This window comes from Trichosurus vulpecula, chromosome 1, assembly GCF_011100635.1.
Source record: "Trichosurus vulpecula isolate mTriVul1 chromosome 1, mTriVul1.pri, whole genome shotgun sequence".
Taxonomy (NCBI): Eukaryota; Metazoa; Chordata; class Mammalia; order Diprotodontia; family Phalangeridae; genus Trichosurus; species Trichosurus vulpecula.
In genome coordinates, this window is record NC_050573.1 from 543,190,363 (window position 1) to 543,478,720 (window position 288,358).

At 39.1% G+C, this 288,358-nt stretch overlaps 6 protein-coding genes and 2 pseudogenes across 10 annotated transcripts in view; 3 read left to right on the forward strand and 5 right to left on the reverse strand.

Moving 5' to 3' along the window:
- The window catches only part of LOC118841543 (perilipin-3-like), a 12,759-nt gene extending 9,015 nt beyond the window's left edge, over positions 1-3,744 (reverse strand). Inside the window, exon 1 of the mRNA XM_036749068.1 lies at positions 3,651-3,744. Within this exon, the coding sequence (XP_036604963.1) occupies positions 3,651-3,744 (94 nt within the window). The remainder of the gene's footprint in view (positions 1-3,650) is intronic.
- LOC118833901 (biogenesis of lysosome-related organelles complex 1 subunit 2) lies at positions 3,639-4,042 on the forward strand. The gene has a single exon (XM_036741321.1). The coding sequence runs from the start codon at positions 3,743-3,745 to the stop codon at positions 4,040-4,042; it is 300 nt and encodes a 99-aa protein (XP_036597216.1). The 5' UTR covers positions 3,639-3,742.
- A 16,096-nt stretch (positions 4,043-20,138) lies between these two features.
- LOC118834068 (perilipin-3-like) lies at positions 20,139-29,183 on the reverse strand. The gene is made up of 7 exons (XM_036741516.1): positions 29,117-29,183; positions 27,916-27,971; positions 25,740-25,977; positions 24,899-25,098; positions 23,876-23,971; positions 21,167-21,181; positions 20,139-20,432 (listed from the first exon to the last, which is right to left on the reverse strand). Exons 1-7 carry the CDS (start codon positions 29,181-29,183, stop codon positions 20,139-20,141), a joined length of 966 nt encoding a protein of 321 aa, XP_036597411.1.
- Positions 29,184-53,417: 24,234 nt separating this feature from the next.
- On the reverse strand, positions 53,418-68,287 carry LOC118841550 (annotated as a pseudogene).
- Positions 68,288-85,323: 17,036 nt separating this feature from the next.
- Positions 85,324-173,502, reverse strand: LOC118834067 (stimulated by retinoic acid gene 6 protein-like). Of its 5 annotated transcripts, XM_036741512.1 has the most exons (19): positions 173,290-173,483; positions 164,247-164,307; positions 140,600-140,675; positions 135,866-135,966; positions 134,234-134,364; positions 132,541-132,661; positions 130,953-130,998; positions 127,113-127,241; positions 122,567-122,637; positions 120,356-120,467; positions 113,974-114,127; positions 107,268-107,343; positions 99,197-99,278; positions 96,737-96,785; positions 94,934-95,051; positions 94,005-94,124; positions 90,595-90,758; positions 89,195-89,341; positions 87,446-89,038 (listed from the first exon to the last, which is right to left on the reverse strand). In XM_036741512.1, the coding sequence occupies exons 3-19, from the start codon at positions 140,633-140,635 to the stop codon at positions 88,893-88,895; spliced, it is 1,803 nt and encodes a 600-aa protein (XP_036597407.1). In that variant the 5' UTR covers positions 140,636-140,675; positions 164,247-164,307; positions 173,290-173,483; the 3' UTR covers positions 87,446-88,892. The 5 variants fall into 5 exon arrangements, with proteins under 5 accessions (XP_036597409.1, XP_036597407.1, XP_036597406.1 ...); XM_036741511.1 differs by lacking the exon at positions 164,247-164,307 and having other exon boundaries at positions 173,290-173,502; XM_036741514.1 differs by lacking the exons at positions 87,446-89,038; positions 89,195-89,341; positions 164,247-164,307 and adding an exon at positions 85,324-85,964 and having other exon boundaries at positions 173,290-173,502.
- Positions 173,503-195,957: 22,455 nt separating this feature from the next.
- LOC118841555 lies at positions 195,958-197,184 on the forward strand (annotated as a pseudogene).
- Positions 197,185-204,048: 6,864 nt separating this feature from the next.
- Positions 204,049-262,083, forward strand: IGFBPL1 (insulin like growth factor binding protein like 1). The gene is made up of 4 exons (XM_036742138.1): positions 204,049-204,550; positions 257,408-257,517; positions 260,918-261,034; positions 261,934-262,083. Exons 1-4 carry the CDS (start codon positions 204,049-204,051, stop codon positions 262,081-262,083), a joined length of 879 nt encoding a protein of 292 aa, XP_036598033.1.
- Positions 262,084-277,781: 15,698 nt separating this feature from the next.
- On the reverse strand, positions 277,782-279,635 carry ALDH1B1 (aldehyde dehydrogenase 1 family member B1). Its single transcript, XM_036735032.1, has one exon. It carries the CDS (start codon positions 279,633-279,635, stop codon positions 278,082-278,084), a length of 1,554 nt encoding a protein of 517 aa, XP_036590927.1. The 3' UTR covers positions 277,782-278,081.
- Between the last annotated feature and the right edge of the window lie 8,723 nt (positions 279,636-288,358).

Consider the following 288,358-nt stretch of genomic DNA (forward strand, 5'->3'; position numbering starts at 1 on the left):
CCATGCAAGACTCCTTTATGCCAGTAGCAGTGATATGGCTAAAGCTATACCCAGCCCTTTTTTCTTCCCAGTACAGTCTGAAGGGAAAATCAGAGTAATTAAATGAATGTCAAAGAGACATTACATTATATTGGATAGGAATACTCTGGGGAATTTCACCTTAGCAGAAGAACACACGTGGCCATGCAGTATAATGGCAAAAGCACTTGATTAGGAGTTAGAACACCTGGGTTTCAGTTTGTGTTCTGGCACAGCTGTAATGTTGGGCAGGTATTTTAACAATGTAGTTTGTTCCTAAGTGGCACCGTGCATAGAACACCAGGCCTGGATTCAAGAAGACCCAAGTACAATTCCATCATCAGTTACTTACTAGCTGTGTGACCCTGGACAAGTCACCTAACCCTGTTGCCCTCAGCCCCTTTATCTGTAAAATTGGCTGGAGAAAGAAATAGCAAACTGCATTAACAACCCAGCTAGCATATTGTTGGGGCGTAAGATACACAGGCTGCTGGGCCCCAGGAGGCTGCCAGGAAAGCACAGGTTTTTTTTTATCTGCTTAAACAAGGAAAGCATGAAGGGATTGAGCAGCTTACTGTGTTAGCATACAGACAACATTCATTTAGTTTGGGGGAAAAAGCCAGCATTCAGTTACTTCAAGGGAGCAAAGAGACAAGCATCAAGATATACACCAAATACAGATTCATTCTCGTACTTCAGGGGAAAAAGCCAGCACCCTGAGCTTCAAAACATTCATTTAGTTCAGGGGAAAACAAACCAGCACCCCAAACCTCAAAACCACAATACAAACAAATTACAAATATCAATAGACAGACCCAATACAATTCATAGTTACCAACACTTGGGCTCGGCCTGAGAGCAAGGGCTGGCCCAGAGTCACACTCCCGGTTGCTCCCACACCAACTGCAAAAGGAAAGAGAAATCTTCAAGCTGTCCTCTCCCCTCTTATAGAGTTTTTGACATCATCAAGTGCCGCCTGAATGACCAGAGCCGATTGGTTCTTGAGCTGGCCCCTCCCCCTAGCGTAGACCAGGTTAACACCCAATAGGGCGTGGCTCTGGTGCTAACACCTCCCCTCAGCCAGCCCCATGACTCATCACACAGGAAGTTCACTGCTCCCAGGCAAAATGAGGTAAGCTGAGTCACTCTAAAACAAAGGACACTCTGGCTACACAAACCCCTCCAGTATCTTTACCCTGAAAACCCCAAACGGGGTCACATCTTACTTGACTGAAAAAATGACTGAACAACTATCCCTAAGATGGGGAATAAATACTTTTACTGTCTGGCACACAGGATCATTGAGGACCAAGTGAAATTAACATATGTGAAGAGCAAGAAAATCATCCACGTTATCCAAAAGCGTGAAGAAATGGTCCAAACTTTTGGGTGCTGGACAAAATGAGGGAGGTGGAGAAGAAACCTGCCAAAATCTAAGGATACAACACCAGTTGCTGTCCCCATATCCTTTGGGTCTTGTTTCAAGGAGAACTTTTACCCCCTCTCCCTGCTTCCTCCCCAATATTTCCCTAGCCCTTTTAGCCTGCATTTATACATGTGCACATCAGCATTAGGTGCCACCATATTGCAACTTGGGCTCTGAGGGTGTTTTTTTGGAGGCCAGAGGAAGAAAACAGGGAAAGTTCATATGGATCTAGAAGGGTACAAGGAAACCTTTTCCCATGCCAAGTCCAAGAATTCTTCCACCTTGCTTGAAATAGCAGTGCAAAATAATTATTTAATGCAAATTTATATGTTAGTGTAACTCCTTGTCATCTGAAGATGCAAGTGATCCTGAGAAAAAGCATCTTACTTTCTAGAGGCCTGTATGGAAGGAGGACCGCAGTTTTGAGCTTGTGTATGGATGGTGTAGACCAATGAAGGGTCAGGAGAACAATTATAGTGACTGTAAGGAGGTTAGTGCTAGTCAAGTCATTAGTGAGATGGCAAGCGGGAAGGGGAAAAGGCCTGCATCTACTAGAGTCTGTGTAGCCCCATGTTTTCTCTTCACTTAGAGTATAGCTGGCATTTTAGAAGTTTATTTCCTTTCCAGAGGGATTCGTATTAGCACAGACCATTTACAAATCAGGTTTTACTTTCTTTCTGTGAAGCACATGAGGAGAGCTGAATGGCCAACTTAGAACTGCCTATTTTCACTCAACTCCCCAGTCTTGTAAGCAGTCAGTTCAGTTCCAAGGCATACCCTCTGGAAGTCAGATCAGAATTTTGTTGGCAGAGATGATTTCTTGTAGAGTCTAAGATGCTTGAATTTTATATGTTAAAAAAATAAAAAGCTGAGTTAAGGAATTGAATTTCTCCTAGGAAAGAAGGTAAGAAGTTGGTACCTCTCAGCCTTTATTTCCCAATCTATAAAACAAGAATAGTGCTAGGCTCATGAGATTGTTGTAAGAATCAAACATCATGACATATGTAAGCAATTTGCAAACCCTTAAGACCTATCTATGTGTCGTTATCAACATCATCACCCCTTCTTCCACATCTAAGTGGAGGAGGGAAGAGATGGAATCCAAGTACATGGGTTAGTAGCATAGTCTCTAGGCCTTCAGTAGTATGTAAGTTCTGATTATACATTGACAGAACTAGCCGTTCTCTGTCACTCTCTGCAGCAAGACATGCAACGTTGAATCCCCAATTTAGCCCCAATTAACCCATGCTATTGGTTATCTGTTTTGTGTTGGGGTATGGGAAGATTGGGGTGTTTTCCTTGAAGAGGGAACCTGGTTTATTTCCTTTCTTCTGAGCGGACCTGCTTAGCCTTCAATTCGATCCACACTGTGTTTTTTGTTACACTTTGAGTTTGTCTCTTTTCGTGTGTCTATGTCAAAATTATGAAATGTCTATGTTTTTTTTAAAAAAAATCTGAAATGCAGGCAGCCAGAGATTTCAGGCTGCAACTAGGGAAACAAAGACTCTTTTGCCTTCTGGTTCTATGTGTGGGCAACCTGGAATCAGAACAGAAAAAGGGTTAAAATTTTGGCAAATTCTGGGTTTTAAATTGTTAAAAAATTTAAAAATTGGTTAGTTGAATTTGGGAAGAAAGAACTCCTGAAACTGTAAATCCATTCCAGGAGCTCACTCTTGCTAAAAACACCTCCTCTCAATGAATGCCTTCTGGTTAAACCTCCCGTGAAGGCTTCAGTGGGACTCTGGCATTTGTCTTAGTCCCTGATTCCCTTAGATTCAAGTACAAAAGAGGTTTTTGGGAGTGAGCAAGGGGGTGAAGTTTACTTGAATTACAATCATTGAGATCTTTTCAGTAGGGCTGCAGTAAAGGTTAGAGCAGTCAAATCAAACTCCTCTCCTCCCAGATCGGATTAGAGGAGAATGCAGGAGAACCATAGGGAAAAACTTAAAATCTCCCTCCCCAACAGGCAAAAGGAGGAGAGGGACAGAAATTCACAGACTGACAGTCAGTCCTGTGCCCCTGAGTACCTTTGTAGCCCGTCTTTGTGGTAAAGTTTAAAGGTAAAATTTGTGAAAGAGAGAGATAGACCCCTTTTCTCCCTTTCCTTCCACTCTTGCCCCTTTCCCTTCCCCTCCCTCCCCCTCCCTTCCCCCCTTCCTTTCCCCTTTCTTCGCCATCCCATCCTTCTCTCCATCCTTTCTCCTACCTCCCTTCCCCGGCCTAGACGATGCCGTGGTGGAGACAGCGGAGGAGGCCACGGAGCCCGCCGAGGCGGACATCACGGGGCTGTGCCAGGACATGTTCTCCAAAATGGCCACGTACCTGACGGGCGAGCTCACAGCTACCAGTGAAGACTATAAACTTCTGGAAAATATGAACAAACTGACTAGCTTGAAGTATCTAGAAATGAAAGATATTGCAGTAAACATAAGTAGAAACCTAAAGGACTTAAACCAGAAATATGCAGCACTTCAGCCTTATCTGGATCAGATCACTCTAATTGAGGAGCAAGTAGCAGCTCTTGAGCAGGCAGCTTACAAATTGGATGCATATTCAAAGAAACTAGAAGCAAAGTACAAGAAGTTAGAGAGGCGATGAAAGAATTCTTTAGCTCAGACTTTTAACTACAAGAATATTTTATAAGAGCTGAAATAAGTGGGATGGAACTTATCACTATGCTTCAATTCCTAAAAAGCCGTGCTGCTGATCCAAGGAGAATCCCAGCCCCCACCTCTGGTTGGATGTGTAATTCTGGCCACCCCCACCCCCGCCGTGTTTTCCTAAACCTGTACCAACCCAACCTCATCTTAATCGCGTGCTTCGTTGTGTGCCCTGGACCAAGGCTCAAAAATCAGGATCAACACCGTCTAGAGCAGACACAGAGGAGAGACTCTGGTCTCCCTGTCTCTTCCCTCCCTCTCCTCTAGGCCCTCCCACACCCACCCCTTTCACAACCTGTTTTTGAACTTAAATAATAAATGCCAACATATGACCCTGAAAAAAAAAAAAAAAAAAAGAAAGAGAGAGATAGAAAACCTGTATAAGGAATTTAGGGGGTTGTAGAATAGCAGCTTGAGACTACCTGTCTAGTCAGGAGGCCATGTGCTCCTCTTGGCTGCCATGTGCTCCTGGCCACACCCTTCCCCCACCCTCCACATTGAAAGATTATCAGAGCTGAAGCTAAAAGGAAACTTGTAAAGAAATTGGGCTGGTTAGTTACTGCTTGGAAGGGTAGGCCCCAGAGCCCACATAGGGAGGAGCCCTTAGAAAACTAAAAGGGATTTTTTCCTGCTCTTAAGGACCTTATCTTCCTTGGGAGTCTGAAAAAATCCTTTTAGGCATTTTTGTATAAGATGATTTTGTATAAGATGATATTTAAGATGTTAATGTATTAATATATGTGATACACGTATTTATATATTAATGTATTAATATATAATATCAGAAGTAATAAGACCAACAATTCCTGTATTGTATCTGGAAATGCAATTGATGCCATCTGAAATGTATTGTTTCTGTATTTCTAAAATTATACTGTATTTTAATTTGAGTTTGATTATGTGAATTGGATGCTTTAAAGGATGGGATGAAAAGTTGGTAATTTTAAACTGTCCTATTTGGTTTAGAAATGTATCTACCTAGCCTGAAATGAGTGGTTCAAATTTTACATACATAATAATGTTTAGGGCATCGTTACATTTCTATAATATGAAAATATTTTGTTAGAGTTGCATTAGTTTAAGAAGTTGGCCAATTGCTGTAACCTAAGAATTTATTACCTCCAAGTTTTGTCTGGAAGTTCAGTTGAAATTGTTCTTGTTACAAATCAACTATCTTGTTAAAATGTGGTTTTATAACAGTAACCTTTTCTTTTTCAATGCAGAGTATTGGGCCTTAGAAATTAAAATGTTACCACTAGTGGTTATGAATCAGATTTGATTTGCTTATCCAACTCAGTTATGATCACTAGATTGGTAATTAATTGGAATCTGTTTCAAGCTTAAATACATAATAATTGCTTGTGGTGGACTTATTTCTAAATTTGTTATTATATACAAATTGGTTAACATCGCATTACCTTTGCTGTTAGAGAATAATTTCTCTTATAATTTGGATGTTGTTAGATTAACAATTGTACTTAATTAAGAAATTGAGCTTGTTAACTGAACCAAGGACGTTTACATATTCAATCTTGTGAAAGTTTTCAGGGTATAAAGCTTTAAATAGTCCTGGTAAACTTTTTTATTGTAATAAAAGCTAATTTAATTGGGTCCATTACAACATCTTTTTGACTAAAGGATTTTGTGATATCTAGAAAGTCTGTAATAACAAAGAATTGAGTTGTTATAATACCTTGAAAAATATAGGGGTATGATTTTCAAGCCTGTATCATCTAAAGATGTATTTATGTGTGTTAATCTGGAGGTTTATGGACTAATTTGTGAATGAATCCAAATGTTTAAAGGTTATTTTGCTTTAAGAAGGGAAAATACTTTTGAAAAATGTTCTGTAAAATCTTTTTGTATAATTTTAGAAGGCCTGCTGAATTTCCACCTGTAAGCCATTTGGTTGCAGTTCAAACAAACAGAATCATGAGTTCTCAGAGTTTCTGGGTGAGAACCTTATTAGAATTATTAGAATTAATGCTTATGTATAGAAGCCTTGAGAGAGAGGTTGAAGGCCCATTCAATGTCTTATTCCAGTATCTTTTTTGAGTAAGGAGGTTCAAAAGGACAGTCTGAATTCCTTACTCCTCCCTGCTCTTAGTTTAGATAAGAAGAAAAGAATTTCACCTTAGCCCACCTGTCAGAAGGGAAGGAAAGGGGAGGGGCAGCAATAAGAGGACAGTAGGGATCAAGAAGCCTCCAACCTGGCTTTTTTAAAAAAACACATAAGATTAGACTAAGATGGGTTTGGCCTGGTAGTTTAATTAGTGAAGTCTGCCATCTGATGGAGAAGAACCCACCCTCAGGGGGAGATGAGATGGCAGATCTTTTTAATAAGTGTTCCCTTGATTTTTGGAATGAGTTATCACGAAAAACAAATCCCCTTTTTTGTGTCTTTGTGTGTTTAAGAAGCTGGAATGGGATTCCAGTATACACAGTTACGACAATGAAAGTACTAACTTTTGAATTGTTTTGTCTTATGGTTGAAATGTAAAGGAAGACTGAGTATTGGGTTTGAACGATTTGGAAAGGTAAATTAAGGTTGAGGGAAAATAGGAAAGGCAGATAAGAAAGTCTGGGGACAAATGGGAGTTAGCTAAGCCTCTCTTGTCCCAAGAATGATAGTTTCAGATGGTCAAAATAAGTTGGAGATGAGTATGAGGAAATATTTAGAAGATGGAAAAGTTATGTAGCTTGATTTGTTAATTATTAGCTCAATGAAATTTGGGCAGTCTTATCTGAAGGATATTTATTTTGCTATTTAAGATTTTATGGGACTACAATTTAATATTGTCTTAAGCTCTGATTACAGGACTAGGTCACATGAAGCCAGTAATGGCATGGCAGGGATTGCAAGCTGAGAACTTGAAAGGCCTGTGCCTGGGAAAAGTCTTGAAAACGACCTTGGATACAGCCTAGGTAGGATCTTCCTGACTTTATTTCCCAACTCTGCTATTTTCTTTCTGAAAAGGAAAGTCCACACCTGGTTACTCCTAAGGCCTGCTTTTAGCACCTGGTGACTATAAGAATGGACTCAGATATCTTTGGCATTTCTCAAACCCCCTGGGACTCCATGACTCCACCAAGGAATGTCAATAGATAGGACTATCCCACTGAAGGATAACCTTTCTAGCAGATATCCCTGGGGTTCCATGACTCCACCAGGGAATGTAAATGAGATTATCCCACTAGTACCATAACCTGACTGAATCTTTTGATCAGCCAGGACCTTTGTTCCTGTTTCCCTGCCCTGTACCCCCACATATCCTATATAAGCCAAGCCATCACCCCAACACATGGTCTTTTATTTGTGGTGCAGTACCCCAATGGCCGCCGACTAATAAATTCTCCACTTAAAACTTATACTCTGTGGTGTGTCTTGCTCACTTCTGGTACAACAATATAATCATTTACTACAGTGTCTTGTGTACCTAATCTGTTCCACTGATCCACCAGTTTTTTAGCCAGTACCAAGTAGATTTGATGTTTGCTGCTTTATAATACAGTTTTAGATCTGGTACAGCTAGGCCACCTTCCCTTGCATTTATTTTCATTAATTGCCCTGATTGAATCCAACACTTTTTCATAGCCAACAAATAATAAACACACTGTAATGTTAATATCACCAACTTTGCAAAGATGTGGTCTATTGCTGAATGTCATTTGTGAAAGCCTCCTTGTTTCCTATCATTACTCTCATTGAGAATGACCTTGATTTGCGTATAAATGCCTTATAAAGATTTTACATAGATGAGAGAGTAGACACACAGGTCTATTGTTATTGATGGGTTGGCTTTTTCCATATTAATAATAAGGTCCAATATGTTTTATGCAACTTTAGTATGTTCTCCTTCAGATCCCTTGTATATCATTCCCTCAATGCTTTCATAACTGTGTCACATCCAGCACAGATCACTTTTAAGTAATTTTGTACAATTCAATCGTTTTTTCAATTTTTGTCCCCTTTAGTATCAATCCATCTCTTCCAAAAGGACATCTGGGATTGTAGTGGTATGATTCAAATGGAGTGATTACATTTATCCTTGTTGGAGAAAACAGTTTCTCATAATGATTTTTGCAAATATTTTCCATTTTTACTCTATAGAATTCCTTCACTTTTCATCCTTAACTAAATACCCTTGTGAGGATGTTGCTTGGTTGGATGTTTTAATAAGTTTTATTTAAACTGATTTTCCCCTCAACTATTTCTCTATGCTTTAAATGATGCTATCTGTAACCATTCCTTATCCTCCTAGTAAGATTTTACAGGTGAGTTTATATTATAATCTGGTGTTGCCTTTCACAACATCTTTCTCCCCGTGACAAACAAATCAGGTGGCTGATTAAGGCAATTTCTAGGCTCTTTTGGTCTCTTCTTTGTGGTCTTCATTCTGCAGACTTTAAACTTATGTATAAAATTACTAGAGTTAGTGTCAATGACATTTCTGTTGTCAATTTCCCATATTTTAAGGTCAATTGGTTGTTTAAATAGCTCAGTGCGGTTTCAATTGTTTTCATATTTTTTTTTTCACTATTACTCCTCCTTCCTTTTTTTTTAAGGTCACATTCTGATCTTAGCTCCAATAAATTGATGGTCTAACTGTACACAGACAACTAACTCGGACAATTCCTACATCAAACAGAAGTCTTTTCTTATCTGTTGAAATCTATTTCATTTGTTGTTGTATTAGCTGGTGCTCGCCATATCTGGCATCTTTGAATTCTTTTATCAAAACTAGTGTTTGTGATATAGAATCCTGGGACTCCTTTATAATGTCTTTGGGTTTTCTCACTCTTCCTCCTGTACCATGCTTTCATATCTATATCTCTTTTCTTTCATATATATATATATGTATATATATATATTATATATATCTTTCTATCTCATATTACCTCCACCTTCAATGAAATCACAAAATACCAGTGTGTATGATAATTTAATTTAGAAGGTCTCATAAAGTTCTTCATTGAACTTTTTACCTCTTTGTCCTCAGTGACTAATGCTGTGTAAGTCATCACTATTGTCATGGTGTTCTTTCTGCAAATTCTTACTGTTACAGTACGTTATTTATCAATATATGATATTGATTAATTGCTCAAATATCCCATGAAATAATGTTTCTAGTTGCCTTTGGGTGTACAATAAAATCCACTTTCATGCTCCAAGGCAAAATATGGATTTTCAATAAAATAGAGGACTTTCAACTTTCTCTGTGAAAAGACCAGAGCTGAATAGCAAATTTGACTTTCAAATACAAGAATGAAGAGAAGCATGAAAAGGTAATCAAGAAAAAGAACAAGAAAAAGAAACTGCAACGGACTTACTAAAGTTGAACTGTTTTGTTTACATTCCTACATGGAAAGATGATGTGTATGATTCATGAGACCTCAGTATTAGAGTAGCTGAAGGGAATATGCATATATATGTATATGTATGTATATGTATATATATATATACATATATATATATATATATATAAAGTGAGTGTGAATGTATGGGTATATGTATGTGTGTATATATATATATATATATATATATGTAGAGAGAGAGAGTGAGCACAGGGTGAGTAGAAGATGAAGGGAACATATCTAAAAGAAATAAAATCAAATTAAGGGACGAGAGAGGAATATATTGAGAGAGGGAGATAGGGACAGATAGAATAGGATGGATTATCTCGCATAAAGGTGGCAAGAGGAAGCAGTTCTGTGGGAGGAGGGGAGAGGGCAGGTGAGGGGGGAATGAGTGAATCTTGCTCTCATCAGATTTGGCCTGAGTAGGGAATATCATACATACTCAATTGGGTATCTTACCCCACAGGAAAGAAGAGGGAAGAAGATAAAAAAACGGTGGATGATTGGGGAGGGCAGATGGGGGTGGAGGTAGTCAGAAACAAACACTTTTGAAAGAGGACAGGGTCAAGGGAGAAAATTCAATAAAGGGGGATAGGTTGGGAAGGAGTAAAATATAGTTAGTCTTTCACAACTTGAGTATTGTGGAGGGGTTATACATAACGATACACGTGTGGCCTATGTTGAATTGCTTGACTTCTTAGGGAGGGTGGGTGCGAAGGGAAGAGGGGAGAGAATTTGGAACTCAACGTTTTAAAAACAGATGTTCAGAAACAAAAAAAAAGTTTTTGCATGCAATTAGAAAATAAGATACACAGGCAATGGGGCATAGAAATTTATCTTGCCCTACAAGAAAGCAAGGGAAAAGGGGATGGGAGTGGAGTGGGTGACAGAAGAGAGGGATGACTGGGGAACAGGGCAACCAGAATATATGCCATCTTGGAGTGGGGGGGAGGGTAGAAATGGGGAGAAAATTTATAATTCAAACTCTTGTGAAAATCAATGCTGAAAACTACATATATTAAAATAAATAAACAAACAAACAAATAAATAAACAATAAAATGCACTTAGCCAATTTGTTTCTTTGCCTCCCCAAAGAGTACCTGTGACCCATCCTTAAAATTTTACAGCTTTCTTTCTTCTGGTTTTAATTTATAGGAAGAATAACAAGTCAGATATAATTTAGCTCCTCTAGCCATATGCCTCCTTTTTGATCATTGTATAAAGGTCTTACTTTTAGAGTTAGACTGGTCAAAGTTACATAAAAATACTGAGCTTTACTTATTGATAGTCTGAAATTCTGATAGCTTCCTCTACCTCTTTTCTCGCCCGTTGTCACCACCATGTAGTAGCAGGAGGGGTCATCAGGTCTAATGGCCATATGTAAAAGAACTTCATCACAAGGTGGTCAGGCTATTGAGTGGGGATGTGTCTCTCTATAGTTAGATGATCCTTAGAAAACTGTCTTAGCTGGTCCCTGGGACCATCCTCATCCTTTCCAGTACATAGATCCTGACAGAGCTTGTACTCTGCTGACACAGTGTCCAAGCCATCAGAGCACAGATCAAGCGCTGCTCCAGGTGCTGGTGATATAAGACAATAATGAAATAGTCACTGCTCTCAGGGGGTCGATTGTAATGCAGCTGAAAACACATACACAAGTGAGTGTCTCAGGACAGGATAGTTTTGGGATGGGGGTGCCTTAGTGTCTGGGGGAACTGGAAAGATTTCATGAAATGGCACTGTTTGAGCTGAGAATGAAATGAAACCAGGGATTTGAAGAGGTAGAGGTGTGGAAGGAGTGCATTCTAGGTATGGGGAACAGAAAGTAGAAAAGTGTAGAGTTGGAGGATGGATTAATAGTACTGTGCAGAGGGATTCTTTGTTATTGCTGTTGGGTTGTTTATCGTTTGTTTGTAGTCATGTCCAACAGTTGCTAAAATGGTTTGCCATTTCCTTGTTCAGCTCTATTTACAGATGAGGAAACTGAGGCACAGAGGGTTAAGTGATTTGCCTGGGGCACCCAGCTAGTAAGTGTCTGAGGCTGGATTTGAACTCAATAAGATGTGTCTTCCTAACTCCAGGCCCATCACTCTATTCACTGTGTCACCTAGCTACCCTAGAAGGATTCTAGCTAACTGTCCAGGTGAGGATGACGAACTGTAATCATAGACTTGCGAAATTAGAGGGGTCCTTTAAGATTAACTATTCCAGAATTCTCCCAGTTAATTTAGCCAGAGAACACTATTTGGCTAGAATCCATTGATGGAACCCAGAAATGTTAGTCTAAGATATAGCATTTTTTTTCAAATAAAAGGGTACCAAGGAAATTTTAGAGCAAAATAGAATTAGGTCTATTTTCATGCCTTCTCCCCCACAACTCCATTTCCCAAGTAACACTGCCAACATTGAAGTGTTCTCATAGAACCATAAGGGCAGCAACTGCTTATTTTTCTATTTCCATTTCTAGGATAGCACCTGACACTTATTAAATCTTTATTACTGATTTGAAGTAAATCATATAGAAGTTCAGCACATTTCAGGATCCTGGAAAACTACATTGTGAAAAATATTGATCTCTACTCCTCTGGGACTAAAGACCTGAGTCAGTTTTGTAAAAATATATATTTTTTAGTTTTAAAGAATTAAAATATATCCTTGCCCGGATGTGTCAGGATGGTACTATGATGCTATATTCCTCATACCTAACAGGTTAACTAAACTTTCCTTACTACTTTCAGGTGTACCTACTATGTCTCTGTAGAAGTGTACAGTTGGAGAACCAAAAGGTAACATGCTTTAGGTCTCCTTATGGACTAAACTCTACCAGTAATCCTTGGACATAAGTTTGAATGAAAAGGCATTTATTACGTGATTGCTATGTGCCAAAAAATCTGCCAAGTTCTGGGGATACAAATACAAAAGTAAGATAGCTCCTGACCTTAGTGAGCTTCCATCCTTTTTTTAAGGTGTCCTTTTCAAATAGGTTTTACTCTCCAGAACAAGAATTGCATCTCTACCTGTATACAATACCGAAAAAGTGCAACGTTGTTCGCTTCTCTTCCTCTGCTCAGTTTCAAGTGTTCAGAATTCCGAGTTATACTCAGTAGCTCCAATGCTATTTTTAACCTGCCACTTGCCTTGGCTACAAATTTGAGTTGTTCGACTTTTGAAGACTTGTGTGGAATCTCTGTCTTCTGGTGTATTTAGTCTATTTCTTGTATGGTAGGTCTAGAAGAAGCACCTCTAGATAGGGCTGTTCTACCACCTGGGAATCCACGAGGTGTGCTGTAATAATGACCCCTGAAATCTAGTACAGATTAGTAACGTTGGGGTTGCACATTGTCTCCATTTCGTTCTGCCAATGTTCAAATTCTTCCTTCTTGGTCTTGTTCTAATCCAGCCAGCTTATTATTTTATTACATTAGTCGCTGTCAAAAGGCAAATAGAATTGGGGCCCCCAAAACCAACCATAAGGATCCCTTCATGTCATATTAACTTAGAAATACACATATTAACTTGATCTATGTTCCATTACATTTGCCTTTATCTTGCTAAATGTTTCCCAATTATATTTTAAGCTGGCTTTGTAGTGTGTTTAACTTCTCTGGTCTTTATCACTAATTTTTCCTTGGAGCGCCAGTGGAGGGAGATTCCTGCTCTGGAAGTCCTCCTCTCTTCATTCTCCAAGAGGAACAATGACATCATGAGGGTGATGTCATGACTTGCATGTGCATTGGATATAAGTGAGGCAGGGCTGTGCAGAGTCATCATCGTCATCTCTCCCAAATGATCTTTGTAGAATGTTGACTTCATGAGAGCTGATATGGGTGGGGAGAGCCAGAGACAGAGAGAGGGTCCAGGACAACACCTTGGTTATGACCCATAGTTAGGGAGACAGGATCTGGATGATGATCCATCAAAAGAGGCTGAGAATGATTGTAGGCCCAAGTCTGGGCTCCTCTCAGAGATGTTCCCTGGGTGTACCCCTTTACATAAAGTCCTCCTCTTGGTATTTCATTTGCTTTTATAATCCTTCCAGGATGCAGACTATAATGTCCCAAAACTATGCAGCCAGTCTCAAAAGCAACTATAACTGGTCAGGCATAGCTCAAGGACAAGTAACATAAACCAATAAAAGCGGCCTGTGGAAAGACCCTGGAAAGGCTTTCCAGGCCTGATCAGACCTTAGCATGGCTGCATGTGCTCCATGGGACCGAAGACCCATGACTTGGGAAATTGCACATCAAGCACCTTCTGGGATGCTACCATGGGCATCCCTGTGTGAGTATTCTTGGTCTAATTATTTATCTTTGTTTAAATAAAACTCAGCACCAGGAAGCCAAAGGCCTGTATCTTCTTCAGTATTTCAATATCCCCAAAGGAACTTGCTATAGATAAACAAGAAGAGCGCCAAGAGGGAGCAGTGTTTCTGTCTCTCTGTCTGTATCTCTCTCACACACTCACACTCACACACACACATACTTCCAGGGAAGAGAGAATATCCAGAAGTAGAGGGTGGTCCAAAAGGATAAGGCGTAAAAAAAGGACGTGGAATGGAGTCTCAGTGGAAAGTGTTGTATTTGGAATCAGGAATTAATTTTGAATCCCAGCTCTACCAACAACTGGCTATGTGACCTTGGACAAATCTCTTCACATTTCTGTGCTTCCTTATCTGTTAGGTTAGCCGGCTTCTAAGGCACCTTCCTCTCTAAGGCTATTACCTTACATTCTTGTGAAATTGGTAATCTGCGTTGGGGGATCAATTTCAGTTGAGAGTAGTAGTGTGGTTACAATTCAGTGGCAGAAATGAATAGGAGTAAAAGAAGTGGATAAAAAATGAATAGAAGGTTTTTTCTTCCCTAGGAGTTTGCTGGAATAAGACATAGAATGATACTTTAAAAGATAACTAAAAGACTAGTTTGAATATGATGAATTGCACTGAAGAGGTCAGTTAGAATGGCATGGGATATTATAGGAGGAAGAGATTGCTCTTAAGTCAGTATGGTAGAAGTAACATCTACTAAGGATTTGACACAATCTAGGCTAGATTTTCCCTGAGAAGCAATGAAATCATCCTTTAGATTTAAGTGGTCAAAGGAACTAAGTCTCTTGTCGATATTGCTTCATGGTGGCCTAAGTATGAAAGTTCAGCCTACAAAGAATCAGGAGAAAGCAGCATTACAGAGGCTTCACTGGTACATTTTCATAACAAGGGGCTTAGAAACACTGAGCCAAAAGCTTTTAAGGCTAAAAAAAAAAACGTTTCATTGTCAGTCGAAGGTCATTTTCTATGTAGCTTAGGTAGTGAAAAAATTAAGATTAGGTAGTATTTACAACAGCCAATTAATAATAATTTTTCAATATGCTTTTACATGTCCCTACGATTACTTGACCTTGGCCCTGCCCTGTTGAAGAAAAAAGCAAATAAATGAAATCCTCATCATAAACATGCATTGTCCAGCAAAACAAATTTTGACATTGACCATGCCTAAAAACAGATGTCTTTATGCATTTTCAGTTATCACCTCAGGCGGAAGGTGAGAGGCATATTTCATCTTCGGTATTTTGGACTTTGTGTTTGTCATTATTATGATCAGAGTTCAGAAGTCTTTCATAATAATAGGTAAAGTTTAGTTAAAATATGGTGTGAGGCTAGGGGTTTGAACTTTTCTTCCTTTTGAAAACAAAGGTTTAATGGTGGCTTTAGTTTTTATATTACAGCAATTTCTGGATTTCTTCCCTTGGTATTTCCCTTGTAACAGAGAAAGATAATTAAGAAAATACAACAGCCTACCAAGTATGGCAGAATATGGAACATTTTGCATCCACCTTCCCCTCCCTTTCTAAGGAAATATTTTTCTCATTTCTTCTCTGAGGACAAGATTGACCGATAGAATTACATAGTGTTTGGCTTCATTTTGGTGGGTTTTTTGCTATTTATGCATTGTCATTATTCTTCTTATATTGGTGCAATATCATCCTTCCTGTGGCTAGTTTCATAAATTTGGTTCAACGAAGTTTGTAGATGTTACAACCAGGTAGGAGAATCTCTTAAATACTCATCATGTATCTGTGATCTCATGGATTTGCAAGTTCTCTCCCATGATCAATCAACAAGCATGGTATTAAGTGCCAGCGATGTACTAAGTGCTGGGAATAGAAAAACAGAAATGAAACCATACCTTCACAGAAAAGGTATATATAATATATATACATACATGTACACACACATATAGATAGATTGTCCTTATAAAAAAATTAAAGGTAATTTTGGGAGGGAGCAGGGAGACCAAAAATGGCTTCCTGTAGACTGTGGTGCTTGAGTAAAGAATCCTAAGAAAAAATGAAGACATACATTCCAGTATAAAGGCATAGAGATGAGAGATGGATTATCATATGTGAGGAATAGGAAGACCAGTTTGATTGGATCATAGAGTACAAAGGGGAGATTAATGTATATAAAGGAAGGGGATGCCTTCCCTCCAGTTGGTGTAATGATAAACAATAAAGACCACATAAGAGGAATAAGGAGGTATATTCACTCACTAATCTAGTTATGATGGTGTTCCCTGATAAGAAACATGGTTAGCACAGCAAACAAATTAATTATATACCCATGGAAGCTTTAAATGGCTAAGCTCTAGGGATTAGCAGGCAAGTCTCAGAGCACATGTGGAATGAGACATAGGGGACCCATTTCTACCCCACGCCCAATGTAACTTTGAAGGGGAACTTCTCCACTAGTAGGAGACATTACATCCAGGTGGAAACAGAGATATCCTCAAGACAAACATGACACAGAGTCACCCAAGAGAGGAAGCTGCTTTGAGAAAGGGGACTCCTGGCAGCCAAGTCTGAACCCAAGGGAGCCATGTGAGGTTTTAGGTCTTGCAGTTGCAAGAGTTAGGAGTTGCCTTTGCTATACTTTCCGTTCACATGTGCCTCCCTATTACTGCCCACTCTTCCCATGGACACTGTATTTATGTATGGGGAAAGTGCACCCTAGGTTTATGGAGAGGAATATTTATAACCCCTGGTTTTGCTATGCTTTCTTAGTAAATGCCCTTGCCAATGGCTAATTGTATCTGCAGGCTAATTGTTATTGGGAAGCACACTTGGTGGAAGCTTGTGAATGGTAGGAATATAGACCCACAGGATTACCCTCACCCCCTGATGTAGCATTTATCCTTTTGGGGATCCAATCTATTAGGGTGAGTTAGGAGGGGAGCCCAGAGGCAGTGTTAAATGTAAACTTGTAAAAGGCTTTCAAATTATAATACAAAATTATCTAGGGAGAAGCAGGCAAGTCTCAGAGCAGATGTGGAATAAGACTTAGGGGACACACCTTCCACCCCCAACCCCCACCATGTAACTTTGAAGGGGAACTTTTCCACCAGTAGGAGATATTACATCCAGGTGGAAACAGAAAATAATACACTATTTTATCCTACAGGTAATAAGGAGACACTGGAGTTTATTCAGCAGGGAAGTGCCATAGACCTAGGCTTTGGAAATATCACTTTGGCAGCTTGGGTGCAAGTAACTAAGATTGAAGGGGGACAGACTTGAGGCAGGAAGACCAAATAGGCTGCTATTGCAGAGGTCCAGGTGAGAGGTGATAAGGGCTTACCCTGGAGTACTGGTTATGTGAGTGGAGAGAAGAGCACAGCTTTGAGAGCTATTGTAGAATTAGAAACCAAATTTGGTGATTCCTTTAATATGTACTTTGAGAATGAGGAATCAAAGATGACACCAAGGGTGCAAAGCTGTGTGCCTGGATGGATAGTGGTGCCCTTTACAGAAATAAGTGGGAAAGAGCGTTGGTTTTGGAGTGAAAGACTGAGATCTGTGATGCTGATTGAAACTCATCCATGCCTATTCAATCCTATGTGAGTGGATGTAGAATGAAAGGACAGCTGAGTTCTTGTTGGCCATTGCTTCAGAGTCTGGAGCCTTCTAAGGGATATTTGCCAATAGGTGATCTGGGGAGGTCAGGGTATTCTGGGGGAGAGAAGAGTATCCCAAATATCTGTGCATACATTATGGGTGCCTGGGTCATGTTTGGGTCAAAACTGTCTTGAGTAGTGATAAAAACTACTTACAAACAACTTGATTTACCTTAAAGCTCTGCCAATTGAGGAAACTAGAAATTCTCCTCTTCAAGAACTTTTCTGAACTGACATCTCTTCTGGTTATGAAACCAATTAAAGGAGGGATCTCCCTTCTTTGTGCCAGGAGAATTCTGGGAATCATGGTACTTCCATGTTAGGTGATCTGGTCAAGCCCCATTTTCCCGTTTGTAATTTGCTGTCCCTGGCAAGTTGGCAAGGAAGTATTTTTAACACAGTCCCTGTCCTAAATTGAGAGCAGTTCTCTCTGCTCAGTGTCCTTTTGCTTGCTTCCCCAGTGATACAGTAAATTCCCAAAGAGCTGGTGATACAGTATTGTATGCAATCCCCCATGTACAGATGAAGATTAGTTATTCCTCTAATGAGACTGGAGCATGCCCAGATCACCCAACAGAAGCACCCTGCTTCTCCTACCACATGGATAGGAGTGGGGGGGGTCTCCTTTGGTTGACACAAGCAGACCAGGTTATGTCTGACCAGACATGGGTAGTCTTGAGAGCTTTCTTGCCTGGTCTTTCCTGTTGCATCTAAATGATGAGGGTTTGAGTTGAAAGGTCCTCGACACCCCAAAGTACCAACACACGGGGTCCTGCCGAAAGAATTCGACTCAAGCTTTCTCAGCCAAGGGAAAAGATAAAGTTTATTAAGAGTTAGCCACATAGGCCTGCCCCCAAGACATCCCACCCCTTGAGAGGCCTGTAAGGAAAGCGAGCCAGACCAATGTGAGCTAGATTGGATCTGACCACCTTCATGGAGGCAAGATGGAGATTATATACACAAAGGTTTCGGGAGGGATTGAGGGATGGTCTGGGGTGACCAGAGGAGGGGTCTAGGGAGGGACTTAAGGAGGAGTCTAAGGAAGAGTTTGAAAGGACTTTGATGAAGTCAGACTCCCGGGTGGGGGAAATAGCTGAAGGCTATATGGAAATGAAAAACCCGTAAAGGGCTTGGAGCTAGGGTATAGATATTTTGATCAGGTTTAAGGATGGGAAACAGGATTAAGGGCGGGAGGTGATTGGGAAGACAAGATTAAGGGTGGGAAACAGCTGGACAATAGAGGACTGGGCAAGGTAGGCATTTGGGCTTAATGGTTATAGCCTCAGGCCAAGGCCAGGTAGAGTGGGAAGATTCAAGGAGAGTTCAAGGGTTCAAGGGGTTCCCAGAGACTGTGCCCTCATCACAGAGATTGAAGACCATAGTTCACCCACAACTCAGGAGCCATCAAATGAACCAGGAAGTGGAAAACCTTCTCCCCGTGCTCTTTTACCCTGCCTCCAAGAAATAGGTTTGGTTTTTTGTTTGTTATTATTTTGTCTTGTTTGTCCTCTATTTTGGGTTCCAGTGGTGATAACAACTAGACTAGGAGTTCAAACCATGGACATCTTGGAGCCAGGCTTCCAGGTGGGATGCTGCATCTAGCCAGCCTGGTAGGGAAACCTGGAGAAGCCAGGGTGCCTGGGACTCAAGCCCAAAACAGATTTTGAACTTGGGACCAGTATTGTGCTCAAAGAATTGAGTAGTGAAGTTAATTCCCTTCTCCTCCCCAAAGACTGTCATTTTGTGGGTTCTGTAGCTCTAGAATTTGTCATTTCTTCAGGTGTTTGGAGGGATTTAGGGGAGCACTCAAGCATGTCCCTGTTTTCATGTTGCCATCTTGGTTCCACGCCTCCCTCCCCCCCCCCCCCGCTCTGAATTACTGTTTTTTTCTACAGTTATGAAGTAGGGGGAAACTTTTGGATAGTTGATTATATCTGTCTGGAGATCATCCCCTTTTTGGCAATCAATCTGTCACCTAGGGGCTGAGAGCATTTTATGAGTTATTCAGAATCCATAGTTTAACTTTTCTAGCTCTGCTGAGAAAGGAAGCTACAGAGGACTAATACCTTTGGCCTAAACTAAAACCCTCTAGAACTAATCTCATTATCTCCAAAACAGATGGGTCACTTTGCAGCAAGGGCCTTTGGATTTTCTCCATCCTGCTGCTCCTCCCCCTTCGAGGGAGGTGTAGTGGTAGCAGAGAAATCAAAGAAAGTTCGATGGCCTTGAATAAGCCTCCCCATGGGGGGGGAAAGGGAAATCACACTATGTTCCAAGCACCGGGCTTAGCATTGCACAATTATTCAACCATTTGATCCTCTCTCCAACCCTGGGAGGTAGGTACTGTTATCCTTATAGATGAGGAAACTGAGGCAAATAGGGGTTAAGTTACCTGCCCAGGATCACACGGCTATTGAGGGTCTGAGTTCATATTTGAATGTGTCTGACTCCAGGCCCTGCACTCTATCCCTAGCTGCCCCAATCTAGGATCACCTATTTTGCATTTAAATAACCCACAAATGCTAAATCAAATAGTTTTCAATGTGACTTTATTTGCATAATGTGAAAAATATACAGAGTGAAGTTATTAAGTATGAACTGGCATAAGACCGTTCGCCATGAATCTGAAAGTATCAACCTGATTCCATATCTTATTTCAAGATTTTTTTTCTTTAAGGAATGCCATTGCCTGTGATGGGATATTGAGAGGGGGAAAGTGGTCCTACACTTCAACCAGAAGGAATACTACCTTCTAAGAAACAAAACAATTCTTCTATAATTCCCTGGGCTTGAGTGAGCTTGAATTGGCTCTGGGACAGAAGATACTTGTCTAGATCTTCAAACCTATTATTTAGTGAAAGGGTGGTGTAAAGCTCCTGCACGGTATGAAAAGCCCGTTGGAGCTTGTCTTGTATTTGTACACTGCTTGAGAGACCCTGGACTTGAGGCATGAGGTCTGTGAAGGCCAACTGTAATTTCAGAGCAATGATACGGGACATGGCCAGAGCCTGGATTTCCAAGAGCTGCAAGAAAAAGGGAGGACAGACAGACTTTAGTAAGTATGCAGCTGTTGCCCATTTTAGCACTAATTCTAGATTTCTGAAAAAAGACCTAATTAATAATGCCCTCTGCCTTCCATCACCTCCTCTTTAATTGCTTTGGCATAGATTTAGAAGACATACACACACACACAGATATCCAGTAGGCAATTGGAAATAGTTGGAACTTTTTTTACACAAATCCTGGATTAGGCATTCTAAGACTCCATTTAAATGCTTACTCTTTTACTCATTCCCTGTGGGATTGTGGGGAAGATATTTTATACCTCAATCTCATCTGCAAAACAAATTAGTTGAATTCCAAAGTTGTTGCCAACTACAAAAACTTCTTTAGGCTACCTTTCCTGTTAATAGTACCACCATTCTTCTAGTCACTCAGGTTCAAAAGTCATCTTTGGATTAGGGGGAAAAATTATAGTAAAAGGAAAAATCAGTTGCCACAATCAGCTGACTTAAAGGATTTCTAGTCTCTCTTCTGTTATCCTGCTTCAATTCCTTGTTAGCCCCTAAGTATCTGAGGGCCACTTTGAACTCAGGTCTTCCTGCCTCCAGGGCCAGTGCTCTATGCACCATGCCACCCAGCTGCCCGATGCATCTTACTGTACTGTTCTGGTCCACAGCTAGAACTAGCATGATGTGCTCAGTGCTGGGCCCCAGGTACTGACATGCTACTTCTCCCCCCTCCTAGCCCCAGCTACCTGTTTGCTGTCTTCCTCATCTGCTTTGGGCTGTGTCTGAGGGTCCTGTGGAGGTCAGGTCCTTCTCTTGAGGCTTTTTCTTCCTCTCTCATAAGATCCACCTGGCCTGGGAAACTTGTGCTTGTGCAGAAGCAGCCAAGATGACTTAGATCTGGAATACTTCTTCATAATCCCTAATAAACTCAATCCTAAACCTTATCTGTCCCTGTCTTCCTCTGTTCCTCCTGAGGGGCTTTTTTTGTAGTTTTGGAGCAAGATCATAACTGGGAGTCACAAAATCCAAGTTTGAATCCTGCCTCCACTTTGAGCTTTGAAAGTTAAACCTTCCTGAGGCCCTTGTCTCTTCCTTTCCTAAGTGAAAGGGATACCTCCAAGACTCCTTTCAGCTCTATATCTGCAACCTTTTGATTCTAGGTCTTTTCCTTCTCTTCCTTCAGCATGTTCTGGTTTTTATGGAATCTAGCTTTCTCTTGAAAAAGGTACCTTGGTACCTTCTCCAAGGCTGACTGTTGCTCCTCTCAAACATCAGGGTTCAGGGACAACTGGGATACCACTCCTTTGCTCTCTTTCTGCCACAACCACTGCAACTCTGCAAGCAAGTTGTCTTTTGAAGTCCACTGCTTCCTGTCTAGTTACTTGTTGCTTGTCATCTCTGGACCTCCAGCTGACCTTCCCCCTCTCCAAGTAGGACTACTTGTTTCAGCCTTACCCTAATATTTGCTTCCTTCAAATACCCTGGCCTTCTAGAGTCCACATTCAGAAGACCTTGTCACTAAGCTACACCAGACTCAGGTTGATTTCATAGCTATTTCTCCTGCATATTAAGGAGTGGTCACCTAGCTACAGCTTCTGTATACAACAGGATACAAAAAAATAAACCAAACAACTGACAAGTTTTCCAAGAGCCTTGATAATCTTATCCCTAGAATACTTTCCTTTATTCCCAACCTGACATTCTCTCTAGTTTTTCTGTCTCATGCCCAAACAAGCAAGAGGGCAAGAGAATCTTCCTCTAGAGGCACATTTTAAAAGGCAGCTCCCTGAGAACCCCTCCCCTCAAGTTCCACAATAGCTCCCACCATATTGGAAAAGTCATTATCTGGCTGCCTGGATGATACTGAAAGATCTCAGTGCCTTTCAAATCACTATGCTGAGGATTATCTTTTCTTTCCCCCTTCCTAAATTTACCTTTTTTTTTTTTTTTTTTTTTAGGTCTAGCAGAAGTCCCTATTCTCCATGAAATCTTCCTCAAATAATCTTAAAACTTACTTTATTTTTTGCCATTTTATTTTCACATACTATATTTAGTACTTATGAAGGCTACACAAGCCATGAGTAGCTACCCTCAAGGAAGTCATAGGTATGCCTTCAAAGATATACTATTGTCTATTGATACTTCAGATAGAAGGTTCGCTAGAGCCTCTGAGGGATCCGGAAAGTTTCAAAGTCAGCTAGGGTAGTTAATGCATAAGTAATTGGTAACTAAAGTGCCATTAGCAGTGTTGAGGTCTCAGTATTATGAGTTTACCTTGAAGCCTAAAGCATGGTGCCATTTTCTTTTCAATCTCCTGTGATTTGTTGGACACAATTACCCTATGGTAAGTCAGACCTATGGTCTATATAGCTGCCTTAAGGTCTTGAGTTTCATAGAGTGTCATTTCCAAAGGTTCTGTAATCCAAGACTTCCTGAAGATTCCAGCTTTTGACATGTTTAATATTATGTTAGGAACATGCCATGTTGTCTACCAATTCATCTTAATCTATTCTTGTGATCTGTTAAAATATACATTGACTTCAGGTCTTACATATTGGCCAACACCATTCTTCTAGTTACCCTCAATTTTCAGCCTGGTCGTTGTTCCAACTTCCTCATTCTCACCCCCCCCCCCCCAGTCCTATATCCAGTTGTAGAGTCTTATTGATTCCATATCTTCCATCTGTTCCCTTCTTTCTACTTATATGGCCCCCACCCTGCTTCAGACCCTTGTTGCCTTACCCAGACTATCATGCTAGCCTCTCATCTAGATTCCTGGCCCCTCATTTATTTCTGATTAGTTGCCACAAGGCACCAAAGCAATCTTTCTAAAGCAGTAGCCTGTCATATCCTTACCTGAGAACTTTCCACAGTTTCCTGTTGCCTCTGTCATTTTTTACACTCCATTTTCTATTTACTTTTCTAGGTTTATTTTCACTTTCCCTCTCTCCTTTTATAGATTCAGTTCCAGCCATGCTACCTACTTGCTGTTCCCCCAAACTTGAGAGATTCCTACCTTCAAATAAGATTGACCACTTACATGTCTAGAACATACTTTCATCTCTATGTCATGAGAGTCCCTGCTTGACTTCAAGGTTTAGTTCTTGTATTATTCTCCTATGGTTGACCTTTCTGGATCCCCCAATTGGATTGAGTTTATTATGGATTAATAAGAAGTATTCCAGATCTAAGTCATCTTGGCTGCTTCTGCATAAGCACAAGTTCCCCAGGCCAGGCACATCTTATGAGAGTTCTCACTAGCCTCCAATATTTACATGGTAAAGTTTTCCTAGTTGAATGCTCCTTGAAGCTTGAGGCAATTGGGCATTTGCAATACATAGGAGCAACACTAAACAAATGTTCTTGAGGTCACCCATCTGATCTACAAAGAGATATCAATTTGACATTAATTTTCCATGTGCCTGTAAGTCTGATACCTTTGTATCGCTGTCGACATTTTCGAACAGGCTCCTACTCCACTTGATCCACAGCTCAAATAGGGCCTTATGGCAATTCTGCCCATCCACAGAACCTTGCTTTCTTTGATAAGCCTGATGGAACAAAGCATTTGGAAAGCTTGAAGATATAGGTCTGCCTTGTAACAGTGTTCTTCAGAACTGAGGCATGCTGCATTTATTAAGGAGTCAGCAATTTATAATTCCTTCCCTATAGTTGGAGACCATCCTCTTATACATGCCATAAAAAGATAATTGCCATAATGGAAAGGCTAGCATGGCTAAGTAGAATCTAGAAGCTTGCTTCTATCACTTTACCATCCCCCCCAATTACCCACACATACCACCACCCCTGCACCTCCTGGTGTACCTTGCTAGGTTGGTAAAGACCTGGCAGTGTGGCATAACAAATAAAGTCAGTATCCATCAAAGCTTGTACCCCCTTGTACAGTCTTGGGCATATTGAGAGGCAATGTCCCCAACATAGGGTTTAAGCCTTGGCCAGAATCAAATGATTCTAATATGATCATTCTGGGCATTATACTTTAGGAACATTGATGGAATAGAGATCAAAAGAACATTTAGAATGCTGACAGGCCTTTAGAGCATGTCAGATGAATAGACAATGACTAGTCAAGAGAAGGGAAGACTTTAAAGTCCTTGAATGAGCTAGCCTGTACTGGAGGTTAGGGGTTTTTTTGGTTAACTACTGCTCCTAGTAGGAAGAATGGGGGGTGGGGGAGGTAGACTTAGATTATACATAAAGGAATTGTGTAGGGAGTGAGTGGGGGCAACTTACCAAATTATAATGGGCTGCCTTAAGAAATAATGACTGGGTTCTTCTTTACTAGGTCATTAAACACAAGTTGGGTGACTGCTTGTTAAATGACAAGGGACCAAATGGCTCTATATGATTTTTTATGCTAAATGGCCTGAGGTTCCTTCCAACTTAGATTCTTTAAAAATGGTCTTAGAAAGGAACTGGTTGGTGTTAGAAGTAGCTTAGAGCATAGAAAACCTTACCCATTCAATTGCATCATAGAGATGGTACAAGAGTTTTCTGATGTTGTTCTTGGCACCTCTGATATTTTCCAATGCATGCTTATATGCCTGGGGCTGGAGGTGGCTTGGCAGAGAACCTAGTGATATGAAGTAGGCTGTGCCTTTTGAAGACACGTCTCCAAAATAACCTCCATCTTCCTCTGAAGCTTCTTGGATAGTAGCTATTTTGAATGTTTAAAAAAACATTAATAATTCTACTTGAACATACTAAGTTAACATTTACTAAGCACCTATTATATGCCAGGCAACGTGCCAAAGGCTGGGAGTACAAGAGGCAGCAAGACTGTCCCTGCCCTCAGTCTAATGGGGGAGGCAACATGCAAACAAATATATGCAAAGCAAGCTATATGCAGGGTAAATAGGGCATAATTAACAGAGGGAGGCATTCGAATTAAGAGGGGCTAAAGACCAATAGTGAGCCAATCTTAGAGACCTTGACAATCCATAGGATATTCCCTTTGCTTCTGTTGTGAGGAAAGCTAAACTATGCCATGTGACCAAATCCATCAGGACATCCCGTTTTCCTTAAACCAAGGCATCAGGCGCTAGAATCATAAAGCAGCATCAGATTCTTATTCAGAGCTGAATATGTAACAGTCATAAGACTGCTGTACTCTTAAAAATAAACTTACATGCAAGTGATTAGTAGCAACTTTACATATAAAGGAAGCTAGATGACTAAGTCATAGGGTACATCATGAAACAGTCTAATCAGAAATTAGCCAGACTGTTTTACACTCCAATGCAGAACTGAATAAGGGAGAAGGCCAGAGGAATTGTGTGTAGCTGGATAGTCACTGACCCTCATTTGGTGAGAGTGGGAAGTATTTGTCCATAGTTGTTTTGAATTCTTCTAGTGTTTCTTTCTCCTCTTGGATTTCAGACCAGATTTTCTCTTCAGACACAGACCTTGTGCTCACATTACTGATGCTTATGGCATCGTCCTTGCTCGAGTAACCACTACTGGCATTCATCAATGAATCACTTTCTTTTGATGGTTGAGCTTTGTCAGGTATGATCTCTTTAGATGAAGGTGGTATCTAGAAAGAGAAACAAATTTATAATGCCTTAGGCTCATGTTATGGTACCAGTATTTTCAGCTTCTTAATATCCCCAAACATGTACTAGTAAATACTAGGTTTCAACCAAACCAGATTTTTGGGTCTTACTAGGTTACATGTTTTTGTCAACTTTCTTGATGTATGTGACCATTGCTATTTGGGGACATCTAACCTATTTTAAAGGTTAGGAAGGCCTTCCAGTAATAATCTATAGGAATTGAAAAGTGCTGACAAGATCTACCCGAATAGAGATCAGCAAATGTTCCCATCTTTGTATCTGTAGCAGTGGGCTTTCCATATCGTAGGCATTTGTGTCAACTATTTTTTTTGGGCTTCAATTAGTCAAGGTAGACAAGAATCTATTTTACCATTATAAATATTTAACAGTTTTAAGTTTCTTCCAATAATTTTAGTGCTCCCTCTTATCTAACACCACGTAGAATTTGTGTTCAAATGTGCATTTTGTTTGTATTTTGAAGTCTGTTACCATGAAGAGGCAAGGTTCAGTGGGGAAAAAAATGTTGGAAGGGGAAGTGCTTTGTAACTCCCCATTTAGAGAATGAAGGAATAGAGGCATATATAGTTCTGAGAGACAGGGACACTAGATAAGAGACTAATTTTAGGCACAGAAACAAAAGTGCAGGTTAGACAACTGAGTATGGAAGTAGATATCAGGTGTTAGTCAAAAAGGACAGAAAGCAAGGGAAACATAATTACAAAAACATGGTTTTGGAGAAACATGGTAATGGGCGGGGGTGGGGGGGAAGAGGAATAGGTTTGAGTGGGACGTGTAGAGCTGGCTCCACATAAAGGTATGAGTCTGAAATTTAAGGCTTACAAAATTTGCTGGGACAACTCCATGTGGAAAAGAGGTTTGGGCATGTCCTGCTGTATGAAGGAAACAGCTGAGGAAGGGGCAGGTACAAGGCACCACAGTCCCTTTCAAGAAACCCTGCCATACTTAATGGGAAGAAACTAGCTGATGCTTCACCTGATCTCCATGCTGCCTTTGCTCATGGCTCTACTACCTTCCTTATAGATACGGGGGCGCGGTCTGGGCCTGGAGTCAGAAGACTGGGGTTCAAATGTGCCCTGAGATATTTACTAGCTGTGCGATTCTGGGCAAGTCACAATGTGTCTGCTCAGTTTCCTCAACTGCAAAATGAGAATGAAAAATAGCACCCGCCTCAAAGGTTATTTTTGCGGATCAAATGAGTTATTTTTCAAAGTACCTGGTACATGGTAGGTACTTACTAAATGCTAACTCCTTCTCTCTGCAGCCCTTCCCAAAACTTTTTTTAATGTTGTCATCAGTTAGTACTGAGGACAAAGGTATAGATTTCCCTCTGTATTTAGAGGAAAAAACTTGATGTTTTACTTATATCACCCAGGTTTACCTTGCTGTTAAGATTTCCTTTTAATTAGTCAAATGTTTCACTTGTTGATAGTGGTTCCCTCCCTAGATTTTATACCAGGTTAAAGTTTATTCATTTTATCAGTTAGCTTTGGCATCTATCCATTCATTTTTTGTATAATCTTTTCCCAGGCCCTTTATTCTGCCTTCTTCAGTTTTCCACCTATCAATATATTCAATTTAGTTCCTTTTCAAAAGAACACACTTTAAAGAAAGAGGAATTTATATAGAACCCTTCTTCAGTGTACCAGAGTTAGCTCTTTAATTCAGTCTTGAATTTAAAAGGAAATATTTTAAAAAGTTTAGAAGAGCAATATGTAGTAGAAAGCCTCCAAAAGGCCCATGTTCAACACACCTAGGTTATTTACTTCTTTCTTATAATGAACTCAGTGCCAAGCTCTGATAGGATGCTATACACTAAGACAATTTTGAGCTGTTAGACCCAGGACTGGATTATTTTCACAGTGGAATCAGAATTAGCTCAGACTGTTAGTCAAAATTACCTCCTGTGGTGCTTGTGGTATGCTCATTCTCTCTTGGGTGATAGGCTCACTTGAAGCTGAAAATGAAAGCATTATTAGTTAAAAGCTAGAAGGTGTTGATTGGCATACCCTCCAGTAAGATAAACTCGTACCAGTGGTGACAAGTCTTTGGGCCAGGAGAAATTAAACCACCACTTGTACTTTTTCCTTCTGCCTTAAAAAGAAATGGCCAGTGCAAGGGAAGTTTCTATTTCACAGAAAATGACTACATTGAATTCAGAGGCTGATTACTCTAAAATCTTTACCATTAAGATGTTTAACAATTCTAATGCGGTTAGGTGATTTACAGCAATAATCCCATATTCAGGATCTCATCTCAATGCTTTTCTTTAAGGCATCTGTTGCCTACTTTCTACTGATTGGTACAAATACAAATAGGTATTCTGAGGTAGCATGCCATAACAGAAAGGGCATTGAATTTGGAGGTAGAGGGATTGGGTTCAAATCCTGCTCTACTTACTGCCTGTGTGACCTTGGACAAGTACCTTCCCTTTCTCTGGACTGGGGTAATTCATTTGCAAAAGGGAGGGGCTAGATGAGATGATCTCTACAGCCCCTTCCACATCCAAATACTATGATTTATTCTCCATCTAGCCTTAGGCTGACTCCAAACATAATTAAAGGTCATAAAGCCCCAGGTGATATGCTCATGGTAAGACTAGAACTTTGTCTGTAGAGCATAGTCATCTTGCTGGGAAGAACATTCCATTCATTTTGCCAGCATATTGCTATTTTATTTTATTATAACCTTTATATCACCTAGGTCTAGTACTTAGAGATTGTTTCTCCTATATTCCCAGACAATAGGGCTCCTAGGCTGCATCACCTTGGGGTTGGGCAAAAAGACTTTGGTTTCCAAAAACCAAAGCAGATGTTTTGGCCCAACTATGGAAGTAATCAGAGCTCTCAAGTAATTCCAGGTCAAAGCTCTGAGATTTGACAGTTTTTGAGTGTGATATTTTAGCGTCACTTCATTCCTGGCCAACAAGAGGGAGTTTTGCTTGAATTAGTAGGCAAACTTTCTCCAATCCAAATTCCAGTTTTAACCAACTAAAGAGAGGGTACTATCTTACTTGTCAATTTAAAACAGGACTATCTCCTCTTTCAAGAGGTTCTGCTAAGTACATCAGGGTCACTTCCAGTTAAACCAATGTTCACTTACCTTTGGTAGCGAGCCTAGCCACAATCTCTTTTGCATCAATAAGTATCTCGGAGACAGTCTTCTCCATCTGTGATGGGCTTGTTCTGGTTTCTGCAAGATGGAGAGTCTCTTTGCCAATAGTGGATATATAGTCTATGCAAGACTCCTTTATGCCAGTAGCAGTGATATGGCTAAAGCTATACCCGGCCATTTTTTCTTCTCAGTCCAATCTAAAGGGAACGTTGGACTGATTACATGAATCTCAAAGAGACATTACATTATATTGGATAGAAGTACTCTGGGGAATTTCACCTTAGCAGAAGAACACATGTGGCCATGCAGTATAATGGCAAAAGCACCTGATTAGGAATTAGAACACCTGGGTTTCAGTTTGTGTTCTGGCACAGCTGTAATGTTGGGCAGGTATTTTAACAATGTAGTTTGTTCCTAAGTGGTACAGTGCATAGAGCACCAGGCCTGAATTCAAGAAGACCAAAGTTCAAATCCATCATCAGATACTTACTAGCTGTGTGACCCTGGACAAGTCACCTAACCCTGTTGCCCTCAGCCCCCTTATCTGTAAAATGGGCTGGAGAAAGAAATGGCAAACCACTCTAGAATCTTTACCCAGAAAACCCCAAATGGGGTCACATATCTCACATGACTGAAAAAATGACTGAACAACCATCTGTAAGATGGGGGATACATACTTTTACTGTCTGGCACACAGGATCATTGAGGACCAAGTGAAATTAACATATGTGAAGAGCAAGAAAATTATCCATAAGTGCGAAAAACACGGTCCAAACTTTTGGGTGCTGGACAAAAAGAGGGAGGTGGAGAAGAAACCTGCCAAAATCTAAGGATACAACACCAGTTGCTGTTGCCATATCCTTTGGGTCTTGTTTCAAGGAGAACTTTTACCCCCTCTCCCTGCTTCCTCACCTATATTTCCCTAGCCCTTTTAGCCTGCATTTATACATGTGCACATCAGTATTAGGTGCCACCATATTGCAACTTGGGCTCTGAGGGTGTTTCTTTGGAGGCCAGAGGAAGAAAACAGGGAAAGTTCATATGGATCTAGAAGGGTACAAGGAAACCTTTTCCCATGTCAAGTCCAAGAATTCTTCCACCTTGCTTGAAATAGCAGTGCAAAATAATTATTTAATACGAATTTATATGTTAGTGTAACTCCTTGTCATCTGAAGATGCAAGTGATCCTGAGAAAAAGCATCTTACTTTCTAGAGGCCTGTATGGAAGGAGGACCACAGTTTTGAGCTTGTGTCTGGATGGTGTAGACCAATGAAGGGTTAGGAGAACAATTATAGTGATTCTAAGGAGGTTAGTGCTAGTCAAGTCATTAGTGAGATGGCAAGCTGGAAGGGGAAAAGGCCTGCATCTACTAGAGTCTGTGTAGCCTCATGTTTTCTCTTCACTTAGAGTATAGCTGGCATTTTAGAAGTTTATTTCCTTTCCAGAGGGATTCGTATTAGCACAGACCATATACAAATCAGGTTTTACTTTCCTTCTGTGAAGCACATGAGGAGAGCTGAATGGCCAACTTAGAACTGCCTATTTTCACTCAACTCCCCAGTCTTGTAAGCAGTCAGTTCAGTTCCAAGGCATACCCTCTGGAAGTCAGATCAGAATTTTGTTGGCAGAGATGATTTCTTGTAGAGTCTAAGATGCTTGAATTTTATATGTTAAAAAAATAAAAAGCTGAGTTAAGGAATTGAATTTCTCCTAGGAAAGAAGTTAAGAAGTTGGTCCCTCTCAGCCTCTATTTCCCCATCTGTAAAACAAGAATAGTGCTAGGCTCATGAGATTGTTGTAAGAATCAAACATCATGACATATGTAAGCAATTTGCAAACCCTTAAGACCTATGTATGTGTCATTATCAACATCATCACCCCTTCCTCCACATCTAAGTGGGGGAGGGAAGAGATGGAATCCAAGTACATGGGTTAGTAGCATAGTCTCTAGGCCTTCAGTAGTATGTAAGTTCTGATTATATATTGACAGAACTAGCTGTTCTCTGTCACTCTCTGCACCAAGACATGCAACATTGAATCCCAAGCACTCCCTTGGCCTGGGGCTCTGCTCCTTTTCCAGTGACTTGGGATTATGAAAGGTGCTTGGGATTTTCCCCTTCAAGTTTTAGGTCTTTGGGGCTTCTCAGTTTTGGAGGCCTTGTCAGTCATCTTCTATAAGGCATGTTCCCACAAAAAACCAACCCCAAAATTAAACATCACAGAAAATTAGCTGATTGAAAATGATAATGGGTACGGAGAAATATCTAGGTGGAAACCAGTGCGATAACAAAAGTGTATTGTTTTCTGTGTAAGCTATTCATTCGGTTTGAAACCAAGTTGCAAGACCTTTTCCTTCAAGGAAAGAAGGCTCATTTATCAGAAGCATTCTATTATCACTTATACTCAGGTGACCTGTCACAACCAGTTAACCTATTAGAATCACTTCAACAAGCATTTGTTAAGTGTCTACTGTGTACACAGCACTTTAAGGGGCTGTGGAAATATTTAAAAAACACTGTTACATATTTAAAAGTAGCAGTGAACTTCCAGGTCATTTAATCTAACCCCTTCATTTTGCAGATAAGGAGAATGAGGCTCTGAGAGGTTAAGTCATTTGCACACAGTCAGAATTAAGAAATAAAGCCAGGTGCTCCTGACTCCAAATCCAACACTTTCCCCCCTATTCTGTGCTACTTGCCTACCTATTGTTAAGCTTGCTGTTCAGTAGGGTAATATAACAGGTACAGCACCTAAGACCATTAGTTAGGTACAGAGTACTTTGTGCTGTGCGCAGTTTTGGAGGGAGATGGTGAAATAGATCATGCTTTGTGGCAGTGGCCTTTCAGTCCAGTTTAAGGGCTGGGGATTAAATGGTGGCACTGTAAAGAATACATCTCAACATAATCTAGGCATAGCCCTGCTTGCCCCCATCTTACCCATGGGCTTCTTCTGCCACCAGAGGCCTTAGAGAGGATAATGTAGAAATTTTAGGACATTCCATATAAAAGTGATTTAGCGTGATTATTAGAGGCCTGGGAGGGAATGTTAGAGTGCCAGAGTTGGTATTTGTATATACTGTTGTAAGGGCTGCTTGCTAGTCATGACTCTCTCACAGGGGACTAAGGAGTGGGAATACTTGGGAAGTCTGGACTCCAGACACATTTTGAAGGTTCCATAGAAATAGACACAGATTTTGATGGTCACATGGAGTAAGGAATTTACAACTAAAGTTTTAGTGAAGACTCACTTCTGTGCCATTCTACCATGCATCTAATCTTTTTTTTAAAAAATGAGACTGCAAAAATAAAAAACCATATTACAAAAACAAGTCACCTACCTGTTCCAAGGTATCATAGTGTAGTGAGGGGGGAACAGCTCTAAATTTAGAAATCAGAAGACTTCAGTTCACATCCTGGCTTAATTTTTTAAAAGACCTTTTAATAAGTAACAGCTCTTTGGGCCTTAATTTTTCTCATCTATAGAATAAGGGAATTGGATGCAATGAGCTCTGAAGTGCCATCAACCCCCAAGCCCTAAAATGCAATCACTTACCACCCCTAATTAGTTCTTCACCCATTTCTTATATTCTGAACTGCAACTTCACTCTTCTAATCTTTGCTTGGACACACAATAAAAACCCTTCACTGAACAATACATATGCTATTTCAAATAATGTTAAAGGTTCTCTACCCAGCTATATTATGAGAGCCAAATACTCTTATAGTCAAGGGTATTTTTCTTTTATATATTTTCTTGAAAGGAAAGTAGTATTCCTGTATAGGGGAGAATACCCCCACTGAATTAAAACGCACATTCAGCACAACACATTTCATTTTCCCCACTTACCCAGTGACGATCTCTGAGAATAGACCCACAAAAACTACTTTGGCTTTCTCATCATAGATACACACATATATATATATATATATATATACTTGTGTATATCATATACACTTGGGTGGTGAGTGTGGGAGTTGAAGCTTTATCATTGGCAGATGAAGTAAATAAAGAATCACTAAATGAATTTCAAGTCCTGTGGCCAATGAAGGCCATAATGAAGGTGGGTGGCAGAACTAGGAAAGAGTCAGTGACTTGAAAGGTTCTGCATTAGTTCTCACTTTGCACTCCCTCACTTAAATCCAATTCACCTGCATGTTATGGCATCACCTCTCTGATGTCAGGGTCTTCTTCGAGAAGGAAGGACAAACCACAACACACCTGTAATTCTTGCTAACTGAATTTTCAGTACATGCTTTTTTTTAACCATTAATTTATCTTTCATAGTTTACTTAAGTTTAGCTGAATTATTTTATTACTATATAAATAAATTGGAAATTTAAAAATTTTCAAAGGATTCTTTCTTTAAAACAGTCCTCCTGAAGATAGGACTATTTCAATTTAGTGTAGGTCAGCAGATTATAAGCTACAAGTTCATCCACTTGCTAATCATTTGTTAGGCTCAACGCTTGTGGGGGCAGGGAGGAGAACAAATAAGGAAGGATAATAAGGTCAAGAGGGATTTCATTAGGATTAATGACACTTTCCTACTCCTTTGCTTTCCTGTACGGATCTGGTCAGTCAGGTGGTCCATCTGCTCTTAGTAAATTCTTCCTGGTTGATGGTCTCCTGTATCTACATTGCTCACTAAAGTGATTTATCCTTTCGTTCATGTGGTAGGACAAAAGTTGGTCCTGTAATAGCATCTCTGAGTAAAGAATGGTAGAAAAGTAGTTGAAATGAGAAAGTTTAAGGGAAACTAGGGCAGTGTGTGTGTGTGTATGTGTATGTGTGTGCGTGTGTGTGTGTTCAATTGTAGGAGACAGCATACTGTATATATTTATATAAATGTCTATGTAGAATAAATATAAGGGAATATTGGGAGGGGGATTACTTGCAGCTGGGAGGGAAATTAAGTAAGGCCTAATGTTCAAGGAGGTGGTGGAACTGAGTGGGACTAGGGATTTTAGTAAGAGCATGCCAGGCTAGAGGGACAGCCAGTGAAAAGGCAGACAGGCATGCTATGGTATAGGTGAGAAACCATAAGGAGGACAGCCTATCTGAAATGTTGAGTGTGTGAAGGGAGTAATGTATAGTAAGTCTTGAAAGGTAGCTTGGAGCCAAGGAGTGGAAGGATTTAATTGCCAGACAGAGGAGTTTCTATTTGATCCTGTGGGTCATAGGAAGAAGCCACTAGAATTTATTGAGTTGGGAAGTGGCGTGATTAGACCTTGGCTTCAGGAAAATCATTTTGGGAATGATGTGGTTACTGGAGAGACTGGAAGCTACTAGTATAATTAGGATGCTACTGCAACAGTACAGGTAAGAAGTGTTGAAGACCTGAACTAGGGTTGTGGCAGTGTGACTGGAGAGGAGGGGAGAAATGCAACTTGTACAAAGATGGTGGTGCCTCAGTGGAAATAAGAAAGTTCAGGAGTGTTGGGCTCTTGGGAAAAGATAACAAGTTCTGTTTTAGGGAATATTGAGGTGCCTGTAGAATAATCAGTTTGAAATGTCAATTAGGCAGTTGGTGATAACAGAACTGGAGCTCAGAAGATAGATAAGCAATAAATAATTTATAGATCTGGGAGTCACCAGGAGAGAGATAATCATTATTAAACCTTTGGGAGCTGGTGAGGTACATTGGTCTCTAGTTATACAATCCCTATCAATGGATAGGAGGTGAAGCTTGGAATTTTGTTAAGATCAAAATTTTTATTAAATCTGGCATATATTTATATATTATGTTTTATTAAACTTTGGCTAAGTGAGATTGGAATAATAAAATTTGACATTTATGTATCACATTGTGACTTACAAATTGCTTTATGTGAATTATCTCATGTGATTATCATAATAATTATGAAGTAGGGCAATCCTTCTTATTACTTCATCTGTCTATCATAATGATTCAACTCCCACTCATGTGTGTGTTTAAATATATATATATATCTCCATATATGTCTATGTCTGTCTCTCTCCCTCTCTCCCTCCCTCTCCCTCCCTCACCCTCCCTCACCCTGTCTCCCTCTTTCCCTCTCCATATGAGAAAGCCAAAGTAGTTTTTGTGGGTATATTCTCAGAGATCATCACTAGGTAACTGGGGAAAATGAGACATTGTGCTGAATGTGCCTTTTAGTTCAGTGGGGGTATTCTCCCCTCTACAGGAATACTACTATCCTTTTAAGAAAATATATAAAAGAAAAAGAGCCCTGGCTGTAAAGAGTTGTATGTGGCTATCATAATATAGCTGGGTAGAGAACCTTTAATGGCATAATGACTTCAAAGTGACTTGCCCAGAGTAGTTGGTTTATGACATATGAAATAAAGCTTGTTTCTCAGTGAGGCCTTTGGAGCAGTATCACAAGAGTTGATCAGGTATCTTGATTGTACTGGAATCTAAAATTGAGAGTTATCACTTTACTTTCATGGAGCTGGGCATAGTGGAGGGGAAAATGCTTTCTCTCCCCAAGCCATCTGGCAAGGTAAAAAAAATTATATATACATAGATACATATACACATATATATATCTTTAATATATACACATATATGTTTATAAATATACAGATACATATATACATATATATGTATATATATATATATATATATATATATATGTATATATGTATACACACACACACACACATAAAATATAACATTTACTTTGGAACATAAGGCTTTCCCTGATTGTTTCACATCAGAAGGCACTTATGTGATGGTACCAAAAAGTCTAGTTGGGCATTCAGCTAAAATCCATGTTCCTTTGTGGCCTTAGGGAAGCTATCTGAGAAAATAATCCTTCTGAGAATGTCATATGGACAGTTGATTTCAACTACTTAGATACTGAAATGAATATCTATTCCAAAGTCCCCTTATACAGTTTTGATTACAACTTATCCAGGCCTTGTATTATTGTATAGTTTTTGTCCAGCTTGTATTATTTTTGTCAATCTCCTCCCATAAGTTTGTCACAGCTGTTCTACCCACCATCCCAGAGATTTTTTTCATTTTCTCCTGACATTTCAAGGTCATGTCACCAGTAGGTTTCTCCGGCTATCCACCTGTGTATCTCCTTTTCTCTTGCCCTGTAACAAGCCTATATTCTTTTTGTATCCCCATATAATTCCTTTCATTCCTATTCTTTTTTGGAGTTCCTCATTGGTTATGTGTGATAGTCCGCACACATCCACTATGAACCTCTTTGTTGTCATATGTGTGATATTCATTTTGAATTACTCAGAGACAGCCATAGTCCACGTCTTAGCATCATGTAGCAAAGGCAGTTGGTATTAAAAAAGATGGGCCTTTGCTTTCATGGGAAGCTTTAGGTCAGTAAAAAAGCATTGCAAGTTCCCAAAGGCCCTTCTTTTCCTGAGGTACAACTCTGGACTCAACTCATTGTCCATCTGTACTGTCTTAGATATACATACTGATGGACAAGCTCCATAAGGTCTTCATAAAAATTCATCTTGTGATCAGGAGAATCAACATTGAGACATCAAGATTTGGTCTGCCCGTACTCTCCAGAATGGTTGGATCAGTTCACAGCTCCACCAACACCACCAACAATGCATTAGTGTCCCAATTTCCTCACATGTTCTCCAACATTTATCATTTTTTTTGTCATGTTAGCCAATCTCATAGGTGTGAGGTGGTAGCTCAAGAGTTGTTTTGTGTAGAGGGCCAGCTCTGAGAAAGTCCATCCTGGGATAAGATACAGGCCAGAGGACTGCCCTTGGGCTGATACCTCGGCAGGTGGGCTCTCCAGCCCTCCCTTGGCACCACCTGTGGGCTATTAACACAATGTTGTTTACAGCAAAAGTGGAACAAAAGCAAGAGGAAGTCATGCATTATGCAAATGCCTCACTCATGGATTTGTTGATTCTGCTTGCCTAAAAGGTATATAAGCCCTGTCCCTCAGTTAAATAAACAGAGTTGTTCTTTACTCTTCAGCCTGATCTGTGTTTTTCTTTTCACTCTCCGTGGCATTTGGCCATCTCTAGCCATTTCGATACCACAGCTGCTGGCTGGCGGGAGTTTTGATTTGCATTTCTCTAATCAGTGGTGATTCAGAGTATTTTTTCATATGACTGTAGACAGCTTTAATTTCTTCTGAAAACTCCCTGTTCATGTCCTTTGACCACTTATCAATTGGGGAGTGACTTGTATTCTTATAAATTTGACTCAGTTCTCTATGTATTTTAGAAATGAGGCTTTTATATTTTTTATCATTTTATCTTTTATACTGGCTATAAAAATTGTTTCCCAGCTTTCTGCTTCCCTTCTAATCTTGGTTGCATTGGCTTTGCGCAAAAACTTTTCAATTTAATGTAATCAAAATCATCCATTTTGCATTTCATAGTGTTCTCTATCTCTTGTTGATCACAAATTCTTCCCTTTTCCATAAATCTGACAGGTAAACTATCCCTTATATTCCCAGTTTGTTTATAGTATCAGCCTCTATATCTTAATCATGTACCAATTTTGACTTTATTTTGGAATATGGTGTCAGATGTTGGTGTATTCTTAGTTTCTGCCGTACTGTTTTCCAGTTTTCCCAGCAGTTTTTGTCAAATAGCGAGTTCTTTTCCCAGAAGCTGGGGTCTTTGGGTTTATCAAACAGTAGATTGCTATTGTAATACAAGGAAAACTAGGAACTGCTGAGTAACCCCTAGCTACTGACAAGCACCCCCAGAAAGAATGGACTCAGATGTCTTTGGCATTTAGCAAACCCCCTGGGACTCCATGACTCCACCAAGGAATGTCAATAGATAGGACCATCCCACTGAAGGATAACCTGGCAGACCCTTTCTAGCAGATATCCAGTGACTCCACCAGGGAATGTAAATGAGATTATCCCACTAGTACCATAACCTGACTGAATCTTTTGATCAGCCAGGACCTTTGTTCCTGTTTCCCTGCCCTGTACCCCCACATATCCTACATAAGCCAAGCCATCACCCCAACACATGGCCATTGATTTGTGGTGCAGTACCACAATGGCCGCCGGCTAATAAATTCTCCACTTAAAACTTATACTCTGTGGTGTGTCTTGCTCGCTTCTGGTACAACAATATAATCATTGACTACAGTGTCTTGTGTACCTACATTTTGGAGGCCCCAGCGAGATGAGGCGGTATTATGTGTTACCGCCCTGGAGACACACACAGAATTCTGGACCTCAACAGGGAGTCTCTGCCCCCAATCCACCTTCTCTCACTTCACAGGGCTGGCTCCTGGGGATTTCTTTCCCTAGGACTCTGATGTGGAGTGATGGTCTCAGAGAATGGGCTTTTTGCTGACCTATCCCTTTTCGGCCTATGGAGAATTCTGGTTTTCAGACCCCTAGAGGTAAGGTGTTTCTGGTTTGGGGCTAGCCATTTCGGTCTCTGTTATCATGATAAACCTTGACGAGGCTGTGGTACAGAGCTAGGGGGCTGGGACGCCACACTCCCTATTGGGGTGTGGGAAGATTGGCATGTTTTCCTTGAAGAGGAAACCTGGTTTATTTTTTTTTCCTCTGAGGGGACCTGCTTAGCCCCAATTAACTCATGCCACTGGTTATTTGTTTTGTGTTGGGGTGTGGGAAGATTGGGGTGTTTTCCTTGAAGAGGGAACCTGGTTTATTTTCTGTCCTCTGAGGGGACCTGCTTAGCCTCAGTTATTCCATGCTACCAGTCTATTTGGGGTGTGGGAAGATTGGGGGTGTTTTCCTTGAAGAGGAAACCTGGTTTATTTTCTTTCCTCTGAGGGGACCTGTTTAGCCTCCAATTAACCCAAACTAATGGTTTTCTGTTTTCTGTTGGGGTGTGGGAAGATTGGGGTGTTTTCCTTGAAGATGAAACCTGGTTTACTTTCTTTCCTCTGAGGGGACCTTTCTTAGCCTTCAATTCGATCCACACTGTGTTTTTGTTACATTTTGAGTTTGTCTCTATTCGTGTGTCTATGTCAAAATTGTTAAATGTCTATGTTTTGTTAAAAAAAAATCTGAAATACAGGCAGCCAGAGATTTCAGGCTGCAACTAGGGAAACAAAGACTCTTTTATCTTGTGGTTCTATGTGTGGACGACCTGGAATCACAACGGAATAAGGGTTAATATTTTGGCAAATTCTGGGTTTTAAATTGTTAAAAAAAAGTTTGGAAATTGGTTAGTTGAATTTGGGAAAAAAGAACTCCTGAAATTGTAAATCCATTCCAGGAGCTCACTCTTGCTGAAATGCCTCCCCAGTGAATGCCTTCTGGCTAAAACCTCTGTTAAAGTCTTCAGTGGCACTCTCACATTTGTCTTAGTCCCTGATTCTCTTAGATTCAAGTACAAAAGAGGTTTTTGGGAGTGAGCAAAGGGGTGACGTTTACTTGAATTACAATCATTGAGATCTTTTCAGTAAGGCTGCAGTAAAGGTTAGAGCAGTTAAATCAAACTCCTCTCCTCCCTGATCAGATTAGGAGAGAATGCAGGAGTACTGTAGGGAAAAACTTAAATCTCCCTTCCCACCGGGAAAAAAGGAGGAGAGGGACAGAAATTCACAGACATTCAGTCCTGTGCCCCTAAATACTTTTGTAGCCCGTCCTTGTGGTAAAGTTTAAAGGTAAAATTTGTGAAAGACATAGAAAACCTGTATAAGGAATTTGGGGGGATTGTAGAATAGCAGCTTGAGACTACCTGTCTAGTCAGGAGGCCATGTGCTCCTCTTGGCTGCCATGTGCTCCTGGCCACACCCTTCCCCCACCCTCCACATTGAAAGATTATCAGAGCTGAAGCTAAAGGAAACTTGTAAAGAAATAGGGCTGGTTAGTTAGTTCTTGGAAGGGTAGGCTCCTTGCCCCCAAGGGGCTGTCAGGCCCCACCTAGGGAGGAGCCCTTAGAAAACTAAAAGGGATTTTTTTCCTGCTCTTAAGGACCTTGTCTTTCTTGGGAGTCCCAAAAAAAATCCTTTTAGGCATTTTTGTATAAGATGAAGCTTGGAAAATTGGGTGCAAAAATTAAGTTTCTCTTTCATAAGTTCATTCATGGCCAGGCAAAAGTCCCTAATTCCTGGGCCAGAGGTAGTGGTGCTGAATAATATACAGTTAAATAAAGTGTATTTAAGATGTTAATGTATTAATATATGTGGTACACGTATTTATATATTAATGTGTTAATACATAATATCAAAAGTAATAAGACCAACAATTCCTATATTGTATCTGCAAATGCAATTGATGTCATTGAAATTTATTGTTTCTGTATTTCTCAAATTATACTGTATTTTAATTTGAGTTTGATATACGTGAATTGGATGCTTTTAAAGGATGTGATGAAAAGTTAGTAATTTTAAACTGTCCTTTTTGGTTTAGAAATGTATCTACCTATCCTGAAATGAGTGGTTCAAATTTTACATACATAATAATGTTTAGGGCATCGTTACATTTCTATAATATAAAATATTTGTTAGAGTTGCATTAGGTTAAGAAGTTGGCCAATTGCTGTAACCTAAGAAATTATCACCTCCAAGTTTTGTCTGGAAGTTCAGTTGAAATTGTTCTTGTTATAAATCAACTATTTTGTTAAAATGTGGTTTTATAAACAGTAACCTTTTCTTTTTCAATGCAGAGAGTATTGGGCCTTAGAAATTAAAATGTTACCACTAGTGGTTATGAATCAGATTTGATTTGCTTACCAAACTCAGTTATGATCACTAGATCGGCAATTAATTGGAATCTGTTTCAAGTTTTAAATGCATGATAATTGCTTGTGGTGTACTTATTTCTAAGTTTGTTATTATATACAAATTGGTTAACATCGCATTACCTGTGCTGTTAGAGAATAATTTCTCTTATAATCTCGATGTTGTTAGATTAAGAATTGTACTTAATTAAGAAATTGAGGTTGTTAACTGAACCAAGGACATTTAGATATTCAATCTTGTGAAAGTTTTCAGGGTAAAGGGATTCCTATAGACAAAGGTGGTAAACTTTGTCATTGTAATGAAAGCTAATTTAATTCGATATAGAAACTAAGTGTTATCCCGATTACAACATCTTTTGACTAAAGAATTTTGTGATACCTAGAAATTCTGTAATAACAAAGAATTCAGTGTGATTTTCAAGCCTGTATCATCTAAAGATGTATTTATGTGTGTTAATCTGGAGGTTTATGGACTAATTTGTGAATGAATCCAAATGTTTAAAGGCTATTTTGCTTTAAGAAGGGAAAATACTTTTGAAAAATGTTCTGTAAAATCTTTTTGTATAATTTTAGAAGGCCTGCTGAATTTCCACCTGTAAGCTAATTGTTTGCAGTTCAAACCTACTGTGAGTTTTCAGAGTTTCTGGGTGAGAACCTTATTAGAATTAATGCTTATCTATAGAAGCCTTGAGAGGGAGGTTGAAGGCCCATTCACTTTCCTATTCAAAGTTTTTTTTGAGTAAGGAAGTTCGAAAGACAGTCTGAATTCCTTACTCCTCCCTGCCCTTAGTTTAGATAAGTAGAAAAGAATCTCACCTTAGCCCACCTGTCAGAAGGGAAGGAAAGGGGAGGGGCAGCAATAAGAGGATGGTAGGGGTCAAGAAGCCTCCAACCTGGCTTCTTAAAAAAAACTGATAAAATTAGACTAAGACTTCAGATGGGTTTGGCCTGGTAGTTTAATTAGTGAAGTCTGCCATCTGATGGAGAAGAACCCACCCTCAAGGGGAGATGGGATGGCAGATCTTTTTAATAAGTGTTCCCTTTTTTTAGAATGAGTTATCACGAAAAACAAATCCCCTTTTTTGTGTCTTTGTGTGTTTAAGAAGCTGGAATGGGATTCCAGTATACACAGTTATGACAATGAAAGTACTAACTTATGAGTTGTTTTGTCTTATGGTTGAAATGTAAAGAAGACTGAGTACTGGGTTTGAAAGATTTGGAAAGGTAAATTAAGGTTGAGGGAAAACCTCGTTTCTTTCATAGCAAATTTAAATTATCAAGAAGTTTTTGTAAGCACTATGCTAAATCTGTTAGGTAATAGATAGATGAATATTGAAATATCTCTGAGTCATTATAATAGGATACAGGTGTGAATAGCCAGCTAATAAATTCTCCACTTAAAACTTATACTCTGTGGTGTGTCTCGCTCGCTTCTGGTACAACAATATAATCATTGACTACAGTGTCTTGTGTACCTAATTTGCTCCACTGATCCACCAATTTTTTAGCCAATATCAAGTAGATTTGATGATTGCTGCTTTATAATACAGTTTTAGATTTGGTACAGCTAGGCCACCTTCCCTTGCATTTATTTTCATTAATTGCCCTGATTGAATCAAATACTTTTTCATAGCCAACAAATAATAAACACAGTGTAATGTTAATATCACCAACTTTGGCAAAGATGTGGTCTATTGCTGAATGTCATTTGTGAAAGCCTCCTTGTTTCCTATCATTACTCTCATTGAGAATGACCTTGATTTGTGTATAAATGCCTCATAAAGATTTTACATAGATGAGAGAGTAGACACATAGGTCTATTGTTATTGATGGGTTGGCTTTTTCCATATTAATAATAAGGTCCAATATGTTTTATGCAACTTTAGTATGTTCTCCTTCAGATCCCTTGTATATCATTCCCTCAATGCTTTCATAACTGTGTCACATCCAGCACAGATCACCTTTAAGTAATTTTGTACAATTCAATCGTTTTTTCAATTTTTGTCCCCTTTAGTATCAATCCATCTCTTCCAAAAGGACATCTAGGATTGTAGTGGTATGATTCAAATGGAGTGATTACATTTATCCTTGTTGGAGAAAACAGTTTCTCATAATGATTTTTGCAAATATTTTCCATTTTTACTCTATAGAATTCCTTCACTTTTCATCCTTAACTAAATACCCTTGTGAGGATGTTGCTTGGTTGGATGTTTTAGTAAGTTTTATTTAAACTGATTTTCCCCTCAACTATTTCTCTATGCTTTAAATGATGCTATCTGTAACCATTCCTTATCCTCCTAGTAAGATTTTACAGGTGAGTTTATATTATAATCTGGTGTTGCCTTTCACAACATCTTTCTCCCCGTGACAAACAAATCAGGTGGCTGTTTAAGGCAATTTCTAGGCTCTTTTGGTCTCTTCTTTGTGGTCTTCATTCTGCAGACTTTAAACTTCTGTATAAAATTACTAGAGTTAGTGTCAATGACATTTCTGTTGTCAATTTCCCATATTTTAAGGTCAATTGGTTGTTTAAATAGCTCAGGGTGGATTCAATTGTGTTCATATTTTGTTTTCACTATTACTCTTCCTTCCTTTTTTTTTAAGGTCACATTCTGATCTTAGCTCCAATAAATTGATGGTCTAACTGTACACAGACAACTAACTCGGACAATTCCTACATCAAACAGAAGTCTTTTCTTATCTGTTGAAATCTATTTCATTTGTTGTTGTATTAGCTGGTGCTCGCCATAGCTGGCATCTATGAATTCTTTTATCAAAACTAGTGTTTGTGATATAGAAGCCTGGGACTCCTTTATAATGTCTTTGGGTTTTCTCACTCTTCCTCCCGTACCATGCTTTCATATCTATATCTGTTATCTTTCACATATATATATATCTATCTTTCTATCTCATATTATCTCCACCTTCAATGAAATCACAAAATACCAGTGTGTATGATAATTTAATTTAGAAGGTCTCATAAAGTTCTTCATAGAACTTTTTACCTCTTTGTCCTCAGTGACTAATGCTGTATAAGTCATCACTACTGTCATGGTGTTCTTTCTGCAAATTCTTAGTGTTACAATATATTATTTATCAATATATGATATTGATTAATTGATCAAATGTCCCATAAAATAATGTTTCTAGTTGCCTTTGGGTGTACAATAAAATCCACTTTCATGCTCCAAGGCAAAATACGGATTTTCAATAAAATAGTGGACTTTCAACTTTCTCAGTGAAAAGACCAGAGCTGAATAGAAAATTTGACTTTCAAACACAAGAATCAAGAGAAGCATGAAAAGGTAATCAAGAAAAAGAACAAGAAAAAGAAATTGCAAGGGACTTAAGAAAGTTGAACTGCTTTGTTTACATTCCTACATGGAAAGATGATGTGTATGATTCATGAGACCTCAGTAGTAGGGTAGCTGAAGGAATATGCATATATATATATATATATATATATATATATACCTATATATATATACATATATATATGTTCATGTATGTATTTATATATATATATATGAGTGTGAACGTATGGGTATATGTATGTGTGTGTGTGTGTGTATATATATATATATGTATATGTAGAGGGAGAGTGCGAGAGTGGGCACAGGGTGAGTTGAAGATGAAGGGAAGATATCTAAAAGAAATAAAATCAACTAAAGGGATGAGAGAGGAATATATTGAGAGAGGGAGATAGGGAGAGATAGAATGGGGTGGATTATCTGGCATAAAGGTGGCAAGAGGAAGCAGTTCTGTGGGAGGAGGGGAGAGGGCAGGTGAGGGGGGATTGAGTGAATCTTGCTCTCATCAGATTGGGCCTGAGGAGGGAATACCATATATACTCAATTGGGTATCTTACCCCACAGGAAAGAAGAGGGAAGAAGATAAAAAAAGGGGAGTATGGTTGGGGAGGGCAGATGGGGGTGGAGGTAGTCAGAAATAAATACTTTTGAAAGGGGACAGGGTCAAGGGAGAAAATTCAATAAAGGGGGATGAGTTGGGAAGGAGTAAAATATATTTAGTCTTTCACAACTTGAGTATTGTGGAAGGGTTATACATAATGATACACATGTGGCCTATGTTGAATTGCTTGACTTCTTAGGGAGGGTGGGTGGGAAGGGAAGAGGGGAGAGAATTTGGAACTCAAAGTTTTAAAAACAGATGTTCAGAAACAAAAAAAAGTTTTTGCATGCAACTAGAAAATAAGATACATAGGCAATGGGGCGTAGAAATTTATCTTGCCCTACAAGAAAGTAAGGGAAAAGGGGATGCTGACAGAGCTTGTACTCTGCTGACACAGTGTCCAAGCCATCAGAGCACAGATCAAGGGCTGCTCCAGGTGCTGGTGATATAAGACAATAGTGAAATAGTCACTGCCCTCAGGGAGTCGATTTTAATGCAGCTGAAAACACATACACAAGTGAGTGTCTGAGAACAGGATAGTTTTGGGATGGGGGTGCCTTAGTGTCTGGGGGGAACTGGAAAGATTTCATGAAATGGCAGTGTTTGAGCCGAGTCTGAAATGAAATCAAGGATTTGAAGAGGTAGAGGTGTGGAAGGAGTGCATTCTAGGTATGGGGAACAGAAAGTAGAAAAGTGTAGAGTTGGAGGATGGATTAATAGTACTGTGCAGAGGGATTCTTTGTTATTGCTGTTGGGTTGTTTATAGTTTGTTTTGCAGTCGTGTCCAACAGTTGCTAGAGTGGTTTGCCATTTCCTTGTTCAGCTCATTTTACAGATTGAGAAGCTGAGGCACAGAGGGTTAAGTGATTTGCCTGGGGCACCCAGCTAGTAAGTGTCTGAGGCTGGATTTGAACTCAAGAAGATGTGTCTTCCTAACTCCAGGCCCATCACTCTATTCACTGTGCCACCTAGCTGCCCTAGAAGGATTCTAGCTAACTGTCCAGGTGAGGATGATGAACTTTAATCATAGACTTGCAAAATTGGAGGGGTCCTTTAAGATTAACTATTCCAGAATTCTCCCAGTTAATTTAGCTAGAGAACACTATTTGGCTAGAATGCATTGATGGAACCCAGAAATGTTAGTCTAAGATATAGCATTTTTTTTTTTCAAATAAAAGGGTACCAAGGAAATTTTTGAGCAAAATAGAATTAGGTCTATTTTCATACCTTCCCCCCCCCTCAACTCCATTTCCCAAGTAACACTGCCAGCATTGAAGTGTTCTCATAGAACCATAAGGGCAGCAACTGCTTATTTTTCTATTTCCATTTCTAGGATAGCACCTGACACTTATTAAATCTTTATTACTGATTTGAAGTAAATCATATAGAAGTTCAGCACATTTCAGGATCCTGGAAAACTACATTGTGAAAAATATTGATCTCTACTCCTCTGGGACTAAAGACCTGAGTCAGTTTTGTAAAAATATATATTTTTTATTTTTAAAGAATTAAAATATATCCTTGTCTGGATGTGTCAGGATGGTACTATGATGCTATATTCATCATACCTAACAGGTTAACTAAACTTTCCTTACTACTTTCAGGTGTACCTGCTATGTCTCTGTAGGAGTGTACAGTTGGAGAACCAAAAGGTAACATGCTTTAGGTCTCCTTACAGACTAAACTCTACCAGTAATCCTTGGACATAAGTTTGAATGAAAAGGCATTTATTACGTGATTGCTATGTGCCAAAAAATCTGCCAAGTTCTGGGGATACAAATACAAAAGTAAGATAGCTCCTGACCTTCGTGAGCTTCCATCCTTTTTTTAAGGTGTCTTTTCCAAGTAGGTTTTACTCTCCAGAACAAGAATTGCATCTCTACCTGTACACAATACCGAAAAAGTGCAACGTTGTTTGCTTCTCTTCCTCTGCTCAGTTTCAAGTGTTCAGAATGCCTAGTTATACTCAGTAGCTCCAATGCTATTTTTAACCTGCCACTTGCCTTGGCTACAAATTTGAGTTGTTCGACTTTTGAAGACTTGTGTGGAATCTCTGTCTTCTGGTGTATTTAGTCTATTTCTTGTATGGTAGGTCTAGAAGAAGCACCTTCAGATAGGGCTGTTCTACCACCTGGGAATCCATGAGGTGTGCTGTAGTCATGACCCCTGAAATCTAGTACAGCTTAGTAACGTTGGGGTTGCACATTGTCTCCATTTCGTTCTGCTGATGTTCAAATTCTTCCTTCTTGGTCTTGTTCTAATCCAGCCAGCTTCTTATTTTATTACGTTAGTCACTGTCAAAAGGCAAATAGAATTGGGGCCCCCAAAACCAACCATAAGCATCCCTTCATGTCATATTAACTTAGAAATACACATATTAACTTGATCTATGTTCCATTACATTTTTCTTTATCTTGCTATATATTTCCCAATTATATTTTAAGCTGGTTTGTTACTGTGTTTAACTTCTCTGATCTTTATCACTAATTTTTTCCTTAGAGCGCCAGTGGAGGGAGATTCCTGCTCTGGAAGTCCTCCTCTCTTCATTCTCCAAGAGGACCAATGACATCATGAGGGTGATGTCATGATTTGCATGTGCATTGGATATAAGTGAGGCAGGGCTGTGCAGAGTCATCATTGTCATCTCTCCCAAATGATCTTTGTAGAATGTTGACTTCATGAGAGCTGATATGGGTGGGGAGAGCCAGAGACAGAGAGAGGGTCCAGGACAGCACCTTGGTTATGACCCATAGTTAGGGAGACAGGATCTGGATGATGATCCATCAAAAGAGGCTGAGAATGATTGTAGGCCCAAGTCTGGGCTCCTCTCAGAGATGTTCCCTGGGTGTACCCCTTTACATAAACTCCTCCTCTTGGTATTTCATTTGCTTATATAATCCTTCCATGATGCAGACTATAATGTCCCAAAACTATGCAGCCAGTCTCAAAAGCAACTATAACTGGTCAGGCATAGCTCAAGGACAAGTAACATAAACCAATAAAAGAGGCCTGTGTAAAGACCCTGGAAAGGCTTTCCAGGCCTGATCAGACCTTAGCATGGCTGTGTGTGCTCCATGGGACAGAAGACCCATGACTTGGGATACTGCACATCAAGCACCTGCTGGGATGCTAACATAGGCATCCCTGTGTGAGTATTCTTGGTCTAATTATATATCTTTGTTTAAATAAAACTCGAAGCCAAAGGCCTGTTTCTTCTTCAGTATTTCAATATCCCCAAAGGAACTCGCTATAGATGAACAAGAAGAGCGCCAAGAGGGAGCAGTGTTTCTGTCTCTCTGTCTGTGTCTCTCTCACACACTCACACTCACACACACATATACTTCCAGGGAAGAGAGAATATCCAGAAGTAGAGGGTGGTCCAAAAGGATAGGGTGTAAAAAAAGGACGTGGAATGGAGTCTCAGTGGAAAGTGTTGTATTTGGAATCAGGAATTAATTTTGAATCCCAGCTCTACCAACAACTGGCTATGTTTCCTTGGACAAATCTCTTCACATTTCTGTGCTTCCTTATCTGTTAGGTTAGCGGGCTTCTAAGGCACCTTCCTCTCTAAGGCTATTACCTTACATTCTTGTGAAATTGGTAATCTGCGTTGGGGGATCAATTTCAGTTGAGAGTAGTAGTGTGGTTACAAGTCAGTGGCAGAAATGAATAGGAGTAAAAGAAGTGGATAAAAAATGAATAGAAAGTTTTTTCTTCCCTAGGAGTTTGCTGGAATAAGACATAGAATGATACTTTAAAAGCCTGGTAGGGGCAAATGTAAGTAAAGTAGGGTCTGAAATCAGCCACCAATAGGAAATAGGCCTCTAGTTGGAAGCTTGAGAAGAAAGGAGGTTTAAGGTTTTTATTGTGGGGGAATTCATATATTAATAAAGGGGCTACAGTGAGGGCCCTACCGAGGTGAAGTAGCATGAATATGTAATTTTTGAAATTTATATTTCTCTAGCTTTGCTGGTCAGATCAACAAATATTTATTAAACCATTGTTTGTTGTGTTGAAGTTACTGTAGTAAAACACTGAAGGCTATTTGTTTAATGAAATAATGCCTGCCTTCAGGACTAGTTGGGAGATGAGGAAAAGTGCACCTAAAAATAAAGACAAGTTTGAATACGATGAATTGCACTGAAGAGGTCAGTTAGAATGGCATGGGATATTATAGGAGGAAGGGATTTCTCTTAAGTCAGTATGGTGGAAGTAACATCTACTAAGGACTTGACACAATCTAAGCTAGATTTTCCCTAAGAAGCAATGAAATCATCCTTTAGATTTAAGTGGTCAAAGGAACAAAGTCTCTTGTCGACATTGCTTCATGGTGGCCTAAGTACGAAAGTCCAGCCTACAAAGAATCAGGGGAAAGCAGCATTACAGAGGCTTCACTGGTACATTTTCATAACAAGGGGCTTAGAAACACTGAGCCAAAAGCTTTTAAGGCTAAAAAAAAACTCGTTTCATTGTCAGTTGAAGGTCATTTTCTATGTAGCTTAGGTAGTGAAAAAATTAAGATTAGGTAGTATTTACAACAGCCAATTAATAATAATTTTTCAATATGCTTTTACATGTCCCTATGATTACTTGACCTTGGCCCCGCCCTGTTGAAGAAAAAAGCGAATAAATGAAATCCTCATCATAAACATGCATTGTCCAGCAAAACAAATTTCCACATTGACCAAGCCTGAAAATAGATGTCTTTATGCATTTTAAGTTATCACCTCAGGCAGAAGGTGAGGGGCATATTTCATCTTCGGTATTTTGGACTTTGTGTTTGTCATTATTATGATCAAAGTTCTGAAGTCTTTCAAAACAATAGGTAAAGTTTAGTTAAAATATGGTGTGAGGCTAGGGGTTTGAACTTTTCTTCCTTTTGAAAAAAAAGGTTCAATGGTGGCCTTAGTTTTTATATTACAGCAATTTCTGGATTTCTTCCCTTGGTATTTCCCTTGTAACAGAGAAAGATAATTAAGAAAATACAACAACCTACCACGTATGGCAGAATATGGAACATTCTGCATCACCTTCCCCTCCCTTTCTAAGGAAATATTTTTCTCATTTCTTCTCTGAGGACAGGATTGACCGATAGAATTACATAGTGTTTGGCTTCATTTTGGTGGGGTTTTTGCTATTTATGCATTGTCATTATTCTTCTTATATTGGTGCAATATCATCCTTCCTGTGGCTGGTTTCATAAATTTGGTTCAACGAAGTTTGTAGATGTTAGAACCAGGGAGGAGAATCTCTTAAATACTCAGCATGTATCTGTGATCTCATTGATTTGCAGGTTCTCTCCCATGATCAATCAACAAGCATGGTATTAAGTGCCAGCAATGTACTAAGTGCTGGGAATACAAAAACAGAAATGAAACCGGACCTTCACAGAAAAGGAACTTCTATTCTGCAAACAAAAATAACATAGAATAATTATATATATATATATATATATGTATATATATATATATATACACATATATATGTATATATATGTATATAGTATATATACCTACATGTACACACACATATAGATAGATAGATCATCCTTATAAAAAATTAAAGGTAATTTTGGGAGGGAGCAGGGAGACCAAAAATGGTTTCTTGTAGACTGTGGTGCTTGAGTAAAGAATCCTAAGAAAAATGAAGACATACATTCCAGTATAAAGGCATAGAGATGAGAGATGGATTATCATGTGTGAGGAATAGGAAGATCAGTTTGATTGGATGATATACTACAAAATGGGGATTAATGTATGTAAAGGGAGGAGATGCCCTCTCTCCCCTTGGTGTAATGATAAACAATAAAGACCATATAAGAAGAATAAGGAGGTATATTCACCCACTGATCCCTTTATGATGGTGTTCTCTGATAAGAAACATGGTTAGCAAAACAAGCAAATTAATTATATACCCATGGAAGCTTTAAATAGCTAAGCTCTAGGGAGAAGCAGTCAAGTCTCAGAGCACATGTGGAATGAGACATAGGGGACCCATCTTCTGCCCCCTGCCCAATGTAACTTTGAAGGGGAACTTCTCCACCAGTAGGAGACATTACATCCAGGTGGAAACAGAGATGTCCTTAAGACAAACATGACACAGAGTCACCCAAGAGAGGAAGCTGCTCTGAGAAAGGGGACTCCTGGCAGCCAAGTCTGCACCCAAGGGAGCCATGTGAGGTTTTAGGTCTTGCAGTTGCAAGAGTTAGGATTTGCCTTTGCTACACTTTCGCTTCACATGTGCCTCCCTATTACTGCCCACTCTTCCCATGGACACTGTATTTATGTATGGGGAAAGTGCACCCTAGGTTTATGGAGAGGAATATGTATAACCCCTGGTTTTGCTATGCTTTCTTAGCAAATTCCTTTACCAACAGCTAATTGTATCTGCAGGCTAATTGTTAATGGGAAGCATACTTGGTGGAAGCTTGTGAATTGTAGGAATACACACCCACAGAATTACCCTCACACCCTGATGTAGCATTTATCCTTTTGGGGACCCAATCTATTAGGGTGAGTTAGGAGGGGAGCCCAGCGGCAGTGTTAAATGTAAACTTGTAAAACGCTTTCAAATGATACTGCAGAAGACCACTATTTTATCCTACAGGTAATAAGGAGCCACTGGAGTTTATTCAGCAGGGAAGTGCCATAGACCTAGGCTTTGGAAATATCACTTTGGCAGCTTGGGTGAAGGAAATTAGATTGAAGCGGGACAGACTTGAGGCAGGAAGACCAAATAGGCTAGTATTGCAGGGGTCCAGGTGAGAGGTGATAAGGGCTTTCCCTGGAGTATTGGTTATGTGAGTGGAGAGAAGAGCACAGCTTTGAGAGCCATTGTAGAATTAGAAACCAAATTTGGTGATTGCTTTAATATGTACTTTGAGAATGAAGAATCAAAGGTGACACCAAGGGTGTAAAGCTGTGTGCCTGGAAGGATAGTGGTGCCCTTTACAGAAATAAGTGGGAAAGTGCGTTGGGTTTGGAGTGAAAGACTGAGATCTGTGATGCTGATTGAAACTCATCCATGCCTATTCAATCCTATGTGAGTGGATGTAGAATGAAAGGACAGCTGAGTTCTTGTTGGCCATTGCTTCAGAGCCTGGAGCCTTCTAAGGGGTATTTGCCAAAAGATGATCTGGGGTGGTCAGGGTATGCTGGGGGAGGGAAGAGTATCCCAAGTATCTGTGCGTACATAATGGGTGCCTGGGTCATGTTTGGGTCAAAACTGTCTCGAGTAGTGATAAAAACTACTTAGAAACAACCTGATTTACCTTAAAGCTCTGCCAATTGAGGAAACTAGAAATTCTTCCCTTCTCAGGAACTTTCCTGAACTGACATTGATACTTGCCTGACAAAGATTTCCTAGGACAAAATTGCATAGATCACTATGTTTAGATTTGTCTTTTCTTTCCTTATAGGACCAAGAAGAGCAACTTTATGATGCCACAGGCCCACTGAACTCCATTATTCCTGCTTTCCTAGATTTTAATTATAATTGCCATTACCGTTTAGTTATGATTACCAAACCAAACCAAATAGAGCACCTTAATTCTCCCTGCTAGTTTCTCACTCCTATTACCACTCCAGCCTGAGTTCCCATCACCCAGCTTATTCTGTGGGACAGCCCCAGCATTATTTTCCCTCCTGCCTTTCCTTGTCCCCTGATAGCAGCACAGAAAAATTTTAAGCATCCGAGAGGTAACCACTACAGGATAATCTATATGTGTATTAAAATAAAGAAGAAAGGAAATATAACAAATGGTGCTATGAATAAAAAACATGGGTAATTATGCCTCACTTTTAATTTCCCTTATTTGTTCCAGTTCTAGTTCTGAACTTCCAAAGGAGAATCCTGTCTGGACTGGATTCTTGGCCTGCTCCTACAGTGCCTAGCACAGAGGATGTGTTATATAAATGCTCATTCCCTTCCTCTTCTAGCTGGCAGGTTCACTTTGGTAAGACCATTAAGCCTTTTTCCTTCTAGAACCTGTTTTCCCAGTGGGGAAGGAAGAGCACCCCTCTCACCCTACAAATAAGCATTGCTGGCTTTTAGCTTATAAGAAGTTCAGATGTCTCTATTTTAGAATCCCCAATTTAGATCCTGAAGAAATGCAATCCTTGCCCCACAACTGAGAAAAACTATAGGCTTCCAAATCATGCTGCCTGGTCTTCCACTATAGAGCATCTGGTCCTTAGAAGCTTGCTTCCTTTGGGGTCTTAGACTGTCATGGAGACTGAGTTTCTGGTCCTTAGTAGCTTACTTCCTTTGGGGTCTTAAACTGTCATGGAAACTGAATGTCCGTCTGGTCATTAGAAGCTTGCTTCCCTTGGCTGTATCCAACTAATCCTATCTATCCCCTTTTACCAGAGCATGGAAATACTGCAACATTACTGTGTTAGAGCTGGAAGATTCATTATAGATCATCTAGTCCACTCTCCTTGCCTTTTATGGATTGAGAGATTAAGTAAATGACTTGCCAGTCACACAAACTAATAAGTGACAGACCTAGAACTAGACCCAAAGTCTTGATTTCAAGTCTTCTAATTAAAATAAACGTTTTCAAAGTTATGTGCTTCAAAGGTTTAATATCAAGTAGAGAGCCACTACTCCCCCTCAAAAGCTTGTAAGGTGTAGACTCCTCATACCTTTTACCACTTCAATTAACGGGAGTGGGGTATAAAGGGGCAGGGAGGTGGTTAGGTTCACAGTTTAGCTCAGTTCCTGTATAGCATAGTCCAAAATTCTAGTTCTAAACCTCCCAGGGACCAAGTCCTGGCGCCCTGGCTTTTCAGAGTTTTCCTGCTGAGCTAGCTGGTTGCACCATCCCACCTGCAGTCTTGGCTTCAGGGTTGCCATGACTTGAACACCCAGGTTCAGAGGGAGATCACCCCTGACCCCTGAAACTAAGAAGGACAACACAGAACAGAAATCCTAGACCCATTTCTTGGAGCTAGGATAATAGAGAGGGCTCAGGATGGTATGGGGCTCATGCTATAAGTGAACTGTGATCTTTACCCTTTGGAAGCACAGGAGATAGTGGTCAGGAAAGAAATTATCCCAACCTGGTTATATGTAAAGGTACAACCACTTTTGGTTATGAAACCAAAGGAGGGATCTCCCATCCTTGTTCTAGGGTAATATTTTATAGAATTTACCAAATATCTCGCCCTGCTTAGCCTTAAAGGACCTTTTTCAAAACAACAAGCAAGATAGAGCAAAGGCAGGCAAAGAAAGTTTGCTTCTCATTTCGGGCCTCACTCCGTGGAGTTCTCACAACAATTTAGAACATACTCCATCCCACCTGCAATCCTGGCTCCAAGGTTGCCATCATGGATCATGTTTAGTGTGGGTTTACCACCAGCCCCTGAAACAGAGATGGAGAAACCCAGAAGAAACTCCAAGCTCATTTGTTGGAGCTGGGACAAAAGAGGGGAGAGGGAAGGTATCCCACCTTCGTAGAGCCCATGCGGTGGGGGAACTGGGACCTTTATCACCTGGAAGCAGCAGGAAGCAATGTGGGGGAGTGGGGAGGAACCAAGTCAATAATTCTTTACACCGTACCACATGTGCAGGCCAGCTTGCCCAGAACAGATTCAAAAAACACATAATTGCTGACTCTGCCCTTCATAGTAATATTGCCTTTGCTGCTGGGTGCCTTGTGAGGTGGCCTAAGTTACTAAAGATCCTGGGAGTTTTATTTGTTTTCTTGCCTGAGAAGAGGTTAAAAGATTCTGGAATATGGACTTAGTTTTCTACTTTAGTGACAGTTTTTAAATCTCTTAGGAATGGGAAAAGGGATGAATGAGAGAGGAAAGGGACCAGCTCAAGAGGCAGGTTTAAGCCCTAGAGCATGTGATGCTGCTCAGTTTTGGATAGTGAGAGAAACTTCTGGAACAATGAGGAATTATGTTCATTCTCTCTTCTGTTTTGTTGCTTCCTGATGAGTAGCACAGTTAAGTGTCTGCCATTTTACATTTTTGCTTTTTAAAAAATGTTACTAGACAGGAATAATTTTAATTGGGTCCCGAGTTGGTGTGTTATTCTGTTATGGAGTAGGGGGAGCTTTTTGATAGTTGATTATATGAAGTTCACTGGCTGGAGATCATCCCCTTAATTTGGCAATCAATCTGTCACCTAGGGGCTGAGAGCATTTTATGAGTCATTCAGAATCTGTAGTTTAAGCTTTCTAGCTCTGCTGAGAAAGGAAGGCACATAGGACTAATCCCTTCTAAAACCCTCCAGAACGAATCTCATTATCTCCAAAGAAACAGGTCACTTTGCACCAACGGATTTGGATTTTCTCCATCCTGCTGCTCCTCCCCCTTTAAGGAAGGGGGAATAGTAGCAGAGAAATCAAAGAAACTTCGTGGCCTTGACTAAGCCCTCAATGGATTGGTGGGGGGGGGGGGTGGTGAAAATCACACTATGTTCTAGGCACTTTGCTTAATATTTCACAATTATTCGATCTTTTGATCCTCTCTCCAACCCTGGGAGGTAGGCTCTATTATCCTTATTTTATAGATGAGGAAACTTGTTAGGGGCCGAGTTAGAGCTGAGCCCTGTCCTCCTCGGACCTCCAGGCCGAGGGGCCTGCTGAGATAGACTGGGGCTTTGGGATGTGGGTGGAGCCAGGAGGAGGGGTCTCACCTTTGTTGCCTCCCTGGCAATTCCAGGTCTTTGCCCGGACCTGCTTGACCACATGGAACTTCCGGCCCTCTGTCTGGGCTTGCCAGAGCACATGGAACTTCCTGTTCTTTGCCTGGACTGCCTGACCGAAGGGAGCTTCGGGTTATCTCGGGAAGAGAAGGGGAGGGGAGTAGGCGGAGTCAGGGCAGTCCTAGTTTCCAGGTGTATTGATTTTTACCTGTCCTTCACCCATGTAACCAAAGAATGTACCTGCATCACTAAAGATATAAAGGTGCTGCTTGCTGAAATAAAATTCGAAGTCATTCACCATCTTTTGGCTCTCGCCCCATACATTGTCCGCGAGATCAGGTCCTTTGCCAAGGCAAAGGCCTGGGGCTTGGGGGGAACCCCAAGTATAGTTGCAACGCTTCAGGAGCCCATAACAGAAACTGAGGCAAATAGGGGTTAAATGACCTACCCAGGGTCACACAGCTATTGACTAAGGTCATATTTGAAAGTGAGTCTTTCTACCTCCAGGCCTTGCACTCTATCCCCTAGGTGCATATTTTGCTTTCTCTTATTTCTCATTTAAATAACTCACAAATGCTAAATAAATTAATTTTAAATGCAAATTTATTTAATCTGAAATGTGTGCAGAGTACAGTTATTAACTCTAAATTAGCAGAAGACTATTTGCCAGGAATCTGAAAAATGTCAGCCTGATTCTGTATCACAATTCAAGTTGTTTTTTCTTTAGGGAGTGCTATTACCTTTGGGAAGGGCTTTTCAATGGGCCAAAGTGGTCCTGCCATCTAATCAGAAGGAGAACTACCTTCTAAGAAACAAAACAATTGTTCTATACTTTCCTGGGCTTGGGTCAGCTTAAACTGGCTCTGGTTCAGATGATGCTTGTCTAGATCTTCAAACCCATTATTTAGGAAAAAGGTGGTATGAAGCTCCTTCATGTCATAACAAGCCTATTGGAGTTTGTCTTTCAGGCTGCTGGGGAGACCTTGGACTTTAGGCCTGAGGTCCATGAAGGCTGACTGTAATTTCAGGGCAATGCTGTGGGACATGCCCAGAGTTCAGATTTCCAGAAGCTACAAGAAAAAGGGAGGAATAAAAGAGCTTAGTGAGTATGCAGCTCCTGCCCATTCTAGCACAAATTCTAGATTTCTGAAAAAAGGCTTAACAATGTCTTTAGCTGTCTGTCACCTCTTTAATTGCTTTTGTGTAGATTTGAAGTTATAAATCTATATACACAGATACACATACGTACACATATACATACATACGTACTTAGATATCCAGTAGGCAATGGGAAATAGTTAACACATTTTTTAAAAAAAATCCCTGGACTGGGCATTGGTAGATTCCATTTAAATCCCTGTTCTATTTACTCCCTATGGGATTATGGGGAAGATGCTTTGTACCTCAGGATGAATTCTAAAGTTTTTGCCAATTACAAAAACTTCTTTAGGCTACCTTTCCTGCTAGTCACTCAAGTTCAAAAGTCATCTGTGGATTATGGGGAAAAACTACAGGAAAAGGAAAAATCAGTTGCCACAATCAATTGACAGAATCTCTCTATTGTCTACACTATCTTGTTTCAGTTCTTTGTCAGCTAGACTATTTCAACATCCTGTACCCCCAGATGATTTTCCTATTATATTCTTCCCTTTACAGCAAGGTCAGGTCATTTTTTGGGGGTGGAAACAATTGATCTTGACTGGGGTCACAGCTAGCGTCTGAGAATCAATTTGAGCTCAGGTCTTCCTGACTTCAGGGCCAGTGCTCTATGCACCATGCCACCTAGCTGCCCAAGGAATCTTACTGTACTGTTCTGGTCCACAGCTAGAACTAGCATGATGTGCTGAGTGCTGGGCCCCAGGTGTTGACATCCTACTTCGCCCCCCTCCTAGCCCCAGCTACTTGTTTGCTGTCTTGCCCATCTGCTTTGGGCTGTGTCTGAGGGTCCTGTGGAGGTCAGGTCCTTCTCTTGAGGCTTTTTCTTCCTGCCTCTCTCATAAGATCCACCTGGCCTGGGGAACTTGTGCTTGTGCAGCAGCAGCCAAGATGATTTAGATCTGGAATACTTCATAATCCCTAATAAACTCAATCCTAAGCCTTCTCTGTCCCTGTCTTCCTCTGTTCCTCCTGAGGGGCTTTTTTTTTGTAGTTTTGGAGCAAGATCACAACTGGGAGTCACAAAATCCAAGTTTGAATCCTGCCTCCACTTGGAGCTTGGAAAGTTAAACCTTCCTGAGGCCCTTGTCTCTTCCTTTCCTAAGTGAAAGGGATACCTCCAAGATTCCTTTCAGCTCTATATCTACAACCTTTTGATTCTAGGTCTTTTCCTTCTATTCCTTCAACATGTTTTGGTTTTTATGAAATCTAGCTTTTTCCTGAAACTACATACCTTGGTACCTTCTCCAAGGCTGACTGTTCCTCCTCTCAAACATCAGGGTTCAGGGACAACTGGGATACCACTCCTTTGCTCTTTTTCTGCTACAGCCACTGCAACTCAGCAAGCAATTTGTCTTTTGAAGTCCACTGCTTCCTGTCTAGTTACTTGTTGCTTGTCATCTCTGGACCTCCAGCTGACCTTCCCCCTCTCCAAGTAGGATTACTTGTCTCAGTCTTACTCTAATCTCTGCTTCATTCAGATACCCTGGCCTTCTAGAGTCCCCATTTGCATGGCCTTGTCACCAAGCTACACCAGACTAAGGTTAATTTCATAGCTATTTATCCTGCATATTAAGGAGTGGTCACCTAGATACAGCTTCTGTATAGATGTATTAGGAGGGCAGAGTTTATAATCTCAAAGAGGATCATATATATGTCTGAAAGGTTCGGAACTGCCGGATATAAGAAACTCTCAAAGTAGGAGGCAGAAGAATCAAAGCATATATTTAGGCTCCACAGTAACCAACCCATGAACCAGCATCCCCATTTTGACGTATTGACCAAAAGCTTCCAGGCCCAATAAGTACTCCTTACAAGAGTAACCAGGAGGCTACAGAGAAGCATGATGGTGTAAAACAAAATCATGCTTCCCCCTCTATGGTAAAAAGATTACCCACTGGCTTCAAGTCCTTGTTCAGCTTCCTCCCATAGGTCAGCTCTGCTACTGGCAGCTCCTGCTTCAGCTTCGGCTGTGGCTGTAGCTATAGCAGCCTCTGGCTCCAACGGAAGCTGTTTTTAACCATCCAGCTTCTGCGGGGGTGTAAGGTACGCCGAGGAAAGCACAGGTTCTTTCAATCTGCTTAAGCAAGGTGAAGGGGTTGACCAGGAAAGCACAGGTTCTTTCGATCAGCTTAAGCAAGGTGAAGGGGTTGACCGGGAAAGCACAGGTTCTTTCCATCAGCTTAAGCAAGGGAAGCAAGGTGAAGGGGCCAACAAGCTTACTCCAGTCCAACATACAAACAGCATTCAGTTCAGGTGAAAAAGCCAAACTAGTCAAGGGCAATTGTTGACTAAGTGCTAAGGAGCCCATTTTTGGTTGCCAACACAATAGAACAGTATACAAAAAAAAAACCAAACAGCTGACAAGTTTTCTAAGAGTCTTGAAAATCTTATCCCTAGAATACTTTCCTTTATTCCCAACCTGACATTCTCTCTAGTTTTTCCGTCCCATCCCCAAAAAAGCAAGAAGGCAAGAGAATCTTCTTCTAGACGCACATTGTAAAAGGCAGCTCCCTGACAACCCCTCCCCCCAAGTTCCACAATAGCTCCCATCATATTGATAAAGTCATCATCTGGCTGCCTGGATGATACCGAAAGATCTCAGTGCCTTTCAAATCACTATGCCAAGGATTATCTTTTCTTTCCCCCTTCCTAAATTTACCTTTTTTTTTTTTTTTAGGTCTAGCAGAAGTCCCTATTCTCCATGAAATCTTCCTCAAATAATCTTAAAACTTACTTTATTTTTTGCCATTTTATTTTCACATACTACATTTAGTACTTATGAAGGCTACACAAGCCATGAGTAGCTACCCTCAAGGAAGTCATAGGTATGCCTACAAAGATATACTATTGTCTATTGATACTTCAGATAGAAGATTCACTAGAGCCTCTGAGGGATCCAGAAAGTTTCAAAGTCAGCTAGGGTAGTTAATGCATAAGTAATTGGTAACTAAAGTGCCATTAGCAGTGTTGAGGTATCAGAATCATGAGTTTACCTTGAACCCTAAAGCATGGTGCCATTTTCTTTTCAATCTCCTGTGATTTGTTGGACATAGTTACCCCTATAGTAAGTCAGACCTATGGTCTATATAGCTGCCTTAAGGGTCTTGAGTTTCATAGAGTATCATTTCCAAAGGTTCTGTAATCCAAGACTTCCTGAAGATTCCAGCTTTTGACATGTTTAATATTATGTTAGGAACATGCCATATTGTCTACCAATCCATCTTAATCTATTCTTGTGATCTCTGTTAAAATATACATTGGCTTCAGGTCTTACATATTGGCCAACACCATTCTTCTAGTTACCCTCAATTTTCAGCCTTGTCATTGTTCCAACTTCCTCATTCTCCCCACCCCCCCAGTCCTATATCCAGTTGTAGAGTCTTATTGATTCCATATCTTCCATCTGTTCCCTTCTTTCTACTTATATGGCCCCCACCCTGGTTCAGACCCTTGTTGCCTTACCCAGACTATCATGCTAGCCTCTCATCTAGATTCCTGGCCCCTCGTCTATTTCTCTGATTAGTTGCTACAAGGCACCAAAGCAATCTTTCTAAAGCAGAAGCCTGTCATATCCTTACCTGAGAACTTTCCACGGTTTCCTGTTGCCTCTGTGATTTTTTACAATCCATTTTCTATTTACCTTTCTAGGTTTATTTTCACTTTCCCTCTCTCCTGTTATAGGTTCAGTTTCAGCCAAGCTACCTACTTGCTGTTCCCCCAAACGTGAGGTTCCTACCTTCAAATAAGATAGACCACCTACATGTCTAGAACATATTTTCATCTCTATCTCATGAGAGTCCCTGCTTGACTTTAAGGTTTTGTTCTTGTATTATTCTCCTATGGTAGACCTTTCTGGATCCCCCAATTGTAAGTTCTCACCATCTTCCAATATTTACATAGTAAAGTCTTCCTAGTTGAATGCTCCTTCAAGCTTGAGGCAATTGGGCACTTGCAATACATAGGAGCAACACTAAACAAATGTTCTTGAGGTTACCCATCTGATCTACAAAGAGATATCAATTTGACATTAGTTTTCCATGTGCCTGTAAGTCTGATACCTTTGTATTGCCATCGACATTTTTGAACTGGCTCCTACTCCACTTGATCCACAGCTCAAATAGGGCCTTATGGCAATTCTGCCCATCCTCAGAATCTTGCTTTCTTTGATAAGTCTGGTGGAACAAAGCATTTGGAAAGCTTGAAAATGTAGGTCTGCCTTGTAACAGTGTTCTTCAGAACTGAGGCATGCTGCATTTACTGCGGAGTCAGCAATTTATAATTCCTTCCCTATAGTTGGAGACCATCCTCTTATACATGCCATAAAAAGATAATTGCCGCAATGGAAAGGCTAGCATGGCTTAAGTGGAATCTAGAAGATTGCTTCTACCACTTTACCATCGCCCCCAATCACCCACACATACCACCACCCCAGCACCTCCTGGTCTATCTTGCTAGGTGGGTAAAGACCTGGCAGTGCAGCATAACAAATAAGGTCAGTATCCATCAAAGTTTGTACCCCCTTGTACAATCTTGGGCAGTATTGAGAGGCAATGTCCCCAACATAGGGTTTAAGCCCTGGCCAGAATCAAATCATTCTAATATGATCATTCTGGGCATTATACTTTAAGAACAACATTGTAGGAATAGAGATCAAAAGAACATTAGGAATGCTGACAGGCCTTAAGACCATGTCAGATGAATAGACAATGATTAGTCAAGAGAAGGGAAGACCTTAAAGTCCTTGAATGAGCTAACATGGACTGGAGGTTAGGGGGTTTTTTGGTTTGTTTGTTTATCTACTGCTCCTAGTAGGAAGAATGGGGGTGGGGGAGGTAGACTTAGATTATACATAAAGAAATTGTGCAGGGAGTGAGTGGGGGCAACTTACCAAATTATAATGGGCTGCCTTAAGAAATAATGACGGGGGGGGCGGAGCCAAGATGGCAGCTGGAAAGCAGGGACTAGCGTGACCTCCCTGCCGAGTCCCTCCATAAACCTATAAAAAATGGCTCTGAACCAATTCTAGAACTGCAGAACCCACAAAACAGCAGAGGGAAGCAGGGTTCCAGCCCAGGACAGCCTGGATGGTCTCTGGGTGAGGTCTATCCCACACGGAGCTGGGAGCAGAGGGGAGCTGTGGGGAGCCGAGCCCACCCGAGCCCAGGGGGATCTTCATGGACCAACCAGACCAGAAGCTGGGGAGAAAGTGCCCTAGCCCATGAATCAGTGAGCTGCAGCAGTTACCAGACTTCTCAACCCACAAACACCAAAGACAGCAGAGATGGTTAGTGGGAAAAGCTGCGGGAGTGGAAGGAGTTTACAGTTCGGCTTCCAGCCCCGGGGGGCAGCGGAGGTGGGACAGCTACAGCTGTTGTTGCTTCCGGCCCCAGGCCCACCTGGTGGGAGGAATTAAGTGGCGGATCAGAGCAGGAGTGCACAGCCTGCTGAAGATCTAAGCCCAGTCCGGGTTGGGGGTTCTTGGGGAAGGAGCAGTGCTGGTGTGGCAGAGCTGGCACATCCCCCCCAAACGTGGAACATAGAACTCTTTAGTCTACAAGCAGTCATACCCCACTGAAAAACTCAAGGGTCAAGTTAGTTGGTTGGGAATATGGCCAGGCAGTGAAAACACACCCAGATTCAGTCTCAGACTTTGGATTCTTTCTTTGGTGACAAAGAAGACCAAAACATACAGCCTAAAGAAGTCAACAAAGTCATAGAGCCTACACCAAAAGCCTCCAAGAAAAACATGAACTGGTCCCAGCCCATGGAAGAGCTCAAAAAGCATTTGGAAAAGCAAGTTAGAGAAGTAGAGGAAAAATTGGGAAGAGAAATGAGAAGGATGCGAGAAAACCATGAAAAACAAGTCAATGACTTGCTAAAGGAGACCCAAAAAAATACTGAAAAATACACTGAAGAAAACAACACCTTACAAAATAGACTAACTCAAATGGCAAAAGAGCTCCAAAAAGCCAATGAGGAGAAGAATGCCTTGAAAGGCAGAATTAGCCCAATGGAAAAGGAGGTCCAAAAGACCACTGAAGAAAATAGTACTTTCAAAATGAGATTGGAGCAAGTGGAAGCTAGTGACTTTATAAGAAATCAAGATATTATAAAATGGAACCAAAGGAATGAAAAAATGGAAGACTATGTGAAATATCTCCTTGGAAAAACCACTGACCTGGAAAATAGATCCAGGAGAGATCATTTAAAAATTATTGGTCTACCTGAAAGCCATGATCAAAAAAAGAGCCTAGATATCATCTTTCAAGAAATTATCAAGGAGAACTGCCCTGATATTCTAGAGCCACAGGGCAAAATAGAAATTGAAAGAATCCATCGATCGCCTCCTCAAATAGATCCCAAAAAGAAATCTCCTAGGAATATTGTCACCAAATTCCAGAGCTCCCAGATCAAGGAGAAAATACTGAAAGCCCCCAGAAAGAAACAATTTGAGTATTGTGGAAACCCAATCAGAATAACCTAAGATCTGGCAGCTTCTACATTAAGAGATCGAAGGGCTTGGAATGCGATATTCCGGAGGTCAATGGAGCTAGGATTAAAACCTAGAATCACCTACCCAGCAAAACTGAGTATCATGTTCCAAGGCAAAATATGGATTTTCAATAAAAGAGAGGACTTTCAAGCTTTCTCAGTGAAAAGACCAGAACTGAATAGAAAATTTGACTTTCAAACACAAGAGTCAAGAGAAGCATGAACAGGTAATCAAGAAACGGAAATTGAAAGGGACTTACTAAAGTTGAACTGTTTTGTTTACATTCCTACATGGAAAGATGATGTGTATGATTCATGAGACCTCAGTATTAGGTTAGCTGAAGGGAATATGCATATATGTATATATGTTTATCTATATATATAAGTGAATGTGTATGTATGTATGTATATATCTATGTGTGTGTGTATATATATATATATATACAGAGAGAGAGAGAGAGCAGACACAGGGTGAGTTGAAGATGAAGGGAAGATATCTAAAAGAAATAAAATCAAATTAAGGGATGAGAGAGGAACATATTGAGGGAGGGAGACAGGGAGAGACAGAATGGGGTGGATTATCTTGCATAAAGGTGGCAAGAGGAAGCAGTTCTGTGGGAGGAGGGGAGAGGACACGTGAGGGGGGAATGAGTGAATCTTGCTCTCATCAGATTGGGCCTGAGGAGAGAATACCATACATACCCTATTGGGTATCTTACTCCACAGGAAAGAAGAGGGAAGAAGATTAAAAAAAGGGGGGAGATGATGGAGGGGAGGGCAGATGGGGGTGGAGGTAATCAAAAACAAACACTTTCAAAAGGGGACAGGGTCATGGGAGAAAATTCAATAAAGGGGGATGGGTTGGGAAGGAGCAAAATATAGTTAGTCTTTCACAACCTGAGTATTGTGGAAGGGTTATACATAATGATACACATGTGGCCTATGTTGAATTGCTTGACTTCTTGGGGAGGGTGGGTGGGAAGGGAGGAGGGGGGAGAATTTGGAACTCAAAGTTTTTAAAAACAGACTTTCAAAAACAAAAAAAAAATAAGTTTTTTGCATGCAACTGGAAGATAAGATACACAGGCAATCGGAGTAGAAATTTAGCTTGCCCTACAAGAGGGGAAGGGAAAAGGGGATGAGAGGGGAGTGGGGTGACAGAAGGGAATGCTGACTGGGGAACAGGGCAACCAGAATATACACCATCTTGGAGTGGGGGGGGGAGGGTAGAAAAGGGGAGAAAATTTGTAATTCAAACTCTTGTGAAAACCAATGCTGAAAACTAAATATGTTAAATAAATAAATTAAATTAAATTAAAAAAAAGAAATAATGACTGGGTTCTTCTTTACTAGGTCATTAAACACAAGTTGGGTGAGTGCTTGTCAAATAACAAGGGACTAGATGGCTCTATATGACTTTTTATGCTAAGTGGCCTGAGGTTCCTTCCAACTTAGATTCTTTAAAAATGGTCTTAGAAAGGAACTGGTTGGTGTTAGAAGTAGCTTAGAGCATAGAAAACCTTACCCATTCAATTGCTTCATAGAGATGGTACATGAGTTTTCTGATGTTGTTCCTGGCACCTCTGATATTTTCCAATGCCTGCTTATATGCCTGGGGCTGGAGGTGGCTTGGCAGAGAACCTAGTGATGTGAAGTAGGCTGTGCCTTTTGAAGACACGTCTCCAAAATAACCTCCATCTTCCTCTGAAGCTTCTTGGATAGTAGCGATTTTGAATGTTTAAAAAAGCATTAATAATTCTACTTGAACATACTAAGTTAACATTTACTAAGCACCTATTATATGCCAGGCAACGTGCCAAAGGCTGGGAGTACAAGAGGCAGCAAGACTGTCCCAGCCCTCAGTCTAATGGGGGAGGCAACATGCAAACAAATATATGCAAAGCAAGCTATATGCAGGGTAAATAGGGTATAATTAACAGAGGGAGGCATTTCAATTAAGAGGGGCTAAAGACCAATAGTGAGCCAATCTTAGAGACCTTGACAATCCATAGGATATTCCCTTTGCTTCTGTTGTGAGGAAAGCTAAACTATGCCATGTGACCAAATCCATCAGGACATCCCGTTTTCCTTAAACCAAGGCATCAGGCACGAGAATCATAAAACAGCATCAGATTCTTATTCAGAGCTGAATATGTAACAGCCATAAGACTGCTGTACTCTTAAAAATAAACTTACATGCAAGTGATTCGTAGCAACTTTACATATAAATGAAGCTAGATGACTAAGTCATAGGGCACATCATGAAACAGTCTAATCAGAAATTAGCCAGACTGTTTTACATTCCAATGAAGAATTGAATAAGGGAGAAGACCAGAGGAATTGTGTGTAGCTCGATAGTCACTGAAACCTCATTTGGTGAGAGTGGGAAGTATTTGTCCATAGTCGTTTTGAATTCTTCTAGTGTTTGTTTCTCCTCTTGTATAGGGAGTTGGTTCCAACCCCGAGGCTGCTCGGACCCTAGCGCTTGGCCTGTTTCCTGTGATAACCAGACAGGCTTAGTAGGAGTTGAAACGGTAGGCGCCCGGAGGAAGGACTTCCGTCCCTAACAGCCCCCCTAACAGCCCCCCTCCTGCTCTCATAGCCATCCTTTCTCATGCAGGCAGAGTCCATCTGCAAGGGACTCACAAGCCCAGAAAGAGGAACCCAGTTGACCACTACCTAATGCTCTTGAACCAGTGCCTAACACAACACTGCTTTGATACTTTACTTACTGGGACATCTTTGATACTTTACAAGGGCATCCATCCCCGTGCCTCACATAGCTCATACAGCTCTGATATCAGCTGGCTACATGCTTGAGCCTTCCCATGCCTCCGTAGATACAGCACCCCCCTTTGTTCCATACTCCCATGGAAACTACCTTACTACAGCCCTAGTTTTTCCCATACGCTTGTAGGAATCATAGTTTACAACAATCCATATTCTTCCCACCTGATATCGGTCTTCCCATGCTGTCATCCCCTTACCCCTTGAACTCCTGCTTCTGCTTTTGTAGTGAAAAACCCTATAAAAATGGATAATGTCTACCAATAAATTGGAGTTGCATCTTCCCTGACCCCCACCTCATCATTGCGTACTGAAATTGGGGTCCTTGTTGGTCAGGGACCCCTAACATTCTTGGATTTCAGACAAGATTTTCTCTTCATCAGACACAGACCTTGTGCTCACACTACTGATGATCATGGCATTGTCCTTGCTCGAGTAACCACTACTGGCATTCATTAATGAATCAATTTCTTTTGATGGTTGAGCTTCGTCAGGTATGATCTCTTTAGATGAAGGTGGTATCTAGAAAGAAAAACAAATTTATAATGCCTTAGGCTCATGTTATGGTACTAGCCTTTTCAGCTTTTTAATATCCCCAAACATGTACTAGTAAATATTAGGTTTCAACCAAACTAGATTTTTGGGTTCTACTAGGTTATCTCTATTTTTTTGATGATTGTAACCATTGCTTCTGTTATCTGTTCTCTTTGGTTTTCTGCCCTTGATTAGTGTAGATACCACTAATATATTCAAGTCAATTCCCCTTCAAATATTCACTAAAAAAAGGAATTTGTATAGAGCCCTTCTTCAGTCTGCCACGGTTATCTATGATTACAAGGTCTTGAATTCAGCCTCGAATTTAAAGGAAATGGTTTCAAATTTGAGAAGGGCTATGTGCTCTGCAAAGGCTGTAAAAGGTCACCGTGGAATTTGTTCAACACACGTAGGCTATTTACTTCTTTCTTATAATGAACTAAATTCAATATAAGTTCTAATACGATGCTCTAAACTAAGATATATTTGAGATATTGAACCCAGGACTGGATTATTTTCACAGTGGAATCAGAATTAGCTCAGACTGTTAGTCAAAATTACCTCCTGTGGTGCTTGTGGTATGCTCATTCTCTCTTGGGTGATAGGCTCACTTGAAGCTGAAAATGAAAGCATTATTAGTTAAAAGCTAGAAGGTGTTGATTGGCATACCCTCCAGTAAGATAAACTCGTACCAGTGGTGACAAGTCTTTGGGCCAGGAGAAATTAAACCACCACTTGTACTTTTTCCTTCTGCCTTAAAAAGAAATGGCCAGTGCAAGGGAAGTTTCTATTTCACAGAAAATGACTACATTGAATTCAGAGGCTGATTACTCTAAAATCTTTACCATTAAGATGTTTAACAATTCTAATGCGGTTAGGTGATTTACAGCAGTAATTCCATATTCAGGATCTCAACTCAATGCTTTTCTTTAAGGTATCTGTTCCCTGCTTTCTACTGATTGGTACAAATACAAATAGGTATTCTGAAGTAGCATGCCATAACAGAAAGGGCATTGAATTTGGAGTAAGAGGGATTGGGTTCAAATCCTGCTCTACTTACTGCCTGTGTGACCCTGGACGAGTACCTTCCCTTTCTCTGGACTGGGGTAATTTATTTGCAAAAGGGAGGGGCTAGATGAGATGATCTCTACAGCCCCTTCCACATCCAAATACTATGATTTATTCTACAACTAGCCTTAGGCTGACTCCAAACATAATTAAAGGTCATAAAGCCCCAGGTGATATGCTCATGGTAAGACTAGAACTTTGTCTGTAGAGCATAGTCATCTTGCTGGGAAGAACATTCCATTCATTTTGCCAGCATATTGCTATTTTATTTTATTATAACCTTTATATCACCTAGGTCTAGTACTTAGAGATTGTTTCTCCTATATTCCCAGACAATAGGGCTCCTAGGCTGCATCACCTTGGGGTTGGGCAAAAAGACTTTGGTTTCCAAAAACCAAAGCAGATGTTTTGGCCCAACTATGGAAGTAATCAGAGCTCTCAAGTAATTCCAGGTCAAAGCTCTGAGATTTGACAGTTTTTGAGTGTGATATTTTAGCGTCACTTCATTCCTGGCCAACAAGAGGGAGTTTTGCTTGAATTAGTAGGCAAACTTTCTCCAATCCAAATTCCAGTTTTAACCAACTAAAGAGAGGGTACTATCTTACTTGTCAATTTAAAACAGGACTATCTCCTCTTTCAAGAGGTTCTGCTAAGTACATCAGGGTCACTTCCAGTTAAACCAATGTTCACTTACCTTTGGTAGCGAGCCTAGCCACAATCTCTTTTGCATCAATAAGTATCTCGGAGACAGTCTTCTCCATCTGTGATGGGCTTGTTCTGGTTTCTGCAAGATGGAGAGTCTCTTTGCCAATAGTGGATATATAGTCTATGCAAGACTCCTTTATGCCAGTAGCAGTGATATGGCTAAAGCTATACCCGGCCATTTTTTCTTCTCAGTCCAATCTAAAGGGAACGTTGGACTGATTACATGAATCTCAAAGAGACATTACATTATATTGGATAGAAGTACTCTGGGGAATTTCACCTTAGCAGAAGAACACACGTGGCCATGCAGTATAATGGCAAAAGCACCTGATTAGGAGTTAGAACACCTGGGTTTCAGTTTGTGTTCTGGCACAGCTGTAATGTTGGGCAGGTATTTTAACAATGTGGTTTGTTCCTAAGTGGTACAGTGCATAGAGCACCAGGCCTGGATTCAAGAAGACCAAAGTTCAAATCCATCATCAGATACTTACTAGCTGTGTGACCCTGGACAAGTCACCTAACCCAGTTGCCCTCAGCCCCCTTATCTGTAAAATGGGCTGGAGAAAGAAATTGCAAACCACTCTAGAATCTTTACCCAGAAAACCCCAAATGGGGTCACATAACTCACATGACTGAAAAAATGACTGAACAACCATCTGTAAGATGGGGGATACATACTTTTACTGTCTGGCACATAGGATCATTGAGGACTAAGTGAAATTAACATATGTGAAGAGCAAGAAAATTATCCATGTTATCCAAAAGTGCGAAAAACACGGTCCAAACTTTTGGGTGCTGGACAAAAAGAGGGAGGTGGAGAAGAAACCTGCCAAAATCTAAGGATACAACACCAGTTGCTGTCGCCATATCCTTTGGGTCTTGTTTCAAGGAGAACTTTTACCCCCTCTCCCTGCTTCCTCCCCAATATTTCCCTAGCCCTTTTAGCCTGCATTTATACATGTGCACATCAGTATTAGGTGCCACCATATTGCAACTTGGGCTCTGAGGGTGTTTCTTTGGAGGCCAGAGGAAGAAAACAGGGAAAGTTCATATGGATCTAGAAGGGTACAAGGAAACCTTTTCCCATGCCAAGTCCAAGAATTCTTCCACCTTGCTTGAAATAGCAGTGCAAAATAATTATTTAATATGAATTTATATGTTAGTGTAACTCCTTGTCATCTGAAGATGCAAGTGATCCTGAGAAAAAGCATCTTACTTTCTAGAGGCCTGTATGGAAGGAGGACCACAGTTTTGAGCTTGTGTCTGGATGGTGTAGACCAATGAAGGCTTAGGAGAACAATTATAGTGATTGTAAGGAGGTTAGTGCTAGTCAAGTCATTAGTGAGATGGCAAGCTGGAAGGGGAAAAGGCCTGCATCTACTAGAGTCTGTGTAGCCCCATGTTTTCTCTTCACTTAGAGTATAGCTGGCATTTTAGAAGTTTATTTCCTTTCCAGAGGGATTCGTATTAACATAGACCATATACAAATCAGATTTTACTTTCCTTCTGTGAAGCACATGAGGAGAGCTGAATGGCCAACTTAGAACTGCCTATTTTCACTCAACTCCCCAGTCTTGTAAGCAGTCAGTTCTTTTCCAAGGCATACCCTCTGGAAATCAGATCAGAATTTTGTTGGCAGAGATGATTTCTTGTAGAGTCTAAGATGCTTGAATTTTATATGTTAAAAAAATAAAAAGCTGAGTTAAGGAATTGAATTTCTCCTAGGAAAGAAGTTAAGAAGTCGGTCCCTCTCAGCCTCTATTTCCCCATCTGTAAAACAAGAATAGTGCTAGGCTCATGAGATTGTTGTAAGAATCAAACATCATGACATATGTAAGCAATTTGCAAACCCTTAAGACCTATCTACGTGTCATTATCAACATCATTATCCCTTCCTCCACATCTAAGTCGGGGAGGGAAGAGATAGAATCCAAGTACATGGGTTAGTAGCATAGTCTCTAGGCCTTCAGTAGTATGTAAGTTCTGATTATATATTGACAGAACTAGCTGTTCTCTGTCACTCTCTGCACCAAGATATGCAACATTTAATCCCAAGCACTCCCTTAGCCTGGGGCTCTGCTCCTTTTCCAGTGATTTGGGATTATGAAAGGTGCTTGGGATTTTCCCCTTCAAGTTTAAGGTCTTTGGGGCTTCTCAGTTTTGAGGGCCTTGTCAGTCATCTTCTATAAAGCATGTTCCCACAAAAAACCAACCCCTAAGTTAAACATCACAGAAAACTAACTGATTCAAAATGATAATGGGTACGGAGAAATATCTAGGTAGAAACCAGTGCGATAACAAAAGTGTATTGTTTTCTGTGTAAGGTATTCATACAATTTGAAATCAAGTTACAATACCTTTACCTTCAAGGAAAGAAGGCTCATTTATCAGAAGCTTTCCATTTTTATTATTATAGATTAGTTCTTCACTCATTTCTTATATTTTGAACTGCAGTTCCACTCTTCCAATCTTTGCTTGAACACACAATAAAAACAACGATAAATATGCCATTTCAAATAAAGGTTCTCTACCCTGCTATATTATGAAAGCCACATAGAACTCTTAAAACCAAGGCTCTTTTTCCTTCATATAATTCCTTAAAGGGGGTGTGGTATTCCTGTATATGGAAGAACAGCCTCACTGAACTAAAAGGCTAAACCATTCAGCACAGCACCCGTCATCCTTCCTACTTACCTAGTGAGAATACAGCTGTTGAATCTCCTTTAGCTTTCTCATCACATACATATATATGTATATATGTATATATATATATATATATATGTATATATATATATATATATATATATATATATATATACACATACATACACACACACACACACACACTTTGGGGGTGAGTGGGAGTTGAACCTTTATCATTGGCAGATGAAGCAAATAATCACCAAATGAATTTCAAGTCCTGCTGCCAATGAAGGCCACAATGAAGGTGGGTGGCAGAATTAGGAAAGATTCAGTGACTTACATTAGTTCTCACACCTGTAATTCTTACAGACAGTCCTATGAAAGCCTTTATGACCTTTCAGTATATGTTTGTAAATTAATTTATCTTGCATAGTTTATATAACCTTCTTCATAGGACTAGCTGAATTATTTCATTACTGTATAAATAAATTGGAAATTTGAAAGATTTCCGAATGATTCTTTCTTTGCACATAGCCCTCTGGAGAATAGAGCTATTTTGATTAAGTGTAGGTAAACAGATAGATTACAAGCTACAAGTTCATCCACTTACCAATAATTTGTTAGGCACGATGCTGTGCGAGCAATGAAGAGAAGAAATAAGGAAGGTTAATAAGGTCAAGAGTGATTTCATTAGGATTAATGACCCTTTCTTGCTCCTTTACTTTCCTGTATGGATCTGGTCAGTCAGGAGGTCCATCTGCTCTTAGTAAGTTCTCCCTGATTTATGGTCTCCTCTAGGTACATTGCTAACTAAAGAGATTCCTCCTTTCATTCGTATGGTATGACAAAAGTTGTTGCTGTAAGAGTATCTCTGAGTAAACGATGGTAGAAAAGTAATTGAAATGAAAATGTTAAATGGAAACTAGGGTGTGTGTGTGTGTGTGTGTGTGTGTGTATGTATGTGTATGTGTGATTGAAATGCTAGATGTGTGAAGAGAGTAATGTATAATAAGTTTGGAAAGGTAGGTTGGAGTCAAGGAGTGAAGGGTTTTAAATGCCAGACAGACGAGTTTCTATTTGATCCTGTGGGTCATAGGAAAGAAGCCTATTCTAGTGAATTTATTGAGTTGGGAAGTGGCATGATTAGACCTTGGCTTCAGGAAAATCATTTTGGGAATGATGTGGTGACTGGAGAAAGGAGAGACTGGAAGCTACAAGTCTAATTAGGATGCTACTGCAAGAGTACAGGTAAGAAGTATTGAAGGCCTGAACTAGGGTTGTGGCAGTGTGACTGGAGAGGAGGGGAGAAATGCAACCTGTACAAAGATGGTGGTGCCTCAGTGGAAATAAGAAAGTTCAGGAGTGTTGGGCTCTGGTGTAACCAGAATGGACTTTGTTTTCTTTGAATGACTCAGCTTACCTCATTGAGCTTCCCTGGACACTAGGGCTTGCTCTTCCGGGGCAGGAAGCCCAGCGACCATGCCAGGAATCAGAGAACTTCCTGTGTGATGAGTCATGGGGCTGGCTGAGGGGAGGTGTGTTAACCTGGTCTACGCTAGGGGGAGGGGCCAAGTCAAGAACCAATCGGCCCTGGTCGTTCAGGCGGCCCTTGATGATGTCAAAAACTCTATAAGAGGGGAGAGGACAGCTTGAAGATCCTCTCTTCCTTTTCCGGTTGGAGCCAGAGATGCCTACAGCTGAAGCTGAACTGCCGGTAGCAGAGCTGACTGGAGTGCTGAGTAAGGACTGAAGGCCAGTGGGTAATCTTCTTACCATAGAGGGGAAGCATGTATACGATTTTGCCTTATACTATCTCACTTCTCTGTGGCCTCCTGGTTACCCTTGTGAGGCGGACTTATTGGACCTGGAAGCTTTTGATGAAAATATCAAAATGGGGACACTGGTTTGTGGGCTTGTTACTGTGTAGTGTAAATACATGCTTTAGTTCTCCTGCCTTCTGCCTAGAGAATTCCTCGTATCCTGCGGTTCCAGACCTTTTAGGCACATATGAGATTCTCTTTGAAATCATAAATTCTGCCTTCCTAATATATCTGGGGAAAAGATGAGTTCTGTTTTAGGGAATATTGAGGTGCCTATACAATAATCAGTTTGAAATGTCCGTTCGGTAGTTGGTGATAACAGGATTGGAGCTCAGAAGACAGATAAGCAATAAACAATATATAGATCTAGGGGTCGCCTACAGAGAGATGATCATTAAACTTTCGGGAGCTGGTGAGGTACATTGGCTATTTTTTCCATCTCCTCTCATAAGTATTTCACAGATGCTCTATGCACCATCCCTTTTTCACTTTCTCCTGACATTCCAAGGTCACGTTGTCAGTAGGTTTCTCTGGCTGTCCACCTGTGTATCTCCTTTTCTCTCACCCCATGACAGGCTCATGTCCTCCTTGTATCCCTATATGATTCCTTTTATTCCCATTCTTTTTTGGAGTTCCTCATTGGTTATGTGTGATAGTCTGCACACATTCACTATGAACCTCTTTGTTGTCATTTGTGTGATATTCACTTTGAATTACTTGGAGACAGCCGTAGCCCTTGTCTTAGTGTCATATAGCAACACCAGTAGAATGTTAGTATTAAAAAAGATGTGCCTTTGCTTTCATGGGAAGCTTTAGGTCAGTAAGGGAGAACTGCAGTTTCCCAAAGGCCCTTCCTTCCCTGGGGTACAAGTCTGGTCCCAACTCATTGTCCATCTGTACTGTCTTAGGTTTACATACTGATGGACAAGCTCTATAAGGTCTTCATACAAATTTATGTTGTGATCTGGACAGTCAACATTGAAACATCAAGATTTGGCCCACCCAAATTCTTTTGAGTGAATATGGATCTCTTCTCCAGTGTCCAGGGGTTTGATGGAGTTAGCACAATGTTATCCACAAAAAAAAACCATCTGGAGGAGCTCACCATAAGCATGACTCTGATGGATCTATTCTATCACAGTCGAAGCACCTTTGATGTACATATATTTCCCTAGTTGATGCCTTGCCTGATGTTTGTCATTAGAGCAGTATTAAACAGGGCTTTCTTTTATTCATTTATTTTTGAGGCAATTGGGGTTAAGTGACTTGCCCAGAGTCATACAGCTAGTAAGTGTCTGAGGCTGGATTTGAACTCAGGTCCTCATGACTCCAGGGCTGGTGCTTTATCCACTGTGCCACCTTGCTCCCCCTGAACAAGTTTTTTAAAAATATATTTTCAAGAAATCTTGAATAATTTTGATATGTAGATGGAAGGCAGCTGTAATGTACTGTTTTCTTTTGTTGAATCAAATACGTTTTCTTAGTCAACAACCAATAAACACAGTGTGATGCTAATATCACCAACATTGGCAAAGATGTGGTCCATTGTTGAATGTCACTTGTAAAGGCCTCCTTGTTTCCTATCAGGACTCTCACTGAGAATGCCCTTTATTTATGTATAAATGACTCATAAAGATTTTGTATACATGGGAGAATAGGCATGTAGATCTGTAGTTATTGATGTGTTGGTTGCCTTTTTCCATATTAATAATAAGGTCAATACATTTAATGCAATTTTAGTATGTTCTCCTCCTTCAGATACCTTATATATCATTCCCTCAATGCTTTCATAATTGTGTCACCTCCAACACAGATCACCTTTAAATAATTTTGTCCAATCAAATCACTTTTTAAATTTTACTTCCCTTCTCATAATGATTTTTGTAAATATTTCCAATTTTACTCTGTAGAATTCCTTCATTTTTCATCCTTAAATACCCTTGTGAGGGTGTTCTTTAGTTGGATATTTTACTGTTTTCTTTAAACTGGTTTTCCCCTCTGCTGTTTTTCTATGCTTTAAAGGATGCTATCTGTAATCATTCCTTATCCTCCTACTAAGATTTTACGGTTGAGTTTATATTATAGTCTGGTGTTTTTGACAACATCTCTGCCAAATAAATCAAATGGCTGGCTAAGGCAATTTCTGAGATCTTTTGGTCTCCTCTTTGTGACGTTCAATTTGTATAGATTTTAAATGTCTGTATAAAATTACTGTCGTTAGTGTCAATACCATTTCTGTTGTCAATTTCCCATATTTTAATATCAATTGACTGCTTAAATAGGCTCAGGGCTGTTTCAATTGTCTTCCACCTATTTTTTTCACTACTACTCTTTCTTCTTTTTTTAAAAGTCAAATTCTAATCTTAGCTCCAATAATTGAGGGTCTAACTGTACATAGACAACTAACTCAGGAACAATTCCCACATCAAACAGGAGTCTTTTCTTATCTGTTAAAATCTATTTCATTTGTTGTTGTATTAGCTAGTGTTTGCCATGTCTGGCATCTATGAATTTTTTTATCAAAAACAGTGTTCATGATATAGAAGCCTGGGACTCCTGTATAATGTCTTTGGGTTTTCTCACTCTTCCTCCTGTTCCATGCTTTCATATCTACATCTATTTACATCTGCATCTTTCTATCTCATACTATCTCCATCTTCATCTCTTTTTACTTTTGCAGTAAAATCACAAAATACCAGTGTGTATGATAATTTAATTTAGAAGGTCTCATAAAGTTCTTCATAGAACTTTTTACCTCTTTGTCCTCAGTGACTAATGCTGTGTGCGTCATCATTATTTTCATGGTGCTCTTTCTGCAAATTCTTATTGTTACAGTACATTATTTATCGAGATATGATTGCAATATATGATGATCAAGCATCCCATGAAATAATGTTTCTGCTTGCCTTTGAGTGTACTATAAAATCCACTTTGTCAACTCCTGTCTTTGCCTCCCCAAAGAATTTTTTTTACAGTTTCCTTTTTTCTGGTTTCATTTATAGCAAGAATATCAAGCTGGATATAATTTAGCTCCTCTAGCCATATGCCTACTTTTTTTTAACACGAATATAACAGAACTTTATTCTTCCATAAGAAACAATGAATATGAATAACTCAGAGAAGCATGGGAAGATATATAAACTGATGCAAAATGAAGTGGCAACTAGGAAAATAATATACAGAATGACCACAACTACAACAGTGGAAATGGAAAGAACAGCAGCATTGGAAACCCTGACAAAAGACCATTGTGATTCTAATGAGCTTGTTGGGAAGAAGCATGTCCTTCATTTCTTTTCTTTTCTTTTTTTTGAGTATTGAATTATTTATTTATTTATTTATTTATTTTTAGAATTTGGTTCACGGCGGAGCCAAGACGGCAGCTGGAAAGCAGGGACTAGCATGACCTCCCTGCCGAGTCCCTCCAAAAACCTATAAAAATGGCTCTGAACCAATTCTAGAATGGCACAACCCACAAAACAGCAGAGGGAAGCAGGGCTCCAGCCCAGGACAGCCTGGATGGTCTCTGGGTGAGGTCTATCGCACATGGAGCTGGGAGCAGAGGGGAGCCATGGGGAGCCAAGCCCAGCTGAGCCCAGTGTGAGCTGTGCAGACCAACCAGACCAGAACCTGGGCAGAAAGTGCCCTAGCCCATGAATCAGTGAGCTGCAGCAGTTACCAGACTTCTCAACCCACAAACACCAAAGACAGCAGAGAAGGTTAGTGGGAAAAGCTGTGGGAATGGAAGGAGTTCGCAGTTCAGCTTCCAGCCCCAGGGGCAGCGGAGGTGGGGCAGCTACAGCTGTTGTTGCTTCCGGCCCCAGGCCCACCTGGTGGGAGGAATTAAGTGGCGGATCAGAGCAGGAGTGCACAGCCTGCTGAAGATCTAAGCCCAGTCCGGGTTGGGGGTTCTTGGGGAAGGAGCAGTGCTGGTGTGGCAGAGCTGGCACATCCCCCCCAAACGTGGAACATAGAACTCTTTAGTCTACAAGCAGTCATACCCCACTGAAAAACTCAAGGGTCAAGTTAGTTGGTTGGGAATATGGCCAGGCAGTGAAAACACACCCAGATTCAGTCTCAGACTTTGGATTCTTTCTTTGGTGACAAAGAAGACCAAAACATACAGCCTAAAGAAGTCAACAAAGTCATAGAGCCCACACCAAAAGCCTCCAAGAAAAACATGAACTGGTCCCAGCCCATGGAAGAGCTCAAAAAGGATTTGGAAAAGCAAGTTAGAGAAGTAGAGGAAAAATTGGGAAGAGAATTGAGAAGGATGCAAGAAAACTGTGAAAAACAAGTCAATGACTTGCTAAAGGAGATCCAAAAAAATACTGAAAAATACACTGAAGAAAACAACACCTTAAAAAATAGATTAACTCAAATGGCAAAAGAGCTCCAAAAAGTCAATGAGGAGAAGAATGCCTTGAAAGGCAGAATTAGCCCAATGGAAAAGGAGGTCCAAAAGACCACTGAAGAAAATAGTACTTTAAAAATGAGATTGGAGCAAGTGGAAGCTAGTGACTTTATAAGAAATCAAGATATTATAAAACAGAACCAAAGGAATGAAAAAGTGGAAGACAATGTGAAATGTCATTGGAAAAACCACTGACCTAGAAAATAGATCCAGGAGAGATCATTTAAAAATTATTGGACTACCTGAAAGCCATGATCAAAAAAGGAGCCTAGATATCAAGAAATTATCAAGGAGAACTGCCCTGATATTCTAGAGCCACAGGGCAAAATAGAAATTGAAAGAATCCATAGATCACCTCCTCAAATAGATCCCAAAAAGAAATCTCCTAGGAATATTGTCGCCAAATTCCAGAGCTCCCAGATCAAGGAGAAAATACTGAAAGCCCCCAGAAAGAAACAATTTGAGTATTGTGGAAACCCAATCAGAATAATCCAAGATCTGACAGCTTCTACATTAAGAGATTGAAGGGCTTGGAATATGATATTTCAGAGGTCAATGGAGCAAGGATTAAAACCAATAATCACCTACCCAGCAAAACTGAGTATCATGCTCCAAGGCAAAATATGGATTTTTAATAAAATAGAGGACTTTCAAGCTTTCTCAGTGCAAAGACTAGAACCGAATAGAAAATTTGATTTTGAAACACAAGAATCAAGAGAAGCATGAAAAGGTAATCAAGAAAAAGAACAAGAAAAAGAAATTGCAAGGGACTTACTAAAGTTGAACTGTTTTGTTTACATTCCTACATGGAAAGATGATGTGTATGATTCATGAGACCTCAGTATCAGGGTAGCTGAAGGGAATATGCATATATGTATATATGTTTATGTGTGTATATATATATATATATACACACAAGTGAGTGTGTATGTATGTATATCTATCTGTGTATATACATATGTATATATATATATATATATATATAGAGAGAGAGAGAGAGAGAGAGAGAGAGAGAGAGAGAGAGCGCACAGCGTGAGTTGAAGATGAAGGGAAGATATCTAAAAGAAATAAAATCAAATTAAGAGATGAGAGAGGAATATATTGAGAGAGGGAGATAGGGAGAGACAGAATAGGGTGGATCATCTCCCATAAAGATGGCAAGAGGAAGCAGTTCTGTGGGAGGAGGGGAGAGGGCAGGTGAGGGGGGAATGAGTGAATCTTGCTCTCATCAGATTGGGCCTGAGGAGAGAATACCATACATACCCAATTCGGTATCTTACCCCACAGGAAACAAGAGGGAAGAAGATAAAAAAAAAGGGGGGGATGATGGAGGGGCGGGCAGATGGGGGTGGAGGTAATCAAAAACAAACACTTTCAAAAGGGGACAGGGTCAAGGGAGAAAATTCAATAAAGGGGGATGGGTTGGGAAGGAGCAAAATATAGTTAGTCTTTCACAACATGAGTATTGTGGAAGGGTTATACATAATGATACACATGTGGCCTATGTTGAATTGCTTGACTTCTTGGGGAGGGTGAGTGGGAAGGGAGGAGGAGGGAGAATTTGGAACTCAAAGTTTTTAAAAACAGATGTTCAAAAACAAAAAAAAAAGTTTTTGCATGCAACTAGAAAATAAGTTACACAGGCAATGGGGAGTAGAAATTTAGCTTGCCCTACAAGAGGGGAAGGGAAAAGGGGATGGGAGGGGAGTGGGGTGAGAGAAGGGAGTGCTGACTGGGGAACAGGGCAACCAGAATATATGCCATCTCGGAGTGGGGGGCAGGGCAGAAATGGGGAGAAAATTTGTAATTCAAACTCTTGTGAAAACCAATGCTGAAAACTAAATATGTTAAATAAATAAATTAAATTAATAAAAAAATAAAAACATATAATACACCAAAACAAAAAAGAAATTTGCTGAATTGAAGATGAATGGGAGAATAATTTGGTGGGGAAGAGGAAATGGTGACCACTTGAAGGAGAAGGAAGGAGATATGAGCTCAAGAACTCTAGTAAGGGGGTTACCTTGGTCATGGAGATACCTTCTCAAATGCCACCATAACAATAGAGAATGGGAAATGATGAGGAGGGATTTTAAGGTATGGAGAAAGGGAAAATAGCATACTCATAATGGATAGGCTCTAGGTCTAGGATAGGCTCAGGGTCTTCAGCTGCAATACAGTCTATGGGAGGAAGTGGTATAAAACGTTGGAAGGGAAAGAAGAATCTTTGGAAAAACAACATCAGAGAAAGTCTTGGGGGTCATTCAAGATAGAATAAATATTGCCATTCACCAAAGAGAATCTGGTTAAGAATGCAAAGCATAAATTTGTGGTGTACCCAGTCATTGCTATTTTTATGATTTTCCCACTCTCTAGAATCTGCTGTATGAGTGAGATGAATAGTGGGGAATCCCAAGACAGGCAATGCTCTCTTGGCTGAACTTTTATATAATGGTCCTGGATGACAAGAATCACAAGATCAAAGATGTAAACCTGGAAAGGATCTTAGAGGTGATCTACCCTAACTCCCCTCATCTTAAGAATAATAAACTAGGTTTATTTCCTCCAAGAATACTATGTAAAGATATAGATAGGTAATCATTGCCTATCACAAGTGGACTATTACCTATTTTGCATTGGATATTTGGGGTTGACTAATTTTCGTCTCACTCATGTGGTAGAATCTAGACTGAATACAGATAGACTGCTTAAAAGAAATGAAGTTTATTTAGATAGATAGTTAAGTCAATGGCAAGCTTCTCTCTAGGGAGAACAGCACCACCTAGTACCATTTTCAGATACAGTTTGCTAGGTAGAATTGCCATGAGTATGATCCATTATGTTAATTTTCATGTTATTAGGATGGATTCTGAATGAACAAAAGAATGTCTTTTCTGGGGTGTTTGAGTGCCATGGCTGCTCGTTGTTGTGGAAAAAATGAGCCACAGACTATGCCCAGTCAAGTTGTATTTTTGAAGAAAAGCATCATAGAAACCATTTTATCCCTTGGTTAACTCTATCCACTTTGCTGTGGGCTTGCAATCCTTGTTCTTGATGCTCTGTGCCAAAGCTGGCATGTGGTAAATTGTCTGGGCAGTTGCTATGATGGGATGCAATGCATGGAGGGGATCTAGTCACAATCAAATGGAGTTTTATGCTATGATATTTTCAATTTCAGTATTGTATCTGCTTTGTGGCTATATTTGGAAAATTATTGTTGTTGTGTAAGGTAAGTTTTCTTATAATAAATGATTTTTAAAGAAAAAAAAAGAATTTGGTTCACAAGGTGGTAACATTTTATAGAAATAAGAAATGCATTTACAAACAGATAAAGGAATCAACCATTGCCTTTTTGGTGACTGTGAGGAGCATATGCCTGCTTTTTGATCATTGTATAAAGATCTTATATTTAGAGTAAGACTGGTCAAAGTTACATAAAAATACTGAGCTTTTCTTATTGATAGTCTGATACTCTGATAGCTTCCTCTACCTCTTTTCTCGCCCGTTGTCACCACCATGTAGTAGCAGGAGGGGTCATCAGGTCTAATGGCCATATGTAAAAGAACTTCATCACAAGGTGGTCAGGCTATTGAGTGGGGACGTGTCTCTCTATAGTTAGATGATCCTTAGAAAACTGTCTTAGCTGGTCCCTGGGACCATCCTTATCCTTTCCAGTACATAGACCCTGACAGAGCTTGTACTCTGCTGACACAGTGTCCAAGCCATCAGAGCACAGATCAAGCGCTGCTCCAGGTGCTGATGATACAAGACAATAGTGAAATAGTCACTGCTCTCAGGGGGTCGATTTTAATGCAGCTGAAAACACATATACAAGTGAGTGTCTGAGGACAGGATAGTTTTGGGATGGGGGTGCCTTAGTGTCTGGGGGAACTGGAATGATTTCATGAAATGGCAGTGTTTGCGCCGAGTCTGAAATGAAACCAAGGATTTGAAGAGGTAGAGGTAAGGAAGGAATGCATGCTAGGTATGGGGAACAGAAAGTAGAAAAGTGTAGAGTTGGAGGATGGATTAGATAGTACTGTGCAGAGGGACTCTTTGTTATTGCTGTTGGGTTGTTTAATTTGTTTTTCAGTTGTATCTGACTCTTCATATCCCCTTTTAGGGTTTTCTTGATAAATTTGCCAGAGTGATTTGCCATTTTCTTCTCCAGCTCATTTTACAGATGAAGAAACAGAGGATTAAGTGACTTGCCCAGGGTCACCCAGCTGATAAGTGTCTAAGGCTGAATTTGAAGATTGAATCTTCCTGACTCCAGGCCCATCACTCTGTTCACTGTGCCACTCAGCTGCACTAGAGGGATTCTAGCTAATAGTATTAAGAGTTATGGGTTGTTGTGAAAAGTGCCATATAGAAGAATTAGGATTAGTCACAATATTCTAAGAGCGGTTCAGGTGAGAATGATGAACTTTAATCAGAAATTTGCATAATTGGAGAGTTCCTTCCAGGTCAACTATTCCAGAATTCCCCCAACTAATTTAGCTGTAGAACACTATTTTACTTAAATGTATTGATGGAACCCATAAATGTTAATCTAGTATGTACCTTTTTTTAGTAAAAGGGAACCAACAAAATTCTGGAGCAAAATAGAATTGTCTATTTTCATGCCTTCTTCCCCACACCCCCATTACCCTAATAACACTGCTAGCACTGAAATGTTCTCCCAGAATCATAAAGTCAGGAACTCTACACCTCTGGGACTGAAGACCTGGATCAATTTTTTTAAATATATATTTGTATTCTTAATGAATTAAAACACATCCCTGTCTGGAAGAATAAGAATGGTACAATGATGCTGAATTCCTCATACCTAACAGGTTGACTAAACACTTTATGTATTAGTTTCAGGTATGCCTTCTATGTCTCTGTAGGAACGTGCAATCGAAGTACCAAAAGGCAACAAAATACTTTAGGTCTCCTATAAGACAGATAGCGCAAGCACATAAAAGGGCTGCTAGCACTCATTCACTCTTGATCTGGTCAGACAGGAAAGACAGCTTCAAAGGGTTTAATAATCTTACTATATTCTAGTCTAGTCTTCTCACAAGAGTTGCTGATAATGGGAGCACCAACTCTGACAGCATTTCCTAATTACCCTTATGGCAGGGGCCAGCAAAAAGTGGGGCAACTACTCTTATGTCTCAGTGGAGTCAATCAAGATAGGCACAGTTTGTGCACTCCCCTAAATTCCTTCAAGCCTCAATGGTGGCCAGTTGAGGCAAACACAGATTTACACCACCCCCAAGCCTTGGTTGGGGCCAATCAAGGCACATACAACACTCCTGCTTGTGCATTCAACCTAAGGGTTCCCCACTCACTGACCAGTGCCCACCTGCTTTATAGGGCAACAGACAAAGAAGGCATATTGCCAGCAATAGCCTCAGAAGTTTACATTTCCTCATCATCTTATCTACTGTGTAGTCACAGTGGGTATATACAATTTAAGCACAAATGTTGATATTATTTGTCAACTACATAGTGCTGCACAAGCGTGGTGGAGATGTTTACAAGTCATTGGTCTGGGAAATAGATTGTTATGGCCATGGATCTTGGGAAACTAAACTCTGAGAAAGAATGACTAAAATTCACCTTACTTACAGTCTCCTTATGGACCAAACTCTACCAGTAATCCTTGGACATAAGTTTTAATGAAAGGGCATTCATTAAGTGATTGCTATATGCCGAAAACTCTGCCAAGTTCTGGGGATACAAATACAAAAGTAAGACAGCCCCTGACCTCAGTGAGCTTCCATCCTTTTTTATGGTGTCCATTTCAAATAGGTTTTATTTTCCAAAACAGGAATTACATTTCGACATGTATATGGTACTGAAAAAGTGCAACATTGTTCAGTTCCCTTCCTCTGCTCAGTTTCAAGTGTTCAGAACGCCTAGTTATACACAGTAGCTCAAATGCTGTTTTTACCTGCCACTTGCCTTGGTTACAAATTTGAGTTGTTCAACTTTTGAAGAATAGTGTGTAATCTCTTCCAGTGCATTTAGTCCATTCCTTCAACGCTGGGTCTAGAAGAAGCACCTTCAGATAGGGCTGTTCTGCCACCTGAGAATCTACCTGGTATGCTGTAATTATGACCCCTGCACTCTGGTACAGCTTAGTAATGTTGTGGTTGCATTCTGTCTCTATTTTTTTCTGCTGATGTTCAAATTCTTCCTTCTTGGTTGTCTTGTTCTTATGCAGCCAGCAGATTATTTTATTATATTTGTTAAGGATCATCAATCTTCACCAGTGGTGTCCAATTTAAGTAGAAATGGGGGCCATAAAACCAAACATAAGGATTCCTTTAGATCATATATTGACTTAGAAATGCACATATTAACATGATCTATGTTCTATCACATTTTTATTTATCTTGCTAAATAATTCCCAATTATATTTTAATCTGGTTTGGTAGCACATTTGACTGCCTTGCTCTTTATCACCAATTTTGCCTTGGAGTTTCTCCACTAAGGAGATATGCCACTGGGAGGAGATAACATGTACTACATAGGAGAGTTTTTCTGGGCTGGACCTGACTCAGGTTAGTCCCCTGAGATTTTATGGTAAATATTGGAGTTAAGTGAAAAAAAAGCTAGTAGGTCATTTAATGATTGACAAAATCAATTTACTTAATCATAGTAGGAGAGTAATATTCAACAAGACTATACCTTGAAAACAGCCCAAGTTGATCCAGGTGAGGGGAGGTCCTTGCTAATGAACTATCCATCATTGTCTGTATAACTGATAGACCCTGCTCTGAAAGTCCTTCTCTTTGCGGAACAACTTCACACGGAATCCTTGTTGTTGTTTGTCCTTTCTCCAAGAGCACCAATGACATCATGAAGGTGATGTCTTGACTTGCATGTGAACTGGATACAAGTGAGGCAGAGCTGGACAGAGTCATCAGCTTCCCTCTGACCCCACAATTAACCTTTGTAGAAATGTTGACTTCATGAGAGGGTGGGAAGGAGGAGAGAGAGACAGACAGACAGAGACACACAGACAGAGAGAAAGGGTTCCAGGACTGCACCTTGGTTATAACCCATGGTTAGGGAGATAGGACCCCCGGATGATGATCCATCAAAGGAGGCTGAGGATGAGTGGTCTAACAGTATAGTAGGCCCATGTATGGGTTCCTCTAAGAGATGTTCCCTGGGTGTCCCCATTACATAAACTCGTCTTGGTATTAAATTTCTTTATGTAAACCTTCCAGGAAGCACAACATAATGACCCGTGTCTGAAAAGTAAGCTGCCAGCTCAAAAGTGGTTACAATTGTTCAGACTTAGTTCAAGGACAAGTAACATCAACCAATAAAAGATGACTGTGGAAAGACCCCAGTGGCATCTCAGACCTGATCAGGCCTTAGCATGGCTGTATGTGCTCCATGGGACAGAAGACCCATGACTTAGGAAGTTGAATATTGAGCACCTGCTGGGATGTTACCATGGACACCCTTGTGTGAGTATTCTTGGTCTAATTATATATCCTTGTTTAAATAAACCTCAGTATTAGAAATCCAAAGGCTTGTATCTTTTTCATTATTTCAATATCCCCAAAGGAACTCACTATAGACAAAAAAAGAAGAGCTCCAGGAGGGAGCAGTGTTTTTGTCTGCCTCTGTCTCTGTCTCTGTCTCTGTCTCTCTCTGTCTCTGTCTCTCTCTGTCTCTGTGTCTCTCTCTCTCTCTCTCTCTCTCTCTCTCTCTCTCTCTCTCTCTCACACACACACACACACACACACACCCTCTCTCTCTCTCTCTCTTCCAGGGAGGAGAGAATATCCAGAAGAAGGCAGAAGAAGGGTGTAGTTAAAAAGAATAAAGAATTAGGAATTAACTTTGCATCCCAGCTCTACCAACAACTGGCTATGTGACCTTGGACAAATCTCTTCACATCTCTGTGCTTCCTTATCTGTTAGGTTAGTTGGCTTCTAAGGCACCTTCCTCTCTAAGGCTATTACCTCACATTCTTATGAAATCACTGGTAATCTTGTGGGGAGCAATTTCATTTGAGAGTTGTAGTATGGTTAGAAGTTAGTGGTAGAAGTGAATAGGAGCAGAAGAAGCAGAAAAAAATGAATAGAAACAGTTTTTTCTTTCCTAGGAGTTTGCTGGAATAAGACATAGAATGAAAGTTTAAGGTACTGGTAGAGTCAAATGTAAGTTTTTAAGGATGGGCGAAACTTGGGGATGTTTGTAAGTGGTGTGGTTTAGGCGCCAGAAGATAGAGAATTAAAATTTAGAGGGAGAATGACTGAAGGAAAAGGTCCTGCTGGACATAAGAAGGCATGGGGTCAAATAGAAAGTCTGGCCTTGATGAGGACAATTTTTTATTAGAGACTGGAGGAAGGGAGGAGAAAATGGAGGATTCTGGCAAGGGATTTCAAGGTATCAAATGGGGAGATGAGGAAGCTCAACGCAGATGGCCACTATTTTCTGAATAAAATAGGAAGTACAGTGCTTTATTGAGATTGAGGGAAGAAGGGTGGTACAGGAGTCTTACAGAGAGACAAAGTTTAAAATAGTGACTGTGGGATACATGATGGTCAATTTGGAAAGGCTGAAAGTCTTTCCATGAAGCAGTTAGGCTCAGCTGACATTACATATAATGCATTGTTGTGGTGATTTGACTTCTTCCAGTAGCATTCAGTAGCACTGTTAAGTAGGAATAGAAACAGCAGATAGTGGGAGTTTGGCAAAATATGAGGTACAAAAGGGTAAGGGATTCTAGAGAAGAGAAAAGTTCATAGTTTAACGGCTTAGGTATATTTTTGTGGGTTTATAATATGTCTTGATATTTTACTATGTTGATATTTTGATGAATGTTTTTCTTAATTAAAAAATAGAAGCCATGTCATCCTCAAATAGAGATATCTTAGAAGTTTGGCATGTTGGCGTCCTCCTGGAGTCAGCCTCAGAAACCTTTCCCTGAAGAAACTCTAGAACCACATGTATCTTCTCTTGAAGCTGAAAGCCAGAAGAATTAGGATTTTTACTTCCCAAGCTCTTGCTAACTTCATACTTCATACAGATACAGCATCAAATAATTATTCTCTCCACCATTGAAAAGAGTCTTATGCAAATATAAACCTTGAGTCACTAGTTACAAAAGGGACCATACTTCCTATGCAACCATATTTCCCATTGTCTTTGAAAGTACAATAAAGTCAACCTGTCAACTCTGTTTTTTGTCTCTGATGAAAGCATATAGCCATCCCTCCATTTACCTGTAACTTCATTTTGTTTTCTGATTTCATTTATATTAAGAACATCCACACTGACATGGTTCAGTTCTTCCAAAAGTATGTCAATTCACTGGCCATTGGACAAGGATGTTAAATTTAGAACAGTAACAGTTAATGTTTATAGATAGTCTGATCATTGTGAACCATTTTTTTCAGCATCCTTTGCATCCCTTGCTGCCACTACCTCTGCAACCAGAAAGGGTCTGGGCAGGCCTGAAAGCCATCTTACATTTTTTTTTATGAATTCCCATAACCGAAGAATTCATCACTAAGTAACCAGCTGTCTGGGAATGAGCCTTTCCCTTCTTAGCTAATTTTGTCCTCAGGAAGCATGCCTAAGTTATTGCTTGGGGCCTCTATCTGAAACTGTTCCAGTATAGTAGAACCTGCCACATCTTCTGTTCCACTGGCCTAGCCTTGGAAGACATAGTTTCACTTCTCTATCATGATTCTGCATCAGAATAGGACTTTGTAAAGCTATTCTCTTTTACATAACTCTATGCAAAATTTTGTATTTTCATATTTCAATAAGTTTTCCTTAAATCTCCCTTTCTTGAATATCTACCTATTGCTTTTAGTTCTAGCCAGTATAACCAAACAGAACAAGCCTAGTCTCTTTTCCAAGTAATAGTTCTTTAAATATTTGCATACTTCTCACCCAGAAAGGAATATAAAAAAAGGAAAGAGAACAAACAGTTTCAAATCACAACTCTGTGCTGCTCTTGCTAATTCTCTGTACTCTCAGGCTTTGCCTGCTTGTTTGTCTTTACCTATGGTTCCCCTTTGTGTCTGCCTATCTTCACTGACCTGCTTGGACATAGAATCTATCTTTCTATTCCTGTGTACACCTAAGGTTTCTACTGAGTTTCCCTACTCAGCTAGATTTTGAGACCCCTGAACCCTGGTGTGAATATTCTAGTCAATCAAGGGGTTTTTTTGTTTGTTTTTTAACCAGAGTTGCATTCAACAGAGGCAAAGAATAGAGTATAGGGAAGAGTTCACAAGATGTTGACAATTGTCATTGACCTCATGACAGAGTCATCACCAAAATTTCTTGGAATTTTCTGTGCTTAAGACCTCAGGGAGTTTTCTTCCTTCCTTCCTTCCTTCCTTCCTCCCTCTCTCCCTCGCTTTCTCCTTTTCTTCTTTCCTTCCTTCCACATTTGTGGTTGGGGGAAAAAAGAATACAAAAAATGTTTTACATTTTCATTCAGCTTTTGAAGAACTTTTATTGTCACCAGTTAATGATTTTTATATAAAAATTGCTATAGTTCTGAGTAATGTGCTAGACATTTATCAGAACGATAGCAAACAATTTTGTGTGTCACTTCTGTTCTGTTGCAGTGGTTTGAACTTTCTGCAAGTTGCCATAAAAGCAGCTATTATAGTGAGATTCCAAAACCAAAGAAACAAATGAGCAAAGTAATTTTCTTTCCTTAATTGACAAAATCAATAAATGAAAATCAAGGATTAGAGAGATATTACAATAAGAAAACAGCTTTCTTCTTTAGGTTTCAACTAAAAGTTACTTATTCCTAGTTACAGACACTTCCTAAAAGCAAGGCTTTCCCCTTCCCTACTACTTCTCAGTACTCTTTAAAGGTAAAAAACCCCTCAGGGAGTTTTCATTGTTTGACACACATGATTTCTCCTAGGAACACACATAATTCAGAGGAAAACAGAAATACAAGGAAAGTCATCCAGGAACATTATAGCTCCAGAACTACCTAAAGAGGCCTCACCTAGCTCTCTTGTTCTCCCCTTCTTCCAACACACATGCATATGCACACACATGCATGCACACACCCCTTCTAATATTCCAGCACAGAGATCTGAGATTTCCTTGCTTCTTTCTACAAATTCCTTATAGCAGCCACAGGGCTGGAGAGAGGCTGGTGTATTCATTAGATTAATTGCAACAACTACAGATTTCTTAAACCAGAGAGGGCAATTGTCTCATTAACTGTGATAAAAACAATGATGTGATGTTCTCTTTTCTAAAGTAACTTTTTAGCAGCCCCCAAGCTAACTATTTTAAGAGTGAAGATCCAAATCACCTACTTGGTATAAAAGAAATGAAAGGTAAATTTTATACTGTCTGAGAATGTATATGCTATGAGAGATAAGGGAAAGGAAGAAGCATTTATTATGTGCCTACTATGTGTCAAGCGCTGGCTAAGTGCTTTAAAAATAAGTGCAATAGAAGCCATGGGATTTATGCAATTTTGTCAGGTGACTCCATGACTATCATGGGGCATGGTTACACTTTCCAGAGAAGAATTCATTCGAATTAAAGGAGAGTCTGCCACTTTGGGAAACCATTTCATTGTTAATAGTCACTGACAAAAGATTCCTAATATTGTTTGAGCCCTCAAAGCTACATCATGGCCCACATAGTCAAAGTAATTTTAAAACAGGGTTTAACTCTTAAAATTCCTTTAGATTTTTAATGTGATGAAATAGTACTGAATTTCTTAACCACTTGGCCAAATATAATCAGCGTGAAAGATGATAGCCAATTGCTTTCATCAGAGATAATCTAGTTACATGTGGTCTGGTAGCATCCTGCCATTCTGAGCTCTCTCTTTAGAAAACTCCGGAAAGCTGAGGTATTGTCCTCTGTCCGATAAATCCAGCGTCAGTTTCAGTTTTATAGCACGTCAACAGAATTTGTGTGCGTAGTAACTCTGATACCCAAGGCTGATTTAGGTTTTCTGAGCACGGTAAGGCTGGGGTTTTTTAAAAGGGTATACAGCAAAAACCATCTTGTTCTGGACTTTACTGAAACTCTAGGACCTACAATAAAAATAAATAAAAAGAGAGGTCTTTTTCATTTGCAAAGAAAAACCTATTTGTTCTCAGAAACCACTGTGGCAAGCCACAATGGGCCAATTGTTGGGAATTTCATTCCCTAGTTACCACAGTGGATATTAAAGAATAAAAATTATTTACCAGATGAATGATTTAAGTGCCAGTAGGGGGTAGATTTCTGTAGTTTCCTTTCATTTTTGCCCATCAGCAAGATATGGCAGAAACCAACAAGTACAGGGTTGGCATGATAATGGTCCACAAACAGCATGCCAATCCAGGCTTGGAATCCTAGAGTCAAAAGGATCCAAGAAAAGGATGTCTTAGACCCCAGAAATGTATCAACTCTGCTTGACCAATGTACCGGGGTCTCTTTCTATACAACAATGTAATAGAACACTGAGGCGGAAGTCAGTTTGTCAGGACATACCAGCATACTAGGGGCAGCTAGGTGGCGTAGCAGATAGAGTGCTGGGCCTGAAGTCAGGAAGACTCAGTCTCGTGAGCTCAAATCTAGCCTCAGACATTTACTAGCTGTGTGATGCTGGGAAAGTCACTTAACCTTGTTTGCCTCAGTTTCTTCATCTGTAAAATGAGCTGGAGAAGGAAATGACAAACTACTCCAGTATCTTTGCCAAGAAAACCCCAAATGGGGCTAACTTCCATCAGTTCTCTTTTGTGGCCTCCAGATGGATGTCAGATCTTTGCTTTGACTAGCTGCTGGCTGAAACATTTCTAAGTCCTTTCTGATGTAGTTTTGTTTGCAAAATCATTCACAGACACATTTTCAAACAATCTATTTCTTTACTAACAATGATTGTAAGCTTGTAACTAGTTAACAAAATGTAAGTGTGAGCAAATTATATAACAATATACTTATGTTAGCTAAACTCTTTTTTTAAAATAGATATTCTTTTTTTTTTTGGAGGTGGGAAGGCAGGGCAATTGGGGTTAAGTGACTTGCCCACAGTTACACAGCTAGTAAGTGTGTCTGAGGCTGAATTTGAATTCAGGTCCTACTGATTCCAGGGCCGGTGCTCTACTCACTGAGCCACCTAGCTGCCCCACCTAAACTTTTTTAAAAATATATTTTAAATTTATATATTTTAAAATTTATATTTATATATTTAAATTTATATATTTTAAAATATATTTATCTCTTTCATTAAATTACAATTATAATTTTGAAAATTTTTAACATTTAAAAAAATTTAAGTTCCAATTTTTTTCTCCTATCCCTTGAGAAGGCAAGCAATATCAATTATAGATGTGAAGTCATGCGAAGCATATTTCCACATTAGCCATGTTGCAAAATAAAACACACACTAAAACAAGAAAAATAAAGTAGAAAAAGTTTGCCTCAATCTGGCCTCAGAGTTCATCAGTTCTCTCTCTGGAGGTGGGTAGGATTTTTCATCATGTGTCCTTTTGGAATTGTCTTGGATCACAGTTTTGATCAGAATAAGTTAATCCTTCACAGTTCATCATTGGCATAATGTTGCTGTTACTGTATTATTGCAAACACGGGGGCATAGGACACTTACCCATGTCTGCAGCTTCATAACCATGCTGCATGATAGTCCTGTCTATGCGTGCTATTAACCAGGTTCCCAGGATACAACTGACAAATAGTCGGAACAAACAAGCTCCCAGGCCCAGAAGCACATTGTAGAAAAACAGAAAATAATTGAAGTTGTGAAATGCTTTCCTGAAAATAGGAGAGTTCAAAAGTGAATCTTTCTCTCATTTTTCATAATTATCTTCTATTTATCTTTCATTTGGGGGTTAAAAATACAGTAAACCTCAGTTTATTCAATTCAACCAACATTCATTCAATGCTATACTAAGCGTTTAATGGGGATACAGTGACAAAAACAAAAAATAGTCCCTGATCTAAAGAAGCTTCCATTTTAATTGGGGGTGGAGTAAACAGATTCAATATGTCATCAGAGAAGTAAATGCAGAGGAATTTGAGGAGGACATTAACAACTAGAGAAGGTAGTATATGACTTATAATAGGGCATGACATCTAAGTTGAGCCTTGAAAATAAGGACATTCTTTCTGTGCATGGAGGAACAACCCCTGAGAAGGCACAACAGTGGGAAATGGAATGCTGAGTTAGGGGAAGACCAGTTTGTTGGGACATACCAGCCATACCAGGGGCAAATAAGTGGTCCAGCAGATGGAGCCTGAACTCAGGAAGACTCCTACTCCTGAGTTCAAATCCAGTTTTAGACACTTGCTAGCTGTGTGACCCTGGGCAGGTTACTTATCCCTGCTTGCCTCAGTTTCCTCATCTGTAAAATGAGCTGGAGAAGGAAATGGCAAACCAGTCCAGCGTCTGCTAAGAAAACCCCAAATGGAGTCACAAGACTTGGACATGACTGAAACGACTTAATGACAACCACCAAATAGTAAAGAAGTGTCAAAGAGAATAATGTGAAATAAAACCAGAAAAGTAAGGTGAAGCCAGATTATGAAGGACTTTAATTTCTAGGCTGAGGAGTTTGCATTTTATCCCTATACAGAAAAGGGACAGGGTGGGTTTTGAGCAGGGGAGTGGCATGTTGGATAAAGCACTGGACATGGAGTCAGGAAGATCTGGTTTCACATTCCCCTCAGGTATTTAATAGCTATATGACCCAGGGCAAGTCACTGAATCAGTCTCTGCCTCTGCTTCATCATCTAAAAATGGGAGTGGCACCAACTTCCCAGGGATATTGTGAGAACAAAATGAGGTTATGTAAGTAAGTGCTTTGCGAACCAGAAAGCACCAAATAAATGAAGAAGAAGATGAAGGAGAAGATGAAGAAGAAGGAGTAAGAAGAGGAGGAGGAGGAGGAGGAGGGCACCACACTGGAAAGCTCACTGGTTTTGGAGTCTGAGGCCTTGGGTTCAAATGTTGCTTCCTTCCTTTGCTGCCTGTATTATCTTGGCCATCAAGATCAATCTGCAAATTTATAAGTGATGACTATGTTCCAGGTTCTATGCTAAGCACGGGGGATGCAAAGAAAAAGCAAAAACAAACCCTTCCCACAACGAGGTAATGTTCTAATAGAGGAGACAACATGGACATAAATGCACACATAATACATATATACAGAATATAGATAAAAATAACCTTAAATGAGGATGTAAATTCCTTAAGAATAGGAATAGTTCCACTGCCTCACTTAACTTAAATATTTCCTTTTCTACTGGCTTCTTCCCTACTGCCTGCAAACATGGCCATGTCTCCCTCATCTTCAGAAAACCCTTACTTGACCCATCCATTCCTATTAGTTACTGCCTGATATCTCTCCCCACTTTGTGGCTAACTTCTTTGCAAAGGCTACCTACAACAGGCATCTCCATTTCCTTTCCTCTCACTTTTTAAAAATCTGTACAGAAGTCTGGCTTCTGACATCACCATTCAACCAAAACTGCCCTCTCCAAAGTTACCAAATATCTCATATTTGCCAGATCTCTTGGCCTTTCTCCTATGCTCCTCCTTTTTGACTTCTCTGTAGCCTTTGACTCTGTCAATAACCCTCTTCTCATTGGTACCCTCTTCTCTCTGGGTTTCACAACTTTAGCTTCCTACCAGTCTGCTTCTTTTGTTTTCTTTGCTGAATCTTCACCTAAGTCATGCCTGCTAAACTTGTATGTCCCCCAGGGCTCTGTCCTGTCCCCTCTTCCCTTTTCCCTTTATAGTGTTTTACTTGGTGATCTCATCAGCTCAGATGGTTTCAATTATCATCTCTACGATGACGATTCTCAGATCTACTTATCCAGCCCTCATCTGTCTCCTAACATCTAGATTCATAGTCCAGTATCCTATTGGATATCTCAAATTGGATGTCTCACAGAAATCTTAAACCCCACATATCTAAAGCTGAACTTACTATCTTCCCCCTGCCCCCAACTCTAGGGGATGGATTCCTTCAGGTCCCAAGTAAAATCCCATCTTCTATGACAAACCTTTCCTGATCCCAGTCAATTCTTGTTACTGTTCAGTCATTCAGTCATGTTCAACTCTTTGTGACCTTGTGGACCATACTGTCTATGGTTTATTTTTTTCAAAGATACTTAATGCTATTACCTTCCCTCTATTGATTATCTCCAGCTTATCCTGTATATATCTTGTTTGTACGTTTTTATTTTCATTTTGTCTTCCTCATTTGTCTATGAGCTTCTTGAGAGCAAAGACTGTTTTTGCCTTTCTTTGTATCCCCAGATTTTAGCACAGTATACACAGTAGGAGCTTAGTAAATGTTTTGAGATTTTAAAAAAATACATTCCTGTCTTCCCTTCATTGGAAGCTCATTGTATCTCTAGTACTTCGTACAATGCTTGGTACATAGTAGGTTCATGCCCTTTATATTTCAGCTAAATTGGACTACTCATTATTTCCTGATTCCAGGGAATTTATAGTGGCCATCCTCCATGCTTGCAATGTACCCTTTCCCCTCACTTCTTCCTGTTGTGATCCTTTTCTTCAAGCACCACTGCTTCCGTGAAGTGTTTCCTCTAGCTGAAAGTGCCTTTCCTTCATATATTTCTAGACTGTCATGTCTAGATCTTTCTTTACCCTTATCACAGTATTCCTTATATAATACTTTGTACAAAAAAATCTTATTTCCTATTTGATAATGTAAGCTCCTCAAGGGCGTGAACTCTGTCGCTTCTCATCTTTTTATCCTTAATGATGATTATGGCACCTTTCACGTGGCAGGTAGGTAATAAACATTTGTCAAACTCCATTGTTGAATACCAGCTTTTTATGCCATGTCTCCTCATAGCTTACTTACATTCATTCTCTTAAAATTTAAACTCATTTAGTTCTGTTTTAGGTAGAATTGTATGATGGTTGTCCTATGAAAAATATTTATTCATATTTCTGAAGAAAATTGAAGATAACTTACATTCATACATTAGGCTGATTAAAAATGTGAGTCTGTTTCTTTTACTTACCTATTATTTAGAGCTAATGGTTTTTGATTATCTCCAGGTTTAATCTTTGGCTGAAGGAAAAATCTGGTTGCTATCTTTAGTTGTAAAACCATGAGTCCCACAACAATAGAAATGGTGAGACTGAAAGATAGAAAAGAAGACATCATGGCTTTAAAAAGCAGCCTGCTGTTTAATGGGTCAGATTCCCAATTCTGCTGTGTAGAAGACCAAGGTCTAGGTGGCCTATTCTCTCTTGAGTCCTCTTTGGACTTACAAGGGTTATGGAGAGAAAAATGCACTAAATCTAAAAGTGAAAACAACATCTTAAGAGGCAATGAGGCAAAATCATAGCAAACCATTGCATCATACTAAACCATAGATAATAGAGCACCCAGTGGATCGAGCGCCTGGGCCTGGAGCTTGGAAGGCCCAAGTTCAAGTTAGATCTGACACTAACTATCTGTGTGATCCTGGGCAAGTCACTTAACTTCCCAGTTTCCCCAGCTGCTAAATAAGGATAATAATAGCATCTACCTCCCAGGGTTATTGTGAGGCTTGAATGAAATAATATTTATAAAGCACTTAGCACAGTGCCTAGCACACAGGTGCTATATAAATCCTAGCTGCGTTGATGATGATGATGATGATGTTTTATGGAGAAACCAGTTCCATGCTTGACTACAGCAAATACTATATACCTCACCCACTAAAATCCGCTAAGGGAAAGATATACTGCTAATTGTCTAAATCTTGAGAAATAAAGAGACTGGGAAAATTCCTTGGAGAATTGCCTGATCCTATCTCATCATTTAATTGTGGAGTTAGAGCCAAGAACACTGTCCAACATGCTGAGGTTGAAGTTTTGAAGATAGGGAAGTACGTCAAAAGAAAGAATATAAAAAATGAAATCACTCGTGTCCGTGTATTAAGAAGAAACCTCAGCGACTTACATTCCAATGCCCAAACCTTTCAACATTTCCAGTCCTTGGTTGTGAATTACTGGCAAAACCAAACCATACATGAGCATCACACCAAACAGACACTGGACCACATGAATGATGAGGTAACCTGAAGGCCAAAGTGAAAAACAAAAAATCAAATTAAATGAGCATTTATTAAGTATTTATTTTGTGGAAGGTACTATACTTGAGAATATCAATCAATCAATAAAACATTTATTAAGTGCCTACTATGGCACTGTAATAAACATGAGAAATAAAGAAAAGAGGCAATAGTCCCTGCCCTCAAGAAGCTTACAGTCTAATGGACATTAAAACCAGAAGTGGAATCAAGGACACAACTAAAAGAACTAGCATTTTCAAGAATAATCTCTTCTACTGAGATAGTAGAAAAAGGGAAGATGAGTGAAGTCTCTCAAGTTTTGAGGGAAACTGAGGGAGTTCACAGAAGGCCTCAATCTCCTCAAGAGCTAGTATCATCTTTTGAGAGTATGAAGGCCGTGAAGAAGGTTGAAGAGAGGGGAGGAATTTTGGAACAATCACTGTAGGGAAGGCAATAGAGAAAGGGTCAGTCATAGGTAAAGATCCTGATTGCCATGTGTGAGGGAAGGCCTAGCTGAGGTGGGGTATCATGTCTTTGTAGTGGGCTCAATCAGTATGGTTTGATGAATTTGGGGGGTGGGAAGTAATGCTCCATGTCCTAGAAACAGGAAGAAAGAAGGTGGATGGTACGGATTATACCAAGGGTTTAATATTAATAGGGTAAGAACAGTAGCAAAGGATTCTAGGGGGGTAGCAAGTGAATACCTAAAATGACTGATCATGGAGTCAGCGCTAGAGACAGAATCAAGTGAAGTAGCACTGGGGATAATGGACTGAAAGACAAGAAAGGATGCAAAGGACCAGAAGTCATGATGAAGGTGAAGAGCAGTTTCAATAGGCAGCAAGGAAGTGGGAGAGGTAGAAGGACGAGTCCAGAATTGACTTCCAGAGTTCAAAATCTTCATAGTAGAGCAATCCCAAGAAAGTGATGCTCAAGGTGTTGCTGATCCAACACCTTGGGTAAAGCATCGTGAAAATAGAGATCATAAGAACTGAAAAGGCTGAGGAACTGTGAGGCTGGAATGGCAAAGGGTTCTCATCAAATCTCTGAGGGTAATGGCAGCAGGCAGCATTGAAAGGGAGACTATGAATCAAGGTCATAACTCATTAAGGAAGGTGGGAGAGTGGCCTGGACTTTAGATGTCCATGATTAATGTATGGATAAAGTGACATAATGATGATATGAGCCTCGAAGAGGGAGAGGCTGAGTGATGATGGCAGATGATGTCTAGAAATGGTAGCAAGTCACAAGGAATGGGAAAATGAAAAGCAGAAGTTCTTAGGGATGGGATGCTCTCAGAGGAAAAGACAGTTTTTAGTTAATTCAAGGAGGAAAGAACTTAAGAAGGAAAGATATATAAGGTAGAAATATTTATTTTCAACAGAAGTTCCAAAGAACATGGGAGAAAAGGTAAGTAGCGGTGGGAAGAGGGATGGATAGGAACTGGGAAGGGATAGGACCGAGACAGAGATAAAAGCTGGGAGAACAGATTTTGTGCCTACAGTAAGAGTTTTGAATAACAAGATTTAGGGAAGAAAGAGGTTAGAGAATTTTGAGAGGCATGCTGTCGATAAGGGAGCTGGGGATAGAGCTGAGTAAGTAGAATTAAGTAATGGAGGACTAATTGTTAATCTCACTAACAATTAGAAACAAAGTAATTTCTCATTAATATATAAGGGTAGAGAACTTACCCCACAAAATATATGCTATTTGCCAACCTGAATATCTTGCTATGGCCACCTGAAACAAAAGACATAAACAAAAACAAAGCAAATGAACAAACAAAAACAAAGCCATGTCAGTTGATTCTGGTAACAATATTGACAACTATTACAATCTACATAACAAAAGTTTCTGCATATGTATACAAAAAGGACTTCTCTTTCAAGCAAATTACATATGAAAAAAATTTTAAGTTCCCTATGGGTTAAGAGTCTGTGCTTATTTTCAAGATTATTAGGCATTTGACAAATCTGATCATGAGTAAGGAGATTTTAAAAAAAAAACAGCCTGAGAGAAATGTGCCATCTTGGAATCAGAAGATATTTATTCAACTTCTGGTTATGTGTGATCCTGGGCAAGTCACTTGATCTCAATTTCCCTATCTGTAAAATGGAGATGATTCTTTACCTATCGACCTCACGAGGTTGTTATGAGGGTAAATTAGAATATATTTTAAGCATTACCTAAAAATAAGGTATTAGAATTAGTATGTTGTAAATTCAAGTAACTGTTTAATTCTGTCAAGAAAACCCACCCTTTGAATATCTTCACAGATTGCCTAAGTACAGATGACATTGTGGTCTTGATGATACTTTCATTACCTGAAAATCTTCATTAAAATTACCTCGGTTATCTATTTTCCTTTCATTTTAAAGAGCAGATATTATTGTTAAAGGATCACTAAATGTGCAAGGTGCCATAGTTCTGAATATACAGTTAGTACTAAATAAAGTACTCATTAAATTGAATGAAACACTAAATAGAAATCTGCCTCTGTGCATATGGAATGGACTTTATGGTACTTTCTGAAAAAATGAATAGCCCTCTTAAAACTTCCCTCTCAATACAAAAAAAATGAACAACCCATTCAGGGTTAGTATGGATTAGGTTCATGTAAAGTTTAGCTTATGTGTGTGTGTGTCTAAGTTCTTTTGATCTGCTTATTTCTTCCTTTAGAGAGAATGGCTTTTCCCCTACCTCCACCAAAATCTTACCCCTCTTTCTATGCCTGTCAGATGTCCCCTTCTCCTTAACTAGATGAAATCTCTTAAGGCAACCCCATAGTACTTGGTATCTGTCTTATGGAACTTAACATTTTTGTCTTGTATGAGTTATTGGTGTAGGGATCAGGTCTTATGCCTCTATGCCCCCCAAAGTGTTTAGTATACAGTAGGCACTCAGTAAATATTTGTCGAATGAATGAATGAATCTAAAGAAGATAAAGAATAACTTTCCCCTTAGTGCTCAGAGAATAGCAGCAACATGGCCTTTGTCCCTCTGACACTCTTCCAGATCTTCAAAGCTCCAAATGCTCACCAACCTAACTCTGAATAGTAATGTAATAACATATTCCTGACCACACCCCTCCTCTTATGAAATTGGGACAAGTACTATAAGTGGGTTTTTTCCATCACTCTAATGAAAATGTTATCTTGAAAATCACCTCAATCTTAATCCTCTTATACTCTTTTCAGTCACATTTTACACTGTCCTCTCATTCTTGAAAACTCCAATAGCTTCCATGACATTACATTTATTTGGTTTTGCACCCTACCTTTCTTTCTCTTTCCTGGCCTCTCCTCCTTGTGGATATTATTTCAAGACTCTAAACTTGGCACTCCGCTTTTCTCTCCATGTACCCCATAGTTGAGCTCCTCCAATCTCGTGGCTTAGAGATCATATGGTTCATTGGAGAAAAAAGCTTGATTTGAGGTCAGTAGACTTGGATTCAAATACTAGCTCTGCCTCTTTCTGGACACATGACTTGAGGAAGCCACTTAACCTTAATGCATCTCAGTATCCTCATTTGTTGAGTGGGGATATAAATACTTGCTTTTCTTAACTCACACATTTGTTGTGAAGAAGGCAATTTATAAAGTGCTATTATGTGAACTATTATGGTTTCATCTAGGAGTCCAGCTCTAAACCTCATACTTGATTATTCAATATGTAAATCTCTAGGCCTAACCCTCCTCTCTTGTCTTACTGTGGAGCCAATTTTTTTTCAGAAACAATGGTCTTAGAGAACCCCTTCTCTTTCTACATCTGGGTATCTTTTCACTCCCCTTCCTTTTTGCTTCCTTTTGTATGTTGTCTTCCACCAATAGATTGTAAGCTCCTTGAGGGGAGGGACTGTCTTTTGCCTTTCTTCTTATCCTTAGTGCTTAGAATAGCTTTTGGCATATAGGAGATGCTTAATAAATATTTACTGACTGACTAACATCAAACTTTCAAGTGTTTCAATATTATCTTGGTTGATAACTATGTTTATGGATCTAGGGATTTGCAGGGTAGGTAGGAAATATGATATAGCAGGTTGACTGGGCCCATGTGCTTTGGGCCTTCCTTCAAGCCTGGGTACTGATTAGATTTGGACTCAATAGTTTATTCAAATAAAGAATGGAGATGAGCAACCACTAAGAACTTACCACACTATTGGAAGAGGAAGGATTGTGAAACTTCAAAGGAATAAAGCTTTTCTCGCCTAACCACAGCCTTTTTATATGTTTTCTAGATGAAAGTAGAAAATTATTATTAAATACAATTAGAAATATGGATTACTTTGACAAGAAAAAATATGTAACAGTAGAGAATGAACAATGAATGTTTACAGTAGTTGGTGATATAGTATGATAGAAAGAGTATTGTATTAACAATCCAACAGTATTGTATTAACAATATTAATTGTATTATTGTATAGAAAGATTACTGTATTAATAGTACTAACTGATTGTGAGGCTTAGGAAAGTCAATAAACTTCACTGAGCCTCTTCTCACCCCAACCTCTAAGAATAATGATGATGATGGTGATGATGATGATAATCATAACTAGCATTTTAACAGCATTTTAAGGCTTACAAAGCATTTTACAAATATAATTTCACTAGATCCTCAAAACAGCCCTGGGAGCTAGGTGCCATAGTTATTCCTGTTTTACAAATGAGGAAATGGAGGCATAGAGAGGTTAAGTGACTTGTCCAGGCCAAGAATTAGGCAGCTAAGTGGCATAGTAAATAGAGTGCCTGACCTGGAGTTGGGAAGACTTGAGTTCAAACCTCAGAGACTTAGCTAGGTCTTTCAAAATTGATCATCTTTATAATATTGTACTATGTACAGTGTTCTCCTAAGAGAACTGCTAAGGTTCTGCTAAGTTCACCTTGCCTGAGTTCATATAAATCTTCCCAGGTTTTTCTGAAAGCACCCTGCTCGTCAATTTTTATCATCACAACACGTGACACAACTTGTTCAGTCATACCCCAAATGATGAACATTCTTTTGATTTCCAAATCTTTGCCACCAGAAAAGGAGCCACTATAAATATTTTATACAAATAGGTCCTTTTCCCTTTTCTTTGATCACTTTGGGATACAGACCTAGTAGTAGGGTCAAAGGTTATGCACAGTTTTGTGGCCTTTTGGGCAGAGTTCCAAATTGTTCTCCAGAATGATTATTCTAGATCACAACTCCACCAAGAGTGCATTAGTGTTCCAATTTTTCTGCATCCCCTCCAACATTCGTCATATTCCTTTTCTGTCATGTTAGCCAATCTGATAAATGTGAGGTGGTATATCAGAGTCATTTTAATTTTCATTTCTCTGATCAGTAAGTCATCTAGAGCATTTTTTCATGTGACTATTGATAGTTGATTTCTGAAAACTGCCTGCTTATACCCTTTGACCATTTATCAACTGGGGAATGGCTCTTATTTTTATAAATTTGGCTCAGAAACTTGCTGTATAATCCCCTCCATCCAGTTTACTGTTTTCCTTCTAATTTTGACTGCAAGTGCAAAAACCTTTTAATTTCATGTAATCAAAGTTATCCATTTTGTTTCCTCTGATTCCCTCTATCTGTTGTTTTGGTCATAAGCCCTTTCCTTATCCATACATTTGTTCATGATTCCTCAGTTTACTTATAATATCATTCTTTATGTCTAAATCATTTACTCATTTTCACCTTAACTTGGGATATGTGTGAGATGAGTAGTCTCTGCTAAACTGTTTTTGAGGTTTCCCAGCAATTTTTGTCCAATGATGAGTTCTTACTCTAAAAACTCGCATCTTTGGGTTTATCAAACTCTAGATTACTATGGTCATTTACTGCTGTGTATCTATTTTGCTGAACCCTAACCCACGAGTCTATATCTTAACCAGTACCATATTGTTTTGATGATTACTGCTTTATAATATAGTTTGAAATCTAGTACTATTAGTCTGCCTTTCTTCATATTTTTTTCATTGATTTCTTTGACATTTTTGACCTTTTGTTCTTCCAGATGAATTTTATTATTTTTTCTAGCTATATAAAGTAATTCTTTGGTAGTTGAATGAGCATGGCACTGAGTAAATAAATTAGGTAGAACTTTCATTTTTATTATATTGGCTCAGCCTACCCACAAACAATCAATATTTCTCCAATTATTTACATTTGTCTTTTTTTGTGTGTGGAATGGGTTTTGTAATTTTGTGTCTCTGGCTTTGCCTTGGCAGGCAGACTCTTAAGTATTTTGTATTATCTGCTGTTATTTTAAATAGAATTTTTCTTTCTATCTCTTCCTGTTGGGTTTTGTTGGTAATGTATACGAATGCTAAAGATTTATATGGGTTTATTTACTAAAGTTGTTAATTGTTTCAACTATTTTTTTAGTTGATTCTCTAGGGTATAACATCATATAACATGCAAAGAATGATAGTTTTGTTTTCTCATTGCCTATTTTTATTCTTTCAATTTCTCTTTCTTTTATTGTTATAGCTACCATTTCTAGTATAATACTGAGTAATAGTGGTGACAATGGGCATATTTGCTTTCACCCTGATCTTATTGGGAAGGTTTCTAGTTTATCCCTATCACAGATAATGCTTGCTCTTGATTTTAGATTGATACTACTTACAATTTTAAGGAAAACTCCAGTTTTTCCTATCCTTTCTAGGGCTTTTAAAAATAAGAATGGGTATCATATTTTGTCAAAGGCTTTTCCTGCATCTTTTGTGATAATCATATGATTTTTTTCATTCTTGTTATTCATATGGTAAATTATGCTGATAGTTTTCCTACTATTGAAGTAGTCCTGGTACAGACCACACATGGTCATAGTATATGATCTTTGTGATATATTGTAGTAATCTCCTTTGTTAGTATTTTGTTTAAAATGTTTGCATCAAAAGTCATTAGGGAAATTGGCCTATATTCTGCTTTCTCTGTTTTTATTCTCCTTAGGTATAAATCCCACCTGGTCATAGTGTTATGATCTTTCTGATATAATTGCTGTAATCTTCTTGATAATATTTAATTTTTTCATTGATATTAGTTAAGGTGATTGGTTTATAGTTTTCTTTTTCTGTTTTTGTTCTCCCTGGTTTAGGTATCAAAACTGTATTTGTGTCATAAAAGGAATTTGGTAGAGCTCCTTTACCAATTTTTTCAAATAGTTTATATGGTATTGGGATTAATTGTTCCTTATGTGTTTGGTAGAATTCACTTATAAATCCATCTAGTCCTGGGGATTTTTTCTTAGGGAGATCATTGATGACTTGTTCAATTTCTCTTTCTAAGATAGGGTTATTTAAGTATTCTATTTTCTCTTATATTAATCTGGGTAGTTTATATTTTTATAAATATTCATCCATTTCACTTAGATTATTATTTTTACTGGCATATAACTGGTCAAAACTACTCCTAATACTTGCTTTAATTTCATCTAAATTGGTGGTACCTTCACCCTTTCTTTTTGATACTGGTAACTTGGTTTTCTTCTTTAAAAATAAAATTAACCAATCATTTATCTTTTAAAAACCAGCTCTTTCCTTTCAATTTTATTAATCTCTCCATTGATTTTCAGGATTTCCATATTGGTTTTTAGTTGGAGATTTTTAATTTTTTTTTTAGTTTATTTAGTTGAGTGCCCAATTCATTAGTCTGCTTATAGAGATATAAATAACCCCCCCCCCCAAGTACTGCTTTGTTTGCATCCCACAGATTTTGGAATGCTATCTCATTGTTATCATTCTCTTTAATGAAATTATTGATTGTTTCTATGATTTGTTCTTTTTCCTATTCATTTTTTAGGATTAGATTATTAATTTCCAATTTATTTTTAATCTATGAAGATAGCAGATTAGAGATAGCCTAGCTGAACTCTCTCAAAATTTCCCTTCAAACAACTTTAAAGTAATACCTCAAATCAAATTTTGGAGTGACAGAACCAACAAAAGGTCAGGGTAAGACATTTTCCTGGCGTAAAAAAACCTAGGTGGTTGATAGGAGAAGTCTGTGACACCTGCTTGGAAGCCTGTTCCAAGCCCACACATGGGATGGCAGAAACAGTGGCTGCAGCAGCTGTAATAGCTTTGGGAGCTCTTAGCCAAGAGATGTTAAGAAGGTTGGAAAACTAGTCAGAAAGAGATTACAGGGGACCCTTTGCTGGCACTGGATACAACTGGTACTGATTGGCAACTCTATTACCCATACCCAGTTCTGGGCCACAATTTCAGGGCAGAGAAGAGTGCTGAGGAGTCGGTCACAAGGGAGCAGGGGCCCTGGTCACCATTCCAAGGTAAAGAGAGCTTAGCACTTGTGGCTACAGGGGATGAGGGGCCCTTCTGGATAACAACTAGAATGCAGACCAGGAGAGCAGTGACCATTACCTCACCCAGGATAATACCACTTTGGAAGCACCAAAAACCTGAAGACCCATAGAACTAGCTCTGAAAACAGCAACACAAAAGAACATAAGGCTTGGAACAGGGCCTTCTTACCTCCAGGTGAGCAGAGCCCAAGTTTAACATAAAGTTTAAAGTCAAGAAATAGGCTGGAAAAATAAGCAAACAACAAAAAAGGACCTTGACTTTAAAAAACTACTACAGTGTGGCAGGAAGAACCACGATATAAACTCAGAAAAAGAAAACTATGTGAAAATAGCTATAACCAAAGCCTCAAAGAAAAATGCTAATTGGGCCCATGAATTCCTGGAAGAGATAACAGTAGTAGAGGGGAAAGACAGATTAAAGGAGGCAGTGGTTAGAAGCAAAATGGATTTTTGAGGAGGGACAGGATGAAAAGGGAGAAAGAAGAAACAGAAGAAAATGGGATGGAGGGAAATACACAGTTAGTAGTCACAACCCTGAATGTGAATGGGTTGAGCACATCCATAAAATGGAAGCAGATAGCAAAGTGGATTAGAAACCAAATCTAACAATATGCTGTTTGTAAGACACACATTTGAAACAGAAATACACACCCAGAGTTAAACTAAAGGGCTGGAACAGAATCTAATTTGCTTTAGCTGAACTTAAAAAAGGCAGGGGTAGCAGTCGTCATCTCAGACAAAGTGAAAGCAAAAATAGACCTAAATAAAAGGAATAATCAGGGAATCTGCATTTTGCTAAAAGGTACCACAGACAATGAAGTAATATCATTTCTCAAATATATACTGAGTATAGAATTAAGTCAAATTTATGAAAATAGGAGCCATTCTCTAATTGATAAGTGACCAAAGGACATAAATTGGCAGTTTTCAGAAGAAGAAATCAAAGTTATCTTTAGTTATATAAAAATTCTCTGAATCACTATTGATTAGACAAAAACAAACCAAAACAATTCTGAGGCACCACCTCACACCTATCAGACATATCAAATACTGGAGGGGCTAACAAATTGTTGGTGAGGTAATAAGATGGTCCAACCATTCTGGAGAACAATTTGGAACTAGATCCAAAGGGCTATAAAAGAAGGCGTACTCTTTGACCTGGCAATTCCACCATTAGGTTTGTACCCCAGAGATATCAAGGAAATGGACCTATATGTACAAAAATATTTATAGCTGCTCTTTTTGCGGAGGCAAAGAGTTGGAAATAGAAGGGATGTCAATCAGTTGAAAAATAGCTGAACAAGTTGTGGCATATGATTGTAATGGAGTACTCTTGGGCTATGGGAAATGGCAAAGAGGTTTCAGAAAAACAGGATAAGACCTATATGAACTGATGCAAATAGAAGTGAGATGAACCTGGAAATCACTGCATAGTAACAGCAATGTTGTAATGATGATCAGTTGTGAAAAACTTGAGTACTCTGATCAATACAATGACCCAAGACTGTTCCAAATGACTCATGATGAAAAAATGCTTTCCATTTCCAGACAGAGAGCTGATGAAGTCTGAGTGCAAATCGAAGTATGATTTTCTCACTTTCTTCATTTTTCTTGCTTTTTTGGGAAATATGTCTAATATGGAAATATATTTTGCATAATTTCACATGTATAATTGATGTCATATTTCTTGCCTTCTCAGTGGGTGAGGGAGGGGGTGATATAGAGAGAGAATTTGGAACTTAAAATTTCAAAAGAAATATTCAAAATAAATAAAAGTAAAAAAAATCAATCTGTGTTTCCATGGCCCTTTATTGAATGTGATTTTTAAGACATTATGGTCTGAAGAGTGCATTTAATATTTCTGCTTTTCTTAATTTTGCTGTGAGGTTTTATGCCTGAATATGTGGTCAGTTTTTGTGAAGGTGCCATGTACAGCTGAGAAAAAAGGTATGTACCTTTCTATTCCCATTCAGTTTTCTCCGGAGGTCTATCATATCCAACTTTTCTAAGATTCCATTTATCACCTCGATTTCTTTCTTATTTATTTTATGGTTAGATTTATCTAGCTCCGAGAAGGGACAGTTTCCCTGCTTGTCTCTTTTAATTAGATCTCGTTTTGCATTTACTTTTCTGAGATCATGATAGCTACCCCTGACTTTTTTACATGATTCTGCTCCAGCTCCTTATTTTAGCTCTTATGTGTGTGTATCTGTTTTGTGTGTTTCTCTTAAACCACATATCGTTGGATTATTCTGCTGTCTATTTCCATTTTATGGGTGAGTTAGTCTTATTGATATTCACAGTGATGATTGCTTACTGTGCATTTCCCTCAATCCTATTTTCTCCTATTTATCCTTTTCTCTCTCTTTTTATCCTGTCCCTCCTTTAAAGTCTGTTTTGCTTCTGACCACTGCCTTCTTTTATCTACTCTCTCTTTTATTTCCTCCCCGCACCCCTGCCTTATCCCGTCCCCTTCTACATCCCTGTTAGGTAAGATAGATTTCTATTTCCAAGTGTGTGTGCGTGTGTGTGTGTGTGTGTGTGTGTGTGTGTGTGTGTGTGTGCACGCGCCCGCGCGCAAGTGAATAGTAAGATCTAGGTCTTGGCTATTGTGGACAAGACCCAAATGAGCTCTCCAGGTCAGTGTGTTGGTAATCAAAATGGGCTCCTTAGCACTTAGTTCAACAAGTGCCCTTGAAGAGTTTGGCTTTTGTTTGCTTTGATTAATTCAGTGTATTTCATTGAGTCTTACTAAGTGCTAAGTCCCAGGCCCAAACCCCTATTAGGTGTAAAACCTATGTGGGTGTGGATTGGCAACTAAGGTGGAGCCCAAGGTGGGGCTAACTGCAGGGAGGGCCTAGTTTACAAGTCTGGGAGAGCAGAGGCTTTTAGACCACGTGGGTTTAAGTTGCACCTCTTTGTGACGATTCTAGATCACGTGGGTGAGTCGCATGTGTAACTCACCCCTGACCCTGAAAAAGATATAAAACCAGGGGTTGGCCATCTTTTCTTTGGAGCTCTTCCCCACAGCAGTGGTGGCGCATGACTCTGGGCCAGCCCTTGTTCTGAGCTCCCGGGCTGAACCTAGATGTTGGTAACTATGAATCTGTATTGAGTCTGTCTGTTGATTTTGTACTTTGTTTGTATTTTGTTCTGAAGTCAGGGTACTGGCTTTTTCCCCTGAACTAAATGAATGATATTTGTGTGCTGAATGAAAGTAAGCTTGTCAACCCCTTTAACTTTGCTTTCCTTATTAAGGCAGGTCAAAAGAACCTGTGCTGTTGGCAGCTTTCTGGGTGCTGGCTGTGGGTGGATCTGACACCCCCACAGAAGCTGCTAGCCGGATTGTTGAAACAGTCAGTAATTTTTGAAGGCTTTAGGTTGAATTTTACTAATTTCTTAATTTGTAAATATCTAAGTTCCTGCTGGGATACTGATTCTTTTCTCTATCTACACACTCTTGGTAATACTGTCAACTTTCCTGGATTCAGTGATCTCAAGTCAGAGGATTCCCAGATGTATTTCTGCAGCCCTCACATCTCTCCTCAGCTCCAATCCCACGTCACCAGTATCCTGCTAGATAATCAGAATGTCCCATAGGTATCTTGAATTCAACATGTCCAAAACAGATTTCATGCTCTTTTTACTCTTGTTCTCCTTGGTTCACAGGTTCCTCTTTTATTCTTTATTATCATTAAAACTCTGAGCAACTATTGCTCTAACTAATCAGTGATTACTTTTACATTTGAGTTGATATTTCCTTTTCATATGTCTAAATTTCATTTCTTTCTACCTGAATGGGTTTATGAATGTCATGGCTCAGAATGTAAAAGAGAGTGAGTTAACAATGTTAACTATGTTGGAACACAGGGGAGGGGTATTGGGTAGCACATTGACTCATTTAGTATTCTTACCTGTAGCAGGCTAAAATGTGAAATAAATAGCTTATACAAGTGAGGGAGGCAGAAAAAATGGTCAGCACCCAAACGCCTGTAATAACAATACAAAAGATTTCTTAGTATTCTCTCCATACAACACAATACTCACTTCACATACTCAGCTCCTTAAAGCCTGATTCTCTGTACCACATACCACACTATTTTGTACCACATGTATGAGAAAGACTTGGAAAGAAGCTATTTTGCTTCCTATGGCATGGATTGTTATTTTTCAGGTAGTAAGTAAAGTTTATTGTTGGAGCCTTTTGGGACATCCTCCTCTATATTCTCTCTCTATCCATAGTTACTTTTATGATCCTTCCTTCTCTCCTAACATTTTCACTCTAAAATAAGAAGAGAGGATAAAATATTTTGAAAAGCTTAGTTGTTATCTGCCACTTCGGCAACATTCACTAATCTTTAAGATTCTTATCTTCATTTATTAAAGAAGAATGACTGTCCCAACATTCCATAGCAAACAGGGACATGGCATCGATCAAGCACTGGATTTGGAGTCAGAGGACCTGGGTTTACATCCTAAGTCTCCTTTTATTAGCCCTTTGAAAATGAACAATCCACTGAGCTTCTCTGGACCTCAGTTTTCCCACCTATCAATTGAACTGGTCAGACTAGATGATCTCTAAGGCTTCTATCAATTCTAAAACATACGACTGATTTGATTATCTTTCCTGTTCTAACATTTTATAAGTTTATAACCAGAAATTATAACCCATTACATTTTCTTTTGGTTGGGTAAGGGGAGATTTCTTCATTGCTTAAAGTGAAAGACTAGGTTAAATTAAGTTGTGTCAGTTAATTGAGAGAGAGAAAGAAAATAGCAGGAAGGTGATTAAATGCTGTTTTTTATTTTTAGAATTTTCTTTTCCTACAAATTTTAGTCTGAGGATTTATATACTTTTGTCACAGGAACTCCTGTAGCTAAAGTTTATTCTCTCCCACAAGACTGGAAATAGAGGGCCTTGCATTCTCTGATCAAGCAAAAGAAGGAGACAAATGAGGAAGGAGAGGGTTGAACAAAAGGGGATGTGCTAGTAAATGTTTAACAACTGAGATCACTGGGTGGAAAAAACTTCAAAGTTTAATCTGTATTAATAATGCTTTCTTAAGTCTTGACAGTCAACAAAACAAGCCCTGATTTGTAGCCATTGCCAGTTTCTGAGGTGTAAATGCTGACACTGAAAATTTATTATTGGGTCTCTCGGGCTGGTTAGAGCTGGCTTCAGCACACTCCTGGATGAAAAACAGGTGACCAAGAGTAGAAGAGTGAGTAAATAGCTAGCTCTTATCCCTTCCTATCTCATTTGATGTCTGACAACGCAAGTGTGTTTTGTTTAAAGTGCCTTGTAGGATAGCTATTTTGGTGCAGAAGAAGGTGGGAGTAATTAAAATTTCTTGATCATCTTTTCCTTGGAGCAGTGGAAAGATTGTGAGCCTGGAAGCCTGTGTTCTAGCCCTGGCTCTGTTACTAACTTGCTGTGTGGACTTGGGGCAGGTCACCTCACCTTTCTAGGCCCTTCAGTAAAATAAAGGGAGTGGACTAGATCAGAGGTTTTCAACTCAGGGTAAAGGGAATCCAAGGATAGATTTCAGAGAGCCCATGAATTCAGATGGGAAAAGTTATATCTTTAATTTCTCTAACCTCTAAATAAAATTGAAGATTTTCTTTAATTATTTAAAAGCATGATTCTTAGAGGGGGTCCATAGGCTTCATCAATTTGCCAAAAGGATACATGATAAAAAAGGTTAAGAACTTTTGGACTAGATGATCTCTGAGGTGGCTTTCAGTTCAAACATTCTTTGAATCCTCTCTACTAAACAAGTAGGTTAGAGGGATATCATAGAGGGATAGCAAGGCATCTGACGAGTCTCATAAGATTCTTGTGGAAAAGAAGGAAAGATGAAGGCTAGAAGAGAGTACAGTTTTAAGTGGATTCCCCATAATGGCTGTACCCAAAGAGTAGTGATCAAAGATTAATAACAACCTGGAGTAAGGTCTCTATTGGAATGTCCTGGACATCTGTCCTTGGTCCTATGCTATTTATCATTGTCTTCAGCGATTTAGAAGACATCAGGACATAGTGGATAGAGTGCTGGATTTTGAGTGAGAAAGATATGGATTTAAATCCCATTTCTCGTTTAACCTCAGGCAATTCGCTAATACCTATTTACTAAGTTATAAGTGGGTTGTACTCCACCAACAGAATCACAGATTCTTGAAATACTATTGCATCAGTGACTCAGATGAAAACATAGATGACATAAAGATGGAAGGTATGGTTAATGCTGGGTGACAGAGTCAAGGGTCCACAATGATCTTGATAGGCAGGAATGATGTGCAGAATTGATTTTAATAAAATGAAATTGAATAGAGAGAAAAGTAAAGTCCTAGACTTTGTTTCATAAAATCAAGTGCATTAGTATGGCATGTAGGAAGCATGACTAGATTAGAATTCCTATTTAAAAAAAAATATCTTGGAGTTTCAGTGGACTATAAGCTTAATTTCAGTGAACAATGTAATACGGCAGCCATGTGCTCTTAGGCTAATGTGATTTTAGGCTGCATTTACATCCATCCATCCATCTATCTATCTATCTATCCATCCATCTTTTATGGAAATGATAGGTTTGTTGTATTCTGATCTGTGTAGCCTGCCTTTAGAACTCAGTGCTCAGTTCTGGATATAGCAAGGACATTGGCAAGTTAGAACATAGTGACAGGAGGAAGACTCAAATGATGCAAGACATGGAGACTATGACATAACAACAACAGCGACAACAACATACTAGCATTTACATAGTGCTTGAAAGTTTGCAAAGGTCTTTACACATATTACCTAATTTAATCCTCACAACAACCCTAGAAGGTAGGTGCTACCTCTATTTTTCAGACGAGGAAACTGAGGCACAAAGAGTTTCAAATGACTTTTCCAGGGTCATACAGCTAGATAGTATCCAGGCTGAATTTGAACTCAGGTTTTCCTGGCTCCAGGGCCAGCATTCTATCCACGTTGCTCCTAGCCATCTGATAGAATGATGTATTCAGTCGTTTCAGTCGTGTCTGACTCTTCGGGATTCCATTTGGGTTTTTCTTGGCAAAGATACTGGAGTGGTTTGCCATTTCCTTTTCCAGATCATTTGACAGATGAGGAAACTGAAGCAAACAGGGTGAAGTGACTTACCCAGGATCACATAGCTGGCAAGCGTCTGAGCTCGGACCGAACTCACGAAGATGAGTCTTCCTGACTCCACACCCGCTACTCTATCCACTCTTCTGCCTAGCTGCCCCATAGAAGAACAGACCCAAGGAAACAAAGCTGTGTTTGAAAAGCGATATGGAAGATAGATCAGACGCCTGAGAGGACAGACTTTGGAGCAAAAGGTGGAAGTTTCAGAGAGGTAGGTTTAGGCTCAGCACAAACAACAACAAAATCCTAGCAGAGTCCACAAGTGGAACAGGCTGAGCACTTTTCCTGTTTCTAGAGATCTTCAAGCATGAGTTGGATGACTGACCGCTCGCTGAAGATGCTGTGGAGGTGGATGGACTAGATCACCTGTTAGGCCTCTTCTAAATCTGAGATATGGGTAGTCTTTAATCTTCTTAATCTACAAGTTCTATGGTGCTAGAAGGGATAGATAAAATGTTGGATGTTAGGATGAGGATCCAAAAGGATCCTACAGGATAAAACAAGTGGATAAACCTGGGATAAATTAGTAAGGATAAATGTAAAGTCCTATATATTAGTTCAAAAAAAAAACTGGACTATGGCAAGGTTCCAGTTAGTACGTATAATGAATCCTCCAGAAGTGGTTGCATTATTTGAATTCATTCTACTTATTTCTATTGGGTTGGAACTAACTATCATATTTTACATAATCGTAACTTTAAAGAGTAAACTAGAATACATGCAACCACTTCAAAGGGTGCATTATTCATATAATTGGAACCAACTTTATACAATTTGAGGATCAGAGGCATGCTAGTAAATATCTAACAAGCAGCTCTCCAGGGGAGGGTGTTTATGTGCACATGATTCACTTTTCAGTTTCAGTTACATTATTAATATTTTCTCTATCACCTTCTTAAGTCTATAGTAGTTAATCAACAAAACAATAAACCAGACCCCAGTTTGTGGCATTTGCCTATGTCCAAGGTATAAATGCTCACATTGAAAATTTAATAATCAGCTCTCACATCCATTATGAACTGGCTCATACACAGTCCTGGTATACATGTAGGGATAACAGTTTATGTGAAAAAATGGATTTTAGTGGACTGTGAGCTCTGCATGTCAACAGTTATGACATAGAAAACCAAAAAATATAGTAAATATCATCTTAGGCTGCAGTGTGTCTATAACACTTGACAGTTATAGTTTCACTTATACTCTGCCCTGGTCAGACCACATCAGGAATATTGTGTTAAATTCGGGGCAGGATACTTTAGGAAGGCCATTGACAAGATGGATCAGGTCCAGAGGAGAACCCCGAAAGAGGAGGATTATTTGAAATATAACTAAGATTATTTAGCCTGGAGAAGATGGGCTGGGACATGACTCAACGGGGCCCTCTTTCCAGAAAGGCAATCTTTTCATTCTTCTGTAATTGATTCACTTGGTCACTCTCCACAAACTTAAGCCTCCCATACATTGTCTCCCTCCAGTGAGGGAGTTGAGCATTCGCGTAATCAAAAGGAGACAAAAACCTTCAAGCTATCATCCTGCATCTCTTTTCCCATCTTCGCTAAACTCCCAGAAAGAGTTCTTCTACATTCACTGCCTCCCCTCCCTTTCCTCTCATTTATTTCTCAATTCTTCACAATCTGTCTTCTGACTGATAGTCATTTTATATAGAAACTGCTCTCCTCAAAGTTACCAATGAACAGTCCTCATCCTGTCTGCTGCATTTGATTACATGGACCATACTCTTCTGCAGGTATTCTCTCCTCTCTAGGTTTTCATGATATCTCTCAGCTGTCCTCCTCACCCTTCTAACCAATCCTTTTCAGTCTCCTTTGCTGATTTAATCACTTAAATCGGAAGTTAGCAAACTGCAGCCCATGGGCCGTATCCAGCCTACCTTCTGTTTTTGTATGGCCCACAAGCTAAGACTAGTTTTTTAAACATTAAAAAAAATTTTTCCTGCCATTTAAATAAAACTCTGTTAGAAATAAACTTCTGAGACAACACGATGTAGTAAAGAGAGAACACTGGACTTGGGAATTCAGGCTCTAACATTACTGTGGACCTTCAGCACATCATGTCTCTTCTGTATGACTCCGATTCCTCGTCTGTAAAGAAGTTGGATCGGATGATGTCAAAGGCTCCTTTTAGCTCTGATGGTTTATGTCTAATCTTATGTCTTGTGCATCTTACGATGGTGAGATCGTTTACGTCAGCTATTTCATGTCTTAGCTCCTTCCTGCGAGATGCCTTTTCCGTGATTTAGGATCATGAGATTTAGAGCTGAAAGGGACCTTAGAGTAAATCTTGTCCAGTCCTCTCACATTACAGGTGAGGAAACAGAGGCCCAGACAGATGGCAGGAACTGGCCAAGGTCCTAGGGCTAGTAAGCCACAGAAGTGAGATTCAAACCCAAGTCCTCTAAATCTGGGGCTCCCTCTGCTATGCCATGGTGATTTGTTGCTCGGACTTCTCAGTCTGGGAACACTACCACCAGCACTTCAACAAGAAGGAGCTCATGATAGAAAGGACTAATTGTTAATGTTAATTCTGGAGTTATGACATTAACTGAAAATTCATAAGTTTACAAGCCTCTTACAGAATCACCCTATTACTTAATGTAATCACTTTCATGTATTTTAATTCATTAATAATTGGCTATAGCCACTGAAATCCTACTCTATTGTTTCATGATGGTACGGAAATCATGGGTTATTGGAGGTTATTAACGCCTTGACAGCTTACACCAAATTGGAAAGGCTTTGAATACAAGGACTAGTGATGGCTTATATGTTAGTCATCAAAGGACCAGCTTAGTTAAATTTGGAGAGGCTCCTTGTCAAAAGCAGGATACTTGGTGATGAATTGTCTTTGGTTACAGCAACTCATTAAGATCACATTTAGGGGCAGCTAGGTGGCCCAGTGGATAGAGCACTGGCCCAGCAGTCAGGAAGACCTGAGTTCAAATCCAGCCTCAGATACTTATTAGCTATGTGACCCTGGGCAAGTCACTTAATCCTGATTGCCTCCAAAAAAATCACGCTTAGTGTCTGATGAGGTGCAATGAGAGGGGAAAGCCTATTTGGACAAAATTATAGATCCTTAATTATCATAATTATCTTAAGTATTAAGGAAATGATAAATAAAAGGGGAAAATAAAACTAAAAGGAGAAGTATAAATAATAAAAGAAAACAAAAAATTCTAGAATGTTTTATTCTATCCTTAGCCGAGTAGAAAGTAATTTTTGAAAGATAAAATTCCATTTTCCCCCTTTCCCTAATTTCTGTTCTTCCTCGAAATACATGTTTTCAGGATGATCTTGTTTCCAAACTATTATGTAAAAATGTTTTTTTTTATTTTGTCAGTTGGTTTAAAAGAAAGAGCCAAGCTACAAAATAAGACTTGAGGTGTGATTATTTCTTTTCACAGAACTTCAGTCTCAGCCACCTATAACACAATAACTGTACAAGGACTGGTTTACCTTTTACCACGTTAATCAGCTCCTTTATCCGTAGAACAGCTGGTGTCAGTACTCCTGTCCCATTAACTGAAGCAATGTAGCTCTCCAGTCCCCCCTCAAATACGTCTAGCTCTTGTACAATGTATGTGTACACGCAAAATTCAATTATAATAAACTGGAGGAGAAATGGAGGAAAGGTTTTAGAGATATTGTCATTATTCATGGCATAGCCCAATGCACACAAAGTCCAATGTTGTTCTGAAGACTATTTTTTTAGGTCATTCAGGCTCTTTATCTCTTTTAAAATTCTCTCTAGTCTCTATGTGGTTCTGATTTATTTAAATGGCACTGAAAGGTGAGAAACGCTCTGTACCTCTACCGTGTTAGAACATCAGATAAATATGGGTCCAGACATTCAGATGGGAACTCATTAAATTGAATCAAATTTTTACAAGTAGTCCAAGGTCCTATCTCCATTGGTAGATAAAAGGAAGGCTTTAGGGTGACTTTGGGGATGACCCAGGCAAGATAATAAAAGCATTTCTTTTTCACAATGTATTTTATGTTTTATTCACCGACATTACATGAGCAATCCCAGAAAGAACATGGTTTTATTTTTGCCTGTGGAAAGAGTACCAGATTGGGAATCAGTAGACCTGGGCATGGATACTTATGCCCATTCTGCTACTAACTAGCCGTGGCATCTTGGTCAGTTTTTTCACCTGTCATTGGCACAGGCCTGATCTAATTGTGATGGGAGATTTTATTTATCCAGATATCTTCTAGGGCTTCATCTAAAAAAAGAGAAAAGCTAATAACTTCTTGACTTAATGATAATTTCAGCCTTTGAAAAGTAGAAGACCAAACAATGGGAAATTCTATACTCGAATGGATTCTCATGAACAGGGAAGAACTGGTTGCTTGGGGGTAGAAAGGATTAGAATATTGAGAGGAGAAAGGGGAAGTGACCATTCCATATTAGAGTTTGTGATAGGAAAAAGGAAAGCTGAACATAGTCTGACAGGTACCCTGGATTTTGGGAAAGCAGTTTTCAAAAGATCCAGAAGGAAGGTGTGGGCTAAAATTCTCTAGGAAAAGCAGCTGAGAAGGAGGAAGAAAAACCTCAATGAAATTCTGAGAGCCTGAAGGGAATAATTCCAATGAGGCGATTATCTCAAGAAATTAATGAAGAAGCCCGGGGAACTTAAAAACCAATTTAGATTTTTTAAAGAGATATGAATGTAATTTGGAAGCAAAGGTAGATAATTGAGGATGAATAATATGGGAGCATGGTATAATGCTGTAAAAATCATGTCAGGAGGTCTCTAGCTATGGAGCTGAGGCTGGTGGAGGTCATGGGACAATACCTGCCAACAGAACGAAGGAGGCTCAGTGACTACATTGTTCCTTGGCAAAAAGAACAATTTTTGCTCTGGAAATGTCTGAACAAGGAAAAAAATGGTTAACAGGAAGCTGATACCAATCTTAGCAAGGAGACGGTGAGACAGTCTCATTGCCCTTGACAACTTCAAGTCACCTGTCCTCGAGTACTGAAAGAATTGACTGCTGAATGATTTTGAAAGATTGGGGAGAATGACAGACATACCACAGGACTGGAGAAGGGCAAGTATCAGATTTGTAGGAAAGAAAACAGAATTTGTCAATTATGGTCTAGGGGGAAGGGGGAAAGGGGAAGGGGGCAAGCATTTATTAAGTGTGCTGGGCACTTTACAGATATCATTATCTTATTTGATCCTCACAACAGCCCTATGCGGGAAATGCTTTTATGGTCTCCGTTTTACAGTTGAACCAATGGATGTTAAACAACTTGCCGAAGGTCACACAGCGAGTAAGTGTCCGAGGCCAAATTTGAACTTGGGTCTTTTGGACTATGGGTCCATTACTTTATCCCCTGCATGACCTAGTTTACCTAGCAATCTAGACTTCCATTCCTGATAAAAATTTCTCCTGCCCTGTCTAAGAATGCTTCTTAAAGGTGAGTTAGCTCTAGCATTTGTGAAGTGAAGGGCATTTTAAAATTTAAGTAGAAATCCTGAGGATGAGAGGGATTGGTTAGTATGGGTTTTCAGGGAATCTTCTTTGGCAATTCAATTTAATAAAATTTGTTAAAAACCTACTATATATAAGACACTAGAGACACAAAGACAAAGATGAAACTCTTTAAGGATTCTTTAAGGAATATAAATTGTACTAGGTAAGTAAATACAAGAATAATTGGATATTGAATAAAACACAAGTGGAAGTAAAAGGAAACCCTTACATGTAGGAATACATCTGAGCTGAGCCTTGAAGGAAACTAGGGATCCTAAGAAGTGGAGGTAGTGAAGGAGCACATTCCAGGAAGGAGAGAAGTTCCAAAGACTGGAAATAGAATGCTGAGTTTGGGAACAGCTAGTATGCCATTTTGGCTGAGGCATGGAGTAATGTAAGTAAAGTAAGATGAAATGCCTGGAATTGTAGATGGGAGCCAGTTTATAGAATGCCATAAATACCAGGCTGAGAAGTTTGTATCTTAGGCAATAGGGAGCCAATGAAGATTCTGAAGCAGAGGAGTAACATGGTCAAATGTGAATCTTAGGAATATGTATTTGGCAGCTCCACTCAAGATGGATTGGAGAAGAGAGATCGAAAGGAGGGAGACCAATAAAGAGGCTATCAAAATAGTTGAGGTGAAAGATGAGAGAAGGAAGTAGGGTAGGGACTCTGTGAAGGGAACAGATGGAAGAGATGTTGAAATGTTAGAATCTACAAGACTTGGCAATTGGCTGGGGAGCAGCCAGTTGGCGGGGCAAGAGAGAAGTAAGTCAAAGTAAGTCAAAGATGACCTGGATGTGAATTTGGATGACTTGGAGTGGTATCTTTACCAGAAACTGGGAAGTTTGGAAGAGGGATGGAATGGGGGAAGAAAGAATGAATTCTGTTTTGTACAAATTGAGTTTGAGATGTTGATGGAACAACCAAGTGGAAGGTGATGTGGGCCTTGACAGAGATCATGGATGATTTGGAAGCCATCCACATGGTGATAACAATGATATTGCAGTAAGCTAATGAGATCATCAAGAGAGTGTATAGAGAGAAGAGGTTTTAAAACAGAATCTTGGGGGACATATATTCTAAATAGGTAGGAGCTGGTTAAGCGACTGAGGAAAAGTGACTGAGATGCAGTGGTCATGGTAGCGGTTTTAGTATCCATGAAAAGAAGCAGTGATTACTAAGAGACAGGTAGAACAAGTTATGCCATATTATCCTCATTTTGACAAGGTTACTAGACAGTCAGATAAAGGGCAATACTGTAGGGAGAACATACCTGGATTTCAGAAAAGCATCTGACAAAATATCACATAGTCTCCTTATGAACAAGGTGGAAAGGCGTGGGTTAGATGATAATGGTATTAGGTGGATTAATATAGGCTTATAGATGTCGACCTGGAAAAGACCTTTGAGGTCATCTAGTCAATTCTCTCATTTCACAAGTATACACTGAGAGCAAACTGCCTGGCTGGAATTCAAACCCAAATCGTCTAAGTATGTCCATCACTCTTTCCTCTTTTCTATACTCTGCTTACCCCTGCCATACTTCCCACAAAGAATGGTTTGAATTATTGGACCAAACCATTACCAAATAGTAATTAATAGATCAGTATTAAGTTGGAGGGAGATATCCAGTGGAGTACCCTAGGGACTTTTCTTTGCCTGCATTCTGTTGAACATTCTGTTGATCAGACTTAGATGAAGGCAATGAGAGTATGTTGATTAAATAGAAACCTCTGGGAGAATGCTAACATTTTAGATAACAGAGCTCAATATGACATCTACAGCCTAGAAGGATAGACTGGATCTAAGGAAGAATGAATGAAAAATAATTTGGTAAGTGTTTACTATGTGTGTGCCAAGCATTGTGCTAACTACATGGGATACAAATACAAATCTGAGACCGTCCCTGCCCTGAAAGAGCTTGCATTCTAATAGAGAGAGACAACTCATATGGGGAAGAGGTGGCCATTGAGGGTGTTTTGGTCTGGAAAGTCACAGGGTTGGAGATTGGAGCCATAGGAATGATACACCCTTTCCAGTAGGAATAGCAGTATTGATTTGACAATGGATCCCAGACCAAAAGGTGGAAAGCCAGGGTGGAGGAGGCAGGAAGGAGAGAATATGTATGGCAGTCCCAGGCAAGAAAATGACTAATGAGACATGTGACTTTGTACTTACACACTCAGTGAGTCAAGAGAGCAAATTTCCCTAGGGTGGAAGTTTCCAAGATGAATGTATTAAGTTCCACAGAGCATCATATCTGGAGGTCCAGAGGTCAAGTGATCAGGTGAGTACAGTACCACTACAAGGGCAGATGAAGGAAGATGGCCAGAATGTGAAGCATGGCTGAGGCCAGATAGATGTAACAGGCGATGAGAGTTTGCACTCACACACTCAGGCCAGATCTGGCATGTGCCAGGACAAGAAAATGACTGGGGGGAGTGTGTGAACCATGACTCGGGCTGGTAGTCAGGACAGCAGGGGCCCCAAAGGAGGAGTTCAAAGCTGAGTGGATTAAGGCCCTGAGAGTATGGCCTATGGAAGTCCAGTGGGCCAGAGTGAAATGTAAGGGTAGAGAACAAGAAGAGAATCAGGATGTGAAGCATCATTGAGGATGCCTAGATATAGAGGGCCACGTGACTTTGTACTCATATACTCACCAGTAAAGACAAAGGGGGTCCTGGAGGGCTCTGCTGTCTACATAAGTATTGTGCTAGATGACTTTGTATATTTATTGCAAATTTGGTATGGAATTTTAGAGTTGGGAGGGAGCTAGGCAGCCATACCCTGCTGATCAATAACTACCTCTGTTGCCCACCTGAAAAGGAGTCATCCAGCCTTTGCTTGAAGACTTCCAAAGAGAGGTAATAAGGTCCAGAGGTAGGGAACCTGTGGCCTCAAGGCCACATGTGGCCCTCTAGGTCCTCAAGTGTGGCCCTTTGACCGAATCCAATCTTCAAAGAACAAATGGAAGTTTGGATTCAGTCAAAGGGCCACATGTGGCCTTGAGGCTGCAGGTTCCCTACCCTTGGAATATACCATATCCTGAAGCAACCCATTCCACTTTTAAATAGTTCTAATTTTTAGGGAGCTTTAATTTACCTCTTTTCATTTTCTACTTATTACTTAACTAAATGTCCAATATGTAATTGGTGATACAAGATTGAAGTTCAGGGGAAAAACTGGACCTGGACATATATGTATACATACATACATACATACATACATACATACATATATATATATATGTGTGTGTGTGTGTGTGTGTGTGTGTGTGTGTGTGTGTGTGTATCTGGGAGTCATCTGTATGGAAATGATAAATAAACCCACAGAAGTGATGAGGATACCAAGGAAGAGTATAGCAGTAAGACGAGGGGGCCTAGAGGAGAACGTTGGGGATCACCCAGAACTGAGAGGCGTAATTTGGATGATAAAACAGTAGAGGGTGCTGAGAGTGAACACTTCCAGGAAGCTATGCCTCTCAATTCATCCCAAGACTACACGGGCTGCCATACTGAGTTTGCTGCTCATTAAAATCCCTTATCTTTTTCAGTATGATCATGACGGTAAAGTGCTACTCTAATATATTGACCTTGCAATGTTTTAAGCAAACTAGAATATTGTATTTGAGATTAGCTAACGTCTAAAACATGGGCCCTTAATGGCCCATGATACTTAAAAAGACATTTTAGATCAGAGCCTTGAACTGAACTGAATTGGATCATTTACATGGTTAGGTACTCAGAGATAACTACATTCAGTTTCATACCTTAAATTGAAATTCGTAAAACTTGCATGTAAAATCTGAAAGGTTTGTGATCCCTAGCAGTGTGGAAACTCCCTTCCATAATGGAAAATGCAAACCCTATAACTAGGAAGTTGTTTGAAGGGTATAGACGTTAAGTGGTTTACTATGGGCACGCAACTAGAAAATTTCACAAGCAGGATACCACTAGAACTTGTAACAATCATGCACTGGGTTGAATTTGTTCCACAAAGCTAGATGAAATCTTTATTTTAGGCTAGTAGATGAGGTTCCTAGTGGCTTGGGCTGGTGTTATTTCCCCCCATCCTCTGAAAAAGCACAGAAAGGGCAGGTTAATCCTATCTCACCTCCCCGCCCCCCTCCCCCCCCATCCTCTGATTGGCCTCTGGGTTAATCAGATTATGAAAAGGATTCTTTAGAAAAAATATCATTATAGCTTCACTAGTGAATTCCCCTTAGGACATTTAAAACAAAGGTGTTGAAAAAAATTCATCTTATACAGTTTCTCAAGACCATGTCTATTGTGTAAAGTGATCTTTTCTTCCCATGTTTGTGGCCTAGAAAGGAATCTGATTTACTTACAAGATATAAGCAGATGAAAGCTAACACGGTAGAACCAATCATTCGACTTGGGAACTGAAAATATGGATCCCATTCATAGATCCTACGTTGGAACCAGGATTTCTCTTCATCTCTGCAGATAAATAAACCCAAATAGATCGGGGTGGGGGGGAAATAAATCATAAAATTTTCAAAAAACGATACCCTTCTTCCTCATTATATGGATGTCAGAATCTATTCCTTGTGTTAATTTTGCAGGGAAATTTCTCTGAAGTCATGTTACTTCTCTGTGCTTGTTATCTGCATGTAATAATTTCTGTTCCAGGCTACCTCAATGCCCCCATAGCACATAAGTAAGCAGGAAGCTTATTTAGGAAATGCAAACGAAGGAGTTAGGTGATGCAGTGGAGAGAGTGTTGGTCAGAAGACTCATCTTCTTGAGTTCAAATCTGGCCTCAGACACTAGCTGTGTGACCCTGGGCAAGTCACTTAATTTTGTTTGCCTCAGTTCCTTGTCTTTAAAATGAGCTGGAGAAGGAAATGGCAAACCACTCCAATATCTTTGCTAAGAAAATCCCAAATGGGGTCATGAAGAGTCAGACACAACTGAAATGACTGAACATCATTAACAGCAAAGTCAAGGAGAGATGCTTAGGGTTCTATGATGCTTGTGAAATCACACATTAATTATGTGCTTTGAACAATTTTAGTTGCTGTAAAATATAAGGAATTGTTATATCTGTACAGGTGTCATATCCTCATCCACTTTACTAAGATGCCATCTTTAGCATCTGTGTCAGAGGTCAAGTAGTGTTTTTGTTTGCCAACTTTTTGCTAACTTTTATGACAATGAAACTTCATTAGAAATATGAAACTTCATAGGAAAATGTCAGTCAATAAAACACTTATTAAGTTCCTACTTTGTTCCAGACACCATGCTAAAGTGCTGGAAGGGGAGAGGGGGACCAAGAAAGGCAGAAGACAATCTCTGCCCTCCAGCAGCTCACAGTCTAATGGGGAGATGAGCAAACAAATAGGTTAAAAAAACTGTAACCAGGACAAATAGTTAATAACAGAGGGAAGGCACTAGAATTAAGAGGGATTGTGAAAGCCTTCTTGTAGAAGGCAGGATTTCAGCTGGGACTTCAACGAAGCCAGGAGGGGAAGATGAGGAGGGAGAACATTCCAGGCAGGGGGGGTGGCCAGAGAAAATACCCAGAGTCCGGGGATGGAGTGTCTTGTTCATGGAGCAGCAAGGAGGTTGGTATCCCTGGATGGAAAAGTACTTGATGGAGTGTAGGTTACAGTAAGTCTAATGGTAGCAGGGTTCCTTTTTTATTAAATATTATCAAAGGCTTACTATGGGCTCTTACTCTTACTCTGTCCTACATGTTTTGAGTTTTTATATGTTATCATGGTTTGATTGCATTTTTATGTTCCCTTACCCCTGTCCTCCTCAAAGTGCTGCTTTGTATATAAGTACATTAAAATGAATTTTTTCTTGTTTTTTTGTCCTTCCTTCTTGTCCCTCCACTGCTGTTAGTACTCTCTTTAATTTTATGTATGTATATGTATATATACATATATATATGAATGTATGTATGTATATATACACACATATATGTACATATATTTACTTATCTAGGTACATCTTGTTTTCTGTAGTAGATAGAATATAAGTTCCTTGAAGGTAAGAACTGTTTTGACTTTTTTGTTGGTATCATAGTTGTATCATTTAATAAAAGTTTATTGAACTAAGTTTTCATTAAATGTCATAGTTGATACTCAGGATATATCTAATTACTCTATATAATCTTCATATTGCAAAAATATATACAAGTTTAAATGGTCACTTTTAAACTATACTACAAGAGATCAGCCTGCAAATTGCCTAGAAAAGAAATGGAGGTAGAGAATGTTTTCTACATGATTTTTCCCATTCCCTGGAGCCGTGTAGAGTCAGTTTTGTGGTGGCTGTTCGGTCGTTTTTCATTCTTGTCCAACTTTGTAATAGTAGGCAAGAAAATTTCTGAGACCTGCCATTTTAGCTCGAGGGAGGTGTCCATTGACACTAAGAAGGAGAAAAGAAGAGCATCTGTACAGGATCGGTTGGGAGAATGGGATGACATAGCAGCCAATCCCCCTCCAAAGAATCATAGGGAGGAATGATGAGGGCCATCAGAAGGCAGATGGCTTGCTTAGGTCAGGGATAAGCAGCTGAGTCTTACTTACTGCTCTGGTGGTTTCCTCATGAGTTGTTTCACGTGTTCTGCTTGATGAACTTCCAGAAAGGATCTTTCTTCCTATGAGAAAAGGAAAAGGGTTTTGACCTTTCTAGTCTCCTTCTAATTTACTCCCTTCTATGCACTCTAGGATCCAGCTACATTGGCTCCCTTGCCGTTTCTTGCCTATGACACTACATCTTCATCTCTGTGCTTTGGCCCTGGCAGTCTTCCATGCCTAGAATGCTTTCCTTCTTCCCCTCTAGCCTATTAGTTTCTCTGGCTTCCTTCAAGACTCAGCTCAAAACCCACCCTTTGCAGTAGGCCTTTCTTGGTCCTCCTTACAGGGACCCCTGGCAGTTAGTGCCTTTCCTTTAAGAGTGTTGTTGTTTAGTTGTGTCTAATTCATCATGACCCCATGGACCATAGCACACCAACACTGTCTATGGGGTTTTCTTAGCAAAGATCCAAGAGTTGTTTGCTGTTTCTTTCTTCAGTAGATTAAAGCAAACAGAGGTTAAGTGACTTGCCCAAAGTCACACAGCTAGTAAGTATCTGAGGCTGGATTTGAACTCTTCCTAACTCCCAGCTCAGAGCTTTATCTACTGAGCTATTTAGCTACCTCCCCTCATTTAGATTACCTTCCGTCTATTCTGAAAATATCTTATATGGAAGTAAGTGCTATTTCTTCCCCCTTTAGACAGGTGAGTAAACTGAGGCAGACAGAGGTTGAGTGACTTGCTCTCACAGCTAATAAGTGTCTGAGGCCATATTTGAACTGAGTCTTCTTGACTCCAAGTCCCGTCCTCTATTTACTATGCCACCTAGCTGCCTCTGTAGAGACTGTTATCCTCCTGCTTACTTGTGCATTTTATTGTTTTATCACTTTTACCTTATATCCCTACACTGCTGAGATTTCTCCCTGTTTCCAAAAATTACTGTGATGCCCAAATGAAGCAGTTTCTCCACCCCCTCCCACCTTTTTCTAGCTCCTTAGTTCCCATAGGCAACAGATTTCCATATCCCATGGAGAAATGATAAAGAAAAATGCTCTGGTCTTATGTCTGCTCATCTATCCAAATTCCCCTAACATCCCCCTTGGAACTGGAGAACTGAAACATTGCCAAAGTGCCAGCATTTGCATCAATATGAGTTTCTGTCGCAGAGATGGAACCCTTTTCTGTATAAAAAAGGGAAGGCTGAAGATCCATCTTCTCCCGCCACGGTCCTTCTGGGAGCTTCCAGGAACTAAAACCTTCTGAATGTGAGGGAAAAGTGGGATGAACAATGAGAGAAAATTTATAAATACAGGTATTTTTAATGCCAAAATTCGATCCTCCATAGCACCTGGTTATCCTGTGACAATAATTCACATTGATTTAAATGCTGGTATAGATAATGATAGCCAGTGGAGAGAGAGTCAGTCCTGGAGCCAGGAAGATTTGGGTTTGAGTAGCCCCTCTAACATATACTGGCTGTATGTGTCAGTCACTTAGCCTCTAGGCAACTCTGACTCTAATTTGGAGAAAAGGTGGCAACTTGCATTGGAGAAGAGAATTCCCTCACTTAGGGGTTCTCCCTATGATTTGAAATCACAAATCTTGTCCCTATCCCTATTGATACGGTGCTTTGAGGTTTTTATGGTGTTTTCCTCCCAGCAATTCTGTGAGTTGGCTAATTAATAGAAACAAGCACTATCCTTTCCACTTTATTGATGAAGAAACTGAAGATCTGAGCAGTTAAGTGACCATGTGTCCGAACCTAGTAAGTTTTGGAGGTAGAATTCAAATTCAGGCCTTCAGACTCCAACCCCACCCCTCTTTTCATTACATCGTGCTGCCTCTTAAGTCTTATGTCTTAAATGAGAATCATCACCTTTCATAAGCCACAGGGGGAACATCTTCAATTATTACCTGGGACCAGAGTTGTAGCTAACAGTTTAAGTACCTGTGGGAAGTAACTGGAAAGTAAGGGAGGGGACAGCAGTGACAGATGCCCTGGCCATCACAAGGCAGCTGCAGGTGTGGGGGAGCAGGAAGCACCCAGTATGGGGACAGACAAGGAGGCTACGTGGATGAGACACAAAATGGGTCTTGTGGTAGTTTCTTATTTTAAAATATTCTTGCTAACTAGGTGCTGAGTTAATTTATTTCTTTCCTGCTGAAGGACTAATGGTGTTATTGGTACCTTCTAAATTTTGTACTCCTGAGCAAAGCCCCTGCCACCCTATCTTAATTATGACCCTTTATGAGTTACATAAACGTTGTGGAGATGTGGGAGAGCTTACGCATAAGAAGTCAGATGCAAAATTGTGGTGTATTGAATGTGATGGAATTCTGTTGTGCTGTGGGAAATGAGGAGTAGACGGACTTCAATGTAATCTGGAGGGACTTAGGCGAACTGGTGTTGAGGTTGGGGGAGCAGAGCCAAGAGATCATTGTACATGATTGCAGACATATGATATCTGTGGGGACTAACTTTGATGGACTTGACTCCTCTCATCAGTGTAGGGTTCAAGGACAGCTCCAAGGGACTCATGATGGAAGGGGCTATGCACATCCAGAGAAGGAATTGTAGAGTCTGCATGCAGATTGAGGCAAACTTTTTGCTCTCTCTCTCTTTTTTCTTTTTCCCTTTTTTGAAATTTGGTTTCATTTCTCCCTTCTCATGATTCATTCCATTGACTATAATTCTTCATTACAACTGGACTATTATATAAATAAGTCTAAATGTGAAGATATATATAGAACCTACGTTGGATTACATTGGGGGGTTCGGGGGAGGAGTGGGAGGGAAAGAAAATTTGGAACCCAAATGCTTGTGGAACTGAGTGTTATAAACTAAAAATAAAAAATAAATTAAAAAAAGAACTCAGACACAACTGGAAAAGTTTGCTCTATAAAGGAGGGAAGACCTTGTCATAGCTTATACAGACCAATTCTTTGCTCTGGCTCATCAGCTAATTGGAGGAAGGTGATGAGAATGAGCTCCATTTGTCTGGTTGAGGCAAGAAAGATTAGAGGAAGGTTAAGTGATGGGAAATGTTTCTTGGAAAAGGAAATGGCAAACCACTCCAGTAACTTTTTTTGTTTGTTTTATTTTTTTCCATTTCCCCACACAGGGACTGTGACTCATTTTGAGACTTGTCAGTGCATTTCACAATAAAATGAACAAGGGAATTATTAAGTAGTTGTGCATAAAGGAAATCTTTTGCATGTATGATTTACAGCATTTTTCATGATGCTATACATAGAGAAGGAGGCTCCCAGTTAGTTAAGAGAATGCTGATGCCATGCTGTTTGACTACATGAGGGGCAGTGTTGGTGCAAGAACTTTTGGGAGGAGGAGGAGGTAGGATGGAAGAGAGAGAGAGAGAGAGAGAGAGACAGAGAGAGACAGAGAGAGAGAGAGAGAGAAGACAGGTGGAGACAGACAGAGGGAGAAAAAGAGAGACAGACAGAGACAAAGATACAGAGAAAGACAAAGAGACAAAGCCAGAAGGGAGGAGAGACACAAGAGAGAGAGAAAAGAGAAGAGAGGAGAGAGAAGAAGTAGAACAAGGAGAGAGAAGAGAGAGACAGAATGATAGAGAAAAGAGACAGGGAAGAGAGAGGGAACAGAGAGAGAAGAGGAGACAGAGAGAGAAAAGAGAAGAAATGAGAGAGAGAAGAGATGGATAGAGAGACACAAAGAGAGAACAAGAAAATAAGAGGGACACAGAGAGAATGCAGAGAGAGAAGAGAAACAGAGTGAGAAGAGAGAGAGACAGAGAGAGAAAGAAGAGAGGAGAGAGAGCAAGGGAGGGAGGGAGAATATGAAAAAGGCACTCTTTGAGAGAGAGATGCTTTGGAAAGAGACAGAGACAGAGGAGAGACTGAGAGAGACAGAGTGAAGAGAGGAGAGAGATAGATAAATACATTCTTTGAGAGATGCTTTGGAGAGAGAGACAAAGAGACAGAAGCACACTGAGCAATGCTTTGGCGAGAGAATGTCTCTGAGCGATATCGCTTGGTTCAAGCTGGCATCTTGTTCTCATCAGATGGGCTCATTCACTTGTATGTTTTTCTGATACACTCTAGTCTTTGTAGCTTCTCCAATTTCTCTTTGCTCTTTTGCTCGGATAAATGAATTTTCTTGACATTCATGATTTTGGTGGTCTTTTGAGTAACCAGCATTTGGTGGGAAGGTTCCATGCCAGTGAGTATAAGCTTAAGGCTACCCCCTCCCATTAAAGTCTAGTGACAAGAAAGTAGCTATTGTTTTCAACCTATTGTGCCCCTACATTGTCAATATTTAGGGAAGAAGACAGATCTAATTCTAATTAGTGCCCCTCTTAGAGAATCATGGCCCTTTCTCAGTTTATCTCAAGGCAGGAAGTATAATCTCCATGGGAAAGGGGGTGGACAAGCTCCCAAGTATATTTATTCCAGCCACATTTTAGACAACCCATGTGGACATACATATCTTACATGGGCACACAGACATCCTAAACAGATAATCAGAAAGCTGATCATTTTTTATAAAGATGGCATGGGTGTGGAATGGGTTGTACTCACATTTTGAACCTCCCAACCTAGATGAATCTTCAGAGCTTTTACAAACATGTACACAAAACGGCCCAACAGGAAAGCCAGGCACAGCAGGGAAGGCCAATAGAAAATAACTGTTTCGTATGCCCCAATTAGCTGCAATAGAAATCAAAACAGATAAATACAGGATTTCAAAAGTCTCACACTCATGCAGGAAGGAAGGAAGGGGTATCTGTTCCAAATATGGTGGAAGTTTGCCTTGTTTACCATCACTTGGCTATGACACATCAAAGGGAGAGGGAGGCTTAGAGATTTTCCATCTAATTCTGCTCCACCAACTGTAACAGCAAGCAACCTAGCATACCCAGGATTGCCTGCTAGCACAGGTTTTTTGATCTGCTTTTAAAGGAAAGATAACTTTTAAAAGGGGTTAACAATCTTATTTTAATCACATTCACTAGTTCAGGGGAAAGGTCAGCACCCTGAACGTGGAGAAAATACAAGCAGAGAAATTAGCACAAAGATCAACAGACAGGGCTCCAATCTGTCTGAACAAGGTGATACAACCACCTACGTGCACCATTGGATCAGGGAGGCATCAACAACATCTGAGTAGTCGAGGGGCTCTTAAACGGCTACTCAGAGTCCCATCCAAGGAACCGAAAGATCCTTCTCATAATCAAAGCCCAAAGCAAAATACCAACTCAGTATATGTACACTTCTCAGAGCCAGAAGGCATCACAGCCCACGCGACTCAATACCTAATTAGAAATTAGCAAAAAGTATGAAAGCCTTCTTACAAGCAAGCCTCCCCTGAGCAAGCTTCCCCTTTAAGCAAATTCCCCTTAGGCAAATTCCTCCCTCAATAGGCTCTATGTGACTCAGGATGTGTCACAGCTGTGAGCTGGGCCAGAGCTCCAAGCAGGTCACACAGGCCTAAGAATGGATGGGGAAGATCTTCCTAACCCATTAACGTTACACTAACCTAGTGCCATTTCATGTGGAGGAAAACAAGCCTCAGAGAGGTAGAGAAACTCGTTTAGATTCACACCACTAGTATGTGGCAGAGTTGGTACTAGAACTGAGGATTTCTGGTGCCGACATTGTGGATGGGTGGCACAATGGGTGTTGTCAAGGAAGACCTGAGTACAAACCTGCCCTCAGATGCTCCCTGGCTGTGGGAGCCGAGGAAGTCCCTTAGTCTCTGCGGTCTCCATTTTCTCAGTTGGAAAACGAGCGTAATTATGGCAATCAACCCCAGGGATATGGTGAGGATCGGAGGAGATGGTGTTTGTCAAGTACTTAGCCAGGGCCTAGTGCACAGTAGGTGCCTACTAAACGCTTGTTTTCTCCCTTCCCCTTCCACCACCATCTTTTTACTTCTTTCTCACGTTGAGAAAAGAACTTGCTCCAAGGAACAAGCGGGATAGTGTATGTGAAGGTGCTTCATAAACTATAACTTGATATCTAGATGTGAGATATCATCAATAGCATGTTTCTCTTGAGAGGTGGCTTGATATAGTGGTGAGCGGGTTGGTCTTTGAGTCTGGAGGACATATTCTTCCTGATTCTAGACCTGAGTTCCAATCCTGCCTCTGACACATACTAGCTGGCTCTGTGGCCATAGGCAAAACCACTTAATCTCTCAGTGACAAAGGCAATCCTCTAATATTGTGAGGTACAGAGACGCTGTTGCTTTGCATCAGTGAAAGGCATTTCCCCACTGAGAGCTCTTTACTCGAATGAAAGCACAGCTCCAGACTAGTTGTTCTAATACCTGCCATTCTTAGCAGACTGCAACCTTCTAACACCGACAGTCTCAGAGTGCTGCCTGAGACTCAGACAGGTTAAGTGACTTGCCCATAGTCACAGAGCTAGTAAGAATCTGAAGCGCTGTTCGAACCCAGTTCTTTCCAGTTCCAAGTGCAATGCGTTGACCACCAAGCCAGGCTACCTTGTGTTCAATATCGTAATTCCTCCCAAACTGTTAGTTCCTAAGAACTTGTAATTTTATCTATTTCTAATTATCTCATTTATCTAATTACTCTATTTCTAATTATCTAATTTTATCTATTTGTCTGTAGTTATTTTGTTTTTCAAAGGTCATTCCTGAAGATGAAAAAATCTGAATGATTCAAAGGACTGAATTTCTAATGGTGAAATTTCAGGCACTGTGACAGGTGATGGGAAAATATTTCGGTCCAGAGACTTGCTCAGCTCCCTAGCCTTTCTGCTCTTAATTAAGGATGGCCCTGGCTCAATATCTCATTTTTCATTCAGTTTTGGTCACAAGGTCAGTGTTTTCCATACTTTATTTTCATTCTTATCAGATATTAAAACCTGAAAAAAAAACTTTGACACCTTTATGATTTATTAATTGTTTACAAAAAGGTTTTTCCTTTTTCAGTTTTATTCCGGGTCATCTCTTTGCAGCAGTCTTGGCTTAATCCTGTGTTTAGGTGGCTTTGGGGAATGAAGAAAGTCTAATGCTCTGATCATGATATTTCAAAGCAGGGTTAACACCAGGGCATCTGAATGATGGGTTAGCAACAATTTCAATCTCCTAGCATCTATCTCATTCCATGAAAGACTGCGTGTGTGTGTGTGTGTGTGTGTGTGTGTGTGTGTGTAATAGGGGAGGGAAGAGGCATTATATAAATTATATAATGCATACTATATCCTGGGCACTGTGCTAAATGTTGTACAAATATTCTCATTTGATCTTCACAAAAACCTAGGAGGTAGGCGCTGTTGCATTCCCATTTTACAGTTGAGACAACTGAGGCAAGGGGAGATTAACTGACTTGTCCGAGGTCAGACAGCTAATAAGTGTCAAAGCGAGAATTTGACCGCAGATCTTCCCAGTTCCAGGCTTATCACTCGATGCGCTGCGCCACCTAGTGGCTGTAGGTGGCTACTACAAATATGAATGTTAGGTCTATGGAATGGAAAAGGACAGCAAGGTTTATTCATGGCATTGTCGCCCCAAGTTTGCAGTGGAAAGAAAATGGATATAAAGTCAAAGACCTAGGTCCAAATCCAGCCTCGGACGCTGACTGTCTATGTCACTTTAGACAAGTCATTTAAGTTTCAATTCCTCTATTTGAAAAATAAAGGCTTTGAACTAGGTGACCTCCCAGGGAACTTCCAGCTCTACATCTGTCTCACATGCTGTAACTCTTGGGTCTTTCTCAGCAGCAAGTCCATGAGCTTCAAAGCTTCCCACTTGGGCCTGAGGTGCTTGGGCTTGGCGTGTTCCTGCTGTGGAGCTGGCTTTGGTGCTTTAAGGTTTGCCAAGCGTTTTACACTCGTTTATCGTCTCATCCTAGGCTCTCACAATCCTTTAAGGCAAGTATTAGAGCAAGAGTTCTTAAGCCTTTTTATGTCGTGGACTCATCTGGCAGTCTGGTGAAATCTATGGACACTTCAGGATAATCTTTTAAAATGCATAAAATATATAAGATAAGATAGGAAATCAATTATATTGACATAAAATTAAAAAAAATAAGCTTACGGACAGGGTTGAAAGGAATGAATTTCCACTGCAGTATCTTCATAGATGAGGAAACTGAGGCTAAAAGGCTTGGCCATAATCACATATCGGAAGCAAGCTTTGAACCTAGGTCTTCCTGACTCCAGTATTCTAATTACTGTTCAGCTCTGACTTAACTTAGAGAAACATGCTTTGATCTTGGTCTATCTATTAATGCAGGCTTTACTCTGAACATTGCATGAGGAATGAGCAGATGCAAACAGGGAAAACAGCTGATTCCTCATTCTTTTACTCATTTAAAGACCGTTTGTGCAAATTGATACTTAGAGGGCAAATGAATGTGTTAAAATACTGCTCCTTCCTGGGTGACTTACCTGCCCATGTGGACACTGCACGATATGCAAGATTGTGATGGCAAACCTGAAAAAAACAACACCACCAACTTTGGTTGTTACTACACTCCCCTCAATTGCTTGGCACACCTTTGCAGAAAGAATGATTCACAGCATCGCAGAACCTTAGAATAGAAAGAGACTTTGAAGACTACCTTGTCCAATCTCCTCATTTTCTAGATTCTGAGGTCTAGAGAAAGAAAATGATGTATTTCTCTCAAGAGCAGTATTAGGATATCAAATATTAAAAATTAAATACCAGAAATAGAATTGTATATGCACCCTACTTTTTCCCCTTCCCCCCCACCCCACTCTATCCTGGATGGAGAGATAGCTAGGCATGATGGTTAGGAGGTTGGTCTCAAAGCCAGGAAGACCTGAATTTAAATCCCACTTCTGACATTTAGTGTCTGTGGGACACTGGCAAATCACTTAACTTTTCAATGCTCTGGGCAACCCTGTAAGACTCTACTTTGACGACCTGAAGGTGTCTATATGAATGAAATTGTAGGTCCAGCTCTTATCCTGTACAGGAGAATCTCTAATGAATTGTATTTTCAAACAGCCCGAACCTTACAGTTACGGCGGATCATGGACCAGGGGTTTTTGCTTCTGCTTTGTATTTCATTGCTCTGATTAAGAATTTTATTGTCACAATTACATTCTACTTAATTTCAGAAACACATTTGAGAAAAGTCCCAGCCTCCAAAGAGAAGACATTGGCGAGATGGGGGTGGCACTGGGGGGAGTATGATGTGACACATACAAAGACAAGAATAATACAAGGTAGAGGGTGATGGGGAGAGAGGGAGTGATACAGACAAAGTGCTCTGGAAATGTTTGAGAAGAGAGAGAACATTTTTTGGTGGGGGGGGGGAGGAGGGACAGGAAGGCCATGCAGAAGGGGTAACACCTGAGTTAAGCTTTAAAGCAGAAGTTCTTAACCTAGGGTCCATGAATTTGTTAAAAATATTTTTGACGATTGTATTACAATATAATTGATTTTCTTTTTAATTCGATGTATTTTATAGATTTGAAAACTTTTTTTTTTTCTGAGAGGGATCCGTAGGTTTTACTAGACTGTCAAAGGGGTCCATGACGCACATAAAAGATTTGAAACCCCTACCTTAACTGAAGAGAAGGATTTTAAATGGCAGGGATGAGGAGGGAGTACATTCTAGGTAAAGGGCATGGCTTGTCTGAATGTGCAAAAGTGGGAGATGGCCTATTGAAGTCAGGAAACAGTAGTCCAGTTTGGCTGTGATGTAGAATGCAGGAGGAGAGTGGGATAACGTTGAGACATAAGAGCTTACAGGCTGATTGTAGAGGGTTTTAAGAGTTAGGCTCTGTGCTCTGCCCTAGAGGCAATAGGGACCTAAAAATGAGGGAGAGATGCTAGAAAATGGGATGTTGCTGAAATATTTGAACAAGAGCTGAGATGCATCCTTACCTTCTCAGATATCCTGATTTCCAAAGGGGGTTACTCAATTACTAACAGATGAAAAAAATTATGGTAGTGTTGCTACAAGGACTTTTAAAAGGAGCCACGTGTAAACATCATGTCTCTTACCAAATCAGAGAGTACATAAATCCAAGGATGGAACTTATTAGTCGGAAATCTGATGAAAGGCAGGCAAAAAATGGAAAATGTGAGAGTCCAACTTCAATGCCTCCTATCAGGAGCACAATAGCTGAGAAGAGAAAGTGCGAATGGTGTTAATGACTTAATTACATTATTTTGTCGCAATGAAGACAGTCATTTCTAAATGGAGTAGTCTGCTGTTTCGTGGAGGAGACCTGAAGGAACCCAGGCATCGGTTTCCGTGGCTAGACTCACGAGTGAATGTAGGTCCATGTAGACTAGCCTCTTTCTCTTCCTTTGCAGCTAAGGTCAACGAGCATTTGGTGCTGTAAGCAGCCACACAATCTTCCCTTGTACACTAGACCTTGTCAAAGCTTGAGATCTTGTAAAGTAACATGTGATAGCAACCATAGGGCCGCTAGATGGCCCCATGTTGCGTAGGGTGCTGGGCCTCGAGTCAGGAAGACTCGTCTTTCTGAGTTCAAATGCGGGCTCAGACACTTACTAGCTCTGGGACCCTGCACAAGTCACTTAACCCTGCTAGCCTCAGTTTCCTCATCAGTCAAATGAGCCAGAGAAGGAAATGGTAAATTGCTTCTGTATCTTAGCCAAGAAAACCCCAAATGGGGTCACAAAGAATGGGACATGACTCCTCAAGTAAATAGCAACACAGCACCTACTGTGCATCAGGCACTGTCCTAACACTTTTTACAAATCTTCTCTCATGCGATCTTCACAACGGCCCTGGGAGGTAGATGCTATTATCATGCCCATTTTAGAGTTGAAGTAACTGAGCCTCAGAGAGGTTAAGTAACCCAGAGTCACACTCCTAGTAAGTGTATGAGGCAGGATGTGAACTCGGGTCTTCCTGACTCCAAGTCCAGTATTCTTACCTTCTGCCCCTCACCCAGCTGCCTCTTTTTAAAAGAGGAGACTCGTTAAACCAAATGAGAAAATGTATATAAAAGAACTTTGATAAAAAAAAAAGAACTTTGAAAATTTTAAAGTTTATATGAATGTAAGTTGTAGCTGTTATTCTCTCATTGGTAGAATGTCAGACCACGTAACAAAGCAAAGTAGAAAATGAATTCAGGCAGTTCATGGGTGGATAGCTAGGGGCAGACTGGCCAGGAGGGAGGCGGGTTAGCTTTACTGAGCTAGAAATATTCAGGAAAAGCTCCTGTAAGTTGTTAATAATTTTTTTTGGACAGTTTTTTGAACCCACAGGTTCTCTAAAAACCTCCCGGTTCTTTCCCATAGTTTGCATAGCAATGGAGGCATGGATGGAAATATGTATGTTAGGTATATACTCACCCATCCCAGCTCTCCAATATAGGTCATTTGTGAAGTTGGTAAAATTAAGGCAAGTCAATACTGATAGATAAAATACGATCACGAATGGGAAGGAATTCAACAACTCAGTGCCTTATTTCATTTACTGTTGTAAGGAAGGCTTAGTCATCCTAGGCAAAAGAGCATGAACTCCAAGAAAGTTTGTTATCATGGTTTCATAGACTCAGGAAGAGCTCCTGAAGGGACTTCATTTTCACTTTTCACCCCAGCTAAGCCTTTCCCAGCGAATGAGAATAGATTCCATTTCTGAAGATCTCTGGAGTAGCAACATTTTGCTGAATGGAAAAGAAATCAACATGGGTTAAAAAAACAATAAAAACCGCACTACCTTGTGCCCACTGTGGTACTTGTAGGGGCTGGTAGCCTTCAGAAAATAAGAACATAACCTTATTTGCTGTAGCTCCAAATGCAATTCCATATGACCATCGATTATTGAATGTTCCGATGAAATCCAGGGGCCTGCAAACGAGATAAATTGCTGTGTGAGCCAGATCTTTTCATGTTTAGCATCTAAATTTCCCCCCAAGGACAAAACTGCCTGACTAAAGATTTCAATAAGAAACTCAAATCCTATTGCATTCATTGGTGACTCATTGCCTCCTAGTGATCCTGGATTAGAAAAGGCTAAAATTGAGGAAGTAGAAAAGGTGTTTTTAGACTACCATTTCTAGAAACTATCCTTGAAGTTTGACGCTTTCCCCAAGGGCCAAAGTTTTGGATTTGGAGGTTCTAAGATGCTGAAACACATTGAGAATAGGATTAATAGAGACAAATGGATTTTATCTCTGCTAGCAATTTTTATTTGTAAACATTCATTATTGATCAGACTCCCTGATCAAGCTCTCTGACCCTAAAAATGATAAAATTAGCAGAGATTCTCCCTTGACTCAGTTGATGGACAGTAACAAAGTACCTCTAGAACATCTATGGAGCTCTAGACCTGTAGGCTTAAAGGGGGCTAAATTTTAGGTGGTAACAAAAACAAATTTGCTTGTGGGTTGTTCCATCAGGATGCAGAGTAAAGTGCGCCCTGTAGACTTGGTGGCGCCACAGCGCACAGAGTGCTGGACCTGGAGTCAGGAAGACCTGAGTTCAAATTCAGCCTCAGACACTTACTAGCTGTGTGACCCCGGCAAGTCACTTAACTCTGTTTGCCTCAGTTTCCTCATCTGTAAAATGAGCTGGAGAAGGCAATGGCAAGATGCTCCAGTGTCTTTGCCAAGAAAACCCCAAATAGGGTCACGAAGCTGGGAAGTGAATGTGAATTCATTAAAGGGTGGAATTTTATGCCATTTACTATAGCAGATAAGAGGACAAGTATCACATGAAAGCCAAGAGGACTTTTCTGTTGTGCTGAAAGAGAGACATTAGATGATAGCCTGAAATTATTCTTTGTTATAGCTACTTTTTGGCAGGGGGGAGGGACATTTTGGCCACACGTGATACTCAAATGGATCTCTGATCTCACCTATGTGGATGTTCCTACCAATGCTTTAGATATTAATCCATCTGTTCTGCACTACTTTTGCCCATAACCTTCCCTAAGTGTACCATAGATAATCTACCCAATATATTAGGGAACTTCCTTGATTTCTTGACATCTGGATGGTACTAGTGTCTCTTAGTAATCTCTGTCTGTTGCAGTGTGACTTATTTGGGTCAATAGCACTCAGAAAGGCAGTGTGTATGAGAGGGGTGGCTGCCCAAGAGACAGACAATTATTCTTTTCATTTAATTCATTGTAATTCCAGTTATGCACACCAAGGTATGTTGTTTTTTCTTCTCCTCCCTCTATCTTTAGTTGCAGTGATAGATATTAGACTAACTCTTGGAATATCCAACCTCCCATACTGGATTCTTTCAACTATGGCTTCTTGGTAAATGTTGTCACTTAAGAGTTAACATACTCTGAAGGGAAACACTAGTCTGAAATCTAAGGTGGAACCTTTGTCCAACTTACATTACAATCCCAAAACGGTTACCAAGGAGGTGTGACTTGTCATCTCGCTGCTTGTAATGGACTCTTCTTTGGAGGAAGGACAGAACCATAATTATGAAAAACTGAAGGAACAAAAAAACAAAACAGCAGTGGTAATGCTTACTTTTAGAGTAGAGAAAATCATGTCCCGTCCCATTCTGAGGGCAATGCATTGTACATAAAACCCCTTAATTATTCTGTTGCCTAACTGGGAAGAAATGAAAGTTTATCCTGAGTAGGTGGAAAGTACTAGAAATAACAACTACTCCTACCATTTGCCCTCCTCCTTTCCATTCCCAGAAAGTAGCCCCTCTTCCCCACCATTCCCCTTTATCTGCTTCGCCTTCTCCTCATCTTTCTCCTCTTCGCCTCTCCCTAACCTCCCTCTAATTGCCATCAGGAAAAAAAAATGACCAAGCATTATTTTCTCCTTTGACTCCTCTGGCTCTTTGTTCATAGTTTATGATGCCGGGGTAAAGAAAGCAAAAAAGTTGAAATTTAAAATTTTTAACTCCTTCTCAACAAACACTAATTACATAAAAGGCTCTCATGAATAGCAAACATCAAGCAAACCTATTGATCCTAGCAAATAGCAGATATTAGAGAAGCTATACAGATAAGAACATACCAGAAAACACACAGAGTGCATGAGCTCTTTGGATAAGAGATGAGATCTCAGCTCAACTGAGAGGGCCCCTAATTTGAGCCAAGGGGACAATCCTCAAAGTTTAAGGAGGCAAGCTAGAAATTGGAGACATGCTGAGCTGTCTTCCCCTACTTGCCTGCCAGTTCTTAAGTCTGTCTGTCTCTCTTTGTGTCTCTGCCTCTGTCTCTCTCTATGTATCTGGGGTCATTCTCCAAGAGTCTGGAACCACATGAGTCTCATTTGAAACAAGATAATGCCACTTCTCTTCAAAGCTCTTGCACCAACTACAGCCTTTATGCCTCATATATTTATTTGTACTCTTTTTATCAATCCAGAATCATACATATGCAGCACACAAAATGCCTCAGGCTTGGCTTGAAACTTGGGTTATGGTAGCAACAGACGGAACTAGAAGAATAATGGCCAATTGGAAAGACACTTTTTTTTTAACCAAAAGGATATAACTGAAATTTTAGGGGCTAGAGAAGAGTTTTATTGAAAGGAATTCTTTGCAAAGTTTGTATTTAAAAAGAAAAGTTTAGTTGGTATTTTTATTTTTTAGAGCTGATTTTTATTTTTATTTTCAGTTTCAAATTCTCTTTCCTTTTGCCCCTCTACCACCCTTTGAGATGATAATAAAATCATTCAAAACATATTGCAACATTAGCCATGTTGCCAAAGAAAAGCAAGCAAAATAAAGAGAAAAAACATACTTCAATCTGCACTTAGTTCTCTGTCTGAAGATGGATAGCATTTTTCAGCATCAGTTCTTTGAAATTGTCATGGGTCATATTGATCAGAGTTGCTAAGTTTTTTTTTCGCAATTGATTATATTTACAATATTACTGTTATTTTATACGTTGTTCTCCTCATTCTGCTCACTTCACTTCGTATCATTTCATATGTCTTTCCAGGTTTGCCTGAAACCATTCCCTTCGTCATTTCTTACAGCACAATAGTATTCCATCACAATCATATACCACGACTTCTTCAGCCATTTCCCAATTGATGAGAATCCCTTCAGTTTCAAAATTTTCAGTTTTTATTTCCACAAAAAGAGCTGCTATAAATATTATTGTACATATGGGTCTTTTCCCTCTTTCTTTGATCTCTCTGGGGTATAGACCTAGTAGCAATATTGCTGGGTCAAAGAGTATGCAGTTTTATAGCCTTTTGGGTTACACCTCAGAGTTATTTTAATTTGTATTTCTCTAATAATTATTGATTTAGGGCATTTTTTCATATGACTATTGATAGCTTTGACTTCTTCTGAGAGCTGCCTATTCATATTCTTTGGCCATTTATCAGTTGGGGAATTGCTTACACACACACACACACACACACACACACATATAAATTTGGCCCAAGAAACTGTCTGTAGATTTTTTCCTGCTTTCTGCTTTCTTTTTATTTTTGGCTCCATTAGTATTGTTTGTGCAAAACCTTTTTAATTTAATGTAATCAAAATTATTCATTTTGTCTCCTGTGATCCTCTTTATCCCTGTTTGGTCATGAACTCTTTCCCTGTTCATAGGTCAGGCAGGTAATATTTTCCATACTCTCCTAATTTATTTATATTACCTTTTATGTCTAAATCAAGCACCCATTTTGAGCTTTTCTTAGTATACAGTGCATGATATTTGTCTATGCCTCGTTTCTGCTGACTGCTTTCCTTTTTCCCATCTGTTTGTCTCAAATAATACATTCTTGCCTCAATAGCTGGGATCTGTGGATATTTTAAACACCTGGTTACTGTGCTCATTTGTTTCTGTATATTGTATTCTTAATCTATTCCATTGATTGGCCACTCTAATTCTTATGCAGTACCAAATTGTTTTGATGATTACTGCTTTATAATATAGTTTGAGATCTGGTACTGCCAGGCCTCTTTCCTTCACATCCTTTTAAATTAATTCCCTTTATATTCTTTACTTTTTGTTCCTCCAGATGAATTAGTTGGTATTAAAAAAAAACTTTTAGTGAAGTTATAGTTTCTTTAGTCTGAAGAAGAAAAATAATATACTTTATGATTGAATATCAAATAGGAAGGATAAAATAGTGAGAGAAGAGATTAAAAGTATGAAAGGAAGAAAGAAAGAAAGAAAGAAAGAAAGAAAGAAAGAAAGAAAGAAAGAAAGAAAGAAAGAAAAAGAAAAAGAATGTTGGAACAAGGTCCTTGAGGAGATAGAATCAAGTGCCTCTAACCAAAAATTCGTCTAAAGGCCTGAACACTCTTCCCTCTGAGACAGAATGGAAAGGAGGCAACAAGGATTTATTAAGTTTCCGCTCTATATGTGCCAGCCACTTTACAAATATCATCTCATTTCATCCTCGCAACAATCCTAGGAAGTAGGTACTACCATTATCTCTATTTTATATATGAAGAAACTGAGTCAGACAGGGGTTAAGCGATTTGCCCATGATCAAATAGATAGTAAATGTCTAAGCCTAGAATTGAACTCAGGTCTTCCTGACTCCAGACCCAGAGCTCTATCCACTGCGCTATCTAGCTTCCTTGGAATGTTTGATGGCACTGAGAAGTTTTAAGGAGTAGAGGAGAGATGTTGCAGGAGCTGCTATGTTATAACTTTATCATCTATGGTAGAATTTTCTAATAGTCCCTACCCATACCCGATAAAACAATGGCAAAAATTATTAGATTTTTTTTCAGCACAGCGGCTGAAGAAATAAAACTGCTCTGAAAAATTAAAACAAAATTCAAATTAAAGTCAATGAAGCAGGAATAATGTCACCAGTTCAATCTAACTGTTAGAGAATGCAGTACAGTGATTATTTAATATAGTATGCACAAATGAAGGCAGCTTTTATTTGGTACATGCTGAATCTTAATCTGGCCAAGAGCCATCTACCTCCATTACTGTGGAGTTTGTGACACAGTGAACCATATCCTCAATCTATTTGCTACCTTTGACCATGAAGCGTATAAACTTAAAGTTAAGCTTTTTTTGTGTGTGAGAGAGAATTAAATGTATCATAACATATGGACGTCTGGGCTAGATGGCTTCTGAACAGGAGGCAGTGTGTCTAGCTCACACGCAACCACTTCTGGCAATACGCTAAAGTTCACACCAGACTGCATAATGATCAGGGACTTCACTGAGCAATTACAATAAGTGACTTCTTCCGCCCCAGGACTGCAGGAGGAAAAGGGAGCAACAAGTGAATCTAGTATCAGTGCAGGATGGCATCTGAGCATGACCAGAGATTGGCCTGGGACCTATGTAGCCTGTAAGGTTCTGTGTCCAGGGGGAACGTCGAGACGTGCTTGATCATTGCATCGATCAGAGTCTTAAGTCTTTCAGAGTTGGTTTTCTTGACAATGTTGCTAGGTCCTAGATATTTCTAAATGTGAACAGACAATGACCCTACTTGCTGTGGACATGTGTTTTTAACTCCTCTGGAATAAGAACTAAGACTAGTTTTGTGATCGTACTTTGAAACAAATGCTGAACCTGAAAATTTTATTTAAGTGAATGAAGATTTCTAATTTATCAAATAAAGTAATACCATTTTTACTACCATTTGTGACATCTTATTTGTACACTAATGTAGTTGTTACAAAGATAAGAATTTTGATTAGCGGTTGAAAAATCATTATGAAGAATAATATATTCAATGACTGTAGAAACTTTGCCACCCCAAAACAAAGCCCAGGTCTCATATTAATATTTTTAGTATTATGGATATTTTATGTTATAAATAAGACCATGACAAATGTTTCCTCAGTAAATATATTGGTATGCCATGTTGTTTTGTTTTATTAGGCTTTGTTTAAGATCCATTTATGTGGTGCTTTAAACATTTTAATCAATTCTAATTTTTTAAAAATAAAATGCAAACTAAAAATTTTTTTGCAAAGGTGATTTATGAGAAGGTGGGATATCGTTACATGAAGTGTAGGAAACACTGTGCTATGGGGTTTGAGGGCATGCTTGGGAGACTGAAAAAATTAAAGGTTGGAAACAATTAGCGTGAACCATTTCAGACCCATTTATGATAATGCTTTTGATAACTGCAAAAGCTTCCTCTTATTTCCTGAGTGTACTTACTGATGGAATGAGCGAGTAGTGCAGGAAGAGTTCCATGTCAATGGAGGTCACACAAGTGCTGTTTGTTTGTGCAGTCCTAAAAAAGACAAACAAAATCCCTAATGCGTTAACCTTTGCAATTGTCTCACGTTGAGCTTACTGTCAGATTCCTGTTACTTTTAATGGGTTCTTTTGTCATTCTCAAATCATTATCCTATCTGCTCATGACAAAATGTGCTTCTCACACAGAGAGCACCCTGACCGAGCATCTTTGCCCCTTGTTTACATAACTTAGTGCTGCCATAGCTTGAGAGTTCCGGGGAGCTCACTGCCCAAGACTCTTAGGTTCACTAGACTCTTCTTTCCCTTTCAGGGTGGATTCGGGCAGCTAGGGCTCTGGGCTCAAATCAGGAAGACCGGAGTTCATATCCAGACTTAGACACTAAGTATGTGACCTTGGTCAAGTCACTTAACCTCTGTATGCCTCAATTTCCTAAACTATAATGTGGAGAAAACAATAGCACCTACCTCCCATGGTTGTTGTGAGCAGTATTTGTAGAGCGCCTAACAGAGTGTCTCACTTGTAGGAGAAGCTATAGAAGTGCTAGCTATCACTAGCTACTGCGCGCTCACTAGGAACTGTGGCTGACCCTCCGCTCTAAGCTCAAGCTCCACCAATTGCCTCCTCTGACCTGTAGCGTCCATACCAGCTGCTATTGGCTCCTGCCCCACAGGAATCAAGAGAGAAGCCCAGATGCAGAGCAGAAGAGGGAGTGATTAAATTGTGCCATCAGCAGATCCTTTTAAAGACTTTGGGTTTTGGGATATCATTGTCCGTTGTGTTACCCCTTTGTTTTACTATCTTTTTTTTCTTTTATGAAACTATGCTGCCTGCTGACCGCTGGATTCTCTGACCATGCCTTTCTGGGCTCATCTGTTACTCACCTTGCCCAGGAATCCCCAGCTTTCCATGGCCTGACCCTGACACCCTCCTTCCCAGAATATACTGTAATATAAGAAATGCAATCAACAATTTTAGTGACAGTGAACTATTCTGTGGTACACTAAGATTTGAAAAGTATTTTACAGACCTTATTTGGGCCTCATGACAGCCCTATAAGGTGGGACCTACACATACTGTTATCCCTACAGAACTATAGTTTTAGAGGGGAATGAATCTTAGAGATCATCTAGTCCAATCATCTCAGTTACAAAAAATGAAGAAACTGAGGCCACAGAGATTAAGTGATTTGTCCAAGTTTGCACAATGCAACAAACAATTTTAAAGTGCTTACTATGTGCAATAGACAATGTTGTTCAGTGGAAAGAATACTAGATTTGGAATCTAAAAACATGGCAGAACCTAATTCTTCCAATTTTTACTTGTGTGGACAAGTCTCTTAACTTTTCTCAGTCTCAGTTTCTTTATCTGTAAAATATTAGCACCTATCCCTCCAGGGTGGTTGTGAGGATAAAATAAGATAGTGATAGAGTTCTTTGTGAATCTTAAAGAACTTTATAAATGCTAGCTATTCTTAAAGACCTACACAAAATGTTCTCCAAAATTTACAAAGAAAACAGTATCAAACTCATTGTAGGAGACAATTATATAAATATATATATGTATGTATAATATCAAACTACAGAAGGATAAGACAAAGAAACAAAACTATTGATCAATATCTCTAGTGAATATTGACCTAAAATTTAAAAACCCTAGTGAAAGGGCCATAGCAAAACATCCCAAATCATTTCTAATAACCAAGCTGGATGATATGATATAGTGGAAAGCACACAGTCTTTGGCACTAGAGGACCTAGGTTCAAATCCTGCCTCTGATATTTACTACCTGAATGACTTTAGGTGAGGTATTTTTTTCTCTTTGCCTCAAATTCTTCATCTTTAAAATGATGGGGTTGGGCAATATGGCTTTTTGGATCCTTCCAAGTTCCAAATCTATGATTCTATGATTCCATGAACCTATATTAAAAACAACATCACACCAAAGTCCACATAATTTCATCATTAGGTGCAAGACACATATAATAAGCAGAGAAAGGCCATTTTTAGCATGATAGTGTATCTAAAATTAAAAACTAACATTATTTGCAATGGAGAAATCCTAGAAGCTTTCCCAATAAATATAGGAGTAAAGCAAGCATGGTCCCTCTTCTCTCTATTGTTTGATGTAGCTCTAGATTTGCTAATGATACTAATAAGATGAGAAAAAAATAAGGGCACACATTGGTAAAGAAGAGACACACTCATTCCTATTTGAAAATTCTCAGGCAAACAGGGTATAATGTAGATTACAAAACGTAAAATAGATAAATTTGATTATGTGAACTTGAAAAGCTTATGCATTCACCAAATCAACAGAGCAAAGATAAAAAGGAAAATTGTTGCTTGAGGAAAAGTATTTGTATCAAATTTCTCTGATATAAAATATACACAATGAGAATTGATACAAATATGTAAGACAAAGAGTCATTCTTATATTCTTCATCTCATGTACCATTATTATGTGCAATAGTAAGTTCCCTCTGCCTTTTATTCCTTTCTTTCCTAGTATATTCCTTTCCTACTTCCTGTTTCCTCTTTGTTTAAGAGCAGCAAAACCATCTCCAGGCTCTCCGTTGGTCTCATTTAACTCCCTCTTAGACCCTTGACTACATTAGCATTCTTGTGTCTTCTTTCCTTATTAGAATATAAACACTTCATCATTGTATACCTTTCCAACATCCTAATGTATTTGCCTTTCTAGTTGGTGTGGTAGGTTAATTCATAAAACCTCAGACGATCAGCAAAGAAACTAGCTTCATTAAAGTAGTAGTATATATGAAATAAACATACGCAAATCACCAACACTCCTACATACCAATAACAAAACCCAGGAAGAAATAATAGAAAAGTTAATTCCATTCAAAATCACTATAAAATGCATAAAATATCTATAAATCGGTCTACTAAGACATACTCAAGACTTACATAGCTACAGTTACAAAATATTTTCAAAGAAATGGAAAATGGCAAATAATATGAAAGATATTCCTGGCTGAAAGTTAGGTTCTGCCAATTGTTTTTTGTCCTTCATTTTCAAAGAGGACCAATGACATCGTGGGTAATGTCTTGACTTGTATGTGAATTGGATTTAAGTGAGGTGGAATTGTGCTAAGTTGTCAGCCTCACTCCCTCTTCCTGAGTCATTGAAATCCAGTGACAGGATAAAAGTCATGACAAGAGGAAGTAGATGACTTTGGTGCTTGACCAAACTCTAAGCACTTAGTAACACCTGCTTCAGTTGCTTCCATGGCCATTGGAATAAATTGTTCTCATCCACCCATTCCTCTGGGGAAAGTCTTCACATCCTTTGGGTAGACATCTCCCTAACTCACTGACAGGTTTGAGGACTGTTGGTTACCCTCAACCAGTCTGCTGAGAAAGTTTTCCCAGTTGTGGCTGTTGCCCATATTACAACTTCTTGGAGCCACAGGTGAGAACTGGGTGAAGGTGGACACCAAAGGTGGAGGCTCTGCCAATATAATAAAAATGATACTACATTCAAGTCACTTTACAGATTCAAATCTGTACCAGCAAAGTACCAAGAGGTAGGCAAAAATAATAACAAAATATACTGGGAGGAACAAAAATTCTTTAATTTCAGGATCAATGATAAAAAGTAGAAATGGAGAACTTTAGAGCTATCTTATAAAGCAGTAATCATCAAAACTATTCAGTACTGTTTGAGAAGTAGAAAGGTGGCTCTAAGTGCTGCAGTGGATAGAGCACTGGGCCTGGAGTCAGGAAGATCTGAGTTCAAATTTGACCTCAGACACTTGACACTTACTAGCTATGTGACCTTGGGCAAGTCACTTAAGCCCCATTGCTTCCAAAAAAAGAAAGAAAGAGAGAAAGAAAGGAGGAAGGAAAGAAAGACAGAAAGGAGGAAAGAAAGAAAGAAGGAAAGAAGGAAGGAAAGAAAGAAAGGAAGAAAGAAAGAAAGAAAAAGAAAGAAAGAAAGGAGGAAAGAAAGAAAGGAGGAAAGAAAGAAGGAGAAAGAAAGAAAGGAAAGATGCATAAAACAAAGTAGATAATCAAGAATTAGATATGACTGAATTCGGTAACTCAGTGCCTGATAAATCTCAGAGCAATTAAAGGTCTTCATATTTGATGAAACTTGAGGGAAAAACTGGAAAGCAATTTGACAAAACTTAGGTTTAAATCAGTGTCTTACACCAAATAGAATAATACAGTAATCTGAAAATGGATACTTGACATGAACGGTACTTTTCCAAGTACCCTGGTTACAGGGAAAATTCTCAAGCACACAAGGGATAGTGTTGATGACAAAATGTAAAAGAGACAAATTTGATTATGTGAACCTGAAAAGCTTGTTCATGAACCAAATCAACAGAGCAAAAAAGAAGGAAAATTGTGGACTGAGGAAAAATATTTGTATCAAATTTCTCTGATAATATGAGATGAAATACATACAATGAAAATTAATGCAGATATTTAAGATCAAGAGTGATTTCTACATTCTTCATCTCATGTACCACTATTATGTGAGACTGTAAATTCCCTTTGCTTATTCCTTTATTTTCTACTGTATTTGTTTTTCGCCTCTCATTTCTTTCTTTGTTTAATAGAAGCAAAACTACCTTCAGGCCTTCTGTTGATTTTATTTAACTTCCTCTGTGGCCTTTGATGACATGAGAGTTCTGAAGGAACAATTGTTTCTTCTCACGCAATTAAAATGTAAACACTTCATCATTTTTTTAAAAAAAGTCACATGTGGTAGGTACCTTTTATAACTATTTTTATATATGTACTTAAAAAAATTACACAGTATAGCATGGACCTGGATCTATTCTCTAACTATCTGCTCTGCCAATTAGGCACTCACTTTATCTGTATGGTATTCTAAGCAATACAAAGCAAGGAGGTAGCTGATTAATTTCATCCTTTATATAACAATGCAATTTAAATGTACATAAAAACAAATGGTTCCACTTCAGTGTTTTATATATTTACACTTTTCTAAAAGAATATAGTAAATTAGGATCACAACTGAATTTAAAGTTATGATTATTTAATTAATTATTCAAAGATATGACACAAAATTATAAAACCCCCTTTTATTTAAAATATACTTATCTTTTGCATAGGTTTTATTCAAAATCAAAGCACTGACATTAAGTTATTTAACTCATGATGAACTAAGAACAGAAAGTATATTTCCTTATACCTGAAATTCATCCTTGTTTAAGAAACACTGAATAATTTATGTAGAAGTACTAATATGTCATGCTGATATGTCATGAAAGCACTATTATTAAGAGAGAAAAAATTTTAAAGCCACCTTAAAAACTCAACACCTGCATGTAGCCTATTTCTGATATAAATTAACAAAAATGAACCCCACTTTCTCTAATAATAAATAATCTCTTTATTAAATTATTGCTTTTTAGATAACATGATATTATTGAAAACATTTGGTTGCCACTTTCAGAATTATCATGTCTGTAAAAAAAATATTCTATGGTTTACCATTTGTTGCCATGACTTACAAAGATTAGATCTATAGTTTAAACGTACTTTTTCACAGGAAAGTCTTAAAGAAGATGATCTCTCTGTTGAATCTGAACTTTTTTTTGCATTACACTTTGTGTTGTTGCAAAGAGAACCAAGTGATATTTTTTACAAGCTTCTCCATGAATTTAGACCATTTCTTCAGAATATCCACTTGTAAGTTAAGGCTTTCTCCTCCATTGACTTGGTCTATTCAAGAGAAGGCTAATAAACTATCTAAAATGAAAAGGCAGAGGGACAGGTGACTACAAAACATAGTTTACAGGGAGTAAAGAGTGATAAGTAATGAGTTATTGCTGTTGCAATTCACACAAAAAAATCTCTTACATCAGTGTTTGATTATGTCTTCTGTGCTTTGGGACAGTCTGTCCAAAAATTGTAAATAGCCAAAGCATATCAAAGTGGTATTCTGTGTCAATAAATAAGACCTTGACTTCTAATCCACCTTCTGATTTTGAAAGGATACATCTTGCAGTCAGATGATAGAGCATTTCTTTTTTTCTGTTCCTTCTAGACCATGGACTTCTGATATTTTACCATGGATAGGAGAGTCTTCATGAGAAAGCAAAAATCCTTCCAGTGTTTTTACCTTTTTAGTTTTAACTTCTGTCCTTTCATTTCAAATCTTCTACACAGCTCTCAACTTTTATTGAGACTGCTTGGAAGCGCAAAGAATCATTCCCACTGGGTGGCTTATCAAAGGATATCAACAAATGTTTTTAGAAGAAGAATTAAACCTATCAACAACCATATTAAAGACTGGTCCAAATCACTAATAATAGAATACATGCAAATAAAAATAACTCTGAAGGTTCACATCTAGTAGATTGGCAAAAATGACAAAAGTTGGAAATATTTAATATTAGAGATCCTGTGGGAAGATAGGCAGACAATTACAATATTAGTGGAACTGTGAATTGATCCAATGATTCTGGAAAACTAATTTGGAATTTTGTTTACAAGTGTCTAAAGAGTTCAAAGCCTTTTAACCGGAGATCTCATTGTGAGGCATTTATCCCAAAGAGGTCAAAGAAAGAAAGAAAAGCACCATATACACCAAATTATTTATTCAACACTTCCTTTGGTAGAAAAGGAGTAGAAACTAAGGAGATACCCATCAGTTGGTGAATGACTAAACAATTTAATGGAATATTACAACACTCTAAGGAAAAATGAATACAAAGAATACAGAGAAGCACGAACTGAAATGAAGGCAAGTAAGCAGAATCAGGAAAACAAATTCAAAATAGCTAAAACAATATAAATGGGGAAAAAAGAAAAAAACAAAACTGAATGGTCTATAATTATCGTGACCAAGCACTTGATGAGAAGATATGAGAAAATACACTTCCTTTTCTTTTATGCAGAGGTTGGTAATAATGGGTGTGGAACATTTCATTGATTGTTGATGTGCTTGGTTAGTTTTGCTGAACTGATTTTTCTCCTTTCTTTCTTTTTCCTAGTTTACAAGATGTGGTAGGAGTGTTGCAAACATTGTTTTGTTTTCTGATGATGATCACTTATTGTTCTCCCAGCAAACTCTATCTCTAGTGATAAGTTGTTACTGAATCCTGTTAATATGCAGTATTTTTTTTTAGGTTAGCATTGCTTTCTCAGTAAGAATAAACAACCTGATCCATACTTGATTTAAATCTTTCATTTGCTCTCTCTCCCTCTCCCTCTCCCTCTCCCTCTCTCTCTCTCTCTCTCTCTCTCTCTCTCTCTCTCTCTCTCTCTCCTCTCGCTTTGGGGGTGATGAACTAATGAATGTGAGACTGGGTATTTCAATCACTTAAGGAGAGGTTAGGCTTCATTCAGGACCACATGCCTTAGTACACACCGGAGTGGAACTGGTTATTAATCCTTGTGGCTTCTACGCCATTAGACAAAAGCAAAGAACATTAGTTAGGAGGATGGACAAATAGAAATGAGCAAGGTTAAATTAAAAGCAAGATCAGATACGTTTACATGGGGAAAATATTCCAGTTTGGGATAGAGACAGCTCTGTAAGAAAAGGAATGAAGAAAATAAAAGGGGAATATAGTGGGTTTCACACTAGTCAGTCAATCAATTTGCATTTATTAAGTGTCAAGCCTTGTGCCAAGTTCTGGGGAACAAAAAGAAAACCTAAAGGTAAAAAAATGTACACAGAAGATACACATATAGAGTAAAAGAAAGGCAAACTTAAAGAGGAGGGTTTTAGCAGCCAGAAGGGACCAAGAAAGGGCTCTCACAGAACGTGATATTTAAGTTGTCTTAAAGGAATCCAGGGATTTTAAGAGGCAGAGGTCAGAAAACGAGAGGATTTTAGGCATGGTTGACAGCCAAGTCAAATCAAAAGGGTTTATTAAGTGCTAACTATGTGTCATGCACTGTGCTAACTGCTGGGGCTATAAAAACAATACTCACCCTTGAGAAGGTTACATTCTAATGGGGAGATAACATGCAAACAACCACATACATCTAAGATCTGTATAAACTAAATTGGAGGTAATCTCAGGGGGAAGACACTAACATTTACGGGAAATGGTTCTTGGAAAAGGTGAGTTTTTAGCTGATACTTCAGGGAAGACAGGAGATAGAGATGAGGAAGGAGGACGTTCCAAGTATGGGGGGACAGTCATTGAAAATGTATGGATTTAGGAGATGGAGTGTCCTATGTTAGGACTAACAAGAAGGCAGTGTCACTGGATTGCAGAGTATGTGGAAGGGAATAAAGTATAAGAATACTGGAAAGATAGGAAGGGGCGGGCTTATTAAGGGCTTTAAAAGTCAAACTGAAGATTGAATACTTGTTCTTAGAGGTAGTAGGGAACCACTGGAGGTTTTTGAGTAAGAGGAATAACATGGCCAGCTCTTTAGGAAGATCACTATGACAACTAAGTGGATGGGATGTCAATGGATGGGAGTCAAGAGAGACTTGGAGCAGGAAGATCAATCAGAAGCCCATTGGCGAAGTTCAAGCTTAAGGTGATGAGAGCCTTCATCAGGATAAGGGCAATGTCAGAGGGGAAAAGGGAGTGTATACTCGAAATGTTGCAAAGGTAGAGTCAATTAGACTTGGTAAAAGTTTTGATATAGGAGTTGAAGATGACTCTGTGGGTGTGAGCTTGGGTGACTGGGAAGATGGTGTTGCTCTTGATAGCGATAAAGAGTTTGGGGAATGGGAAGGGTTTTTTTGGGGGAAAGATAATGAGTTCTGTTTTGAATGTATTGAATTTAAGATGACTACAGGGCATCCAGTTCAAGCTGTCCAATAGGCAGCTGGAGATGTGAGACTGGAGGTGAGCAGAGAGGTTAGGGCTAGATAAGTAGATCTGAGAATAATCTGTATAGAGATGATAATTAAATCTATGGGAACAGAGGTAAAAGATAGCCAATAAAAGGCATGAAGGTAGGAAATGAAGTGTTTTTCAGGAACAAAAAGTAGGTCAGTGTAGTGGTATTATAGTGTGTAGACAGGGAATAAAGTGTAAGAAGATTGGAAAGGTAGGAAAGGGACAAGTTTTTTTAAAATTGTTTTTATTTATTCGTTTTTAGTTTTCAACATTCACTTCTGTAAAATTTTAAGTTCTAAATTTTCTCCCCCACCTTCCACTCTCCCTTCCTCAAGATGGCATGCAATCTGATATAGGCTATACATGTACAATCACATTAAACATATTTCCACATTAGTCATATTGTAAAGAAGAATTAGAAACCAAAGATAAAAACCACAAGAAAGAAGAAACAAAAAAGAGAGAGAAAGAGAAAATAGTATGCTTCGATCTGCGTTCAGACTCCATAGTTCTTTCTCTGGATGTGGATGGCATTTTCCATCATGAGTCTTTTGGAATTGTCTTAGATCATTGCATGGCTGGGAAGAGTTAAATCTATCAAAACTGGTCATCACACAATGTTGCTGTTACTGTGTACAATGTTCTCCTGATTCTGCTCACTTCACTCAGCACCAGTTCATGTTGGAAAGGGACAAGTTGTAAGGAGTTTGGAATTCCAGAGGACTTTATAATTGATCTTGGAGGTAACAGAGAGCCACTGGAATTTATTGAGTGATGTAGTCAAACCTAAACTTTAGGAAAATTTTGGCAACTATATGAAAGACAGATTGGGATAGAGGGAGACTTGTGTCAGACTTCAACTAGAGGGCCATTGCAACAGTCCAGACGACAGTAGAGCATAGTCATTTAAAATGGAAACAGAATCCTTCATTTTCTAAACAGAACTGTAGGATTTTAGAATTACAAGGGAACAAAGAGATCATTTGATCTCCTGTAAACTCTAGCTTTTTGTTTTATTACCCTTAAATATGGCTAGGAGAGTAAAGGAAAAAGCTTGGAGGTAAAGGTTTTTGCTGTTCTGAGTTTCATTTCAGGTCCAACACATTCACTGGTAAGGCATCTGCCAATTTATGAGAAGGGAGGAAAGAAAGAAAGGGAGGAAAACCTGTGGTTAGGGAACAGGGAAGAGGTGTGTTGGTGTGTGTGCCTCTAGCAATGCCCCAGAGCTGTTTGGTTTTTTAAAATTCCCATTCAAATCTGCTTTCCCTCTGTGAAATGGATGAAGGTTTTCCAGGCAAAGCTCACACTTCCCAGAATGCTGGCCTGTAGCTACGGAGGCAGATGTGAATCTGGCCCAATGTATGGAATAAAAGGGACAGGACTGACAAAAGTTACTTAAAGGCTAGCAATAATGCTTTTATGACAAAGCTATTTATTCCCTTTGCAGAATTGGGATGAAAAATTCGAGGAATTAAAATGTCTAAATGGCAGCAGCCATAAAAATCTTGTTATTGGGGGTGGAGTGGAGAGGGAAATCTGCGGTTTCATCAGGATGGGGAACTCTCACAATGGAAACTGCATCAGTGAGCACTGGCAATTTAGCTGTAACATGTTCTTATAGAGTTGCCTGGGGACATTGAAAGGTTAAGTGACTTGCCTAGGGTGGCATAGCCATTCTGTGTCAGGGGCAATATTTGATCCTGGATATTCCTGATTCTAAGATTTTACAGCCTCCTCGTCTTTGTCCTATCTCATGCTTGCATAGTGCAGTACAGTTTTGGAGAATTCTTTATCCACTATACCATATTTCATCTCAAAAAATTTCCAATACGAATAGTGAGAATATACTTATATAATGATTTATATTTACAAAGTGCTATCCTTACCACAGTCCTTTAATAGAAATAACGTAATTATTATCTCAGAATCTCGCTTGGGAGGATTTGAGAGTCCATTTGTTTCCATTTATTCTAAATTTTCCCTCCTAACATTACTGATGAGTTGTCAGCCAGATTCTGTTTGAAGACCTTCAGTGAAAGGGAATGTATAACTCTCCAAAGTAACCTATTCCACTTGGGAACTTGTTTTTAGGAATTTTTGCCTCATGTCAAGCTTTAGTTGCTGAACTGAATCTAACCCAGGAACAGAGCCTCAGCCTCATTCACCTTCAGGACCCAACCCAGGATATGAGATTTAAGTTCTAGACCTGCCACCAGAGTTTCATCTCTGATGAGAGTTGCTGAGTCCAGGCCAAATCTCTCTTCTCTCCCCATCCCACCCCCCAAGTTTAAAGAGAACTTGACATGACATTCGTAGGGAGTTTGGAGGTGATGTATCAAATGGCTGTATTCTCAACCTAAGGCTATGAAATGCTCACCTCCTCTCTTCCTAATCTTGGCATTCTAGAACCCCTGGCAGCTTAAGCTAAAACCAACCTCCCTTCTCTGCTACCACGTCTTGTTTTCTCATCTCCATCCATCCTACTCAGCCCCACCCCTCTATCTGACCCACTTTCATTGTGCCCTCTGGAACTCCTATTCTGCTGTTAATAAACTTCCCTATATCTTAGACATCTTTTCTTTTGGACTTCTCCTACTTTCTGGCACTCATGAGACCTAGCTCCTCCTCAAATTTCCAACTACCGCCTCTAGTACTGAATGTACCTTCTCCCATATCTCACCCCAACATTACCCTAGAATATTCCTTGTTTCTCATTACCCCTTCCAGAGCTTCCTTCTGCTGCCACCACTCAGCAATTTCTCATCCCTCAAAGTTCATTTCATCCAGATATACCATCTCTAGGACATCCTTCCTCCTTTCTCAATGAGTTCAGCATCCAGTTCACAGCCTTCTCCATCCTTTTGACTCCATCCCACTTCATACTTTGGAATCTCAGAAATGGGAATGTTGAAGCACTGATGTCCCTTCAGACACCCTCCCCTCATAGTTTATCAGCTTATTCAATTCTCATGACCTGTAGCGTCACACATGGGCAAACCACTCTGACACTTAAAACCCTTTGAGACCTTACTCCAACCTATCTTTCTAGGCTTATTACACATTCTTCTTCTTCACTTGTCCTAGATTCTATGCAAAGTGGTCTATTTGCTGTTCCCTGCACATGGCATTCTAAATCCCAACACTCATTTCTCTTCTTCATATTTTGACACAGGTTGTCCCTCATGACTGTAATATAATCCTTCTTTACCTCTGCCTTGTAGTAGTGTATCTAGTTTTCTTCAAGGCTTAGTTAATGTGGCTTCTCTTTCATGAGACCTATCTTGATCATTTCAGTTCCTAGTGAGGAAATTATGTTGTATTTATTATGTATGTATTTTGTTTTTATTTATCTGTGTTCATATTATTTTTCCCTAATAAAATGTTAGCTCCTTTATATCAAGGACCTGATTTTTTTTATCCTTAGTGCCCAGAACGGAGCCTGCCATATACTTCAATAGGAGCCTAATAAATGCTTGTTAAATAAATGAATGAGCTGAAACCTGCCTTTCTTTAATTTCTCCCCATTGATCTTATTTCTGTTCCTGAGAGGCAAACAGAATTAATCTAATCTCTCTTCCACATGTGTGCCTTTTATGTACTTGAAGATAGTTGTCATGTTCCCACAAGTCTTAACTTTTATGACTGATTGTTATACGGCAGGGTCTCTGAAAGAGTCCTTTAACTTCCTGCTCCAGGTACTAAGGTCCTAAGAGAAAAGAGAGATGAGAAGTGGTTGATCATCTGCTCAAGACCTTCTCACAAACAAAAACTGAGAAGTCAGTCACTAAGGATTTATTGAGTGAACACTATGTGCCAGGCACTGTACTAAGCACTGGGGATATGAAAAAAGATAAAACCACGGGAGAAAATGTTGTATACATACAAGATATATTCAGTATAAATAAGACATAATCCCAGATGTCAGATCTGTAGTAGTAGGGAGGGCTAGGAAAGGCCTCTTGCAGATGGTGGGACTTAATCTGAGGAAGCCAGGGAAACCAGGAAGCATAGATGAGGGAGGTAAGCACTCCAGGCATAGGGGAAAGTCAGTGAAAAGGAGTATTGTTTTTGAGGAACAGTAGAAGGCTATTGTCATTGAATCATGGAGTATATGGAGGGGAGTAAAATGTAAGAAGATTGGAAAGGCAGGAGGGAGCCAGGTTGTGAAGGGCTTTAAAGGCCAAACAGGATTTTATATTTGACCAGAGGTAATAGGGAGCCACTGGAGTTTAAGGTGTGTGTGTGTGTGTGTGTGTGTGTGTGTGTCTGTGTGTGTGTGTATGTGTGTGTCTGTGTGTCTGTGTAGGGGATAGGGGTGTGATCTGTTTCAAGATGGTTATTGAATTCATGGAAATCACTAAGATTACCAAGTTGAGATGGTATAGAGGGAGAAGAGAAGGGCACCCAGAACAAATTTTCAAGGGAAACCTACAGTTAATAGATGTGATCTGGAAGAAGAACCAGCAAAGACTGAGAAGGAGTAATCTGACAAGCTGTTTGCATTAGGACCTTGGGAGGAATTTGCTAAGTAGCATTCTATCATGAGATGAAGTCCCCTATAAATAAGGCCTGGGTGAATAGCTACATGGAAAATCAACCTTTAGTTCTTGGGAGTAACCAATAAACAGTTAGCCATATGAGCTAGCCACGGGAATGACAGAGCCTTGAAACTCCAGGGTAAGGGTAATTTTGCAGTGACCTGTGGAGATTATGCTAACATATGCTAACAAGTAACAACTATGGAGGCACACAACGCAAATCAGTTTCCCTACTAGAGAAGGTTAAAGGGTTTGAGGAATAACTTTCTATTTTCTAGGTTATCGGGGAGGATGGAGTGTTCCTTGAAAAAAATCAAAGCAGTGATTTTAAAAAGTCAGAAAGGGAAAAAAAGAATCTGAAGAAGAATCTGACAAAAGGTTGGAAGATAGAAGAACGTGAAACAGAAGGGAAAGACCACTGGATCTTTGGAACTCTGTAATCAGTATAGTGATTTTCCCATGTGGAGGTTAAACGTGGCACTCCCAAAGCACTCTCACAAGGAACTAGTTTCTTTTGCTCTAAGGAATGATGGTGTGGATCCAGGGTTGTCACCAAGATAGCAGTTTTGCAATAATGTTTAATATAATAAAGATGAGGAGTGGTGGTTGGTGACTCATTTAGGAATGCTGTGGTCTGTCAAATAGAAATGCACAAAAGAGAGGTATGTTTCCTTTCTGGTCAACTTCCCAAGGCTTGTTAGATCAGATGACCACTACCATACTCTGGTGAATCTTGAGCGGATAAATGATGTGACCAGAAGGAACCATAAAAATCATTCCTAGAGCTTATGAAGTCTGGAACAAGAAACTGAAGACCTTTATGGTGTGGAAGGTGCTATCAATTGAAGACAGGGAATTCAGAAGAGGAAGGAAGATTTTGGAGAAGATTTAGATTTATGGGTCACTGTTGAAAATATATGCGTGATGAGTTTTTGTTGGCTAGGAATGGAGGGCCAATAATATATACATATACATATATATTCATAGACACGTATATATACATACATACTTGTGAAGTCTTATGAATCTGATAAAAAGGCTATAAACTGATAATATTGTCAGAGGAAGATAACTGTTAAGTTGAGTAACAGGGAGAGTAATAACTTAACCACTAATTCAAAGTGAGGCACCATCTAAGAAGGAATGCAAGTATAACATTAGAACTCAATGCACAAAGCATGAATAAGAAGGAAGATGAAGTAAAGATCTTAATTGAATTAAATGCATTTAATTAAATGCACATTAACATAAATAAATCCATAAATACTTAATAAGTACCCTCCATGTGCAAGGCACTATGCCAGCCAATGTGGACAAAAAGATAAAATTAAAAGTCTCTCTACTTCTCCACCCCTACCCCTCCAGGATGTGTTGTCAAAAAGTTAGTTTATAAGTTGTTAAGAAAAAAGAGAGATGCATCCTTCAACTTTGACATTTTAGTTTTTAACAATGACTATTGTATTTGACCAGAGTTGTGTTCTCTCCATGTTTACGTATTATAGTCATTGTGTATATGTTATCTGAGCTGTTTTCTTCACTCTGTGTCATTTAAATCAAGTTTTGAATTCTTCATATTTATAACTATTTATGATGTAGTACTCTTTCATTACATTAACTTATTATAATTTATTAAACCATTTCCAAATTGTTGATCACAAATTTTGTTTCTAGCTTTCTGCTATCACAAATAATTCTATGCTTTAGTATTACAAAGTGTTTTTTGTACATGAAAGCCTTTTCTTCCCGTGAAAATATCCTTGGTATATAGTCATCCTTGGTATATAGTAGAGGAATCTTTTGGTCAGAGGACACTCAGTTGCTTTTTCTACTTGCATAATTCTGAATTGTTTTTCCAAAATAGTTAAATCAATTTACAATTCTACCAACAGTGAATTAGTGTGCCTATTTTCCTGCAGCCCCTCCAGCAATGTGTTTTCCCACCTTTTTTGATCTTTACTAGCTAGATAGGTGTGAAGTGATACTTCATGTTTATTACAGTTTGCATTTCCCTTTTGAACCATAGTGATCTTGCACACTTTTCAGGTGGCTATTGATAGTTTGTATTTTTGTTTTGGTTCATATCTTTTGACAATTCATTTATTGGGGAATGGCTCTTAATTTTATATTGAAACTCCCTACAGATGTTGGATGTCAGACTTTAATTAGAAATATTTAATGCAAAGATTATTCTTTATCTGTGTCTTTTCTTCTAATTTCCATTAGATTATGAGCTCCTTGAGGGCAGGGACTGTCTTTTGCCTTTCTTTGTATCTGTAGTGCTTAGCACAATGTCTGGAACATGTTTGATTAATGTTTGACTGATGCCTTAAAAGCAATATTTAAAATTTTTAAATTTTTAGTAATATTAAAGTTTTTATTAAAAACTGGCTTTCCCCTACGCAGGATAGGCTAGGTTTTTTTCCTTTAAAGGTTTTTAGATATTCCTTGAGACTTGGTTGGCTTAGGAGGCTAAGATCTCAGGATATCTATGTCATTTTCTCATTAACTGAGTATGAAACAAAAATAAAAAAAACTGGGGAATGCGGTGTATTCTCTCTGAGGTTTGGCTTATGAATCATGAAAGGTAACTCAGGCAAGAAAGCCTCATTCAGCTGAATCAACTTGAGGTGTCCTCAATGTCTATCTTCATTGGATATAGTTCTCCTGCTATGGTTAAGTAAATGGCCCAGCCTGGAACACCTGTCCTCAAGAAGCTTATCGCTGAGACTTGATAGTACAGAATTCATGACTAGAATATGAAGAGTAAACCTCATTCAAAAGGAAAATGAAAACAAAGCCCAACAGCAAGAGATAGAAAGAGAAATTCCATTTAAGGTTACTGTAGACATTATAAAACATTTGGGAGTATACCTGCCAAAAAAACCCTGGAAACTATGTGAACACAATTACAAAACACTTTTCACACAAATAAAATCAGGTCTAAATAACTGGAAAAACATCAGTTGCTCATGGGTAGGACAAGGTAATATAATAAAAACGATAATTCTACCGAAATCAATTTACTTATTAAGTGCCATACCAATCAAACTAACAAAAATTATTTTGTATTGGTAGAAAAAATAATAACAAAATTCATCTGGAAGAACAAAAGGTCCAGAATATCAAGGGAATTAATGAAAAGAAATGCAAGCTAAGGTGGCTTAGCCATACTAGATCTTATATTGTATTATAAGGCAGCAATCATCAAAACTACTTGGTACTGGCTAAGAGATAGAGTGGTAGATCGGTGGGATAGGTTAGGTACAGTAGTCAATGACTGTAGTAATCTACTGTTTGATAAACCCAAAGACTCGAGCTTCTGGGATAAGAACTCACTATTTGACAAAAACTGCTGGAAAAACTGGAAAACAGTATAGCAGAAACTAAGCATAAGCCAACATCTTATACCATACACCAAAATAAAGTCAAAATATGTACATGATCTAGATATAACAACTGGGAGAGCAAGGAATAGTTTACCTATCAGATTTATGGAGAGGGGAAGAATTTGTGACCAAACAAGAGATAGAAAACATTGTGAAATGCAAAACGGATGATGGTGGTTTGACAACAATAAAAACAAAACAAAAACCCTTCCAAATAATTAATAATTATTAGTTATTGGTTTTAACTGTTAAGTGGTATTGGCTTCCTTGATAAATAGGGGTTTTCCTGTCACTTGAGATCTTCAATGACCAGCTGACCACTTGAGCATGACTTTCTATTAGGAATTCCTAGTTGGAACAGGGTTAGATTATATTATCTCTTTGGATCCTGAGGTTCTTAGTTCTCCTCACTTCACTTTGTATAAGTTCTTGTAAGTCTTCCCATGCTTCTCTGTATTCATCATATTTATTGTTTCTAATATTCCAGTATATTCAAGTACCATAATTTAACCATTCCCCCTAACTGATGCGTATCTTAGACCAGGATCAGCAGAGATTGAGGAAATCAGGCAAATAAAAATGACAGCTTTTTTACTAAATATGTATTCTAAAAATTCTACAAAAGATATAGAAAAAAGACACAACAAGGTAAAACTGTCAAGGTCCATACTCATGTGCCCAATTCAATAAATAAAGCAGCCTGCTTGGGAATAAATAGTTCATCAAGTCAGAAGAGCTGTCTTCTCTTACTGATATTGGTTTATGTAAGATTCTCCCTAACCGGGGCCTTAGGGCATTTAGCCTATTCCTATCCTGGGTGTTCATGACTAAACACTACATATAATCTTTAAATCATTAGGGCCATGCACCATGTCCCAAGGCCTGGGTAGAAAGAATAACTCCCAAGACAATGACCATCTGTTTTGTTTCTAATTCTTTGCTTTTTGCAAAAAAAAGCATAGCTGTAAAAATTTAGGTGTAGATGGGAATTTTCTTCTTGTTACTGACATCCTTGGGTATGTGCCTAGTTAGTGGGAGTTTCTGTAAGCAAAAATAGTCAACAGCCTGGTATGGTAAATAGAGAGAGAGCCTTAAAGGCGAGAAGACCTGGGTTCAAGTCCCACCTCAGACACATATTAGTTGGTAATCCAGGACAATGTTAGATTATGCTGGAGACTGGTGTGCTGGAGCCAGCTCATATGGTAAATTGTTAAATTTTCAGTGTGAACATTTATACCTTGGAACTTGCTAAATACTACAGGCTGGATTTATCATTTTGCTGATTGTCTAGACTTAAGAAAATGATAGAGCAAATGATAATAATGGAGATTAAACTTAAAAGTATTATGCCTACATGCTTTCTCTCTCCTGCCCTCTCTCCTCTCCTCTCCTCTCCTCTCTTCTCCTCTCCTCTCCCCTCCTCTCCTCTCCTCTCCTCTCCTCTCCTCTCCTCTCCTCTCCTCTCTCTGTCTCTCTCTTGTCTCTGTCTCTGTCTGTCTCTGTCTCTCTTTTCTCTCAGGGAGCTGGTTGTTAAACATTTGCCAGTACACCCCTGGTTTGAGAGTATCTTTACCTAGGCCCAAGGCAATGACAGAAAAGAACAGGATAAGCCCATGGGACTCTAGAAATCACATTTCTGGTGCTTAGTGGTTAAGCAGGACTTTCCCTCGACAGTGGAAACCTGTCCTGAAACTTGGCAATCAGAGCTGAGGGAGACCTTATTGAGGAGGGTTGGTGATGTAGGAGACTATTTTATTGACCTGTGTGTATGTGAGAGTCACAATGGCTTGTTAGTCTCACCTTTCATCTCTCCCTCCTGAACCCAATCTTTTTTTTCTTAGATTTGGTCTCTTTATCTTGCCCATACTGGAAGTGCATCAGCCACTCATGAGCCTGATTTTATTGAAATCATCCTGGAAACTTTGACCTGCCCTGTTTCTGACTTGGGCTGGTTCACCCTTCCTTAGGTAACCTGGAGGTTCACCATATCGGTGCCATGTTTAGTGCAGGCACTTAATCAGTTTTAGCTCTACTATACTTCAGAACTCCAGAGCTTTTGTGATCCACCAGCCTCAGCCTCCTCAGTTGTGGAGATTATAGGCAAGAACCACCAAGTCTTTACTCTTACCACGGCCTTCAGTTCTTCGATATCTTCCTGGTCTTCCAGTCTATTATCCTCCTACATTGGGACAGCGGGAGCTCATTCAGTAGGGGAGTCAAAATACTAAAATACTCTTCACCAAAAAAGGGTATACCTCTAATGGAGAGAGGGACATTCTCTTCCTTTCCTTCATAGCTTTGACCCCCTTATAATCAACCCATTCAATTATATACTGTCTTCTACCCCGGAATCCTTTGATTTTTTTTGCTGAACCTCAACCATGAATTACCCTCTCCCTCCCAGGCTTTTTTCTCACTCCTCCCTAATGCAAATGATTTTGATGCCAACTGTGCCAACTGATTTATGTTATCTATCTTCCACTGGACCAACACCATTGCATGACTATCTTTTTATTCTTTTTTGAGGGACTCTTTAAAATACAAGTTTCTCATCCTGGTATTTAAAGCCCTCTAAAAATTGAACTAAAAATTATTTCCCTTAGAATGAATGACTTGGATACTTACTGGCTCAGTGATATGTGCAGTTACTATTCCAGCTACATAATACCCTGGTGTTCCTGCACTAACCAGAGAAATTACAAACCACCAGAGTATTAGTAAACCTTCCTAGTTACACATTGTTTGATCTATGTCAGATGTTCAGGGCATTTTTCAGGTTGCCATTGCCCTGAGGGCAAGGGAACTTGAGCAGGCTATATATATGATCTCTTTTCCCATCCTGTATGATACCTGCCACACTAAAGAGGCTGAGGCAACTTGGGGAAAAGTTTTAGGATCTAGAAATGAGTAGCAGGTGAGCTGAGCACAGAGGCTGATGTATCAGGCAGTTATCTAGAATGCTAATTTCTGGTTACTATTTCAGGGGATGCCAAGCCATAATGTAGTTGTCCTGAGGTCATGAGTCACACCAAAATTGCAGGGAATATAGTTTTTTCCTAAATAAAGACCTCTTTTTCTTGCAACATCATTAAAGCATTCAATAGTATATGGTGCCTCTCTAGTTAATGAATAGCCAACCACAGAAACAAAGGTCAGGCTCATGTCCCTTTAACCTCCTAAGTTTGCTCTTAGGCCTGGCACTGTTTCTTGCATCATATCAGAAAAATATAACATCTTCTTGGTCTAGAGTTTCCCTAATTTCCCATACCTTAATGGATAACCTGTTTTTAAATAATTTTCTGCTCAACACAAATGTAAGAGTATCTTAAGATACTATTTTGTATCCACATAGACTTTCAGAGGTAGCAGGGTACATTAGAGGTAATTTGAGCAAACACAACCAGAAGCATGGATCCATTTACAACAACCCTGAGACACGGCCACTAAGTCTCTGCTGGAAGTCCCAGTGTCTGGGAATTCATTCATTTTGGATATTGGGAATTGTGAGAAATTCAACTCCCGTGCAACTGTATAATCTATCTTAAAGTGACTTAGAATAGTAGAGTTGGATGGAAGACATCTTCTTCTTAAGTTCCTACTCTTCCACCAAGCAGAGTTATTCCTCTTCCAATTGATGGCCCTTTAGATGCTGAAAGGTATTTCACTGTATCATATCTCATTGTCTTTGTTTCTCCCCGACAAACATCGCTAACCAAAACTTAGATGAAATGTTTTTGAGTCTTGGTAGCCTCATCATTCCTCCACTGCAAAACAAACAAAAGAGCAGGTACAAAAAACAATATTGCTCTTTGTCTCTTCCCCCTCTCCCTCCCCCTAGTTCCACTTAACCTAGTCTTCCCCAGGGGGCTGCCAATTCTTTTCACATACCCTTTTGATCATCCTACTGTATCCTGTCTTTCCTAATCCAATTCAACAAATATTTATTAAGCCTTTTATTTTGCGTAAGGGGATGTTGAAATGACATGTAAAGATGAAAAAAAAATGGTAGTATTCTCAGCTCTCAAGGAACTCACATTAAAAAAAGACTTAATTTTAATTCAGGGTTAAATCTGAAGGAGTTTTTGTTTGCTATTAATTTTTCCATGCAAAACATTGTCTGTTCTGTTAGAAAGATATGGTGGATATATATATATATATATATATATATATATATATATATATATATATATATATATACACTTTCTGATACAATTTGTAAGAAAAACTAATTGCTAAGGACAAGATGGCCAAGAACCTTTTTTCTTCCCCTCATTTTGAGTATGCTACCTTTTCTCCTTGTTCTACCCAAATCCTACTCACTTGTTTTTGGAGAGGGAAAACAGGGCAATTGGGGTTAAGCGTCTTGCCCAAGGTCACACAGCTGGTAAGTGTGTCAAGTGTCTGAGGTCACATTTGAACTCAGGTCCTCCTGACTCTGGGGCTGGTCCTCTACTCACTGAGTCACCTAGCTACCCCCCACTCACTTTTCAAGGGACTTTCTTAAATCTCACCTCCTCCATGAATCGTCTCCTTTACTATTCAAGCCCTCATGGATCTCTTCCTTGGAATTAAGCACTCTCCTCTATTGTTTAAGATTATTTCATATATTTTGTTTTCTCATCTGGCTTATGAACTTACTGAGGATAGATAATGTGACTTACACAACTATCTCGCACAGCACCTCATGCCATACAGAGCAGATATCAGGTGCTTCATGAATGTTTGTTGTTACTTAAGTGGCCCTAATTTCTTCATCCTCAAAATGAGGCCATTCATATGATCCTAGATTTAGATCTGGAAGTGAATTTAGAGGTTATCGGGCCCTACCTACCCCCTGATGTTATGCTCCAAGTCACACAAGCAATAATGAGCAGACCCAGGATTTTGGTCCATTTTCTTTGATTCCTTCTCAGGAGTGCTAAAACTCAGAATGAGCTGATACCTTTGATATATAGCACACACCCTAAAGCAGCTAACTATCCCAACACCCACTTTTTATGACTAGTTGGGTCCCCAGAGAGTGGCTACTATATTTCTCATTTGGTTTCTAGAGTTAACCCTAAGGGATGGAGGGCTGTTTTTCTATTGAAACAGCTTATAAATCCCTATGGGCAGCTAGGTGATGCAGTGGATAGAGCACTGGCCTGAAGTCAGGAAGACCTGGATTCAAATATGACGTCAAACACTTACTAGCTATGTGACCCTAGGCAAGTCACTTAACCCTGTTTGCCTCAGTTTCCTCATCTGTAAAGTAAACTGGAGGAGGAAATGGCAAACCACTCCAGTATCTTTGCTACTTTAACAAAAGACCCTAAAAAGGACATTGGTCAGAGAGCAGACTGATGGTAGAATTTCAAGTCACTTAATCCTGTTTGCCTCAGTTTCCTCATCTGTAAAGTAAGCTGGAGAAGGAAATGGCAAAACTCTCCAGTATCTTTGCCACAAAAGACCCTAAAAAGGACAACTGTCAGAGAACAGACTCATGGTAGAATTTCAAGCACCATGACCACTTAAAGCTTTCCACAACTTGACTCCTTCCTGCCTTTCCAATCTTCTTAGACTTTATTTGGAACAACTCTATGATATACCCAGCCACACTGGCCCCATTGATCTTCCTTGCTCATATCATTCCATTTCTCCTGTCCCTGGGTTCTTCCTCTGACTCACCGCTGTGCCTGGAGTGTTCTCCTACCCCACCTCCACCTCTTAGAATCTCTGTCCTCAAATGCCACCTTCTCCAGGAGACCTTACTCTCTATGATTGCTGGCACTGGAGTTATAGGACTTGACTTTTTTGTTTTTATTTATTTTTAATTTATGACATAAAGCAAATATTTCCATAACAGCGGAATAATAAAAAAGATAATTGCACATGAAACTGCAAATCTAATATGTACAATTTGTTATTCCATTTTAATAAATAATAAATTTATCATGTAAATTTCTTTTTTTTCTTCCCCTCTCTATCCCTTCCAAGAGATGGCTACCATTAGACACAAATATATATGGGTATTCATATGTATGTACGTATGTGTAATGGTAATCAGGGCAGGACTTTTTTGCTGTTCTCTTTTGGGATGCCAAGGCCATGAAGTGCCTTTAATGAGTCTTGCCTTTGTTTGAATGGGGCAGGTAAAGTGGACCCCTCTTTGTTTTGAAGGGTTTCTCAGCACTAAGACAATTGGGAATCATTGATTTGTATATGATGTGGTCCTAGGGATTGAGGAACTTTCCCACACCCTGGATGGTGAGCCCCAAGTCCTCAGGGTCCTGAACAGTGTATATGTACTGGAAGGTTAGCATTTAACTTCTGGGTGCACACTCATTGAAAGAGTGTGGGTGACAAGACTCTGGGCAAGCCAATGAAGCAGCCCCCTTCCCAGCTTTGAAAACCCAGATGCTGGTACTTCTCTTTTTGTAACTATGTATGTGATTTGATCAGACAAGGTCTGCCTGTTGATCTGTTTGCAAATTTGTATTTGCCCTGAGGTTCAGGTGGTTGATCTTCCCCCACCCCCACCCTGCACTAAGTGAATGATATATGTATGTTTAATAAAGTGAGATTGTTAACCCCTTAAAGTTGCTTTCCTTAGAAAAGCAGATCAAAGAACCTGTGTTGGCAGCCCTTCTGTGTGCTGGTGTTATTGGTCTTATACAGCCACAGTAGCTGGTAGCAACATTTGTTATTACAGTATGTAAAATCATTTCATACATACTTCTATTTATCAGGTCTCTCCCTGGATCCAGATAGCATCTTCCTCCATTATATCCTTTGTGGTTAATTTGGATATTTATAATAGTCAAAATAACTTAGTCTCTCAAAGTTATTCTTAAAACAGTAGTGCTGTTACTGTATACTTGATATTAAATCTTACCTCTGATACCTGCCACCTGAATGAATTTGAACACGTTACACCTGGTCCTCAGTTTCTTCGTCTGTAAAATGAGGAGGTTAGACTAGGAGGTGTCATAAATGCAGTCAGTAACACTCTCCAGTGCAGCCTGAAGCTGATTAAAATGTAATTGGAAAAATTTAGCAATTCTCCTTCAGCTCCCTACCCATGATGTTATAATCCTATGACTTCTCAGCTTTATGGTAGCTAAAAGGAGAAACTGGGAAAGAGATACACGTGGCTAGGAGAAAATATGGAGTGGATTCTATTTAGAGAAAGCTCAAAGGCCAGAGGTTTGAGAGCAACCTTCTAAGAAGACTTTTTAAAAAGAAAAATTCGTTATATGGATGAATATCAAAGGAGGCTGCTTGGCACAGCAAGAGGGACACCAGACTGGGAGTCAGGAGACCTGGGTTCTAAATCTAAATTGGCCACTAATTAGCAGAGGAACCTCGGAAAAGTTTTGCAATCTTTGGCCTCAAAGCCCTTGCTAGTTCTAATATTCAAAGGCTTCCTCTTTGAAGCTGAATTCAGGGATGAAAAGGTGATGGGGAGGAAGTGTTAGGAACTAAAAATTAATTTATAATTTATTTCTCAGATATCATTGAGAAAACACACACACACACATACACATCACACACACAGGTGCCTAAGGGCTTTATTTAATTTTAACATTATCTCCTCTAAACATACTGTAGGTTTAAGGTTAATGTTTTCACTTAGTATTTTAATAAAAAATCATAAATATAAGTAAAGTCCACATATTTATTTAAACCATAAGTCATTGTTATTTCTGGGGAGAATGGGTAAAAAGCCACATCTTGAAACTTAGGAAGCACATGGGCCTTTATTTTTAATCAAGTGACTGTGGTACAATCTGGTGACATCTTCTTTAACAGCAGGAAAAGTAAATAAAGGGCAAAAATCAATTTCTAATATGCTGAAATTGCAAATCAAGTGATGAGGTAACAACCTTGTGACTTCTTTCCTTTCTTTCACTTTTCCCCTTCTCTACAAACTTCCTTAATTAGCCCAAGCAAAAAGAATAAATTCCTTCCCAAAGTAAAGAGATTCATCCATCCATCCAAAACACATTTATTAAACACTATGTGTCGGCACTGTGGGAGGCATGGGGAGATACATAGTTTAGATTTTGCATAGTTTCTGTCTTCATGGACCATTTAGTTTGGAAAAGTCATAGATGGTTGGATATAATCTTGAGGAATTTAGTCCCAAAAAATGGCATTGAGAACAAATGTTGAAAATAATTTGTCTCCTCACTCTGAAAAACTTTCTGACAATATTTTCTTTCTCTTTCATAGCAAACAAAAGCCATGAGAAATATGATTTTGTCAGCACATTATAGTGAGATTGCTCTAAAAGTCCAGGCTGAAAACTCATGTACTTATGCACAAGGGTTTGTAGAAAGAGTGCTGATCATAAGGTCACTAGATCTGTGCTCAAAGTCTGTGCTCCGAAACCTACTAGATAGGAAACTTTACGCAAACCACTTGAGCTCATTGGGGCCTCAGTTTCCTCATCTATTAAATGAGGGGATTGGACTAAATGATATGACAGGTACCTTCTCGCTCCAATATTCAGTAACATTAACTTATAATATGAAATGTAAATAGTACATTTGTACTTAAACTAATTACTTGATACAGATTTTTTTTAAATCTATGATTTTATTTTATCAGAACAAGGATTAAGAGTAGAGCATTACTTAGGATACAAACACACAGGAGGAGTATAATAATGGAACATATGATTTTTTTTTAAAAAACGAACTCACATACAGCAGAAAATGCCATTTTCTGTGGCATGCGAGTATTTATTTTGTGATGAGTTGTCATGTGCATTAAATTGATGGTTTCATGCAGTTAATGGACAGAAACACAATAGGGGCTGTTTGCAAACTCATTAGGGTCCATAAATGTCTTATCCCAGTTCTGAATTTTATTGTGTAGTTTATTACTATTATCATAGTTTATTCAACGTATTTATTTGCCATTTGAGAATATATCATTGTAGGACCTTATCAATCTTCATTTATAATCCTCTGTTGGTGAGTAGAAACTTGTTAAATATCACTTGAATATAGAATTGTTCTATTTGTTTTCCTGAACCTCAGCGTGTTAAAATTGTCTTGTTCTAGTCCCCTTGACCACTCCCCATTTCTAGTCAGTATAGTAAGTTTTATAGGTATAAAGGAGGCAATAGCAGGAAATAAGATTATAAAAAGGAACTGACAAGTCATGTTCAAACCATTTCAAAGATCAAAGGAGCACAATTTACAAATCATATCATGTATTAACCAAAATTCACATCCTGGTAATTGGCACTGGATTTGGGAAGCAATCCAGGCATTGTTTTTCAAGATTCTGGTCCTGTGATATGTAAATTCCAAACAAAATCCAAATCTCCACAGTTCCAGAGCACAGAACATCAAGAAGTTGCTGATAACTTTGAGATGATTGTATATGTTAGTTAACTGACCCCAAGGTAGCACACAAAGGACTTGATCTGTTCCCCCTCCCCCCTCACTCTTCCATCTCCATTGGGTCCATGCTGCCTAGTGCTCCCAACTCTAATCCATGGTTAAATGAATGATTTTCTATGATTATCCCCTGACCCATCCTCTTCCTCACACTGCCTCCCTTCTCCATCCCATTCCCCTGTCCCCCAGCTGAGTCATCTACCTCTGCATCCCTCTCCACTTTTCACCACTTGTCTCTATGCCTTATGAAAGTGTGAGTGCTGCCCCATTTCCTGCTGCCAAATGTGGTCTTTCCTGAGGAACCAGGTGTGTCTGCCCTGATTCATAATTTCATAAATTATCAATTCTCTCAGTTATCTTATCTGCAAAATAGGAATTATAGTACTTACACTATTTTATCAAAGATTTGCCTCAAAGGGAAAAATATTCCATAAACATTAAAGTTGTATAGAAATGCAAATTAAAATTAAATATTAATGATAATATTTATATGATTATTTCAGTGCCTGAGTACATTATATATGATAAGTTCTTAATAAATGGTCATTAAATGAATGGATGAGTAATTGATTTTTTTTAAAAGAGTTTATTAGTTTTGTTTTATGTATATGTGATCTGATCATAACAATGAGAAATTATGAATAATTATGTGACTTTGATTGCACTTATATAGTACCTTAAGGTCTTCAAAGCATTTTATTTTGATATGGTATGATCTCTTTAGATCCTGTGAGAAGAATTTTAATAGCACCTAGGATAAACACCACAAAACAGACAAAAAGCACCCTCAAATCAACTTTTTAAGACAGATTCAGTTGTGAGGGACCTTGACTTCAGACCTTGGGACACCAGATACTCACTGGGGCGGGGCAGGGGGGAACAGATGCTGGGACTCCAGCCCCTTTGAGTAAAGAATTGGGATACCACAAAGCCACAGCCTCTGGGAAACTTCTACCAGAGGAGAGAGAAGATTCTACTGGGGTATAGTCAATGATAGAAGGAAGCAACACCATCTGGTAGCTTCCTATTTTATCTAATTACTTTTAAGTACTAAAATACTAATGCTCTTAGTGTATGTTAAAATTCAGCACCCCGATGCAAACCATTGGTTACTCAGCTCTAGCTAGGGATTTGCCCATGAGGTAGATATTAGAGATAATCTCCAATAAGATAAGCAATCAATAAAACTGAAGTCTCCAAATGTCTACATGCAACTGTACGAAGTACAAGAAATGAACTAGAGATCTTAGCACAACAAATTAAATTTATTGCATAGTAATGATTGAGACTTGATAGGATGGGACCCATAATTGGAACATGGCTCTTAACAAGCATTTATGTGGTGCTTTCAGGTTTGCAACACTCTTTAGATATGTTAACTTGAATTAAATAATATAACATAGGTACAAAGCTTTGCAAACCTTAAAGTTCTATATAAATGCTAGCTATTATTAATATTATTATTGATTTTTTCCTTCTTTTTAACACATTTTGTTGTTGTTTTAGTGGGTATGTGAGGAATATGGCTCCCTTCTATCTTCTCACTTTGTTATCAATCAGTGAGCATTTATTAAGGGTTTGCCATGTGCTTGATTTCAAGTACTGGGGATTGGTAAAAGACAGTCCCAGCCTTTAAGAGGCTCACATTTTAATGGAGGAGACAACAAGCAGACAGATTTGTACAGATAAACTACTTACGGGATAAATAGGGAAGAATTAACAGAGGGAAGGCACTAGTACTAAGAGAGATTAGGAAAATAACATTTTAGTTGGGACTTGAAGGAAGCCAAGGAAAGCCATGAGGTAGAGATAAGGAGGAAGAGTATTCCAGGCCTGGGGGATAGGATATCTGACATATCAGATCAGTTTATCTTGGAGGTTTCTGAGCAGGGGGCAACATGATTGAATATGCTTCTGACTCTCCTTGGACCTTTATGCCATAGTCCAAGGGAACAGAAACTCATCACAAAACCTATTTTCCATACTACTTTTTGATCTCATATGCTATATATACAACCTGCCTCTCTTCACCTCATCTTTCATGCTTTTATGCAGCACTAGCTTTCCCTTTCTCAACCAGTTATGACCTTCAGGGCACTGTACCCTGCAAGACCTTAGCCCAGGCAAGAAAAGAACTCCTAGCTCCTTCTGCTCAATGGGATGGGATGCTATTATTTTCCCTCTAGAATATAGATGTAGCAACAATCTACATTCTGTTTGAAAAAGGTTCAGAATAATTAAATAAATCAATAGAGAATTATATACTCTAGTGAATGGAGAGCAAAGAGGTCTGGGTTCCAGCCAGGTTCCAGTCCTGACTAAATCACTTTATAGCTTGTGTCTTCCCCATCCCCCATCTCTAGTTTTCTTATTTGTTAAAGTAAAGTTCTAGGTAAGATTTAATGTCCCTTTCCATTTTAAAAATCTGTGATTAGAAATTCTGTTTTCAGGGTAGCTTTCTAATTTTGTGGAGTGAGATAGTCAAACTTCAAAAGAATAAAGATAAGGCAGTAGGGAACTTCCAAGTATGGGCTGTTAAATTAAGCAACACCTCTAAGGTTCAAAATGAAATTTCTAAGCCTGAGTCTTGTTCATAGCTGTGCAAAACCTTAAGAATTTCATAGTGAAAGAAATGTCTATGTAAGAAAACAAAATTTGAAGATCCGGATCAAAGGCTTTTTAGAAAGGCTGTGAAAGACTTAACAGAATTGTAAAGGTTTGCTTTGATACTCAAAACTCAAGTCAAGAGCAGAATATAAGTTACTCATCAAAATACTGCTGATGCTGCCTGTAACCCTTTTTTCCATCTCTCTCCCTCTCTCCCTCCCTCTCTCTCTCTCTCTCTCTCTCTCTCTCTCTCTCTCTCTCTCTCTCTCTCTCTCTGTCTCTCTCTCTCTGTCTCTCTATTTTACTCCCTCTCTAGCCATTTGTCATTCTCATTCTCTCTCTGTATCCGCCTCTAGCTATCATCACTCTATCTCAAGCTACAGAGTGCTCTGTTGGCCAAATTAATTTGCAAAATAATGAACCCAAGATGGCAGGGATCTCACTGAGGCGTGGGTTCTCATTGGTGATCCAAACAAGTGATCCAAGGCAAAAGCTAAAGAAGAGAAATCAGGTGGGCCTCTGAACATTCACGATTGTTAGTCATAGGAGGTACAGAACTGGAAAATCATGACCTGTCAGCTGTTTAGTGGGAATTTTGTGGTTGGGAATGGCCAACTCTGTGTTAGCATCCTGCCTTGAAGAACTTTCATAGGGAGATCAATTTGGATCTAGAAGAGTCATGTTGCTAACAAGTATCTGAGGCAAGAATGGAGCCCAAGTCTTTCTGACTCTAAGTCAGTGCCTCTCAATTCTGTCATGCTACCTTATAAATTTGTTAAAGTATCTATATCTGTATCATCTATTATTATTTCTACCTATATATGTATATAAATATATATTTATATGTTCATATGGCTATTTAAGCTTAAAACTGCACCAAGATTTTTGGGACACCTTGTATATCTATGTACATGTATGTGTATCACCTTTCTACATAGGTCGTATAGATTATATATGTGTGTCCATTATTTATGCATATGTATCTTCAGATTGTGTGTGTGATACTTGTATGGCTGGCCTCTTGTGTCATTTTTTATAAGGTAAGAAAGAGGGAACATGTAATTGCCTTAATTCCTGTGGATTTTTATAACTTTAACTGAAGGAAGTAGGCTCAATTTCACCAATGAATTAAGTAATGTGGAGGTCTGCTCTGGTTCAACCAGTTAAACCAGTTGCAGAACAAACAGGTCACTGAATCACCTTTTCCAACCATCCAGTGGGTAACTGGCAGTTATTCTGCAAAAAAGCCCTCCAGCTGGTGAAATGAATTCTGAGACTTTGCAATGTCCGATTTATTAGTCCTCCCTCTCCTCCACTCTTCTACTACAAGAATAAGAAGCAAACATTGATTTAGACACTATTATTTTCCCAGACCTGTCGTAGGTACTCTGAGGAATGTAAAGATAAATGAGACAGCCCTTGCCCTCATAGAATTTATAGTCTAGAAGAGGAGAGGAGGAGTACACAAATAGCCACAATATAAATCAGAGGTTTAAGCAAAATACTAAGAGGCTGAGAATCTAGTTTGGGATTAGGCAACATGTAATAGTGAAATAGTAAGGGGAAATACAAGAGAGATACATTTTGGACTTTTTGGAGACTCTTGAACATCACAATAGCATCTGGATTTCATTCTGCTGGTGATGGCAAAACTTTGAAGGCTTTTGAGTAGGCAAACAACATGATTAAAGCTCTGGAAATATGGTATAGTGTGGAATAGAAGGAAGAGAGATGAGGCAGGGACACCAGTTAAGAGGATATTAAAAGAGCTGAGAGGTCATAAGACGTGTGCAAAGAACATTGCAGAGACAGAACTGGTAGAATTTTGCATCTAATTGCATAGCTGGTACAAGAAAAGGGAAGGGTAAAAGATGACTAGAGATTTAGTGCATGAGTGACTCAGACAATAGTGGGAAGCCAGGAAGAGGAACTGGTTTCGAGGGTGGGGAGGAGAAATGAACTTGGTTTTGGATATGATGACTTTGTGGTATGATTAAGACGTCAAACTGGAGACGGTTAATAGGTAATTGAAAATAAGAGATGGAAGCTCAGGAGAAGAGTAATCGATGAGAGTGGATATGAGCCCCAAGTGAGGAAATGTAGATACAGAAGGTTAAAGACAGAGTCTTGGGGAATATCTACATTTGTGGGGAGAGGAACCAGGGGAGGAGGTAGAAGGCTATTTCAAGATGCAAACAAGGCATATAATATCTCACATTTATAAAAAAGCATTAAGATTTCTAAAGTACTTCATATATATACATACATATACATATACATATATTATATATATATATATATATATATATACATTCCTACTGGATCCTTAAAACATTTTTCTGAGGAAGATGCTATCATTTATCCTCATTTTACAGTTGAGGAAGCCAGGACTCAGAGGGATTAAGCAATTTGCCTAGGATCACTCACTACAAAATGTCTGAAGCAGTATTTGGACCCTAACTTCCTGATTTAGAGTCCAGAGCTCTAACCACGGTGCTCAGGTGGCACATACTTGTGGATAATATAACTGGCAAAAAGGAATAATAAATATAGTCCAGTTATGAGTAATTTGCTAACATAAGCAAAATCTTAGCTTTGGTTATGATAGTTAATTTCATATAATGTTGGCTGAAACCAAATTCTGTCAGAAAATTTAATCTGGAAATATAAATATCCTTACAAAACTCAAATAGTTAATCCTTTACTGTTACCATTGATGACTTTTAGTGAAGACCGACAATTAGTAGTGAATGTGATAATCTTTCTTCTCTAGATATAAGGAGAGGTTGACTTTTAAGAATCCAACACCTGCAGATTTCCGTAGATCTAGACTAGAAGCAAGTCATTGATCAGCATTTGGAATTTGTAATAGTTTTTCAAAGTATAAAGTGACCTGTGTTGAATAACTAGGTGGAAGAGAACCAAGGACCTTTCTCTGGGTAACTGGTTCATCATGGTGGTGTGGTATGGTGGGGAAAAAATGCCACCTTTGGAGACACAGAACCTAAATTCCAATCTCGTCTTTGTCACCACCTTTGTAACGTTGGACTAGTCACTTCACCACTCTGGACCTTGGTTTCCCTCTCTGTAAAAGGAGGGGTTGAGCAAAATGGCTTCAGAGGTCCCTTACAGCTGTAATTCTGTGAAACTTATTTTTGCTTTCTTCTAATCATGTCTCAATATCTGAACAGGAACAATTTACAATTTGATTAATTTTAATCGATTGAATTATCTGCTCAATTCCATTTCTATATGTGTACTCATTCATCTTAATCTAAATATTCTCTCATGCTGGAGAAACGGATTAACTTTCTTTTGGACAATCCCTCCTCTAAACCTATCAGAGTACTTTTCTCTTAAGATTGCCTCAGATGTGCAGGTCAGAGAATTTGACTATGAGAAACTAAAGGAAAAACAATCCTAACTGAAGACATCTTAAGAATATAGGCAACTCTGATCGTTAGATTCCTAGCTCAGGCACAAAAGGATCCCAGGTTATTTACAAAGGATGCTTAGGACCGATTACAAAAAGAATTACTAGAAGGGAATGGTGCTGGGCTGTTTCTTCAGCTTTGACAATATACCCTGTGTATGTTGAGAAAGGAAGAGCTATATTCTATCACCCTTACATAAAGCCTACAAGAGAGTTTTCTTCCTTAGATTAATGACTCTGACTTTTAAGTCAGAGAATCTAGTTGTGAGAAACTAAAGGGAAAAAAACCAAATATTTCTCAATCAAAGACCTATGAAGAATTGCTAAACCTTCATCCATTGTTTCTATCCACCATTACACACAGCCAAAGCAAATAATAACTAAATAATTCCCTTCACATTTTCATAAATCAGTTAATTCAAAGAGCACAAACAGTAAGATACTAGACTTAATAATCATACTTCAGGTTCTGCATGAGAACTTACCAGACATATGTGGAAAGCATCTTGGTTCCTTAAGAAGAGAGAGCTTCTCACTCTCAGGTAACAGCTGTCCCTCAACTGCAAACTTGTAACTAATGAGAACTCAGCCTGAGTGGGAGCTCATCTGCCTCTTCTGAGTCCTCTCCCTGGCTCTTAAGCAAAAACTGTTACCATGTGTTTCAAGTAGCTCCGCTCTTAAATCATGTTTTCTTCAGTGAGAAAAGGCAAATATGTAGTCAAACATTTACCAGTGAAATGTGATCATATGACTTCTTCCTGATTAAGTAACAATGCTTGCTGTTCTTTTGGGTTCTTCCCATTTTCCTGTTGGAAAAGCAGGAACTTCAACTGATTGTCCTCCTCCATCACATGGTCCAAAGTGAAGCTATGATTGAAACCCATAGACTTCCTTTCTGCTCCAACGGAATGAGCATAGATTTAGAACCTCAGTTCCAATCCTGATTCTGCCATTTACTGGTTATAGATAAATCACTTCACCTCTGTGGGCCTCAGTTTCCTCATCTTTAAAATAAGAGTGTTGGATTAAATGATTTCTCTAGTCCTTTCCAATTCTAAATCTAGGATTCTATGAAAAGAAAGAAAATTACCAGTTCCACTGAGCCTGTGAGCATTGGGAACCATCTCAGCATAGACAGATGTCTCAGATCCAAACCTGGGTCTTAATCTAAAAGTTGCTTAATAGACATTGACATGGAAACTGTCTCAGCCTATCTGGAAATGAAATGAGAAGCCAGAGAACATGACTGCAGGGTAATTGTTTTGTATTTCTTCTCAGAGGTACTTCTGTTTATTTTTTTCTTCTTCACATCCTCCATATGAAATGCTAACTCAGATTCCATAGGAGTGGAATATAAACTCTTAATTCACTATGTGGCTCAGTGGATAGAGAACTGATACTGAAGTCCTGAGTTCAGATCCAGCCTCAGATATTTACTAGCTCTGTGACCCTGGGTAAATGACTTAACTTCAGTTTGCCTCTGTTTCCTTATTCACCTCTCAAAGCTTCAGTAAGGATAAAATGAGATAATGTTTGTAGAGAGTTTTGCAAATTTTAAAGTGAATGCTAGCTATTATTAAATGTTAGTTATTAAAACATCTTATTTATTAATATAGTTTTATATTCATATCTATATGTGTGTACACATATTCTATGGCAAAGAACACCAATTTGTTTACATTCCTCAGAATGAGGAAGTGTAACACTTGCAGTTACAAAGTGTTAAGAAGTAAAACCATACCCTTTTATAGGTAGTAAGAAAGGGTCATAGAAATACAGGCACAAGACAGCATGAAAATCAATGTAGAAGTAGAAGGTTCATTAGCCCTGCCACAGTCCCTAAGCTTAGATTATGTCACATCGTCTTCTGTTTTTCCATCCTTTTGGTTTTGTTTTATTGTTTCTTGATTTCTCAGAAAGCCATTAGCTTCCATTTGCTCAATTCCAATTTTTAAGGAATCATTTTCTTCAATGAGCTTTTGGACCTTCTTTTCCATCTAACTAATTCTGCTCTTTAAGACATTCTCCTCCTCATTGGCTTTTTGAACCTCTTTTAACATTTGCCCTAGTCTGTTTTTTTAAGGTGCTATTTTCTTCAGTATTATTTCTCTCCTTTACCAAGCTTTGACTCATTTTTCATGATTTTTTTTGTATCACTCTCATTTCTCTTCCCAATTTTTCCTTTGCCTCCCTTACCTGATTTTCAAAATCCTTTGTGAGCTTTTCCATAGCTTGAGACCAATTCATATTTTTCTTGGAGGCTTTGGATGTAGGAGCTTTGATTTTGTTGTCTTCTTAGTGTGTATTTTGATCTTCCTTGTCACTATAGTAGCTTTCTATGGTCAGAATTCCCTCCCTCCCCCCCTCCCCCATTCTTTGCTCATTTTCACAGTCTATTAGTTGACTTGAAAGTCTTTGTTAAAGTAAGGTTCTGCTTCCATGGTGGAGGGTGCACTGTCCCAAGCTTCAGGGGTTTTGTGCAACTGTTTTCAGAGATACTTCTAGGGACCCATAACTTTTCAGTTCTTCCAAGGTGGTATGATCTGAGAAGAGGTGTTTACTATTCTCTTGACCTATGCTCTGGTCTGTGAGTGACCACAAGCACTCTTTTTTGCCCTGGAACTGTGAGGAGGGTCCCCTCTCCACTGCTGCTGCAAGTTCTGAGACTGGAGTGGTTTGCCATTTCCTTTTCCAACTCATTTTACAGATTAGGAAACTGAGGCAAACAGGGTTAAGTGACTTTCCCAGGGTCACACAGCTAATAAGTGTCTAAGGCCAGATTTAAGCTTCTTCTTGACTCCAGGCATGGTGCTCTATCCACTGTGAAACCTAGCTGCCCCCAAAAAGAAGGTAGACATACTTATATAAGTATGTCTGCGTATTTTGGGCAGGGAAGATTGGTCCCTCCATCATGCCATCAATTTTCTTTTACTTTTTGCCCTCTTATATTTCCATCCTTCCTTTTCAAAGGTAAGTTAACATGCCAGTCTGAAAGATATTTGTTAAGGAGATCTTGATGAAGACACCGAAAAATCAGTCTTTACTCAAGTCAATGAAAATTATTAAGTACGTACTATATTCCAAGCAGGGCAGCTAGGTGGTGCAAAGGACAGAGAGCTGGGTGGGAGTCAGGGAGACCTGAGTTCAAATCTGATCTCCAACACTTACTAGCAAGACACTTAACCCTGTTTGACTCAGTTTCCTCATCTGTAAAATGAGCTGCAGAAATGGGAAAGACACACACACACACACACACACACACACACACACACACACACAAACTCACCATTGAGACAGAGGGGTTGCTGAGGTCAAAGGAGAAGGCAACTGAAAATGATGGTAAAATTTGGAGAGTGAAATGCCATGAATGGCCCCCAAATCATCAGGTTAATCTCATATTGGCTTCTACCTCACATGGCTACTAGGCTTTCCTGGAAGAAATGGAATGCAACCTCTTCCTTGGAGAGCATAAGCTGACTCAACCCGTCTGATTACAGAAGAACCAATTTGAGGAAGGAATGAAAGGACCAAAACCGTCCAAAGCATTAAAGAAAAGCAGTTGTAAAAGCCCCAATGGAGATACCAGTGAATACTTCCATACACCAGGGCCCAAGCTTCTGTAGAGTCTGCCACTCCAGCTTGGACCTCTTAATTCTGTCTTCACCCCATTCATGAACATGTCTCAGTCAGCTGTATTGACAAGTCCGGTTGTGATCCTCATCTACACCCAGGACCTTAGCTTCAGCTCTGCCTCTGATTTTGCCCAGTTCTGTTCTCTTCCCTGTCTAATCATGACTCTGACTTAATGCTTGACTGTACCATATATCTCATTGGCAAGCCTGCCAAACTAAATCATCTTCTTGGGCCTCCAATGACCTGTCTGTGCTATCTTGCCTCCAACTGGGCATTTTTTTCTTGTGGTAATCCACATAATTTTGGGTGCTTTGGACTGAAAAGAACAACTCAGGTGTCCTATCTAGGAGGTGCTGTAGTATAGTGGAAAAACCACTATTTCTAGAGCCAGAGAATCTGGCTTTAAATTCTCCCTTTGATGCTTACTACTGATGTGACCTTGTACAAATAACTGAAACTTTCTGGACTTCACTTTTTCTATCTGTAAAATGAGACAGTTGGAATAGATGGCCCTCTGAGGTCCTTTTTAATAAATGATATATGATCAACCATATCAATTCTCTCAGTTCATTGAGTTACAACTATTTCTTGTAGCTCCTGAGGCTATGTTTTATTTTTTTTTTTGCAGGGGGGAAGGCAGGGCAATTGGGGTTAAGTGACTTGCCCAAGGTCACACAGCCAGTACATGGGTCAAGTGTCTGAGGCCAGCTTTGAACTCAGGTGCTCCTGACTCCAGGGCTGGTGCTCTACTCACTGCGCCATCTAGCTGCCTCCTGAGGCTATGTTTTACTCCTTTCTTGAGACCAGAGATTGGTTTTTGCTCATACAGATCTGTCCCCATTTCTAGGGACTGCGCCATTGGCTGGACTGTCTTCTTTCCTAGGTATCCACACCTATACTACAGCATTTGAAACCAGGTTTCACTGTGCACTTGGCATATTTCTCCACTGTTCTTTGATGTAATAATTACTGAATTAAATTTTAATTCTTTTCTCCTTGAAGATAATAACATAGCTCACACTTACGTGTAGCTAGGTCTCAGTTAGTGAAAATTAAGAATCCCATGAAAAGGTCACATAAATTTGAATTTGCGCTATTTGAAGTTATAATTATGTAAAATACAGTAATTGGCTCCGGCTCAAAGGAAATATGCAGTACGAATTCAAGTAATGCAGTCACTTTACAGTATTCATTATTTGTACTAGTTGGAGCCTAGCCCCTGGTTGTGGGCTATCAGAAGAGGAAAGGAAGAAAGGTCTATCTTTGATGAGTCCCTGGGTAGTGAGATCAGTCCAATCTATACTGTGGAAGACAGGGATGATTTAGCATTTGGGTGCCAATGTGAGCAGGGCTGGCAGCTAGGTGATGTAGTGGATAGAGTGCCGGGCCTGGAGTCAGGAAGACTTGTCTTTTTAAGTTCAAATCTGCCCTCAGACACTTAATAGCTGTGTGACCCTTGGCAAGTCACTTAACCCCATTTGCCTCAGTCCCTCATCCCTAAAATGATCTGGAGAAGGAAATGGCAAACCAATCCAGTACCTTTGCCAAGAAAACTCCATATGGGGTCACTAAGAGTTAGACACTACAGAAAAATGACTGAACAAAATGAACTGGAGAGGGGTGAGACTAATGACAGAAACAGTTTGGAGGCTTTGGTCCTTATAAGAGGTGATGATGGCCTGAGCCAGCGTGGTGGCCGTGTGAGTGATGCTGAAATATAACAGAAATCAGTGGGCAAATAGTCTGCAATGAGAAAATCAAAAGGTAATTTCCATCATTGGACTGGTTAGACTCAGCCTATTATAATAGAATTGTATTTGAATTTATATTACTGCTAAATCACTTTTCTCCAGAAGATGGCGTTCTTTTCCAAGTAGCAAGGGTCATTTACTCACGCTATAGTGTATAGGCAAGGATTATTAACTTTTTTGGGGGGGGGAGGTGTGTCATAAATGCTGTCAAGGAAGTCTGGTGAAGACTATGGGCCCCTTCTCAGAATAATATTTTGTTTGTCTGCCTCCACACTTAAAGGAAATGCTAACTTTCAGTTGGAAGTAAAATGAAAATAAATTTTTTTTCCCACCCAAGGTCATGCCCTTTCTCCCCAGCCACCCCTCCCCGCCACTGCAGAAATCTATGCTTGTGCTCCAGGTTAAGAACCCCTGTTTTAGAGGTACTAGAACTTAATAGTTGAGGTTACTGTGGTCAACAGATCTGTCCTGCCATCTCTAGATGATAATTCATTTTAGAAAACAAAAATTATCTCTATGAGAGAAAATGTATGTGGTATGTTGTGTTGTTTAAGGATGTTACTGCATTAATGAGACATATAGAACAAGGCTTTCTTATACATGACACCTTTGTAATGGCCTCTTCCTCTTTGCCTCATTCTTACCCCTTTTTACCATTCTTTCAACTTCTCCCTAAGTGTAAAGGGAGAATTGCCTTCCCCAAACCAAAAGTTCATGGATTTAGAGCTGGAGGGGACCTGAGTTATTTACTCATGTGTTTATATGTTGTAAAGAACCTCCTTCCCCTACCACCTACTAGAATGAGAATACATTGAGGGCAGGGGTGAAATTTTGTTGTGGTTTTGCTTTAGTATCCTTAGCACCTAACACAGTGTCTTACATATGTACTCAGTAGGCATTTAATAAATGTCAGATTTTCGGACAGGAGTAGGCAAACCACTGGTGCCACCTGTTTTTGCATAGCCCATGAGCTAAGAATGGTTTTTATATTCTTACTATGAAAAGTCTAGCCACTAATAAATAGGTAATTAATAATAAATAACTAAAAAATAATACTACTAGCCATTAATAGTTTCTGTTTATGAATAAATGACTAAATAAGCAATTCTAACCATTTTTGTCATAAAAATATAAAAATGGTTCTTAACTCGTGTGCTATACAAAATGTGAAAATGGAAATGATAGCTCACAGGTGCACTAAAAAGGGTGTTGGGTGCACCTTCTCATTTTATAGATGAGGAAACTGAGGCTTGTGAGACTGCTACTCCATCATGTTTCTGTCCTGTCTTAGTTTTAGAGCAGGTGCTTTAGGACTGTCACTGTGGCTCTGGGTGTACTTCCTTAGGATGTATTCCATCACCTATATTCAGAGCTATGTTATTCACCTACTAAGGGTCTACCCCGCCCCCCGCCCCAGTTTCTGATCTAATTTAGGAGAGAAAATAGGCTTATTTTGTTTCTAAATGGTTCAGATACAAATACATCAGACCAGGGAAGTGACTGATGGTGTTCTCCCTGCATATTTGCTTATCCTATTTATGCTATACCTGCTGAGTTCTGGCTCCTATCCCTACCCTAAGGTAGGGCAGGTGATGGCAGAAGCACTGGCCATTCATAACTCGGACAGTACAACTCAGCTTTTACTATTGGTCTAAATCTCAGGCCAGCATGTTTCCCCTTCCCCACACCCACTTTGGGAATAAAAGTTTATAAGAGAATTTTGACATGTTTCTGCAACATTTTCAACAGATTTTGAGTAGAATAGAACCAAGGAGTTTTAAACAGAGTAGTAAAGCAGTTTCCTTCTTTTTCAACGCTAGTAGCATTTCTTTTCATCTTTCAATGAAGCTCTAATGTAGCCACCCAATCTGTGGTAGAGAATTCCAAGCTCATACTGGTCTGATTGGACACACTCTAACTTGATTCTAGCATAGTGATGTCATTTTGGTCCTCTTCGAGAATAGAGGACAACAACCAACAGATGTAGCCAAAAGTTAGAAATTGAAAGGACAATTAGGGAATGGCTTAATTGCCATTCAAATCTTACAATTAATTTTTGATAGGTGTACAGTTCACATTTGTAACCCATCCCTGCATTTTAACCACGTTTCTAGCCTATGTCACTGACCTGGTACGAATATCAATAGGGTACGCAGTCTACAAATCCATCTTACCTCATTCTTCTTTTGTGACCATCCCCTCTTTGTTTTTAGTCATACACATCTCTGATGATAGCCTTTTCAAACCGATTCTTTACTGATAATGTATTGTGTCCTGTTCACTCTTACTGTGGAGGCCGCTAGATGGCGCAATAGAGGAAAACCTGAGTTCAAATCAGCTCTCTGACATGAGATGTGTCATTTAATTTCTATTTGGGGTTTAAAATGGGGATACATAGTAGCACCTATTTCCCAGGGTTGTTGTAAGGATCAAATGAGATAATATCTTCAAAGTGCTTAGCATGGTGTCTGGCACATGGTAGTCACTTAATTTCCACCACTTCCTCTATTTCCTCTTTTTAAAAAATGACCTCTATTCTAATTCTTCAGAGACTCTGGTATTCTACAATTTACAGGCACACAAATTACCAGAAGAACAATGTTTTTGTCTTTGTCATTTAAGATGTGCCTTTATTTCTGGGAGAAATTTGGAGGTTAATTGAAAATATTATGTAAAGAACTAGAAAAAAGGAGATAGATGCCCATCAATTGAGAGAATAGCTAAACAAATTGTGGTTCATGAATGTAATAAATTAATGAAGCTTTTATTAAGTGCTTATAATATGCAAAGCACTGGGCTTAAAATAGAAAAATAAAGCAATTCTTGCTCTCGAGAAATTCACTTTCTAATGGGGGAGCCAACACATATGGCTGCATATTCAGCTGCAGGTCAGGTGAAAAAGTCCCAGTGGTGCTTAGAATATAAAAGTAGATGGTAATGCCACTTTTCCAATGTAATTTCCATTGATAAAATTGTATCAGTATCTGCCATTGAACCATTTGTCAATGCAAAGATTTTGGTGACAAGAACTTTTCTGTTGGAAAGACCCTTTTCTGTAGTAGAAACCATTTTTTTGTGTCTTCAATAAATGTGGCTCCATGTTGCTTCCTAGCAGTATTGCCCTCAGACCCATGAAATGCAGGGGGGAAACTGGAAAGCAGTGTGGCAGAAACTGGCTATAGGCCAGTATCTTACACTTTTTACCAAGGTAAGGTGAAAATGGATACAGGACCTAGATATTAAAAGAGATTTTACAAGAAAATTAGAAGACTATGGAACGTATCACTTATCAGACTTACAGATAAGTAAACAATTTATGAATAAACAAGAGACAGAGAGCAAAGTTAGGTATAAAATGGATAATTTTGATTACTTTAAATTAAAAAAATTGTACAAAGAAAATAAAAGTAACAAAGATCAGAAAGAATACAGAAAATTGGGGGAAATATAGACAGTTTCTCAGATAAAGTTTTCATATCTCAAATATATAAAGAACTTTGTCAACTCTATAAGAATGGGTCATTCTTCAATTGATAAATGGCCAAAGGACATGAACAGGCAGTTTTCCAATGAAGAAATCAAAACAATTTATAGTCATATAAAATGCTCTCAATCATTATTGATTAGAGAAAGGCAAATTAAAACAACATTGAGATATCATTTTACACCTACCAGGATGGCTAAAATGATTGAAGGGGAAAGTGACAAATGTTGGTGGGCATGTGGAAAAACTGGGACATTAATTCATTATTGGTGGAATTGTGAACTGATCCAACCATTTTGGAGAGCAATCTGGAATTATGCCCAAAGAATTGTCTATATACCTTTTTGACCCAGAAATTCTGCTACTAGATCTATTTCCAAAACTGATTAGGGAAAAAGGAAAAGAACCTGTATGTTCTAAAATGTTTATAGCAGCTCTCTTTGTGGTGTCAAAGAGCTGGAAATTGAGGGATGCACAACAATTGGGGAATGACTGGACAAGTTGTGATATATGATTGTGATGTTCTAGTACTGTGCTATAAGAAATGATCTTAGAATCAATGGCTTAATGATCTTCGAAAATATGGAAAGACACAAAATAATGAAGAGCAAAATGAGCAGAACCAAGAAAACATTGTGTACAGTAACAGCAATACTGTTTTAAAAACAACTTTGAGTGAATAAGTCATTTTGACTATTATGAATACCTAAATTAACTATAAAGAACAAAGGAAAAAAGATGTTATCTGCATCTAGAGAAAGAACTGACAAATAGAAATATGTATAGAATAATTTTGCACACACACATATACATATACATATATATATATATGTATATGTGTGTGTCTAATGGTAGCCATCTTTAGGGTAGGCTGGGGAGGGAAGAAAAAAGGAAAAAAGGAAATTTATATAACCTTATTATATATTTAAAAGGAATAGCAAGTTGTACATAAAAATTTGCAATTTCATATGCAATAATTTTTTATTATATTGTGTTAAGGAAATGCTTGTTTTACCCCATAAATTAAAAATAAAAGAAATTAAAAAAAAAAGAAATGCAGGGGCCCCTGGCCAGTCTACTCCCTCAAATCCCCACCATCATTCACCCTTACTATGATGAGACCCTGCTCATCACAGGCACAAATACTGAAGATAAAAATGAAATATGCGACATAAAAACACAATCATTATGAATGATCTGCACAATAAAGCAGTTGTTACCTTATGCATATGGGATATGTTGTATGAGATATGGGAATGTTAAAATACATATAAACTGAGCCAGCCAGTTATCCTGGATTAGATAGAATGATTCTGAATTCTGATAGCCCCAAAAGAGTCCTGGAGAAGAGTCTTGGAAAATGTTCCACGTTCACCTAGTGTTCTGTTAGCCTTACATTTTCGTTGAATTGCATAAGTGCTCATTGCTCAAGCTTTCATCACTTGGTAATTGTCATGAATAACCTGCAAGTACACTGTTGACTGAATATACTGTCATGGACCTAAGTTTAATAATAACATAAATGTGCATTTACACATGCAATAAGAGTGCATGGACAAGAACTTAATGCATTATTACTTTATATAATACTTTGTAAAAGAAAGATGATAAGAAATATAAAAATACAGCTATAAAATAATAAGATAGTATTTATAAGAGAAGTGCAGTGTGATCACCAATGCTAGGTCAGCAGCCAATCACAGTTGAAAATTTTCAACTGTGAAATAAAATTGACATCAATATAAGTAACAAAACAATGTTGCTACAATTAAGGATTTTCTTTTGACACCTCACATACATTTAAAGTTCACAACAAAAAGGGAGGTAAAGCACCCAGAATTGCAGTTTTATATACATTTTATATAATTTTGTGAGAACATATACATTTAAAAACACATTTCAATTTTAGAATACTAATATTTAAATATTGATATTAGTGGTAGCATACTTCTGTTTCTAAGATATTAACTGCTTTTGATGTCCTCTATTTGCTTCTTGGACTTTCTCATATGCCCCATATTGGCTGCTTAAGTATTCTGCATGCTTTACCTAAATTTTTCATAATTCAAAAAAAATCCATTGTTTCTTTAAGCTTCTTTTTAAAAATGTGCCATGATCATTGATATTATGATTGTAGCCATAATAAACTTAAATATAAAAATTTCTCCCATCTAAAAAGAAGCAATTTACTATTGCCATCAAAATATGCATGTGCTCTAATTTATCATATTGTATCTTTTGTTATATCATATTATGTTAGAGGATGGATAGTTAGTGTGCATACCAGAATATTTTAATTTTGTACTTTTGTGATTATGTGTTTAAATTAGCATAAATAATGGTCAAAAACCCAAGACGTAATATAAATTTTAATATGACAATTTTGTTGCAAGTTTATGTCAAAAATTTAAATGTAAATTCCACCTGATTTCATTTTTTAAAATTAAAATGTTGATATATGTTACATATTTAATATAGTTATTATTGTATTAATTTAGAGAAGGCTAGAGTTACTGTATCTGTGATTTCAAAAAATGGGGAACTATAAAATGTAAAAGCAGTATCAATATTTTATCTCTATTTGTACTGCCAAAATAAAAAAAATTATAGCGATGTAACATTTTATGTAAGACTCAACAAAAATTATCTATAAAATTATCTTTTTCATGAAAATTAATATCATTATTAGAGCCTTCTATAGAGGGAATTTTCACACAAAACATGCTGAATTAGAGTTCTAATTTATGATAAAGTTTTTATTCACTGTGGTTTATTCTTTGACACACACTGTTACCAGAAGAGCAAGATTTTCAGTTTTTCTTTGAATATATATTATTGAGGAGGGACAAGAGTCTGATATATTCTAACTTCCAGGTATCAGATGTCAATGGTATTGAAAACACTTTCTGAAAATGAAGTTGTGGATATTTGCAGCATGTTGAGGGATTCTGGCAGCTTAAGAGTGAGGTGAGAAATCAAACTACTTTCCTGGAATATCCGAAGAATAGTGTTGCAAATAGCTAGGAGGATGGGTGGGTGGTTGGGGATTTGTTCTTTAAATCTCAGCTATTGCTCATTAAGCCCAAAACTATAAGGAGTAGTCCATGGACTACAATAGTAATCCAAAGTCATTTCACTTCCATATAGTTCAGTGTATAGATAGGATTGAATGAAATCACCTGTATAGGTAGAGATGTTTGCCTTGGTAATGAAATTACAGTACTTCAAATGAAAAGGTGAATGCTGTAAGTTATTCTGATAAATCTATATAATATACATGGATCCATTAATTTTGTAATGCATTTTAATCAAATTGTTATATATAGACAGGAACCCCCCATACCCCTAAAATATATTTCTTCTGGTATGCCCTGCATACCCTGGAGATGGCCCTGTTTCCCAGGTTTGTGGTTGTGGGAAGAGGTTTGAAAGCACTGCTCTTCTACATTCTGTTGGCTTTAGAGTCCTGGGCAATGTCTTTATCATGGGAGGAGGGATGATGGTCAAGGTGGTGGTGGTAATTTGACTTGTCTGGCATATTCTGTCTTTTGTCTCTCAGGGTGCCTCCCTGCTTCACCCAGGCTGGTTTGCCTGTTGTTATGAGTGGCAGTCAGTCAGTCTGTCAATAAACATTTTTTAAGTGCCTGCTATGTGCCAGGCACTGGGTGGAATGCCGTGTATGTACAAAGAAAGGTAAAAGATGGTTCCTGCTCTCAAGAAGCTCACCATTTAATGGGAGAGATAACAAGCTATGTTGAAAAATGAGTTGAGAGCTCCTTACGGGATAAATTGAAAGTAATGAACAGAGGTAAGGCACTAGAATTAAGGAGGAAAATGGATCATGTTTCTAGTACAAGGTGAGATTGAAAATTGAAGGAAGCCAGGGAAGCTAGGAGATAGAAATGAGAAAGATTATTCTAGGCATGGGGAATAGCCATTGAAAATGCCCAGAATCAGGAGACGGAAATATTTCAATGAAGGAACCCTAAGGAGAGCAGTGTCACTGAATCACACAGTACTTGGGTGGGGTTGAAAGAAGGAAGAAGGTATAGGAAGACTAGAAAGGTAGGAAGGGACCAGATTATGAAGGACTTTAAAAACCGGAGGATTTTATGTTTGGTCCTGGAGGCAATGGAGCAGATTTGTGCTTTAGGATGGTCACTTTGGCTGGCTTGAGACAGGAAGACCAACCAAAAAGACTCTTGCTGTAATCCAGAGGTGAGGTGATGAGGGCTCACACCAAGGTAGTGGCAGGGTTAAAGGAGAGAAAGAGGATTAAACAAAAGATGCTGAGATGATAGAAATGACAGGTCTTAGAAATTGATTGGTTGTGAGAGGGTGAGAGAGAAAGTAGGTGAGGATGACACCTAGGTTATGAGCTTGAGTGACTGGAAGGATGGCGGTACCCTCCACAGTAATAGGGAATTTAAGCAGAGGGGAAAATTTAGAGAAAAATATGAGTTTCATTTTGAAAATGTTGAATTTAAGAGGTCTGTGAAACATCCAGTTCAAAATGTCCTGTAGACAGATGGAAATGAGAGATTGGAGGTCAACAGAGAGTTTAGATAATAATTAAATCCATGGGGGCTGATCATGATGAGATCACCATGTGAAATAATATAGAGGGGGATTAGAAGAAGGCCCAGAAGACAGGGCCCAGGACAAAGCCTCGGGGCATGCACACAGTTAATGGGTTATGACCTAGATGAAAAGGAAGTGAAGGAGACCTAGAAGAAACAGTCAGAGACAGAGAACCGTGAATGAGTAACAGCAGGAAAATACAGTGAAGAGAATATCAAGGAGAAGATGGTGATCAACAGTGTCAAAAACTGTAGACAGGTCAGGAAGGATGATTGAGAATAGGTCATCACACTGGTCAATTAAAAGATCATTGGTAACTTTGGGGAGATGGGCTTCAATTGAATGATTACATTGGAATCCAGACTGCAGAGAGTTAAAGAGTGAAAGGAAAGGGAATGCAGGCACTTAATGTCTAATGCAGAAGCTGACCTTGTTGTTGTTTAGTTGTTTTAGTCTTGTCCAACTCTTCCTGAAGCCCATTTGGGTTTTCTTGGTAAAGATACTAGAGTGGTTTGCCATTCCTTCTCCAGCTCATTTCATAGAGGAGGAACTGAGGTAGTGACTTGCCCAGGGTCACCCAGCTAATAAATGTCTGAGGCTGGATTTGAATTCATGAAGAAGAGTCTTGCTGATTCTAGCCCAGTGTCCTAGAGATATGGGATGATAGCTAGCAGGGATGGATGGATCAAATGAGGGTTTTAGGGGAATGGGGGAGGCAAGGACACATTTGTAGGAAATAGAGAAGCAGCCAGCAGATAGAGACTGAAGACTGAGGTTGATCAAGGGGACAATATATTGGAGGAAGATAGGATTGAATGAAATCACCTGTATAGGTAGAGATGTTTGCCTTGGTAAGGAGAAGGTCCACCTCTTCCTGGGAAACAGGAGTGAAGGAGGAGAAAGTGGCAAAAGGTATTTGGGTGATGTGAGATGAGAAGGAGAGAAGAGGGAGCTCTCACTGTAAATAGCCTCATTTTCTTTTCAGAATCTCCCCTTCCCTTCCAGCCATAATAATAAAAACAAACAAAACTTCCATCTAGTTTACTCTATTTAGTGTATATATATATATATATATATGTGTGTGTGTGTGTGTGTGTGTGTGTGTGTGTGTGTGTGTGTGTAAAGCTTTTTATATTTAAGATAACTAACCATTTGAGATCTATTTATTATGATGTATGGTAGATGGTGTAAGATGTTGCTCTTACCTTGTTTTTAACAACCAAACTGCTTTCCAGTTTTTCCAGCAGTTCTTGTCAAATGGGAAATTTTTCCCTAAATAGTTTTTATTTTCAATTTTATTGAACATTTCATCATCCAACCATATACTTTTAATTATTCAACTTATTCTTTATTTTTTTGAAGAATCTCTAATAATTTTAGTTCTATAAATTTTGAGTATGTGTTAGTAGATTGACTCCCAGATATTTTTTGTATTTTGTAGTTATTTTGATTGGAATTTTCCTTTTTATTATTTCCTTTCTTTTGTTATTGATATTTAGAAATGTTGATGATGTTGTGGGTTTATTTTATACCATTAATATAATGAAATATGATGTTTATTAAATAATAGTATTCATTACTAATAATTAATATCTATTATCATTTATTAAATTACTTGGTTAAATATAATAATAAAAATAAATAGCTTGAGTAGTTTCTTTGATGCCTCTTTAGGGTTTTCTAAGTAAGCATCATGTCTTGCAAATAAGTAAAATTTTATCTCCTCTCTCCATATATGTCTACATACACACATACATACATATATTAGCACAAGCACAATCATCTGCAAACAGAAAATCATGCACCAACACTCCTTCCACTTTGGTCTTGGCTTGTAGCCTTTTCAAGCTGAAGAATTTACCATCAGCAAGGTAGCTGATCTTGATGCCATGTTTGTCCTCATTGAAGGTATTTGACAACATGGTTGAAAACATCATGCTAAAATGCATGGGAGCAAGCACACAGCCTTGTTTCGCTCTATTCATGACTGGGAAAGCATCAGAGCATTGTCCATTATCCAGAAACTGGGCAAGTATGCAATACATGCATATATGCATACATGCATGCATGCATACATACATATGTACACACATATATCTTTAGTTTGTATATTGTTTTAGAAAAATAATAATAATCCTGGTATTTCTAAAATGATAATAATGAAATGGAAAAGAGGATTTCTTTCTTTACCTTTAGGAAAGTATAATATGAATAGTGGGACATGATCATTGTGTGGCTCTAATATTTTTCCATTGTAAACAAGGTTAGCTTTTGGCTTTATAGATGTACTTCTAATCGTATTAGTAGCATATGTGCTGTCAAAGCAAGCATTCTTATTCATATTAATAAAAGATCTTTCTATACCTATCCTTTAATTTTTAAAAGATTTTCAGCATAAATGAGCATTAGATTTCATCTAAGACTTTTTCTGCACTCCTTGATATCTGATTTTGGTTGTTCTTTTAAAGAAATAATTATGCTAAAATTTTCCAACTCTTGTATCTCTGGTACAAATCTAACTTGTCCACAATGAATATATATTTTTGTAAATTGATATAGGGTTTTTTTGCTAGTATAATAACATAAAACTCCAGGTAGGTAGACCCAGAAGGGCTAAGAACCACCCTTCTCCCTCTATCAATAAGAAGCCCTTGGCTCTAGGTTCAGTCCAGAGGGATCTTGGACCTCTACAGAGAGGAAGCAGGCTCTTTCTCACACTATCTAGCTCTTTTTATCTCTACCCTAAAGTCTTAGATTAGGAATGCCTTAAAACTGAGGTTTATGGAAACTGAGGGGATGCCCAGCAATTGAGGAATGGCTAAACAAGTTTTGGTATATGATCTTGATGGAATACTACTATCCTCTAATAAATGATGAGGAGGCTGATTTGAGAAAAACATGGAAATAATGAATGAAATGAGCAGAACAAAGAGAACACTGTATACAGTAGCATGGCAGCAATATTGTTCAAAGAGTAATTGTGAGTGACTGAGCTATTCTGAGTATTATAAATATTCAAATCAACTACAAAGGACCTATGAAGCAAGATGCTATCCACCTCCAGAGAAAGAACTGATAAATAGAAGCATGCAGAATATGGTTTTACATAAAAATACATATGCATTTCTCTCTATATGTATGTATTTGCATACAAACACACACATATATTTGTGTCAAATGGTGCCCTTCTCTAGTGTAAGGTGGGGATGGAGTATGGGAAACAGTTTGGAAATTAAAATGTAATAAAAGTAATAAATAAAATTAAATTAAAAAAAAACTTAGGTTTAGTTAATGTCTATGATCTTTCCAAAAGTGGTGACACATATTCTATATATAATGTAGATCAGATATAGGACTGTCACTTATTTTCTCCGCATTAAAGACATGTTTAACAGAAGAAGCTCACAAATTTGCTTTATCAAAGACTTAAACAAAAACCAATAACTTAAAACTATTGTTATATTCTGCCAGGAGATTGAGACTTAAAATATCAAAACTTGGACCATTTTTTAGAACAGTTAAACTGGCATTTAGCATTCACCTTAACTTTTTAACTGTTCACAAAAATCCCTTCCACAATTTCTGACAAGTTAGTCCAAGTTTTGGGCATATACTTTGATGGTGGTCATCTTCTCTGAGCAGGTGTAGCTGCAGAATACAATTCCTTGTTACCAGTCAGCTCCAAAGAGGGACTCAGGATCTCCTGACATCTTGAACTCATGAGACTGCCTCCAAGGCTGAGCACATCCATCTTAGGATCAATGTTCAGTCACCTACGCTCAGGGAAAGAAAATGAAACATAATTCCAGCCACATTCTCAGGTTCAGGCTTCTCTAGGCAGGACATGTACCTATAGCTAGGAGAGTCGTTTTAACCTATTAAACAATCCTCCTATCACAGTGTGGAGGAGAAGACCAAGATATCTCCCAGGGTTTTCTATTTCATTCCATGGCTTTAACAATTCCTTTATGTTGAACTACATTTTTTTTTTCCTTTGAAATGCCCATTATGCAGACACAGAACTCCATGAAGTAAGCTCTAATGAGAACACACTTTGGAGCTTGTTATCTGTCTTCCAATGCATTATAATGAATGATGTTGTAGACCAGGACTTGTTTAGTATTTAAGGCTCAGAAATGGAATGAAATGAGACACTTGTAGACCACCTTAAGTTAAAAGAGATTTCTTTAGCCAATAGAGAAAATACATTCAGCAAGCATACAACCTTAGCAAGGTTAGTGCGCCAGTCAAGCCTGAGAGAGAGCCACTCCAGTTTTCTCATTGTCTGGTTTTTGTGCTGAGCCTTAGTCCCCCAATCCAATAAAATTGTCAGATGCTTTTAATACTTCTTAACCAAAAACTAGCCTGTACCTAACTCCGAAAGACATACTTAGGACCCTGCTACACCTCAACCCTTGGTGTGAAGGTTCTAAAGATCTTTTAGAACAAAGGTGTGAAATATACACAATGGCTTCAACATTCCTGAGTGCATCTGAACCAGATGAAAATGTAATTGGGAAATATTTAACAAAATAAATAAAAATACAACAGGATAAAAATAATGATAATATGTGGTTTTCCATGTGGCTTATCCTTATATATGGTTTAATGGCCCTGTTTCTATTTGAGTTTGACACAACTGCTCTCAATGATCTCTGACCACTTAAATGGCTTTAGAGTAATTGTGTGAGTTTTATCTATCAACCTGGAGATAAGTCATAGAGAGAGATGTTGAAGTGAAACTTCTTTCTCATCAGAACTGTCTTAAGTTTTAAATTATAAAGAAACATTATAGGGAGAATTCTATGAAGGGTCAATGAGGAGCTGCCAGGTATACCATATTTTAAAAAGATTATTTCCTATGGTTAGTGAAAGGAAAACAAAGAAAAGGAACAAATGTTATTTTCCGAGATTTTGAATTTGAATCTTATCTGGAGGAGAAATCTTTAGAAGATTTTAATCAGTATCTGAAATGAGTCAGATGATTTGGGACTATGTTTCCAGACAAATAAAATCTTATCTTATATTTAGAGTTTGAGGTGACTCTTGTTGTGAACTTCTGAATGGGCAAAATATATTAATAGCATATATGTCTTTATGTATGCTATTGATTCTATTTCTTAATAAATTGTATATATTTGGTAATTTTAGCATTTAATTATGGAAAATTAATACATTTGTATAACAAAAAATGAGAGTAATTCCTATTAGTAAAGAGGATTTCTACAGATGCTACTTGGCTAAATAATTAATATTTAATGAAATAAAAGTGGGAGCAAAAGCTAATAAATAATGAAAAAATAAGTTTATTAATTTGGAAGAAACTATTTGACCATACCCCTAGATTGTGATAGAAATCAGGATGGTAAAATTAAACACATTGCAATGAGTTAAGTTGACAAGCTGAGAAGAGAATTATAAGTGAGACTGCATTTAATAACTTGCTATATTGTTATATGTTAACATTGGACCATATCCAAATAGAGTGTTCCCATTAAGGTTCGATTACTTTAAACAGCTAAAATGCTGTAACTTTACCCAGATAAATGCAATGTTTCCATTAAGAAGCTCAGTAGGAAAGTAGAAAACATGAGTATGCTTTAAATAGAATATATAATCAAACATATAATTAGTTGACTTTGATTTGTTCTAAATTGCTCTAAATACAACAAAAGCTATGTGGCACAGTGGATAGAGTGCCGAGCCTGGAATCAGGAAGACTCAAATTCCTGAGTTCAAATCTGGCTAGCTATGTGACCCTGGGCAAGACACTTAACCCTGTTTGCCTCAGTTTCTTATTTGTAAAATGAGCTGGAGAAAAAAATGGCAAGTAATTCCATTGTCTTTGCCAAGAAAATCTCAAATGGACATGACTGAACAACAAAATACAACAAAGGATGTATTTTTAGCTAATGGATTAAGATATTATTATTAGAAAACATGCTGTTGTAATAGAAATTACTTATACACTGACACTGAACACATCTCATTATTAAGTTCCTATTGATGTGGGATCATGCATAGGTTGTCAAACATCCTAATTATTTGCTCTGAATTGTTTTATATTGCTCAAAATATCACAACAGCTTTAAGTAATGAGGTGAAATATTATTATTGGAAATAAGCTACTGAAGTAGAATACAGCTATATACTGATATTTCACCAAGTGTCACACTAGAGACTTACTGTGGTATGGGATTCATGCAAATCCTAGAAACCTAGTGGCAAAAACCACTATCACTGAGGTGTATGGGTAAATCCAACTCGTTTACTTCAATTTGCTTAGTTTTTCACTAGGAAGCAAGAGACATCTATTTGTAGCTAAAGAAATAATTTTTTTTTTTTGCTGAGAATTTAGTCACTCAAGAGTTTCTATTGATAAGGGATTCATGTAAATTGCTAGAATGCCACAGTCTGACTTGGAAAAACCCACTATTGTCATCAGGAAGTTCTATAGCTACCTAGTTAGTAGTCAATCATGTTTATAACTTAAGCAATTAGTCAAGAGTAGGATAAGTTTGCTCTAATTCATTTTCTGCTTTCTAAATAATAAAAAGAATCTTTTTTTACATAAAGAGGTGAAATATTATTGCTAGGAAATAAGAGGCTGAAGTCCACTGTAGATATACATTTACCTTGCAACAAGTGCCACTAGAATATTTTGTATTGATGCTGGACTTATAAAAATAGAATACTGGATGCACAACTGGAGAAACACTACATTAATACTAGGTAACTAGATAGCTAACTAGACATCATGTCCACTTCAGTAGAACAAATTGTAAAAATTCAGATTAGTTTCTCTTCCATACCTCTAAATCAGGGATTTTTATATTGGGATCTGTGAACTTGTATAAGTAATATTTTATAACTGCCATTCAAGTGAATTGATTTCCTTTGTATACTATGTATTTTATTTTGTATATTTTAAAATATGTTGTCTCCCCAATTAGAATATGTGCTCCTTGAAGGCAGGGACCATATGTTTGTCTTTCTTCATTTTCCTTGGCACAATTCTTGGCATATAGTAGGTGCTTAATAAATACTTGTTTACTGTTTCAGTCTACAATAAATAGTAAATGTAGGGGTTTGATTTATCATTAACCTCATTTATTTAAATAGACATTCATACCTCAGAAGCATTTCAAACCATGAGAGGAGCAACAGTGGATAATGAAAACACCGTCTAGGCAACAGTAGTTGAGGTTGAGTTTGAATCTGTCTCCTCTGAACCCAAAGAGAGTGTTGTTTACACTGTACTGTATCCTCCCTCAAATATTTCTTCTGTGACATGGTTTGAGAAGCCCATCAAAATATTCTAGTCACCTTCCTTTGGATTCTAACTTGCCAATATACCTTTTAAATTTTGAATCTTTCCAAAGTATGATATATATCCATTTTAACTGTTGGTTTCAGAATTCCCTCTAGAGATATAGATCATTGTTTGTTTTTAGCTCATTTAAATTGAAGAGTTGCCAGAGAACTTGAAAAAAGGTTAAGTGACTTAACAAAAGGTCCAGAATATCAAGGGAATTAATGAAAAGAAATGCTAGGGAAGGTGGCCTAGCCATACCAGATCTTAAATTGTATTATAAAGCAGCAATCATCAAAACTACTTGGTACTGGCTAAGAAACAGAGTGATAGATCAGACACAGTAGTCAATGATTATAGCAATCTACTATTTAACAAACCCAAAGACCCTAGCTTCATGGGATAAGAACTTGCTATTTCACAAAAACTACTGGGAAAACTAGAAAAGAGTATGGCAGAAACTGGGCATAGATCAATGTCTTACACTGTATACCAAAATAAAGTTCAAATAGGTACATGATTTATATATGAAGGATTATACTATAAGCAAATTAGGGGAGCAAGGAATAGTTTATCTGTCAGATTTATGGAGAATGGAGGAATTTGTGACCAAACAAGAGATAGGGAACATTATGAAATGCAAAATGGATAATTCTGATTATATTTAATTGAAAAGTTTTTGTACAAACAAAGGCAAAGCAACCAAGATTAGGAGGGAAGTAGGAAACTGGGAAAGAATTTTTACAAGTAGTGTCTCTGATAAAGGCCTCATTTCTAAAATATATAGAGAACTGAGTAAAATTTACAAGAATAGAAGTCATTCCTCAATTAATAAATGGTTAAAGGGTATGAACAGGCAGTTTTCAGAGGAAGAAATGAAAACTGTCTATAGTCATATGAAAAAATGTTCTAAATCACTATTGATTAGAGAGATGCAAATAAAAACAACTCTGAGGTACCACATCACACGTATCGGATTAGCTTACATGATGAAACAGGAAAATGATAAATGTTGGAGAAGATGTGGGAAAGTTGGAACACTAATTCATTGTTAGTGGAGTTGTGAGCTGATCCAACCATTCTGGAGAGCAATTTGGAACTATGCCCAAAGGGCTATAAAAATGAGCATACCCTTTGACCCAGCAATACCACTTCTAGGGCTGTATGCCAAAGGGATCATGAAAATGGTAAAAGGACCCACATGTACAAAAATATTTATAGCAGCTCTTTTTGTGGTGGCCAAGAACTGGAAATTGAGGGGATGCCCATCAATTGGGGAATGGTTGAACAAGTTGTGGTCTATGAATGTAATGGAATACTCGCACTATAAGGAAAGATGAATAAGAGGACTTACAAAAAACCTGTAAAGACTTATATGAACTGATGCTGAGTGAAGTGAGCAGAGCTAGGAGATCATTGTACTCAGTAACAATCACAGTGTGAGATGACTGACTTTGATAGACTTAGTCGCCCTTCTCAGCAATGCAAGGTCCTAAAACAATTCCAAGAGACTCATGATGGAAAATATCATCTACATCCAGAGAAAGAACTATGGAGTCTGAATGAAGAGAGAAGCAGACTATTTTCTTTTTGTTTTGTTTTGTTTTGTTTTTTTTCTTGTTCATGGTTCCTCCCATTCATTCTAGTTCTTCTATACAACATGACTAATGTGAAAATATGTTTAATAGGAATGTATATGTAAAGCCTATATCAGATTGCATGCCATTTTGGGGAGGGGGGAGGAGACAGAGGGGAAGAAAATTTTAAACTTATGGCAGTGAATGTTGAAAACTAAAAAAATTATCTAAAAGAAACTTTAAAAAAAAAGTTAAGTGACTTGCTTATGGTCACAAAAGTAGCAAATTTTGGAGGTGGGGTTTGAACCCAGATCTTCTTGACCCCAGATCAGTTAATTAACTCATTATACTAGACTACCTCTCATAAATTGTCATATACTAGGTTACCTTTCATAAGTTTTCATATGCTAAATCTTCGTAAATTATCTCCCTTGACCCACATAATAATCCCATGAAGTAAGTACCATAAGTATTTACTATTTTACAAATAAAGTGAAGTTCAGGAAATTAAATTAATTATTCATGGTTTCACAGTTTAATCTGAATTATTAATATTTTCTCCATTACTTTCTTAAGTCCAGGCAACCAACAAAACAATAAATCAAGGCCAGATCCGTAGCATTTGCCAATTTCCAAGTTGCAAATGCTCACACGTGAAATTTAACAATTGGCCCTTAGATGCTGGTTGGAGCTGGCTCCAGCACATCTCTGCTTTGAGAAATTCTAAGCCATGCAATATCACTAGAAAGATACAGAGTTTTTGTTTCTGGGTGTAGAACTGATTTCAACTGAAAGAACAGGCCACAACCAGAGAAATGCAGACCTCCGAAGTACTGAAGATTGGTGAGAAGCTCTATGAGGGTAAAACAAAAGAAGTCTATGAATTGTTGGATAGGCCTGGAAAAGTCTAAAGACCAGAGTACAGCAGGCAATGCAGCTAGAAAAAAATCACCTGATGGAAAAGCTACAGTCTCAGAGTTACCAGCTGTATTTTCAAGTTGTTACAGGAAGCAGGTATCAAAATGGCTTTCACCAGAAACTATGGTGAGACAGCTTTCATTCCACCTCAACGTGAAATGATTCCAATTGAATGGGTACATAGAAGAATTGCAACTGGCTCTTTTCTCAAAAGAAATCCTGGTGTCAAAGAAGGACATAAGTTCTACCCACCTAAAGTAGAGTTGTTTTTCAAGGATGATACCAACAATGATCCACAGTGGTCTGAAGAACAGGTTCCTGCTGCAAAATGGTGTTTTGCTGGACTTAACATAGGTCAGACTGAAGTGGATATCATAAGTATATCATGGATACCACACAGGCTATTTTTAAAATACTGGAAAAGTCCTGATTACCTCAGAACTGTACACTGCTGACATGAAGATTGAATTGGGTGTTGATGTAACTACAAAAGAAACTGTTCTTACTGATGTCATTGATAATGATTCCTGGAGGCTCTGGCCATCTGGGTGATAGAGCCCAACAGAAACACAGTCCTATTAGGACCTTAAGGAAGTAACTCCTGAAGGCCTCCAGATGGTGAAGAAAAATTCTAATGGGTTGCAGAAAGAGTGAAGTTGCTTTGTAAAGTGAAAAGTCCATACAGAGTTGTGGCATTGATGAGCTCAACTTCTGACCTTGGTCATTGTGAAAAAATTAAGAAGGCATGTAGAAACTATGGAATTCCCTGAGAACTTTGAGTACCATCTGCCCATAAACAACCAGATGAAACTCTAAAGATTAAAGCAGAGTATGAAGGATATGGTGTTCCTACTGTATTTGTTGCAGTGGCTGGCAGAAGCAATGGTTTGGGACCAGTAACGTCTGGTAACACTGCATATCCAGTAGTCAACTGTCCTCCCCTTACACCTGATTGGGGAGCTCAGGATGTATGGCCCTCGCTTTGAATGCCTAGTGGTCTTGGCTGTTCACCTGTACTTTCACCTGAGGGAACAGCTCAATTCATGGCCCAGATATTTGGATTAAATAACCATTTGGTATGAGCTAAACTTCGAGGAAGCATATTAAACACATGGGTTTTGTAACAGCAATGTAGCTAGCAGTAGCTGTGAAGTGTAAGACCCAACAAGACCAGCAACAAGAGCTGCCAGCACAGGTTCTTTGATCTGCCTTCTCTAAGGAAAGCAACTGTAAGGGGTTAACAATCTCACTTTAATCAAACATACATATGTCATTCACTTAGTTCAGGGGGAAAAGCCAGCACCCTGAACTTCAGAGCAAATACAAACAAATTACAGAGACAATAAAAACAGACCAAATCGTAATTCATAGTTACCAGAGAAGACCCAATGGATCTGGATTAGCAAAGCTGGGGGGATAGTTACAAGGGCTTCTCCAGAGTCTCAACACTCCTTCCATGAGTGAGCCCCAAAGGCAAAACGCCAGCCTCTGAGTTTATATACCCTGTTCAAGGTCAAAGGGTGTCACAACATGCGACTCAAACAGACGTGACCTAAAAGCTTCTGGCCTCACAAACATGCAACTCAAACCCATGTAAACTAGGCTTTCCCCTGAGGTAAGCAGGTCATCAAAGACTCCTGATTTAATCAAAGAAACAAAGGCCGGACTCATCAAGGGCACTTGATTAAAAAAGTGCTCCAAAAGAGAAAGCAGTAAAAAAGTCCCATCTTAATTACTGATGCAGTTTTCTTGAAGCAGGTGGATAAGAAAATTGGAGAATGTAATTTGTAAGAAGAATGCAGTGCATTTTTAAAAGTGGAAAACAAAAAGATTCTAATTTCGCTTCAAAAAGCATTACCAATTAGGCAAGAGAAGGGATCATTCTAAACCAATCACAGAAAAATACTAACACAATTTCTAACTTGGCTTTATGTTAAAAGAAAGAAGGAAAGAAAGAAAGAAAGAAAGAAAGAAAGAAAGAAAGAAAGAAAGAAAGAAAGGAAGGAAGGAAGGAAGGAAGGAAGGAAGAAGGAACGAAAAAAAAAACCATTGTACATTCCCTAAAGCAATCCAGCCAGCTCTCATTCTCTTGTTCTATTCAGGATTTTCATTGTCTATTTGTTAATATTAAATATAAAATGAAGATAAAATGCATATAAAAGTTAAAGGCAGAAATCATCCTTGTTCTTTAATTAGAAAGGAAGAAACTACCATTTGGAGTGTAAACTAGCAACCTGTCTTTATTTGGGGGAATCCAAACCTCCCATTTGATTGGTGTAGGTAACTTCCAAGAAGAAAACTCCTCTGCCAGTGGAGATCTGGGAATGCTGTAGGACATTCGGTCTAGAAAACTGCTCAGGGGAACGAAGAGGGTAAGTGGGCTATTCAGGGTCACAAAGTCAACATGAAAGAATTGGGTCTTCCTGGCTTCAAGCTCAGCTTTTCAAAGCTTCACTGTATCGTGCTGCCTCTGGAGTCTAACATAGAAAGAAACTTAAATGGACTTTCTCCAGCTTGATAAATTCAGTGCATGTATTTACCCATTACCCTGTTTTGCACATGTGCATTGAAGATAAGTGTTAATTGGAGCTCTGAAAACATAACAAAGGAACAAAAATGCCCATTGGGTTGCTGTGCTTTTGAAATTTTCAATGAATATTGATGATCTCCTTTGACACCTGGTATAGCTTCTTCCACCCAGACAGCCTGCTATATACCAAAAGCTATATGCCAGGAAATGGATTTTGTGTTTTAATTTAAGCAAGGGTTTGTTGCACATATATAATGCATGCCATGCCAATTAAAAATGCTGCAGATTGTGTACAGATATGCTTCCGCTCTTAATAAGCTTCACACTTGTGAATACAGTTCATTCTAGATAATAGTTACATCCTGAATCAATACTCTTGCATTATTTGCACAAAAAGAGAGTAGACATGTATTTTATACAGTCTTTTTTCTTCTAATCATAATAGTACTTAACAAAGTGGTCATACATTTTAGTATGTAAAATAATACCTAAAAAGCTAGGTGGCTCTGTGGATAGAGTGCTGGGGCTTGGTGTCAGGAAGACTCATTTTCCTGAGTGGCCTCAGACACTTACCAGCTGTGTGACCCTGGGCAAGTCACGTAACTCTGTTTGCCTCAGTTTCTTCATCTGTAAAATGAGTTGGAAAAGGAAATGGCAAACCACTCCAGTATCTTTACCAAGCAAACCTCAAATGGGGTCACGAGGAGTTTTGAGGGGTCATGAGCAGTTTTGTTCCTTGATGAAGGCTAAAGAGCCATATCTACCTCCATGTGTGTTTCAGTCTCGATGATATAATATAAGGTATATATTCTAGTGCGGCATCCTGAAAGTTCTACTCCAAGGTCTCATTATTGTAAGCAGGTGACCCTGGCTTCTTGAACGCCACTGGAAACACTCTGAGTATGGTACTGGGTTCACTTTCTGAAAATCAGCCTACCTACGTACAGAAAGGCCAGTCTCCAGTAGAATGATGCAATTCTTTGGCCAGAGCAGCCCATGAAGCACTGAAATGCAAAATGTTTCTATTTGGAATTGAGATCCTCTGTTGATAGAGAGAATGGAGGTAGATGGTATCATGGGATTGAGGAGAAGTTTTGGAGCGTGTGATTGATGGTCACTTAGGGAAGAATAAGGGAAAGACCAAAACAGAACAGTTGAGATTTCTTTTTTGGAGAGGGGTAACAGACCTGGGATTTTATCGACATAGGAAACTAGTAGGGGAGAAAACTAAGGCAACTAAACTGAAAATTACAGCCTTAACAATGAGGCCCAGAGCAGTGAGAGGGAAAATGACTTGCCTAAGGTCACATAGCCATTACCAGTGAGAAGTGGAATGTAAATCTAGGTCTTCCTGAGTCTGAGGTTGGCTTCTTTATCAATTTGACTCTGCCACCTCTTCAGTGGAGAACAGAGAGTAGAGGTGGTGAATTCAGTCATCACAGTTGAGTGATCAATTGAGATAGTATGTGTCAAAGTGATGGGGTGCTTGGGTACTTGTGCTTGGACCCCAATTCCAAGACCACATTTCTCCCTAGCTTCAAAAAACACTATCCCAGACAGTTTTCTCCCCACCCTAAGGACACTATGCCTAGCAATAACTCATGAGTGGGCCCCAGTAAAACAAACTATCTTTCCCCATCACAGGAAAAAGCTGACCTCTGAAGAAATTCTCCTGTAAAAACAGGACTATCTTGTAACCACAGAATTATCATGTATTGATTCTCAAAGTTATCGTATACAATCCAGAGCAGTGGTGTGATTCAGGCACAGGTTTGGTAGAATCAGTATCTAATTTTAGGTTTAGTTCCACAAACTGGTTGTTAGCGGGGGAAGAGGCTGCACCCACCAAGTCAGTGGTGGGGGTGGCCCACTGACCCAGAGATTAAGCTACAGACATCAACTCTCAAAGCTATCTTTCTACAGATGTAACAGCCCAAAGATGCACCCCTTAGAAACCCCTTCCCCTGGTTTCCAGTAGTGAATGACACCAGTGACCAAGATTGTAAATTATCACCTATTTATCATATCTGCCATATAATCTACTATTTTTCCTATATAAGCTTTAGCATCATTCCTGTTAAGTGGCAAGTTCCTTAAGGAGCTCTGCCCACCATATTGGCATTAAAATAAACCTTTGCTACCTTGACTTAAAGAATGCTTGAGTCCATGAATTCATTCCAGATGACCCTGTCTAGTACTTCAGTCCCTGAGGGGTCCCTGGACCCCTTAAACTGCTCAAAATACTTTGAAAATCTTAAAGTGTGACATAAGTTATTATTACATATAGTTATTGTTAAAACATAATGTCAATTATTATTATAAGAAGCAAGATAGATTGTTGTTTGGGCAGCTAGGTGGCCTGGAATCAGGAAGAGTTCAAATCTGGCTTCGGACACTTACTAGCTGTGTGACCCTGGGCAAGGTCATTTAACCTTGTTTGCCTCAGTTTCTTCATCTATAAAATGAGCTGGAGAAGGAAATGGCAAATCACTCTGACATCTGTGCCAAGAAAACTCCAACTGGTGTCATGAGGAGTTATTCAATCTCTATGCTACTGCTTACTATTTATCTAACCTTGATCAATTCACTTAATCTCTCTTTCTCTCAAAATCCATAAAATGATGGCGTGGGACTAGATGTCTTCCAAGGTCCCTCCCATAATTTTTAGAATTATGATCAGTTATCATTATACAAATTATGTCTTCTTTCTGAGGACTAGTCTTCCTAAGTATGGATAGACTTGTCATCTCTAGCTGGTGTGAATTCTTTGACCATGGCAGCTCATGAAGAAAGAAAAATACAAAATGGCCCTTGGTCTTGTGCGCCCCCTTCTGCTTCTGTAATGACAGTGGTAGAGTGATGGAAAGGAATGTAGAGGTTGTTAGGCAGCATTCAGCTCTTAGACCATATATGGTTGTGAAATTAACTGTTGGTACTCTACATATGAGATCCATGTCCAGCAACCACCAAGTCAACATATGACCAGAGAGTAGAATCTTATCAGCATTCACATTCTCCTGAAGCCAGGAAACATAAAGTCATAGTTAAACAGGATCACTCACAGGTTCTCCTTGGAGAGGCAAAGAAAAGAATTAGAGGAATTGGCTCTTATCTTGGATCCTAAGCGGGGTAGAAAAGGGAACAAATATTAAGCACTTACTGTGTACCAGGCCCTGTGCTAAGCACTTTACAAATATTATCTCATTCGATCCTCACAACAACCCCTCAAACCTACCTGTGAGATAGATGCTATCATCATCTCCTTTTTCCACATGAGAAAACTGAGGCAAACAGGGTTAAGTGACTTGCCCAGGGTCACACAGCTACTGAGTGGCTGAGGCCAGATTTGAACTCAGGAAGATGAGATGAGTCCTGATGCCAGGCAGGGCCCTTTATCCGCTGTACCACCTAGCTACCTGGCCTGTGATCTGCTTCCAGAACTCAGCTGCTCATTTATTTCATCCTTCTTTCTATATGGTCCATAATTTATTCTTATGACTGTCACTTCCCTTTCTGCCCAGATTGACCTTTATTCAACTCGCTGGGCTTTCCCACTCTGGATCCTGGATTTACTCACATAACTGTTTTTTTTTTAATGTCTGATGCTATTCTATGCCTTCCTGGCTCTTACCTATCTTGTTCTATTTAAATATTTTAACCTTTCCAGAGCCATAGTCCAACAATTGGTCTGACCCCCACCAAGTCTTCTAGATCTTTCTTGCTTCAGGATTTCTTTCACTTTGATGTTAATTACATTTTGTGCATTTATATAGCCTTCTGAATCCTTGGTTTTGTTACTGGCTCCTTCATTAGATTTTTGTTTCTTCCGGAACTTTGGGGTGTCTCTATACTGCTATCTTTGCTGTGCTGTGGACACACTCTTGGGGGTAGCTAGGTGGTGTAGTGGATAGAGTGCTGGGTCTGGAGTCAGGAAGACCTGAGTTCAAATGTGGCCTTAGACACCTTTAGCTGTATCACCCTGGGCAAGTCACTTAACCCTATTTGCTTCAGTTTCCTCATCTGTAAAACGAGCTGGAGAAGGAAATGGCAGACTATTCCAGTATCTTTGCCAAGGAAATCCCAAATGGGGTCATGAAGGATCCGGACACTATGGAAACCATTGCAACAACAACAAAACAGTACTTTCTACCCGAGACGGTTTAGTGGATTTACACAGGTAGTTTTTCTTACCCCTTCCCCTTCCTTTTCAGTAACCATCATACAATTCACAAACATAATAATCTCTCTCCCTTTTTAGACTTCACACTGACACCTTTTCACTCTTCTAGAGTATCGATCCTGTAATATTTTATGTAATAGTCATTTTTGTTTGTCTTCCCTCTAGATTGGATGCTCCATGACTACAAGGACCGTATATCTTATCCATATTTCACCTCTCTCCTACTTTCTAGTCCAATTTTCTTCTCACAGTAGATACTTAGTTATTACTTCAACACTATTTTAGAAACAAACCAGTTTTAAACACACTATGGCAATGTGACGCAGTGAGTAGAGCACCGGCCCTGGAGTCAGGAGGACCTGAGTTCAAATGCGGCCTCAGACACTTTGACACACTTACTAGCTGTGTGACCTTGGGCAAGTCACTTAACCCCAATTGCCCTGCCTTCCCCCCTCCAAAAAAAGAATTTAAACTTTGGGGCAGCTAGGTGGCAGTGAGTAGAGCACCAACCCTGAAGTCAGGAGGACCTGAGTTCAAATTTGACCTCAGACACTTGACACACTTACTAGATGTATGACCTGGGCAAGTCACTTAACCCCAATTGCCCTGCCTTCCCCCCTGCAAAAAAAAAAAACAAAACCCAAAAAAACCCAAACAAACAAAAACAAACAAACAAACGAAAAAAACAAAATCACACCAGGGGAAGAATTCCTCAACTTCTCTTATAACAACTGAAACAGAAGGGTTGTCATGCCAGCCAGCTCCACATTCTGGCATATTAGAATGTGATAGAAACCTTGAGGAGACAGGATGGCGAGTGTAAGGAACACCAGATTTGGAGTCAAAATGGTCCAATTCCAGTTCTTTGTTCTACTAGCTTTGCGACTTGGACCAAGTCCCTGAACTTAGTATCCACATTTGTAAAACGAGAAGGTTGGAACACTAGAAAGTTCTTTGGACTCTAAAAAATTCCGTAACCTATATTTCACAGTTGAGAGAATGGACAAATCTAAGATCAGGTACAGTCTGGCACTGTTCAGGATGATGCTCCCATTCTCTGTTCTGACTTTGTTCCAGTCCCTATAGCTTTTGCTTTTGAGAGTTGGGGATAGTCCGGGGCTGTCAGCTCCTTCCCCGCCCCCGGCAAAGGAATTGGGTGTGTCTCCACCAAGCCGCCACCCAGCTGCTGCTGTCTATTCCAAAGCAGTCAAAGCTAAGAGTGCCTCTTTCCGCGCCAGCGTCTCTTTCTTGCTCTTTCTTTCCCCTTCGGGCCCCACCATGCCCCGTTTCACTTTTCCCCCGCTCCTGCTGCTTTCGCTGCTCCTGTGCCTCTGGTCCCATCGCTTGACCGCGGCAAACGATAGCGGGGACACCAATGAGTGCGGTCAGTGCATCCCGGAGAGCTGCGAGCCCTTGAGATGCAAGGCTTCGGAGCTCTCCGTGAGGGACGACTGTGGATGCTGCGAGCAGTGCCTGGGCGCCGAGGGCGAGCTGTGCGGGGGCAGAGGTGGTGCGGGTCGGAGGCGCCAAGCCCGCTGCGGCCCAGGACTAGTCTGCGTGAGCCAGTCCCGGGAGGTGCTGGGGGCTGCGGCGTCCCAGGAGCATCTGCCCGAGGAGCTGGAGGGCACGGGACTGTGTGTGTGCAAAGAGGACGGCGCGGTGTGCGGCTCGGACGGCCGTTCTTATCAGAGCGTGTGCGCCCTGCACCTGCACAGCTGGGTCTCGGTGAGGGCTGGCCGCGAGCGTGTCCACAAGGCTCACGATGGCGAGTGCAAGTTGGGTGAGTCCTGTAACTGACCGAGCTAGGGGATTCTGGGCGAGAAAGGATGGAGGAAAGAGCGGGCGGGGAGAACCTGCCACGCTCCCCTCTTACCCCCGTGTGCGGCAACTCTTAACTGAATCCCTGACTTACAAAAGAAGGGGGTGGGAGGATGTCGGGGCGAGGTGGTGGGGGGGGGGGGAAGAGAAAAAAAGACAGGTATCGGGTTCTGTCACAAAGTCCGGAGGTGGTCCCCTCGCCTGATCTCCTGGGCATGGCCCTTTCAGACCAAAAGTCCAGAAGACCTGCGGATAGAGAAAAATGCAGGAACACGAAACTCATAGAAGGCTTCTTCCCACAGGGTTTAAGTCAGAGCTCGCCTTCTTCTCTTCCCTCTCCTCCCCACGCTTGAGTGTCTATTGACAAACTTGCCAGTGGGATGGAAATGCCAGACTTTAACGGTTTCGACAAATTTCATCGTCTTTTTTGTTTTTATTTTTGAGTTGATACAAGAACTCATTACTTCGGTGTTTAGATTTCCGTAGGGATAACGGTACAGTAATCCTGAATGACCTATTGGCTTCTTGCTTAGGAAGAATTGTTCATTCTCGGTTCTGGGTCCTTGCAGGCCAACCTCCCCTTGCCCCTCTCCCTCTAGGGCCAGTATTATATCGATTCCTTTTCTTGGGAAGCAATGACTTCTGTTACTAACTGCGGTCCTTCAACATTGCCTACCGCGGTCTTGGGCTAAGAAAACCTCGTAGACCTGAAAGGGTTTGTTTGTTCTGAAAATTAGGATTTTCTCCCTAAATGAAAGAAGTAAATGTATATAATATAAAAATAACTTCAAAAATGTGCACATCTAATTCCTTTTGATCCTGTGTATTACTCTGAAGATAGATCGATGGATTAGGAAGATGTGATGGATAAACAAAGAATGCTTGGGTAAATTGAAAGGGATTGAAGAAATCAAAAGAACCATGAGACAAAAGAGATACTCAGGGAATGAAACCCTGTAGTTCTGTTGCATTGTCTGTTGGGGGGATGCCTTCTTCCCACTCAGGGGCCCAGCTCTGGACTCAGACAGAGTTGATTTTGGGAGAGCCTGACCCCAAAGAAAAGGGATCAGGCTTTTCTCTCACTCTCTGTCTCATTATGCCCAGACCCCAGAGTAAAACTACAGGGAAAATCTCTAAAACCAAGCCTTGAAATGGCCCCTGTTTAGGTCCCCCACCCAAGATTAACAGAGACCTCCCTTAAAAAACCTCAGTATACAAAGTAGATCAAGTACAGCACAACTATTTATTTCCTCCATTCAACCCATTACATATAAAACAGGCTAAAACATCTTAAAAGTTTAGATAGTCCTAGTTAGTACTCAAGATGTTAAAGAAACAACTTAAGTGTTATTTTTAGATTAATTTCTCTTGCGTATCTCATAAACAGCATTTCTCAACAATTAATCCACAAGAATTCATCTCAACGGAGAAACAATATTTTTCAGTACTCTGCTCATTAGATAAAAAAGAAACATTCACCTTTTCTTTGTTTAAGACCTAGAGCTAGAACATACTAGTAACCTAAGACAAATACTTCCTCATGGAAGTAACATGGTCTTAGTCTTAAAAATGTAAGTATTGAATAAACCTCATAATGAATGAGGTGGTGAGGTGTAGTGGCTAGAGTGCTGAACTTGTAGTCAGGAACATCTGGGTTCAAATCATGTCAGACAGTTACTGTCTCTCAATCCCTGGGCCTCAGTTTCCTCATCTGTAAAAGGAAGGGGTTCCTGCTAACTCTACATTTATGATCTTATGATAAGAAGAGTTTCAGTGAAGTAGTTTGAGGCTAACTTGATCCTTCTCATGCTTAGCACTGAACTGAATTCCAAATCTGTTAGGAAAAATTGGTATCCTCTTAAGGAGTAGTGTGATATATTGGAAGAACACTGAACAAAATTCTCAATTTAGCAATTAAACTCCTTCATGATTTGGCTCTAGCTTACCTTTTCGGATTCCGTTCACGTTATGTACTCATAGGTGGCACAGTGGATAGAGTGCCCGTTCTGGTGTCCAAATGTAGCTCAAACGTAGCCTCAGAAACTTACTAGCTGTGTGACTCCCCAGATAAGTCGATTAACCCTATTTGCCTCAATTTCCCCATCTGTAAAGTGAGCTGGAGAAGGAAATAGCAAACCACTCCAGTATCTTTGCCAAGAAAACACCAAAAGTAGTCACAAAGAGTCAGACACAAGTAAACAACAACAACAAAGTTCTATCTTTCCCTTCCATCCCTTTGCATAGACTACCCCCACCTCCAAGTCGAATCTACTCCCTCCTCATCTCTGGAATTCTTAGCTTTCTTTAAGGCTCAGCTCAGGTATCCTCTCTTATTGCACATCTTTTCTAATCCTCCTAGTTTTTAGTATATTCTTTCTTCTCAGATTTTGCATTTACACATACTTACATGTTCTTTCCCCTATAGTAAGATATAAGCCTCTTGAGGGTAGGGACTGTTCTTTAGTATTCTCAATTCCTAGCGCAAGGCCTGGAACAGGGCTGGCAAGTTTAATGCATGTGAACTGGATTGTTGAAATAGAGTTAGGAAAGATGATTTCTAATCATAGATTTCATAGTCATTAGTTGAGTAACCAATAGCAAATAATCATTCCGAGCTTCTTTTTTCCTAGTATGCTGTAGTGACTAAAGTAATTGATTTGGAGTCAAGACATCTGGCTTTAAATTCTACCTTAGATGCTTACTAACTGTGTGAGAACAGGCAAGTGACTGAACCTCTCTGAGCTTCAGTTTCCCTGTCCTGTGTAACAGGATTAACAATAGCATCTACATGACGGATTGTACTGAAGGTCAGATGAGATAAAGTGTATAAAAGCTTTGTAAATCTTTTAGTGCTTATGTAAATGTGAATTGTTATTAGTATCCATAAAAGGAAGATGACAATAACACTTACTTTCCTCACAGGGCTGTTGTAAAGAAAGTGCTCTCTAAACCATTAAATGCTCCATAAATGTCAGTTATTATGGGAGTGCAGTTCTACATATCATCAAACTGAGGAAACTGAAGAGGCTATTTTAAAAATATAATATTAGTGCTATGAGGATCAAATGTCACCCAGGGGTTTATGTTTTCCATTTAAAAATTGCATATTTCTCTCTAGAATTTGTCAGAATTTCTCTTTTGCGTGGAAGCATATTTTGTTGTACTCCATGACAGTTTTCTGATAGGAGCAAGACAAAAAATGCAGCCAGAAGGGTCATTTTATAGACCAGTAAGTACCTAATTATATGTTGACCCAGAGCAACCATTTACTCAGCCATAAACAGCAGGAACAGTGTTTTAACAGCCCCCTTTGGGAGGAGGGTTGAGTGAAGAAGACCTGAGCCTGAGTAGCAGATGTTCTGCTACCAATATCTTTAATAAAACTGTCCCTTCTCATTTGCATGTTAATTTTTTTTTGAAATGAGGACATCAGTTTTTCTATAGTGGAAAAAATTTAAGGAAACATTGATTTTGCTTCTTCTTGTCTGAATAAGCACCATTACACAGGGTTATTTCATTCATGATAGACTGACATCAAAAATCTATTTTCAGGCTTATGGAATGATCACTACCCTCTCTATATTTTAAAATTTCTTGAATTGTATATTAAAGCGTCAAACACTGAATCAATGTCCTCTTTAGTTGATCTACATTTGAAATAAAATAGTTGGACTACTTTACAAAAACCCAGGTTTCTCTGGAACACAGTTTTTAAAAAGCTGTAAAATCTAAATCCTTATTTTACAGTAATAATGATGATGATGATGATAACAACCCTTATCTATACATCACTTTAAATGCTATTTAGCACTTCACCTATGATAGTCCTGTAAGTCAGATGGTACAAATATAATCTCTATTTACTGGCAGAGGAACTGAGGTTCATAGAAATTAAGTGATTTGTCTATTTTCAAACACTGAACAAGTGTCAGATCCAGTATTAATATTGAGGTCTCCTAATTCCAGTTTTTTACTACTCTTCCTGCAATACATTTTGCCTCCCTGAACTTAACCTCCCTCCCCAAATAGGAGCAATTTGGAGAGTAAATGGGAAGGCATTGGTGTGTTGAATTTTCTAAATTATAAATATTAATAAATTTAAGTGCTTTGTTATAGGGTCATTGTCTGGAAAGGTCATCTTTGCCGATACCCAACACCTAGTAAAAACCCTAGATATTCATTGTGAATACCTGATAACGAACAGGTCTAGGATAGCTTTGGAGATGACTGGGGTTGATGGGGAGTGGCAGGTGAAGAAACAAAATGGATGTCAGAGGATCTCATGATTAAATAAGAATAAGAAGAGAATGAATTAGTTATCGACTTTACAGCTAGACCTGAGCTGGAAAAGCTGTGATGACTAGAAATTTAATTAGATGCTATAACCCAGAAGAAACTGAGTTGGAGACTAGATGAATGGTGACAATTGTATATATTCTATTTATCTAATCCCTTCACCAAAAGGAGCAGGGCGATTTGCAGTTGTCCTGACCTATATCTGACTACTAGACCCAGATGGCTCCGGAGAAGAAAGTGAGGCTGATGACTTTGCACGGCCCTCCCTCACTTAAATCCAATTCACTTGCAAGTCATGGCATCTACTTCCTGATGTCATGGTACCCTTTGAGAACAAAGGACAAACAGTGGCAACCAAAAGGAAAACAGGTATGAATGCTCAGTAGACTCAGCATCCTAGATCCCGTAGAGTGGTAGTTAGTAACTCAGGTATAAAGAAGTGTGTCCTGAATAGGAAAGGAAATACCTATTGAAAGGTATACAACAGGCAGGGAAAGTGTGCCCCAGTGCACTCTCTGGAAGGTGGTAGCAAAAGTGCACTAGCCTTAGATATGTATCTGGAAGAGATCTCAGGGGCCATCTGCTTGAACCCTTTCATTATACTGTCAAAAGACAAGATAAAATACTGAATAAAAGCTAGTAATAGTCAAAGCATTGTTGTGGTGAAATTGGTTGAGGGAATTTGCTCTGAATCTAACGAGGAAACTGAGGTGAAGAAAAGTTCAGTGACTGTGTCAAGGTCATGTAGGTAGTAAGTATCATGATTTGAACCCAGGTCCTCTAAATATAAAGTTAGTGTTCTTTTCACTGTATCATGTTGACTATACAGGTCTTTAAAGAGACAGAAAAGATTCAAGGCAAATCTTTCACCACAGGAGCACTTTAACTGTAATTAGCTTTCATTCAGTTTTTTATGTTATCTTTTCCTAATTAATACAAATTAAACAAGATAATGTTGATTTGAATCTCACCTTCTGTGCTAAATATAATACTCATACATTTAATTAAACATTTATCTATGTTCTAATGGGGAAAGTTTTTTTGGTTAAATTTCAATCTCTAATGAATCTAATTGTAATTTTAATGCTTGAAAAATTGAATAATTATGAAGTTTATTAAGGTATGCCATTTGGTTTCATTTGAATTTTTTTCTCACATCCCACAAAAGAGTCTTCTCTGATTCAGCATTTAGAGTGATAGTTTCTCCATTGCTGGCATTGCCATTCCAAAGTAAATTTCTGTTACTTCTTAGTGTAAAATTTTATGTCGTTTTTCTTTGTGTACTTGGAGCTAAAAGACATGGGCATAAATCCTAGGATTGCTACTTACAAGCTTGATAACCTTGAACAAGTTACTTGAGAAAGGTCAAATTCACTTTCCTGATTCCGTATCCAGTTCACCTAGTTATTCTTGCAGTGGAAATAGAGCAGGCAGAGTTGGTTGAATTTAGAGGTAGTTGGTGGTTTAGTGGATAGAGTTCTGTCCCTGGAGTCAACAAAACCTGAGCTGATATTTGGACTCGGACATTAGCTATGTGACCCTGGGCAAGTCACTTAAACTCTATTTACCTCACTTTCTTCAACTACAAAATGCGAACAGTAACAGCACCTACCTTATGGGATTGTTACGAGCATCAAAGAGATAATGTTTTGCAAAAAGCACTTAGCACAGTGCCTGAACCATAGTAGGTACTGTAGAAATACTTTCCCCCCTCCCTCCTCCCTCCTCCCTCCTCCCTCTTCCCATTGAGGTGAAAGTCTTTCAGTACACCTGAAAGAAGAGATAGCTGCTTTGAGGGGCAGCTGTCTCTTACAAAACTTCAGTGAGGAAAAATATATAAAGTATTTATAGTATATGAAAGCATTCATACATATGTACTTTCATATAGCTTGAATGAGGTTATATTCATGAACAAAAACCATTTGCATTTACCTGCTACAATTTATCCCATTTATGGTTTTTCTAACAATGCATCCATCACAAATTGTGAGGTCCCTGGGGGTAAGAGGAAGGCCCTTTTTAATGGAAGGAAAACAAAGGTCTTCCTATCATTCTTTTCCAAATTCCTCATTATAAAGAGGAAATTGGAATTTTCTTTTCAGAAATATCTAATGAATTCACCCTGAGGGGCTTCAGGTTCCAGATTCAGCTCAGAATGAATACTCTCAGACTACAATATTGCCAATTATACCTTTACTAAGACCATCAAAGAATACAGGAACATTATTGACTAAGAGTACAGGATGAAAAAATTGGACTTAATAGCAAATGAAGTTGGGTATGGCTCCCCTTGCCTCCCTCTGTCGTTCACTGAGGCTTGTCCTAGGTCTCGATAATAGCAATAACAAATGGCAAGGGTCTCTGCAGAGGTGTGCCACCACTCTTGCAAAGCTAAGGATGAGTTAGAGCAGCTAGTGCTTTGGTGAGATAGTACATTTCTAGGGTATGGGGATGAGTAAGTCAAGGTATTTTTTTAAAGCAGTCCACTCCTTCTTTCAGTTATCCCTGCCTCCTTAACTTGGTTTTCTTGCTAATCAGGACCCACGTGGATGCAAAGGATAAAGCTTAAAGACAAAGCTTGCTGCACTCTGGTCTTTTAAAGCAGTACTTTGTTCAGGTCTTCAATCAAATTGGTTAGCTTTTCTTGTCAATAAATGAGGGATAAGGGGCTACCCAAAACTGAATAACCCTCTGATTGCTGGGTAGAGAACAGCTTAGTGAAATCCTTAAAGCCTCATCACTAAAAGGTTGGTTACTAGCTAATAACTTTCTTTGGCCAAGAAAATCATGAAATAGTCAATTAAAATGGAAGATTTGCATCCTACATTTGTAGATTGAGGTCCCATATTGATATAGCCACAGGGTTTTAGAGTTTTTGTTGCTTCCCATAGGCAAAGAGAGGCCATGTGGTCTAGTGGACAGAAAGTCAGCTGTGTGGGACAAAAACCCAGTGGCTCAAGTAAAAAAAACAGAGATGTCTCGGTTTCTCAAGGTAGAAAAAAAACAGAAGCTTTATTTGATCAAGTCTCAAGAATTGGGCATCTCTCACTACCAGGGCGGAGATAGCAGTGAAGAGAGGCAAAGGGAGGGAGGCAAGCAGGGAGATATATACAAACAATTGTACAAACAGTTCTAAGAAATCCCACCCCAGAGGCTGGACCCTCGTCCCCATTTGCAGAGACGAGTGGCCTCACAATCTAACCAGGAATAAGTTTTACCCAATACCAGCACAGAAACTACAGAATTACCTTATAGGGAAACTTTAATGTTAAGATGGTGGTTTGTAAGTAGGCTAGGGGAGGGGGAGAGGGGAATATCACCTGATTTCCCCGAAATCATATGGTTTACAGGAAAACGAAACTTAGGCCTGGTGAGGTTCACATCCTAACTAAATTTGTACTATTTCTATTTGAATATGGCCTTGCTTGAGTTATTCATAGGGAAGCTTTCACAATCTTGTATTCTATTCACAGCTGAGGTGACATCTATAAATCTAAAGAAGAAGGGGGAGAAAGACATTCCTAAAGGCTAAATAATCAGATTCCCACAGACCCAAATTTATCCCATTTCCCTTTTCTCTAAATATTGATTCTCAAACATTTTAGATATAAATACATACATACATATATATATATACATATATGTATACACACACACACACACACACACACATATACCCTGTGAAGTCTTCACACTTTATTCTCTCACTACCTCACACACAGCCTTGGAGCCACAAAGACTTGGCTTCAAGTTCTGACTCTGATACTAATGGCTATGTCACATCAGGCAAGTCACTTAACCTCTCCTTGCTCTGGGTTCTCTTTAATATTAGAGAAGCAGACCTGCTTCCTTAGAGGAAGTTCCTCACCACATGTTCCTTATAGTAATGAAATGGATCCAGAACTTCCACTTTATTGACAGGTATGTACTGTTGGTCCATTTGCAGAAAACCTTTCACAAACCCAGGGAAACGTTTTAGGTTATTCAAGATCACCTGATTTGTCAGTGAGTGTTGAGGGGCCAATGAGATTACGGTTCGCCTTAGAATGATAAAGCTAACAGTGAAATATTTGAAAAGTGTGCTTTGGTGACTTTGAAAGGCTAAGAAAGGTAATGTTACTCGTTCCTTATTGATTAGGAATTTGTTTAATCTGTCTAACTCAAGTCAGTGCTAGTAGTCCTCATGGCTTTGACTCCTAAGTTTCTTTGATTTTTAGGACTGTTGTAGATAGCTATGCTGATGGTCTTAGGCTAGAGTCACTTAAATGTGAATTTGTTCATAAATCCTTTGTGGAAGGTTTGCATTTATTCTCAACATAGATCTTTTTTTTTCCTAGTGCATAATTTTCCAATGTAGTAAGTCTGCAGAGTAACATGATATAAAAAGTAATTGGCTTTTTCATCTACTACTACTACTACTACTACTGCTACTGATGGGTGGGGATGGGATCTGAACCCCACAAAAGGAAAAGACCAGGTCTTTGGTATCTGGACCCCAAAAATGAAAAGCCCCTGGACTTTGCCATGTGGTCCAGGTCCCTGGCATTCTCCTGGGGCACCTGGCCCTTCCGGGTCCTTCTCTGTTACCTCCCAGTCACCCCCCAGACTACTTGGCCACTCCTAGGTCCTTCCTACAGTCTTTCTATATATGAGGCCCATCTATGCCCCCCATTAAATTGCTCAGATTCTTTAAGAGTCTGGCTGTGGGAAACAAAAGAAGGTATTCTGTTTCCACAGGATTAAAACTACTCCAAGCTTTGAGTGAAAACAGGATGTAAGTCAGAGTTAACTGGTTCTAATCAGAGCTGTGACCTAGCAGAACCAGGCTTCTGATTAAGTAAAAAGTCAGAAGCTTGTACACATACTTAACGAGCTGTTCAATGGGGAACATGACAAGGAGGAGAACATGAAGTGGGTGGTTCAGGAGATTGCATTTAGCCAAGGGAGAGCAAGGGGGAAATATAAATTGGTAACAGAGCATAAAAAGGCTGGCATTTATCTGAGCAAGCGTACTCCATTAGAGAGTTACCCATTCACTAGGAGTGTCAAATAAATGTAAAGTAAAACGAGAACCTTCCTGGCTCCGCAATGAGTATTGTGCTTTCTAGAGTGAGCATGTTTCTCACATGGCCGATGCTCAGATTCTTAAAATTTGGCCAGTGGTGTGGATTCCTAAAATCTTGCCCACCCAGACCAGTGTTCTAATAAACCTTGTCTTTAATTGAAAGAAGGCTTGGGTCAAATTCATTTGAGGCAGGAACCAAGTTGCTTACCCTTGAATTTTGGGGTCCCCACACCCCTAGACCTCAACACTACCACTACCACTACCACTACCACTACCACTACCACTACCACTACCACTACCACTACCACTACTACTACTACTACTATTCCTACCCACTAACATTTATATAGTGCCTACAATTTTTCAGGCACTGTGCTGAGCAATTTCTGATTATAATCTCATTTGACTTTCACAACAACTCTAAAAGAGAGGTGTTATTTTTATCTCCATTTTACAGATGAGCAAACTGAATAGGTAAATGACTTTCCAGGGTCACATAGCAAGGAAGTATCTGAGTCCAGGATTTGAACTCAGGTCTTCCTGATTCCATTAGTGCTCTGAGTGAGCCAAAAGTTGTTCTTTCTAGCTTTATCATGCCCTAGTCCTACTGTGGTGGGAAGCAAGTGTCTCACCCTAAATTTTCCACAATACAAATCATATGAAGGGTGGTGTGTGGCAACTTAATTTAGTAATAATAGTTCACTTTTAATTTTTTTAACCTCAACCACATTGGAGTAAAAACAGGGACTTTTTCAGAATTTGCATAAATTCTCTATAAACCCTTCAGAAAGAAAGGTAGCATTAAAACCATCTGCTTGATCTAAAGCTGAAATATAAAATTAGGCTATTAGCATTTCCAAAAAATTCTGTCAAATGATATGACTTTTTTTTTTAATTTAAGAACTGGTAATTGCTTCCCACTCTATTTATAGGTTGATGTTTCCGGTTTGGACTCAGTTTAAAGTGCAGTGTCAGATATATAAAAGCAGATGAGTAGATAGGTTTCTTGGCCTTTGAGATCTCCTTCCTGAGGAGGAAAGAGCCTGGAAAGAGGCCTGTAGAAAAGATTTGTGGCATCCTGATACCTTACTTCCTGGTTCTGGCTGTTGGTATCATATTGCCTTCTCTGTAGTCCAAAGATAACAAGTCATTTTGCATGTGAATAGTAGCAAAGTGAGTGCCCTTTAGAGTAGTATGTTTTTTTTTTTCAATTATATGACTTGTTTATTCTAGGAGGAAAATCCATCTGATTTTTTTTTAACTTTGCATTGAATTAATTTATACACTAGTCAAGTTGTGGAGAAGAATTATGACCAATGGAATGAATCATGAGAAAGAAGAGACAGAACCAAAAAAAAAACCCCAAAAACAAAAACAAAAGAGAAGAAAAAAGGCGAGCATGTAGTGTGCCTCAATCTGCATTCAAACTTCACAGTTCTTTCTCTGGATGAAGATAGCATTCTCCATCGTGGGTCCCCTGGAGTTATCCTTGCACCTTGTGTTGCTGAGAAGAGCGAAGTATGTCAGGGTTGGTCCTCACGGAATCCATATATCTGTGGCTGTGCACAACGTTCTCCTGGCTCTGCTCCGCTCACTCAGCATTATGTCGTGTAGGTTTTTCCAGGTTGTTATGAAGTCCGTATCATCCCCATTTCTTATGGCACGATAGTATTCCATTACCTTCATATACCACACCTTGTTTAGCCATTCCCCAATTGATGGGCATCCCTTTGATTTCCAGTTCTTGGCTACCACAAAAAGAGTCGCTATAAATATCTTTGTACATATGGGTCCCTTTCCCTCTTGTGTGATTTCTTTGGGATATAACCCTAGAAGTGGTATTGCTGGGTCAAAGGGTATGAATATTCCTATGGCCCTTTGGGCATAGTTCCAAATTACTCTCCAAAATGGCTGGATCATCTCACAACTCCACCAGCAATGTAACAATGTTCCAATTTTCCCACATCCTCTCCGGCATTTATCATCCTCCTGCTTTGTTATTTTAGCCAATCTTACAGGAGAGATGTGGTATCTAAGAGTTGTTTTGTTTTGCATTTCTCTAATCAGTAGTGATCCAGAGCATTTTTTCATATGCCTATAGATAGCTTTAATTTCTTCCTCTGAAAACTGCCTGTTCATATCCTTTGACCATTTCTCAATTGGGGAATGGCTTGTATTCCTATATATTTGGCTCAGTTCCCTGCATATTTTAGAAATGAGGCCTTTATCAGAGATACTAGTTGCAAAGATTTTCTCCCCATTTTCTGCTTCCCTCCTAATTTTTGTTGCATTGGCTTTTTTTGTACAAAAACATTTCAATTTGACATAATCAAAATTATCCATTTTGCATTTTGTAATGATCTCTATCTCTTGTTGGGTCATGAATTCTTTTCTTTTCCATAAATCTGATAAGTAAACTATGTTTTTTTTAAAGGCAGTTCAGCTTCCATAGAGATTTCTCCCACCCACTGAGATGATAAACCCAGTCAAAAAGGGAATCTTGATTGTATTGAATATTTTTTAGTAAGATTTTCATGCAAAGCAGGGTTACTTCTAATTCTTCTTTTAGTGGTTTCTTTATGTTTTCCTGAGAGCTGTCTGAGCCCCACAACTCTCCTGGAACTGTCCTTACAAAACGTTGCCGGTATCAGCTTCCTGATTGCTATTTCATTACCTTTTCCTTCCGTCTTCATTTTTTTTTTGCACCCTCTCTCAGGTACCATTCTTTTGATTTTATTTTTAAAATGTTTTGTTGATTCATTTTGTTTCTAAATAATAATTTCCAGATACCCTCTCTAAAAACAAAAACAAAACCAGAAACAAAATAGTTAAGCACAATCAGCCAGTCCTGCAACTGAGGCTGGCAGTGAATATGGCATTCTGCACTCACAGTCCCCTACCCTTCTACTCAGAGGTCCCTTCTTGTGGAACTGATCTCTTCCCTTGATTTCTGAAATAATCCATGTTCTTGATGTTGCGCTCTCTTCTCCAACTATTCCTTTTCAATTTTTATTAATAACTTCTCGTTTTCTCTTGCTATCAAACTATGGATATTCCTTTTGTTCCCTCTTCCCCGCCGCCCCCCCACCCCTGCCCCAGCATTTCTGTTACCTTGGCTTCGACTTTTGACTCTATGCTTGTGAAAAAGTTGTTTTATTGCTTTATAAAAAAACAACTTCATATTAAGTTTATTTGAATATTATGTTTTGGGAAGAGACATAGTCCCTATAAAAGAAGAAAATCTATAATCAAAGCAGGCTAATCCTATATGTGCCATAAACCGATAGATATCTGGACGTTAGATATGGGGAGGCAGGAGCCACAAGAGAAGGAGGAAAGTGGGTCAGAGGACCAAGAAAGGTTCATTGTTTTGGAAGGAGAAAACTCTTTCCAAAGACAATGATGAGCATTTATTCTGCTCGTGTCCAGACACACGAGATGACTTTGATGTTTGTCTCTTTTCGTTTTGGCCATGCTATGCAGAAAGGGGAAATAGAAGTCAGAAGGGAAGGGAGGAATTACTTTAGCAGAAATGAGGGGGAAGCTGAGAAAGCAGTGGTAGTTAAATCTCTGCCCAAGGCTATGAAGAACCCGGTCTTTCAACTCTCAGTGAAACTAGAGCTGAGCTGAGGACAAGCTTGACAGCTCCCAAATCCAGTAGGTGAGAGCAGAGAAGCTGGAGGGAATGGTTAGATCATCTTTTTAATTAGACTAAATGGAAACAGCTGGCAGCCATTAATTTTTGATGCCAAGCTACCTTGAAACCCAAAAGCAAACTGGAAGAGTTTTTTTGCAGGAAAAACTTTTGGCTTCAAATTAGAAGATTCAGAAGAAATTCTAGTTAAGCTTGGTGGGAAAATAATCTTGAGACTAAGAATTATTGAGAATAGTTAAAATGAGATCTTGCTCTAGCTGTATTTTTGTAAATATGATAAGTAAATGTTTATACCTAATGATTTTTGAGTCATCAACGTCATAGTCGGTTCAGCAAACTACAGTGAGAAAAGCACCATCCAGCCATATTTGGGTAGGCCAAGGATGGTAGAAAAAAGCATTAGACTGGAATTTACAGGACCTGGGTCCTCCTGGTTTTGCCACCAACTAGCTGTGAGATCTTGGGTGAGTCAGTCAACTCCTTTGGGCTCCAATCATGTCCTTTAGAAAATTATAAAACTTTAGATTAAAAAAAATCTGAGGTCTCCTTCAGCCTGAATAAGCTGACTTCTTGTGGCTCTCTGAGCCTCCTACAGAACCTATAGTTTGTACCACGTAACCTTACAGTGTCTTAAAGTGACTGCTATTCATATGTATATGCCTGTTGTCTATACTACTTATTTTTACAATTCACAAAATCATAGAATTTCATACTTGGAAAGACCTCAGAGGCAAGTTGAAGCCTATAAAATATTGCCAATGGACAGTCATCCAGAGTTGGCTTAAGGACCTTAGTGAGGGATACTCTATTAGTGCTCAACCAACCAAACCCACTGTACTTTTAGACAACACTCCCTTTATTTTATTTTTAATTTGAAAAACATGAAATAAAATTAGGATTTACAAATACATAGTAGAACAGAAAAAGAGGATTGTACATGAAACTCCCCCTTTTCTCTTTCCTTCTTTTCTTCCTTCCTTCCTTCCTTCCTTCCTTCCTTCCTTCCTTCCTCCCTCCCTCCCTCCCTTCCTCTCTCCTTTCTTCCTTCCTTCTTTCTTTCCTTCCTTCCATCTTTCCTTCCTTCCCTCCCTCTATCCCTCCCTTCCTTCTTTCCTTGCTTCCATTCCTTCCTTTCTTCCCCCCTTTCTCCCTCCTTCCCTTCCTTCTTTCATTTACTACCCCTCCCCTCCCCACTTATTTACCTCCAATTAAAAAAAAAAGAGAGAAAGAAAACAAAGCCCTTGTAACAAATATGTATGATCTAAAAATAATTCCCCCATTGGCCCAGTCTGAAAATGTGTCTCATTTTGAAATTCTGCATATTAGTCCATCACTTCTTGGTGATGGGTAGCATTCTTCATCATAGGTACTCTGGAATCATATTTGGTCATTGTGCTCACCAGAGACCTTTGTCTTCCATACTTGTTGATTCTTACAATGTTGTTATTGTATATAAATTGTTCTGCTCATTTCACACAGCATCAGTTCATACAAATCCTCCCGGGTCCTAAGACAAAAATATCTATCATTTTAACTGTTCCTTCCAGCTTTGTGTCATCTACAAATATGCATTTCTTTAAACAACACAGGATGGAGTGCAGACCTCTGAGGCCCTTCACCAGAAATCTCCCTTCAAGTTGACATTAGGCTATTAATAACTGTTCCTTGGGTCCCTTGCGCTACTTCTTGATGCAGCTTTGTTACACCACTCCCTTTTCTAGATATTCATTAAACATCCCTTTCAATAACATGCTTTAGGAATTTTTTCACCAGTAATCAAAATTCAGTGGGCCTGTTGTTTCAAAGTGCATTTTATTCCATTAAAAAAATACAGACATCTGCCCTTCTCCAATCCTCCTACTCTCCATAATTTTTCAAAGGTACCTTGTACCTCTCGGTAATCTGAGAGTTTTTTCATTTGTGCCTAGTAACTTGAACTCATCAAAGCAGCTGTGTGCCTTCTTCCTATTTCCTTTTTTATTTTTGGTATCAACTTCTTACTAGAGAAGTTGCATCTCTGCAATTTCTGGTTCTTTGAATACTTTTATTGTTGGCTACAGATTATTACTGTATTAATTTCACAGTATAAAGGCAAATTTGAGACAAAGGCTGATTTGGAATTATCACATTCTGAATTAATGGACTCTAAATCAATGAAGTTTTATCATAACTTGAAACCGCGCACAGGGAATCTGGGTTTATTTCTTCAATATCACTTTCCTGAGATGGTTCAGCGACAATGGCCAGAGTCTGAGATATAAAATTAACTCCAGTGGATACAGGGAATTGGAGTATTTAATTTTATAACATGTTTGAGACATCTAGGTCTTAATCCCTTTTGGCTTGATTATAAGAGGAGGTATTAAAACTGCATGCCTTGCTCCTATTAAGTGAATAGAAATAACAGAATCTCCTAGTTAGAAGGGACCAGATGGCATAATAACCAAGCTGTATCTGAGTAAGATTCTTTAATACACTCTTCATGAGAGGTGGTCACTTAGCCTCTGCTTAAAGACTTCCACCAGTGGGAAGTACGGTGTACTGAAAAATTCTGGTCTTGAAGTCAGGAGAGACCCATATTCAAAACCCAACATTTACTGGTTGTATGATCTTGTACAAGTCTTTTAAATTCTTTGAGCCTCAGTTTCCTCATTTGTAAATAAGGGTAATAATATAATGAGAGACAGCAGGGCAAAGTGCATAGAAGAAAGACCTTGGAGAAAACAAGTCAGTTTACCTTTCTGTACGTCTGCATTCTTCTCTGCAAATGAGGGAGTTGGATTTGATTATCTTCAAGGTCCCTTCCAGTTCCACAGGGATAATCCTATGACAGGAGTTCCATTTCCATAATTGATCAACAGGCATTTGTACCCAAGGGCAAGCCACTTACCTGCTCTGGCCATTCTCTAAGACTAAATTATGCAGGAGTTAACATCTCCATTGGTGGAGGGGCCTTGCATACTAGGAATTCCCTACATGGACGAAATAACAGATTTAGAGTCCATTAATTCAGAATGTGATAAAAAACAAAATTAAAAACTTATGATACCCAGAGGGAGGGAAGTGGCATGCTGCAATGTTAGCATTAAAGTCTGAGGACCAGTGTTAAAATCCTGACTCTGTGACTTAGGACCTATGTGACCTGGGATAAATCACTTAACTTCTCTGGGCCTCAGTTATATCATCTATAAAATGAAGGAGTTGGACAAGACAATTTCAAAGGTATCTTCTAGCCAGCAGTTTCTAATCCTATTTTATTTTTGAGGCAATCAGGGTTAAGTGACTTGCCCAGGGTCACACAGCTAATAAATGTCTGAGGTCACATTTTGAACTCAGGTCCTCCTGACTCCAGGGCAAGTGCTTTATCCACTGTGCTACCTAACTGCCCATCATACATACATACACACATGTGTATATATACACCAATGTATATATATGCATATGTGTACATATAAATAATTATACTTTATTTTAGCATTCTTTAAAATTTTTTTGACTTCCAAATCTTAAAAGGTTGTCATGAGGAAAATATTTTCTAAACTTTAAATTGCTATATAGATTAGTGTTTTTATCATTAATCCTGGAGGTGGGCCATTCTATTTTGGAATAGCACTAATTGTCAGGAAATTCTACCTTAGGTTGAACCCCCATCTGTCTTTTTATAACGTTCACCCGTGGCTCCTATTTCTGCCCTCGTGGTTCTACTGGAGCAAGCCTGATTTGTTTTAAATACTTGAAGACAGATATTAGGTCACTCCCAAGACTTCTGTTCTTTAGGAGAAGCATCTTCATTTTTTTACATTGATCCTCACATCCCATAATCCTGTCCTGTATAGGTCATCCTGCTCTGGATGTGCACAGAACTCAGACTGGGCAATGGAGCTCTCAGACCCTCTGAAATCAAGACCTTTATCAATACAGCCACCACTTCTTAGCTTTTTTGCATGCCATGTTGTACTTTTCACTGTCACTGAATGTAGAGGACACTAAAATTATGTCTTTTTTTCCCCACAGGCACCTTTGTGCAGCTAAACCCACCTCCCAATCTGTTCTTATGCAGTTTATTTTTTAAACCTAAGACTTTAGGTTTATCTCCCTACATTTTCATTTTCTTAGATTGAATACAACATTTTAGCTTGTCGATATATCTTTTGGGATCATATGTGTTAGCCACTTCTCCTAACTTTGAGTCGTTGAAAAAGTTGATATGTGTGCAATTGATAGCTTTAGATATGAAACACATAATGAATAAATTATTGTACAAAATAAGGCCAAGGACAGATCCCTATGGATTCAACAGCAAATCATTTTTCTAACTGTCATGTTTCTTTTATTTGGACTTCCTAAATTCTGAATCGACCTGATTGTATGAAATAGCCTACATATTGCTATTTTTTTCCGTTTGACTTTGTCAGATATTTTGGTGAAACCTGGATAAACTGTGTTGATGGTGTTCCTCTGACCTATTTGTCCAGTAACCTCATCAAAAAGGAAGGCTTGGTCATCACTGCATCTAAAGTTTACATCTCATTTGAAAATTCTCACAACCTACCTACATTATAATATTTTCTATAGTTTTTAGTCACAATTTTTAGAAAAATGGAAGGAGAGTACAGTGTAGAAACTCTAAGTCAATGATCTTTTTTAAATTCTTGGTAAAATGTATTATTTAAGGGATGATTAGTGAACATCTATAAAAGGAAGCAGTAATAACAAAGACCTAGGAAGGTTTCATCAAGAATAGCTCATATCATACTAATCTGATTTACTTTTTTTCTAGGTAGTTGGGGGTGGTGGTAGAGATAAAGCAGTACATAAGGGGAATGGCATAGATAAAATTTACTTGGATTTTAGTAAAGCACTTGACAACGTTGCTCTAGGAAAAAATGGAGAAATGTAAGTTCAGCAATAGTAGAGTTAGGTGGATGTGAAACTGGACAGTTGAATGGCTAGATCCAAAGACTAGTTACTATTGTGTCAAGATCAGCTTAGAAGGAGGAATGTAGAGTGCCCTAGGGTTCTATGCTTGACCCTATGCTGTTTAGCACTTTTATCAAAGACTTGGATAAAGGCTTTGACAATAATTAGTAGTTAGGAGGTTAGTTCATATGTTGGATGACACAGTCAGGCTCTAAAAAGATCTCAATAGGCTGTAACACTGGGCTGAATCTAATAGAATGAAATATTATGAGTTAATGAAATAAGGGCTAATAATAATAGATAGCATTTATTTGATACTATTAACTCATTTGATCCTATCCCCCCCTCTCTTTTTTAACAGTTGAGGAAACTGAGGCAAGAAGAGGTTAAGTGACTTGTTCTGGGTCACACAGCTAGAGGTCAGTTGGAATTCAGGTGAACCCACCACTCTACTACTGTATCACCTAGCTGCCTGAATAATATAGTTGGATTCAATAAATAAATTTCACAAATATAGGGAATCATATGTCTAAAGAGAAGCTTGAAAAATATCTTATAGAAGGAGGGATTTGGTAGACTACAAGCTCCAGATGAGCCAGTGGTGTGATATGGTAGACAAAAAAGCTAATGCAGTCTTAGGTTACATTGAGAGAGGTGTAGTGTCTGAGAATAGCGAGGTGATAGCATCGCTATACTCTATCCTGGTTAGACCATATCTGGAGTATCATGTTATGTATGTGAGGCCACATTTTAGGAAGTACTTTGATAAGCTGGAGACTGTCCATTCAGTACGATGAAAGGCTTGAGGTTATGACACATGAGGATGAATTGAAGTAATTGCAGATGCTTAGCTTCAAGAAGAGAATAGTTAAGGGGAACATGATAGCTGTCCCCAGCTTTTGAAGGGCTGTGTACAACCACTAGAAGGCAGGAAATGGGTGAAAATTGAAAGAAATAAACTTTTTACACCTAGACCTCTCCCAAAGGGAATGGGTTGCTCCAGGAGGCAATGGGGTCCTCCTCACTAGAAGTTTTCAACTAGAGGCTGCATGACCACTTGGATATACTATTGATAAGACTCTTGCTTGGATATGGATTGAATGGAATGGCTCTTGAGGTCCTTTTCAATTTTGGGATTCAGGGGGATTAAGGATTAAGCCATGGGGATTAGTCTTGGTCAAGAATAGGGATACCTTCTTTTATGTGATTGGGAAGGAAGATTTAAGGACGAGGTTAGTTACCAGAAAATGAAATCAAGCCCATTGGCCTAAAATTTGTATACTATACTCTCCTTTCCTTTTTTTTGGAAAATTGGGACATTGGCCTCTCCTAAAAAATTATAGAACAAATATATGGTTTATAAGAGATTGGAAGTGTTGATCACTAAGCGCAAGTGGTCAAGAAGCCATCCATTTATGACATGTATATAAATTTTGGAGTTTCCCATAATTTTGTTTCCTATTTCAAGGAGAATACTTGTAATGAAATGCCTATCCTAGGAATTATTTTAAAGATACTGTGTGTCATCAGTTAAAAAAAAAACACCATTACTTCTCCCTTTCATGCTCCATCTCCCTCCCCTTTGATATGCCTAAGCCCACACAAAAACAAAGGGTTCTTATTTTTAATGTGGAGATGGAGTGAACTGGAAAGAAAAAACACAAAGGATTCATTATTGTTTTTCTCTTTTCCAATCTCTTCAGTGCATATGCTGCATATGGTCTCATGCAATTATTTTTTTAAAGGCTCACTTGTTTAGTGTGCTGTTCTCCTGCCTTGATTCTTGTCCAGTATCGGTGGGTAGGATCAGGAAAACAGTAAATTGAACTAATGTTTTGAATGCCTTATGAATTAAGAACCTGAAGGCTGCCTTGCTGTAAATACTGAAGTTTTTGTATTTTCATACTAATGGAAACTCCAACTCAGTACTGACAAGTCAAGATTTGCTTTTGTAGCATGTTACTAAGTAACTGGGACAGCCTGTGAATGCCACTTTGTCAAAGGAACAAAGAAATAGGAGTCTCATGCATGAAACCTTTCATGCTGAGATTTCAAATTCCATGCTGTGGATGAAGCCATTTCATGTTCTGCCTCAGAAATGTAACTTCAGCAGTGATTAGCATAAATTAATGTTGTGCGGCTCATTGAATATTCAGTTATTTGGTTACAGTGTTATAATATGGAAAGAAAGTGTATGCAGATGCCTTTTGACATCATTTCTTTGTTAATTTCTTTTCCAATAACCTCAAACCAGCCTCGGAGGAATTTGAGGATTAGTTTTCATTCCAGCTCTCAAAGTTCCAGTTTGACATGTCCACTAACAACATACATACATTTTCAATTTTTGTTAAAAGACTTACTCATTGTGACTAACATGGATATGTGGCTTTGTGCAAATTTACATGACTGGGCTTAAAATTAATCAGTTCCATGAATGGTATCAGTTATTCGCAAAAACAGAAAGGAAGACTATTTCCAACACTTTTTTGACTTTCCAAGGTCTCTAAAATAGGTATTAGTTTTCTTTATCCACCTCAAATGCTAAATGCTAAACAATGTTCCCCCTTACTGACTCTATGGATATAATTTCTCACTGGTGTGTTATTTATCATAGTTCTCTGTTCCTATTCTCCTCCTCTTCTTCCTTTTCTTCCTTTCCCCCAGTGTCTCACACTGAGGATCTTTCTCTTTTTTTCTCTGCAGGACTGGCCATCTATATTTCGTTCTATCTTAGCTACCTATCATGGTAGTAACAATTCAATAAACTAATTCCTGCTCAAGAGTTAATGATCAGTGATGACTAGTGACAACCATGGTGGGTGGTATCTGATTCCTCTCCATTGACTATTTGTCTTACAATAAAAAAGTACACTTACTGTAGGCTTTCTTTGTATTTTCTTATGCTATGAACCCTTCTGAAAGTCTGGTGAAGCCTATGAACCCTTTCCTAGAATAAGGTTTTTAAATATATAATGTAAGATACATAAGATTACAAAGGAAATCAATTAAATTGAAATACAGTTATCAAAATATATTTTTTAAAAAGTTCATGGACCCTCATTATGAACCTCTGAACACAAGCATCTATCCATGACAGCTTGTCAATAACTAACTCTATATTCCCCTTTGACCTCTAGTCCTTATGATTTCACATTCAATAATATCCGTGTGCATGCATACAAATACACTTTTAATATATATTTTGTAAAATTATAGAATCGATTTTTATATAGAACCCCAGGTTCTGTTTTTAAAATTTTCAACATTTTATATAAATATTTCCATGCCTGTGTATTACTTGTCTTTTGATTTTTATGGCCATTGCATTAATATACCATAGCCATTCCCCAACTGTTAGGTAATGAGCTTGTTTCCATTTCTCTGTCATTACATATGATACCATTAAAACATGTTTATGTAGGTCTTTTTTTTTCTTTTTAAATATTTCCATAGTATATATTTTCATGGTCACATATTTTACAACTTTTATTATGTGTCAACTCATATGTGAGTGTTTGTATATATATGTATATGTAGTAATTTAAGATATGCAAAGTACTTTCCTCAATAGTCTTGCAAGGTGGGGTATGTATTATTATCATCCCTATTTTACTGATGAAGAAACTGAGGCTCAGAAAGGTGTGATGACTTTTCTCAAATCACATAGCTACTGTCAGAACCAGGAAATGAACCCTAGCTTCCCCTAATTTTAGTTCCAGCATTCTTTCCATTATACCACGCCTTGTACCAACTTTGCATTTCTACCAGCAATGTATGAGTGTAGCTTTCCCCATACGAGAAACCCAATATGAGCTCTATCATTTTGTACTTATTTTTGCCAAACAGATGTGAGTTAGTACAAATGGCATTTTACCTGCAGAATTAGCAGAAGCAAGACTCTAACACAAAGGAATTAATCTATAATGGTAAATTTCAGTAAGGGGATGTGCTGTGGAATGTTTAACAACCAGTTCTTAGGGGGAGGAAGAATGGTTTGCCCCACTTTTAAGTTTAATCTGCATTATTAGCATTTTCTCCATTACTTTCTTGAGTCTAGACAACCAACAAAATAATAAAATCATTCCCTGATGTGTGTCATTTGCTGATTTCTGAAGTGTAGAGACTCACAGTGAAAATTTAACAAATGGCTCTCTGGTATTCAGCACATTCCTGACTTGAGGAATTACTTGGCTTTAGAAAAACTTGTGTCTTTCAGAGGAAGGGGGTTGGTAGTGCATTGCAGCACTTTCAATATTGTCAAGAACTAGGAAAATTCTATTACTTGACAGGGAGAACTGAAATAAAAGCCAAAAATCAAAAACAGTCATACTACTTCTTCCTAATCTAGTTCTTATGCCCAGGTTCTGCTTTCTTATCTGCCCTCAGTTGACAGAGCTTCAAGCTAACTTCCTTGAGTATGTGGCTAAATGTTATAAACTCAGCTCATAATATAACTGTCAGGTGACCCTGGTAAGCCATGAAGTCCAAACCATCAATTGCTCCTGAGCCTAGGGCCCTGCCTTAGTAGGTCTGGGGAACCAAGGCCTCTTTTCTTTCTGGAGGGTAGAACTTAGTCTCCCCAAACCATGAGAACCAGAAGACACTCCATTTGAAAGGACCCTTACTCTTTCTGGCACTGAAGAACAACTGGGAATGTCTTTGGTTTCTGGAAGGAGTGCTACAATTAGCATGAGTCCCACTTTATGGGAGAGTTAAGAAGAAGCTGCCATTTGGGGGTAAGAGATGAAAAAAGAGAGGTTGTTTGATAACAAAATGTACTTCTAAAATAACAGAATTAAACCAATTTAAAATCCAGCAACAATAGTATGAAATCCCACTTATTAATGACAAGTGAGTGGTCTTTGAAAATGAGCAAACATCTTGGGTATAATTAATCACAAAAAAATGAACTGGCCTGTGCCCAGCCATTTAATGAAAGGGGCTTAGTAGTGGAAGAGAGAGTGGATATTCCCTCCATTCTTAGACCATCCCTTCACTAAGAGCCTGTTTTAGTTTTCCTCGGTTAATTGAATGCAAAAAAAGTATGTAGTGGTACATTGAAACAGTAATGTTAATTCTGGAACAAAGCTGGGAGAGTGGCAAACTTTCCCATTGAGGTGCACTAACACTTCCATGGATGATTAACTCTAAACAAAATTAATGGGCCAGCTTCTCTCCAGCAAGCTGTGTCTCATCGGTTTGGGTCATATTGCAAATTCAAAGAAGAACAGGAAGAGCAGAGTTGGTGAATACTGATTTCTCCAGACAGGATCATGTTCTTTTGTTTTTAAAGAAAAGAGTAAATAATTAAATAAGAATCGCCGTATCTTAGTGAGGTTCACATGTCAACTCACATCAGTTTGTCTCCACTTTCTGTGTCTGCAGGTGCAGATGGGCAAGGAAATTGTTGAATTGCAATGAGACGTTCCAAGTAGTCAGGGAAGGGGTTAATCCAGTCATCTAGATTGTAAGCAACAATGGAGGACTTTATTCTATCCCTTAGGAAACCTGGGTTAACCAGATGTCTTTCTTTTCCTGTAGTGTGATTCTCTTCAAATCTAGAATATTCAAAAAAATAAAAAAAAACATATTTTGCTCTTCCAGTAAGTTTGCTGTACTGCTAAGCATTTGTGCTATGCAAGACTATGGGTCTCATCCTTTACTGAAAAGCAAAAGAGATTTAGATTTATATTACTCCTTCTAAGAGATAGCATTTGTAAATAGGCAAGTACTAAATGGATGTGTATGCAAGTGTCTTCCATTAGTTCAACACTGGGGTCAAGTTAGAGTTTTTGAGAAGGGCTCACTAAGCCTTCATGAAAAATTACTATCTTTGACTGTTTTTCTGAGAAACTGAAATGGCAACCTGAAATGGAATATCTTGCACCAAAAGATGTGGATTCTAGTCTCTGCCATTTAACTACTTATGTGACTGTGGTTAAGTCACTAAACCACTTTGGGCCCCAGTTTCTGATTCTGTAAAATAAGTGATTAGTTAAGATGAACTTCTAAGGTCCTTTCTTGCTCTAATATTTGTGTGCATTGGTCAGATCATCACTCCCATTCCTGAAAAGAACATGCCAAGGAATTATCTTATGATTCCACTCACCATCCCTGTGATTTCCTAAACCAAAATACCTCTGCCTGGCCACCACTCTCTTACATATGTCCTATCTTCCTAATGGAATATAAACTCCTTGAGGGCAGGAACATCATCTTCTTTGTATTTGTAACAATGTAACAATTGCAACAATGCCTGATACATTGTAAATGATTAATAAACAGAAACATAAGAAAGGTAAATTACAATAATCCCAAGAAATGAAAGTAATCATCTCATGTATGCAGTTTATCATTTCTATGAAAAAAGAAAAGAGATTGCTCTATGATGTACACAAAGAGACCATTATGAAATAAAAAAGACCTAAAGGGCTAGAGAACCCTAGCCCTAGAGAGATTCTGGCAGGAACAAAAAAGAACAGTTGGGTAGAATGTAATAAAATTCAGAAGTGACTGGTAAATTTTTGAGGCAACCTGAAGTAGGAGATGTGTTCAAGATAACTGGACTGGATATAAAACAATGTGCCTTTGCTAGATAAATCCTGAACCTGTGCTGGGATAACTTACACAGAACAATGCTTTTGCTGGAATAAAAGAGAACTGGTGAGGAGGACAACGCAAAGGAAAACTTCTTAGAAAAAAGGTGCAGTAAAAGAAAGTTATCATAACAGGTTGGAGGAAGGAAGGGATGATTTTGAACTGCTCATTTAATTGTGTGGGAAAAGTAAAGGGTAACAAGAGGGAGAGAAATAGGCAACTAAATTTTTTTAAAGTTTTGTTTGAGAATGGGCCAAGGGACCTATCTGAAAGTCTGCTAGGTGGCCATAGACAATCTCAACATTTCACCTCTGCCTATGTTTGGAGACATGCTAACCCCTTGATTTCCTGGTTCAGATAAAAAAAGGGCCCAGGACTACCTATCCACTATTGGATTGATATGAGAATTTTACCTTCTGCTTAGACAGCCTGATAGAAGGTGTTGGGATTCTTATGGCTTACTTTGCTTCCAGAAGATTCTAGTTATTCCTGGAAGAGTAAGAAACCTGTGCCAAAACTCAGCTCACTAGTAACCCTTCACAAAAGTGTTTCAGGACAGAGTCTTCTCTGCTGGCTTTCCTTCTGTGGCTCCAGATATTCTATATTGCCCTGGTGGATGAAGTCTATCCTATTGGCATTATACTTAGTGGCTTCCTCTCAGGATTTCATGCAAGTGATGAGTTAGGGGGAGGTTTTTGTGTATCTCCCAGGTAGTCCTGATGCACAGCAGATGGAATCTTTTATCTTTTGCTTTTATTGTTATGGTAAATTCACTCCATCTTAGAGTGCAAATTTGCAGAAAGCAGGAATGTAATCTGTGTAAGGTTTTAGAGTCAGAGGAACAGGGTTCATATCCTGCCCCTAATGCTTACATCTGTGATCTTGGGAAAATCCCTTAACTTTCCTCTGTCCCAATTTCCTCATCTGTAAATGAGGGGGTTGGACCAGATGACCTCTGAGGTCCTTCCTTCTCTGGATACCCTTTGCTGTAAGGCATGCTAGTGGGGTCTTAACAAGTATCATTTCCAGATGGAGCTTGGGGATTTTTCATTCTTCTGCTTAGGTGATGGATCTCATTCAAACTGGAATTGATAACAAAGATTTAACTTTAATTATAACACATGGAGTCTTTTTCCAGTGACAAAAAAGTCAGTGACAATAACAGGTTTTTCACTAAGATGTTCCTCAATTGCAGAGAGTCAGAGAGAAGGAAGAGAAATGTGAATATTCATTAACCTTATAAAAGGCGGTTGACCACCAACTCATGAAAAATTTTATAAAGTAAATATGTAGGAGCCTGAAACATATGGATTCTTTCTCTCTCTCTCTCTGTCTCTCTGTCTCTCTGTCTCTCTGTCTCTCTCTCTCTCTCTCTCTCTTTCTCTCTCTCTGTTATTCTCTTGTTCTCTCTCTTTTTTTTCACTTAATATCCAGGGCCCTAAAATTTCTATGTAAATTACGATTGTGGTTTTCTCTCAAGTGAAGCATTTGATAAACAGTTTGGGATATTGCTTTGAACCCCAAACCTTGCCTTGTTTGTGCATTCCTAATGAGGTTCTAGGAGCAAGGGTATGAATACATTATACAGTATAATTCATTATCAGCGTGAGACAGGGGTATGTAGCCAATTGAGTCTTGGCTTAGGCTGCTGTCTAGTTCTTTTGTTACATGGAAACATGGGCTATAGAAGCCAGGGGATTGTTTGCATCAGAAAAATGTCACTTTAAAAATTGAGAGCATTGGTATATTGAATCCATTAAAATATACATTTAGCTAAACCAAAGACCTACGTGCTATGGTTTTGAATTCTGCGTCTAATAAATTATGAAGCTTCTTCAAAGGGACCTCTTCATAGATAATTTATGCCAAGGATGTCTCTTTTCCTGAGTGTTTTGCTCAACTACTATAGTACATTAAAGTGAGGCTGGCTTTGGAAGCATATTGTAGAGTCAGAGATGTCTGTGCTCGGGGGAAATTGGAGGCCATCTCTACTTTCAGAAGATCTAAAATGTTTATTCCCTCACCTGAGGCTTCTGAAGCAGGCATAAAATAACCTATGGCCATTTTCTTTGCACATAAGATTTTCATGCTTTGGGCAGACATGAATTGGTCCAATATGAGTTTTCCAACTCTCCCTCCCCCCTCCAGCTGGAGAATGCATAGAAATCAAGGCTGGTTTCATGGGTCGGTAGCAGGTTATTGTTTGTGGAATGTGAATTAGAGCAGATGTACCTTGCAAAAAACAAATTTCTGTTTGAAAATAATCTCCTTATTTACCTGCTATGGTACCTATAATTCCCACAGTATTCCCAATACTTCTCAAGTTAAAGCATTTTGCCCTATGGTTACAATGCTCATGGTTAAAAAGGTTTTTGATCAATCCCTTACTCAATAACCATCTATTAAGCACCTACTATGTACTAAGTATTGGGGAGACAAAGATGAAGTTGGAAGTCTCTGCACTTATGGAGTTTACATTCTATCTGGGAGATGATGCATCTAGTCAATCTGAAGTGGCCACGTAAGCTTTACTACCTAACAGAGAGGGGCAGAAGGAGGAATCTGGGAATTCCTTGGGGGTAGAGAGGTCTATGAAACTTCCCAGCAATAGAATCCAAAGGGGAAAGAAGCGAATGACAAGAAACAGCTGGTGGTCAGCGTTTGAAGCCCAGGGTCAAGCATTGAAGGGTCAGTGACAAGAATGACCACACCGTAGATTTAGCGTAAATGAGAGCGGAGAATTCTTTGTTTTGAGTGGGATTTTAAGTACACTAGAATTGGTAATTGATATCAAAACATTGAAAGAAGTCATAGATGTTGGATAAGCTGAGAAAAAATCAAATCAGCTCAGAAGACGAAAGTGTCGCTGATTTATTATTGTTCTCCCTGAGCTATTTTAGTCAGATGTCAACAAACATTTAAACATATACTGTTCTGGCAGCTAGTGATGCAAAGAAAGACAAAAACATACTTTGCTCTCAAAAGCCTCTACCTAATGAGGACAAACGACTGTGTACAAACAAGAAATAAATATATTCCACATATATGTGTGTACATATTTCATTTATTCACATATGCAATATATATTTTTGTTATATATGATATATGGGTGTATGATATAATTTGTCGTTGTTATTGAGTAGTTTTTCAGTCATGTCTGACTCTTTGTTACCCCATTTGGGGTTTTCTTGGCAAAGACAGTGGAGTGGTTTGCCATTTTCTTCTCCAGCTCATTTTATAGATGAGGAAACTGAGGCAAACAGGGTTAAGTGACTTGCCCAGGGTCACACAGCTAGTAAGTGCCTGAAGCTGGATTTAAACTCAGGAAGATGAGTTTTCCTGATTCCAAGCCACCTAGCTGCCTGGTTGCAATGGTGGCAAGCTCCAAATTGGTATGGTAGAGAGTGTGGTATGTGACCCATCTCACACTCTTATTGGTTGTTCACATACCTCTTGTGGTTCGACCATGTTCTCCTTAGGATCAAACAGGTCTTCTCCTCCTCTTCCTTCATTTTGGAAACCATTGGTCTAGGCTTTAGGAAGTCATATAGTCATTTACTGGTAGTCTTTTATAAGCTATCTTTAATACACCAACAATGCAAATATGTGGATATCTGCTACTGACTCTCAGAACATTTAGGTCATGATTGTAATACAGTGGAATGAGCATCCGTCTTAGAAACAAGATGATCAGAGTTCTAGTCCCAGTTCTTCGGCTGACTGATTTGGCCATGTCATATCTCCTTGACCTTGGCACCTGTAAAATGAAGTCACTGCACATTCCAGCTCTAAAATTCTTTGATCTCACAATGTAACATAATTTCTATAATTTTGCAGTTCTAAAATTCTTTGATCTTGCAACAGTACATAATTCTTATGATTTCAACCTTTTTTCCTGCTAAATACTATAAAGTCGGCTGTATGTTGTTCAAACTAATGTTAACATTTTAGGATTACTGTTTGTCAGTGTTCAACCCTTTAGGTTACCTAATTATCAGAATGGCAGGTAAGCAGAAGGGGTTTGGCAAGGATTAATCCTAACCAGAGGGCCCAAACTTGGGATCCTCCGTAGCATCTGCTGATTTGTTTAAGGACTCGGTTAAAAGAATTTGTCACAGATAGTAAAGGTAAAACACAGTGTCACAGTAGTGATTTTTGCCAATCAAAGAATCTTGTAACAGATGGTATTTTCCTTGTCCTTGTTATCAAAGACTGATGTCACTTAGGACAGCTGCCACCCCACCTCTTTTCCCCAAAGATGCCCCTTCCCCGACTTGTTTGCAGGGTTATTCGGGACTCTACTTGTGTCTATGGCCTCTGTACATTGGCTTTTCCTCCTATGTTCTCTGAAGAGCTGTTTAATATAGAAAGCAATGTTAGAAATGCAAACTTTCTTTCTGGAAAGTTTGTCTGCTGATATCATCACTGTTCTCTTTGTTTCTGAAAAGATGAAGACACAATGAAAATGAAAGGAAGGAAGGAAGGAAGGAGATCCAGGAAAAGCATTACAAAATGAAATCTGAGGGATCTAGTCATAATACATTTATTGCCCTAATTGAGCATTGTTCATTTACCCTAGTCAGCTATGCCAGCATCTGTTAATGATAGCTGCCATAATTACAGATGGAGTTGTTCATACCAAAGATTGCTCAGTGGAAGGCAGTCGGGCACCAGGATCAAGCTACAGAGCTGTGTTTTGCAATGTATCCTTTTAATCTTCCATTATTTTAAGATTAATCATATCAGTGCCACAACATTCCTTGGAATGCCCACTTGTTTTGGTTCATTGTGACCTAATGACTGCTTCCCATTAGAATGTTAGCCCCTCATATGAAGGAATTGTTTCATTCTTTGTACTTGTATCTCTAGCACCTAGTACAAAGCCTAGCACACAGTAGGCATTCCATGTATTAATTGATTCTTTTTTTTACTTGGAGTCTCTAGATGCCAAATCATTTTATTTTTTAATAAGAATGATTATGGTGGTGATAATAACTGACATTTTTTTATAGAACTTACAAGATTTGCAAAGCAAATTACATGAATTATCACATTTGACCCTCACAACTACCCTGTGAGGTGGGTACTGCAGAAATATTCCCTATATTTTACAGATGAAGAAATGAGGCTCAGATTCCCCTGCTAGTTCCTAACCATCTGTTCAAGGTTTAGCTCATGTCTCAGCTCCCCAGTCAAGGCTTTTCCCTTCTCTCAACTTCTTTTTTTTTTTTTACTCTTTTTAATTTATTTAATATATTTAGTTTTCAGCATTGATTTTCACAAGAGTTTGAATTACAAATTTTCTCCCACTTCTACCCTCCTGTCCACTCCGAGATGGTGTATATTCTGGTTGCCCCGTTCCCCAGTCAGCCCTCCCATCCACCTTTCCCTTCTTCTCTTGTAGTGCAAGATAAATTTTTATGCCCCATTGCCTGTGTATCTTATTTCCTAGTTGCATGCAAAAACTTTTTTTTGTTATTGTTTTTGAACATCTGTTTTTAAAACTTTGAGTTCCAAATTCTCTTCCCTCTTCCCTCCCCACTCACCCTCCCTAAGAAGGCAAGCAATTCAACATAGGCTACATGTATATCATTATGTAAAACCCTTCCACAATACTCATGTTGTGAAAGATTAACTATGTTGTGCTCCTTCCTGACCTATCCCCCTTTATTGAATTTTCTCCCTTGACCCTGTCCCTTTTCAAAAGTGTTTGTTTTTGATTACCTCCTCCCCCTGTCTGTCTTCCCTTCTATCACCCCCCTTTTTTGTCTTCATCCTCCTTCTTTCCTGTGGGATAAGATACCCAATTGAGTGTGTATCATATTCCTTCCTCAGGTCAAATCCAATGAAAGCAAGATTTACTCATTTCCTCCTCACCTGCCCCCTCTTCCCTTCCTAGGGAGCCACTTTTTCTTGCCACTTTTATGCGAGATAATTTACCCCATTCTATCTCTCCCTTTCTCCTTCTCTCAATATATTCCTCTCTTATCCCTTAATTTGATTTTGTTTTTTTTAGATATCACCCCTTCATATTCAACTCACCTTGTGCCTTCTGTCTATATATATGTATATATATATATATATATGTATATATATATATACCTACATATATACAAACATAGACACACACATATTATATATATATATGCATACACATATATAATGAATATTCCTTTCAGCTACTATGATACTGAGGTCTCATGAATCATACATATCACCTTTCCATGTAGGTATGTAAACAAAACAGTTCAACTTTAGTAAGTCCCTTATGATTTCTCTTTCTTGTTTACCTTTTCATGCTTCTCTTGATTCTTGTGTTTCAAAGTCAAATTTTCTATTCACCTCTGGTCTTTTCACTGAGAAAGCTTGAAAGTCCTCTATTTTATTGAAAATCCATATTTTGCCTTGGAGCATGATACTCAGTTTTGCTGAGTAGGTGATTCTTGGTTTTAATCCTAGCTCCATTGACCTCCGGAATATCGTATTCCAAGCCCTTTGATCTCTTAATGTAGAAGCTGCTAGATCTTGTGTTATTCTGATTGTGTTTCCACAATACTCCAATTGTTTTCTTTCTGGCTGCTTGTAGTATTTTCTCCTTGACCTGAGAGCTCTGGAATTTGGCAACATTGTTGCTAGGAGTTTTCTTTCTGGGATCTTTTTGAGGAGGCGATCTGTGGATTCTTTCAATTTCTATTTTACCCTCTGGCTCTAGAATATCAGGGCAGTTCTCCTTGATAATTTTTTGAAAGATGATATCTAGGCTCTTTTTTTGATCATGGCTTTCAGGTAGTCCAATAATTTTTAAATTATGTCTCCTGGATCTATTTTCCAGGTCAGTGGTTTTTCCAATGAGATATTTCATGTTGTCTTCCACTTTTTCATTCCTTTGGTTCTGTTTTATAATATCATGATTTCTCATAAAGTCACTAGCTTCCACTTGCTCCAATCTAATTTTTAAGTTAGTATTTTCTTCAGTGGTCTTTTGGACCTGCTTTTCCATTTGGGTAATTCTGCCTTTCAAGACATTCTTCTCCTTGTTGGCTTTTTGGAGCTCTTTTGCCATTTGAGTTAGTCTATTTTTTAAGTTGTTGTTTTCTTCAATATTTTTTTCAGTATTTTTTTGGGTTTCCTTTAGCAAGTCATTGACTTGTTTTTCATGGTTTTCTTGCATCATTCTCATTTCTCTTCCCAATTTTTACTCTACTTCTCTAACTTGCTTTTCCAACTCCTTTTTGAACTCTTCCATGGCCTGAGACCAGTTCATGTTTTTCTTGGACGCTTTTGATGTAGGCTCTTTGACTTTGTTGACTTCTTCTGGCTGTATGTTTTGGTCTTCTTTGTCACCAATAAAGATTCCAAAGTCTGAGACTGAATCTGAGTGTGTTTTCACTGCCTAGCCATGTTCCCAGCCAACTTACTTGACCCTTGAGTTTTTTGTCAAGGTATGACTGCTTGTAGAGCAAAGAGTACTTTGTTCCAAGCTTGAGGGGATGCACCATTGATTTCAGAGCTATTTCTATACAGCCGGCTCTGCCTCACCAGCACTCCTCCTTCCTCAAGAACCACCAATCTGGACTTGATGAAAACCTTCAGCATGCTCTGCACTCCTGCTCTGATCCGCCACTTGATTCCTCCCACCACATGGGCCTGGGGCCAGAAGTAACTGCAGCTGTAGTTCTGTAGCTGCACCTCCCCTTCTGCCTCTGGGGCAGTGGCCGAACCACGAACTCTGTCCCCCGCAGCTTTTTCCACTAACCTTCTCTGCTGTCTTTGGTGTCTGTGGTTTGAGAAGTCTGGTAACTGCCACAGCTCACTGATTCAGGGCGCTAGGGCCTGTTTCTCCTGGCTCCTGGTCTGGTTGGTCCTGCCACTGCCCACACTGAGCTCCGCTCCCTTCCACTCCCTGCATGATAGACCCCATCCAGCGACCATCCAGACTGTCCTGGGCTGGATCCCTGCTTCCCTCTGCTATTCTGTGAGTTCTGCAGTTCTAGAATTTGTTCAGAGTCATTTTTTATAGGTTTTCTGAGGGACCTAGCGGGGAGCTCACGCAAGCCCCTGCTTTCTGGCTGCCATCTTGGCTCTGCCCCCCCCCCTCTCAACTTCTAAAGAACTATCCAGTGATTAGCACAATTCCTAGCACCCAAAAAGCATTTAACTATTAGTTCTGATTTAGTATCGTTCCTACTGAGTGTTAGATACTTAAGCAAAACATTGAGGTAGCGTGCAATATCTTTTTGTGTGTGGAATGGAATCTTGAGCCATAAGATTTATTTGGATGAAACAGACACAATCCCTAGATGGATTTAAGAATGTGGAGAGCCAAGGCATGAGTGAAGGTCAGCTGCTCAGCCTGAGAAAGACAATGAGAGCTTGTAGGATGATACCCTAGGGTGCCCTCTGGTGTTAAATGGTGGATATCAGGTAAGCACAAATACAACAAATTATACTGGATTTGTACTTTTTTATGTTTAAATAACTAAATAGCAGTGCATTAAATATAGTAACTTTTAAGTCGCTTGTTTTCTCTAGCAGGATTCTTTGTCCGTTCATTCCTATTTACTTTTCTTCTTTTATTGGTTGCAGTTAGTATATGCTCTCTATTTGTCTGATTCCACTTTTTAAAAAATTAAATTATTTCATAAGGATCATTCCAGATTTCTTCATAGACATCATATTTGTTTGTATCAATGGTCTTATAATATTTTACTACATGAAATAATGCAATATATTTATTTTCCTAATTTTGTTTGCTTAAGTTTAGAAATAATACTTATATGGAAAACCTATGAACAGATAGCTTTTTTGGTTACTTTTTAAAAAATTTCAGAGTATGTACCAAACAATAGAATTATTTTTTCAAAATGCATAATTATTCCTATAACTATGACTGCAAACCATTAGATTACTCTCAAAAATAGTTCTACAGGTTTATAATTACACCAACAATTGAAGCTAGGTGATATAGTAGGTATATAGAGAGCCTTAGTTCAAGTAGCGCTTCAGACACTTAGTAGATGTAGGAACCTGGACAAGTCACTTAACCTTTCTTTGCCTCAGTTTTCTCAGCTGAAAAATGGGACTAGTAGCCCCTACCCCCTAGGGTTGTTGCAAGGAGATAATGAGATAATAATTGTAAATCATTTAACATAGTGCCTGGCATGCTTGATGAATGCTTGTTCCTTCCTACTCCCCATAACCGTGTCAGCATTTTCATTGATTTTGATTTATCTTGCCAGTTTGATAGGTGTATGGAGAATTGCTTTAATTTGCATTCCTTTGATTTTTTTATGAATTTGAATGTTTTTAAGGTATTATTAATAATTTTGTACTTCTTTTTAAGATTGTCTCTTAATTTATCTATTAAGGTATGATAACTACCTTTGTAAATTTTTAGAAAGCCCATATGTATTTTGTGTCAAATTTTTATATTTTTCATAAATGCTTTCCCCATGTATTCTTTTTCTTTTAAACATTTTCTTGAATGGATTTTTTTATATCAGTGTAATTAAGGACATCTATCTTGTCCCTAATAATTCCGTCTGTTTAACAAGTCATCTCTCAAAATTTATAAGCAAATCAGTGCATTTTTTCATGGTTCTTTTTTATGCAAAAGGCATTTATCCAGCTATAAATTGCTGAGATATGTGGTATGAGATGTTCATCTAAATCTAGATCATAGAATTATAAATCTAGACCTTGAAGAGATTTTATATTCAAGACCTCTCATTTTACAAATAAGGAAACTGAGGCCCAGGGAATTTAAATGGCTTGCCCAAGTCACTTAGGTAGTGTCAGAGGTAGGAATTCAAAGCCAGATACTCTATCTTCAAAGCCAATATTCTTTCCATATTACTTTACTCTTTACTGCCAAATTGCTAAACAATGTTCCCTAAAGCTTTTCTTAAATAATGAATAAATAATGAATCTTTTGCTCAATGTTTATTTTTTATAAACTGACCAAGCATTAGTTTAGTGTTTCTGTTTGGTTGGATTTTTGGTATCTATTATTACATTTTTCTATTTTGGGGAGATTTTTTTCTGAAGTATAAGGTAGTTTTGATTCTAATGATATTGATAATAGGTTTTAAAGTCTGGGAAGTGAGACCAGATTCATTTAAAAAATTATTTTTCACTTTGCTTCTTCATATTCTTGCCTACTTTATTTTCCCATATATTTTAATCATAATTTAAACTAGCTCTTTGAAGGAATTCCTTGATATTTTCATTGATAATATATTAAATGTTTGCTAATTTGAGCAGTTTTGTAATTTTTATCATGTTAATCTAACCCATCCACGGACACTGAATATTCTTCCAATTATTTGAATTTTATACAGGCCATTGTGTTTTTTCATAGGTAAGTTCTCAAATATTTTCTGGGTCTTGTTACACATAAGGTTTTTAGTGTACATTCTTATTTTTAGCAATGAATATTTCTGTGAGTTTATATAATGGCTAAACTCATTTATCACCTCTTTTAGTTTTTCAGTTTAGTTATTTTTTTAGTCATGTCATCCAGAAACAACGATATTTTTGCTAATATTTTTTCCAATTTTAATCCCTCTAATAATTTTTCCTGGCTTATTGTAAAAGTCAGAATTTTAGATGTCAAATAAAAGTGATGGAAGTAGACATCCTGGTTTTGTAGCTGTTTTAGTGGGAATGTATTTCACTTCTCCATTGCATATTAATTCTTTTAGGGACTAAGATAGATATTTTTTATCCTATTAAGGAACAAAATGCCCTCTATTTCACTCTTTATATGGGTCGTGTGTGTGTGTGTGGGGGGGGGTAATTCTTTGATAACTTGTCTTATTTAGTCCTTAGAGACATGTTTATTAAATTGTTGATTTCCTCTTGTTGGTATGGGTAACATATTTATAAATCCAGCAGTTATGTGTGTATATGTGGGGAAGAGGAGTGAATTGGATAGAAATAAAGTGCTTCTCACAATGTGTGGAGTTGAAGGTAAAAGGTTGATGAGCAGGGTTAGTTACGTTCTTTTGGCTGCCCACCCCATCCTCCTGTGAGTGGTGCCCATCATTCCCGATGCTGTCCTTTGGGCACTGCTTCCAGCTTTCTCTTTGGTCAATATATTGGGGGGAGGTAGTGGTGTGGAAGTGGATGGGATGGATTTCCTTTCAGATCTGCCTAGAGAAAGAACAATGGGAAACAATGTCTGAGTGCTACATCCAATTCATCTAATAATACACACAACAAATGTGTTAGATTCATTGGGGTCTAGGTACTGGTCAAGATTTACTTGTTCTTCTCTATTCTGAGTGTTCTCTCTTCATCCCAAGATCTCAGCTGGGAAGGTCCCAGCAATTAGACTCTCTATTTTCCTGTATACCACAGTATAAAATCTCCTGTATCTCTTTCCTTTTTGTTTTTACCATCTAATTGTACCCTTCTTGGCTGCATTTAATTTTCAGAGGTGTACAAAAATCAGTTTTCAATGAATAGCCACATTATCTTAGAGGAGCTATTTTCTTCTAAAACCAGTGATGAAATATAAAGCAAAATGAATTCTTAACTTCTCCCTTAAGAGAATGAGGGGGGTCTAAAGGAAGCAGAGGATGGGAGAGCAGATATCACCAGGTTCTGTCTCAACAAAACAATGGGTACGTTATTCTCCATTCTCTTTGTAGAGCATCTGCTCAGTCCTGGTTACGCATTTTCTATATCAGTGTCACAGAATTTTCTCACTCCCTCATATTAGAACATCGCTCATGTTCTGGTGCTCGTGGCATGGGTGATTGCTTTGTCTCTTCCTGCCCAACAAAAGTTGCACCTCAAACTCTTGGGTCTTCAGAGCCCTGCTGGAAGACCCTGCATTAGCCTCAGTTTTCCTCTAGAGCCTGGTGTATTCACACCTGTCTGTCTCCCTTGCTCTTTTGTATTGCCTGCTCCTCAGCCTCTCTTAGGGAACAGAAGGGGTTAAGTCCTCTAGCACTCAATAGAAAGATATTAGAGAATTCTTTCCTGCCAGTGGATGTAGGTTTCCACTAACATCTAGAGGTCACCATCGATTTCCTTCAAGTTTTCAGATTTGCTAGAATATTGCTATGTTTTCTAATACTATGAAAATTTTCTCTTTGTTGTGATCTCTCTTTTCAATTTCTAACTTTGCTGATTTATATTCTGTATTATCAGATCACCATGTAATAAAATTAGAGTGAACAATAATATAAACAGAAATTATAAAACTCCATAGAAACAGAAAAAATGTATTAAATAATGATTGAGTTAAAGAGGAAATCAGAGTAGCAATAATGGAATATTTAAAAGACTGACAAAAATACCACATGTTAAAGTCTATGCAATGTAGCCAAAGCTCTTAGAGACAAATTTATGTCTCTGAGGCTATATTAATAAGAAAGAAAGAATAAAATAAATCAATTAAACTTGCACCTAGAAAAGGAAAAAAAAGTAATAGTCCAAATGAAAGGTTAAAAAAGAAATCATAGCATTTGGAGAAGAGATAAACAGAATAGAAAATGAAAACTCCATCAATAAGCATTTCTTAGGTGCCTACCATGTGTCAGGCATTGGGCTAGGAGTTGGTGATAGAAAAACAAAAATGAAAGATTTCCTGACCTCAGGAAGCCTACATTCCCTTTGGGAGACAACATGTAGAAAAATAAGGTTACACAATTGCTTTTAAATTAGATTCTCTTTTCAAACAAAGATCTTCCTTCTCTCTCTCCCTTCTCTCTTCCCATTTTCCCCACCCCCATTGAGAAAGCAAGGAAAATAAAACACCCATGACAAACATGTATATCCAAGCAAAACAAACTCCCAAATTGGTAGTGTCCAAAATAAGTTTCAATCTTTACTCTGAATTACAAGGATATACAATTAAAATGATAAAACCAGAAGCTATTTTCTTTTGTAAAGACCAATAAAACTGACAAATCGTTATCAAATTTAATAAAAAAAAGAGAGAAACGTCAATTCAGCAAAATCAATGAGAAGAGAGAGATCACAGAAACCCCTATGTAACAGTGATTACTCTGGCTGAAGGCCAGTTCAGTTACATTTCCATCTCTATCCCAGGGTTCCCTGGTAGTCCTATGGGGTTGGGGGTGTATCTCTCACCTCTGCCGTAGGTTCAAGCCCCACTGATTGTGTTCTTTTCAATTTTAGGCATCTAAGCACCCCAGGGGACAGCTAGGTGGCACAACGGACAGAGTGGCAGACCAGGAGTCAGGAAAATTCATCTTTCTGAGTTCAAATCTGGACTCAGACACTTACTAGCTGTGTGACCCTAGGCTAGTCCCTTAACCTTGTTTGTCTCAGTTTCCCCATCTGCAAAATGGGCTGGAGGAGGAAATGTCAAATCACTTCAGTATCTTTGCCAAGCAAACCCCAAAATGGGGTCACTGAGAGTTTGACTTGATTGAAATGACTCAACAACATTAGGTTACTTGTTTGAATTAATTTAGAATCAGACAGATGGCTCAGTGGATGGAGCACTGCACCTAGGATCAAAAAGTTCTGAATTCAAGTCTGGCCTCAGACACGTATTAGCTGTATAACCTTGGGCAAGTCACTTAACCTCTGTTTGCTTTAATCCAATGGAGAAGGAAAATGGCAAACCAACTTCAGTATCTTTGTCAAGAAAAGCCCATGGACAGTACGGCCCATTGGGTCATGGAGAGTCTGACATGACTGAACAACAATACCAACAAGTATCCTAGGTCCATTTAAAAGCCAAATTTATCTTACAAAGGAAGATTTACTTCAAAGGTATGAACAAGAGGAAACATACCAATATTTCCCCTCAGCACCTGGTAGGGCATTATCCTTCCTACCTCACCTCAGTTTCTGAGGAAGGGAGGGAAATTAGGTTAACATCTTAACTCAGTTCCTAAGCATTGGTCCCAACAAGTTCCAGTCCAAAAGTTGGGGGGGTGTACTTGGACCCTGGATTCTCAGGGATTCCCTACTGGGCTGGCTGCACTTTCCAGCCTGGAATCTTGTGCTTCAAGGTCCCCAAGGCTCAGTCTCTCAAGTCAAGACTTTATTCCTTGAACCTAGAAATGAAAAAGATATATAAAAAAGATCAAAACCTCAAGCCCTTTTTTTGGGGGTCCATAGGGTATAAGTGGAAGGAGAAGGTAGCCCTTCTCCGTATAGCTTACTATAGGGACCCTTGTGGTTGTGAATGAGTCCTCCATATCTGAATGACGCAGAAAACAACTGTGCCTCTTTCAGGTAAGTTTAAAGATGTCACATGCAAGTCTCTGGCATCTCTTATGTGGTTTCCTACATCTTAGGTGGTCTGGGTGTGTGCCAAAGCCCTATAACACATAAAAGAAATTAAGAATACCAGTAGAGAAACAACATAATTCTGACACATCAGAAAATATAAAGGAAAGAGATTGTCAATCAATTGGCAATTATATTGAATACCTTACTATGTGCCAAGCATTATGCTAGGCACTGAGCTTATATGTACAAAGACTGGAACAATCCACATGTGGTTGTTAAATTGTACAGGCACATCAAACCCTTTGTGATTGCATGGACCATACTGTCCAGGGACTTTTCTTGGCAAAGATACTAGAGTGGTTTTGCCATTTCATTTCCTTCTCCAGTGGATTAAGGCAAACAAAGGTTAAATGACTTGTCCAGGGTCATACAGCTAGTAAGCATCTGAGGTCAGATTTGAAATTCCTGACTCCAGAGCCAATGTTCTATCCACTGAGCAATCTAGCAGCCCCTGTGTACAAGCACAACAATATAAATTACTAAAATCGTCACAAGAAATTAATAATTTAAATAGACAAATCTTGGAGAAAAAAATGATGAGTATTAAAAATTCTTCTCTTCTTTTTCACCTGTCAGAGAAAAGAAGCAAACAAAAAACTCCTGTCCCAGAGGGAGTCACAGCTGAATTTTTTTCATACCTTCCTTTGCCTCCCAGCCCCAAGAAAGGATTACTCTACCCCCTCACCTCTATTGCCTGATTCTCAGCATGCACCAGGTCTCCAGGCCAGCTTCACCCTCTTTGCATTGGAACTCTGAAGACAGAACTTGCAATGCCCATTATTCAATTTAGTTTAATCACCTGAAATCATTAAGCATTTTCTATATCTAAGGCAATGGGCTGGGGGGCTAGGAAAAAAATCAGCCACTATACTTTATGTTGGTCTGAGTGGAATGTCATACATCGATTTGCCACCTGGGGGCTCCAGAGACTGCAGAGAGAGGACAACATTTTTCTCTGATCTAACAAAAAAATTGTTAAGACAACCCAGGAGCATTAGGAGATGGTCCTCCTGTCCTCCTGCCCCCACCCCATCCCTTCAATCTGAAAATTATAACCAAGCTGACTGACCATGAGATGTTTTGGCTTCAGTGAAGGATACAAACTATGATAGAATGTAACATTTTCAGTCCCTGAATCACAATGTGACGGGGAATGCTTCTGATTTGGTTAATCAGTTTAAGAGTGCTATGTGTGGGGGAGTAGAACCAAGATGGTGGAGAAAAGGGAGGAACTCACCTGAACTCACCCCCAAACCTCTCCAAACACCTTTAAATAATTCCATGAAACAATTCCTGGAGCAGCAGAACCCACAAAAGGATGGGGTGAAATAATTTTACAGTCAAAGACAACTTAGAAGGTTGGCAGGAAAGGTCTGTTACATCTGAGTGAGAGTGAAGTGAAGTCCAGCGTAGCCTGTGCCAGCACAGACCAGGCCCCAGCAAGCCGTGAGCAGGCCTTGGGAGCCACTGAATTATCAGCAACAGCAGCTGTTCTGGAGTTCTCATCCCCAAGATGGTAAGGGGGTCAAACAACTGGTCAGAAGGAGATTATAGGGGTGTCTTTGTTAGCACTGAGGTGGGACTTTGTTGTTTTGCCTATATTCAGATCCGGATCACAGTCCTGGGTGGTAGTCCCAGGGTGGGGAGGAGCAGTAGCACATCAGAGCCTGTGCCTGGCCACAGTGGAGGGAGGACCCCCTCACTTCCAGGGCAGAAAAGAGCGCTGTGGTTGCTCACAGACCAGAGCATAGGTCAGAAGAGGAGCAAATGCACCTCTCCTTAGATCATGACACCTTGGAAAAACTCAACACTTACAGGTCCCTAGAAGTATCTCTGAAAATAGTTGCACAAAACCCCTGAAGCTTGGAGCAGTGTGACCTCTACCCTAGAAGTAGAGCTCTATTTTAGCAAAGACTTAAATGTCAAGAAATAGTCTGGGAAAATGAGCAAGCAACAGAAAATAATTCTGACCATAGAAAGTTACTATGGTGACAAGGAAAATCAAAACACACACTCAGGAGAATATGACAAAGTCAAAGCTCCTACATCCAAAGCCTCCAAAAAAATGGATTGGTCTCAGGCCATGGAAGAGCTCATAAAGGATTTTGAAAATTAAGAGAGGTAGAGGAAAAATTGGGGAGAGAAATGAGAATGATACAAAAAATCAAGAAAAATGAGTCACCAACTTGGTAAAGGAGACACAAAAAATACTGAAGAAAATAACACTTTCAAAAACAGACTAGGCCAAATGGTAAAAGAAGTACAAAAATCCAATGAGTAGAAGAATGCCTCAAGAAGCAGAATTGGCCAAATGCGAAAAGAGGAACAAAAATTTGCTGAAGAAAAAGAAAATCCTTAAAAAGAATTGGCCAAATGGAAAAGGAGATATGAAAGCTCACTGAAGAAAATAATTCCTTAAAAATTGGAATTGAGCAAATGGAAGCTAATGACTTTATGAGAAATCAAAAAACAATAAAACGAAAACAAAAGAATGAAAAAATAGAAGACAATGTGAAACATCTCATTGGAAAAACAACTAACTTGGAAAATTGATCCAAGAGAAATAATTTAAAAATTATTGGACTAACTGATTTAAAAAAAGCCTAGACATTGTCCTTCAAGAAATTATCAAGGAAAACTGCCCTGATTCTAGAACAAGAGAGGAAAATAAAAATTGAATGAATCCACCAATCACTTCCTGAAAGAGGTGCCAAAATAAAAACTGCCAGGAATATTATAGCCAAATTCCAGGGCCCCTGGTCAAGGAAAAAATATTGCAAGCAGCCAGAAAGAAACAAATCAAGTATTGTGGAGCCACAGTCAAGATATCACAGGATTTAACAGCTTCTATATTAAGGGATTGGAGGGCTTAGAACAGGCCTGCACAACATATGGCCCATGAGTTGCAGCCTGCCAAAGGATTTTGGGTGGCCTGCAAAAAATGTAGGTTTGCCATTGCACACTCTCCTGTTTGTCATGTGACCCACAGCAACCATCCATCATCAGTCTATCTCTAGTCTAACCTGTGACCCAAAGAAAGTTAGCGTATTTTAATTTTGGTTTCTACCTACTGCCAAGATGTGCAGGTCTGCCTTAGAATATGATATTCTGGAGGGCAAAGGAGCTAGGATTACAACCAAGAATCATCTACCCAGCAAAACTGAGTATAATCCTTCAGGAGAAAAATGGATATTCAATGCAATAGAGGACTTTCAAGTATTCCTTATGAAAAGACCAGAGCTGAATAGAAAAAAAAATTACTTTCAAATACAAGACTCAAAAGAAGCATAAAAAGGTAAACAGGAAAGGGAAATCTTAAAGGACTTAATAAGGTGAAACTGTTTATATTCCTACATGGGAAGATGATACTTGTAACTCATAAGAACTTTCTCATTATTAGGGCACTTAGAAAGTGTATATATAGACAGAGGGCAAAAAGGTGAGTTAACTATAAAGGGATGATATCTAAAAAAATAAAATTAAGAGATGAGAGAGAAATGCACTGGGAGAAAGGAACAGGGAGAGGCAGAATAGGGTAAATTATCTGACATAAAAGAGGCAAGAAAAAGCTTTTACAGTGGTGAGGAAGATGGAGGAGGTGGGAGGGAGTTAGTGAACTTTACTCTCATCAGAACTGGCTCAAAGAAGGAATAGCATATATACTCAATTGGATATAGAAATCAGTCTTACCCTACAGGTAAGTAGGAATAGAGAGGAATGAGAAAAAGGGATGGTGGTAATAGAAGGGAGGGCAGATTGAGGGAGGGGAGAGTCAGAAGCAAAATGCTCTTGAGGAAGGACAGGGTAAAAGGAGAGAGAGAATAGAATCAACAGGGAGCAGGGAATAGGATTGAGGGAAATAAGATTAGCAATAGTAACTGTGAAAAAAATTTTGAAGGAAGTTTCTCTGATAAAGGCCTCATTTCTCAAATTTATAGAGAACTGAGTAAAATTTATAAAATAAGAGTCATTCCCCAATTGACAAATGATCAAAAGAGATGAACTGCTTTCAGATGAAGTAATCAAAGCTATCTATAGCCATATGAAAAAATGCCTTAACTCACTATTGACTGGACAAATGTAAATTAAAACAATTCTGAGGTACTACCTCGTACCTATCAGATTGGCTAATAGGAGAGAAAATGAAAATGACAAATTTTGAAGGGGATGTGTGAAAAAAACAAGACATTGATGCACTGTTGGTGGAGTAGTGAACTGATCCAGCCATTCTGTAGAGCAAGTGGAAACTATATTCAGAGGGCTATAAAATCATGCATACGTTTTGACCTAGCAATACCACTACTAGGTCTGTATCCAAAAAGATATAAAAAACAAGAGGAAAAAGACCTATATGTACAAAAATATTTTTAGCAGTTCTTTTCTGGTGGCAAAGAATTAGAAATTGAAGGGATGCCCATGAATTGGGGAATGGCTGAACAAATTGTAGTATATGATTGTGATGGAATACTATTGTGCTATAAGAAACGATGAGCAGGATGCTCTCAGAAAAATCTGGAAAGACTTACATGAGCTGATACAAAGTGAAATGAACTGTGTATAAAGTACCAGCAATATTGTAAGATGATCAGCTGTGAATGACTTAGCTATTCTCACCAATACAGCAATCTCAGACAACTTTGAAGGACTTATGATAAAAAATGCTATCCATCCCCAGAGAAAGAACTGATGGTGTCTGAATACAGATTAAAGCATACTTTTTTAAACCTTATTTTTCTCGAGTTTTTTTGGGGGGGGACTCTATGTTTTCTTTCACAACATGACTAATATGAAAATATTTTTTGCATGACTACAAATGTATAACCTATATTGAATTGCTTGCCTTCTTAATGAGGGAGGTGGGAAAGGACGAAGGGAGAGAATTTGGAACTCAAAGTTGTAAAAACAAATGTCAATAATTGTTTTACATGTAATTGAGGAAAAAGAAAATACTAAATTTTAAAAAAAAAAGGGAAAAAAGGGTGCTGTGTGTGGAGCTTGGTTGTGGTTGGGTAGATACAGCCACTCACCTGTCCACACTTAGTAATGTACACATGTTGAATCTTGCCTCTGGTCATGGTTAACCCTATGGTAGACCTGCCAACACTTTCCCAGCCCCTCCCCTATTCTGCCTTGTAGCTAAGTACTTGAAAGGAGAGAGCTGGCACAGATGACAGGGTTCTGTGACTGACCTAATCTTGTCACTTAAAGATGTCTTAGGCAGAGAATAGATCATGCAGTGAATGGGACAGTGAAGACCTTTGCTAACCTCTATTCTCCTGCCAACTTTCTATTCTTCCCTTGCTCCCTCACCTCTCTTACACTCAAAGTTTATTTCTTAAGATTGACCTGCTAGGACAATGAATGTTGCTGTGTTCTCACTGTTAGTCTTGGGGACCTCTGCCAATTTTGATTTGATGATGGCACAGATATTCGATTTCTACTCCCCCTATCTCAGTGGTAGTCAAAAGAGTTGATAGGCACCTGCTTTGGTCCAGACCTGTGACTCAAAATATTTAATAACAACAGGATTGAGCAAAGAGCCTTGTTAAAACCTACCTTTCCGTTCAATTGAAGAAACATTTATTTAGGCTCATTATGTCCAAAGTACTATGTTGGGCAGTTAGGTGGCACAGTGGATAGAGTGCCAGCCCTGGACTCAGGAGAACCCAAGTTCAAATTCAACCTCAGACATGTCCTGTGTAACTGTGGGCAAGTCACTTAATCCTGTTTGCCTTTATTTTCTCATCTGTAAAATGAGCTGGAGAAGGAAGTGGCAAAACAATCTAGCATCTTTGTCAATAAAACCTCAAATGGGGTCATGGAGATTTGGATACCAACTGAAAGGACATGACTAAAATGATTTAACAACAACACAGTGTAGGTAGTGGGGATATAAAAATGGGAAAATAACCATCATTTTTACTGTAGCTTGGTTAACTACTAGAGTAACAATATAATCACTTTAAATCTTTGTGTATAGTATAAGAGAGTTGGCATGCCCTAATGGATATCTGAAATATGGGTTTAAATCCTGTCACAATTTATTGGCTGAGAAGCCCTGGACAAATTTCTTTATCTCAGTTTCTTCAACTATAAAATGGGGGTAATCATAGCCCCAACTTCACAGGGCTGGTAGATCCACGCTTTGCCATCCTTAAAGTGTTACATAAATGTGACCTTTCTTTTCTTTTTTAAAACAGTATCTAAGCCAAATAATTATCTCATTATTTAACCCATACTTCAAGTAAATATGATGGAAACCAGCAGCTTATTACTGACAGTCGTCTGTATTTGAAGATCAGTCCAATGTGTGCATGTACGATATGATAGTTACATTTATATTTTTTCCTTAATACACATAAGCTGCCAGAGCATAATTTATATATTAGATTAACAAGCAAAAGGATGTAAGGTAATAGGCAGATAGAGTGTTGTCCCTGGAGTCAGGAGGACCTGAGTTCAAATCCAGTCTCAGACATTTCCTAATCGTGTGACCCTGGGCAAGTCACATCACTCTCTTTGCCTCAGTTTCTTCATCTGTAAAATGAGCAAGAGAAGGAAATGGCAAACCATTTTAGTATCTTTACAAAGAAAACCTCGAATGAGATCACAGAGTCAGTTGACTAATTGACAAAAGAAAAGCAAAAAAAGTGTACAACATGTTGAGGAAATATATCCTTATTAATATTGTTGCTATATAATCATTATTTTTGTTAGCGATTATAGGATTTTATATTTTGTAGAGAAGTTAGACATTCATTAGTTACTGTTGTTTTGGGGTCAACTTTGAAAAGAGTTATGTCAAACTTCAATCTTCAGTATTAGAAGCAGGTAGAAGCAGTATAAGAACTCATGGAAGCAGAATAGTTGTCCTTTCCACACCATAACTTTCCCCGTGGCAGTTTCCCTATATTGAGGGTCAGCATAAGAAATTAAATGGGAATTTTGAGGGGAGTTTTATGGAAGCCACGGACAACATGTGAAGGCCAGCAGATAACACAGAAAAAGTTTAGAAATTCAGAAATGCATAAAATATCAACCCAAATTTTATAACATGGTGCTGTAAACACCCTATAAAAGAAAAAGAAGAAATTCAGATTTCTTTGGTAAGAAGGGAGGACCAAAATTTTTTATGCAGATTTTCCAGATCGTGAGGGTGCCACATCCCCTCAGTGTGGAAGGCATAATTGTATAATGGATCAAGCTCTGGTGTTATAGTAAGAAAGATCGTGTTCAAATCCTGCCTCAGACATAGTAGCTGTGTGATCCTAGCCAAGTTACTTAAATACTTTTCAGTCTCAGTTTCCTCACTGGTAAAATCAGGGGTTTGAATTTTGTGGCTTCTGAGATCCTTTCCATTTGTCAATCTCTGATCCTATAGTTGAGTCAAATGGTAATACTCATTTTTTTAAAAATAGAAGTATTGTTAGAAGTCAGAGGGACAGAGTGGTTGGTAGAGTGGAGAGTGTCCTGGCCTTTAAGTTAGGAAGACCTGGGTTTCAAGGCTCATCTTTGATACTTACTGGCCCTGCAACCATAGGCAAGCTTAACTTTATGGACCTCTGTTTCTTCAACTACAAAGGTGGAGCTAATAACACCTGTGAGGTTCAAATGAGTTTTAATTGTGATTACTTTGACCCCTACATGTAAAAACAATTTTTAATATCTGTTTTTTAAAATTTTGAGTTCCAAATTCTTTCCCTCCCTCCCCTCTGCCTCATTGAGAAGGCAAGTAATTTGACATATGATATACATGTCTTTGTATAGAACATATCTCCCTATTAATCATGTTGTTAAAGAAAACACAAACCAAAAAAAACCACCCAAGAAAAATAAAGTAAAAAGCAAGTGTGCCTGGATCTGCCTTCAGATTCTATCAGTTCTTTCTTTGGAGGTGGATAGCATTTTTCATCAAGTTGTTAAGTCATTTTCAGTCATGTCCAATTCTTTTGTGACTCCATTTGGGATTTTCTTGACAGAGATTCTAGAGTGGTTTGCCATTTTCTGATGAGGAAACTTAGGCAAACAAGGTGAAGTGGCTTGCCCAGGGTTACACAACTAGGAGGTGTCTGAGGCTGGATTTGAACTTAGGAAAATGAGTCCTCCTTATTCCAAACCCAGTGTTCTATCCACTGTGCCCCCTAGCTCCCCTTTTCATCCTGAGTCCTTTGGAATTGTCTTGGATCATTGTATTGCTGAGAATAGCTAAGTCATTCATGGCTGATCATTGTTATAATATTGCTGTTACTGTGTACAATGTTCTGCTTCTGCTCACTTCATTTTGCATCAGTTCATGTAAGTCTTTCCAGGTTTTTCTGAAAGCTCGTCATTTCTTATAGCACAGTTGTATCCCATTGCAATCATATACCACAAATTGTCCACCCACTGGCCCTTACATTTCCAATCTCCCCTAGAGTTTAATGCCTTTAGGAGATTGGGGGTGTCTAGTATCTGCCATTGGCTCAAGCTCATATGGGTGATGTTCCTGATTTTAGGGGTGCAAGCATCCCAGCTCCATTTAACCACTTAACAGTCATATCTTTTAAAAAGGGAATATTTATTTCAAAGGTATAGCCAATAACAAACATACAAATATTTCAACCTAAGAGCTGGGTATATAAACCACTTTATATTTTCCTTCAGTCTCTGGGCAGGGGAGAGGCATTAGGTTCATATGTTGTCTTAGTTTCTATATAGTATTAGTCCCAAAGTTCCACATCCAAAGCCCCTCTGGGATATGTTCTGGGCTTCTTGTTTCTCGGGACTTCCTTGCTAGGCTGGTTACAACATCCATCTTGGAAATCTGGTTCCAAAGTCTCTGTAGCTCACATTCCTGAATGTGAGGACTCTATTCCCTGCACCTTGAACCGAAGAGAACAAACAAAATGAGACTAAAGCCAATTTCTTAAGGCCCTGAGGCCACCGGGCTTAAAGGGAAAGGAATATGGCCCTTCCCTGGCCAACTTCCTGCTGTGAGAGAATGAGGCCTTCTTACTTGGATGCCACTGGCAAGAGAAGGGGGTGAGATTTAGTTTTTGACAGGAGGAAGAGAGAGGGAGGGAGGGAGGGAGGGAGAAAGGGAGAGAGAGAGAGAGAGAGAGAGAGAGAGAGAGAGAGAGAGAGAGAGAGAGAGACAGAGACAGAGAGAGACAGAGAGAGAGAGAGAGAGAAAGAGAGAGAGAGTTGCAGTATGGTAGTTTTAAAGACAAAGCCTTTTTTCTGCTATACAGTCAATGGAAAGAGGCTAGTCCCACTCACTCTGTAGGTGACCACAGAATGTCTCCTCCCAGAATCAAATCAGGTTCCTGTTGTCTCCTACAGGGGCATGTGTACCTGGGCATTTGCCAAAGACCTATTTCAGAGATAATGTATGAAAAGTGTTTTGCAGTGCTATAGACATTTTGGTTAGTATTACTATTTTTTTTCGTGAAATTTTTTCTTGTAATTCTAAGACAACTAGTACCTATTTTCAGAAGTCCATTATTTTGGTTTTATGAGCAGTAGAATTAAAGACTGTGTGTGTGTGTGTGTGTGTGTGTGTGTGTGTGTGTGTGTGTGAAGGAGGGGGACTGGAAATAAAATGCATGAATATCTGAAAATCCAAGAAATTCACATGATATTAAATACCATAATAGGCTTGAAAATGCCATCGTTTTGTGAGGGTTTTCAAGTATCTTTTTGATAAAGGTTTAACACAAATCCATTTCCAGGCTACCAAATGTCATTGCATCCTGAATCTTTTCATGTCTTCTCCATTTGTTACACTGAAATCAGAAGTTCACAAACACAGTCTTCTATCATAAAGAACCAACCGCAGCAGTTTATTTCTTTACCAGCCTTTGTGGCACCTGATGGTGACTCTCCAGGACTGAGACGGGGAGGGGAGAGAAAGGGAGGGGAAAATATTCCCCTCAGACCCCTAGTTGGCAGAAGCTCATAATGAAAAATGAGAACAGAGAGCTTGGGAGGCAGATGGAATGAGAGAGAAAGATACAATGGAGGGTGTTTTTTGGGAGGAGAAAAACAGAAATGACACTTCTGGCCAAGACGGCCACATGAAAGGTTTTGACCAAGCCCTGTTCCATGCCCCCCCACCCCCCGCCAAAAAAAAAAAAAAACAAAACCTTAAGCAGCCATGTCAAAAGGATAACCTGAACCAAATTAAAATGTAGTTAGCAAATGTTTAACAAAATTAATAAAAATACAATGAAACATACATAATGTTCATTTGTAGTTTTCTAAGACCATAAGCAGGTCCCTCATGGATCTGTTTCTAGTTGAGTTTGTCACCACTGACCTTGAGTAACATGAAAATTAGCCCCTCTATATTGAAACAAATAACTGTGAGGATAACCTAATCCCTACCATCTCCCATTCCCAATCCTCCCCCCAAAAAGCCCACTACCATTTCTACAAATTACATATATGAGTGCTTCTGTCCCCCTACCCACAGTCTCATTCAGAAGTGTAGGGAGAAGGCAGGGTACAGAGTATAGTATCCTTACTTCAGGGGCTCAATCTCCAGGTCCTCCAACCTGTCTGGAACTGCAGCAGAGAGCAAGGCCTAGACATGGCTCAGCTTCCCAGTTAAGGATTATGGCAGGAACAGGGCTTGATCCTGGCTCTAGGTGTTAGACTTGGACTGTGGCTTAGCTTCCCAATTGGAGACTGTGGCAGGGCAGGATTGGGCCTGGTTTCTAGTACAAGTATACTGTGAAAGATAGAACATTCTATCCCTTTACTGGGATGAAGGGGGAAGGAGAATGTGGCAGGGTACAGTGTCTGGACTCTGGCTAGGGAGGGGAGAAGTATTTGACCTTGGTACATCAAACTCCAGGATTGGGACTGGGAGTGAGGCTTGAACCTATCTACCTACTCATCCCATCAGTGATTATGAGAGAGGGTAGAGCCCTAGTCCAGAATTGTGGTATCATAGGCAACCTGATCACCATTTGGGATCCCAGCTTGATTATCCCATCTACGGTAGCAAGAAGGGACAGGACACACAGGGAGAATGGGATCCCAGGCTCAACCATCCTATCTAGGACTAGTATTTTTTTATGGTTAGACCTTTACTTTATTTTTTAAATATGTATTTTACTCCCACCCCCAATTACATGTTAAAACAATTTTAAACATTTAAAAACATTTTTTGAGTTCCAAATTCTATCCTTCCTTCTCTCCCTTCCCTCCCCCTCTCTGAGATGGTAAGCAATTCCACATAGGTTATACATGTGCCATCATATACTCATATTAGTCATTTTGTAGAAGAAGACTCAAATTAAGAAAGAAAGAAAGATAAAAATATTGTGCTTCAGTCTGTATTCAGACAGTATCAGTTTCTTTCTCTGGAGGTGAACAGTGTACTTCGTCATGAGTAGAACCAGTATTTCCATTTTGGTGTCTTAGGCCAAGACTCCTAGAGAGAAAAAAGCCATTCCTCTCTTTTTTCACTGGTGGTCCCAAATGCATAGAATGCTCTCCCTCATCATTTTCACCTTCTTGATCTCAGCACAAATATTACCTCAGATGAGAAGCTTTTCTCAGTCCTTCTCAATGCTAGTAACTTCCTTCTGATATTTGCTCTGTATTTATCTTGTATTAACATAATTGTTGGCCTGTGGTCTCCCCTCATTTCAATGTGAGCTCTTTGAGGGCTAGAATTGTTTTTGTCGTCTTCTGTATCTGTAGCACTTAGCACAGTGCAGGCACCTAGTAAGCATTTAACAAATACTTGTTACCTTGACCTTGACAGGTAGAAACAAACAATTATCGTTGGGGACTTCAACGTGCCCCTTTCAGATATAGACAGATATAAGAGGAAACTAAATAAGAAAAATGCCAAAGATCTGATTAGAATTTAAGAAAAATTCAATATGACAGACTTCTGGCAGTCTGTGGGAATGGGAATGAGAATGAAAAAGAATAGATAAATTTCTCATCTCTTCATGCCTCCTCTACAAAAAAAAAAACCTCATAAACAAATACAGAAAAGCAGAAGTAGTAAATGTATCTTTTACAGACCTTGATCCAGTAGAAAATCCCACCTCAGATACTTACTCACTGTGTGACCCTGGGCAAATCATTGAACATCTCTCAGACTCGGTTCCCTTTTCTGTAAAATGGAGAAAATCACAGTACCTACCATTCAGGGTTGTGAGGATTAAATGAGGTATCATATATACTGCAATATAATCCTAAAGAATGAGTGGGTCAAAGGAGAAATCATAAAACAATAAATTATTTTATCAAAGAAAATGTTAACGAAACCCTCTTTCCATCCATATCCCGCTCCCCCCACCCCACCCCCCATCATCCCTCCTTCTCCTCATCAGGCTCTGGGCTGAGCACCAGATTCAGCAAGTCAGGAGTGATGGTGCATTCTAAGCAGTGGTGGCCTTGTCCTCCTGAGTCTTACTTAGTTAGCTGCAAGTGCTTAACTGTGGGTACAAAGCCTCGAAATATAAATCTGAACTTAATCTGACGTTAGGAGAATAGTTCTGAGCTACTATATTGGCAACACTATATTATGTAAACACAAATGTGGTAGTTCTGACTGGAGGTGCATTTTTCTTCAGGTGAAAAATGGTTAGGCTTCTTTCCCCTTCTCCACTTTTATTGACAAATCTGGGCTGAGACTACCATTGTTGCTTTTTTAAACACTCGGAGACACCTTCCCTCCGTCCCATATTTGGCTATTCCAGTGCAAGGTGCTTTGCATCCCCTCCAAACCATATATATTTTCTTTGCTGGCTTTTTTTTACACTACTGTCAATTCCCGATAGCCCTGCATCCCTGCTCCCATAGAACAAAGAAAAATGGATGTAGTGATTGCATTTGACAGCATGTGTTATAACCTGTACCCAAAGTCCATCTCTTCCCTACCAAGAGGAGGGCAGCATTGCATCATCAGCTCTCTGGAACCAAGATTAGATATAGTAAATAATATGAATGCTGATGTTTCAGTTAGGTGCTGATTAGTTAGTGAGGACAAAGAATATTATGAAGTGGTGGCATTATTCAGATTCTCTCTGTATTTCAAATTCAAACTGCTTATTTCCATTGGGGTGGAACCAATGACCATATTTCACATAAATATAACTTCTAGTAGTTACATTTATATAGTAATTCAAACATATGTGGCCACTTCATGGGATTAATTATTCACACTAATCAGGAACCAGTTGTATATCACTGGCGTCACTGTGTACCTTATGCTCCTGGTTTAACAATTAATTTTAATAACATGTACTGAAATTATTTTAACATCTTCAGGTCTAAAATACTACTTGCAAAACACAACTCCTTTAACACTACAATGGTTTTTATTGTCTGTCTTACATACAGATAAAAATTTCTGGTTTTGGTGGCTAAGGCAATATTCAGTAGAGGTGGCACATTCAATAGAGAACCTGAATTCAAATGTGGCCTTGGACACTTACTAACTGTGTGACTCTGGGCAAGTCACTTAACCCTGTTTGCCTCAGTTTTCTTAACTGTAAAATGGAGATTCACATTGGTACCTACCTTACAGGCTTGCTGTGAGGATCAAACAAGACATGATTTGTTGAGTGCTTAGCACAGGACCTGACACACAGTAGGTACTTCACAAATGCTTGTTTCCCTTCCTCTCTCAAGGCATTCTTTATAGTTAATTACCATTTGGGGAGTTTATCTACACATGTCCTACATGTTTTAATGAGGAATGTTTTAAAATAGCAAATAAAACGAATGAACATTAAACCTATCCCAGGTTTGAGCATGTGCCTAGATTTTGTTCTACTCTGACTCAGAGGTATAAAAGCCCTTTGAAAACCTTGAAGGGCCATCAAAATTTGAATTCTTACTGTTTGTTCTTATTGTATCCATCCTTAGAAAAATATAGAGAGATTCTGAACAAGTTGAGATCAGGGGGAGAAAGAAGAATAGACTTGGTACATTAAGACTGGCACAGGATACAAAGAATTGGTCATATTAATAGTTTTGTTCACCTGTTTTCTCTCTAGCCCCTGTGATTGTTATGCCTCCTAAAAAGATTCACAATGTAACCGGGGCCCAGGTCTATCTGTCCTGTGAAGTGAAGGCTGTTCCAACACCAGTCATCACCTGGAGGAAGGTATGTCAGAGAACCCTGACAAGACCAGTGTCGTACAGGTATTCACAATGTGTGGACTTGGTGGCTATCGCGGGTGTTACCTGGGGTGCTATAGGAGCAAAAATAACCTACACTGGCTTATATGCCAGCCCTTTCAACAAAGAATAAAAATGCAAGAAGAAAATAAGGCATCCAGAGGCAGCTAGGTGGCTCAGTGGAGAGAGCATTAGGCCTGGAGTCAGACCCGAGTTCAAATCAGGTCTTAGTCACGCACTAACTGTGTGACCCTGGGCAAGTCATTTAACCTCTGCATGCCTCACTTTCCTTAACTGTAAAATGAGGATGGTAATAACATCTGCCTCCCAGGGTTACTGTGAAGATAAAACTAGATAATGTTTATAAAGCACTCAGCACAGCACCTGCTACATTGTAGTCACTTAAAAATACTTTGTTTCCTTTCTTTTCTCCTTCCCTCTTTCCTTCCCTCCTTTCCCATTCATTTGTTTGTTTCTGTTTGTTCGTTCCTTCCTTCCTTCCAAGCCAACCAACCCATCAAATTCATACTCACAGCATATACTGATAGAATCAGCTGTGTCCAACAGTATTAAGCATTCCGTTTCCATGGTCCCCCACCTCTGTGGAGAAGGAAGGAACTTAACTCTTCTTCAAGGCTAGGCTTTCTACTCATTAATTTTCTACTCTGAGGCCCAGAGAGGTTGTGATTCGTCCAAGATAATAGTCAGTAAGTGATAACATTAGCAATTAAATCTGCTTCCTCTGACTCCAAATCCAGTGCTGTATGTCATGCTTCCTTATTATTAAAAATATTGTGCTTTTATATAACACTTTAAAATACTCACATGAAAAACTTACAGAGAAAAGTTGGCTGGGGAGCCCCCCAAGGTGGGGGGCCCTCTTTTTCCCCCTCTATATTATCTCACTTAGAGATTGTATCAGCTCCCAACTTCAATTATTATCTCTGTGTTGATGTTTTCAGATTTATTTATTCAGCTGTAATCTCTCTTGACCTTCAGCCACATCTCCAACTGCCTGATGGCCATCTTGAACTGGATGTCCTGTAGACATTTTAATTTCATCATATCCAAAAGTGAACTCATTATCTTTTCCTGATATCCTCCCTTCCATATTCTCTAGAGTCTACTGCTGTCCTCCCAGTCATCCGAGATCACGACATAGGTATCATCCTTAACTCTCTCTCTTGGCTCTCACAACCAATTTGTTGCAACATGCTTCTGACTCATACTTCTATAAGTCCCCTTTTCTCCTCTGACACTGCCACCATTGTGGTGCATGCCGTTATCACCTCATGCCTGGACTATTGCAATAGCCTTCTGATTGGTCTCTTTGATTAAGTCTCTCTACACTACAATCCATCATTCACACAGTTGCCAAACTGATCTTCCTAAAGTACAGTTCTGACCATGTCACCCTTTGTTCAATAAATTCCTTGTGACCTCCGGGATTAAATATAAAATCCTTTATTTGAGTTTTATTTCCCTTCATAATCTGGCCTATTTCTACCTTTCCAGTCTTGGAAAAATGGCCTCAAGAAAAATGGCCAATGATCATGGCTTCCTTGTGTTTGTGGCATATATCACTCCATCTCCCAGTTCCATGCATTTCTTTGCCTCTCCTCTATCCCTACAATTCTGTCCCTTCTTATCTTTACTTCCTGGCTTCCATCAAGTCTTTGTTGAAATCCTACCTTCTACAAGAGGTCTCTGTTGATCCTCCTAGTACTTTCCTTCTAAGATGACTTCCAATTTATCCTTTATACATCTACATTATTGAGGCTACATCTACATTATTATAAATATATAATTTGAAGAAGTATGTATTGGATCAGCTTTGGCCCTGAATCACTTTTGCGTGTTTCCAAAAACCAAATCTATCCTGTAAAGATGGCGGTTCATCATTGTTGGAGATATTTTAAAGAAAGAACTTCAGCCTCTAAAGACCATTGCAAAAACAGAGTTTTGCAAATATTTACATTGTGGGGTAGTTGGTTTAAATGTTGGTGGTACCAAATCTATTGGTCAAAGACATCTACATACTTATAATTACAAAATGTAACATGCAAATATACTTACCTCTCTGATTCTACTTTTTCCTTTTCAAGTACATTTGTTTTTAAAAGTCATTATCATGAAAAAGGCAGGGAGGAGAATATGTATGGGTGCCCTATAAATCCAGACTGCTGACCAACTGAGCTTGTCATATGTCTTTATCATTACATCAGTTTCCCTTATCACTGTGATATACATGTCCTGAAAACCACCTACTCTCTACTCTTCTTGAATGGAATATTATTTTTCTTGTATTTAGTAGAAATGTTTCATTAAGTCTAATTGCTCTTAATTAAAAAAAAAATTTGACATACAGGGCATTTCAAAAGTCTTACTGCAGCTTTAAGCTATTAAAGCTTAACTTTTTGTAGGGTGGAGAGGGGGAGAAAATTGACTTGCCCAGGGTCACACAATTAGTAAATGTCTGAGCCAAGATTTGAACTCAGGTACTCCTGACTCCAGAGCCAGTGCTTTATCCACTGTGCCACCTAGCTGCCCCTTAAAGCTTAGTTTTTAAAATAAGCTATTAATAGTCTAATAATCCACTTAAACTATTAAAGCTTAAATTGCAATAATACCTTTTGGGTGTTTATACTATCTGGAAAATGCTTATAATCAGAGCTCTTGACTTAGGTGGAGATATTTTGTCCCTTTGTTTGACCAATATGGCCTCTGAGCAATTGCTGGTACTTAATCAATTGTGTTGATTTTGATGGACTTCAATTCAAAATCAGAGTGGGACTCAATTTCTTCCTTATAACTTGTCCATAGCTTTCTTGGCTCCATGTGAGTTTGGGCATGGCACTGACTTCTCTCACCTCTGTTTTTCATCTATAAAGTGATTGATAAAATGGCATCTAAAGCCCCTTCTGGATCTAAATCCATGATCCTACCTACATCTTAGGAACTCTATTTTTGTCTCAAAAGTATGAAGTACCTTGGGAGAATGGCACAAATTAAAATATACCCCTTAAAATCTCAAGCTTTGTTGCAAACCTGTAAGATAATGGCATTTAACATTTTTTCTTTTTTCAACTAGAGTAATAATTCAGATGTAGAATTTGGCTTGCATTTATAGAATACAGCCTGATCAAAACAAAGTTTTGAACAAGAATTTTCATAAGAATAAAAACTATAACTCATATAAGCCCTCATAGTACTACAAGCAAGTGATGCATGCTGAAACCATCATGAAATCTGTGAAGTATTTTTGCATAATCATAGAATACACAGTAATGAACTAGGGTTTGGACAGGCTGATGAAGATGTTGGTGGCATGCTGGCTATCCAAACCTCTTTATGCAAATCTTGACTGATCAATATTATTTTTACAGATCACAGAGTCTCCCAAGGGAGTCAAGTTGCTGGAGGAGTTACCGGGAGACCGAGTGAATATGGCCATCCAGGTTCGTGGTGGTCCATCCAAACATGAGAGTACAGGCTGGGTTTTGGTGAGTATCCCCTTTGCTTGCACCCACCTTTGTCCACCACTGCCCTTTCTCACTTTCGCATTTGTATTCCCAACACTTAGCACAGCACTTGTATTTAATGAATGTTTTTATTGATTTATTAGTTCATTCATTTATTCTTTCACATTATTAGACTTCAAGTACAAAGTACAGTATGGGCAGTGAAGAGATAGGGAATAAAGTCTGGATGATAGTAAGAGCCTGCTGAAAAGAGTGAGTGGGTGGGGGACTTCCCAGGCAGCTGAATTTTCTCATTCACAGTAGAAAGGTTGTCAATAGGCCTGTGAAGATGCCTTTCCCACTGCTTTCATATCATTTACACTAATTCCTTTAAGGATTCTAAGCAAACAATCCAATTCAACAGATATTTATTAAGGACTTACTATTTAAGTCCTTACCATGTTCAACATATAAGATTTAGCAGCCTCTCTCTGGTCCAAATGAGATGAACAAAATAAAATTAATACGTCTTCAAAATAAGATAAATATTTGCTTTTTTCAGAAGGAAGAATAGTAGGAAGAAAGATGCTGACAATCTTGGCTTTTAGATCCTGACCAACTGTAAAGAATCTGAAGATTTCATTTTTATAGACAATTTCAACAGATTTTCATTTCTTCTGAGAAGTCTAATTGTTAGGTTCCTTGGCATTACTTAATTGGATTCAATTAAAATATTTATTAAGTGGTCACCCTTAATAAATATTTATTAATATCAATTTCTTAATTTATTCAATTATCTAATAAAATATTCATTAATGTTAACTCACTAAATTATTTGATAAAACATTCATTAATATTAATTTATTGGTTTATTTAATAAAATGTTTACTAAGTGTTATAAATATGCTTACCACTATGCTTTCTCTTATCTTTTTTTCTAGATAAACCCTCTGACAAAGGAAGATGAAGGAATATACCAGTGCCATGCCACTAACATGGTGGGGGAGACACAATCCTATGGTACAATAAAGGTTACAGAGCTGAGCAAACATAAAAAAATGAACTTCATAGCATCAGATGATGACATTTAATGAGGTAATCTGAATATTATTATGACTTATGTACTTAGATGGACCTATGATCTCATTGGTGTCAATATCTCCTATTTAGGCTGCTGCTCTGGAAATTTGGGGGAATCCTTTCATTAACTTGGAATCTATAAACAATGGAATATAGGAAATTTAGGTGGCTGAACACCACTAAAAATAGACAGTGGTGCTCAAAGTAAAGCTATATGTGTGGACAAGGAAGTCCATTCAGGAAAATTTCTAGTTCAGTACAAATATAGAAATGCATATAAAATGACTTCAAGAAAATAAGAATATAATTCTTAATGTTAACCTTTGAGACATAAGACACTTAAGTATTCCTACAGAAAGCCTGGAATTAGATTTTTTTTGATCCTCTTGGGATTTTGTGGACATAAGACCATGTAGACTTCACTCCTATTAATGAGGGAGGGAGAGAGAGAAAGAGAGAGAGAGTGAGAGACAGAGAGACAGAGACAGAGAGAGAGATAGACAGAGAGACAGAGGCAGAGAGATAGAAACAGAGGCAGAGAGATAGAGACAGAGGCACAGAGAGAGAGAGCGAGAAATGAGATAGATGTTCCTTACTTTTTTAACTTGTCAGGAAAAATAATGATGAGAGAGGGTGAATACCTAGAAAACTACCCATATGACCTCGGAGAACTAATGTAATCTCTCTAGACCTCGGTATTCTTGTCTATGAAATGAAAGGGTTGGATTGATTCCCTCTGAGGTCCCTTTGAGCTCTACATCTGTGATCCTCTGAATTCTATGTTCTAGTCTCATCACAGACACCTATAATTTTCAACAAGTCAACAAACATTTATTTGGCACTTACTGTGTACCATGAAGTGTTCTAAGTGCTGGTGATACAAAGAAAGGCAAAAACAGTCTCTTCCCTTAAGGAGTTCCCAAGTCTAAATGGTTTTCCACCTTGCTAGAGCCTCAATAACCAGGTCCTCAGTACCTCTGAGGTTTGGAGGGGCCATCACAACTTCTGAATTCTAAGCTCTTTTCTAGATCAGACAGCCATTAGAGATGTCACCCCTTTTTGAGGAACAGGACAGTTTGGAGTCCAGGACGTTCAATGCTATTAACAACAGGAAACTGCCTACTTTGTCACGTCACATTGGCTCATCAAGCCCTCTTTCACAAGATTAATTGTTCAGTCTGCAACTGAGTAGGGGAAGGGCCAATTGTTATGTCCTCCTGTTACCAATATCTAATACAGTGATAAGGTTTTCTATGAGATACATGATGATATCAAGGATGACTGCACAACCCTGACACACCACATTCAGTGTGATTCTTGTCTATCGTGTAATAATAGTAATAATATTAAGAGCTATTCTACGCACCACTAAGCGTTAGCACTATGATGACTGCCTTACAATTATTATCTCATTAAATCCTCACAACAACCCTGGGAAGTAGGTGCTATCATCATCCACATTTTATAGGTGATGAAACTGAGGCAAATATGAGTCAAGTGACTTACCCAGCTAGTATGCATCGGAGGCCGAATTTGAATTCAGATCCTCCTGACTCCAGGCCCAGCCCTCTATCCATTGTGCACTCAGCTGCCTAATATACTTTCCTCCTATCTTCCAAAGAGTATCCATCCATCACGTTAGAGGCCTTTTGTTTCTTTCAATACTGGGGGAGGGGTGCCGCTGCAGCATTCAGGCTATCTATCCTTCCCCACTCCGATAACCCTGGGGCATAGGCCATGTAGTAGTAGCATTGATGCACAAAAGGTGCACACAGAGACTCCTGGGGCATGGTTCTTAATTGCTTTCCAGATTGACTGGACCAATTTACATCTGCCCAAACAGTTCTTCCATGTACCTGTTTTCTTCTAACATTTTCCATTTTCTTTCCTTTTTTTAAAAATTCTGGTCAACTTTGCCAATCTGATGGGTATAAAGTGAAACCTCAGAATTTTTAAAATTTCTATTTCTCTAATTATTAGATTTGGAGCATTTTTTTTCATGTGGTCATAGACCACTTGGATTTCTTCCTTTGAGAACCATTTATATTGGGGGTGGGGAACTTGCGGCATGGAGGCCAGATGTGACCTTCTAGGTCCTCAAGTGCAGCCCTCTAACTGAATCTAAACTTCACAGAACAAATCCCCTTAATAAGGGGATTTAATAAGGTTGTATTCCATAAAACTTGGACTCAGTCAAAAGGCTGCGCCCAAGGACCTAGAAGGCCCCATGTAGTCTTGAGGCTGCAGGTTCCCCACCCTTGGCTTATATTCTTTGACCATTTACCTCCATTTGTTAGGAAGTTTTTCCTTACATAATTCCTAAATGTGTTTCTTTGCAACTTTCACCCACTTCTCCCAGTTCAGCCCTCAGGGTCTGAACACAAGCCTACAGTAGAGTCTCTCCTCATACCAGTCCATCCTCCACTCAGCCATCAAAGTGGTCTTTCTAAAGCAGAGATCTGATTATGCTACTCTCCCAACTCAATGAACTCCAATTTCTCCTTATTTGCTTCAGAATCAAATATAAAGCCTTCTGTCTTCCAAAGTCCTTGATAACCTGGCCCTTTTCCACCTTCCCAGCCTTCTTCTATTTACTCCCCACCAAGTACTCTTTGATCAGCCTCCTGGCTGTTCCTCAAACAAGAAACTCCATCTCTTGACTCCAGACATTTTCACTTGCTAGCTTTCATGCCTGAAATTCTCTCCCTCATCATCTTGTTCTGCCTTCTGTAAGAAGCCTTTTCCAACCTCCCTTAATGCCAGAGCCTTCCCTCTGTTGATCATCCTCACTTTGCCCTGTATATTACTTGTTTGTACATGGTTGTTTGCAAATTATCTTCTCCATTAGACTATGAGTTCTCAGAGAGGAGGGTTTATGTGTTGCCTTTCTTAATATCCCCAGTACTTAGCACATGGTGTCTGCTACTTCATAGGCACTTAATACTAGTTGACTGACTATGGCTAATTTCCTCTGCTGCATAAGAACCAATGAAAGAGAGATATACTTGAAAATACTTGGAAAAAAGCTTTCATGTCCTTCATAAATCTTCTCTTCTTCCTTTCTTTCAACTGAATCTCTTAGATCATAATCTCAAACCTTTCTGTTCACCCAACTTGGGCAGCTTTCCAATTTATCAATACCCTTCATTGTCTCCAGAGACCTGGAAGTTTGACCCCTAAGGCTATTCATTTCCAAAAGGTGCTGAGTAATATTGCCTTCCTTAACTTGTGGTCTTAGAGAGGTTCAAGAATTGGTTTTTCAACTAGGCCTGAAAAACACCCGATCTAAACATTGCTGCTGGAAGTCCACCACAGCGAATTGGCCACTGAAAGGTACCATACCAACCCTGAGATCTTCATTGCTATTTGATGATTTGGTGTTCTGGAAATGTACCAAGTTGGTTTGTTTGGGCTATAATATAGATAAACCAGTTCAGTAGTGTACTTCAGAAGGGAGAGACTCAACTTATGAGTCAACACTAGTAAAATGGGTATTCAAGAACTTATCATTGACCATAAGCTTCATCTATCTCAACTCAAGCTGCTTTCTAGCTGGCACTGCTTTTGGTTGTTGTGATGTCATACGTTAATCACCTCCCTTTGGGAGTATTTGTCTCTGAGAATTTTATGGAATCTTTGGCAAGAACCTGGACTAAGTTACTTTTCTCCTGGAAATACCAAGGAGTGGCCATTGATAGGCACTGTCACCTTGTGACCATACCATGGAATTGTTTCTTCCTCAGGGATCTGACTGCTGGTTGAAAGCTACAGCCCAGAGAAATGCCATACCTGTCTCATTCCCATCTTCTCTTTCTTAAGTGAGGAAGCTTGGGGGTGTGGAAATGACACTCATGTTCCTTTTTGTCACATTCTTCCCAAGCATGTAGCTTGAGCTCAAGTGGATGTGTGAGGGAGAGGAGACTTTTATAACTATTGTGGCAATTTAAAAGGTTTGAGAGACATAATTTCTGAGTAATTTAATCATTTTATTCATAAGGCCAGAACATTTATTAATAAAAGGATGTTCATTTGACCATCTCTCTTAGACCAAAGATAATCATGGCAGCAGGCTCAGGGCCTGTCCAGTCTTTTGCAAGAAGAATGGCAATCAATTCGATCGATTAACAATTAATGAGAGAATGAATATTACAATGAGGGGCTAAGAGTGACATCATGTCACCCTTGGACAGAGAGACTATCTTTATACCCAAACCACTCCCAGCCTTGGGCAATCTACTAAAAGAAGGTATGCCCTTCCCAAGCCTAGGCAGAACACAATAGGTACACCACATGGATGGAGTCTGAACAAGAAAGTTAGTCCAGTATCTACCAGTAGTCCTTCAAGAGAGTAAACTTTTTAAAATCAGGAATTTAGAAAAAGGGAGAACCCTGGATCACCCAATCATTGGTTACTAATAATCATTTTTCTCTCTACTCTTGTTTCTTGGGCCACTAGATTTATGCATCAGTCTAAATATTGTTGGCACAAAGCACCCTTTGTATGACTGGTAAGTCTATCCTCGATTAGGGGTCGACCACCAGGAGAGGTTGGCTCTGAGGGAATGGAGGGTGTCACCTTATGAGCCATCTCCATGTCACTTTGGACTCTCTGCTTGGAAGCTATTAGAAGGAGCTAGGAACTATGGATGTCTCAAATAACTTGAAGGAACTCCTTATTGCCACCCCCCCCCCCCCAGGATAGTATGTATTCCTTTTGACCAAGGTGAGAACATTCACCAGAGAAGCATCCACGTGGGAATCACCTGCCTCAGCAATAAGGCTTTGTGGGGAGTGATGTACGTGCTGGTTCTTCTAATAGACTGTAATCTCCTTGAGGGCAGAGATTCTTTCATTTTTGTCTTTGTATCTCAGCTCAGCCTAGCCCAGTGCCTGATACACGGTAGATGCTCAGAAAAATGCTTGTTTGATTTAGAATGAGAAGAAATCAAACAGACACAAGTTTGATGCTCTTTGTTAATGGTGGAAAATTTCTTTCCATTTATGAGTAGGCAGTGCTTATTAAAAAAAAGAAATCAGAAAGGAGGGATAAGTGTGCAAAGCCATTCAATTAGGGAGTTCAGGAAAGAGTTACACTAAGTTGGTTCACCACATACCCTTTGATCCAGTAGCACTGACCTCTTTGCTGTTCCATAATCAAGGTACTCTATCTCGGCTTTAGGCAGTTTTCTGGCTGCCTCTGGGTCTGGAATGTATTACCTCCTTATTTTTCCTCTTAGCTTCCCTGGCTTCCTTTAGGTTTCAGCTAAGATCCCATTTCTTTTTATAGGAACCCCTCTTAATTCCAGTGCCTTCCTTCCCATTTTCTTCCTATTTATCGTATATATAGCTTGTTTGAATATATTTGTTTGAATGTTATCTCACACATTAGATTATGAGTTCCTTGAGGACAGGCACTATCTTTTGCCTTTTTTTTTGGTATCCCAGAACTCAGCAACTGTGCATGGCATATAGTAAGTGCTTAATAAATTTTTGACTGACAAAGAATATCTTTTAGCCCCTTGACTTTAAACAAGTATGTTAAGATCTAATCTAGTCTTAAAAACTGATTTGTTTTGCAGACATAAATCAAGTTAGGGTTTGCCATGCTGCTCTGAATTCCTTTTATTCTAAACCCACTTTTCCTCTTTTCTTTTCCTTCTAGGGTGCCACGGAAGCTGATTACAAAATGGAGAAGAATCAATTAGTGGATTGTTTTATTTTATCGTGTAGCATGAGCTAGAAAACACTGCCCCATTTTTATGTGCTTTTCAATTTAGATTAAAAACTAGAGCAAAAAAGATTCCGATGTAATTTTTAGCTCGGAAATAATGAACAAGGAAAACAAATCAAAACAAAATCACAGACAGCTTTTGAGAAATGACTTTCTGTATATAACTTGTGTTTTTTTTCTTAAGCTGAAGTCTCCCAAGGGAAATCTTTCCCTAGTGTACATGTACACTTAGAAGTGGAAGCATTCACACTTTTGCTTCTTAATTTATTCCAACCGCAAAACGATTGTTTAGATGATGTGTCCTTACCTCTCGGGCGATCTTGGAAGAGGGAAAAGGTGGAAAATATGTATGAAAAAGTCTTTTTAAAAATTATACTGCTTCAGTATAAACTGTTTAGTAGTAAAAGGTCCCCTTATTGTCTTGCCTTCTACTTTGAAGCATTTAATGTTCTGTCAACTGATGGTTAACGAAACCTACAAGGTATTTGCCAGAGGCTCATGTTAGGCAATACGGATGCTAATTTTTTAACACAGGTTTCTATCTGGGGAGCAAACCTTTACATTGTTTGGTGAACATTGTGTTAGAATTACAGTATCAGATGGGATGTAGTAGGATATCTGTATCCAGTGGGACATGAGAATAGAAATGTTGTAGTAGTATAGATTTTACTTTTAGAGGCTTCTACCCTGTCAATTAATATAATGGGATAATTTTTTAATTATCATTGCAGATCTGAGCTATGTAACACGATCCCGGATGTCTAAAAGTCTTGTTGTTTGTTTAGTCGTGTGAGCCCATGGAGTTGTCCATGGGGTTTTCTTGGCAAACACATTGGTTTGCCATTTCCTACTCTAGTTCATCTCCATTTTGCAACTGAGAAACTGAGGCAAATAAGAGTCATACAGCTAGTAAGTGTCAGAGGCTGGATTTGAACTTGTCTTCCTGATTCCAAGCCTGGTGCTCTATCCACTTTGCTACCTAGTGGCCCATCTCAAACTCTAGATTCAAAATAATAATAACTCACAACACTTTTTTTTAAAAAAATTAGGCCTATGATGTAAGCAGTACAAATATTTTTATCCACATTTTACAGAAGAAAAGACTGAGGTTGAGAGGGGGAAAAGTAATTGTAGCTAGTAGGTGTCAGAGCTAGGATTTCAACCTTGATCTTTTGACTCCCAAATATGGTCCTCCTTTCCATTACACCACCCTGGTAGAAGAGAGTCCCCTCCCCTGGTTAAAAATAGGTGAACTAAATTTCAAACTTTGGAGATTCTTTTTAAACCTAATCTGATATTTTAAAACCCAATACCATGCTCTTCTGGAACAAATCATGGTAGACTAAGGCCATAAACATTACTTTTCTTTGCAATGAATTTTATGAGTACTTTCTGATTAAGGGCTTTCTGCAGAAAGTGTTACCAGTGCTTTCTAGGTAACTCCTGTACTAGGGGAAATGTAGTAGTTTGAGAAGGTTGGCGGCCTATTGAACACAGCTGAAATGCATGACTATTAAACATTAATACTTCAAAGGGCAAATGCATGTTTTATACTGGTAATTTAATTGCATATCCTAGTCCCATGAATGAAGTAGTATCCATAGCCACAGAACAATTAAGTAATGCTCAGAATTTGATGAAATAGTGTTACTGTACAATTCCATGTCCACTGATAACTATATATAGTAAAATCAATGTGACCAGCCTAATACATGATTAAATAATGAATATCTGAATCAAATCTCAATCTAGAGAAGATTATGAGATCTCCTTTTTTGAAGATTTTAAAGAACAGGGAAGCTCTACCTTTTAAAAATGTTTTGGTAATGATTTAAAAAAAATACATCACTGTCACTTCTAATAACCTTCACTCACAGAACCCTTCCTTGTAGTGAATAAAAACAGCTAAGCAAAACAAAGCATTGCTGTAGCAGCATCTGACAGCATTATAGTCTGCCACCTTGACCCTGAGAGGAAGTAGTTCCTTGTCTCTCTTCTGGAGCCAGGATTGGTCACCTAACTCCACCTTCAGTGGTATAAGTAAAGCCTTGATTGAAGACACAGAGTAAACCATCAGACCTTCCAATCCTCAAGATGGTAGAGGCTGGGGGATTGGGAAGGAGCAATATCAGCATCTTTATTGTATGCAAAAATTCAGTTAATGCTATAAAGTCCTTCGGATCAAAACTATTTTTCAGTCATTTTGACGCTACTGGGAGCTCTAACTGCTTTTCATCTTTCTGAAGGGTATCTATAGCCATTTCTGGAATTTCCACAACCCAAAAAGCATAATAACTTTTTTAGATATCTTAGCCCTTCTTCTCTGATATTTACACTGTGACATCCTAAAAATTTCCTCAACTGGGGAGACTAGAGGCCAGGAGATTTTGTGATGTGGTTGCTGTTGTGATTTTTGGGGAAAAAAATCTGTTTTCTAATCCTAAATTTTTGCTAGTTTATTTTCATAAGATACTGTGATGTCACATAGTTCTGTACATTGAAAATAAACTATTTTGAAATTGTCTATTCAGTCTCATTGTTTGGAATCAGACAAATAGACTTGTATTTATTCCATTGCAATGGCCCCTTCATTAGCCTTTCATTCATACCCCCATGCTCTGGTCCTTTTTTACTTCACACCAGGTGTATTAAATGCATAAAACACTAATTATTACTTTACATTAATAATTAATCAATACACCACCTACCTAGTATCATTTTACCTCCAAATGCTCCCTTTTCATTTTACCCTTGACACCTGAACACTGATTAATCTTCCTAATACCCTTCTTACTTGCTTGTGAACATACTTATTCCTTGTCTATGTTCTGTGTTATTTGCTTATTTTAATATTACTTTCTTCTGTGGTCCCTTCCCCCGGTATTCATCAATTCCAAAGGCATTCACTCTCCATCTTAAGATTAAAATTATATCACAAAAGTCAAAATTAGCTTTTTAAAACTTTTTATAAAGGTAGTTCCATATCTTTTTTTTTAAAAAAAACATTGATCCTGAGGAAGAAATGGTTTTGAAGTAAAAAAAAAAATTATGTTGTTGAATTGTGTCTGATTCTTTGTGACCTTATTTGAGGCTTTCTTAACAAAGATACTAGAGTGGTTTGCCATTTCCTTCTCCAACTCATTTTACATATGAGGAACTGAGGCAAACAGGGTTAAATGACTTGCCCAGGGTCACACAGCTACTAAGTATCTGAGGCCAAGATTTGAACTCAGAAAGATGGCTTCCTGATTTTAGGCCTGACACTCTATCCACTGCATGACCTAGCTGTCTGATTTAAAAAAATAATATATGTATATATATATATATATATATATATATATATATAATATATATATATATATACACACACACACACACACACACACACACACACACACACGTATATAAATATATACATATACATGTGGGTAAATCATTTTGCAATGAATAGTAGAAATGTGTTCAATTTTAAAAATCACTGAATGTTAAGAGCTACAATCAACCTTGAAGATCATGCTTAGGCTTATTTTATTCATAGGCAAATTGGAGCCCAAAGAGCTAAAATTATTGGCATAAAGTCACATTGCTAAGAAATGTCAGAAATGGGATTCAAACCCTTGCCTTCTGAATCTTAGAATGGAGGCCATTCCCCAATCAATCTCCTTGGTTAATAGCTTATACACATCCAGAAAATGCTCATTGTCTGATATTTGTTAAGTAAAACTACACTTTTTTGGCATCTAAAGACCAGCAATGAATTCAGGATTCCCAGATTCATATACATATTGAAAGCTAGACATCTACATACATACCAAGGCAAAAAAAGCTGGGAGGTGAATAAGAGAGGATCCAGAGAAGAGGCAATAAACATTGGCAGCTAGGTGGTGCAGTGAACAGAGTGCATCCTCCACCTAGGTGGTACAGTGGGCAGAGTGCATCACACAGCTAGGTGGTGCAGTGGTGTTTAAACAATCCAGCTAGCAACTTCTGTGGGGGGTGTAAGATCCACCAACAACCAGCACCCAGAAAGCTGCCAACATGCTGCAAAAGCACAGGTTCTTTTGATCTGCTTTTCTAAGGAAAGCAACTTTAAGGGGTTGACAAGCTTACTTTAATTCAGCATACAAATACAATTCACTTAGTTCAGGGGAAACCCTGAACTTCAGAACAAATACAAACAAATTACAAACATCGACAGACAGACCTTGTTTGATTCAAATCCCAATACATAGTTACCAGAGTTTAACAAAGTCCCAGCGTCCGGGTTAGGAGCTGGAGGGCCCTTAGCTACAGCTGCCCGGAGTTTCTGCATCAGCACACCAGCACGAGTGAGAGTCCTAAACAAATCACGAACATCAACAGACAAACCAAATACAGATTCATAGTTACCAACATCTAGGTTCAGCCCAGGAGCTCATAACGTGGGCTGGCCCAGAGTCACTCGCACCACCACTGCTGTGGGAAAGAGCTCCAAAGGAAAGAAAGCCAACCCCTGGTTTTATATCTTTTTCAGGGTCAGGGGTGAGTCACACATGCGACTCACCCACGTGACCTAGAAACGTCACAAAGAGGCGACTTAAACCCACATGGTCTAAAAGCCTCTGCTGTCCCAGACATGTCACTCAAACTCATGTGTAAACTAGGCCCTCCCCTGAGGCAAGGAGGCCACCAAGGACTCCCAAATCTAATCAAGGAAACAAAGGCCAAACTCTTCAAGGGCTAAGCACTTGAACTAAGTGCTAAGAGCCCATTTTGTTTACCAATACAAGTGGACAGAGTGCATCACACAGCTAGGTGGTACAGTGGATAGAGTGCTGAGTCTGGAGTCAGGAGGATTTAAGTTCAAATCCAGACTCAGATATCTACTAATTGTGTGACCCTAGGCAGGTCACTTAACCTCCGTTTCCCTCAGGTTTCTTATCTGTAAAAGTGGGATCAGAGTAGTACTTCCACCATAAGATAAGATTGTTGTGAAGATCAAATGAGAGAATATTTATATGGCACTTAGCACAGTGCCTGACACTGACATCATAGGCTCTTGACGATTATTCTCTTTCCCAGTCAGTTTGAAGAACTTTAGCGATGCCAATTTAATTGATGATTTTAGTCCTGGCCATCTAGCCATCCTGGCTCCAGGGATGAAACGTTCTTGCCACCAAAGTCTTTGGCACTGTCAAATGGTTCAGCATTAGAAACTGACATGATTTGTCAGTGGAAATTTCATTAAGGAAGATGCATTGCTTTACTGCTGCACCCCAAGAACCACGAGACTGTTGGATCTGACTTACTGATAAGACCTTCCATATGTGTGGTCTCCTCCATTAAAATGTGAGCTCTTTGAGAGCAGGGGCTGTCTTGCTTTTCTATTTGTGTCTCCCACACTTAGCATGCTGCTTTGTACATAGTAATCCCTTAATAAATGCTTCACTCATTCCTCAAAGGTAACTTGGATATATTTAGTGCAATATTATTTCATTCTGCAGAGAAAGATTCACCTTTGTTGATACTTGGAGGATGCTGACTCTTCCTCTGGAATCAAAGGCAGACCAGCAGAATATAAAATGTAACAAGGAAATGTGTGTGCTGAAGGGCCAAACAAGGGGCGACAATAACAGCTCGTATTTATGTAGTGCTCTAAGGCTTACAAAATTGTTCCTCCATGACATCTCTAAGAAGTAGGTGGCATAACTGTTTAGATGAGTATAGATTGTATAGATGTATTGTGTAGATGAGGAAACTGATGGTCAGAAGGATTAGGTGAATTTGCTATGATCACACAAATGGTAAGCGTCATACAATAAATACTATGATCTGAGGAGGGGAGAGATTGCTATGAACTGGAGAGTCAAGGGATTGGTCTTCTGCTTTCAAAAAACAAGAGAATTTGGATGGGAAGAGCAGAGGAAGACATTCTGGGTAGAGGGAACAACATGAGCCAAGACATGGAAAATGAGGATGCCCATGGTGAATTTGGGGCACACACTATGTTAAAGCAGTAGGAGAAATGCTGTGTAATCCATAGGCGGGCTTCAGATCCTGTTATTTCGTATTCTATTACCATTTAATCATTTTAAGTAATTAGACTTTCTTCCCAATTTCTTCACTACATAGTACAAGTATTATTATGCCCAACTTAGAGATGAAGAAACTGAGTCTCAAAGAGGTTTAGACTTGGCCATGGTTACAGAGCCAGTCTCTGACTCCAAGTTCACTGCATTTTCTCCTGGTTCCCCCATAAGTGCCTCTCCAATTGATTTTCAAACAACGGGATGAATCATTAAGGGTACTGTGACTAACGGCAAAGGGGATAGGCCCAAACTGCTGTCTTGTATCCATGCCTCTACCACAGGCCCCCTCACCTCACTATTGCAATATTAATAATAATAATAATATATTACTTTATTAACAATTATAAAAATAATAAAAGACTATTGAAATAGCCTTTTGATTGGTCTCCTTGACTCAAATCTCTCCCCACTGTAGCTCATCTTCCACTCACCTGCCAAATGTCTTTGTCATCTCTCTCCCCCTTCCCCCACTTCCTCCCTTATTCAGCAAACTCCAATGGCTCCCCATTACCTCCACAATCAAATAAAAAAATCTTCTGTGTAGCTTTTAAAGTCCTGCCTACCTTAAAGCCTCTTCCTACCTTATCAACCTTCTTATACCTTACACCCCTCCATAAATCCCTCATATGGTAGCACTAGCCTCCTTACTATTACTCGCACACAACCCTCCATCTCCTGATTCCAGGCATTTTAAACTGGCTGTCTTGGTCCCCCATACCTAGAATCATCTCCCCCCTCATCTCTGCTTCCTGGCTTCCCTGGCTTCATTCATGTCTCAGATAAAGTCCAACCTGGGGGACATCTCCAGTTGCCCTGAACTATATCTGGCCACTGGACTCAGAAGGCTCTGGAGGGGAAAGTGAGGCTGGTGACTTTGCATAGCCCTTCCTCACTTAAATCCAATTCACTTGGGAGTCCTGTCATCACCTCCCTAATGTCATGGTCCTCTGTGAGAACAAAGGAGAAACAACAAAGTCCAACCTTCTGTAAGAAGCCTTTCCTGGTTTTCTTTAATCTTAGTGCTTTCAAACAGAATTTTGAGTCTCTCCTTTGCTCTAACCACCTTCAGACTCGACTGATACTGATTTGTAAACTCTGTTAAGGGAGGTATGGTGTGCCATTTTGATTCTTTGTCACCCTAGCACCTGGCATGCTAACTTGTGTATAGTCAGCACTTAATAACTGTTTGTTGATCTTATAGAGGCACATTTTGCTGGAAAAGCACCAGATTTCCCATGAGGCTCCAGACCTTAAGGATGGGCCTTAATGCCTTAATGAAGTTTTTAGGACTATAATTCCTGAGAGACTCTACGGCTTTTGGGCAGGGTACCTGCAGTAGGACAACAACAGAGAATTCTGGGAAGTTAGAGTAACCCCATGGAGGAGACAGCAATGATGGCATTCACTGCCATAATGTCGACAACCAGTGTGTAGCCTTTTGCCAGTCACTAAGAGCAGGCTGAAAAATACTGGCAAAGAGGACTGCCTGATATGATAGAGATGGTATACACTGACAGATGCTCCAAATGGAGATCCAGATGCCCCAAATGGAGATCCAGATGGCATATGTGACCCCAGCCTTTGGTCTGGTTATGCCAAAGGCTTTGCCTTGATCTCTTCACATCGGAGTGTGAATCTTGGATGGACCTTTTTGGTTACTGTTTGCATAAAGATAAGGCCTAGACCAAGGTTCAGTATATTTGATTTCCTCTGTAATCCTATACACTTTATCATTAAAAATTATTCTGATGGGGTCCATAAGCCTTAACCAGACTGCCCATGGGTCCAGGACACAAACAAGGTTAAGAACTCCTGCCCTAAACCATGGAGCACATGGGCTGGGTATTTTCCCTGTTCTTTGCTCTTTGACTTAGTTAAAATTAAAGATTTTACTTTTAAAGTTGATGTTCTTTGTCTTGTTTCCCAGCATGATAAAAACCTGAAGGTAGATCTCTATTTTTAGAAGTTCAAAGCTAAGTTAAGATTAGGGCCCAAACCAAATGGGATATAATTATCATCTGATACACTGAACCCAGTAATCTACGGGATTTCAGAGTTGAATGGTTCCAGGCTACATTTTGTGAGACCACATGAATGTTACTGAACTAATAAAGAATTTTATGTTCAGCTAAGTATACCTGTCCATTGGGGGAGAAATGGAGGGAGGTGAAAGGGGTATAATCTATATTAATGAATCAGGGTATAAATTATTTAACCCAACCTATAGGCCTGAGCAAGTAAATTACACTGTTTAAATTGCCTGTAACATTGGACAGCTAGTTGTCACAAGGGATAGCATGCTGGCCCTGGAGTCAGGAGGATGTGAGTTCAAATCTGGCCTCAGACACTTACCAGCTATGTGACCCTGGGCAAGTCTCTTAACCCTGTTTGCCTCTGTTTCCTCATCTGTAAAATGAGCTGGAGAAGGAAATGACAAAACCACTCCAGTATCTTTGCCAAGAAGACCTCAAATGTGGTCACAGAGAATTGGATGTGACTGAAACGGCCTAACAGCCAGTAACATTGAACTAGTGGGCTACTTTGAGATTTGTATTTTCATGGTCTAGCATATAATTTAGGAGCAGTAATTTTTTTCTTCTAGTACAGATCCAGCAAACAAACTAGGGAAGTTGACTCAAGGAGTGATGCATAACTGGGTTGAACTGCCATTGTGTGCTTGGGTTATGGTGAACAGCCATTAAGATTACCCAGTTATTGGAGAAATGATACTCAGGAACTAAACTAGACTTTTATCAAGGACTGGATTGTGGGGGAGGGGCAGTGGTGGTGGTGGTAGTGAGATTAGGAAATCACTGAAGGAACTTTACCCAAAGCTGTGAACTCTATGTAGGGGGAGGGAGAAAGGGGAGAAATTATAGTTATTGAGAAAAGTCTCAAGTTTCTTCAAATGTAAAACAAGGGGGTTGGAACTGATGGGTAGTAAGGTCATTTTCAGGGCAGCAAGGTGTTGCAGGGGATAGAGTGATGGGCCTGGGGGCAGAAAGACTCTTCTTTCTTAGTTCAAATCTGGCCTCAGACACTTACTGGCTGTGTGACCCTGGGCAAGTCATTTAACTCCATTTGCCTCAGTTTCCTCATCTGTAAAACGAACTGGAGAAGGAAATGGCAGACCATTCCAGTATCTTTGCCAAGAAAACCCCAATTAGAGTCACAAAGGGGCAGACATGACTGAAATAACTGCACAGCAACACGACTACAAGGTCACTTTCAGGTCTAAATCTATGATCTTATTAAAAGAGGAAAGCAAAAAAGATGGGGGTATATTAAAAATTTGCAAACTGTGGTTCAAAATTTGAAAGAAGATTTTTGTACACCAAATCCTAGGACTGTAGATTTAGAGTTGGAAGGGAGAATAGAGAACATCTAGATCAGGGGCTCTCGACCTCCTTTTGTCATGGGCCACTTTGGCAGTCTGTTGAAACTTACGGACCCCTTCTCAGAATTCTTTAAATGCATAAAAGTAAATACATAGAATTTCAAAGGAAACTAATCATATTGAAATAAAGAAGTCATTTTCATTTTTTTTCTCATCCAAGTTCATGGATCGTCTGAATTCTGGATGTGTGTGGAACCAAGTCAAGAAGCTCACATCTGGTCCAACCTCTCATTTTTCACACGAAGAAACCAAGACACTGAACAGTAAAATGACTTGCTCAAGGTCACAAGCTAATATGTGGCAGAATTTGAACCTGGGTTCTCTGATACCTAATACAGAACTCTAGACCATCTTCCTTGCCTCTTATATTCACAGTGTGTTTGTTTAATTACATCACATTATTGAGATGTCAATTTGAAATGCACCGACAGGGTATATTTGGAGACAAGAACCATTTTACGGTATTTATTTACAGAAAGCCAGAATTTATTAATTTTTAAAGAGGTAAAATTAAGTATAAATCAGTAGCAAAGGGGAAAGAGATTCAGGTTGTAAGTTAGGAAAATAACAACAAACAAGATATAAAAATTCAAACCAAAGAACCCAACGAATCAAAGTGAAAAAGAATAAAAATTGGAACAATCTGCCAGTTTTAGAACTTTTGACATACTTGAATTATGCTAAAGTCCACCTTTGAGTCAGAATCCTTGTCTTTTTGAGAGTAATCACATTGGACAAAAGAGCGATCAGTAAAATCTGGGTTGTTAGAGGTTCCACTGGAGTCTGACCCATGAGGATTGTGGTGTTCACTTTTCATGAATTTTTCTGAGGAATTTTAATTGTTACAGTCTTTACTTCCACGTATTCTCTGATTCCATCTTCCCCTAGCTCTCTTCCATTTCCAGATTCCTTAAAGCCTCCAAAAGGAGTGTGGCATGTTACAATGTTGTAGGTATTGACCCACACTGTTCCTGCTTGTAGGGATTGGGTCAAATACATAGCCTTGTCCAGGTCCCTGGTAAAGACTGCCGCTGCTAACCCATACTTGGTATTGTTGGCTCTCTCGATAACCTCACTGATCTTTTTGAATCTGAACACTGGCTGTACAGGCCCAAAGATCTCCTCCTTGGCAATCCTCATGTTATCTTGTACATTGCTAAAGACAGTGGGCTTGATGAAGAAGCCCTTCTCTCTAAAGCGTTCTCCTCCACACATCAACTTAGCACCTTCTTTCTGGCCTACTTGGATGTAACTCAGGATTTTTTCAAACTGTTCCTTGTCTACCTGGGGCCCCTGCTGTGTGTCGAGCTCAAAGGGATTCCCAACTTTCCTCTGCTTGGCTTTTTCTACAGTCCTTTCAAGAAATTCATCATAGATCGACTCTTCCACAAAGGTCCGAGAACCCGCACAACAGCACTGGCCCATGTTGAAGAAGAGCGCTTCATGGCACTGTTCCACAGCATGAGCCATGTCTGCGTCTGCCAGGACGATGCTGGGACTTTTCCCACCTAGCTCCAGGGTGACTCTCTTCAGGTTAGAGTCTCCTGCTGCCTTCTGGATCAGGTGCCCAACCTCTGTAGAGCCAGTAAAGGCCACCTTATCAATGTCCATATGTTGGGCCACAGCAGCCCCTGCGGTGGGCCCATAGCCTGTGATGATGTTTACGACGCCAGGAGGAAAGCCAGCTTCTTTGATCAAGGAAGCAAGGTACAAGGCAGAGAGTGGGGTCTGTTCAGCTACCTTCATGACAACGGTATTGCCAGCGGCAAGGGCTGGGGCAAGTTTCCAGCTTTGCATAGCCAAGGGGAAGTTCCATGGAATAATCTGGCCACACACTCCAATAGGCTCATGCCTAGTATAGCAAAAGTGCTCTCCATCCATAGGGATAGTCTTCCCATGGCATTTGTCAGCCCAGCCCGCAAAGTACCGATACACCTTAATGACTTCATCAAGGTCCAGGACATATGATTCTTGGAAAGGCTTGCCATTGTCCAGGGTCTCTAGTGAGGCCAGGTAGGTGCGATCTCTCTCTACCAGGTCAGCTAGGCGGTAAAGTAAACGGCCCCTCTCAGAAGCGTCCATCTGTCGCCATGGTGACCCCAGCCTAAAAGCCTCCCGGGCAGCTTTCACAGCCAAGTCTACATCTGCCTTATCACCTTCAGCCACATGAGTGATGACCTCTCCGGTTGAAGGATTTACTGTTGGGAAGGTCTTCTTGCTGACTGCATCCCTCCACTCATTATGGATGAAGAGTTTATCATATTGGACATCTGGCTGTAGCACAGGGTTCGGAAGAGATGCAGCAGAAGAGTAGGGAGCACCCCTCTTACAAAGACCCGATAATGCGGGGGCCAAGAGTCGCAGCATGGTATTTCTAGAGGAGGAACAACAAAAGCTGCCTTGAATCACTATGTTTAAAGGTAACCCTTTTGACAAAAGATCTATATTTGTAATCTTATTACTTGGAATTTTGAGATTATCATGAACTCTATAGGATCTTGCGTTAAAAAAAAGTACTCTATTTTGGAAGAGGGAGTTCCTGTCTCACCATATCAAAGCACTAAATATATGCTTTGATTCACTATTTAATGCTATACTAATTTTGGAAAGATGCATCCTTTGCCTGATTATTCTTATGTCTAAGAGCTTACATTTGTTGCATGATGGCTAGCTAGGCAGTGTGTGTTGGGGGGGGCGGTTGGGAGAGGGCATTCTTGCTTTAACCAAGTGAACTAGATCCCATGGATTGTATGAAAAGGGAGACCAAGATGGTGAAGGGACTGGAGATCGTGATATAGGATTTTTTTAAGGATCTAGAGGATAGATAGCCTGGAGAGGAGCTGATTTAAAGAGTATATGACAGCTGTCAAGAATTGGAAGGACCATCATGGTGAATAGGAAGTCATCTCTTTTGTTTGGATCCATAGGGCAGAATTAGACAAATCAATGGAAGTTGTGAAGAGATAAATTTAAGCTTAATGTAAAAAAAAACTTTCTGACAATTGGAACCACTCAAAAATGGAATAGTTGGTCTGGAGACTTGCTGCATTTCTTTTCATGGGAGGTCTTCAAACAGAGGCTGGATGATCACTTATTAGGGATATTATAAAGGACTCATTGAGCTGGGTAGCTTCTGTGGTCCCTTTCAACTTGCAATCAAATCAAGTCAACCAGCATTTTTTAAGTATCTACTATGTGGCAGGCACTGTGCTAACCACTGGAAATACAGAGAATGGCAAAAAAAGCATCCCTGATCTCAAGGAGCTCACAGTCTAGTGGAGCAGACATGCAATCAACGATGTACAAACAAGATTTATACAAGATAAATGAAATAATCAACCAAGGGAAGGTGGCAGCATCAAAGTGGAATGGGAAAGTCTTCTTGGAGAAGGCAGGATTTTAGATTCTCTGCAACTCTGAATCAAGCTCAGAATCACTATAGAATCAAAGGATTTGAAAACTGGAAGGTACTTAACAGATTATTAAGTCCTGGCTCTGCTTGACCCTGTGAGTTCAATTATCATCTCAATGTAGATGATTCCCAATTCCAGTCTCTGTTGCCAACTGCCTGCATCTCTGCCTGGATCCCCTGTAGGCATCTAAAACTCAATGTGTCCCAGATAGAATAATGCTTTTAATATTTTTGAATAAACAAAGACGGACTGCTCATCAGATGTGCAGATGACACACAATTGAGAGGGATAGCTAACATATTAGAGGGCTGAGGTGGGATCCCAAACAATCCTGACAGCTAAGGCTTAATCTGATTGAAAGATAAATGCAAAGCGTTATACCTGGATTGTAGAAAACAAAACAAAACACAACTTCAGAAGTACAATATGGGCGAGGCATGGTTGGACAGCAGTTTGTCAAAAAAAGATCTGGCAGCTTTTGGGACTACAAACTTTATGTGAGTCAACAGTAAATCAGGGTAGTAAAAACATACATACAGGATAATTGAAGGTAATCAGAGGGAAGATTCTAACATTAAGAGGGATCAGAAAACAATTTTCTGCAGAAGGTGGGATTTTAGTTGGGACTTGAAGGGAGCCAGAAGGAGAGATAGATAATGAGGGAGAGAATCCTGGGCTTTGGGAGACAAACTGTACAAATGCAGAGTGTCCAAAGATTAAATTTCTTATGAAAGAAACAACAAAAGTCCAATGTTGAATCGCAGAGTATATAGGGGTAAGAAAGGCATAAGTTAATTAGAAAAATAGGTGAGGGGCAGATTATGAAGGACTTTGAACACCAAACAGAGGATTTTATATTTGATCCTGGGGGTAATAGGATTTTGGATTATTTGTCCTGAGTTCGACAACCTGTATTGTTATTTAATTGTCATATCAATCAATTAAACATCTTTGGAGGCCCCCATGATTGGCCGAGGGTATTTAGCCTCCTAACAAAAAAAATAGGTTCTTTATGGTTCGTAGCACATGCTACATACAGCTAGGGAGCTGTATGTATCTTTCTCTAACGAGAATTTTCCTGGACCAGAAATGTGATGGAACCATCTCAAACCTGTTCATGAGAGCTGTTTATTAAATTTTCAATGTGAGCATTTACAACTTGTAAACTGGCAAATGCTACAAATAAGGACTTGATTTATTGTTTGGTTAATTGGCTAGACTGAAGAAAGTGATGGATAAAGGTTTATAATATAGATTAAACTTAAAAGTGTGTTGTGTGGACAGGTTTTTTTTTTTTGGAGAGCTGGTTGTTAAACATTTGCCATCACATTCCTACCTTGGACCCTTTAACTTCCCCTAGAGAGCTTAGTAGAGCTATCTTGGGGTAGGAAGGTTTTGAACCATGCTTTCATTGTGTGGGAACCTTCTGGGGTATATAGACACAAATCTGCAACTAATCTGTGATTATTGGTTGTTTCTGACTCTGAGGGAGTAAGTGATTTGCCCGTAGTTACACAGTTTTTATGTGTTTGAAGCAGGATTTGAACCCAGGTATTCCTGACTCCAAAGGCAGCTAAGTGGCACAGCGGATAGAGTACTGGACCTCAAGTCAGGAAGACTCATCTTACTGAATCCAAATCACACTAGCTATCTGACCCTGGGCAAGTTACTTAACCCTGTTTGCCTCAGTTTCCTCATCTGAAAAATGACCTAGAGAAAGAAATGGCAAACTACTTCAGTATCTTTGCAAAGAAAACCCTAAATGGGGTCACAAAGATTTGGATATGACTGAGAAATGACTGAACAACAATTCCTGACTGCAAAGCCTGTCCCCTATCCACTAAACGACTCTTTCTCCCAGTAGATAGGCTTTTATTCTATAATTTAATTTAGTGGACACTGAAAATTCTTTCTCCTGTGAATTATTCAGGTTTAAGTTGATTCTTAATTAAATTATTATGGAAAGTAAAGAGAGTGACTGTTTAATAATGAGAATTATTAGTGTCCCTAGTGTCTACGAGGTCTATATTTGAATCTCACTAGTATTTCTTTCAAGGAGCTTTCACTGTGAGGCAATTTGGTGTAAAGCACTATTTCTTAAACTGTGAGTAGCAAGGAAATTCCAGGAGCACAGAACTGTGGCGTTCCAAACATTTTTGCTCTGAACTGAGAAAAGTTACAACACTAAGAATCACAGCATCTTAGTGTTGAAAAGAGACCTCAGATGTCATCTAGTTTATCTGAAACATGGATCTCCCCCCATCGTGGCACCCTCTACTTGGACAGATCCAATGAAAGGTTGCTCACTATTCCTGAGGCAATCCCCTTCATTTTAGGATGAGCTCTAATTATCAAGCAAAGAAGTGGGCAGTGGATAGAGTACAGGACTCAGAGTCAGGAAGACCTGAGTTTGAATCTGGCTTCAGATGCTCCCTAGCTGTATGACCCTGAGCAAATCTATTTAGTCTCAGTTTCCTCATCTAAATGAGGATAATAATAGCACCTAACTCACAGGGTTGTCCTGAGAATCCAAAAAGTTCATTGTACATTGTACAAAAGTACATTGACAGTCTTAAAGCTCTATATAAATAAAAGTTCATGGTACATTGTACATTGTACAAAAGTCCATCGACAGTCTTAAAGCTCTATATAAATAAAAGTTCACTGTACATTGTACACTGTACAAAAGTACATCGACAATCTTAAAGCTCTATATAAATACTAGCTATTCTTATTATTGCTACTCATTTTTCCTGGGTCTGAGTCCAAATCAGCTTCCTTGTCATTTCCACTGATTGGTCCTACAAATCTAATTCTTCTGCCATGTGACAGCCCTACAAAAACATGAAGACCATTGTCATTTCCTGCCTAAGTCTCCTCTTTTACAGTCGAAACAACCTTGGTTGCTTAATACTATTTTCCATATGCCATCATTCTGTCACCATCCTAGCTGACCTCTCTTTGATAGGCTTGGGCTTATTGATAGACATCTTTGCAAAAGAACCTGCACACAATATTCCAGATGTGTTCTGAGTAGGGCAGACCAGAACGATCATTTCTTTCAATCTGGATGCTATGATTTTTACTAACAAAGGCAGCCTGGGACAACAACCCTCTTTACTGGTTTTATTCTTCATTTCAGTTCCTTTGTACTGGCAGCCTGCCAACTTTTTCAAAAGGACAATTAGGCTAAGGTCAAAGTTATAGCTGCAGCTGGTGCTGGCGAGAGGGTCTCTGGTCTTCCATTCAGCATTTCTGCACTTGTGGTATGGTGGAGAGGAAGGGTTCAAGTATACTAGCTACCTCCATTCGTTGGAGGAAAACTGATGCCTAGACAGTTCCAATCTTTCAAAACCCTAATTAAGTAGTAACTCCGACAAAGGAACTTTCATTGGTGATAAATCAGTTTCATAACTTCAGAAGAAGAATCGTAAGAATCTCTATGTCATCTAGTTCATACCCTTCCCACTCCCGATTTTACAGATGAGAAAACAGAGGCCCACAGGGATAGAGTGACTGAAAGTCACTTGACCCTTATTGCCTCCACTCCTCACCGAGTGTAAAATGAGTCAGAGAAGGAAGTGGCCAGGGTCAAGTAGTTAAGTAGAAGTCACAATTTTAATATAGGTATCCTGATTCCAAATTCTGGGGTGCTTACACTACACTGAAATGCATAACGAAATTGGACTAGATCAGGGGTTCTTAACCTAGGGTCCACAAACTTTTATTTTTAATTTCGATAACTATTTCAATAAAGTTGGTTTCTCTTACAATATTTTATTTTATGCATTTAAAAACATTATGCTGAAAAGAGGTCCATGGGCTTTACTAGAGTGTCAGAGGAGGTCAGGACACACAAAAAAGTAATTGCTCAATGAGATGTTCTTTTAAGGTCCCTTCCAGCTTTTAAGAATCTATAACTAAGCCTCTTCCTCGTAGGGGCTTTCAGTAGCTTGGGAAGCATTAGCTGTCCTGCCTAGGGAGCTGTGCTCCCACAGGGCTTGGTGCAGAGAGCAGCTGCTGCAGCAGCCACTTATCACACAGTCAAGCAGCCAGCCTTCCAGGAGACTGAATTGAGCTCCGAAGACAGAGCCCCAAATCAGCGTCTAGGGAGATTAGTGTACAGAGAGCTAAGGACGGATGGATCCGGATCCCACTGCAGGGCTTGAAAGATGCTCACCCTCCACACCTGCATTTTGGTGCCAAGCAGAAACGACTGTCTAGCACATCAGGTTCAGGAAGATCTATTCCCTATGAACAGGGAGCAAACCAAAGAACCTATCAACTGACGCAAAGAACCAATCAACTGACCCAAAGAACCTATCAATTGCCCCCTCGGCTACTTGGGCAGTAGCCTAGACATAGTGCCACTACTGACAGACTGGGAGAGGCTGCGAAGTGCGTACGTTTTTACCTTGTGGCTCAGGTTGGTTCCAGTTCACCAGCAGCATCCAGAACGCACAGGCTCAGCCCCTCCCTGTGCACAGCCGGTTTATAGAGGCACCTGATGAGGCACCTTTCATGTCCCCACCCTCTGTCTGCGGTGTTAGCGCGAGATCTGGACCTGGTACACCCCCACCTCCTGCTTTACTGGGAGGCAGAACCTTAATCACCTTTCCCCAGCAGCTGCTCGCTTTGTTACTTTGTTAACTGCAGCTGGGAACCAAACCAAAGCATCCAACGCTATTTGTTCCCTTGCGGGGTATCGTGTTCCTGATAAGGGCTGTTGAAATTGGACTTTCATTTTTACCGTTTTTTGTCTTTTTTAAATCTCGTTTCCGGCTGATAAACGCGATTCTTGCATTTGTGCGCTCCAAAATTTGGAAAGAGGCACATTTTTAAGGATGAGTTCTTCTGAAAATCCTTATAGTAGCCTGTTCATAAATTATGTTTATTTGCAAAATTTATTTCTCTCAACTTCATTCTGTTGAATGTTTTCTTAATAACCCCCATTTTCTAGCCTCTTAACACTTTTCCACTACTGACTCCCTCTAAGACAAAACAACAAATTCCTTAAGGGGGCATTCAATTTAGCAAACTTACCACATAACAAGGAAGAGATAGAATGGCTTAGTGCAAGGCTGTCCAACCTTAGGTTATCTTAGGGCCGCATTAAAATGAAATAATTATTTGAGGGCTGCACTCAGAATGAAAAATACAGTACAAATAGAAAGTGGGGAAATGCGGATCATCAATACCACAGGCAAAGCTGCAGAGCGGCAAAGAAAACATAAAACAACAAAGCGACAACACAACAGTGTAAAGGTAGGTGCAGACTGACTAGTCTGCATCACACAGACGGAACACATCCCACAGATCGATTGAAAATTTCATGCGATATGTTCCATCCCTAATAATGCTTAAAAACACCAAAGAAAATTAACACCAACAAGATTATTTATTAGCAATAGAATTAAAAAATTTAATATGCATTCCATGCAAATTATTATTTTATTTTTTCACTCGTGAAAATTAAAACCCACAGGCAGGCCGCATAAAATCGCATTGCCGGCCCAGGCAGCCGGTGGGCTGCATTTTGGACAGCTCTGGCTTAGTGGATAGAAGGCCTGGCTTGTTGAGGTGGGGAGGGAGGGTGTTCAGTCTGGACAACTTGGGTTCAAGTTCTACCTTTGATACAACGTAACCGAATGACCTTGGAGAAGTCACCTGATTTCTAAGGGCCTCAGTTTCTTCACCGATGAAGCAGTTGCATTTGATAATGATAGCTATCACTTACACAGCATTTTGAAGGTTCGCAGAGCACTTTATGTTAATTCACTTGATCCTCACAACAACTCTGTGAGGTGGGTGCTGCTATCCTTCTTTTACAGATGACAAAACGGAGGCAGTTTTTATGTGTGTAAACAGCTAGTAAATGTGTGATGTGGGTTTTGCCCAGGTTTTTCTGACTCCTGGTCGAGCACACTATCCACTGTGTCACCTACTTGCCCCTAAGTCTTGATGCTTATACTCCTTGAGTGACCTTGGGCAAGTTTCTTAACAACTCTTAGTTTCTGATACTTAAACCCTTCCCTGCCTCAGTTTCTTTATCTGTAAAAGGAAGGGAAGATTGGACTAGATGGTTTCCAATAGCCTTCCAACTCTAGCATCCCGTAATTTCTCACTTGCGCCTGATTTCTCAGTCCTGGCATTTCATCTTCCTCCACCTATCTGTGAACTAGAACTTCTTTTCTTCTCTCTCTGAACTGGATAGTCCCTCAGGATTCTCTCTGATGTTTTCTGTCAAATGTTACTTTGAAGAAACTAAGAGAAAGGTAAATGAAACGATGTGTGGAAGTTTGGGGGAAAAAAGGCCAATACAATTGAAGGTAGGAGGTGCCCTAAGAGCAAAGGGCTAGGCTGTTGATGCCTGGGGAAGGAAGAAAGTCCTTCTGTGTAGCCTTGGCTTCCTTTTATCTCTCTCTTCCTTCAAGGAGAGTGGCTTTCTTTCTAATTCAGACTATTTCAAGAATGGCATCTCTTAAGTAAAAAACTCACAGCCTATTCAGACTAGCTTGTGATTTATTTCGAGGAGTATCTGAATTCCATTTTCATGTGGCAGGTTCACACCATCAGATAACCAACAGCTCCTAGCTCTTGTATCAAGTGAAGTCATTTTGTTGTTGTGAAGTCATTTTTCAGTCACCCACTCTCCATGAGCCTATTTGGAGTTTTCTTGGCAGAGATACTGCAATGATTTGCCATTTTCTTCTCCAGATCATTTTCCAGATGAGGAATGGAGGCAACCAGGGTCAAGTGACTTGCCCCCTACACCACTAGTAAGTGTCCGAGGCCAGATTTGAATTCAGGAAGATAAATCTTCCTGACTCCAGGTCCAGCACTCTATCCACTGTGCCACCTAGCTGCCCCTTATGTCAGCTACCGGGGACCAAATCTTTCAGCACCTTAGAATAAGGTCTGTGCTTTCCCTTGTCTCCCTATTTTTAATCTTTAAATAAGACATAAACATAGTTTTGTATTTCTGTAGGTCAACAAGGTTTATTTTGAGTAAAAGAAGTCTAATTTGAAATCAATGGATACGGAAAAGTTCACATCCAGCTCACAGGAAGAGGAAAAGATACCTGGCTCCACCCATCCCTTAGGGTTGACTCATAGCACTTTCAGGCTGCAGATCTCTGGTGCTATGATTCTGCTTCTCTGTAGTATCATAGCACAGTGTTAGGCTGTTTCTATCTAGATTTACTCTCAGCACCTGCTCTTTGCCATCTGGGCTCTCAGATCTCATCCTCCTGTTCTCTCAAATCTCTAATCTTCTTTTTCTACTTGGAAATTAAGGCCACTCCCTCTCCCTACATTTCTCCACCCTAAGGAGAGTTACATTTCTCCCTGGGGCCAAAAAATTTGTCAGTCCCTTGTGAAATCAGCAGTGGAGTAGTAGACATCAGCAAACATATAGCACAAGCACCAAAATTCATCTACACATAAAAGAATAATGATGATTATTGTAGTATCTTAAGTAATCATCTCAGGATCTGTCCTCAGAAAAGATCCATCAAAGCAATAAAACATAGCACAGTGCAAAGCATCACTTGACCGATTGTTTCAGTAACTGCATACCTAAAGTACATGTTGTACATGTTACATGCACATATCATGTCATTACATGGATATCTATAAACCACCTGCAAAGAAGCATAACAGCAAAATTATGTGGAC

Excerpts from the sequence above, each read along its gene's own strand:
- LOC118834068 (XM_036741516.1), bottom strand. The coding sequence starts at position 29,183 with ATGGAGAAGACTGTCTCCGAGATACTTATTGATGCAAAAGAGATTGTG. Across the intron at positions 27,972-29,116 it reads GGCTAGGCTCGCTACCAAAG|CTTCAAGTGAGCCTATCACC; the intron begins GTAAGTGAACAT and ends TTTCATTTTCAG. Across the intron at positions 25,978-27,915 it reads TACCACAAGCACCACAGGAG|ATACCACCTTCATCTAAAGA; the intron begins GTAATTTTGACT and ends TTCTCTTTCTAG.
- ALDH1B1 (XM_036735032.1), bottom strand. The coding sequence starts at position 279,635 with ATGCTGCGACTCTTGGCCCCCGCATTATCGGGTCTTTGTAAGAGGGGT.
- LOC118833901 (XM_036741321.1), top strand. The coding sequence starts at position 3,743 with ATGTTCTCCAAAATGGCCACGTACCTGACGGGCGAGCTCACAGCTACC.
- LOC118834067 (XM_036741511.1), bottom strand. The coding sequence starts at position 173,309 with ATGCTTTCCACATATGTCTG. Across the intron at positions 140,676-173,289 it reads ATGCTTTCCACATATGTCTG|GACTGCACAAACAAACAGCA; the intron begins GTAAGTTCTCAT and ends TGTCTTTTTTAG. Across the intron at positions 89,039-89,194 it reads GCACTTAAATCATTCATCTG|GTCCTAGAGTTTCAGTAAAG; the intron begins GTAAATAATTTT and ends TTTTTATTGTAG.
- IGFBPL1 (XM_036742138.1), top strand. The coding sequence starts at position 204,049 with ATGCCCCGTTTCACTTTTCCCCCGCTCCTGCTGCTTTCGCTGCTCCTG. Across the intron at positions 257,518-260,917 it reads CAGTCATCACCTGGAGGAAG|ATCACAGAGTCTCCCAAGGG; the intron begins GTATGTCAGAGA and ends TTATTTTTACAG. Across the intron at positions 261,035-261,933 it reads AGAGTACAGGCTGGGTTTTG|ATAAACCCTCTGACAAAGGA; the intron begins GTGAGTATCCCC and ends CTTTTTTTCTAG.